General features: G+C 38.6%; 5 protein-coding genes and 1 long non-coding RNA gene across 18 annotated transcripts in view; 3 read left to right on the top strand and 3 right to left on the bottom strand.

The window, feature by feature from the left end:
* The window catches only part of bcas3 (BCAS3 microtubule associated cell migration factor), a 237,606-nt gene extending 169,599 nt beyond the window's left edge, over nucleotides 1–68,007 (bottom strand). For 2 of the 5 annotated variants that reach the window (XM_082180489.1, XM_082180491.1), the window contains exons 1-15: nucleotides 67,818–68,000; nucleotides 67,020–67,108; nucleotides 66,763–66,817; nucleotides 66,482–66,557; nucleotides 65,549–65,655; nucleotides 58,809–58,890; nucleotides 48,974–49,046; nucleotides 37,744–37,851; nucleotides 37,548–37,624; nucleotides 35,079–35,155; nucleotides 33,068–33,151; nucleotides 29,930–30,100; nucleotides 27,506–27,599; nucleotides 13,922–14,055; nucleotides 8,451–8,715 (exon numbers count right to left, since the gene is read on the bottom strand). In XM_082180489.1, coding sequence (XP_082036615.1) covers nucleotides 8,451–8,715; nucleotides 13,922–14,055; nucleotides 27,506–27,599; nucleotides 29,930–30,100; nucleotides 33,068–33,151; nucleotides 35,079–35,155; nucleotides 37,548–37,624; nucleotides 37,744–37,851; nucleotides 48,974–49,046; nucleotides 58,809–58,890; nucleotides 65,549–65,655; nucleotides 66,482–66,557; nucleotides 66,763–66,817; nucleotides 67,020–67,090 — 1,474 coding nt within the window. In that variant the 5' untranslated portion in view covers nucleotides 67,091–67,108; nucleotides 67,818–68,000. Of the gene's footprint in view, nucleotides 1–8,450; nucleotides 8,716–13,921; nucleotides 14,056–27,505; nucleotides 27,600–29,929; nucleotides 30,101–33,067; nucleotides 33,152–35,078; nucleotides 35,156–37,547; nucleotides 37,625–37,743; nucleotides 37,852–48,973; nucleotides 49,047–58,808; nucleotides 58,891–65,548; nucleotides 65,656–66,481; nucleotides 66,558–66,762; nucleotides 66,818–67,019; nucleotides 67,112–67,817 lie in introns of all 5 variants that reach the window. The other 3 variants (XM_082180490.1, XM_082180488.1, XM_082180487.1) reach the window with 3 other exon arrangements.
* A 1,206-nt stretch (nucleotides 68,008–69,213) lies between these two features.
* On the bottom strand, nucleotides 69,214–75,449 carry ppm1da (protein phosphatase, Mg2+/Mn2+ dependent, 1Da). Its single transcript, XM_082180528.1, has 6 exons — nucleotides 74,853–75,449; nucleotides 73,472–73,700; nucleotides 71,896–72,020; nucleotides 70,770–70,951; nucleotides 70,456–70,686; nucleotides 69,214–70,350 (listed from the first exon to the last, which is right to left on the bottom strand). Exons 1-6 carry the CDS (start codon nucleotides 75,334–75,336, stop codon nucleotides 69,970–69,972), a joined length of 1,632 nt encoding a protein of 543 aa, XP_082036654.1. The 5' UTR covers nucleotides 75,337–75,449; the 3' UTR covers nucleotides 69,214–69,969.
* Nucleotides 75,450–76,794: 1,345 nt separating this feature from the next.
* On the top strand, nucleotides 76,795–92,248 carry ccdc9 (coiled-coil domain containing 9). 2 transcript variants are annotated; one of them, XM_082180511.1, is made up of 15 exons: nucleotides 76,795–76,921; nucleotides 77,390–77,445; nucleotides 77,822–77,926; nucleotides 78,154–78,303; nucleotides 80,227–80,559; nucleotides 80,955–81,038; nucleotides 81,124–81,291; nucleotides 82,776–82,957; nucleotides 83,376–83,434; nucleotides 85,919–86,033; nucleotides 86,596–86,737; nucleotides 86,857–87,343; nucleotides 88,155–88,283; nucleotides 88,380–88,478; nucleotides 90,933–92,248. In XM_082180511.1, exons 2-15 carry the CDS (start codon nucleotides 77,443–77,445, stop codon nucleotides 90,935–90,937), a joined length of 2,061 nt encoding a protein of 686 aa, XP_082036637.1. In that variant the 5' UTR covers nucleotides 76,795–76,921; nucleotides 77,390–77,442; the 3' UTR covers nucleotides 90,938–92,248. The 2 variants fall into 2 exon arrangements, with proteins under 2 accessions (XP_082036637.1, XP_082036636.1); XM_082180510.1 differs by having other exon boundaries at nucleotides 76,796–76,921; nucleotides 82,773–82,957.
* A 21,524-nt stretch (nucleotides 92,249–113,772) lies between these two features.
* On the top strand, nucleotides 113,773–135,822 carry kiaa0753 (KIAA0753 ortholog). Of its 4 annotated transcripts, none has more exons than XM_082180495.1 (17): nucleotides 113,773–114,166; nucleotides 114,320–114,851; nucleotides 114,929–115,035; nucleotides 115,482–115,544; nucleotides 115,664–115,885; nucleotides 115,974–116,151; nucleotides 117,220–117,383; nucleotides 118,131–118,261; nucleotides 118,354–118,494; nucleotides 119,741–119,830; nucleotides 120,583–120,670; nucleotides 120,932–120,985; nucleotides 121,140–121,310; nucleotides 121,818–121,893; nucleotides 122,109–122,229; nucleotides 129,692–129,913; nucleotides 134,463–135,822. In XM_082180495.1, exons 1-17 carry the CDS (start codon nucleotides 114,050–114,052, stop codon nucleotides 134,599–134,601), a joined length of 2,616 nt encoding a protein of 871 aa, XP_082036621.1. In that variant the 5' UTR covers nucleotides 113,773–114,049; the 3' UTR covers nucleotides 134,602–135,822. The 4 variants fall into 4 exon arrangements, 3 of the variants coding, with proteins under 3 accessions (XP_082036621.1, XP_082036620.1, XP_082036619.1); XM_082180494.1 differs by having other exon boundaries at nucleotides 117,220–117,389; XM_082180493.1 differs by having other exon boundaries at nucleotides 117,220–117,389; nucleotides 118,128–118,261.
* Nucleotides 135,823–138,647: 2,825 nt separating this feature from the next.
* Nucleotides 138,648–232,916, top strand: pitpnm3 (PITPNM family member 3). 5 transcript variants are annotated; one of them, XM_082180480.1, is made up of 20 exons: nucleotides 138,648–138,934; nucleotides 163,179–163,274; nucleotides 172,437–172,541; nucleotides 190,976–191,043; nucleotides 191,134–191,354; nucleotides 203,677–203,866; nucleotides 205,165–205,272; nucleotides 206,017–206,189; nucleotides 208,689–208,846; nucleotides 208,964–209,134; nucleotides 216,470–216,670; nucleotides 217,110–217,258; nucleotides 221,793–221,909; nucleotides 224,751–224,867; nucleotides 226,209–226,357; nucleotides 226,591–226,740; nucleotides 227,081–227,264; nucleotides 228,565–228,693; nucleotides 228,795–229,183; nucleotides 230,367–232,916. In XM_082180480.1, the coding sequence occupies exons 1-19, from the start codon at nucleotides 138,910–138,912 to the stop codon at nucleotides 229,113–229,115; spliced, it is 2,832 nt and encodes a 943-aa protein (XP_082036606.1). In that variant the 5' UTR covers nucleotides 138,648–138,909; the 3' UTR covers nucleotides 229,116–229,183; nucleotides 230,367–232,916. The 5 variants fall into 5 exon arrangements, with proteins under 5 accessions (XP_082036606.1, XP_082036607.1, XP_082036605.1 ...); XM_082180481.1 differs by having other exon boundaries at nucleotides 138,649–138,934; nucleotides 191,137–191,354; nucleotides 230,347–232,916; XM_082180479.1 differs by having other exon boundaries at nucleotides 138,649–138,934; nucleotides 230,347–232,916.
* Nucleotides 140,366–141,250, bottom strand: LOC309506683. The gene is made up of 2 exons (XR_014208892.1): nucleotides 140,591–141,250; nucleotides 140,366–140,465 (listed from the first exon to the last, which is right to left on the bottom strand). It is a non-coding gene; the product is annotated as an uncharacterized lncRNA (long non-coding RNA).
* Nucleotides 232,917–238,036: the final 5,120 nt, after the last annotated feature.

Below are 238,036 nucleotides of genomic sequence, written 5' to 3'. Positions count from 1 at the left end.
GTATAGCTTGGCTATAAAGCCTGTCAATAATGAAGGTAGGCTAACCCAATCCATGTGTGCACGGAAGGGGTTACCCAAAAATGTGAATGACTACAGAAAAAAATTAATGACAATTTAAAAAAATATCAAATATAAAAAGTGAAAGTAACATGAAGGCCAAGTATCGTAACCCATACTCGGAATTTGTCCTCTGCATTTAACCCATCCAAGTTAGTGCACACACATTAGGAGTAATGAGAAGTGAACACACACCCGGAGCAGTGGGCAGGCATTTTTACTGTGGCACCCGAGGAGAGATTGGGGGTTAGGTGCCTTGCTAAAGGGCACCTCAGTCATTACCTGCCGGTATTGAGAAGCAAACCCACAACCTTCGGTTTACCAGTCTGACTCTCTAACCATTAGGCCAAGAATGCCCCTAAACTCCTACTATTGAAACTAAAAGAGCAGGGCAGTCCCATGCTGCAACAGCTGAAAAGGAAATATAGCAGGATTTTCCTTGCCATGAATGTGTTAAGCAGCACTGACAAATGATGTTTCCTTTAATAAATATATTTTTAAATTGTTCTAGCCTAGAAATGTCAATAATCAAAATTTCTTAGAACTCAAATGCTCTATTCCATTTCCAAGCGAAGACAAAACCGGTAATCTTACCCTGGGACCAAGCACTGTTTAAACTCATTAATGTAATTAAAATATCTAGTATCAAACCACAACATCAACTCTGCAGAAATGATCATGATCATAATTAAATCCAAAATTACAAACTAAAGGTGGTTTTGACTGGTAAAACCCTGAAAAGAGTCTGCATAAAATAATACCAAAGCATCTACAACAAGAAATTAAAAACCAGACATTTCATCATCATGGTCTTGATTTGACAATACGGCAAAAACATGCATATCCAACAGCTGTTTCAGCCACAAAATAGGCTATTTAATCCATGTATTTGCTTATCATAAAAATTATATTGTGCAAACACAAACATATCAGTGTTTTCATTTCCTCAGTGCAATTGTGGTTTGGGTCTGAGTTACACATTAAAAAGGAGCCTGAGAAAAATATTTAGTAATATACTCAACCACCAAAGCTTTCAAATCACATCTTAAATACAATACTTTATACACACACACACACACACACACACACACACACACACACACACACACACACACACACACACACACACACACACATATATACATATACATATACACAATATAGAAATGTTAATTCTAAACTAATATTTCAAAGACTTATATCAGATTGGCTGACAGCAAGAGGATAAATGCTGCATTGCATCATGGTACAGAGAAAAATTCACTGTGGGACAGTGCAGGGTCTCAGGTCATGAGAAGTGTCAAAATCACATTTCCTCACAGTGGGAAAGGGCAGCATATCATCATGGCTCACTATGCCTGATAAAGACACACCAGCCCGCTAGAAAAGTTTTCGCATGAGAGCAAGACCTACAAAAAACAACAACAAAAAAAACCCTTGCAGGCCACCCAGGCCAACCAACAGCACAGTCTCTATGAGATGTTTACAATCATCGTGCCAAGGGAAAGACAATGATACTAGAAGAAACTTCTAGAAAAAAAAAAAAAAAAAAAAAAAACAGGAAAAGATTTTCTTTACAAAATAATGTTTAAGATCAACATTATCACTACAATTGTCCAGTAAAATAGAAAAAAAATATTATCTTTGTTGTAATAATTAACAATGATAATTAGGCAAAGCTATACTTATCAAATAATATCAAACAATAAATATGTATGACAATAAAAAATTCAAACCTGTTTAAAGCTGCATAACATTTTCTGATAAAACTACTAAAGTATACAAAATATACTAAAGTATAACTAAAGTATAAACTATAAAAAGATACTGTATATAGAATATTTTTAAATAAATGTTACAAAAATAAAAAATACGTATATTTTTTAATATATTTTTAATTAATGAAAGCATGATAGATTGACGAATGTGAAATTAAAATATTTTCTTTTCAAAAAAACATGTGAAAAATCTTGTAAAAGACAAACAATAAAAATCTTTAACAAATCGTTTATCTTTAAGGCAGAAGCTGGAGAGGAAGCATTGCTGTTTGCTTTTAAGAGGAGGCCATTCATAAAATTCAGGACAAATTACAGAGTAACTCCAGCCCTGTTGCTGGATTAGATTCATACAAAAGACAAAAGGTAGTGGCATGATTCAGGCCTAAGTATTTTTCCTCTCTCTGCCAATGGAGTGAAATAAGGTCCATCATTTGAAAGTGGCCTGTTAACAAAAAGCTGAGAACACAGCGCCACAGAGAGGCCCACACTGGTACTGCGCCCAGCAATAGGACAAGACTTTGTAACCAGAGTAATAAATCTTTAGGACCGAGAGTCTAAATGAGACTGTACATGATGCAGAGTTGTGGTATGTTAAAACAAGAGCGGTGCTTTGATGCCTAGGCTGATTGCAGGACTGTTGTTTTGTGAGCGGAGGAGCTGAGCTTTATCTTTAAGAATCACAGAGCCACTGTGAAACTGTGATGGAATTTAAGAAAGAGAGTGTGTGTGTATGCGACAAACAAGGGAGGAGGCAGTTTGTGATTACAAAGAGTGTTTGCTGGCCCTGTCTCTATAGATCAGATCGGCTCATCTGGCTGCATGTCCCACAGACACACACGCACATACATATACACACATACAGAGAGAGAGAGAGAGAGAGAGAGAGAGAGAGAGAGAGAGAGAGAGAGAGAGAGAGAGAGAGAGAGAGAGAGAGAGAGAGAGAGAGAGAGAGAGAGAGAGAGAATAAACAGAGGAGATCTGATGATTGTAAATGATTCAGCACAGGACTCAGTGAGCATGACACGTTTTACCGCCACTCTCAACAAGAAAGCAAGACTTCTACTCTGCTCTAAAGGCACTACGGCTCTAACAACAAACATTAAATATAAGATTAAAGACTAGTTAGACCCATATTTGGCTTAGACATTATACACAAATATACAGTAGGCTCTAAGACCACTAAAATAATTATTTCACTACAAATTATATTACACATTTGAGTGAAAAGTTAAATAATTGAATACATTTTATTCACTGCAAAATAAACTAAAGTTGAGGTTGGTAAGACTTATTTAACGTTTTTAAAAGAAGACTCTTATGCTCACCAAGGCTGTATTTGTTTGATCAAAAATACACAAAAATTTTCCATTTTAATATATTAAAAAACTATGTATATTGCTTAATATTTTTGCAGAAACCGTGACACATTTTATCTGATTCTTTCTGAATAGAAAGTTCAAAAGAACAGCATTTATTTGAAATAGAATACTTTTGTAACAATATAAATGTCTTTACTGTCACTTTTGATCACTTTAAAAGCATCCTTGTTGAATAAAAGTATTAATTTCTTTAAAAAAAAACAAAAAAAAAAAAACGTACTGTCCCCAAACTTTGGAGCAGAAGTGTATATTATAAAACACGAGAGGAAAGAATAATTAACATTAATTTCTAGAATTTAACTGAATTTCATAAAGATTTGTCCTGTCAACTTTCCAACCAGTGTCGCTTTTTAAACACGATCCAAACAACACTGTGTCAACAGTTTTGCAAAAGCATCCATGTCTGCCTGTTTTCGCTATAAGATGAGGAATGGTGTAAACAGGCGTAGTTACTGATAAAACAAGCCTGAAACCCAAACAAGCCGTATGCGGAGTTTAAATGGCTCAAAGGAAGTATCCCGTTATCCCTAACTTAATAACAGCGAATTAACAGCTTCCTGTTGCACCTTGTTTTTCCTTTCAAAATAGTCAATGAACGTAGGTGAAGAAGCAGACCAACAAGCTTTGTAAAACTGACACGAAATTTCCTGTAAGCGCAAAGCTAAAGGTGACCACCTCAGTCCAGACGGCTCTTTCAATCGCACTCCTCACACCCTTGTGCTTGGACGGCACAGAGTGGCTACCAAAGCCACATGAGCCCTAAACACTCCAACAACAGTTATGCTTCAAAAAGCATTTTCTTTCACCATTTGTTCATTTCTAGGTAGTTTATAGACGGGAGGACAAAAACACCACCTAAACAACTGAATTAACTCTCTGTTAGCACTGAACAAAGAAGGACTTGTTGAATTATCTGACAATGCCATGAACCTAAGGCGAGGGGGATGTGCCTCCTAAAATAGACTGAAAAAACTCCACAATTAAACTGGAAGAGAAGAAAGCCCGATTGTGGTTTCTATTTTTACAGAGTGCCAGCTCTGAAGGATGTGTACTTCTCTAGTTCCTTCCCTAAATCAATGAGTTGTCACAGGAGACAATTGCAAGTCTACTGTTGTGGCTACCGTGTCTCAGCTTTTCTTATCAATCATTTATTTCTGCTGCCTCCGTTCACGCTCATGGACCCAAAAATGAACAAAACCGACGGAAAAGCTAACAGAAAGTGACGCTGATAACCTTTTCTCTTTTTGTGTCTGATAACTAATCATAGCGGAAAAGGATTTAAAAGTGCGACAAACACAAAAACAATTTTTCGATGACGGAAAATGCAGTTTCCTAGAGAGGAAAAATATGTTTTTTTATTTATTTGTAGAAATCCTGTTGTCAATATACTGTTTAGCAAACGAACAATTGCACTACTGTTCTAAAGCTTTGGGCCGGCAAAATCGTATTTTTGAAAAAAATTCTACTTTTATTCAGCAAAGATACATTCAATGGATCAAAAGTGACATTTCGCATTGTTTTACAAAAAAAAAAAACATTTATTTTTAAATAAATGTTTTTGAACTTTACATTCATCAAAAAATCCTAAAACATTTGGATCACAGTTTCCACAATAATATTAAAAAGCACAACTGTTTTCATGTAACACTGAAGACTGGAATAATGGCTGCTGGAAATTCAGCTTTGCCATCACAATATTTTTTTTTTTTTACATTTTAAACTATCTATTAAAATAGTATTTCACAGTATTACTGTTTTTACAGTATTTATGAACAAATAAACACACAAAGCCCCTGGTGAGCATTAGAGACATTACAAAAAGCATTAAAACACAAGTTTTATTCTCACAGGCTATGCAAATCCCTAGTTTAGCTTAAAGTCTGAATAAGTGAATGCTAAAAGTGTGATTTGTAATACATTGGAATGCCTAAAAAAAGTAAAGAATGGGAAAAAGAAATATTGAATCACTGATTTGAAAATGAAGCAAACAATTCTGGCAGGATATGCGAGCGGCTCAAGCATTCCAGCTCCGAGAATGGGCCCATAGGAGAGGCCCTCAGGGACCACGGAAAAGTGCAAACCACTTTGTCTCCCTCTCTCCCCCACACCGTTTCATCTTAATTCAAAAGCCACATCCTGCTATCCTCCCATCTTTTGGCTTAAGGAATTATGGAATGATCCTTGAGGTTATAAAATCCGGACAGTCCAAGGTTGCCTCTAAGGCATACGAACTGCCTCAGACTTCTGTTTCTTAGATTTCCCCATCCTGTTCCCAGTACAAAAAAATGTCACCTCAGAACCCTGTTGTCAAAGTGGCTCATCGGGCTGAAGCTGATAGGACTAATTGTTGACAGGTGCTTCTAATGCCCGACTTTGAAAAGTGAGTCTGATTTACGACAGGGCTTCTAAGGCCCACTTTCACGGCTGCTGGTAACATCCCTACACGAGACGCCAAGCATTCCGGCCCTGTGATGTCACAGCCTTGCTCATCTCAAAGTGAAAACAGACTAGAAGTTATTTTCTTGGAGAAAAGAAAAGATGAGTCACTCAAATTAATTATATTGATTATTTAAAAAATTTAAATACATACATTTTAACTTTAAAATGTGGCTCTCATGGTTTCATGGTGTAGTTATTAATAACATGATTATTTAAAAAATAAGAATATATATAAAATATTACATTTTTATATTTTATATCAGCTAAAAATCAGCAAGATGCAATGCAGTGGCAAAAAAAAAAAAAAAGTATCTTATTTTATTGCTTTAGATAAAAGTGCCTCTTGCATTTTATATACAAATCAATACATAAAATAAATACAGACATACATTAATTTATTCCTATTGCATTTATTGATTCACTCTATTTTTACCAAACTGACGAATTTGGTCACTTCATAGCATCTTGGTGATTTTCAGTGTCTTGCACAATGAGCACCATATTTTAAAAGTTACATTTTCGAACTACTTACTACAAGAAAATCACACATGGGGAAGAGGTACGAGCCTTGACTCACTCATGTTGGTAGATCTTGCTAGAAAAACAGTGAACAAGAACATGCTCACAATAAACCAAAATAAATCCAAATGCTTTATGCTGAAAATAAAACCAAAAAATCACGACCCGCACCTTCTCACTTTAATAGCTCCGTAAACTTGATCGCTTTATAAGACAAGCTTAAATAACAAGCCCAAAAACGCTTATAAGTGGACATGGAAACATTGCAAGAGCATGCTCTGTGAAGCAGCCTTATCAATCATAAGCAAAACACGATATCGCCGTCGACTGTGCTTTAGTTACTTGCTGAACTTAACTAGTCTTTTGTCTCTGTAACATTTCATTGGTGTTTGGTACACACACGGAATGATAATTTAGGGGACTCGCTCCTGTATTTAAAAGCGTTTGTTATTACTGAAACTTTACAGTGTGTAAGCGGCCAGAGTAAGCAAGGCTCTCTTGAACCCTTTGGAAAGCTCTGCAAACACCCTGCAACTGACCAGTCTCCTGTGTCCGTATCAGCAGGGTGCCTTCAGCGAGTACAGGGGTATTGATTAATCAGACCTCTGCTTTGTGGAGTGCTGATGGGCAAACAACACTGACAGGCGTGCCAGCTCTTGTGGCAATCAGCACAGACATGAGAAGTGTGTGTGTCAGTGGGTGTGTATGTACGTAACAGTCAGATGTGGTCAGAGTGTGTATGTTTGCAGCCAGGGACAGTGTTTGACAAACATCACAGTGTTGTGACAGAGGTCAACAGGCTCGATCATAGGGTCTGCTAAGGTGACTCGATTAACTCCTGAATGGCCAGGATACACTTACTCTGTTTCAAATTCTAGTGAGGTGCCAAAAATACAGGGCTATTATTGTTAACTAAAACTATTTAAAAAATGTTTTTAATTAAAATATAGCTGAAATAAAATCAAATATAAACATTAGATGAAAAACGAAACTTAGAAATGTTGATTGAGCCACTAAAATTACAAATCGAAAATAAATAACTAAAACAGAAATAAAAATAAATGAAACCTAAATGGTATTATTTGTAAAAAATAAAATGACAAAGAACACTAATAAAAATGACAAACGCACATAACAAAATTACACAAAAATTACTAAAACTCTCCTAAAAATCAATTTTGGGTTGAGTCTCCAATAAGGGTGCTCCGATTGATCAAGGGACGATCATTATCGGCCGATAATAGCTTTATATATTTTAATCGGTGGTCTCTATAAAGGCAGATCAGAAGAGTTGATCAGATGACGCAAAACTCGGGAGACAATTTTTCCCATGTGCAGCTAAAATTGGTTCACTACATTCACCGGCCTGGCAGTTCTACCAGATTTCTGAAAAGGAAAGGAAATTTGCAACATCTTTATGGAGAGCGGAGACATCGCAACAACAGCAACCCTACAGCAATGACAGCAAGAATCTAGGGCTGTGTGATTTTAGAGCATGTCTTTCCTTCGCAGCGGTGTGCTTTCGTTCCTCCCCAAAAGCCCAAACTTCCAAAAGTCCAAATCAGCTAGATTAGTGATTGTCATAAAATCCAGTCTACTGTTGCTAAACTGCAGAATGTGCTCGATAATAAAGAGAGTTATAAAAACTGCATTAAGCCACAAAAGAAATACTTTTCCCCAGGCGTCTTTCTGTGCGCGAGACGGAGTGGAACGCGGACGAGCAAAGTGAACTTTGAGCTTCGGGTTCACACCTAAACAATGGCCAAAAACACAGATAAATATGTAAAAATGCTCGGCTTGGTGAGTATTCACTTAAACGCTGTCAGCTAAGTGAGCATAAACAGTTGGGAAATAAGACGCGTGTGTGTCAGTATATTGGATCTGTGCAATAGGTCTTAAAGCGACAGCAGCCTAATATTCAGCTGCTCTGTCATTAATGTTAAAAAGACAAAGAAAAAATTTGTTGTTAAGAATAGTATTATTTATTTTATTGATTGGTATCGGTGATCATATCGACCAATACTGCTTCCAGTGATCTATAATCGTGATCGGCCCCAAAAATCCTGTACAGAGCCCCCATATAGTCTCTCAAGCAGAGCAATTTTTGTGCAGCATGCCAAGTTGTTTCCCATGTTGAGCATTTCAAATCAGTCACTTAATAGTTTCCATGACTGTTAGAACAGAACGACCTAGTAAAACTACTGTTGCTAACTAATGAAGCACTGTAACTGTGCAGTCACAGAAAGGCCCGGCATAATCTTTGCTAGTGTTTACTAACCATGTAGAGGTGATCCGGATGGGCTACTTGAAAGGCCAGGAATGGGGCTACATCGGCCACCCTGTTTGCTGCTCAGCTCTTGCTCGATTTCCTCCAGTCCGGCACTCTTCTGGAAGCGGCTCATGCGATTGACCACACGGGGAGACATATGCGTGCGTGCGCATGGCGCTCCACCATATGGGTTGATGGGAAAGACATGCGAGGTGCCACGAAGAGTACTGATCACCACCCAGCGGCAGTCATGGCTGAAGCAGATGTCCTGCACCTAGAGTGGTTAACAGAAGAGATATGAATATAATCTCAATATAATAAGCTCCTTTGGTTAGGAATCAAAAATATTAAATCATCATTAAAATGAATAATATTGTCATTACAGAAAGTTGTTTGACTGTAGCATCTTGGGTGAACAGTACGAACATTAAAGCAATGCCTTTCCTTAAAAATGTCAGAGACAGATATTTTCTTCTCTATTTGGACGTACATTCCACCATATGGGTTGGGATCTTACTCTGAAAAAGGGATATTTGGGATATAGGGATATATAATATATATATATAAAAAAATAATAATTAGAACGGGGACCTCTATCCATCTGTTATTGATTGGATAAAGGCAGATCTGAATGTGAGCTTGCAGTCGACTATAATAAAGGGCCAATTAAAAATGACCAGCTCAAAAATATTAATCATTCACAATAAGATTAATAACATGCATTTTTCAAATGGCTAGGATGAATATTTATTTCATGCCAACTTTAAGGAACGCAACCTGAGTAGGAATTTTCTCTGGTGTTGCAAGTCGTGACATTATGTTTTCATAAATAGCTTCCGGTAAAGACAAAAAGATATCATCTTTAAAAAATGTGTTCTGGAATGGTTGAGAGGAATTGAAAGGAATTACCAGGTGAGGTGTTGGTAATCACAGCAAGGTGCTGGGGTGGAGAGGTTTCGGAACTGATCACCAGATATTGGTTACTGCCATGAAAAACCTGAATTTCTAACCTGGTTTTTGTATTTATTAAAATCTCACCCCCGACAAACCATCAAACTGCCAAAACAATGTTTCCTGTGTGTTTTATAAACACAATAGCACATCCTGTGTTACAACTTCTATGTTCAGTCTATGCTATTTTAAAAACTGTTGGTCTAAGTGTACATGTGCAAGATGGGTCAAACCTGTCAAACTGTTTTTTTCAGCATCTTGCGCCACATGAGCATTGTTTTATAAGAGAGCATCTTGAAATCCTGTTCTATCTGTTTTAGAACACAAGAACTTGTCCTAAAGTAGCTCTATGAATTGATGGTGGGCTTTCCCCAAAACAAGGTCCAGAAATCTTACACTTGACTTTACCAAACAGCACTCTGCTATCAGCAAGGTTCAGCTAATGGCTTTTTTATGGCACTTTTTATGGATAGCCATCAGCTACTGGAATGCAGCTGTCTGGAGATCTGTCTGATTCTAGGTCATTCTGCTCTATCTGTCTCAGATCAGTTTCAAGCTGAATACGCCAACCCGGAGATGAGCAAACGAGTCAAGATCAGTGACCACTTCCTGTTCAGGGACAACGCCAATCTGTTCATTTTCCCTAGAGGTGTAAAAATAAGATTTAGGCAACCAAAGACAAGGACTGGGATATTTCAATTGGTTAATCAGACACACATCAAATGAGGTGTTTGGCCAGTCATGTGCTACTCAGAACAGCTAAAATGGTGTATGGCTTCAGGCAACGTGGGCTGGTAGGTTATTTACCTTCACGCACACTAAGGTCAGCCCGGAGCAGGTTGGGAGTCAGTAAAAGCTCAGTCAGCCAGCCAGATAAGGCCGGGTGCCTGTGTCCGCCCACGAGGCATTATCACTCCTTTTATTTGTTCTGCTCAAGATAATGCGTCTTGGAGGGTGCTTGCTTTATGCAGTTTGCACTGTTTACAATGCCAGATCAAAGCCAACGCATGGCCAGGCAGCAAACCTGGCATGAGCCGGTGACAGATTAACCACCTTTCTCATCTCAGCAGAGCTGCGGGCCACCATGGCCCTGTGCTCACAAAGGAGGGAAAATGAGAATGTTTTACACACTCGGTTCCAGCTCTCTGCCATGCCTGGAGGTACCGGCAAAGGTAATCACACCTTCAATATAAGGAGCAAGTACGAGAGGAACATAAACTTTACCCACGGGCCAGTACCCAGCTTGCAATTCTGCATTTTTGACTCACTCAGAGTGCACTTGAAGGGTAAAGGGACAAAGCGATTTCAGAAAGAAAAAAAGAAGAAAAAAAAAGAAAGAAAATACTATAAAGGACATAATATAAAAAAATGGCATTAGTAGTTAAAAACAAGTCTTTTTATAGACATAACACTTGATTGTGCTGCAGTTATATGGCACTCATATGAGAATAACATACAGTGAAACAGTTTTTATTCCACTGCAGTGTTAATATTTGTCATGTAAAGAAGGATTTAAATTGGGGAAATATGTCTGGCATGCTTTTAGACATCGAACGTAAGAGTGAGAGTCTATGAACTAGAGCAGAGATCAGGTTTGTGTGCATATCCAAACATGACACTAGCTGAGTAAGTAAGGGTCTAGGCCCTTTCGGAATAAATATTAGTTCTACTTAAGCAAATAAAACCTTACAATTTGCCAACTGAAGGAGATATTGTGGTGGAACAGCTGCAAGGCTGAATGGATGAAACAGCATTTAGGAGAAAGGAAAACTAAATCACTGCAGTTATTTCCCAAACTGATTTGTGCAATAACCCAATAGATCACAAAAGTAAATTAAACTTTTAAGCACCCAGATAGATTACCAAGGCTTGGCAGACGGTAATGATCAGATCATGTCCTTAGATGTCCGCTTAAACTATTCAACCTGAGTAGTGTTACATAAAATACAAAAAAGGCATGTAGATTTGACCATCATCTATTGGTTTAAAATACTACCATACTAAAAGAATGATCAATACGTTTGATTGAGACCATTCATTGCCTTAATTTGACTAGAAAAAATAAAAGAAAATAAAAAGAAAATAAAATAATTAAAAATAGAATAACTATTAATAAGTGTGTGTGTGTGTGTGGGGGGGGGGGGGGGGGGTATTCTATTTTTATAAAAATAATAATATATATAATATAAAAATAATAAAAAAATTATTTTTTATTATAAAAAAAAAAACATAAGTAAAGTAAAGTAAAAAATTTGGGGCAATATTTAAACATTTATTTCTTGAGGACAGATGTGCTGTCAGTTCTCCAAACAATCAAAAAATACAAAGGTTTCTGTTTAAAATAACACCATTAGTTGTTCTAGATTTGTCATTTATAAAGCTGGGCTAAAATTATATTCAGCGCTGCCCAAGGTCTATTTCCAGGAATTTCAGAAAAAGTTGTGTAAAGTCACAAGCGCAACCATGTTGTCCCAGTGGGAATGTCCTCTTGTCCATGACCTTATAGCCTAAGATATCATAGGTGTTACAAGTCCCAAGCTTGACCCCAAGGTGTAAGAGTAAAAGCTCGGTCAGGAGCACAATCTAAGCTCTCACCAGCCGTCTGAGGTATTTTTAGCAACTTTTCTCTTTTTTCAGCCATGGTGATTGAAAACACATTGGCAACACTAATAGTTGCAGGTCTTCAGATTCCAGAGTGTTGAAAACTGAACGTGGGAGCCACAGGGGAGGAAGTTTTAGAATAAGCAAAGACTAACCGCTGAGAGCACAAATATTTCATGGGAATCCATGTAATTTTGCTTTGTACTGGAGGCAAATGTTCTCCAGGTACAAAAAAAGAAAAAGAAAAAAAAGAGTTCATATGGTGTGACTATGTTGATGGACAGTTATAACCACAAAAAAATAAAGAAAGTCAAGAACTGGCTAAACTTAAAATATATATATTAATTTTGAACAGTAACACAATTTCAAGATACAGTGACGCTCACCTTTTGCATCTATAACACAGTAGCGAGGGGTCATGTATCTCGCAGTCAGGTTTAAGATCAAACAGATGGGTCATACACACTTTTTGTGGAACAGACACTGCCCTACACACTACAAAAGAGCCAAAAACAGCAGTGCTGGAGCTCAGTGGTACCAAGCCTTATGTCTCTTGACAGTATTTAGATAACACGCAAGGATTCACCAACGATGAAAAGCATGTTCAAATTGCATTTTCCAGAGCCATACAAGCACAGGCAACCGTAAACAGTTGTGGGTGGCCCACAAAGACTTTAAATGATTATGCTAATGATTAAAAGAGTCCGGAAAGGCAATATTTCATCTCAATAACTCCCCGGAAAATAGCGTGAGCGTACATAGGCATGTGTGTGAAAGCAAGGGATGGGACAGGGAGCTTTGAAGTTTGACTTAATATCCTACACTGTCCATGTATTACTTGAACGCAAGACAGCTTTTTTCTTTTTTTTTTTTTTATATATTCCATGTGGAGTATGAGTTTGTGAGTTTAGACCAGTGGCATAGCCAGAATTATATTTTTGAAGGGACCACAATAATTTAGGGGACTCCGATTTACATATAAATAAATATAAAATGTATTTATTTATTTGTTTGTTTGCTCTGATACCACTTTTTCCAGATCATGTCCGATACCGACACATTTATTTTTAGTACGATACCTGTATTTTCATTGCATTTTTTATTTTATTTTTAATTATTGGGCAGAGAAACCAAAGGAATATGAATAAAATGTGTTGGCTTCGCAAATAGATATTTCCTTGACTAATTATGCCTATTAAAATGTATTATAGGAGCTACTGTTCCTTTGATTGTTCATATTATTGCTCTGCCATATTTTATATTTAATTTAATAACAATGCATATTTAGAGATGCTCCAGCAGGGTTCAACCTTTGTCACCATTGAGGACAAAGACAGCAGTAGGTTTATTAGGCTGCTGTCACTTTAAGAGCTGCTCGTATCCAGTATACTGTTTAAGTTCACTTAAGACATAACAGACCATGTTTCACAAGGATACTTGCCTACATGGGCATTTTGACATAATTATGTGTGAATTTGTCTGTTAAAGCTCAAGAAAACATGAAAGAGAACTCGATTCAATAGGTTTTTCACACGCTGTCCAAGAGGCAGCTTTTCTGGGCAAACACTTCGGATGTTTCGGATGTTATCTCTCTCTCTCTCGCTTTACCGACAATTAACATTTTTAAAATATATACCTTGTTTTACTTTTTTTGCTATTGCCATACCCGACCGAACTACAAATATTCCAGCGATGTCTATGAAAAAGGGACGTGCGCTTGACAAGCTTATGCGTCTGTGCCGCTGCGCACTCAATCCATTTTTGTTTTATTTTAGCAATCAGAAATCTGACATGTAAATGATTGGGCCTAGGCCCACCCAGACCCCCTCATGTCTACGCTATTGGTTTTTAACATGTATGTACTAAAGGACAGTGCTTGAAGTAAGGAAAAGCTTTTATGTAAATGGCACATACACACGTATTCTTACCTTAGCCTCAGTCTCTCCCCTGTGAAGAGTGTATAGATGATGAACTGCACTCTGGGAAGACGCCCATGGGTGAGTCAAGATTTGGAAAACATGGAAGTCATGGCCAAGGGTGTCTGTGGTCACCAATAACATACCTGTAGATCAGAAAAGAGCCATTTATTTGACCATATTGGACCTTCTAAGCACTATCAATCAAAAACTACGTTTTGGTGACACAGGAAGTGTTGAATTGAGGGCTGTCAATCTATTTAAAAAAAGCTATGCAAATAATTAATCACACTGTGATAAAAATTTGCAGCAGCACAATGAAGGGAACATAATTGGCATACAATATATAACGCTAGTAGCCACAGGAAGTGGGGATTTTGCATTACATTAATTTGAATTTATTTGGTTGTTTATTGCATTCATTTCTGCAGTGAATATGGACCGCTTAATCCAAGTAACATATAATTTTTTTCCACTTCCTGATTCTACACAATGTTTTTCCCCACTTCCTATAGCTTATTTTATATGTTCATGCTAATTATGCACCCTTCGTTATATTGCTTTCTTCAGCCCCATGAAGCCAATTTTTATTTTATTTTTTCATAACTAGTTTTTTAGTCAATTTTATTGGAGTATACCATTTGCATTTGCAGACAAGCAATGTGACCAAAATCAACTGTGGTCTAGCGATTAGTCTGTGTGCTCCAACAAACTATCAATTGAAAGTGCTAGGAAGGGCCATACATGTTGTGGTCCACTCAAAATATATATACATAATCACGTCAACACTTTACTTGCTACAATGCAAAAGTTCTGGGCTTAAACTGAGAAGAACAAAATGCGAAACAATGGCACCCAGATTGCCTATAAGTATTGAGCATTTCATGAGACACGTTTACATGGTAGTAAAAGGGCAGTCGAGTTCCACTGCAACTTGTGTTCTAGAATTAACTGCATGCCAAGATCTTCCCTCAGCTGTCAGGGCCAGAGTATGTGGATCTGTTTTAAACACAACCGCAGGAGAACCCAAGTGGAACCTCTGATGACAGGGCCTCTCATTTTCCCACTTTTATTTGAAGTAAGTGAAACTACAGAAATTATAAGCTCTTACTGTAAACAACACACTTACTAAACCACAGCACAAGAAAAAACCCGAAGCGAACCTTCATGGCAACGCAACCCCGCATACAGCTTATTCCTAAAAACAGTGTGACAGCTCTACAGGCTATTTTCCACACACATGAAAGTCTGGTCACTACCGCTTTGGAAAATTTCTCCAACACTACGATTAAGATGGATTTAGCCACTAGCTCTCGATCTCACTGCTGTAATTTAAGATGACAATAATTAGTGATTTTCCAATCCTGAATCTCTAATGCAGAGTTCACAGAGGGGTTTAATTTGTGGCGAGCATTTATTGGGTGGTCTGACAAATCTAAAAAGGAGGATATTGTTGGAAGATCAGACAAACTCTTACACATACATGACAATGGAACGGCGGCAGTCCTAAATGAGCTCATCCGCCCTATTTCTGCCTATGTTATTTTCATTTTCACACTTCGGAGTAGCATCTGCTTTAGGTGTGGTCTGCCATCTCATTGAGCGGTAAGACAGGAAGCAAGGGGAATGGGCCGTGGCAGCGAAGGAAAGGGTCACGCTGAGATTGCGCCTTCGAAAAAGAAAAACAGAGTCGGCCAGTGAATAAGACAGCGGTTAGCTATTTATGCTGTATCAGAAGACTAAACCAAGTTATGGCCCGGCCATAAACTAACCCACGCCCCAAATGAGGTGCCAAGCCACAAGAAGCATTTGCGTCAACTGGGAATACATGGAAAAGAGTGCCTTCTAATTATAGAGGCTACAAACGGAAGCGCAGAGTGATTAGGAGTTTAGGCGCTGCGGTATGTTTATCTGGGAGCTTCCTCTCCCTCACCCCGCCGCCCTGCCGCTCTCGCGCTCACCCTGGCTTTGACAGATGAGGCTTGGCCAGCTTGTTGGGACACAAGTTTGCTGATGGTACACTCTGCTCTCCAAAAGCCAGTGGAGAATGGAAACCAAGCGCTGGGGCTTTTGTGGCCTTGTCGAAATACAGGGCCTCGCAAAGAGGCGTCAGTTGGTTAGCCTGTGGGAAACTAAATTAAAAAGAGAGCTTCTCTGTGCTGGTAAGCTTCCATAAAATTTCAGGAACCTAAGATGTAAAGCAATTTTTGACACATACTATTTATAACGCCTCGTCCTCTAGGCAAAAAAACAAAACAAAGAAATATTTATGACTTTTAACTAGACACTGTGTGGGCAGACGGATTTATATTTCAAATATTTGAAGAACTAATGGGATAGTTCACCCAAAATTTTAAAACTCTGTCATCATTTACTCACCCTCATGGCATTCCAAATTTGCATGACCTTCTTTCTTTTGTGGAACACAAAATAATATATTTTGAAGAACATTGGGGTTCAAACAACATCGGACCCTATTGACTTTCAATGTATAAACAAAAAATAAATACAATTGATGTTTTCAAATGTTCCACAAACGAAAGTAATTTAGTTTAGGAATGACATGAGGGCAATTAAATGAAGACATTAAATTAAGATTTTTTGTTGAATTATCCCTTTAAATACCCGTTGCACCCAGTTAATGTACACATACTGGATTCGGCTAGACTAAAAAATTAACGTGACATTTTAAAAAGAAAAATTCTTGCTTCAGGCGTTTTCACACCTGGCTCATTAAAACGTCACTGCTTTCTGGAACATAAACAGGTGCACATGTTGCCCAGTGAAAGTGAACCAAACCATAGAGGAAATGCAACACTGTAACTATTTAAGTTCCTGTTTAAGTAACACCCTAAAATCTAACTTTTAAAATGCATGTAAATGTATGAAGTTTTATTGAAAAGTTTGTCAATTTGGATTTCAAAACTTCAAAAGCAGTTCACTTCCACAAGTTAGGACGGATTGCATTCATATTAACTGCAAAACAAACCGCAGTTCATATGAAACGCACCCCAGAACACCCTTATCAAGCAGATTTAGTGGTTTCACAAACACGCAATTCGACAAATCGAAATTTGACACCAAAAGACCTTGAGTCTGCACCAAAAGCTGTAGTGGGTGACCATGGCTTTTATTTTTTCATAGAGTTTTGTTGTTCTCCCCTTAACAAGTCTTTAAACAAAACATCTGCTGAACTTCCACACAGCGATGTTTTATTTCAAAAGTGTCTGAGCCATTCTCCCCGACCGACTCCGATGATCTCAGCAGCCCGACAAGCAGAGGCCTCCAACTTGGCAAAGTCTGAGAACTGAAACAAAAGTATCCCTTTCAAATTAACAACACTCGCCTAAGACCTTTGAAAAAGAGGAAATCTCAAATTATAAACATGTGGATAAACCTTTAAAGGGCGGGCGCTGGGAATCGTTGTGCTCTAATACCGCAGACACGAACTTTACGCAAGAAAAAAAGAACAAATAAACACATCAATCATTGTGTTTTGTCCTTGTGGCTGCCCGCATTAGTTGTAAAAGCACAACCGTGCGTGCGTGTGTTTGTGGTCCTTTGTGAGTCCATTGGACGGCTTCCTCTTCTGTCATGCTGCACTTGTGGAGGTGTTTATGAAAGCTGTGGAACACACACACACACACACAGGGTTGCACATCTCACATCAAAGCTGCCCACTCAAGCCTGGAGCGAGCAACACTCACTTAGTCCAGAGGCCACCCTTACTCCAACCATCAGATAACAGTACGAAGAAGAGGAGGAGACCGGCATGGGTCAACATGCAGTCAATAACTTGTTAATCTTTTACAGACTAAGTGAGAACTTCTAAAAGCTGGGCTGTTTGATCCCAACCTGGAGGCGGCTTGTGTTTGTGTGTGTGTGGAGTCGAGGACAGGGTGGCAGATTGGGGCCTGGCGCGGTGACTGTGCAGTGTTTCGCGGTGAGCCGGGCAGATGTAATGCCGTCTCCAGTTTCCATTCCTCTGGGCAGCAGGGATGACTGCCGCGGATTCCAGAGGGGGCTTGTGAGCACGTCTCACAGGCTCGTGTGGCCAGGGATACTGTTTATCTAGGCACGTTGGTACCAAGGATATGCTTTTTAAACATGGTACACTGCTCCTGTGGGCATGCTGGCTGGAGAGGCACTCAACGCTCTTAGCTACGAAACCACATCCACAATTCAATTGAGGGCTTTGAGGAAGAAAAGGGGAAAAACTTGGTGGGAGGAGGAAAAAGGTGCCCACGGTTCATTTGATGCACATTCGAGTGTAACGAAGGAGAATGTTTATGTATTTGCTTTACAGCCATACCACCTGTAAGCGCTTGAATATTAATAGATCATAAAGGCCTTTCTCGGCAGGAGGCAATCATTACTTAAATACAACACTTCAACGAAATTCTCCTTCTAGAGAATCAGTGTAACCAAGGTTACCACGAGGTCACATCCATTAAGGAAGGATGGAAGTGTAGGTTATCACTAGGCCCTCACAGAATCTGCACACTTTTTACTCACATTTCCTGAGCTGATTCTGGGAAGAACTCTATTTAATGATGGGCATCAGACTTTTCTGGAACGAATGAGATATTTATTGCGATCAATTAAAGTGATATATTTATTTATTATTATTTATTTATTTTTATAACAGAAAATAATTAAATATTTAAAAACAGATGTGTACCGTCAAACATCAACATTTTTACAAGACTTCTTTTACAAGAAGATGATTTCCCTATGTGTTGCCACTGAGGTCTGGAGAGAAAACAAAAATGTGTTATAACTGCGGTAGAATTTTTTGAGATTAGAAGTTAAACCAGTCATATTAGCATTTTTACAATTTGCTGCAGGCCAAATTACAATTTTACGTACCACAGAAAAACTACTGTGTGAGGCATTTGGTGAGTGCTAATTGTGAACGCTGTCTTTTCTATCTCTTAGTCTAGGTAACAATTCACTCTTTTAGGTTCTTCTAATGGATCTGTCTACAGCTACAAAACGCAGCTGATGCTTGACCGCAGTACAAATCTATTTTACGCTCAGTGGTAGAAAAGCACAGTCTCCTTGAAAAGCTTAGTCAGCCTAAAACAGGCCTTTTTTGTGATTTTTAAAAGCCCCAAATAAATGAGCTAAACCACAATCTCTAGATAAGAGTCTGACTGCAGAAAGGAGGAGTAGAGAGTAATCCTTTCTCAGGAAACAGACAGTCACTATAATCTCTTTCCATTTCAGTGCTCTCTTTTATTTTAAAGGGTTCTGTTAGCTAATTAATCCTCTGAAACATTTACCACAGCAAATACGATTCCACAATTCTTTATGCTGCGCTTCGATGTTAATGCCCTTAATTTGAGGGACAACCTTAAGATTTTCTTAGGACAATGGATCATTCATTGCAGCTGAGGTGTTTGGAAAACTAACGTCGGATGTTCCTTGGGAATCTGGTGGAACTTTTGGAGACTAAAGCCAACCGGCCAAACTAACTAATACAACTGCTAAAAAGCCTCTGAGCGTAAAAGCATAAAGCTGTCAGCAAAAACGTGGTCTACACAGGCAATCATTCCTACAAAAACAAACTAGAGGTGAAGAAGAGAAGTAACTCTCCTCAGGTCAAGAGGAATGAAAGGGGGGAGATCAGGGAGGGTGTTTCCATTGAAGCCTTGAAACCAAAGTGCCTGACCAAGGTTTTACAACTACAAACTGAGGTGCAGACATCCCAAGACACCACTTTTACAACCTTTTGGAAACAGCATTAAAAACAGCCAAGACTGTTTTGACAAACTTTTAGCTTTTTTGTTTGACAGTTAATATAGTTGGATATGTTTGTTTGTTGCACATATTTGTTTGTTTTGTTTACAGAAAATCATACACAGTCATTTTTATTAATGCAAGTATAAATCTTTTGGTTAACATGCTGGTTCTACAGGTCATCTTTCACTGTAAAAAATGTCTAACCCTCCCAAATCAAAAATTTCAAGTGACCGATAACATCTACATTTTTCAATTGGCCCAAGTGAAATTCTTGTTGCAATAGTCTGTTAACATTGGCTCAATGAGAAATAATACGTCAGACTAATTGAAAAATTTAGATGTTATCGGTCACTTGAAATTTTTGACTTGGGGATGTAATTTTTTTTTACAGTGTTGGTTCAGGAAATCTTTTTTAAAGGGGTCCTATTATGCCTTTTTACTAAGTCTTGATTTTGTTATTGGGGTGTACTAGAATATGTTTTCATGCTAGCTAAAAAAATAAATAAAAAAAAACCAGCGACAACACTCTTCATCTTCTCTACCGCAGCTCAACCAGGCCTCAACAACTTTTTTGCATATTTCATGGGCGGGGATTATTTAAATGAGGAACATTATGACTTCATAAGATCCGGGAAAAGTGCATTGTAGTCCAAACGAGCCGTTCGTTGTAGTTCTTGAAAATTGGATTCTGTTAAATAAAATGTAAATGTAAAAAAAAAAAAAATCTCCCTTTAGAGTGGACTTTGAGCTTTGTAACCTTCTTTTTTATGCTCAAACAGCAGCATTACACAATAACTAAAGTTGAAAAAGTGAAAAAGCATAATGGCACCTCTTTAAATAAAATAAATAAAATAATCTTCTTAATTCGTCTGAAAGTATTAGAACAGAGGAGCGGCCAGGGATTTTAACAGCTATTGTGCAGAATTCCTATCTATTGGGGGAGGGGGGTTTGATGTATTTCAAAGATTAACAAAAAAAAAAAAGAACATTCAAAAAAAAATCTATATGTGCATCATCAGATTTCATAATGCCATTATAAAATAGAGCTCATGCTCCAGGCAAATTCCACTAATGTCCTGCTCTTCGCTTGCAATGTGCATTAAAGGCGACGTCTCAGCCTGGGCCCTTAATCCCTGCTGACTGTCCCACTGTGCTCAGGCACGGCGCAAAATGGAAGGTGATACACGGTCACAGCCCCATTAAATAAAACACGCACACACACAGATTCATGTGTGAATTTACCAAATGATAGTTTCTAAACCCAACAAACAAGCTTTTTCAATGAAGCAGAGGAGTTCAGATCCATCCTTAATTGCTACCTCTGTGTGGAGATATGGCTTATTACAAACTGAAGGAAAAACAGAGAACTCCTTTAGATGGCACTGACTTTGTCAAATGAAGAGTCTTGCAAAGTTCTCCAAGCCATCCAAGCATGTTTTACCTGAAAGGTATGTTCCCTCTCTAAAAATGTTTGTTGTTATATTATATTATATTATAAGCATAACAATTCGAGTGATAACTACAGCTTAAAAATTTATAAAATGTTATTACTTTGGCATAAATGACAGCAGCAATAAAGCTGACACACACAAGAAAATTTTTCAAAATAAGAGAAGCAAGAACATATTTTACATCTTATACATGTTCAGTGTTAGCCTGACTACGTCAGACTTCGTACTTCCGCTCAATTTCATTTCGCTTCTGTACTCAGTCTGAGACAGCGTCATAGCTTTCCGTTTTCCTCCGGCCTGAAAACAGCCGGGCCAATCAACGAACAGAGGGCGGGCTGAGAGCCGTGACGTAGACGCTGATTGTACCGTGGATGCATAGATTTACTTCACATAATCTGCAGAAGTCGTTCACAGCCATGTTCACTCCGGTGTTTCGCTCGATGGTTTTTGTTTTCGCATCATATGTGTGTTTACAGTGGAAGTTAGATGCGGCTGAGCATGCGCATAACACACGCCATAACCAAACATTATGTGATTGGCTTACGGGTAACCAATGATTTTAAACTTCAGACAAGCGCCCCCCCGCGCGAGAGAAAACACTTCTCTATTATGCCATTCCAGACTCTGTCTACAAAGCAAAGCGAAGTAGCAGAGTTTGGTATTACCAGGCTAGTTCAGTGTCACAAATGTCCTCATTTGATGTAATAGCGCAGGATCCCATTTTTCAAAAAAGTTGAACTTTGGTCATTTATCAAACTAGGCTTTTCTTTACATTTTCTTCTCAAAACAACATGAACTCCAGCTGGGTGTTTGTGAGTGACTCATGGGAGTGGGTGCTAGAAAGGCCACATCCGCAACAGACAAACAGGCTCTTCAGATCATCCTTTCCCTTTAAGAGCCCGCAAGCAAACACTTGCCAGAATGAACTGGGCTAAACTAAGCTGCCTCGCAAGAGCAGATTCCTTGATGCTTATCAGTTCCGTGATTGAGTGGAATTACAGTGAGTCTCATGAGCCGTGAGACCTGTCCACCCTCGCACTGCACGCGACCGTGCCCTTACACCAATCGCTTACTCTTTTAATCGATAAGACCAGTTTAGCGTCATTTAAACTGTAGAAATATCCTTTAAGAGGAGAGGAGGGACCAGGAGAGGACAAGGAGCGAAAAACAGATACTCTGGCTAAAGTGAGTCCTGTGCGCCGCTGTTCGGAGCAGCATCCTTTAATTATGCGCCTATGAATAGAAGCTCCAACACCACAGAACAAGTGCCAGCTACCCAACTGGCCACCATTTTCTACCCTCGCCCTTTTGTTTTTCGTCCAACACACACTGTTGAGTTGGATTTCTTACATAAGTTCTTTTGATTTTTTTTTGGTGGAGATTTGCACGTTCCAGTCAATGTCAAGAAACCACATTGTTTCTTTTCAAGTCGGCCTTTTCCCTCTCTGAAATCAAAACCGTCCGGATGGAGCTGCGGTCAGCCCTGAGGCCAGAGTGACACTTTCCAGTGGCTTTAGCATAGTTAATTTTGGACAAGTCAGGCTAAGTGGACGAGGCTAAACTTCTCACTTTAAAATCAAGCCGCCGTTCACGTTCCTTCACAGTGCTGAGAGGGGATTTCTTGCAAATCTCAAAGAGCTGTTTTTGATCATATGTTAATGATGTCAGGAACGTAAATTACAGCATGGATATGAACACCGGTCTCGGGGAATGCTCAGCCTGACCTTATTAGTCAGCATATTTGGAGACTCTTTTCTGTATCAAAGACGACAGGGATTTCTTCCAGCCTTCCTGGTGCCAAACAATTTCATAACTCAAAACAATTATTATAGCCCCTTCGATTTATGCCCGAGCAAATGAGGTGATAACAGACACATCCCATTATTTCTGAATAAAGCTGACAGGTGAAGGTTTAACTGTTTGAAGTTTACAGCGCCCCGCTGTTATCTAAAACAAGTCGCCCCAGAGCACTCTCCACATGAGGGCAGAGGACGCCTGACAAAGGGCCATGCTGGGGGCTTAGCACTCGAGGGAACGGGGCTTGGGCCTCCCTGGCCCGGAACAATCTTCAGAGAAAGAGTAACAAAAAACAACCATTCATATAAGATAGAGCGAACTAAAACTCATGAAAAGTGATTCTCAAAGAAAGGTCAGGACTCGTGTATAAGTATTTCTCAGTTAGATTTGTACTTGCCTCTTCAATAATTTCACTAACCCAATTAAATCTATACAACCGTTCAAAAGATTGGGGTCTGTAAGATTTTATTTTGAAAGATATTAATACTTTTAATCAGCAAGGATGCATTAAATTGACATTTATAATGTTATCAGTTACAAAAAGATTAAATTTGAAATAAATGTTGTTCTTTTTCTTTACAATGTTTCTTTTTTAACATTGTTAATAATAAGAAATGTTTCTTGAGCAGCAAATCAGCATATTAGAATGATTTCTGAAGGATCATGTGACACTGAAGACTGGAGTAATGATGCTGAAAATTCCGCTTTGCCATCACAGTAATAAATTATAATCTAAAATTTTGGAATGACACTTTTCTCAAAAACATTTTATATAACTATTAAAAAAAATGTGAAGGAAAGAAATATATTTTCTTTAGAAAAATATATAATAATTAAATACAATGTAACTTTATGAAAGCTATAAATTCACAAACACTTTTGCTGGAAAATTTGACTCGTGTAATATGTCTCTCACACTTGCTTTTGCACCGTCCTTTAAGCACATAATTCACATAATTCTCTACTGACTCTCTGAAGCATTTCAGATCAATATGACGGTTATGTGGTCAAATTTGTTTTTACGGAGACCTTCAATTCTTTGATGATCTAAGAAAAACACACATTTGCACTAATATTTGTAGAAGTAATGTCCCTGAGCGGGCCTTGATTGTTGACTGTATGTTTGCTTTGCTCTGCGATCTATAGCACTTTTCTCTAACTGACTCACAAAGATAAAAGGCCTTCTGGGCTGTGAGTCCCAGTGCAGTTGTGGTGGTGGGACACTGACTTCACCTACACCTTCTGCTCAACACATGCTGATGGGGAAAAGGTGGCTGACTAATCTGAGGTCTAAAGGTTAACCAATAGCGCCACCTAGAGACCATCATGTTATGTCCAAAGCCAGGTTAGTACAATCTAACTAGAACGGTCTAATTCAATGTATTTTCTTCCCTCATCGTAAATGAGAACAAAAGCAAAATGCAGAATGCAACAGTTCTATAATGCTGAAAAAACAAGAACATTGGGTTTCCAAACCGAGAATAAAGAATTTAATATGATACATTAACGCAAAAAAACTACAATTACTAAAAGCAAACAAAGCCCATTGTTTTACACAAAGAAAAATATATATTTCTCAGAACTTACTCTTTAAAAGATACCTTTTTCTCACTTAAATTTCATGCAAGTACACTCCTGAGCGTTATTTATTTATAAAAAAAATAATAATAATTGGGCCAAGCCAAAAATGTCAAAATATTTAGTGGTCTAAAATCACAAATCACAGGTCAGGAAATTAGTAAGAATTGCACAAATAATGTAGATAAAGTAACTGCGCTGAATAGCCTTCCCCTTTGTTTTCTTTAAATGTTTAAGCCGTGTGGGTAAACTCGCAGACAGCTTTTTACAGGAAGAAGAGTTGGCGTTGTTCCGCTCAGCATTGATGGCTTCGAACAGCTCATGAGTAGTTGAAAAAATGTCTCACAGTTAGTTTGAGTTTAATGTGATTAAACATTAAGTAAATATTCACTATAGGGCTCAAATCTGGACTCTGACCAGGCCAAAACATGAGCCTAATGGACTTGTTCTCAAGCCACTTCTTGGTTGTCTTTGCTATTTGGGCAGGAGCATTGACTTGTTGAAAAATAACATCTGATCATTCCTCTTTAGATAACTTTTCAATTGTGAGAAACAAGCCATATTCTCCTGTAGTCCAAAGCATTAAATGACTTTTCTCTGTGAAGCAGCTCACCAATACCAGCAGCTGAAAAGGCTCCCCACACAATGACAGCTCTTTCTCCATGCTTCACTGTGGTAAAGATGCATTTATTATTATATTTCTCAGCAGATTTCCGAAGACACCACTCTGGAGCATCACCATACAAATCGTGTTTCATTGTGGTTCATTACTCCACACACAACTTTGCATATTCTGCCAAAAACTTAATTCTGTCTTTGATATTTTCTCAGACAACAATGGCTTTTTAAGTAGTGCATTTGCACACATTTAGCTCATTTCCTGACCATTAATTTGTGGTTAAGACAATTAAAAGCTTAGTGTTTAGCCATTTTGGGCTTGGCCCAATTTTTTGTATTTATCTTTGCCCAGGTGAGTACTGTATGAAAAAAAAAAGTTTCCCCTAAAATAAAAATAAAAATGATTTGAAACAAAAAAGACAGTGACAAATAACAGCACAGCGCTATAATTAAAATAATACATATAAAATAACAATAAATTGTAATTAAAATGTGGAACAAAGTGAATGTTAACACTGTTTTATTACTTATTTTCTAAAAATATTAATTAATAAATCAATCATAAATGAATAAGTTATATTTATTTGCTCTAAACTACTCTTTGCATAAATCCTCTTTATAACATCACAGCTACCAAACTCAATCACGGCTCACATGCCCGAGTTTTGTGGCATGGTTTGGCATCAGTTCAATATTGTGCGGTTGAGGCAGAACATCCATCAGGAATGTTTTGATCTACTAAGATATGCAACATTTCCTTATAATCTTTCAGTAATACGATGCACAAAACATCTGAACCCAGAGGTGTACACTTATGTACACAATGACTCATCCACAATGGAGTCTCCATGTGTTCATTAGTAAGAACAGATATGTGAAGGATTTCACTAAGGGCAATGGCTATCAGCAGCTTTCAGCACCTTCTTATTAGAAGGGCCCTCAATCTGCAACACACAACTCACAATGAGCCATTGTGACTGGACTGGATATCCGGAGAAACAAACATGACTATATGTAAAATTAAAAAGTGATCAGATAACTGCCTATCAAAATGAGCCAAGACTCTCGTTCAAGGTCAGGTTGAGGACATTCCAGCCTTGGTTTTACTGTATTTTTTCATAAAATCCCCAAAATTGTTGGAGCCATGGCCTAGTTGCTGCAGACACATCAAGTCACGGTACTCAAGCAGAAGAGCATTCGAATCCTGCCTGCATAATGTCCTGATGGTACCATTCCTCAAAAAGATTTGATTAAATAAGGTGCAAAATGCAACAGGTAATGAATAACCAACAAGCCTAAAGCATGACTAAAGCATGTTGTGACGTGGCTGACTGAAGGTTCAAAGAGTTATGAACCTGTCCTACACCTTCTGAATAGACATTGTACCTGTTCAGTGCTTGGGGTATTTCATCCAAAAGAGACCGAGGGCTTTGTTACCTCAATACACTTCAGGAGAGACAGACATGAACAAGATTAATGAGAACTAAATATCCCACTATATGTTAAAGAGAGAAAGGGAGAAAGAGAAGGATGGAAAGAGAGGAAAAGGAGGGAAAAAAATGACAGTGAATGATGTGCTAGAGGGCAGTTTCTCCAACAGACACACAAAGGCTGCTTTTCAGAACAACAGATCTCACATGATCTCAAGGGCCAAGCAGACAGGAACGCTTAGGGAACAAGATGAGGTTACATGCAAAAAGGTGACATGACTGACACCGTCATCTCCTTCTCAAATTGACCATACTTTACAGTTCTGTATCATTCTATTTTTCCTCTGAAGTCTACTTATAATATTAGACGAGCCTTCCAGCACCAAAAAGTCAAACTTTGGTTTTAAATTACTATTATCCACCCTCAGAATTAAAAGAATAGTTCACCCCAAAATTGTATTTGTATACCCTAATTTGTGTAACTTCAAAAGACTCGGAATATATGCAAGAGTCCAATACACTTCTATTATATAGAAAACAGCAGTCAACATTCCAATTTCTATTCTATCCAACATCATTCTATTTCAGCATGAAAACATAAAGATTTGGAACAACATAAAAGACAAGTAAAAGATAATAGAATCTTAATTTAGGTGATCTAAATGACTTCTAAATGAATTAGCAGTTATTAGCAGTATGATTGGCTAAACTCCATGTATCAGTGTCGTACCAGGTCGGCTATCAGAGCAGCTCAATACCATTGCATCTTGGTCTAAAAGGTCTGGGTTGACTGGGGAAGGAACTTTGTGTAGTGAACAGAATGCATCTGCATTGTAATTCATTGTTTTACTTCAATAAGGCAAGGAACATTCACAACTTGTACCCTTTAAGACCATGTAAACGCCTGCCATCCAAGTTCCTGGAGTTTTGTGCTTTGGTAGAACTCAGTGAGGCATCACAATGAGGTGTTCACTTACCACTCGGGTTAAACGCCATGCAGGATATAGGCTTATCATGTGCTGGAAAATGTGCAATCACTCCTTCTCCATCAGAATCCTCGCTAACAAGAACCTGAAACATACACACAATAAAGCTACAGTAAGTTGATGAAGCCACATAAATAAAGGCTGACGTCTTGTTTACCTCACGTCTTAGTGTTTTAGACACATAGCTGGTCATTGGCTCTACAATGGCCTGTGCAATCTGATCTTCACCGTTACATAAGATTTAATCAGTTAAACAAAGATGTGTTTTGGCATTTTGTTTAAAACAAAGTGCGTTTTAAGTTGTGCTCGAATAGCAAAAAATGAGCTGAAAATGTTTCCACGTCTTTTTTTATGATCATCATCCATTCCCCATCATGTCATTCAACCCTAAACATGTTGCCCTCTTGCGGGTGCTTAACAATTATCCTTGTGTCTACTTTAATCCACACTGGAAGATTTTAGCTTTAAATGACGTATGGTCGGCAAAATAGTTTCATTATGGAATTCAAATAAATTTGACAATTTTTAAAAGATGTCCGCAAATATGTTGGTGTGTTTTATGAACACGGCTTCAAAGAAAGAAAGACTAACCCACATGACCACTGTGATCAATGTGCATATTCTGCCAAAGCCCACAGCGCAACAGTACTGTATCAGACAGGAAGAAAAAGTGACATGTTGAAGGAGTTAAAACAAACACAGCAGGAGGAAACTCTATAGTGTCTCTTCACGTTTTGATACCCCAAAGAGATTAATAGCTCCCAGTTAAAAAGAACTGTAATGTGAAACTGTAATTCATCCCTTTATGTGCATCACTACAAGAAAATAAAAACGAAAAATAAAAGGAGGCATAGAGAAAGAACGTTAACCTTTTCTTTATTTACTCACAAACCAATTATTAAATAACCTAAAAACAATACAAAACACAAAAATATGTAAATATTAAAATTCAATTTAAATTCCATGCCTATTATATAAATAGCCTATCAACTTGAAAGAAAGAAAGAAAGAAAGAAAAAGGAGAGTGTGTTGCTCATACGGGGCTATTCTCTGGTCAGTGGTCCTCTGTTAAGTTTGCTCATGAAAGAGATTATAACCAAGCCCAGACATGAGACAGCCGGAGAGAAGAGTGATAAATCTAGCGGAGTGTTGCATTAAGGAGCAAGGCAGCTTTTAATAGGATCCAGTCCAAACAGAAAACAGCCTTACTCTGAAACCCAGACATTTATTTTAGACTGCAAAAAATGCCCCTGTGACACAAACCAGATCGCTTTTATTGGGGGCAAAAAAAGACAATGTTGTTCTGTACAGGAATATACTATTGCTTCGGAAAAGAATTTGTGTGTGGATTGATCCGAAGAGCAAATAAACCTGCAGGAAATACAGAGCTGAGAGGGGATGATGAAGATGAGAAGGTAGGGGTGTGTCCCCTGAGACTGGGAGAGGGGGAGATGGGGGGGGAAAAACAGAAGAGAAAATGCCAAGACCACTGCTGGAGTCACGGGAGAATGGCATTGACAGTAAATTCCGCAAATCTGTTTTGTGTGAACATCGAAAACATAACTAGTCCGTATTGGGAGGAGCGCAGCTTCTTGTAAGGGTTGGCTTTATTGTGGATTGTGATATAAAAGCAGGAAACCTCTTTTAGAAAGTGTTGACTCTGACAAATCAGCATGATACAGGTTTATAAATAAACCGAATAAATCACACATTTAAATGAGAGTAACGTGTTAAACGGCTCACGGTAGACTCTAATAGAGAATTGAAGGTTTAACTATCTTATTTTTAACAGTCCACTAAATGGAAGGATATTTTTACATGGGTCAGAATCAATAGGATAGCAAAACCTGTTCCAACTTAACCTCTCTCCAAGTAAAAATCCTTGAACAGGAGAACTGTAAATATTACAGCTAGCCTTTACACCGAGTGCTCTATTAAAGTGATCATGTGTCACACACCTACAAGTCCTCTTTTAACACACATTAAGGCCTTGGTGGAAAAGGAAAGGACGGTAGACCTTTTCTGTAATGCTCCTGCAATGACCTGCCTGTGATCTCATGCTAAAAGTCTACGGTTGTGCCAGCCAAGGGGGAAAGAGCCACAGGAAATGGCTAAATCATGAGATCAGGAGACTGCGGCCTGGCATGGAGTCTGTGAACGAACGGTGGAGCATGTGCTCTTATGACAAGGTGATGACAAACCCCTTGGGCCACAAGAAGCTCTAATACTGAATGAGTTATGAATGGGATTAATGGATTATTTATCGCAGAGAAAAGAGGAATGAATCTGGGTTCTTGAGGATCAAGGTCACAAGGGTGAAGAAAGTACCATAAACAGTGCTAGAAATCTCGTCATTCAGACCTCAATCCCTGGCAAAATCGTACTGATTATGCTGTATAAGTGAGCGTTTCTTACCTGTCCTTCTCCCACAGTGTGGGTGTCTATGATGGTGACCACGCCAGGTTGGTGAGGGCTGCGGCGGGTGCCACTGTGGGCAGTGCCCTCCTCGTCAGGCACCCCTGATGGCACCGTACCAGCGAGCTGGGTCACAACCTTACCCACCATGGTCAGGCCCGTCTTCAACGTCTGACAGGAAGACAGAGACACAATGTTAGAAATAGAAATAAAAATGCTGTAGTGATTTATGATAGCGATGCATAGAATTATTTGTTTATTTTTTATATAAAGAAAACTAAATTTATTTTATCTGAGAAATGAAACCGAAAACAATTAAATTTGGGTAATTGGTTAATTGAACTCAGTATGCTGTTCACGGTGTCGTGTTCTCAAATGGTAAAGTAAACCAGTTGCAGTTAAATTCTTTGGCAACAAGCTGCATCTCTATATTTCAGCCAAACAAATTTGAAGTGCTAATTCGATTTTTTTGTCAAATATTTTCGGCTTGCCGAAATTTTGGTGCATCACTTACCGGTATTTAGGAACACTGGAATTTGTTTGGATTTCACCCTTGATCTGTTCAGATCTTTAACCACAGTTAACAATTTAGGGGATGATGTTACATCCAAACCACAACTTTTGATTACTACTCATAATTGTAAATGACTATACTCTTTATATGACATTGAATTTTATTTAATAAATATACATTTATGAATTCATTTAAAACAGCTGACGAAAGTGGTCAGTACCTTGGGAATATTTTCTACTAGCATTTATCGTATGGATAGATCTTTTAAAATCATTATTTTGAAAAAAAAAAAGTGGAATAATTTTATGCTTGTTCTGAAGTAAAAATTTAAAATGTATGAATCATAAAGCAAAACATAAAAATTCATGCAAAGGGTTAAAAGATAAAAAACATTTCATTCTGCAACATTTGTGCTAGCTAGCCAACCATAAGTTCTATTGCAACACTCCAATCAATACCGCAAACAATGTTCCCACATCCAGAGATTTTGTTGAGTAATGACCTAAAAAACATGTTTGCATCCAGTGTTGTTTGAGTCAATGTCAACAGACAGGTGTGTAAGTTAGCCGTGTAGGCTAACGGTTAGCGTTTGTGTGAGTGTGTACTCATAGATATGAGCTGAGAAGAGATGTCCGAGTTCTGGCACAGCAGTCAGTGCAGTGTCTGCCACCAGCCGGCCGCCCCTCCCCTTGCTAGCCCTGATCAATGGGGACTGTTTGGATTAGCACTAAAAACTCTAACTGCAGTGATTAGAAAACACATTAGTGTTGATCAATTAGGAGGCAAACGCTTCTCTTAATAATTGATGGGGCAAAGCAATTTACACACAGTCAGTTAGTGGGCTTGTCAGAGCATTCTCCAAAGGGCCCAACAAACACAGGCGCCACGAGGTATTGACGCTGCCGCTTGGCCTGAATGCCTGATTAAGCTCTCCGGGGCCTTGGCAGACAGACACACACATACAGCAACGCTCACTCCATTAAGTGAGAACTAGAGGAGACCCTACTTAAGCTGTGCTATCCACTTACCCCAAACACAGTTCACAGCGGCAGAGGTCTGAAAACAGAGCCCTGGGGCACCCCGCTCACGCAGACTTGTGGCTAGCACAATGACATCTCTCTTTTGGTCACATCGCGCTCATTTACACAATCTGTGCCTTGCAAGAATTCAATTTTGCAAAAGGCGCCCTCCCCCTCCTTTTGTGATTGTGTTACAGGATTGATGGGAGATGGCCCCCTGGCCCCCAGACGGCCGCACTCAGAGCCACTCAGCACAGGGACTGTGTGTCAGAGTGGAGGAGATGGTTATAAATCACAGCCCCGTCTGCAGACGGCCTGTCTGCGTATCAAGGCTTTTTTAACCTTGTTTTCCTCCCTGCTAACCTTTGCTGTGCTCCTTTTGATGTATACCGCCATTAAGGCTAATGGCTCTTCTCTCACGTAAGCCGTTAGCGCTCGTTAGGCAGTGATCAGGCCGGCGGCCGGGGAATACAGATGTGGGCTTAATAAATCAATTAAGCAACCAAGAGAGGAGACTGGAACCATATGAAAGGTTAAGCACCAAGGTTCTGGCACCACTAAATGAACTCTAGTGGGTCTCTGAATCACTAAGGACTATGTCGAGAACGCTCTGGGATGCTATAGGGTGAATAAAGTGAGTGGAACAGCACACATTATGAGCTTCATTTAGAGCAGAGCAAACAGGAAGGAAAGCATGGCTGAAAAACACAAATAAGTGCAAAAAAACAGGAGAAAAAGAGCAAGAGCGACATTAAGCTGTATGGTTAGATTTATTGCCTTGTAAAGAGGATAATCATTAATTAATGTGACAACTTTCAAGATTTAAAAATCACTGGGCCAATAATTTCTGGAAATAAAACGCTGATATGTTCTTTTAGCTCTACAATATGAAAAAGTTTGGCCAGAGTAAATGCTAAAATAAACAAATCATTTCCTCACCATGTTGAATGATTTTTATAAGCAGTGGGAATCCTCAGCACGACATGCCAACTGTGCACCAACAGTTATAAATGTCAGATTTTACCAAAGAATGGCTGGCTTTAATCTTATAAAACAAAATAAAGCTCATAAGAAAGACAAGTCTCTCAGCAAGACACAACTGAAATAATCTGTGCAAAAATTGTGGCACAAGTGTTGACAAAGTACTGTATCTGTTGGTCAATGTGTGGACAAAAGTGTGTCAGTGTGACCCCTAAAAGTATTTGGACACTAAAGCCACACTCAAAATGTATGGACCTCACTGAATTAGATACAAAATATCAAACCATGTGGCATCTGCAAACAAATAAGGCTTTTCTCTAAACTAGACAATTTTTTACTTTTTACCCCCAATTATCCTTTAACATTAGACAACCAGTAAGTTCTTAGTGTATTTGTTTTGAGCAGTATATCTATTTTTCTATATAGAAAAAAACTTCAATAAACTTTTTTTTATGAAATTAATTATTTGAAAGTATGCTTATTCTACCCATCTATCCATATATCTATCTGATATTTATTTGTGGCTTAGGGTGTGTAAATACTCTTTGAGGCCACTATAACACGTGTGTTGAAGAGTGTGGCAGGCATGGCAGTGGTAAAAAAAAAAAAAAAGGGTGAACTCACTTTAGCGGCACTGATGACAGTGGCAGTGTAGGACTGGGCATTATCTCCACAGGCCCCACCACGGGACTGATGACACCGGATCAGCTACACACACACACACAAACAGAGACAGAACAGAGTCACATTATCATCCAGAACCTTTCAGCTCCCCAGCACTCATTAACCCACAGAGGCCTGTCACAGCCCGCGCCAGGACGTCTGCAGGCGGGCACGGTGAGTAAAAGGAGGAGGAGGATGCCATTAGGACAACAAACAGTTCTTCAGCCCCATTCTATAGCGCACTCCCTCTAGGGTCCCTGTCCCAGACCTATTCAACACTTCAGCTGCCATTGGCCAGAAACTCATTACCTTTGCCCAGACACACTGTCCCATCTGTCCATTATTAGGCAGCAACTGGCCTCTCTAAGGCAAACAAACCGCACCCATTACATAAATGGCGGCGAATCGAGGGTCTACTTAATAATAATATGTCATATTATATTGTTAGCTCCTATCGATATGACACACATTGTCTTTATAATGATATGTGCAATAAAAACATTTAGAAGGCAACTGCAGTTTAACTTAGGGCTGTTTCCAAGTAACACATTTTCAGCAACAAATCAGTCTGAAGGAAGGCCTGAATTATTAGGCTGACTGATCAGAGGTGCTGGAAGTTCAAACAGGGCATGTTCTTGTGTTCAAAAACCTCTGGATGGAGCACAACGGAACGAATTATTAATTAATAAATCACATTTATTATAAAATGTAGTGTCTTTTAAAACTTCAAAGATCCCCCAAAAAGTCATAAAGGCAAAAAAAAAAAAAAAAAAAATCAAATCGAGCGGTTTAATCTGAGTGTTCTAATAAAAAAAAGCCCAAATTTGTAATGTATGTGCATGTGTGACATGCAAGAACAACATGAGGGTGAGTACATGCTGAGTAAATGAAGACAGAATTGTAATTTCTGGGTGAACTAACCCTTTAAGTTTGGGAATAGTCATTTAGACACACTTTGCGATTAGAACTGTGATTGCAAAGTGCATAAGCGCTAGAATGGCACTCCTCAACGTGAAAACACAAACATCATTTAAATCACAGCGTTTTTAGTTTTAGTAGTATGATTATACAAAGCTTTTTAAAAGTTTTTTTCTTATCATGCATGTGCATTAATAGAGGGAGAGCAACGGGAGAGTCTGTGTGTGCGAGGCTTGTCTGTCTGTGTAAGAGATCCAACAAATGCCTGCATTGAAAGTGCGAGTGTAGAAAAAAACGAAAGTTTACAGAGTTTCAGTGACATTATTACATTAAACTACAACATATAATGTTGAATAAAATGTATAATAAAATAAGGCAATATTTATGGGTATTGGTATTGTCAAATGTCTGATTTTAGGGCCTACATTTTTTAAATAAATGTAGTCAGAGACATTGTGCAAGCATATGAGTCAAACATAATTTTATATTTTCAGCTTCAGAATCATGAACATTTTTATTCTGGTGTCACTATTGCCTTGTGCATTGGGGACCAGGACCAAGTCCAAGCCTATTCAAGTCCACCCCTGATGTAATAGCAAATTTAGCATTTCAACAATACATCAATAATCAACAATACATTTGTGCTATATTTTTACCATATGCCTTAGAAGTAATACTAATACTACTAATAATAATAAAATTAAAATAAAAAACCTTTCTTTATTTTGGCTTAAAATATTGCAATAGTATTGTATCGTGAGTTCAGTGATGAAAACTGTCTCGAATAGTGACTTGAGTGCATCGTTACACCCCTAATGTAAAGAATATCTAATTCATGACTATAAATATAAAAAAGTAAAACAAATAAAATAAATAAATAAATAATACATTTAAAAAATAAAATCAAAGATAATAAAAGATAAACTAAAACAGAAAAAGTAAGAAAAATAAAATATAAAATGAAATGAAATAAAATGCCTAGTTTGGTTGTCTTTCTGAAAACCAGTGTTTTGGTACATCTGGAGTTCTTTAAAATATTTGGTGTTTGTACTACCTTGTTCTCAGCATAGGCCAACCACCGGCTTCCCAGAGCTATAGGGTTGAGGTTGGGCCCAGGACAAGGGTAGCAGCCTGCAACAAAAAGGAAAACACACAAATATAACAAGAGATAAACTAAATGACAGGACAAAGAGGACATAAATAATCCATCATAGCAGCATCTTGTCCAAGACTGTTTTACTAGAGCTTAGGGTTAGAGTAATACCAGAGGTTAAATAAGGGGTATGGCATTTTGTGACAGTAGAATGGCTCCTCAGCTTATTAACTACCAGACAGATTGACCCAAGAGAGCAATACAGCCATAGAATCCGTACCAATCTCACATGCCATGATAATGTAGCCATATATCACATGTGGGACACATTCAAACAGGGCAAACACGCAAGCAAATGCAAATCAGATAAGGTCTTATTAAACTAAAACCTAATAAACAAGCACAGAAATACCAAACTTCTTTCTCCGCCCTCGCAAACGGAAAGGTTACGCAAGTGCATATCACAGTGTGAAGTGTGCTGACAGTAATTTATAGCATAGAGTGAATATAAAATATTTGCAGACAGTAATTTAGGGTGTAGAGTCAGGATCTGAAACTCGGGTGAATGGGGCTTGAGGTAAGCCACAAGCACAGTAACGCAAAAGCCTTTTGTGCCTTTCCAAGGCGGAGGGAGCCGATGCTGTGAGATAACGTGTGTTTAACACATCCTGTGAGCTAGACTTGGGGGATTTTCACAAATGTTTTGATATATCACAGCCAGAGAGAGAAGACCTCACTCAAAAAACACAATGGATTATGTTTCCATCTTAACTTTATTTAAAGTTTAGTCATTTTGTTGTGTTTTTGACATTTCCATTTTTTAAAATATGTTTACAGTACTCACACTTTCAGTGCAGGCATTCGTTGGATCTCTAACACAGATAAACTCTCCCACAATTAATGCAGTAAACATGTAAGAATAAACCATCTAAAACGCTTTGAATAATCATACTACTAAAACAAAATGTGATATGGTGATTTAAATTATGTTTGTGCTTTTACTTTGAGGAGTGCCGTTCCAGCGTGTATATGCGCTTCAGATGATCAATGTAATCAATCACAGTTCTAATCGCAAGAAAGCATGCCAAAATGACTATTTCCAAACTATAAGGTCATCCAAAAATTTAGTCCTGCATTTACTCACTCTCAAGTTGTTTTTGCGCGTCACTCAAGCATTTGAACGTCCGTGTTTACTATGCGTGCCGTTGTAAATCCGTTCATCATATAAAGCCATTGTGTCACTTCAGTAGACTTGGATTTGGATTAGACCACTCGATTGATTATTTGTACGATGTCTTTTAGATATTTTTGGGAGGAATGAACTTTGAATGTTGGGACAGAAATCTCTCAGGTTTCATAAAAAAATATCTTCATTTGTGTTTGGAAGTTGAACGAAAATCGTATAAATTGAAATGACATGAGAGTGAGTGTTTGGGTGAATTATACCTTATAGTTACAGTAAGCTGAACATTGGATAAAACTAACTTTATTTCGCTTGACATTAGTTGCATTATCGTTGTCGCTTTGAAATAAGTCGCAGCTTGTTTCAGATAAATAAAAAATTCAACTTTTATCCCGGAAATTACGGTAACGAAATTGGTGGTTTCAGTTTTTTAATGGTTTAGTTAACTATAATAACCCTTTTTTTCTGTCTGTTACTTTAAAAAATAAGTCAAGTCTTGTTCTTCCTATGTTGAGGAAGCTTTAGAGAAGCAATTAATGATGTAAAGGGTTATTGACCGTCCCCGTTTCCTGTGGCACAGACATTGACGGGGAAGTCGGATAGACAATGAGAGCCATTAAAACAACGCTAATAGCAATTTACAACAGACGATTGCTTAAGTGGGCAGCAGAGGCCTGGTTACACATGGTGACATGGACAGTGTATTTTTCTGAAACCATACACAGTTGTGCGCACATGACAGTTGGGACCTTATGAGTAGCATCTCCTTCAAGAGTGCAAAAAAGCCATTTGGATTGTGCCTGTGGTCTGGCCTGGAGGAGAGGAAATGGCTCTTTATGTGCTAGAGCTGGGCTGAGTGACAATATGCATTTGTTTGTTATTGTTTACACTACGCGATGACGGTTTGACACAGACAGTTTCTGGTAATGCCAAACTCTGACACATTGTAAAACAAAAGCCATTTGTGTAAACAAGCAGGCCTGTGGAATTGTGGATGAGCTTTGATATAGTATAGCCCTGAGGAGTGACACAGGGAAAAACGGCTCCATTGGTGTGACAGCACGTATAAGGGTTGAGTGGGGTTTTGTGGGTTTAATGAAGTCAGTGTGTTAAGAGGATTAATCAAGACTAGGTTTCCTGTTTTGCGAAGCTCCAGATCAAAGAGGCAGAGAAAAGTTGTGTCGGAGACTAGAGAAGGTCATGAAAGGTCAAGTTCAGCAGACACATCTATAACATGAAGAACTTACTTGTGACAAAGAACTTTTTCATAAAGGTGCAGCTGTCAAAGGCAGCGATCTTTTCTTGAAGACTAACAACGAGGATCCTGTGGCCATGAAGGCATGGAGATGGAGTTGGGGAAAAAACAATAAAGTATATATAAGCTTAATGTTGCATTTAAAATGATTACAAGTTGAAGTGCAGGACACACGTGTGTAAACATACCTTTTGTTGCAGTAAAGATCATAGATGGGCGTTTTAAACTGAATGGATTTGACCATCTCTCCTGTCCTCAATGAATAAAGGTCCACACAACAATAAGGGGGACTTGTCCTGCAAAACACACACAGAGCAGCGATTAGTTAAGACCCGTTCACACCAAGAACGATAACTATAAGGATAACAATAAAGAAATCATTCTAAAATTTTCTCTCAAAATTTGTTTCTCGAGCACCAAATCAGCATATTAGAATAATTTCTGAAGGATTGTGAGACTGACTGGAGTAATGATGCTGAAAATTCAGCTTTGTCATCACAGAATAAATTACATTTTAAAATATATTAAAATAAAAATAAAGAAACTTATTTTAAACTGCAATACTATTCCACAATATTACTGTTTTTACTATATTTTTTGATCAAGTAAAATGCAGCCTTGGTGAGCATAAGAGAGTTTTGTTTTTTTTTACCACTTTTAAAAGTCTTACCGACCACAAACCTTTAAAAACAAAACAAAAAAAAGGCTACTACGTTTTGAATGTAATATGCAATAACACAAAACCCAATGTTTAAGTTCATGAAGAATAAAAACACATTACAAAACCAAGTCCCGCCAACAGGCCAGAAACTTTCTCACACTCACATCCTGTAGTTATTTCCTCTCTACCTTCATCAAGTAGATGAGAGTTAAGAGAAAGCAGTGGCTGTTGCTTGTGATGAAGGCAGATATTAATCCTCATTAGGCATTCCGCACTGAGCTGGCACAGCCTGGCCTGCCATATTAACCATCTTAACAGAATGTTTCTGGTAAGACGCTGTGCTGGGCACTTTGCTTTCCGCAGGATATTAGTCTTGAAGTAATATGCATGGCATCAGCATTGCCCAACCCAATAGGACTGGATCAGAATTCCAATCCAACAAGTCAGGTATTCTGTTGGAGCCGTGGCTAAGTGTACATAAGTTGTTCAAACCACAATAATAAACTTAAGGATATGGAGTCTAACTATAGACGAAGCTGGAACTGAAGAGGCCGGGTTATTGACACTGACTCTGAGCTGATCAAGCACTCCACGTAATTGAAAATGATCAATAGCCTGTGCTTCATTGACAAAACAATTGGCTTTGAAGGCAAACACTAATGATTTCACTGTGTCTGACTCTTAATTCGACCGACTGTCTGCCGCTTCACAAGAAGTGATTATATCATGCATCATAGATTAGCATTAACATACTTTGGCAATAAAATATATAGTGCCTAGTGCTGCAGCATTATTGGCTATGCTACTGATGTAACAGCTTCAGTGAAAACAAGGGTTTGACAGGGTTTGGTCTATTGACTTATGTTCTGATGTCAAGAAGGCCATCATAAAACAGATAGTTTTATAGATCCGATCCTAGATACTGATTGGCCAATACAACGTTCCGGCTTTAATAGACAATACAGTCAAATCTATGACTCAAAAGAATGCTCATTTAGTGTTTTAACTTGTCACAGAGTCTTAAAACTGCAACGTACGTTCCAGGACGCTCAAAAAACAATGAGACGTGACACAACAGCAAAAGACATCCATCTGCATATATTATGGATATAGCAACGGTGCTGCAGGAGGGATGAATATATAGATACAACTTTTACGAGAGGATACGTATCAGTTAATACGTATGCCTTTTGATTAGTGAGATTAGAATCTCACTAATCAACTATTTGGTTGTTGGACAACTAGCTAATCATAATTAGCCATCAATACAAGCAAACTTTCAAGCGGAAGGATTTAATCAAATTTACTGAATTTAATCAAATTATATCATCATGAAAATTATTGTATTCATATTCAACACTGCACATCATTTTGTATTCTGTAATTCACCCAATTCTTTGTTTAACCTTTTTTAATGTTGGAAAATGTAGTTTTACTCCTCATTCATAATTTACAAGCAAGCAAACACTAGATAAAACAGCACGGACAGCATGTCGAGGAAACAACTTTTTTTTTTCCAAACATGCACGTATCAGTTTTTACAAAGCAGCCAAGACATCAGACCACAAATTGTGGAACATGGAAGTACTTAAACCGTAAATGAAAAAAAGCTGTGGTGCGTCTCAACATCCTATACTTTAGAGTTCTGATTCTGAGTGATGAAGAGCCAGGGAGGTTTTTAATTTGTCATTACTTTCACAGACAGTGAGTGATCTCTGAGTGAAGCCGTGACGATTGCAAATCCAGCCTGTACTTTGAGCATGTTCCCAAACAGCTGCCATTTGAGCCACTTCTCCTCAGCGATCTGGCTTGAGGTCAGGGTGGACAGATTGCACATGATGTTTTTAAGAGAGCATGATAATGTCTAGGAGCAGGAGGCTCGCTGAGTGTGATAGACATCCCATTCTCAATTTCTGAAAGGTCAAGCCTGCAGCTGAGACTCAGTGTCTCAGATCCTTTGGTGACTGATGGAATCATCCCACAAGTCTAAAATCATGCTGTGGCCATTTGGAGTTCTGGATTGGCCAAGAGGTAAAGCTGCGTGGCAAAACTGACCCGTGGTTGGACTGAGCCCACTATGGGAGTTTGTAGGCTTACCCAGGGCTGGATTACAGCATGCGTGTCAACAACACAATCCAGTAAGCAGTAGAACCCACCGCAGATATGAACGCATGCCCAGGGCTGCATCTCTACATCGGCCAGCTGCCAGGAACAACCCTGTCTCAGAGCCACATCACAAATACAAACACAGGTCAGCGACCACACACTCTGCTGAAAACAACAAAGAAAGAGGGAGGTGTTACATATTTCTTTCCAATCAGAATTATTTCCAATCAGTGCTTGAGTTTGATTTTGATTTGTATCAATGGCAAAAAAAGAGGGTCCACGATAAATAAATAAAAATTATTTAAAAACAAAAATGTGCCAAGTTCTCAGAAATGTACTATTTCTTTTCAATGTTGGTTTCACATGTTTTTGAAAAACTTTTAATTTAAGGAATAACTTCATATGGTGCATCCATTAACTAAAAAATATATATTTTGGTAAAAATGTTTCAATATTTACATTTTTCTTTGCATACATGTAAATGTAAACATCTTAATTATAATTTCCACACAAAAAAAATCTATATTTTAAAATTATATATATATATATATATATATATATATATATATATAGATATATATATATATATATAGATAGATAGATAAAATTCATAGGATGAATTTAATAGGATGATCAATATACTGTGTATTTAAAAGCAATATAGTAAATATAATAAAATATAACAATACCAATTAATAAAACATATTTATAAGAAATATTATATTACAAATAATATCCATTTATAATTATAACTAGCCACTTTATTAGGTACACCTGTTCAACTGCTCGCTAAATATCTAATCAGCCAATCAAATGGAAACTCAATGCATTTAGGCATGTAGGCATTTAGACATGGTCAAGACAATCTGCTGAAGTTCAAACCTAACATCAGAATGGGGAAGAAAACTGATTTAAATGACTTTGAACGTGGCGTGGTTGTTGGTGCCAGACAGGCTGGTCTGACTATTTCAGAAACTGCTGATATACAGGGATTTTCACGACCATCTCTAGGGTTTACAGAGAATGGTCTGAAAATAAGAAAATATCCCTTGAGTGGAAGTTCTGTGGATGAAAATGCCTTGTTGATGCCAGAGGTCAGAGGAATTAAGGCAGTTCTGAAGGCAATCCGGTACTAGCAAGGTGTACCTAATAAAGTGGCCAGTGGGTGTATATACAAATTAAATATCATGAATTTGAATTCATTAATATCATTTTTGAGGACTAACCTTGCCGTGTCTGCTGTGTGAACATAGCATAAGTGTGTCAAATGGACTGCAGAAATCTGCAAACGCTATTAGTCTGCATTTTTATTCTCCTCTAGTGTCCTTTATAGCTGTGGACGCTTGAAGTCTCGGCGAGAGAGACAGCTATCTACAAAGAAATTATCATCATGGCTAAAACCCCCACTGGATTCAGACACCAAGATTAATAGGGGCATTTAACTTCCTAAACTTGTCTTAGAGCCACTATTCATTGATTTCAATATAATCTGGGTCAGATCAATCCAATTTAAAGCGTTTTAGAGCCAATGTGACACAAATGATATGCTCCCAGATTGATTAACGGGACAATGATAGCCTTGAAAAAAGAATCATCAAATTGGCCACTTCAATTGTTTGCCTTTTTGCATTGTAACTAATGGCCCGCTTCTAATGGACACAGTGCATGCTCAACATAATACAATTTCCTCTCGCTGAGAATCGAGACTTCGATTTGAAAGCGTCAGTAAATTTCAATTATCGTTATAAAATCATATCAGCGTTTCAGTGTAGCACACTTTTAGGTGATATTGAGCACAGATATTATGACCTGTCCCATGGCTTCAGTCATCCGACTTTATATATGTCACTTTCATCCAGGCCATTTCTTTAGCAAAGGCCAAGTTAATACATATACTAAATCTGATTAACATAGGGTCATAAAAGTTATTGTGTATTAACTTTTTAATAGCATAATTTTTAAGGATAAAGAGCAGAGAAAAATCAATTTTTCTCCTGTTCAAAATCAGGTTATTTCTCACTGAAATGCACTACTTAATTTGTCACTGAGTGTTTATAAAAAAGTCAGTATTTTTTGTTTTATTTGTCACAATTATTTTACATACTGGAAGTGAGGGTGACCTGCACTCACAAGTTCATGTCTGCTAAATTCAAATGTCTTTATTCGACTTGACTTAACTTAACTTCACAATGCTTTAAACGTGAATATCCACAATCTCAACTGGGAGTCTAATAGCTGGGTACAATCTCACAAAACTTCCCAAGACACACCTGCAAAATCCATCTCCCCTCAACATGGTAAGACAATAAAAAAGGCCTTTTTTTCTGGTCTCAGCCTCCCTCGTGGTAACCAAATGGGAAAAGTCACTCTCGAGTGGAACATTAACAATTTTTACAGTTAAGGTCAGGCTTAAATTTAGCAACACATATGTTTACAATGGTAATTACGCACATTACGCCACTATGTGACAAGCTAGCCAACTCATCACTTTTATAATCTCGTAAACTTTTTGATGTCTGTAGTTTAGCATGACTCTGAACCTTGTTAGATAACCATTTTGGTGCTTTTAACATTGTAAGGTTTAAATCATTTCACTATCCTGAACAGAAACTGACAAGGGGAAAGGAATATAAAATAGGAAGTCTGGAAACGCAGATCAGCGCTAGCGAGTAAATCCATTTATAGGGCGACGTCATCGCATTTTGGCTTCAGCTACTTTACAAGCTTTCCGAATACGAACAGACAATTACATGCTCTGGAAATGCAAAACAAATACTGCCTTACCAAATAAAATACCAGGCGACCTTCTGAGAAACACACCACAGAACATAATGTGGGGCTTAATTCACTAACTAAACTCAATAAACATGCCATTAATAAAAATAAGAATAAATCTGTTAAAAGTGGACAAAGTTTAAGTCTGTTCAAAAGTTGAATCATCTAAAACTGCGATAAACCCACCCAGTGTAACGTTTCTTCTGAGATAAGGGAAGATATGAGGATCTTTTATTATCCTCTTAGGCTTTTTGTTATTATATGAGAAACATGGAAAACAGATGCTTAAAGTGTGAGACATTCCTTTTCAAAAGGTGTTTGAGGAAAATGAAGAAACAGACAAATCGCAACTCTGATCTCTGGACCGTGATAAGTCCCTCGAGCCAGCATCGTATTGATTTATAACAGCTATTTCCAAGTACGGCAATGTAAAAACACAGATGAAAACAATTACTCTATTTTTGTAGGCAACAAGTAAGGTGGGTGGTAACTGAGACATTTTTGAGAAGAGAAAAAAAAAAGCTGTCACAATTTTGCACCCTCTCTCTCTCTCTCTTTCTGCCCCTGTCTTTCTCAAGCCGAGCTTCAACACACAACAAACGCTGGCCACATCACAGGCTTCTTGGGGCCTGAGGGGGCCCTTTGATTCCAGCACGCCGTGGGCATTAGCGGGAAAGTAATTAGGGTAAAAAGTTCAACCGCAGCTCCATGTCTGCAGCACTGCCAGAAATACATTTCCTCCCCTTTCACTGGGCTCTACACAGATTCGCATGCATATTGGAAACACATTGAAATGAGGAGCCCGTTGCAGAGGCACTGGTGCTCTTGTACTGGTGTTTACAACATTTAATTACTCAAAAAAAAAAAAAAATTGAACAGAGGCTGGAAAGGGAGAGAGGGATGGTGAGGTGGACAGGTCTGAGAAAAACTTTTCATACCTCAAATGTCCTTATGGATAAGGTCAAATTGTAAGTCATTGGTTGGAATTAAAAGAACAACCTATTATCTACTTATTCAACTATAAAAACCCTAATCCTGAAAATACTGCAAAAAAAAAAAAAAAAAAATTATTCACATCTTTAAAAAAAAAATCTTTTTTTTCACTTAAGAAATGTAATAGGCACAATAGTCCTAAATTTGCACAATCCTGAAAAGGATGATGTTACACGCCTGTGCGCCTCCTCTGCAATTAATCGGAAAGATAAGGAGAAGTATGCTCATGGAAAACCGATCTGAGACAAGTGCCCTTGAAAAACAGGGAAAACTTCAAAGCCATGCGATTCCCATCCTCAGGGAGCTTGAATTATATGGCCATCCAGTCAGCATGAAAAAGCACACAGGGATGATCTGAGACCCAACAATGCACCTGGCCTGAACTTTCCATATAACTTGAAGGGTGGAGGATACATCACAAGAAGGAAACACATTCATCTTTAACATGACTGTAAGAGTGAGGATTGTGTCTGTCAGACCTATCAACAGATCATAATAATAATAATAATAATTTTTATTAAAATAGAGCCTTTCCAGGGCTCAAGGACGCTTTACAATGAACAAGCAACAATAATGGCAATGGACAATGATAACAAACAAAACAACAGTAGGTAGATGAGAGTAAAAGTACAGTAAAGGAGAATTCACTGTGATCATAACGCCTACTTCAAATTACACTGAAACATAAAGCAAAACACAGGTCTGGTAAAACATGACAAATGACAGAGGAGAGAGAGAATGTGTGTGAGGCGGAGTGATAAACTTTTAACATTGCGTTTCACTCCCTGAGCTTCCAAATAAAGAATTGGACATCTCTGATGATTCATGAAAAAAAAGAGGTTTTATTTCTTCTAATCTTTTTTAATGTCCACATAAGAAACCAAAAGTAAACACTGGTTTTATAGCAGACCCATGCATCAAATGCAATGGCAGAGGAGAGAGACAAACAGTCCTTCAGTTCTTGTGTGTGGGCCAAAAAAATAGGCAACTGACCCAGAAGCATGAGAGAGAAGAAATATTAAATTTCATTTAATATTTAGATGTGTACAAACAAACTAAAAATGTAAAAATAGCTAAACAATTATTTCTAGCCACTTAATAAATTACCATCTAATTTATAGAAATGAAACGGCGACAATTACCATTTTGGGTAAACAGTCCCTTTAAAGGGATACTCCACTTTAAAATGAAAATTCTGTCATCATATACTCACCCTCATGTTGTTTCAAAACTGTATGAATTTCTTTCTTCTGCTGAACAGAAAGGAAGATATTTAGAAGAATGTCAGTAACCAGACAGTTTCTGGTCCCATTGACTTCCATAGTAGGAAAAAATATATACTATGGAAGTCAATGAGACCAGAAACTGTCTGGTTACTGACATTCTTCTAAATATCTTCCTTTCTGTTCAGCAGAAGAAAGAAATTCATACAGTTTTGAAACAACATGAGGGTGAGTATATGATGACAGAATTTTCATTTTAAAGTGGAGTATCCCTTTAAATTTACTTTGAGACAGTAAAATACGTTTGCAATGTTTTTGAATGATACCACCACCAGACAACATGTCTCCTATTTACCTCCACTTATCTCTGCAAGGTTGCAACCACCGAGCCAAGAGATCTCACAGTTCCAGGTGTGATGGCAAGAGAGTAACAGGCTCATGGGCTCTAAAAGCATCACTTCCCAATCCTCCCTTAATCCTGTGTCTAATACAAACGCACAGAGATTTATCATTTAATACACTTAAGAGGGATTTCTCACATCTCAATAAAAATGCAATGAAAAGCACAGCTTAATAGCACAGAAGGCTTTAGCTAAATCGCTTTAAAAATAGTCAGTGGACAACACTGGCTTTCCGCTCCTCAAAGCCATTGTGTAATTAATAAGCAGGCAGTGGGTGCCAGCAGGACTTTGCATGGATACAGCTTTGAGTAAGGACAATTAGGGCCAAGGTTAAAGAAAAAGGAAAAAGATCTCTTTGATAATACTGAGCAGACAGTGGGTTGATGCTCTGTTCTTCAGAGCCATACAGTGGGAGACTCACTGGACCTCTGCCACCATCCCGGAGCCAGGCACAGTGTGGCCGCAATAGAGTCAAAAGTCATGGCTCTATGCCTGTGGGGACTGGACCTTCTTCCGAACCTCCACGTGTTGTAGTCCCTGACAGCAGTCCAGCTGTAATCTCCACAATGACAGAGGATTGCATTAGAGGATTGCAAAAAAACCACCCACATCCTCTCCATGGAGATCTGGAAATTTGAGGGGAAGGAAGAGAGGGCACTGTTTTCTGCCTGCCCAACGACTTAATTTCTCCACAATCCAGAGAACAAAAGCAGGCCTCTTGAGAGGGTGAACTTTTACCCCTTCCAAACATACTCACTGCAGAGGCCACAACTGGTTAAATGGCATGATTTTAAATCCAGCTTAAAGACCGATTTGTATTCCTTAGGTTCTGATACTGAGGTTATCCCAAATTTTCTGCAAGTAAATGGTTGCCATTTTTGGTAACCATTTATTTTTCCTTTAAATTCTTTTTGATTTCTTTTTTTCATTTTCTACTCATGGTTTTAATGTTGTTAGATTTCAGATCCATGAATTAAAAGTTGTATAGCTAGATTACATCTAGTATACTCCTAAATGTTAAATATATATACACACACATTCACTTTCTTTAATGAGAATATTCTACAACCAACTGACAAGTAGCAAATAATATGTAATTCTATGTATTATGATTACTCTTGCCAAATTCAGACTGAACTCAATTTACATATTTATTTTTGTTTGCTTGTTTTAAATAGATATGATTGACACGTTTTGGCTCAACCTCGTCAGTGTAATACCTGTAGCCCTAATTAAACTAAAAAGAAAACAATGGTACTGTGGAAAACCAAATCCTTTCCAGATACAAGCGGGGTCCAACAGTGGATTGAATAGCACATTCATTCTTTGCTAATTTGCAAACCCTACCAGCACTATAGAACGCTATAGAAGGGCGGCATGTGTACTTTGCTGTCAGGAAATTCACCAGATCCATGCGTTGTTTGGACTTAAGACATAATTCCCTCCATTGATAAAATTATGTTGAATGTGTCTGGCTGGAGTTCTGCAACGAAGGATTTAGCACACATGCTTTTTCCTCTTTCTGGTTTTCCTTTAATTTGCAAATCTTGTAATCTAAGCCTTAAGCTGAGTGAACCAACTTCTAAACCAGCAGTGCTGTATCGGCCAAGACTGCAATCTGTTTTCCATTTGAGTGTCAAGACAGCATCCACACTGGTGGTTGACAAAAGCTGTTATTTCAAAATGATTATATACTAAAAATCGTGTGAGGACTTTGGTAAGTTTATGAACTATTTCAGTAAAGGGGAAAGAACCAGGGCACAGTGCAGCCTTTAAAAAAAAAGAAAAACACAGAGCTAGGCTATTTACCAAACACTTCTACTGGAACGTAGCAGCGGCAACACCATTCACCCGGAGGGAGAGGGTTATGGTTTTCAACACGAGGCATGTTTTCAGCATTAGACCAACCGTTGCTGGAGTACAAAGCCAAACCGCCAGAGCCTGTCTCCATGTCGGGGCGGACACGGCGCGTTTGGCTGCATAAGCGCCGGCAGAGCAAAGCTCTAGTCTTGGAACGGCTGGGACGGTGGTCTCCATCAAAGTGTGCTGAAGACAGACTTCCTTATTCTATTTCCTCGGGAGGAAATATTGAGTTAAGATTTGCCTGCAGCGGAGGAGTTCGTTTTAAGAGGTGGCAGACGTAGCTGAGGGGAGGAGAAGAGCCAATAACTGATGCGCCCTGCTCCCTCTCACTCCCTAAGGGGGCATATTTCTCACAGATCGCAGTCTGTCTCTGTCAGGAGTCCATGGTTGCAGATCTGGCCCTCTGGAGCTGACCGGGTTGGTCAGTCAGTCAGCAGGGTTTGGCCGTCTCTCTCCAGACCACTCCCTGGCCCCATCAGACCTTTGATGCAGGTTATTATGTATAACAAATTACAGGTTTTCAAATGCACTTAGGATCTGTAGCTCATAACATCTAAATGTTGCACACACTGAGGGATGTGGCTTAGACTCTACCACGCTTTAAAACGGGAAAAAGCCATAAACCGGACAACGATGGAACATTCCATTAGCACATGGGCTTCACCTCATGAAGAGTTTTACATGTCTCCACTTGTGTCGCACACAGCAGGAGATGGATGCAAGCCTATTATATCTATAAAACTTCACTTGGGGAAAAATCCAAAGATCTTAAATGCCCTTGACCTGCATTCAACCTCAACTGGCCTTTCTCAAATGAACAATAAAAAACAAGGCTGACAAAAGTCTAAAATAACATTTTAGAATATTTTCACAGCTCAAACCTTCACAATGACAAATAAAAACAACAGTTGACGTGCAAAAAAAAAAGATAAAATTTGATAATGAAAACAACTCACAATTTAATTAGGTGGACGCTTGTTCCTGACAAGCTGTTAACAATTATTCAGTGTGCACTATATATATATATTTATTATATATTATATATTATATATATATTTAAAATATTTTATATATAATTTATTCCTGTGATGGCAAATTTTCAGTAGCCATTACTTCAGTCTTCAGTGTCACATGATCCTTCAGAAAACATTCTAATGTGCTTTTTAGAAACATTTCTTATTATTATCAATGTTGAAAGATTTCCATTATCAGAGTACAAAAAGAAAACTGTGCTTTAAATCAAATCCTTCTATTATTGTGGCATCAATCCCAGCTTGTGCTGAAACTGTGTAGCTGAAAAACAATCAGGAGTGACCTGCGAATAGGAAAGCTCTGGCACCATGCAAAACACTAGGCCGAGCTGACAGTGGAAGTGACATCGTCGTTGTGCACTCACCCCGAAGAGCCCGTGCTCTTGCACACGCCAAGGAGGGGCCGTTTCTCAGCGAAGCTGTCAGTGTTGAGGGAACCTGCAGCCGGAGGGACAGAAAGGGGAAAATTAACCACTGACCCACATAAAGAGGGACATTCATTAGCCACACGCATATGAGGCCCGCTGTCTCTCTGCCAAAGCCACCCACCCTTCGAACTCAAGCTTTTACAAAAAAAACTACAGCAACAGGAAGCGTACTGATTGCATTACAAGAGATCTGTAATTAAAAATGATGCCTTGAAAATGTCCTCAAAAAAAAAAAAAAAAAAAAAGTGGCCACCTCTTTCCTGTCAGCTTTTACATTCACACACTGTTACCACCCAAAAATAATGCCCTGGTCCTCACAGAGACTTCAAGATCAATGAAATTAAAATACCAGCATGCAAGGCATTAAATGGAGACAGAGAACAGAAACGCCACTCAGCGCAATGTGTTGAACGAAAACCATTTCTCCTCTGACTCTAATAGAGAAAGCCTTCAAAGCTTTACATGGAGTCTTCTGTCTCACTGGCTTTAATTTCAAGGCTTCGGAGGAATTACAGAATGGCAAAAGGCCGGTAGGCATATTTTGGTTGGAGAAAACATGTCGCAGTAAGTTTACAGATCCCATATTTATCTAATTCTCTTGATTTCCATTCATGTCCGGATAGAAGAAGATGTTAGCCTTTGTGGAGCTGTAATTTGTGCAGCCATGCCATGACACTAATCAGCTCCAGAAAAGTATGGTCCCTGTGGCATGGCGTGAGAGAGAGAATGTGTCATTCACAAACCTTAACACTTTAAAGGGCCTCTCCTCCATCTTCACATCTCTGTCATCAGACATTGCCACTGGTCACGATATCCAATCATAATGCAAATACAACAGGCCTCTAAAAGACAACAGCTGCCTTCTATTTAAAAGAACAATTAAGGGGCAGAAAACCAAGCCGTGCTCCTCTCCGCCTGTAGCTGTGCGCCTCGAAAAACGGCAGGACTTTGAAACAAGTGGTTTTCATTTGTATTTTCAACTCATGCTGAGTATTATTGAGGGGAATGTTTTCTGGAAGACATAACAAATTTCCTGCATTTCAGTAAATAATACATTGATAGGAGGGCCATTTACGAAGGTGCATTCAACAGTGGTATAAATTTAAGCGGAGAGGAAGCAACGGCAGATTTTTTTGGTCAGCTGTGGATATGACCGTCTGTAGCTGTCACCTAGAAATGAATCATTTCAAAAACAACAGCAGAAGTCAAAAACAGAACGGATGTGGGGGAAAAAAGTCAGTTTGCCTCTTTAGAGAAAGCAGAACTTCCTCCTTTATTCTGGGAAAGACCTTCCCTTATTAAAATTGACACCTATTTTCAGGACTTTCCAAATCCGCCCACCCAGCTAAAACAATTACTCTTTTTTAATCCCACTACAGTATGACACTGTTTGCGCCAAACAGATCGCAATCAGTTTCCCCACTTGTACAATTCATTTGATTTAGCTGAGAAGCGCTCTCCTCATGTGTTGGCCGTCTGCTGCTTCTTATTATGACAATTCTCTTTTATCCAAATCCAGCCGGCGTTCAATGCCTTTATTGTGCATTGTTTAAATCTGCAGAAAGGACAGAACGCAAATTCGGCACATAAATGTCACACTACAATATGACTGCATTTCCTATTCCTTTTGTTTTTACATATGATTATGCCCATGACACTTATTTAGCGAGGCATAAACAAAACAAAAATAATTTGAACTGATTTCAGAATTTTATATAAGTTAATACCCTGTTTTAGTCACAGAAAGTATGCAAAATCATAAATCAGGAAGAAGAAATTAAAACGGGACAGTTTGGCAAAACATCGATATTTAAATCACACCTAATCAGGTTGCATGTATTTTAGTTTAGTAAGATGTAGCGTGCATTCTTTTGTCAGAGTATTCATTTTCGTCCTTTAACAAATGGAATGAAAGCAGGCATGCGATGGCCAATGAGTGAGCCGTGATGAAAGAGAAGGAAAATCTCACAAGTCTGCAGTTCCTCTCTGCCAGAGCGGCGGTAAAAGTCCAGGCAGCCAGCTGACAGCAAGCCAACATAATCGTGAAGGACTGATTTTAATATTATGATGGGAAAACAGCGGGGCTCTGGCAAGCGCTCTGCACTATTAAGAAACAGGAGGTAGTCTTTAATTTAAACATGATATATGGAAAAGCCAGTAAGGAAGAGAGACATGGAATTTTATAAATTGCCACATCTCGGTTTAACTTGATTCGAAAAAGCATGTAACTGCCGAAAACTGATTTTACTTTCTGCAAATTTCTAGACAAATAACAGTGGCAAACATGACATGCTATTTGTGTGAAAACATATGACGTGAAATAAATCTAAGCGTGCAACATTTCTAGCATTTTTTTCCCCCCACTGTTTTCCAGAATAAACCTACAACACATTTTGGGGTCATGAAGCCCCTGACAGAATTCTTTTCATCACGGCATATAAAACTGCTGCTTTGAAATATTATTACAAATTCTACATTCCAATGACATCTTCATTTTCAGCTTGTCAGGAACAAGCATCCACCCCCAAATTGAAATATGCGTTGACAGAGGGTGATCTCCCGCTACGCTTAGATTTATTTCAGGTCATATGTTACACAAATAGCATGTCATGTTTGCCACTGTTATTTGTCTAGAAATTTGCAGAAAGTAAAATCAGTTCTCTTACGAGAGGTTCTCTCGTATTGCGTAAGTTTAGCTTACGCTACGGGGTAAAGTCATCTTTTCTCGAGATATGAAGCAAAAAATTATCCTTAATTTTTATATCTTGTCAACGCAGTGCGGCAGCAAGCAGACCTAGAGCAGGCAATCTAGCGTGCTCATAGGCTGCTCTGCGGCAACTGCAGCAGCCTATCACTGAGCCCTTGGCGTGACGTCACGCCCAATGAGCGCGAGCAGCGCGCCTACGCGTCACGGCCCGAGGCGGGGCGTGGCAGAGGGTATAAATATGGGCTGAGAGGCTGCTTTCACTGATTTTTGTCTCTTCAGCGAAGCTCTAGGCATCGCTGATCTCTGAGGAAGCCGCCGTTGAAACCAGCGCCTTGCAAGCCGAGGATTCTGCCTGAGGAAGCCGGCCGCCTTCGCCGCCTTCAGCTATCCCTGCCTGCTTCGCTATCCGGCGAATATATCCTTTATTTGCTCTATGTGTGTGTGTGTTGTGTGCTCGCCCCGCGACACACTTTGCATCTAAAAGAGCGCGAGGCGTTGTTTCAAATGCCTCGCTCATCCTGTGGCTCGTGCAGAGCCACGCTCAGCGACGGAGACCGCCTTGTGATTGCGCTCTCTGCCTGGCCTTCTACCCGGGCGGCTGCGTACAGCGAGCCGGGTATGACAGCTGAGCGCTCGCCGGAGCCCCTCCCGCGAGCCTCGCTCTCTCCTTCTCCCCCGCCCTTCACCGACGCGCAGCGGCCGGCCATTGCCCGCACTGCCGTCGCCTCAGGGGACGAAGCAGATGACGTCAGACCCCTCTGTCAAGCCGCGCAAACGGCGCCGCTCACAAGGGATGTCAGAAACGGACGGTCTCGGGCTATAGCTTCCTTTACGTTACAAGAAAGCTGCCCCCCCGTCACTGGCTAAGGGAGAGTAGAGTGTTAGCGGACTAACCTCCATTCCTGACATATTTCTCAGTCCCCTCCTAAGCTCAGGCGACTGGAAATGCATATATTGCAGTAACGAGCCTGTTTTTATGCACGCACGCCTGCAAACTAACGCTACGCAAAACATGACGACGCTCGCCCTTCCTGCGCTCTTCCCCTCTGTTCGAGCCGCGCAAACGCGCCGCTCACAAGGGATGTCAGAAGTAGGCGGTCACGGGCTGGCTTCCTTTACGTTATAAGAAAGCTACCCCGCGTCTCGGTCGTGCGCGTCACCTACCGGCCACCTCCATTTCTCAGTCCCCTCCTAAGCTACAGGCGACTAGAAATATCTATGTTGCAGTAAACGAGCCTGTTTTCATACACGCACGTCTGCAAACTAACGATGTCACAGCACATGATGACATCTTCCCGCTCTCTCTCCCTTTGTCCGAGCCGCGCAACCGCGGCGTTCTCAAAGGATATCAGAGCGGACGTCACGAGCACCGGCGAAAAGAGGAAGTCCCACCCAGGTCGGACTAAACTCCGTTCCTGACATATTTCTCAGTCCCCTCTAAAGTTCAGGCGGCTGGAAATACTAATACTGCAGTAAACGAGCCTGTTTAATACACGCGCGCCTGCAAACAAACGCCGAAACGAAACACGACGCTCTGTGATATGCTCGCGCTAACTGAGAGCTTATGTGTGCCCCTGTGGCTCAGTGGCAGAACACTAGGCTTCCGTGCGGGAGACCCGAGTTCGAATCCGACTCTGGCGGCAGATAAATATATTTTTTCTGCTGGCTTCTCCGAGCTCGCGGCAGCTTTCTTACATACAGAAAGTGAACCCGCATCTCGCACCCTCCCGCTCACAGGATGGTGCTTGAGTATTTATGAGCGTCTAAACATATGAGCCATCAAAGCATTCGCTCTATCAGTTTCCTATAACGCCAATGGTGTTATAAGTGTAGAATATGTGCCCACTCCCACGTGCTCACTGCTACACACAAACACGGTCTCCCCGGTAACGCTCACAGAGCGCACTCTCATAGCGGGCATGCGCCGCTCGAGTGCTAAGCGTAGAGAATGTGCCCACAATTCTGTGCCCACACCTACCCACTGCCCGCTCTGTTACACAGTTACCCCGGGTTGCAGATCCTCCAAAGCTCACAAACATTCCGGCTCTGGCCGAAGGTGTCATAAGTGTAGAAAATGTGCTCACCACTACACACAAACACTATCCCCATGGTAACACGCTCAGAGCGCACTCTCATAAAGCGGACACACGCTCGAGTACCAAGTGTAGTAAATGTGCCCACAACCCTGTGCTCACAACTACCCGCTGCTTGCTCTGCCACTCAGTTACCTCGGGTTACAAAGCTCCCAAACACTGGCCGTGTTATAAGTGTAAACTCTGCGCCCGCTCACGAGCACGCGCACCCACTTTCAGACATGACAACCCCCACGCCGCTCTCGCGCCAGGGGTGTTTAGCAGCAAAACTCGCTCCATCCGTAGCGATCGAGCCATCATATGCTGTACAGCCAGTCAGCACTGTTTTCCAGCCCCCGTGTTCGAGCACTGGCGGCGCGTCGCCGCCCCATCCTCTCTGATACAGGTTCCCCATCCCGCTCAGCGCGGCGATCTGAACCCAGAGACCATTCGACCCCTAGCTATGCGTGCAAAAGCATGGGAAGCTATTCAGGGCGCGTCAGAATGGGTGCTGAATACTATATAACACGGCTATTCGCTTCAATTCGCTCGTCGCCCCCCGCGCTTTCTAGCGCAGACGGAGACAAAAGTGACTTTAGAAGCAGCGCACCTGCTTCAAGCAGAAATAGCGAAGCTGCTGCGCAAAGGGGCTATAGAACAGGTTTATCCTTCTCTGAGCGAGTCGGGCTTTACAGCCGTTACTTCCTCGTACCCAAGAAGGACGGAGCGCTGAGACCTATTTTAGATCTGAGACATTAGAACAAAGCTCTCATGAGACGGCCGTTCAAAATGATCACAACCAGACAAATCCTCGCGCAAATTCGCCCGGGAGACTGGTTCATCTCTCTCGATCTAAAGGACACATATTTTCAGATTCAGATAATACCCCGTCACAGGCCATTCTTGAGATTCGCCTTCGACGGTCGGGTATATCAGTACACCGTCCTGCCGTTCGGTCTATCTTTAGCACCCCGTACATTTACGAAGTGCATGGACGCGGCTCTCTCTCCCCTGAGGAGACAAGGAATGCGGATACTGAATTATCTGGACGACTGGCTAGTCCTCGCGCAGTCAGAGGCAGAGCTTTTGTCTCACAGAACAGCGCTTCTCAGCCATCTGGAATGCTTGGGTCTCTCGGTCAACTGGACCAAGAGCTCATTACTGCCCCGCCAGTCGACTTCCTTTCTCGGAATAGAACTGGACTCGGTGGCTATGACGGCCAGATTGTCAGAGCAGTGCGCGCGCCGCATTCGACATCTCGCCGCGTCTTTCCAGACGGGCAGTCAGGTTCCGCTGAGGACATTCCAGCGATTCCTGGGGCATATGGCCTCAGCTGCAGCAGTGCTCCAGCTGGGCTTACTGCGCATGCGCCCGCTTCAACGCTGGCTGAAAGCGCGAGTGCCTCACCGAGCCTGGACGGCCGGCCGCTTACGAGTCAGAGTGGATCATGGCTGTGTTTCAGCCCTGCAGCCCTGGCTAGCAGCCGAATGGTATCGCACGGGAGTGACGATGGGAGTTGTCTCGCACCGGAAAGTTGTCTCGACAGATGCGTCCAACCTAGGTTGGGGAGCGCTATTAGAGGGCAGACCGGTCTATGGCCCTTGGTCAGACCAGGAGAGTCACCTTCATATAAACTGTCTAGAGATGCTGGCGGTCGAGAAAGCGCTCAAGCACTTCCTCCCATACCTACAGGGCCACCATGTACTAGTCCGCACGGACAACATGTCAGTGGTAGCCTATGTGAACCGTCAGGGCGGTGTCAGATCCAAAACACTCTGCGCCCTGGCGGAACGCCTCCTTGTGTGGGCTCAGCACTCACTGCGCTCGCTGAGAGCCGCGCATGTGCCGGGTCTCCTGAACGAGGGTCCAGACAGACTGTCCAGGGACAATGTTCCCCTGGGGGAGTGGTCTTTGCATCCCCAAACAGTCCGGTCACTGTGGCGCCGTTTCGGCAGAGCGGAAGTCGACCTCTTTGCGTCAAAAGACAACGCGCACTGCCCACGGTTCTTTTCCAAGAGCGAGGACGCGCTGGCCCAAACCTGGCCCAGCGGCCCGCTTTACGCTTTTCCCCCTGTCTCTCTGCTGCCACAAGTCATCGGGAGAATCAGGGAAGCGCGCCACACGGTGATCCTCATAGCCCCGTATTGGGAGAATCAAACGTGGTTCCCAGATCTAATACGGCTGGCGGACACACCCCCCTGGCCGATACCGGTGAGAAGAGACCTTCTCTCTCAAGCCCGCGGCTCGATCTGGCATCCTCATCCAGAGCGCTGTCTCTGCATGTATGGATAGTCAACGGATACCCGTTGACTTGCCAATAGGGGTTGTGAACACGATCACACAGTCTAGAGCTCCCTCTACGAGACGGCTCTACACATCTAAATGGTCTGTGTTTAATAAATGGTGCACCGCCCAAGGGCTGGATCCACAAACATGTGAGGTGTCGCGTGTGCTTTGTTTCCTCCAAGAGCTGTTGGACATGGGCAGGTCCCCCTCCACGCTCAAAGTATATGTTGCGGCCATATCAGCTTTTTCCGACTCGGCGCTGGGCCGCGCATTAGGGAGGAATGAGTTCATTATCCGCTTCCTTAGAGGAGCTAGGAGGATGAACCCCCCGCGACCCCCCTCGGTTCCTATTTGGGATCTTTCCCTGGTCTTAGAGGCCATGAAAGCGCATCCCTTTGAACCCATGGAAACTGTGGATATGAAATACCTCACGCTCAAAACCGTTTTTCTGATAGCCCTATCTTCAGTCAAACGTGTGGGTGACCTGCATGCGTTATCAGTTAACGCGGCATGTCTCGAGTTCGGACCTAATGACTCTAAAGTCATTCTCAAACCGAGACACGGTTATGTCCCCAAAGTGTTGGGCACACCCTTCAGAGCACAGGTTATTTCTCTCTCAGCTTTGCCGGCTACCGGCAGCGAAGTTGACAGTAATCTCCTTTGCCCTGTCAGAGCGCTGAGAAATTACATTACGCGCTCCGCCGCCATGAGGCGCTCGGAGCAGCTTTTCGTTTCGTTTGGTGGGCGCACCAAGGGTCTCGCCGCCTCGAAACACACTCTGTCCAGATGGATAGTGGACGCTATTGCAGCTGCTTATGCGTCTAAAGACCTGCAATGCCCTTTGGGCATCAGAGCCCACTCTACTAGAGGCATGGCCTCGTCATGGGCTTGGACTAGCGGAATTTCTATTCATGACATTTGTACGGCGGCGGGCTGGGCCTCCCCGTCTACATTTGTTAGATTTTACAATCTAGAAGTTCCCGCCCTGCAGGCTAAACTTTTATCAGTCTAAATCTCGCGTAGGCCGGCCCACTTCTGTGCGCGGGCTACTGCTGTTTGATTTAGCCCTCCTGGTTGAGCTGTACAATATAAGGGTTGGTTAGTCAGACCGGCCGCGCCGTTCTGTTCCCCCTACTATGTGCTTATGTACTTGCGCTAGCCATATCATTGGCCGCCTGGCTCACACTCTCGTGTTCCCCGGGCTTCCCTGGGACTCATTCAGTGGATGCCGGGCGCGCACGGCGTTGACAAGGGAGTTCCCGTAGCGTAAGCTAAACTTACGCAATACGAGAGAACCTCTCGTAAGAGAACGTACTCGGTTACCTAACGTAACCTCTGTTCTCTCTAGAGAGGGAACGAGTATTGCGTAACCCGCCGTGCTCGCGCCACGAGCTCACTCGCTTCTGCGACAAAAACCAGTGAAAGCAGCCTCTCAGCCCATATTTATACCCTCTGCCACGCCCCGCCTCGGGCCGTGACGCGTAGGCGCGCTGCTCGCGCTCATTGGGCGTGACGTCACGCCAAGGGCTCAGTGATAGGCTGCTGCAGTTGCCGCAGAGCAGCCTATGAGCACGCTAGATTGCCTGCTCTAGGTCTGCTTGCTGCCGCACTGCGTTGACAAGATATAAAAATTAAGGATAATTTTTTGCTTCATATCTCGAGAAAAGATGACTTTACCCCGTAGCGTAAGCTAAACTTACGCAATACTCGTTCCCTCTCTAGAGAGAACAGAGGTTACGTTAGGTAACCGAGTACGTTTTCGGCAGTTACATGCTTTTTCGAATCAAGGTTTGGCATACTTAAGATGGCAAAATTAAACAGCTTAACAACTTTTATAAGGCAGAAAAAAAACCACTACCTAAATTGAATTGTCTTGCAATTCAGCGGACAAAGACACAGATGCTACCGTTCAAAAGTTTGATGTCTGTAATATTGTTTTAGTGTTTTTCAAAGAGGTCTCTTATGCTCACCAAAGCTGCATTTATTTGAACAAAAATACAATTAAAACAGTAATATTGTGAAATATTATTACAAATTAAAATACCATTTCTATTTGAATATATTTGAAATGTAATTTATTCCTGTGATGGCAAAGCAGAATTTTCATCAGCCATTACTTAGTCTTCAGTGTCACATGATCCTTAAGAAATCATTCTAATATGCTGATTTGGTGCTCAAGAAACATTTCTTATTATTATCCATGTTAAAAAATGTTGCATAATAGTTTTGTAGAAACCGTGATACACTTATTTTTTTTTATGTATTTTTGACGCATTTAAATAATAGTAAAAAAAGATAATTCTTTTGGATGTGAAAATCATTAGTAAATTTTGATAAATGTAATGCATCCTTGTTAAATAAAACTATTAATTTATTTATTTATTTTAAATTTAATTACTGACCACAACATTTTTTATGGTAGTATATGTCAAGTTAACAATTTTGCATATTTCTGGGCTTATGAAGCATTAATACATTTAATTTGTTTGATTTCAAGGACAAAACCTGGGCGGAGAACTAGTTCAAAACCACAGACCTAAACTTTATAGTGGGCCCCAAAAATAATTTATTTTAAAGAGCACATTTATTCATGCATTTTAAGTTTACCCAAAATGTTTTAAGGGGATACTTTAAGATAAAAGTAATGTGGCTATGGGTGGCTCAGTAGAAGGAGAGAGACAGAGGCAGTGGGGTGTCTGATACTGACTGATATGTGGAGCAGGCAGGATCCTAGCAGTTCGTACAGGCCCGTGTCGCACCGAGAACAGCTCCTGCGCCTCCCCGTTCAGCTGCACAGAGAAGAAACAAACAGGAAAACTTAAGACAACAGACAGTGATTTTAGAAAGATAAACTCAGTTCAAAGAGACAGAAAAGAGGACGGTGAATGTGGTGATGCAAAATTGTATGGGTTTGTACCAGAGCAACATCACACAGCTTATCAGGACAGGGACAAAAAGGTGTCCCTAAAACTACACTAGAGTTGACGGGGCTCCAACATTTGATCTTTTATTTGAACATCAGCTAACACGTTCTGTTAGAAAGCGTTGGCACAGAGTGTCCGACTGAGAAACACTCATGACTAATGCCCTAAATACTGTGGCATCCCTGAACATTAAAAGACATAAAAGTACTTGAATGTAAATCACACAATGTTCTGTTTGGTCTGCAGTGGCTGTGATGTGGTTTGATAATGAGTCACCCAACAACTAGAAGATAAACATCAGGCATCTGTGGACAAACCAAAGCAAGACACACAAAAAAAAAAAAACACTGCCGTGTAATGTTATCTGCCCTTCGGATATGAATGGGAAATGGTTGAAAGCCGCAACACTCAATTGCCTTCAGTCATTGACAAACATGCTCTTAAGTCAGGCATACACTGTACGAGTTCGGACACTTGGGTGGGCATGCGCCATTGCACACGTTACAAAACACTTAACCTAATAATCGCTGGTACACGGCACAACTGTACTTCAAATTTGGTCAAAATTGGGCAGACTCCCCACATTTTTTAAACATGTTTGAAAATTATCTGGAGGTTGAGAGGTGCTCGTAATGACCTCGGCTCGGCTCGTAATTCCGCTCACACAACGCAAGCCGCAACCATACGAACATCAACGATTTCCACACGATTTCTCTCAAGAGAAGAAAAAAATAAACGACCAAAAAACACACCACGTATGTGCCTGACATTAAATGACACTTGTGTTGTTTTAAAAGCTAAAGTGTGTTTCATAGTTAAATATCCTATCCCAGTTTAAAGGAACAGTTCACCCAAAAATGTTAATCATGGGTGAATCATTTACTCACCCTCATGTTGTTCCAAACCCTGTATCACTCCACTTCAGTGGAACACAAAAGGGGAAATTGTTAATTATTTTGAGGCTATCATCTTCCATATAATGAATGTGAATGAGAACTGGGGCTGTCAAGCTCCAAAATTTGAGAAAAAAAAGCTCCACTGAAGTATCATAAATATGGTAAATAATATGACTCATTCTATGCCTTCTGAAGCTGTAAAGTAACAGATTTGAGTCAAGAACAGACCAAAATTTAAGGTGTTATTCAAACGTTGATCTAGCTCTTCTTGGAGAAGTAGCAATGAGAAACACTGACGTTCAATTCACAAACTAATCATTCTTTTCAATTGGATCTTTTAATAGAATCGATTTATCCAGTTAATAATTCACAGTGATTTGGTTGTGGAGTTCAACTCAAGAGATCCAGTCACAGGTGTTAAAAGATCACTAAAGTGCATTTTAGAACAACATGAGGGTGAATAAATGACAAAAATATTTTGGGGTGAACTATTCCTTTAATATGAAGATTCAATTATAAGTAAGGCATTAGTAGGTTGATTTCCCTGAGTGTTGTTTTTGGCAGCCCTTTTAGTTTTAGTCTTAGTCTTTTGGACGAAAATGCTTTTTAGTTTTAGTCACATTTTAGTCACTTATAAACTTGATAGTTTTAGTCAAGTTTTAGTCGACGAAAACGCAAAAAGGTTTTAGTCACGTTTTAGTCAATTTTAGTAAAAAAAAAAAAGTAGTCTTTAACAAATTAATTTAGGTTAAAAAGTATTGGAAATGGGCTTAGGTTTGACAGGTTGTAGCAGGTGTTGCAATTCATAAAACAACAGTTAACCTTAAAACCTTTGCATAATAAACTAGACTTTCTCATTGATGGAGATGCAGTGCTGCCAAGCTGTAGACTACTTCATTGTCAGAAACCTTTTATCCCCATATTTCAAGTTATATTTTTTCCATGAATTGATGCTCTTCTAAAATTTCAGCACATTGGCTATTTTCACTAGTAATCACAGTAATAAAGGAATGGTTTACAATTTAAACAGCAAAAAACTTTGAGCTACTACAACATTACACACAGATTAAGTGGTAACAGGGGAATCACTGTTTTACTAAAAAAAAGCCAGGAATAAAAACATTCTTACTTTGGCAATTGTGGCTTTATTATATAATTAGTTAAATAATAATTTATGTTATAATCTAAGTTATATAATAATTATATATTACTTTGTACCAATTAGCCCACTAAACTAATGCTCGGACACACTCGGTCTCTCTCGCGTACAACTCGGTCTCTCTCGCGTACACTTGGTCTCTCTCGCGTACACTCGGTCTCTCTCGCGCGCAGACACACTCGGTCTCTCTCGCGCACTTTCGGTCTCTCTCGCGCAGTTCGTTTCGCTTTTGTCCAGTCCGGCGCCTCATATCGAAGATGTGTGGCGAGTGACTAGCCGCAGCCGCAGGTGTGTTGTTGTTGTGTGGAATCTGGTGCGCGGCATGGCAGCAGCCGGGTGGTGGGCGTACCCAAAACAAGGATAGGAAGCGGCAGCATTGCTGATACTTTTTTTTTTTTTAGCTCAAAACAGACAGATTTCACGCAAATTAGGCAGAAATGACATGCATTGTGAACGTCAGACTTATAATCATTTTCGTTCCGTCTCGTCTCGTCAACGAAAACTCGAAAACGTCTCGTCATGTTTTAGTCACCTTAGAGCCATTTTTAGCTAGTCATCGTCGCGTTATCGTCATAATAAAGCGTCAACAAAATCATTTCGTTATCGTCATCGTTGACGAAAACAACATAAGTGTAACATTGTGGTTCTGTGCTATTGTTTGAGCATCCAGCAACACTGACTTAACCAGTGGTGTAATTTGGGGGAGGTACTATCTTCTGTGCAACCAATTAAAAGTTTTTCAGGAAACTTGTTTGAAGATTGTCTAGTCTGTTGAATTAGTAAGTCTTTTCCTGCCCTTGCCCATGTAAGAAAACTCAAAACTGCTGATCAACTCAATGCCATTCAGGGGCAAAAATGTGGTTGTGAGAAATCAAAGAACAATGGGAGGCAAACAAAGAGAGATTTGTTCACAGACTAGGACAAATTAAGGAAAACTGACAGAAACAAACTTCTCATGAAGGATGGAGGATGAGCCAACAACTAAACCACAAAACTAAAGCTACCATGTACTCTGTCAACGTGCTCCCCAAAAAAAACACCGCCATGACCGTGACTAACTGGCCCAGGCCGATATCCAGCACTTGGAACAAACAGCTACATTTGATAGATTGTAATATTAATACAAACAAAAAAAATCAAATTAGTCTTAATCACGTCATTCTCATCATACTGACACTGTAATAAGCTGCTGGAAATGCAGATCTGTGAAACCAAAGCTGGGAGTGGCATATCACATCGCAAGGGCGGAAATATTTTGATTGGCGCCGCACATCTTACAGCCTTTTATTCAAGCTTTTTGTTTTAAGAATTAAGCCCTGAATGTGCGTCTCTATGTGCGTTAAATTACAGAAACGTCCTTTATCACATTACTGGACATAATCCATGTGTCTCAAGCAGATAAACCCAGAGGATGATCGCTCTTTTGCACAATTAGTAGCTTTTTCAAATGCAGGATCAGTCATGTTTTTATTAAAAGTGCTCGGTGCAGACTTTGAAACTGCCAAGTGGGAGATTAATATGGCATCTACAGCACGGTACATTTGATGCGAGAGAGAGAGAGAGAGAGAGACAGAAGGGGAGAAAACAAGAGAGATAGGTAATGCACGCGGCTGCAAACAAAACCCCCGGCTGGCAAATAGGGCAGAGGAATAATGGAATTTAGCGGATTGTGAGGTTTACATTAATGCGACTGTCATTGTGCATTACCAGACTGCTCATCCTCGCTTTACGCGGCTTTAGTGATGGCATCCATCACCAACCTCTCAGCTATTACATTACTATTTATCACAGCAATATGCAAAATTGAGGCTTCTTGGTTTTTTCCCTCTTGTAGTTTCATTCACATGGATACAGTGTAGAATGAGTTCTGTTAATCTCCAGCCACTCTGTGTGATGGAATTCAGCGAATCAGAGTGAATCAACAGCATCTGGAGCTGAGAGAGACTGCAGCTCCGTTTGTATACTTAGAAAGCGGAGAGCATCTGAAAGCAGAGCAGACAGAGGACAGTATCCCACATCAGGCAAGAATGATTGGTGACCTCTCTGTCTCCTGGTCTGCAGGGCTCTTGATATGATAGAAATAATAGATATGAACTTCTGATCTGCTTCCTATACACTACAACCAACAACTTAAGTCTTTTAGAATGGTCTTCAGACTTAAAAATGTTCAACACAATTATCATTTATTTCTATAAAGGGAATCGAATATTTCATCTGAGAATAAGAGACCCTAATAAAGCCTATCCAATATTCCAAGATCCAATTCAATATCTAGAGAGCAGGTGACCGAACGTAATGCATTTTATGCATTAAAAAACAATACTAAGACATAAATAAAATGGGTATAATTAAAGGTTTACATTTTTTTTGTGAAAAACAATAAATGTGCATGACAAGCTTATACTAAAGCAAATGTGGGATTTGGAAAATAAAATAATATCTAAATGGCATAATAATATTGTCTAATAATTTAAATTACATATTAAAACTTAAGCCTATACTAATAAGCAGATAATTGTTTTTCATGTTATGGCAAACAATGTTTAAAAATGTATATCATTTATACCATTTTCTCTTAATAAATTCAAAATAAAGCAAAATAAACACTAAAACCTGAAATCAATTGTATTAAATGCAGCAGATGAATTTAGATATAATGTACACATACAGAATGAAAAACAGATATTCATTTTGATTTTCTAAAAATTTGGTTTAACAGTGTTCATCAAATTATTAAGTGATCTTAAAGTGATTCGGTTTTTTAAAGTGATTTTAAAGATCAAATTTAAATAAAGTGAGTAATGGCAAACAAAACCTAAATGTAAAAAAAAATTATAAATAAGGAAACAAAAATTAACAATTAAATACCTAATAAATAAATCTCGTTGAACACACATTGAATTGGGATAGAAATATTTAAACAACTAAAAATTACACATATCACCCTTTACATATGGCATATAAACCAGGCAAAACCTATTCAAACACTGAAACGCATCGGGCTGCTTTAATAATAACAGCAAAGAAGACACCTCCAATGTACTGCATGTCATCCCTTTACTCCAACACCACTTCAATTAGCCCTATCTAATCTTCATGCTATCTCCTGCGAGCCAGCAACACCTCCATCAAAGATTCCGCTCCACCGAGATGCTAATGCACAGGAACACAGAAATGTACCACGGCTAGTGCCACTCCTGCTCCTCCCTTCAACGCCATTACAGAAGGTGTCGTCTAAGCAACTGTCACAAACGCTTTGCAGGCAACTAATGGCCAGACAGTGTGACGCTTTCAACACTTTCAAAAAAAGTGTGATATTCGTTTTTGCACAAAATAGTGAGCTCATGTCTGTGATATGAAGCTTAACTGCATCCAAATGCATTTCATAAAGAAGCAACTCTTTTCGGAGACGATAACTGTCATGACATTCCTAAAATAAATGCTAAGTTAGGTTAAAAAAATTAAATAAAATAAAATTCACATCATCTGATAGATATCTTGATCTATATTACCATATGAGAAACCTTAAAATCAAAATGCAGACATTTTCACTATTTTATTGGGGAAGTGATATAATTTTTTGTATTATTTTTTACATTTGACATTTGATTCAGAGCTTAGCATGTCTCTTCACATCACTGACCCAACTTCAATAATAAAATCTCTATTCTTCGACGGCACAGCCTTCCCTTTGTCTATGGCGGCACCGAGTGGTGATAAAGAGTAATAGCATTACACAGAAACCAAACAACAGCAAGTCTGCAATCTCAAGCGAGTCAAAAATATCAATCTTAATGTCCTTTGTGTGTCAAATTGGAGTGAACATTATATTTGAATACAAAATTAGACAAAAAGACACTAAATTTCTCAATTCAATAAAAAAATGAAGGACAAATAATACAGTTTACACCAGGTAGTATGAGTCAGTCAGTGCTGGATTAACCACTGACCTTCACTGTCTAAACTATCACGGTCACCAAAATGACTGATTTCTGGTTGGTTTGCCAATGTCTGTGTGGACATCCCCTTATAGCAGTCATACAGAAAGACTGGTCCAGGGAAAAACACAATGAAAAGTCTGAAATCACATACTCTCTGAGTAGGTACTTCTTTTGAAAAAGCATGTTCTATTTAGTAGGAATGCGTGTAGTATGAATGCAATCCGTACATACTACATTCGTCATGTGACAGACAGTGTCAGTTGCATCACTCCACTGCCATTCACGACTTCTCTCTAGTAGCCTCATGGGATAGTAAATTGTCCATTGTATGTGCATTTCGGAATCTCGCCGGCAGTAGTAGGTCATCCGGGTACTTTTTGGCCTACAGTTCAAAAACTGTGAATTCTGACATACTGCTCTTTTCACATTCTGTTTTTCGTTTACTACATAGTTAACTACATAGAAGTATGCGCATTCGGTTGCCGCCAGTGTGGTGAAGGCAGAGAGAGAGTTTAAAATGCACTCACTGATATGCTCCAAATCTGCATTCCATCAGTGTAGCCAATCATCAAGCAGAGAGGCGGGTCAGTGCCGCTGCCGTGCATCTCTTGGAACTCTGGTAGGCGGGACACATCTGGACACAGGACAAGAAACACTCATTGTCAGCGTAACAGAAATGAAACAGAAAACAGCAAGTAAACCACAAAGTCTTCGCATAAGTGTTAAACAACGCAACAAACAAACAAGACGCAGATGAGCGGAACAACGGAATACATGAATAATTATTCAAAAGTTGGCGAAATCTATCACCTTTCTGATTGCCACTGTTTATTCTTCTGATGAAATGAAAAATTAAAAGCAAAGCTCATGGCTGGGATGTCAATACAAGTCTTATGCAGTGAGCAGTTCAATGTTCTGCTGTAGTGCTCTAGGCTAGGGCACTGGGATTAAAGCTAGGGATGCTAACAGGCTAAATAAACTCTGAAAACTGGCTGTAACGGAGTTGTCGCTGAGAGAAAAATAATGTCTAAATTTCTGACAGTCATCTCATCCACATGTTTGCTGGAATGAGGAGCATGTTCAGCAATTGGCTGACCTAGCAGGGTGTTAGCCCAATATGACAAGATAAATATGATATCGTGATAGCCATGTTTAGGATTTTTCACTGCTTCTTACACTGCCTTTTAAAGTTTGGAGTCAGTAAGCAAGGATGCAAAAAAGTGACAATTAACATTTAATAAACTGAAACTTTTTAAACGGTAGTGTACTTTGGAAAAGTTTCTTCTGCTGTGTAAAAACACAATATCAAACTTTGGTGGCTTGCCTTAAAAATAAATAAAAACGGTTCACAATAGTTGAGTCCTAAGACCCAATGTGTTTTATGCAGAATGCATCAATTTAACATGACAAAACAAAATATCTTTTCCACAACATCTAAAACAAAAATAGAATTAACTTACCATTGATGTCTGTTTTTTCAAAACGGACCCAAACTATCTTTTCTTTTTCATCATTTGGAGGTGTCCCAGTGTACGCCTGAAATTTCAAAGACGCATTAATAAATCGTTCTTACTCTCACTATCAATCAATTTATCTTAACTTTTTTAAATGCTCTGAACAGTTTTACAACAGAAATATACTAACACCTTGAATTGTCCATAGATCAACATGTCATGTACATTAAATAATAATAAAAAAAAGTGTAAATCTCCAGTTTTGAAAAAAAAAAAAAGGCATTTACCTGAGGGACTACATCCTGCAAGAACGTAACTACGCTCTCCATGTATGACTGTTCTCTGCAAAAGAGTAAACCCAATTGTCAAGAAAAAAACAACCACACAAGAAGAGACCAGACAATACCGAAAAGCTTGATCAGCAATAAAGTATGTTGACCCTTTTTTGTTTGTAACATCTTAATATTTACAATACTGAACATTTGGCTTTACCAATTAAAAAACACTGAAATTTCATTTCACAAACGATTCATTATGCTCTTACGTTGCAGCCTGTGCTCGAACCACAACCCCACCAGCACAGCGGCTCGGTCTGCGCGGGGAGTCAGACGCCATGGCCAACCACTCAGTATCCTGCTGGACCAGAGTATGAGAAGATAAGGTCACATTTTTACATGATCATTACTCTAAACTTTACTGCAGAGATGCCTCCCTTTTAAGTACTGCTTGTCATTGATCATTCTGATCTCTACTACACCAAATTCAACAGAAGTAATAGGCAACAAATGATAACTGCATTACTGCAGATCATCCACTTTGCAGATGGATGTAAGCAAATAAGGCAAATATGTGCCTGGATCAGTTTAATCTGCACCATAGGCACATTCCTATTAAGTATTGATCATGTAAATGAACTAGAACACATACTAGTTATGACAACAGACATCTGCGCGAGATAAACAAAAGAAAACACTCTGAAGCAATATTTACTAATAACCAAACTATAGGATGCAAATACATTTCTTGTCAGCATAACAATGTGAGTAACTCTTGATTTAGTTACATTTTACCATAAATTTAACATAATTTATAGTGAAACAATGTACAAAGAGAGGTCAATAGTGTGTCAGCTGTCAGTTGTGACAGTACAAGACATTTCATCATATCAACTATTTCCACAGTTTGTCTGTTAGCTTAGCCAGTACCGCTGTCAATCATAAAGCTTTAAAGACAATAAACTGAGCAATGACAATAACTTATAAGACGTCCGGAAAGAAATACATATATAAGGTATGTTAGAAACGTGCAGGTGAATGATTAAAGAAGAGACATTTGTACTAACCAGAGGTTTTCTGTTTTGAATTCGGATCAACAGAGGTCCTCACAAAACGCCACAGTGAAGCTGACATGCAGCGGAAACAACAGATGCTTCAGCCAATCAGAGTTGAGCGTCGTAGACGAGTAGCCAACAGACTTACGACAAAGGCGGGCGTTTAGTCGTTTCTGACCAATCGGGGGTGGCAGGAGCTGTTTAGGTTTTTTTTGTTTCCTCAACGAATCTGATGTGTCGTTAAAATTAACATTCACAACATGGTGGAGTGTTATATAAAGCAAGGTTTATTTGGTTCGCGGTCATACGAACATTTCGACATTTTAAAATGCGCAGAGCAGCCTGAATAAACCTGCATGTTACATCACGTCACGCTGTTGTGTTTATTTACATCGAAATATCGCGTGATGATCACTAGCCGAGCTACTTCGCTCATCCTCGGCTTTTTCCGGAAAAAAAATGTAAAGGAGCTATGAATAGTGGTTCTCAACTTTTAAAGCATAACTCTCCTGCGATCTTTTACTGAAATAATTTATTTAAAAATTAAAATTAAAAATAAAATAAAAGTGGTCCTTACAACAAAAATATGTGCCCACTAAAGTAAAATAAGTGTCTTTCAAAATAATAAAAAGATTTTACCCTGTTAAATATTTTATGATTAAATATAAAATTAATATTGACACAAGATGCTCATTTTGCCAAGTTCACACAGAAACATCCTGTTTATCATTTAGTTTTGGTCATGTTTCTTTCTGAACTATGGAAAAATATTGACACATTTATTAAAGATAATATCCAGCAAGATGTATCCGTAACCATTAAATACATTATTTTTGGATACTTTGATTTTGACCCCACTAAAAACAAAGCTTGCTTTGTGATAAATTTAATTTATTTTCTTAGCAAATTTTATACACATAACTGTGAATTCACCAACAGCAAACCAGTTTTTGTTTTTTTTTGTTTTTTTAAGAATTTCAAGTGTACCTTAAAATTATTTCATCCTCAGTACATTTTTAGGATTACATCCTCAATTTGTAATGACTTTAATTTGTACATTCTAACTGTTGTATAAAATAACAGTTTTATTATTTTTTTCTTTCTATCTTCTCCTATTTTTCCTGTTATTTTTCTTTTAGCAAATTATTAAAAAAAATTATCCTCTATGTTCAAATGACATTAAACATATTGTTGATATATATTGTGTATTGTATACAAAGTTGTATATTATTAATGTCATCTCTATAGTTTGCAAGCATAATAAAAATAAAAACTTCAAAGTATAACTTAAAATATTAAAACCTGTAATATTAGAATAACTTAAGATGTTATCATGTTAAGTGAAATCCTTTTTCTCTTCATTTGTCCCCTCAACAACAGTATTCAATGTTTTCTTATTAACAAACAGTTTTTGTTGTAAAAAAAACTTTTTATTGACCTGTTTAGCATAGCAGCACCTTCAGTTTAGAATGACAATTTCTCCCATCAGAGAAAAAAAAAAAAAAAAGTTTATGAAATACTTGGAAACATTAAAATAAGCGTAATGTTTAAAATCCATAATGCATAATTAATAAAGTTCATGCTTGCATATAACATTAAACCTTATAACAGAGGGTTAAGACATCAGTGAACACTACACACGTTGCACCGTTCTTCTTATTCAGTAAAACCATGTACAAAAAAACCTATAGCATTGATCCCAAGTAGATGATTTTTTTTTTGAAACAGGTGACATGTAAGCTGCAGGGAAATATCTTCTCAGAAGATACCGTTTCTTTTTTTGGTCATTTTTCCCCACAAACTTCCCATCTTCCACAAAGAACTGCACAAATTCAACTTAAAGTGCAAAAATCCCTAGTTGACCAATCATGCCTACCTGACAGACCTGAAGCATTACAAAACTGGACACACAATGGAGGAAAAACTAAAACTCGTTTAAAATCTAACAAAACACATTTTCTTTTCACTAGTCTTCAAAATATGGAGTAAAACATACATAAAACACACTAAAATAGGAGTGTTGTGAATGGAAGTTAGTGATTTTTCTTTTGACATGGTTACTTGCTTCAGGATTTGGTTTCTCAGTAGCTTATATGAACTATATGAATAAAGTCTGACTATCCAGCATGAATGTACAGATTGCATTGTAAAAGGACCATGAATGTCAGCAAACACATACAGTAGTCTTCCCATGCTGCTGAAGCAGCGTCTGGACATTTTCAGACTGTTTTTGACCATTACTTCCGCCGTCGCTTCTCGCAGTGGACTGTGTGTTCGGTTTCTGTGAGGATGTACATGAGGACTCATGTAAAGGGGACTGGGACAAACTACGACGGGGTTTCTTCAGCACAGGCGAGGAGGAATCCTCTAGCATCCGTTTGCCTGTAGGCACTCTATCACAATTGGCCTCATTTTCCAGTGAGTCATCATCACAAGGCAGGTCCTCACAGCTTGTAAGGCTTTCAGGAGATGATTCAAATATTGCGCTTGTATCACAGCTGCCATTTTTCTTCTCTGGGATGTGCTGTCCTTGAGTATCAGGAACCTAAAAAAGAAGAAACTACATATGAAGCTTGAGTGTGTCGTTATTTTTCATCTTAATCTACACTGCTGTTGTATTGTCAATTAGAAAATCATAAACGTTCCTAACCTGAGTTGGCAAAGAGTCAGTGCAAGATTCGGGAACAGAGCCACACTTTGGTCCCTGTAGATTATACACAATCTCATAAGGTGGCAAGCACTCACTGGATGTCCCGAACGGCTCCAAACAGATAACAATGGCACTGGTATTATCAGCACGGAGCATGCGTTGACGCCATCTCAGTAAGGCATGGTTCACAAGCAGAACGGCATTTGAAACATTTTCCTTTTGGTTCTTCGCCTGTTGGAATAAACATTCAGGTAAGCGAACGTTTTTAAAAGACGATTACAACCTTAGCTGAAGCATCTTTTTATATTATTCACCTTGGCATTGTCATTGTCCTGACAAATAGACACAGCCTCCTGCGGTGATACCATGTTCCATAACCCATCACTGCCTAAGATGATGTAACGGTGCTGCTTCAAATCTAGCTTGATAACAGCAGTATCAGGCTCTGGTGACACTACAAACTCTCCGCTGTAGAAGTCATAGCTCCACAGATCACCTGAAGACATATTCTTGTACATTACATTACTGGATATGAACAACAACAAAAAAAACTTGATGTGAAAATCAGTTGCATTTGGACACATTTATTCAGTTAAAGGGACAGTTCACCCAAAACTTCTGTCATTAATTACTCACCCTCAAGTCATTCCAAACCCGTAAGACTTTCGTTCATCTTCGGGACGCAAATGAAGATTTTCGGAACGAAAGTCTTGGTTTGGAACAACATGAGAGCGTAATTAATGACATCACCCATTTTTTGGGTGAACTATCCCTTTAAGTTTTGATTTGCACTATAAGGTCTATAAAACCTAGGTAGGTCTAACAACAGTATTATTCAGGTGAGAAATACAACACAAATTAAATAAAGTAATCAACTGTAAAATAACATTCTTTACTGTATAAATTAAATATCGATTGGTCCTTCCTTATTAAAGCTAAAAGTTATTCAGCTAAGAGCAATGAGTGATTCTCTTTTTCTTTTGTTGTTTGATTAACATTAAGAACAGAGACAGCCGCAGGTATATAAGGCTCCTGTCACTTTAAAACCTAATGCTGGGATTTAATACATTGAAATCAAATTTTTTCCCAACTGTTCACGGGCATGTTGATGATACAGTTGTGTTTGTATTTGTCCATACAAGTGCGTTATGATGACAACTCCATTAACTGTCCAGAGCATCATTCACGCTGGCCCCAGGCCATCACAGTCCTTATTGTCAAGCCCTGACAACCTTGCTAAACCTCTAATCAGCCAGTGTTGCAATTCCACGTTCTGTTTGTTGTTGCTAAAGAACGGTTTATCATGGTGGCATGTTGCAATTTGTAGGACAGTACACAGTCTCTGCTGACTTGTCAGATGCATTGAAACTCAACATTGTCACTGTTTCTCCAAAGATGACCTCATGTTACAAAATAGCTTAACCCTCATGTGCACCTTACCAAGAGCTCGGGCCACAGCCAAAAACGGGATCTGATCGATGACGGTGCTCCTTCTCACTGGTCCATTGTGGGTGAGTCTGGGTCTCTTCCACACGACCCTATTGACTCCAGACTTTTTAATGACACTAGAAGAGAGATGTGACAATGATCAGTTGTGGATCTCATCATAGTTTAAGTTTAATATACAAAAAACAACTGCTGACCAAAAATATCGATACCTCGCTCTACCCAAAACTAAGCCTGACCTCAAATAAAATTAGTTCACTAGAGTTTAAACATTACCATAAGCCATTATTTTTAAAAAAAGGGGGGGGACATTAATATTGAATGTTGGTCTATATCATGTTGATATGCTTAAAGGGATAGTTCACTTTGAAATTCATTTTTGGTATGTTTTAGCTTACCTCAAGGGCATCCAAGATGTAGGTGTCTTTTTTTCCGCGGTAGTTTCAATTTTGATATTTTTAGGTCAAACCGTTCTTGTCTGTCAGTCATATAATGCAGGTCTATGGTCACGGTCTCAAAACACAAGCACAGAGTCCAAATTAAAACAATTCCCCGTCGTCCAAATTAAACAATTCCCCATCGTAAGTACACATTGATGGCCTAAGACACGAAACGAGCGGTTTGTGTGAGAAAACGAACAGTATTTATATCGTTTTTACCTCTTATACGCAGACATGTCCGAGTGATCTGATCTGACGTGTACGCAGACTGGTGCATAGATATATACACTAGATGTCACCTTAAAGACATGTTCCAATGAACTGCCGTAGACAAAGCGACATCTAGTGTATATATATCTATGCACCAGTCTGCGTACACGTCACACACCAGGATGCGCGAGCGCCCTCAGATCACTTGGACGTGGCTGCGTATAAGAGCTAAAAACTATATAAATACTGTTCGTTTTCTCACACAAACCGCTCGTTTCGTGTCTTAGGCCATCAATGTGTACTTACGATGGGGAATTGTTTAATTTGGACGACGGGGAATTGTTTTAATTTGGACTCTGTGCATGCTCTTTGGACCATAGACCTGCATTATCTGACTGACAGACAAGAACGGTTTGACCTAAAAATATCAAAATTGAAACTACCGCGGAAAAAAAGACACCTACATCTTGGATGCCCTTGAGGTAAGCTAAAACATACCAAAAATGAATTTCAAAGTGAACTATCCCTTTAAGTTATTTTAGCCTAAAAGACAAAGAAAGCTTGTGATTAGATTATGTAAATGAGAACAAATGTGAGAGAGTGTCTGGTAATGTTGTCCCATTTTTAAAGCTCTGGGTGCACAAACAAAAACCAGTCTGACCACTGCAGACACACAGGGTTGAAGTGTGTGTTTTCCTGATGAGTGTTGACATAAAACAAAAGGAAGATGATGGTTACATGTTAAGGTTAACCCAAAAAGAGCAAAACATGAAAGTCTACCACCATCAAATCATAAAAACAATCTCTACACAAAAGCTAACACATCTTTTATCAAAAGCAGAAGGTACCAAAAGTGTGTGAATACAGTTTGTTCAGATTAGTTGTGTGTGACTAACTGTATGTATGAATGAACAAATCACCTGCCACCGAGACCCTCTATTCTCTGCCTTTCCTTCGGGAGGTCAGGTTTGTGGTCCTGCGTAATTTCCACCGCTCCAATCAACTCATCAAAGGGGTCATCGAGCACCCCCAACACTACTGCTGAGTCCCCAACGTGGGCAACATACATTCGGTCACGTCGTATTACGACGATACTTGCAGTTGTGCCTGATGTGCTAGGAAGTCCTGTAACCGTCTTTGGCCATTCCGCTATAAGAAAGCAGATTATATTTTTCAAAACAGATCAGTGATGCTGATGACTTAACCATTCCGTTTAAAACAGATGCAAAAATATAGATGATTTTGTTGTAGATGTGGAAGAAAAAAGGAAATAAGTCCAAGCTGTATATTTAATGCAACGGCAAGTGCATGGAGTCCAGGAACAGCCATGCTAGACATTTGGCTCTTGATGTTCCATGTAAAAAAACACTCAGGTTTGGAATGATGAGGGTGAACAAATTAGGAACATTTGTGGTTGAATTATCCTTTTAATGCAGAATCAATTAGATATTAATTAATTGTACGATTGGTCAAAAGAATTACGCTCATATAATCACTCTGAACTTAAGGGTATAGTTCACCCAAAAATGAAAATTCTTCATCATCATTTACTGACCCTCAAATTGTTCCAAACCTGTATGAATTTCTTTATTCTGCCAAACACACACAAAAAAATTATAATATTTTGAAGAATATGGGTAAACAAACAGTTGACTGTGAAAAAAATACTATGGAAGTCAATAAGGAGAATTTTAATTTTTGGGTTAACTATCCCTTCAACTTGGCTCCATTGCTATGTTGTGCATTTAACACATATACTGTGTTGTCCTTATATTGTTTTGTTTGGTTTTTTCTTGTTGTTTTGGTATTGCATGACACGCTAGCCACGTGTTGTCAACTTGCGGCGCCAATGAGGGCATTTTACAGTTTTTTAACTGATACAATTACAGTCTTCATATTAAGTGAATGTACATAATTTACATTAAAGTATTTTTCTTAAAACATCTGTTCATTTATTTGTGTAAAAACGTTTCAATTAGCATAAAAATGCTATGTGCATCTAGAAAACTAACTCATATTGCAGGTGTAAGGAGTGTTGAGCTGTGATTTCTGCCTGTAAACATGATACTATATGATGTGCTGCCACTTAAGTTCAGATGTTTATCAATTGTCCGGTGTGACCTGCAGGGGTTGTGCAACTTCTTTTGGCGGGATGCATCCGATGTTGCAGCCCTCATTCAAAATGTGCTCCGACTCTCTCCCTCGCAATGCACGTCCAAAATGGCAGAGACTTAACCCAGCAGCGTTAAACGAGAACATGATGTATATGTATGTAACCTAACGTTCAATTTCACAACTTACGTAATTTCTTCCACATGGCATGGTGACAAGAGATGAATCCCTTTCGCAAAGCAGCGCACACCTCGTCGTCGTCGTTAGACCAAAAGCCTCTTTGTTTTTTGATGTGGCCCCACAAATGGTCGCGAGCAAAGCGCGCGGCGTCCGGACCCCCGTGTCCGTCGAACACGGCGAACATAGACACAGCCCGCGGACCACGGTTGTGTTTGGACGAGCGAGACGAGGTGGGCATCGACGCCTGCTGAAGAGTAGAGCTAGGATCATCATCTTGAACATAGGTCACAGTGATAGATCCAGGAATGGAGTCTTGGATTGAAGCGTCGTGGTTTTGGTCTTTTGCTGGTGCCGCGATCTCGCCACGTTCGGCGGCGTTCAGTTCATCCTCACTCGGCTCATCCTCCTGCTTCATCGTCACTAAATCCTCCATGTATTTCCTACCGCCTTGGTCATAATAAATACTGGCTCGACATGAAAATGTCACATCCATGTTTTGATCAGGTAGAAAGGCCGATAGAAGAGCAGCGTTTAATGTTTAGGCAGGACTCAGGCCGGGTGCGCGTTTTCTTCTTTGTTTACCTTCGATGTTGTGGGCATGCGCAGAGCCACCATGGTAATTCACTGTATGGTCAGTGGAAGACTTTATTTGACCTTTGGTTTGACGGAGAAAAGCCATTGAGATTGCTATAACATAAAAAAGTATTACAATATTAACAAATATAATAATAAACATCTATCTATATTAGGTTAGTGCATATAGTAATATGGCAAGCATGAAACACATATCACACATATCTTTTAATGAAATATTCATTTACTTTCTTACAGCGCTTGTATTGCAGTAGTTTTGACATGGGAAATTTTGTATTGACTTTCCAGTCTGTCCCATGACTCCCATGAGGGTTGGGATGAGTAAGGGCTCACACACACACACGTTTATAATAAGTATTTGCAGATAGATAGATATCTATAGATATATGGACAGACAGACAGACAGATAGACAGATAGATAGATAGATAGATAGATAGATAGATAGATAGATAGATAGATAGATAGATAGATAGATAGATAGATAGATAGATAGATAGATAGATAGATAGATAGATAGATAGATAGATAGATAGATAGATAGATAGTTCTGCTTTGGGAATCCTTGCTGTTTCCAGCAGATGGAGCTGTAAGCCTAAAACACTCAGTACCATGATTTGCTTACAACCTTTTTTTTCATATTTTGTTTCTATATTCACAATTTCATATTCATTACGTTTGCTAATTGCCAACTTTATTGCTGCGATCGTATTTTTTATGTAATTAATTCTGTCCAATGACCTTAACATTTCCGGGTTTCTCAAAAGCGTTAAGTAACCAAAAGTTGGGTAAACTTCTGTAGCGGTGAATGACTGAGATAATACATTAAATATATTTTATTTTGTGTTCCCATTTGCTCAGATAGCAAAAGAAAAACTCTACATGTGTGTTTTCACAACTTTCAAAAAGAGTTAAAAAAAAAGAGAGAGAGAGATATTGATAACAACAGTCAAAGGAGAGAAAGATGTAAACTTTACCTTCCCTTCCACAGCCACTGTATTTGAAACGCCCTCGCAGGTGTTTACTTGTTTGTTTGTTTTTTTTGTAATTTGATGCAACGATATAGTGTTCTAAATTAATGTTTAAATGCACATAAAACTTTTTTTTTTTAATGAAAATTATTATTATTTTTAAAACAAAACGTTAGGATTTACGATGCTGATGGTCCGCTTTCAACAATATGCTTTGCTGAGTAATAATAAGACTTTTCAAATATAGTAAATAATTGTCAGTGTATATTTATTGAATTAATTATACCCTTTTTTATGCTTTTCTCTGCCAGCTGTAGCAAATCAAATCGGTCAAATCCGTAGACTAAAAAAAAAAAAAGGTCAAATCCCACACTAAATGACTTTTATTTTGCAATTCCGACGCTCACATCATCTGGAAGTGGAAGCTAATGTTAACGGAAGTAGATTGAGTAGTCGGTCTCCGTTGATCGAGTGCACTTTACAAGCCACTTTTAGGGGCGCTGCACTTGCCAGAGGTAAAACAATGCGAATTTGTAAATGTCTTATGCATGGATTTATATATGCTGGAGTGTGTCTGTATGTAATTTTCAACTGCCTTTTTGTTTTACTGAACAAATAAAAAACGACTTGAGCATGGCTGCTGAACAGGGCACATATACAAGACACTTGGCGGCTTCTCTGATGATATTGATGCATTGTGATAGTCCACACACTTCATTCAGATACATTGTTTCCTGTTAACGCACTACCAATGTATACAGACTTTTAGCTCTTGTGTTCGTAGTGTTGTGTTCTCACTAATACGCTTATGCAGGGATTTATATAGTCTGTGTTCATAAGAGGGTTTATGATGATGCCACCTCTCCAAATAGTGTGTGATTTGAATAGGGTCGTGATCACGCATGCAATTACATTTGTAAAGAAAAAGAAAAAAAAAATGTTGCCGCCATTGCATCATCTTATCTTGGTCTCTTCCCGTTTAGGTATAGGAGTTTCTTCAGCTCTCTACCTTTTGTTTTAGGACAGGCTTCCAGCCATGGTGAGGCTCAATATCATCATTCTATCATACAAGATGTTCTTGAAATGTTTCTTGATCACCAAATCAGAATATTAGAATGATTCCTGAAGGATCATGTGACACTTGCCATCACAAAATAACACACACACTCACACACACACACACACACACATATATATATAAAATATATGTTTGTATTATTATAGGAATTGATTATATAATTATATTTGATGTTAAACATAATCAATAATATGCTAATTCCTAGACAAATTATTCCAAATATGTTGAACATGCCGACCCAGTGTTTTAACACTGTAACCGAAGAAAAACTTAATCACATTGTTGTTTCGTTTATTGGCTGCAGTTGTGTGACATCTCTCTCTTCCCTTTTGGTCAGTCTACTGTGGTGGATCTAAAAACAAAGGAGGAGAAGGATGCTGAGCTAGACAAAAGGATCGAAGCTCTAAGGAAGAAGAATGAGGCTTTGGTCAAGAGATATCAGGTGAATTTGGATGCTGAAATTTAATAGTCTGCTGCCACTCTGCCAGTCAGTTTTTTTGTGTGTGTGTGTGTACTTATAATTATTTATTTTGACTTGAAAAATTGGCTGTGGTTGTTATTCATTGTACGTAACATTCAGCCCTTGAGATGCTCTGATTCAAAGCTTTTAATTTTAACAGATTTTATTAATTCCATTAGTTTACTTTTTTTTTTCTCTTGTTTCACCAGGAAATACAGGAAGATAAGAAAAAGGCTGAACAGGAGGGCATCGCTGTGACAACAACTCGCAAAGCCCGCCCTCATGAGCCTGAGTCGGAACGGAGAAAGACAGAGAAGGAGAACTTCTCAGTGACCGTCGACTTGCCTAAACCAGCTGGGGTAAAGACAGATGGCAGAATGATTTCATAGAATGATCATTTACCACAATTTGTCATGGTTAAATACAGTATATTCCATTATCATTGATTCTGAAAAAAAAAAAACGGAATGTCTGCAGGATCAGATGCAATCTCTAGTGCATTTTGCCTAATTTTTTATCTGATATAAACTCATGAGAAATACTGTATCAGAACTTCTGTTTATTTAGATGACCTACTTCATTAACTGAATTGTAAAAAAATAACTATATTGATACCGGTGTCAATGCAATATTGTCAAATCAAGTCACCTTTATTTATATAGTGCTTTATACAATATAGATTGTTTTCAAGCAGCTTTACAGTGATAACAGGAAAATAATGCATGTTTGCTGTTGTTCAGCTGAAGTCGGCTCAGTGTTAAATCAGTTCCATTGTAAAGATCATCAATTATTAAATTTGTTTATTTCATCTATAAAGCAGTTCTGCAAAAATGTCATCGTCCAGCTCAGCTCAGTTCAGTTCTCACACAACAGTGTCAGTACAGTCAGATCAATAATATTGTTGAATATTAAGTATTGTGAAAAAATAACTAGTTCTTGGTGTGTGATATTGACAAAAAAGTAAAAAAAAAAAAAAAAAGTGTAATTTAGATGTACTTAGATTTTTGAATACAGATCAGAGGAGGTGGCATGAATGCATTTACACTGCAATTACATTTGCATAAATAATACTATAATAATTTGCATATCGTTAGCCTCATAGCATAATTGCCTAAGTCATTTTTTGGCCAAATTGACTTAGGCAATTATGCTATGAGGCTAACGATATGTAAATATGAAATGATAAAAAAAAAAAAAAAAAACTTAAATATACAACTGAAAGCAACAGTAGATGACTGCATGTCACCATCTTAAAGAATGAGTCATTGAGTCCTTTAATCAACCAGCTCATTTAAACAGCTGATTCACTGAATCACTGACTCACCCGATTCGTTCTAAAAAAGTGGATTTATTTTAGTTTTCGACATAGATGATACATATTGCACACCCCTACAAAGAACTGTGATATATCTTCCCAGCCCTAAAGTCCATAGTTTGTCAGAGAGATGGCTATTTAAAACTAAAATATTAATATGGGAACTGGATGCGTGAGTATGTATTGGATAAGTACCCATGTTTCTTAATTAAAGTTTGATTTTGATGCCTGCTAATGATTTGCATCCGCTTTAATAGTGAAGTTAATCACCACTCCCATTCCTCACAGCTTTTAATTTCCCACCTGGGGAAGGCTGAGACAAGCTGTAGAGCATTTTAATCAATACCCGTAGAGTTTCAGTGGATCACAGATGGCCCATGCAGCTGTAATTGAGCCTCCTATCGTGGTCTGTGAAGGTCATGCCTTTCAATAACTGAAAAGTACGAGATTTTTCTTAGAAAATAAACTTGATAAACTAGAAAGATGGACATGGGAATCGCTGCCCTGTAAAATAATCAGATTCACAGATATTGTTCATGGTAATATGTTATATGCTGTTTTGTAATTAAAAATAGTTGTATTAAATTGAAATAAATCTAAAATAAATATTGGACTTAAAAAAACTTTAGAAATTGTGAAAAATTTGAAATGGTGTCTTGGCAACTACCTGAGAAAAGTTTAAGCACTTAAATAAATAAAAGTGAAATAAAAATAAATTGAAGATACTAATAAAAATGACAAAAGACATAACAAAAAATTACTACAATTAGTTCAAATGAAATTATAAAAGCTAATTAAAAATATTGAGTAACTATTATAAGTTGTTAAAAATAATAAATACTATATTAGTATATAAATAATAAAAAAATTACACTGCCTTATGAATGTAACCGAAAAAAACAGGTCATGAGCTTTTTACTCATGGACTAAAATCCACAAAAACTTTACACTGAATAACACTTTCTAGGATAAGCGTGTGGTGAATGACAGGAAACCAGCCGGTAATCGTGGTGACCAGGGTCCAGAAGAAGAGTCTGGTTGGCCTCGCTCTGAGAGCCCCCCCAACAGATCCGGATCAGGCCGGCTGAGCAGAGGTGGACACCGTGGGGGAAGAAGAGAGCCTCGTCCAAACAAAGGCGAACCGTGGCCAGAAAGGCAACCTCAGGATGGTGAAGGTGGAGAGGGTCCTCCCCGTTCTGAACACTCCTTTAGAGCAGGGCGGAGAGGAGGAAGAGGAGGAACGCAAGGAGGAGGACGAGGAGGAATGCAAGGAGGACCAGGCTCAGACAGGAAATCAAAGGTTACCATTGACATGTTCTAAATCATTTCGTGGTTGAGATATTGTAGAACATTTTTGTAATACATTCACTTACAAAGTCATTTGCAGGTGTGCAAAATGTACAGAAAGGAGAATGCAAGTCCCGTACCGCTGTTGCTTGCAAAATTCATTATTTATACACGGCGGTGCTTCTTCAAGCATATATTATAATGTTGTAAGAGGAAACATTGCTGTTTAAATAAATATAAGGAATTTTCCAGCACTGGCAGGAATTATTCTTTATGAATGTTCTTTTTGAATATTTTAGATCTTTGAAAACAGTAACAAAGATTTAGTATCTAGACAGAAGCATCGTAATCTACAAGCAATTTTTTAATGAGTTGATATCCCGTTGATATCCAATTTCTCCTCTTCAGGAGTGGGAGGAGAAAAGAAGACAGAACATAGAAAAGATGAATGAGGAGATGGAAAAGATTGCTGAATATGAGAGAGGTCAAAAGGTATGTTTCGATCAACCCAACTTTCTCCTAATAATGTAGCAGCCATTATCTATTTGATATATTCACACACATTTTTCTTTTGCAGGCTGAGGGAGAGAAGAACCCCATCAGGAACTTCCTTGATGACCCACGGCGCAGTGGGCCAATCCCAGACCTTGACCGCAAGGAGGGAAGCCGACGACATGTGCGCAACTGGGGTGGAGTTGACTTTGACAATGTGAAGACTGGTGCAGAGGTTGAGAAAGAATGGACGGTACTGAACATTTTAATTTCTATGGTTTAGCTTAATACACAAGACGCATACAATACTGTTTAAAGTTTTGGGTCAGTAAGACCCCATTAATACTTTTATTTAGCAAGGATGCATTAAACTGATCAAAAGTGACAGTTAAGTCTGTTTGTACAACATTGCTACAAAAAGGTCCTTTGAACTTTGTCTCAAAACACCCTAAAAAAAAAACACGGTTTCCACAAAAACATTAAGCCACAACTGTTTTCAACATTTATAATAATAGGAAATGTTTCTTGGGAACCAAATCGGCATATTAGAATAATTTTATTTTTTTTAAATAAAAATGACATTTTAAAATGTATACATTTAGTAATAATATTACTATTTTCACTGTATTTTTAAATCAAATTAAGCAAGCATATGAAAAATCTACCAACCTTTTTAACATTAAGGGCCGTACACACCGGGACGAATATCGGCGCGCGTTATTCGCCAGCGTTTTTCGACGCGTTTTTTGTGTTCACACCCAAGCGATTTTCGCTGACGATGAGCCGAGTGAACATGCAAATTCATTCCCTGACATTAGATGGCGCTTAATGTAAAACAGAAATACAATACCACTCCATAACAGTCTATACTCTGCAATACCACTCCATAATAGTTCTCTTTTATCAAGATTTTTGTAGTCGCTGTCGCGTTTGTCATATAGTTATTTATGTTCCGACACCAACGAGACCAGCAGCTCTACATTCATCTTGCCTTGCATCTTCCTCGTCTTATTTCTTCCCGGCAGTGTCTGTCTATGGGCAGTGTAGACGCTACTTGGCGTATATCTTCTTCGCTGTTATTTTGGGGATATTTAATTAAATTTTATCAATCAATAAATTCCTCTTGAAACAAACTTTGTTGTATTATTTTAATTTAATACTGTGAAGCTGCTTTGATACAATCTGTATTGTGAAAAGCGCTATACAAATAAACTTGACTTGACTTGAATTGTTACGTATGTGTGCTCGGCAAGACCGTTTTGTGTTTGAGCGCCCCCAAGTTGTGTTTTACTGTAACTTCAGAAGTTTCAGACAAGTGAACAAAAGCGGCAATCTCATTGGTCGGATAGTTTTTGACGCGGTGCGTCAAACCAAAAAAACGAACCCTAGGCATTTAAAAAAAAATTACGCTTTTACACGTGCCGTTTTTCACGTCGGTGTGCACACTCACATTGGCGCCCTTTGTTTAGTCACGAGGCGTTAAACGTCGGCGAATATCGCGCGCGACATTCGTCCCGGTGTGTACGGGCCTTTAGTGTATAGAGACCAGAATATCCATTATACACCACCCAAAACATACTCTGACCCCCTTAGCAACTGCATAGAAACACCCTGGCAACTACCGACAATACCCTAACATTATGAAGGGCCAGTCATTTTCCTCAGAAACTGTCTAACTGGGGTTTTTTTTCTTTTTTTCTTGTCAAACTCTCCTTCTCTTTTTCAATCTCATAGCAGAATCGTAGGCCAAGTGGTAGAGGATCAGTGGATATGACATTATCCATGACGGGCAGAGAAAGAGCCGAGTATCTCCGCTGGAAAAAGGAGCGAGAGCAGATTGATGAAGAACGGCTGGCTCGTCACCGTAACGCCACCGGCCAGTGGAAACGAGAGTGGGATGCGCAGAAAACCGATACAATGTGAGTGTCAAAGGCATAAATGCTGACTACTATGCTATAGAGTCATTGAACTCTTAAAGGGCCAGTTCACTCAAATTTTATTCCTGTCGTTTTACTCCTCTTCATTGTGTTCCAAACCCATATGTCTTACTTTCTTCTGTTAAACACAAAAGAAGAAATTAATGCTGCACATTCACTATATGGTGAAAAGAGACCAGTACATTCTTTAACATTTCTCCTTTTTGTATTCATTCAGGTTTGGAATGATGTAAATTATGACAAAATTATTATTTTGGGGTGAATTATGCCTTTCATTTCAGCTGACAATTTTATTTCTGTCAGACTGTAAAAAGAGAGACAGAGAAAGACTCTGGATGGGAGTAATGCATGCTGACAGGGTGAGAATAAGACAGCCAGTGACCCTGAGGTGTTTTCACAGGTTCAAGGAGGACTCAGCTGTGGCGGGAGAGGGCACACAAGAACAAAGCAACAGGAGAGGTAAATCTCACACACACACACACACACACACACACACACACACACACACACACACACACACAGAGTGACCACCTGACACCTGTTCTGCAAAAACCATGAATGTCACCCCATGTTTTTTGGAGTGTCTTATATTGTATACAGCCAATCAATAGTCTGTCATACATCAACAGTACAGAGTAGTTACATGTACACATTGATTACATTTTTGCTTTGTGAAACTTGTCTTTTTGGCTATTTGGTGATGTTCTGTGCTGTGGTCTCTCAGCAGCTAGGGGGCGCAATGCCCATGTACAGCAACGCAGTGGACCTTCAGGTCAGCTTAAGGCATGGGAGTGTGTGTGTGTGTGTGTGTGTCTTTACCCCACTTCACATTGGCCCTAGTCTGAGTGCAAGCAAACAGCTGTTCCTGCCCTGATAGTTTCTAATTGCATTCCATTCCTTCATAATAAATTATAGTGGGTGGGTGTGTATCTGATTGGATTATCTATTGTCTCTGGACAGCTCATAATTGCTTTCTGCCAGTTGCATAGCCATCATTACAAACTTGCTACCCGGTCATTTTGTTGAGCAGAAAACATGCACCCAGCCACTCCTTGTGTTCTTGACTTGATTGACCTTTTCTTCTTTAAAAACTCACAGTAAAAGCTGAGGTTATTCTGTCATATAATATCATTAACGTAAGTAGCAACACTGTAAATGAAGTGTTCATATAAATTAACACTGTAACTGAAGTGTTTAATATTCTAGTTTTGACTAATGGAAACAAAACTAATGGTAATTTTAGTTTAGACTGTGGTAAATAAGTCTGTTAACATTTCCTCATCTTAATTTTCCTGAAGCATTGCCAGTCACACTTATACCCCAGGTGTTTGTTGATCCTAAAAATGCATTAAGATAACGCAAATTCACTTACAAAATTTAAGGCCGTAAAATATCCTAAAAAGTATAATTTAAATAAATAAAAAAACGTATGATTTGTGGAGGTCTTTAATTTGTGGACGGAAAGCCAGGATATGCTTCAGGTCTTAACAGTAAGAATTTGTTTGTTCTACCTGCCTGATCAGGCCTGTAGTTTCCTGTGAGTTTATTTTTTTTAATGGCCCCAACATTTTACACTTTTTATAGTTATATATTTTTTACACGTGTTTTATTTTGTGCTTATTTAATATTTATCCTTACACGATTTAAACATTATTATTATTATTATTATTATACATTTAGTTTTGGCTTTTTTATTATAGAATTGGTCTTAAATTTTTAACATTTGCAGTAAAAACTCTTACATTTCTTTAACTTAACATTTTCTAATTTCTTTAACACTCTTAACAATTTGGAGATACCATGTAGGCCCTGCATCCTCTGGAGATGTTTAAAATGAGGCCATCTGCACAACACCTAAAATAAAATGTTGTATTAAATTTTTATATGTATATACATATACTTTGGAACTGGAGCTATTAATATGGTTACTTGAGTAAAACATGTACATTCAGCAAAACAACTTTATATATTTTAACTTTTAACTTTAACCGATTGGCTTATACTCAAGCTACATTTCCCCTTCTGAGGCACTTCTAACTTACTTCACTCTTGTCCTAACATTGTCATTCTCACACTGTCTCCTGAATATTGACATTCAAAAGCTGTCACTCAAAACATACTAAATAGGACTGCACGATATTGGGGAAAAATTACGTTGCGATATTTTCATTTTCTGCAATGTTTTCTTTCTCAATTGTTTACAACACATATTATCGACTGTGTTTATGTGGATATTCACCAAGACGGGCATTCAGACTTAATTGTGAATTCTTGTGTCCGTTCAAGCTCAGAAATAAGAGAAAGAGCACTGAACTTTGTGTCTGCCTGGCTCTGTGTGCCCGCACAGAAAACAGCGTGCAAGTTCCAGTCTTCTTGCGCTTGATGTTTAAACTGACTGGACTTAAAAACACATGCAAATGATAAACTTTCACTCTATGATGGTTAACCTTTGCAATTAATCAGCGAATCAGAAGCGTTACGGGGCAGGGAGCAGCTGGTCCGTACAGATCATGAATCACGGATCAACTACGATACCTATTCTTGACATTGCACATCCACGATACATCGTGCAGCCCTAATACCAAAGTACCTCTTTTGCACTGAAAAAAGTCTTGCTGCTTCTGACACATGCTCGTTTGCTGATATCTTGGTTTTGAGTGCTTCACAATCCCAGTATCTACCTCACAACATTCAAGTCAAGTCTCGACACAGTGCTGTCAAATCAAGGGCACATTTGCATGTTTTTCTCATCCGTTCCCCTCCTCTTATCCGGAAAAGTGATGTATAGAGTGGCATCCAGAATGACAGGTGGCCATCTGTTACTGTGTGCCCAGGGTCATCTCTCGCCACCACAGATTTCATATGCAGAATTGTTTTGCAAGGTCTTGCTTAGCCCCATGACCACCTTCATGGATAAATATTGCTCTAATCTCTGTTATGCAGAAGACAACAAGAGGCCACCCAAGGCACCAACCTTTGGCGAGTTCTTGGGCCAGGGCAAACCCAGACAGGGAGGCCGTGGACGAGGGATGGGCCGCGGTCAAGGCAAAAGCTACAGGTATGCAATAGTTCTCCTCATTGTGGAGAATTTTTTTTTTGGATGGCACTAGCATGTCCCGTCCTTCTCCCGGAGATCCACTATCCTGCAGAGTTCAGCTCCAATCCTAATTAAACACACCTAAACCAGCTAATCAAGGTATTCAGGATTACTAGAAAGTGTTCTGGGGCAAGTTGAAGCAAAACTCTGCAGAACATTGGGTATCCAGAAACAGGATTGGACATCCCTGTCCAGTCCTAGATCATGCCCTAAACTGTACAGTCCACACTCAAGTAGAAGTTTGTTGTAGAAAAGTACACATCAATGAATATGCTCATTAACACAATTTTGAAACGTAAAATGACAAGTCAGACAATCTATTCCCTCATAAGCTTAATGAGCACACAAATGCAGTGACCGTCGCAAGTCTGTAAGACACCAAGTGCCCCGCAAATCCACCATTTGGAACATGGCCATTAAAGGGCTTGTCCTTTTATCTAGTAGCCACTAGGCTTTAGTTATGTCATCTAAACTATGGCCCATCTAAACAACATTCATTGAGCAACACGATTCTTTCCTAAAGCATGCATGATAATCGGTGGGAAGGAGAAAATGAAGAGGAGAAAGGAAGAAAGGAGGAGCAAGAGAAGGAGACAGATGAAAAGGACAAAGGGAAAGAAAACGAGAGTGAGGACGTCACCCTCAAGGCTCCATTGTCAGACAAGGTGAGATGCCCGACAACACTTAATAGGTATAGAGTATTATGGTACCAAGAGTTCTTTTGAATGAAAGTTGACTTTAATTTGTCTGTTTCATTTATTCCTGACCTTCTCCTGCTGTGCAGAAGAGTGATGGAGGCCTTGGTGAAGAGGATGAAGATGAGTGGGAGGATGCCAGTGATGGTGAAGAGGAAAATGCAGAAGAAGATGAAAAAGCAGATCACGAGGAATACTCGAAAGATGCTAAACCAACAGAAAAAAAAACGTCCCCTCTTGCACCATCTACTCCCAGCCCAAAAGAGAAACGTACCCCAAGACCCAAAGTCCACATCCCTTCCCCGCAGGAGACGCTCAGTACACCAGAAGGGCCCAAACCCCTTAGCCCTTTCTCCCCACTGGACAGCCACCAGCCGGTGTCAGATTGGGGTGAAGAAATGGAGATGCTTTCTCCTAAGAGCAGTCTGGGCGAGAGCCCTCTGAGGCCCAGCAGCACTGAAAGCAGTCCAGCCCAACAAAAGAGCAACCAGGCCGAACACAACCAGGCCGAACATAACACATCCACCACCCCCAGCCAGCCAGAAGAACCAGAAAGAAACGAAAGTACATCTACAGGTGAAATAACCATGGTCTTTATTTAGTACATCAGTTTCTCTTTTTAGTGGTGCTTGTTAAGACAAAGCCTGGGGTATGTTTTGTTTTTCCACCTGCCATTACATCTCACACATGGTTCTATCCTTTCAACTTAGACTCCATTGCCCATGAACTCATACAGACGAGTACAGTTGTGTTCTCCTTCTAATCTTTCAGTCAATCTCTGGTACCTTTTGACCTCCTCGCATATTCATTGTTGTTGGCTAGATCTTCATATTCCGTTATTTTTACTTCCATTTTCCGATCTACTTTGAGAAGTTCTTCCAAGCAACAGCCCAGCCATTAGTGTTACCCCCCCCAGTGCAGTGCTTCTCAAACCTGTCCTGGGGACCCCCCCCACCATTCCACATTGCATTTTGTATGTCTCCCTCATTTCAATTCAAGTTTTGCAGTCTTTACTAACAAGCTGGTGAGTTGAATCGGGTGTGTTAGATGAGGGAGACATACAAAATGTCCAGTGCTGGGGGTCCTGCAGGACAGGTTGGAGAAGCATGGCTCGAGTAGACCCAGTATTGTAGACAATTGCATGCATATGCTCGTGATTTGGGCTGAAAATGAAGCATATTTTAGGGTTCAAGTAACCACATGCATAGTAACAAGAACAACCACATAGCAAATCTCTAACTAACTAAAACTATTAAAAATTGTATTTGTTAATTGAAATAAAGCTGAAGCCCACTGATCGTCTTTTAAAATGTTAAAATGTTTTTTAGTATTGTCAGAATTTCTGTGATGTCTTAGAAGTGAAACTTAAGTGTCTTTTCACATTCAGTGGTGGGGTCAACTTCCTGTGAAACACAAGAGTCGGTACCTGCTGAATCTGCCGACTGTACCACCTCGAGCAGCCATGACACAGCAGATTTCGAAGTGCCGCCCACCCCAGACAACAACAACCAGAGCAGTATGTCAAAACATTTCATTAACACACAAAGTTCAAAATATGATTTCCTCCAAATGAAGAATTAATTGTAATATCCTATTCATCCTCTTGATGCAGAGGACAGCGACGTCCCTATTTTAGAGCCGGGTCAGAGTGAGTCTGAAACAAAGCCTGGAGAGGAAACGGCAGTGGATTCTTCAGAGCAACCGTCCTCAGGTGCTGTTCTTATTACCAGCTTTGAGACTGTGGCTTTTCGAAAGAAGTCCCTTACTTCAGCTGACTTCTAACAACTAATCAACGTCCTCCTTTTTTCAGTCTTTCTGGTCTCTCTGTGTCTCTCCCTCCCTGTTCACTACACTCATGTCTCCTTTATGTCCCATGTCCATCTGTCTCATGGCATGAGATGGTGTCTGCTATCGGGCTTGTCTCTATTGACTTTGACATATGAGAATGCAGCTCCTCAGGCTGACAGTCCTTCCCTCCTCTGGGACCGACTGCTTCTGTCTGCAGCTTTACACTGGCTGTCATTTTCCACTGTGAACCTTGCACACCTCCTCCAGCACGACTAATATCCCACAATTACTGTGCTCCCGGATCCCCCCTCATTGTCGTTCATGCACCTCTCCCTGGATGACGTGTTTGGATATGGGTTCTGGCTTTTTCCCTTTCCATGCATGCCACAAACTGCTTGAGCAAATAAACATTCTTTTGATTTTATTCCATTTTTACAAAAGCATTTCTAAATGTGTGTGTGTGTGTGTGTGTGTGGACTGTAAATGGGAATGATCTATAACATCATCCCAACAGGATCATCATGATTATCATTGTGGGGGAAAGCTGTTTGGCATTTCTCCCAGAGCAGCTTGCAGAGATAAATTAGACAGGGTAAACCAAATGTGGTTCCAGAGACTGTATGGCATTTTATTAGATTTCATGTCATTTTAATGTTTATCATGTGTGAATGTCTATCAAGCCACACAGAATGAATGTACTAAGTTCACCAGTGTGCAAATCAGGGTACTTTTTACAAATAAAATCCATTCCTTATTCATATAGACTGTAAAATAATAAGTCCTCTGAAATTATCAATGTTCCCACAGCCTTATAAAATATGGAAATAGCAAGACATTATAAAATGTTGCTTTTCAGGCATAGAAAATTAATTAAATCTTAAAAATCATGGTAATTTGTGAGTAATCTTCTAGTTTTCTAGTGCTCTGTTTAAGTTATTTAATCGGCTAGACTTTAGTCTTTTTACTCGCTTTGAATAACGGTTTTGACTCGTTTGGGCCCAGAACACATTCAAATCAAATTTTTCGTGTTAATTTTTATCTGACATGCACTTAAATCCGCACCAGTAACCTCAATAAAATACGTAATTATTTTTAAAGATTACTCATCCAGTAACTGTAAACATTGAAATTCATTGCTCAAAAGGAATGGGAACCCAGGATCACACTCGATTCCTGGTTTTATAACAGCAAAAATTAAACAGGATTTTGAAAAAACACTATTTGAAATATATATTTAATTATTCAATATATATTTGAAAAACACAAATATAAATCTTGCACAAAACAGTTTTGTTTTAATAAATCTAGCCAGAAATTATGAAAGAAATTAAATTGGTGGCCTTTATTCTCATGAGGTTTTTTTTGTTTGTTTGTTTTTTTTTTTGTCTGAAATATGAATTCTCTTTTTAATTCCCTTTATAAGGTGTGGTCACATTCACCATTATTCAGTGAAGTTTCACAGTCATTTTAGCAGGAATCCACACAATCTGGAATTTCGCATTTTCTCACACAGATTTTGCAATGGGTTTAAATTGGTCACACAAATTTGCAGCATTGACCAACAGAAAGCTTCTTGGTTTAAAAGCTTTTGTGTGAGCGGTGCTTTATATCTTGCTAAACTATTTACAAAAGATAATGGAGCTTTTAATTTGGCTAATGTGGCCGTGCCTCTGTGTCTGTAGGATGTTTTACTTTTTACACAAGTGATGAATTTGTAGTTTATACTGTTGACATTTGGCATGATGCTGGAATGGCAAATAAATGTTGTGCTGCTTGTTACTGATTGTCTTTCCTTTGGGCCAATTTGATTTGAGGAACCACTAGTGTTTTGTGAATGTTTGATGTCATTTCCTTTCCAATGCCACCGGCTCAACCCTGTCACTTGGGATCACTGTCCTTCTCCTCCTGCTTATTCTCATTACATCATACCCGTTTACTAACTGCTCATTAGCAACTAATGAGTGGATGTGATTTGTGGCCAATTCCCTCTTTCAGATTTCCATCAAATCAACGCAAACGCTAATGGCTCAATAACAAGATTCTTGTATTTCCTGTAATTCAATTACTATGCAACATTTAGCGTATTTAAAAGGAGGAAAAGACAGAAAAACAAGCTTTTTTTTTTTTTTCTGCTAAAAAGCTTTTATAAGGAAACTGCAGCTGACTTTCAGATCAGAGCGGTAATTAAACCCTTAAACTTTTTGTCTTTTAGTTTCACATTAGGAGGCACTATAATGAAACGATACACTTACATTTTTGCTCTTTTTGTCAACCAAACCAACTGAAATGGTGGTTTAGCATTTTCTTATTAGATCACTTATACTGGGTGTTTTCATGTTAATCTTTTCATCCTGACTACTTTTATGTATGTCAACAGGCTGAGGACTAAAATGCAGTAGGTGAACTCAGGCGTCCACAGACTGAGAGAGGAGGTAAGCAGAGGAAAGACGAGACATCAGGTGTAATGGACGACTGTTGACTGTAAATTAAAGGGGTCGAGGGAAGCGTCTTTGGATCCCTGCCAACGCTTCATCCAAATATTCCTCATCGGTTGGGACTCTATGCTGCTGTCGAGTTGTGTTGCTGCTCTTTTCTCACGTTTACCTTGATTAAACAGTAAAGCATGTCACTCAAACCGCAAGATTACATTTTTATGACGGTGCCTGTTCCCCAATGTTGTTTTATCCAAAATTTGGCACAACAGCACTCAAGATACATAATATCTGAGTTCAGATTTACATTTGAGGGTCGATAAGGAACATAAAGTGTATTTATTGCTGAGAGCGGCATGCTTGATTTTTATTTTATTTTTAAATCCCTTTGTAAACTAGGGCATTACTTTTTTCTTTTCTTTTTTTTTTCTTTTTTTTTTAACCTTTTTTGTCAGGGCTACTTTTGAAACTAGTACATAAAGATGAAATTTTCAAATTACATTTTAATATTATTTTCATGAGGATGAGCTGTAGATTTTAAGTTTACTATAAACGACTGGTGCCCTAGACATTGTGCACACTTACCAAAGAAAAAATCATGGTAAATTGTAGGGTTTGAATGAGGAAAATTAACAATTGAGGCATCAGATAATGTGTTCCTCATTGCAAGCAAATCTAATATTAGTTTGATCATTTTTAGTGGTTTGTTTATTCATCATGTTTGTTTAGTAATCTTATGCATTTATCACAGGTGTATTTGTGTGTTCCTGAATTTAAATGAATTGAGCAGGAACTTTTAAACTGACAGACATTCCAATGCTTTGTGCGAGTGCTTGCTTCTGTCTTCACATGTGAGTTGTATATCCCTGTTTTTCAATTGAGCTCGTGGAGCAGAAAGAATCATGACATTTGTGATTGTATCGTATCTGCTGCATCTCCCTGCAGACGAAATGTCTTCCTGTTTGGGGTAATTATATATATAATTTGGTTTGCCTCTTGTAGGAGGTTTGGTTTGGCTTTTCAAATGTGCATGTAGCATGATACTGAAGTGTTTGTAGAATTTTCCTCCTAAGTTTTCTTCTAAGACTACATGCAATCTATTTTTTTTTTAATTATTGTTTTAGTTTACTGGAGATATTGTTTGGTTGCTTTATCGCCATATTATAATGTGTGAACAGTAAGCAAGCAGTGAAAATGTTTCTGTACTTTGTAAGCTGTCATATCAAATAAATGACATCTTTGCCTTATGTATTAATTCAAATTTGGCTCAAGAAGTTGTCTTCAGTAATTTTTTCAGTTGCACATTATTTTACACTAACCTGAACCTACCCCTAAACCTAACCTTAAAGGAATAGTTCACTATAAAATGAAAATTCTGTCATGATTTACTCACCCTCAAGTTGTTTCAAACCTGTATGAATTTCTGTCTTCTGCTGAACACAAAGGAAGATATTTTGAAGAATGTCAGTAAACGGACATTTGATGGACCCCATTGACTTCCATAGGGGGGAAAAATGCTATGGAAGTCAATGGGGTACATCAACTGTTTGGTTACCGACATTCTTCAAAATATCTTCTTGAAACAACTTGAGGGTGAGTAAATGATGACAGAATTTTCTTTATTAAGTGAACTATTCCTTTAACCCATGTAGTTATCTTATAGGCCTATTAACCAGTACTTTCTACACGTAGCCTACTGTAGAATAAAGCACAACCTTTTTTAAAAAAATTTAAAAAAATTTTTTATGTTATTGGATTGTTGTAAGCAAATGTGATGGTTAGCCCCTTTACCATATAACGTACAAGATAATTGACTTTTGTTAATAAAAGAATAAAAAATGTTATAAAGTAACAATTTTATTATTACCATATATAAGGTAAATTACAGCTAACTGTTTTTTCACTGCATTTTGAAATCATTTATTCATTAAAATTAATGAATATCCTTTTTCCAGTGTAGTTATTGAAAATAATTAAATCAGTCAGCATTTGAATGTGGGCTAGTACTGCCTTTAATCACTTTTATTTACAAAATGTATATTTACAAGTCAAGTTGTTTAGTGTCCCTTTTGGATAATTAAAGGTGCTCTAAGCGATGTCACACGTTTTTTAGGCCAAACATTTTTTTGTCACATACAGCAAACATCTCCTCACTATCCACTAGCTGCCTGTCCCCTGAACACACTGTAAAAAAACGCGATCTCTGTAGACAGCCCAGGCTCCACAAACGGCAACAAAAACAAACTGGCCCAGCCTGGACCACGGACCACAAAACATAACAAACAGTGTTCCAGCCAATAACCGACAAGAATGGTTGGGGGGTTAGTGCGTGTGCACATGAAGTGGGGGGTGAGTGGAGGAGAGAGATGCATGCATTTGTTCCGATGAACAAATAACAAAGAAGAGGGAAAAGGAGAAGGAACGCACGAAGTCCCGAATTTACATCGGAAAAGCGTTCAAAAGGTGGCGAGAACTCCGCGGGCAGAAGGGCTTCCAATCCGAAATTCAGGTGGCTCTGTTTTTGCTGGACAGGTGGGTAAATCCAGTTTGGTTTTTCTAAATGGTTCATGACTGTTTCAGGAAGCACGGAAGGGAGGGGGAGGGAGGGTCGAGCTAGCCTCCGTTTTGTTTGACAATACTTTGAACGTTAACAAGAAGTGACTTCACCCAACATCGCTTAGAGCACCTTTAAATATTTTTTCTCCATAAGAGACGAAGGCCAATCAACTCCGCCCAGTGTTCACCCAGTGCAACTACTCCTGTGTCTGTGCATCTCTAAAACACTCTGATGGTGCAGACGACACTCATCCCTCAGAGAAGAAGTGCAGGAATCCGCTCACCTGAATCGGGATTCACGGCAGATTTCTCAAAGCCTCTGAAGAACAAACACTGACCGCTGGAATTATCACGAATCACAGTTTTCTCAGAATGAGAGGAGGAGACAAACCCGTCCGGACAAACGGAGGAGAGGAGACTCGGCGACCGAGTTACCCCGGAGACCAGAGGGTGAAACACGCCAAAAGAGCCACGAAGATCTGGGTGAAAGTGGCGATGGGTATCGCTTACTTTATGTGTGTTTCAGTCGCAGCTTTCTTCTTAGCCATCTACTATGCGCTCTTCTGGACACCAGGTGATTCCACGAACACCACGAAGACAACAAACCTCTTGTGCAATCAGGGATAGAGAGACGTGCGGCGCTGGATTCACTCGAGCTGTTACAGCTATTTCTACTGCACTATGCAAACTGTCCCAACACAGCACATTTATCAGTGCGTGCGGATCACTGTTTATCACTATTTATCAGATATCCTTCCTCTACTCTGACTTTGCTTATTTAAAATGGACGACTGATAAACTTACATTTTATTAATAACTTATTATATTATATTATTGTGATACATTTGACCTATAGGCTATATGGCACCTTATGTAAATGGTAATAATAATACAATATTTATTTTTGTGTTATGATATGTGCATAGTTTAACTTTAATAGCAATAGGTTTTTGTTATAGCTGTTCACTTTAACAGTCTGCATACACGTCATTGACGTTTGGCTTCAGAATCGAATAATTTCCTTATTTACACATAAGTAAATAAGAAAACGATATTAAAATGCTATAGTTAACTCAATATACAGTAAAAAAATATATAATTTTACATAAACAGTAGGCTACAATTATTCTGTAAAATATTGAAACGTGTATGACTTTTAGAGGTAACTACATTTGAAGTCTATATTATAGCCTATTATAACAACAATACATTTACACTTTAACAGCTAAATATTATTACAAAATATTTGTAAAAACTATGCACCTTATCATTTATGATGAAAAACAGAAAAAGGACTTTCCAGAATCCCTGCATGACACAACATATCTGATCATATTTAGTTAAATTTGTTGATATTTTTTGAGATTAGGATACATTCTGTTGTTCATTTAATGTTTTTATTTCCTTCTTTTTTTCTTTCTGTAGCCTATAAACATTTCTGTATTCATCAATGTTTTCCTTTTTTTATATAATGGAATATAAAACTTTATTTATATTGGATGTTAATGTTTGTATTATAACTTCCATCCAGGAAATCTGGGCTGCTTACTTTTTTTAAATTATGTCTACGGATATTTCACTTTACAAGCTCTGGTTTCATTAGACTGTTGCTTTGTGTTTTTCACAAGCCAAACCAATACCTTTGTGGACTGCACTAACCAAAGACACCAGAATTATTATTTTACCTGCTTTGATTGTAAAAGTTGAATGAGTAAAGGTACGTTGAGGTCTGTTGCATTTGAGTGTTCATTATAGTTATACGTTTATGAATGACTGGCTCTCTTAGAGTAACTTATTTTGTCTCCCTGCAGTCAAAAGTCTATCTTTATATATATATATATATATATATATATATATATATATATATATATATATATACTAGTGCAGTGCCCTTGCAAAATCAGTTTTTGTGTGTGTTTTTAGTAATTGTTGGTTTAGTGTGTTTGAGTGCTCATTGTTACAATTACATAACAAAAGTTCAGTGACATTTTTATTTGTGCATGGTAGAAAGCAAATACTGTTAGGCATAATGACATACAATAAAAATGGAAAATTGAACTACATGGTTGCAAAACAATTTATAATGGTGATAATAGGTGACATGTATTTGGGTATCTGTGTACAGGTAGCAGCAGTTTAGATTAGATTAGATTTATATTAGTTTCAACTTTGTTGTCATTTTGCAGATTAAGCCCCTCTCACACAGCGCATTGATACCTGATTGATACAGGTGTTGTGCCGAATTTCGACCCCCACCAAATTATTACCCCCCTATAGCATTGGTAGGTTTAGGATTAGTTGTGGGGGAGGGGTTAGGATTGGGGGAGGGGTTAGGATTAGGCAATCAGGTACTGATTTCAACTAGGGGGGTTATAATATGGCAGGGGGTCAACAGGACCAATTTTAATAGTTGGGTGTGTCGCAGTGATGACGCACGTGAGGGCTGTCAAAAAAATTATTCTAATTTCTAATTTTCGTCGAATAAAAAACACACACAATGAATGCAAAAACCAGGGGCTAGAGCGGCAAAAGCCAATCTTTTACTGATAGATCTACCGATATCTTTTGCATTTCTAATCCAAACAACGTCAAACAGCCCGTAGCAAGATATATATATATATAGATAGATAGATAGATAGATAGATAGATAGATAGACCATAGATAGATATACAACTTTGTGCAATTAAATGGCAGCTTTATGTAGATTTACATATATGATGTAGGCTGCTTACCCGATGACCTGATGAGTCATAACAAAAGTTTTATGACCAGTGTTAAATACATCCATCTAAGCTTGCTGTAATGCACAGTTATCATTACGACTTGATTGTGCTCTGTTTCTCCTAATTAGATCTGATGGGATGTAATGATGTATTTTACCACACAGTAAATCATAAATGGATTTATTATCTTCTTGCTCATGCCTCTTCCCATTTTAGTCTCTGTCAGTGTATCTTAGGTATGTGTGTATTTGCTTGATGAGTGAATACTGGAGACACTGTGTCTCTTCACTTGCTCAATAATTAAACTGAACTGAAAGTTGTCAAGACAGATTTGTTCTCCCTCCGTTCATACTTCCAGCAGAGGTATTGAGGCTAAATAAAGACTTGTAAAATGGGCCAGATATCACACTATGCTTTCAACACAACAGCTGCCAGTTGCAGCAAACTAACATTGAACATGTTTACATCCATAATTTTCTGATTAAGGTAAATAGTCTAAAAAAATGTCTGGATGTTAGTTAGAATATTTCTGTAAACATGCAAGGGTGTTTTTCCTTGCTATTCTATTCGGGGTTGGGGGGGGGGGGGGGGGGGGGGGTATGATTCTAGTTCTTGCTATTTACTTTGCATGTCAGCAATTTTGGACTGTAATATTTTACTCACAATTTTAATAGTTGGTCGATCTGACTCATTTTTTTCAAAACTATAAATGCTATTAACCATTCCCACAAAAGTTTAGATCTGTTTAACTCTTTTTGCAAAATTATACACATAGGCTACTGTCAATGTACATTTTGCCCCATGTGTTTATTTAGGATTGGCAATCAGTAATTATCACAAGATCATCAAAACCTGAATCCAATAAACACAAATTTCAATATGCAAACACTCAGAAAATAATGTATAATAAGGGCTACAGGTGTTTATTTGTTTGAGAACATCCAAACTAAAGTAGAAAATTCTCACTAAACTAAAGCGAATCACTAAAAAGAACAGTGAGTGAAAAAAAAAAAAAAAAACATTTCACTATAGCGTCTTCTACACATAATACTGCATTACTTTACATGAACTTGAATTACATTTATCTCAAGCTCAAGGAGGAACTGCAATTAGTGCCATGGCCATAGTCCACATTGTAATTTGTACAGAGGTGGACAAAGTACACAACTTCCTTAAGTGAAAGTACAGGTCAAATATTACTCCATTACAAGTAAAAGTTGTAAAGAGAGTAAAAATACAGAAGTACTCGTTTCTAAAAGTATTTAAGTATCAAAAGTAAATGTCAATGCATTGTATTATTATCGTTGCATTGTTGTATTTAATACTTACAGTATAGCCTACCTTCTGCCTCTGAATCTATGCCTGCCTATACCCTCATATCAATATCAAATTTATTTCTAGAAAACAGTTCCAGTAGTGGGATTGAATGTGAGATTGAATAAGTGCACTCAATAACGTCCACAATGGTTTCGGACACCCAAATGGCTGTTCCCTCAAATAGTGCCCTATTGAAAGTTTTTTGGCTTTTAGTATAAATATGTTAGCCTTACTGTTATAAGCTTGTGTGCTCCAAAACAATGACACAATTCGTATTTAGAAGACCAAACCCAACGGTGAAAATGAAAATCAGGTTGATGTCAGAATCCAACAGCACTCGGGTTCTGACGTCAACCCGACTTTCATTTCCAACCAAAATCCAACGTCAAGCTGACGTTGAATGTTGACGTCAAACCGACGTCGAGTTCTGACGTCAAACCGCTGTCGGGTTCTGACGTCAACCCGACGAATTAAGTAACTAGGTAATTACAATTAGGTAAACAATTAGGCTATACATTCTCGCCTGAAAGCTAAAACTACATTTCGTGACACAAGTCACACAACAACAGGAGTTCTGTCATGACAACTCATGGGAGAGATTGGCATGGCATGGTTATGACATCGTCATAATTATGACAACTCTTATAAAGATTGATTTTTATTATCTCAGTTTAAACTTTTTATGTCAACTATCATTTCTGTCTCTTATAATTTCAACTTTTTCCTCATCATTTTGACTTTTATGTCATAATTAGGCTATGACTTTTAATCTTATAATGACTTCAAATCCCATAACTTTTTATGTCATAATTCAGATTTTATTATGATTTACCAAAGTTTTTTTTCAATTATTATTATCTGGTGGAATTTGGCTTCCATATTCAGAAGTTGTGTATACTTAAGGAAGTTGTGACGTTCTGACGTCAATCTGACGTCGGTTCTGACGTCAACCCGACTTTCATTTCAACCCAAAATCCGACCTCTGTTTATGTGGCACATTTGTTGCCTGTCCTCAATTGTTTTCAGAATAATTAGTCGTCAAAAGCAGAGGAAGCCAGCATGGTCATTGTTGCGCCTGTTTCCACAGCATTGTCCTGTGGGGAGATTAGCTTGGAGTCTTGTCAATGCTGGAAAGTAAGGAGGGTAATTCCCCTGCAGCCTGCTCTGGTCAGAGCTATGTGATACAGATCAGAGACTGTCAATCTTTCAGATGCCACGGACACCCAAATTATGATCATCCTCATGTGAGGGACCAACATCCAAAAAAATGATAGTCCTTTATTTAGTTTATTGTATAAAGGCCCAATTTTTATTGTAAAATAATTATTTTATAAACTGTCTAAATATTATTTATTATTTTCTTTACATTTTATTTCTACACTGTTTTTCTCTGAACATTTCCACAGACCCCTAGCATTCCCTGTGACTGCTGGGGTTACCAACATTTTTCACGGACCCCCTCCAGCGGAGTACGCCAGAGCCGAAACCTTAGCCCAACATCATCCCGGAGCCCGAGCCCGAGCCCGAAAAAATGTCTGACCAGGTGTGTGCGCCGGCAACGTGGAAGATAATTGCACCATGTCTGTTTCGTCGCCCAACACTGAGTTATTGAAGTCTTTGATTTCCCTGCCCTGCCTCACTCCCTACTCCTCTGCCTGTTCTGTCGGCCAGATGAGGACGTTTTTAGACTGCTTTGTGTGTCCAGTATTGGCCAGGATTCAGGAAGGCCATTTATTAACCTGCACTGCATTTAATCTGCCTGCACTGCCCAGTCCTTCAACCCTGTCTTCACACCACCTCTCATCAGCCCTTCGTCTCCTCCTGCCATCGTGGATCCGCCCTTCACTGAGTGCTCTGTGATCTCCTGGATCTCACATCTCCGAAGCACTATCTTTATACGTAGATCGCATATTTGAAACGTAAACAATTAGGCCTACATTCTCGCATGAAAGACTACATTTCGTAACACAACAACAGTAGTTCTGTCATGACAACTCATGGGAGAGATTGGCATGTCATTGGCATGACATCGTCATAATTATGACAACCTTTATAAAGATTGATTTTTATTATCTCATAGTTTCAACTTTTTATGTCAACTCTCATTTCTGTCTTATAATTTCAACTTTTTCCTCATAATTTTGACTTTTATTTCATAATTAGGCTATGACTTTTAATCTTATAATGACTTTGAATCCCATAACTTTTTATGTCATAATTCTGACTTTATTATGATTTACCAAAGGTTTTTATGATTTTTTTATTTTATTGTATCATTATCTGGTGGAATTTGGCTTCCATGTTCAGAAGTTGTGGAGAAATGCAGTAAGCAATTTGCTAATGCCTTGTTGAATCCACAAGAGGGCAATGTACCACTGAAGCTGGGATTCTATGGGTTTCAAAAAGACAATAAGGTGTAGAAATTAACTGCATATATTTAACTTTCTATATAATGATTCTGATATAAAAGTAATCTAGGAGAACATAATGTAGTATTTTAATAGGGCCCCCAATAGGAAATCAATACATGACACTCAAACAAACCTACTGAAAATGCATTCATCAATCCACACAATATTCATTTAATTCACAATGTTATATCAATATTGTTTGCATATTTCATAATAACCATCTTCAGACTTTTGTAATAATTAATTTGACTCAGCTATCTGAACACTTAAAAGTACAAAAAAGCACTTGGCCCCAAGTCTGAAACAGCAAATGACAAATATTCAGCTTTTTATTATTATTAGGCCAACCCGAATAAACTTAAAGTAATACATAAGGAATTAATAATAAATTAATTAATAGTTCAAATAAATTCACAGTAAGCAAATAGCTATGTCTATTTGGTCAATATTAACAGAAATCCTAATAAGAAAGAAAGATTTTTTGGAGATTTTTCTTTAGAGTTGGTCTTCAGATACCAGTGCCTGCAGATCTGTCTCTGGGTCTCTGAGAAAAACTCTCAGCTCTGGGTAAGTGTGTCGGCGGTGTGTCCCAAATACATGTGATGTGGTGCAAACATAATTCTGATTACATTTTGCAAACAGATGAAAAGAATTCTTGTCCGATTTAGGAACATGTATATGGCTAGGCAGCTTCCTTTCACTTGAAAGGCTACGATTGCGCCTTTCCATTCTTTCAAGTCCAAGGAAGTTCTCACTTCCCTCCTCCAGGAAGCGATGGTTTCGCACAATTTGGTCTGTGAGTGGCATCTCTTCTGCTATTGAAGAAAGAATTTCAGCAGCATCCTCAACATCCTCATCCGGGACAAGCAGATTAATCTGGGATTCGTAGGCAAAGTGAGTGCAGTTGAGGAACCTTTTAGGGGTCATCCATCTCCAAAAGCTGCTATTTGTGTTCAGGATTAAATCAAAGTGACATGATGGTCCATTTTTCATACAGGCAGGGAAAGATCTAGCCAAAAACTGAGTTTTTAGTGACATGGTCAGGGATAGCCAGCTGAGCGGATGACGGAAAGATGCCGCGGGGACATTTTCTGTGTCCTTTGAGCCGTTTCTCTTCATCATGTTCCAGTGCATTAGGGTTGCAAATCACATGTTCAGTCATAAACAAATCACACACACTTTGTTTGCACAGTAAACGCCAGAGGCCACTGGGAAAAGCACCATGTAGAGTTTTAGGCCTGTTTTCTGGTTGCCAACTAGCTAGTGTTTCCATTGAGCCTCAAAGTGTGAAATCTTCATGTTTGTCTTTTATCTTCTGTCATCTCGACGCTTTCAACAGGAATTTAACCACTTTACCGTGGTGTTCTTAAGCGGCATAATCGAGTGGGTGTCTGCCCTCGTTGTCAGGGGTGTCTGTTTGAGCACCGTTGAGTAGCAGAAGCCGAACAGCATCCAGGGGTCCATGCTGACTCGCCAGGCTCAGGGCGGTCTGGCCCGACTCGTCCCGTCGCTCTACACGCGCCCCAAAGAGCAGCTGCATGAAACAAGCTCTCACGCCGTGCTGGGTCAGTTCAGCGGAACACATCAACAGAGTGCGCACGTTTACGCTTCAATCTCCACACATGCGTTTACCACGTCATCTCCCAAGGCCACGAGGATGAAATGGGCAAGTTGGACCTTCCCTTCCCTCATAGCCTGCAGAAACTCTCTTCCATAGCTCAGGGTGGTCTCCTGAATGCATGTTATTAATATAATAATTGGTGTGCCACCCTCATGTATTATGGGGTTTAGTCTTTCTGGGCTTTGATTTGTGAGACCTCAGACGAGTCTCTCTCTCTCTATCGGCCCCTGCCTGCCCTGATTTCCTCTATCCATAAACAGCTCAATATTGCACTTAGTAGTTTGTTCTATTTATATGTCCCATATTTCATGTGCTCTGATTCTCATCTCTTCAGGTGCGCTGTCTTCTGTCTGTGGCAGAGACTCACCGCTTGAGTGAGGTTGGCCATGTTTCCATGGTGACAGGGTATCTGACCTGAGCTTATTGAAGAGTAAATGAGGGCAGAGAGCAGCTGTGTGGTATTATAGCAGATTGCCCTCTGTAATAGCCTATATATTACAAATCTATTTAATAAGTTTTATTAACTTTTCCAGACTAATTTCAAACACATTTATAAAAAAAAAATTATGGAATATTTGAATTTCTAAAGAAATTTCTGTTATGTTCTGTTATAACTTCATGGACCATTTGCATTTAAATGATGAGTCGTTGGTGTCCGTGCCAGAGACATTGGTGTCCGTGCCGGAGACGGTGGTGTCATTTCTGGAGACGGTGGTGTCCGTGCTGGAGATGGTGGTGTCATTTCTGGAGACGGTGGTGTCCGTGCTGGAGATGGTGGTGTCCTTTCCGGAGACAGTGGTGTCCGTGCCGGAGTCGTTGGTGTCTGTTCTGGAGTCGTTGGTGTCCGTGCCAGAGACGGTGGTGTCCTTTCCGGAGACAGTGGTGTCCATGCCGGAGATGATGGTGTCCATGCCAGAGACATGGTGTCCGTTCCGGAGTAATTTCTGTCCGTGTTGGAGACTGTGGTGTCATTTCTGGAGACGGTGGTGTCCGTGCTGGAGATGGTAGTGTCCTTTCCGGAGACAGTGGTGTCCGTGCCGGAGTCGTTGGTGTCTGTTCTGGAGACGTTGGTGTCCGTGCCAGAGACGGTGGTGTCCTTTCCGGAGACAGTGGTGTCCATGCCGGAGATGATGGTGTCCATGCCAGAGACGGTGGTGTCCGTTCCGGAGTCATTTCTGTCCGTGTTGGAGACTGTGGTGTCCGTTCCGGAGACATTGGTGTCCATGCCGGAGACGGTGGTGTCCGTGCCGGAGATGATGGTGTCCGTGCCGGAGACGGTGGTGTCCGTGCCGGAGATGGTGGTGCATGTGCCAGTGACGGTGGTGTCGTTTCCAGAGACGTTGATGTCCTTTCCGGAGACGTTGATATCCGTGCCAGAGACAGTGGTGTCCGTGCCGGAGACGTTGGTGTCCGTTCTGGTGACGGTGGTGTCCGTTCCGGAGACGTTGAGGTCCTTTCCGGAGACATTGGTGTCCGTGCTGGAGACGTTGGTGTCCGTTCTGGTGACGGTGGTGTCCTTCCCGGAGACGTTGGTGTCCGTGCCGGTGTCCATGCCGGAGACGTTGGTGTCCGTTCTGGTGATGGTGGTGTCTTTTCCGGAGACGTTGGTGTCCGTGCCGGTGTCCGTGCTGGAGACGTTGGTGTCCGTGCCGGAGACATTGGTGTCCGTGCCGGAGACATTGGTGTCCGTTCTGGTGACGGTGGTGTCCTTTCCGGAGACGTTGGTGTCCGTGCCGGAGACGGTGGTGTCCGTGCCGGAGACGGTGGTGTCCTTTCTGGAGACGTTGGTGTCAGTTCCGGAGATGTTGGTGTCCGTGCCGGAGACTTTGGTGTCCATTCCGGAGACTGTGGTGTCCGTGCTGGAGTCGTTGGTGTCTGTTCTGGAGACGTTGGTGTCCGTGCTGGAGTCGTTGGTGTCTGTTCTGGAGACGTTGGTGTCCGTGCCGGAGAAGGTGGTGTCCTTTCTGGAGATGGTGGTGTCTATGCTGGAGACGTTGTTGCCCATGCCGGTGTCCGTGCCGGACACTTTGGTATCTTCCAAAGATTCGAATTTTGGCACCATTTTTTCTCTAGAGTGTTGAAATGGCATCTAGTAAATACACTAAGTTTCGTCATACTAGCATGTGTGGAAGTATTTAAAACAAGGGTGTTACAACTAGCCCCGCGTTAGGTTGTGCCCTGCTCTCCCCTATCCCTGAGGGTACGTGAGGTGACAGAAGGGGCACGCAAACAAAATGAGTTTTGCGTTCATTTAATTCTACCCTACCTTAAAATAACATTAAAACTGAGCATGTATTTCTAGTAGGTAAAATGCTGTAAATACATGACATCCGATCAAATTACCTCATCTTTTGCAGTCAAAACTGACTGCATTCACTCAACAATGCTGCCTTGGCTAATCGTGCTATAGCCTACTGCCGTTCTCGACCATGTAGCCTACCTTTGTAAAATTGGGGATTTAGCACTTATTAGCATGAAGAACAAATATAGACACAGACTGTGCATAGACATCGATTTAAGACTTAAACTCTCTTCGATACAAAAACACACCCTGTGTGAGTTCCTGTGTTTAATGTTGATCGCATTAATCGAATATCCACTCGATTGCAAATGTAACATTGAATTTATATAACAGTTCAACAAACGAAAGTTATTAATATTAAGTGGTTCATTTTAAACACAGTATTGTCAGTATTTTTTTCAACAAAATAATAGCTCCACGAAAGCCACAGCAGCACACAGTAGTGTTTGTGAACAAATCGTGAGAGTCAATGCTTCAATGATTCATTCAGAATTACAGCCACTTGCTTCGTTACTGAATGAATGAATGACTCGATGACTCACTCATAAAGACATGCAGTTACTTTCCGCCACCTAATGGCGGTTTTAATTTAATATTTAAAGGCATCACTTCGTTTTTGTTTTGTTTTTTACCATCATTGCATATTTCTCTATTGAATTTTTTTATTCTATTTAAATCATTATTTATATTATAAAGGAATTTGTAAAGGTAAAAAATGCACTGGAAAAAACGATTTAAGGGGGCAAATATTGCCCCTTACTGAAAAAGGTGTGACTGCAGAGAGGGGGTACACAGAGGGATGTTATAGGGGTTAAGTCTTAGGGGGTACGATACTCTTAAAAGTTTGAGAACTTAACTGTACAAAATGCTAGCTAATGTTTACAAAAATGTTTTATTTTTAATTTTTGGTTGTTCTCATTTGATGCATTAGAACAAAGTGAGAAGAAAACAAACAATTTCGTTTTTAAGACAAACACGAGAACACAATTTTCTGACCTGGGCTTCGTTCAGCCCCGACAAAAAGTTCCAAACCGTATTTAAACGGAAATGGTGGTGCGTTGAACCATAGATATTAGGGATGTCAACGATTAATCGACGATCGATTAATTGTCGATAATACATTTAATCGATACAACTTATCGATCATCGATTAAGCAGGTCTTCATGCGCGTGCGCGCTGCTCAACCGCGAAACATGTAAAGCGAGCTATGTTTGGGACCATTTTACACCTTCATCATGACTATAAGTTTGCGTGTGCATTCGCAGCCTTTTGTTTTGTGCAAATGTAAGTTGTAATACTGTTTATTTTCTGTTGGCCTATCTATATCTGATTTATCTCATATTGGATGCATTTGGTTAACAATTAACTCTGTAGTAAAGCGTCAGCTTCAGCGCGCGCAGCTCAAACGGCAGTGCACGACTAATAATGACTATTGGGACTGTAATATCACATAACATTATAAAGAGAACAATATTGTAATAAAACATTGTGAATTATTTGGGTTTAGTTGCCGTGTCGCGTTGCTCCAGGAAGACCGCGTCCACAACATGAGTAGTTCTGAATGAATGGCACGTAACTTAGTTCAAGTTCACTTGTGCATGAATTTGCGTCATTTTGTGCAGATATAATTTGTAATATTATGTTTATTTTGAATATATCTGATTAATCTCATATAGGACGCGTTTCTTTTAGATAAATAACGTGCTAGCAAAGTGCTCCAGTTTAACGGTAGCAGATTCATTCAGCGCGTGCAGTTGTTCCAGGAAGAGCGCGTCCACAACAGTCACACATTCTAAGCGCATATGAGGCGGCGTTGGTGACACGTTGTATTAGTAGTTATATTTGATTATTAAATAATTAATTGAATTATCAATCACATCGAAACATTTTACAATCCTACTAGCCCTTTATTTATATTTAAAACCATTCTAATTGATTTGGTGAGGAACGTAGCGTTTTGAGCAGCATTTGCAGACCCAGTCATGCTGTCATAGCCACTGCAGTAGACGCATATCGCAGTATTAAGGCTAACGATTAATCGATTAATTGATCGTTAATTTAAACGACGATCGATCATGGGATTTTGTGAAAATTGACATCCCTAATAGATATACATAATAAAGGCTAGATGTCTCGTCCGCGCTGCTGGCCAATGGAGGGAGAAGGGTCTCGCTGCATCCTCCAAGTACAGCTCGATGCATCCTGGATTGTCCACCTATTAGAGAAAACAATAGGTTACTGTCGTAACCCCGGTTCTCTGAAACATCGAGTGGAGAGATCCACCTATGGGAAGGGCATCCGTACCTGACCTCTGCAGAAGCATCCAATTGCACCAAGTCTGGCTAGACAGACAGAAGCGCGCAGCCAATGCCAGATAAGGCCACACCCCCTTACCTAAGGCATATAGCTGTCAGGCGCGCTGCTATTCCTCAGTAAGTATATTCGCTTCTCGTGCGGCAAGCGGGGCGAAGCTGGTGGATCTCTCCACTCGATGTTTCAGAGAACCGGGGTTACGACAGTAACCTATTGTTCTCTTTCATCATCTCGTTTCGAGATCCACCTATGGGAGAGACATGGACAGCTCCCCGATTGCCCAATACACTCACAGTGAGGTTCTGAAGGCCAGAGAAGGACGGTCACCTCAGAGAGGCGGTGCCTGACACGTCCCACAAACATGACCCTGCAAGGGTGACGCCACGCTAAACTGCTGTGGACAAGCAGGGCATGAAACATGCATGAGACCCATACATGATAATGGCCCCCGCACCACCAATGCACATAGCTAAACCCAAGAAGGAATGCGAATGCTTGGTGACAGGAATGAACATGGCCAGCCGGCCCATTCACTCTTCGTTGGTTAACCCAACGGGGCTGTGGGAAAGGGCTAAGAGGACCCTACCCCTAGGACCGAATGTGCCACCGAGGTTCTGGTGACATCCAACCGGTAGTAACGCTCAAAGGTATGAGGAGAGGCCCAGCTGGCCGCGGAGCAGATGTCTTGCAGTGGCACTCCCCGGAAAGCACCGGTCCTGGTCATACATGCTTGCAGAGCGCGACCGGGACACAGAGCATTCAGCCCCTGATCCTCCGAGGAGGCAAAGGGTGGAGGGTGAAAAGCGGATAGCTCCAAAACCTCCGAAGTGAACACAGGGAAGCATTTCGGCATGAAGGCCGGGTTAGGCTTAAGGGAAACCTTATCTCCACTTAAGGAGAATTTGGCGCACGAGGGTTGAACCGAGAGTGCATGTAGCTCACTGACCCGTTTAGCAGATGCCAAGGCCGAGAGCAAAGCTGTCTTGAGGGACAGCAGCTTAAGGGAAATACTTCCCAGAGGCTCAAAAGGATAAAGAGACCGCGCTTCCAGCACCATGGAGAGGTCCTACCCTGGAACAGATCTCCTGATGACCGGCAAAGAGCGGCGTGCACCCTTCATAAAACTGCGGGTTAGAGGGTGCTGCCTGACGGTGAAGCCCTCAAAACCCACATGACAGGCTGAAAACGCAGCCAGGTAGACCTTAATGGTGGAAAAGGACCTGCCTCTTTCCATGAGGTCTTGCAGGAAACACAAAATATCAGGCACCGAGCACTGATAAGATGTGAGACCACGCCCATCACACCACCCTTCGAACACTTGCCACTTCCAGCCATATAGGGATCGTGTGGAAACGGCCCTGGCATTCTGAGTGGTGGCGATTACACGCGGCGGGAGCCCCAGTGCATTTAGGTTCGTCCTCTCACAGGCCAGGCCCAGAGAGTCACCCTGTCCGGGTGGGGGTGGTAAATCTCCCCGTTGGCTTGGGACAGTATGTCCGTGCGAGGGGGGAGGCGCCATGGCTCGGCGTACAACAGAGGGATTATCTCTGCCAGCCACGGGGCTTTGAGCCACCTGGGTGCTATCAGAATGAGAGACAGGCCGTGCCCTCTCACCCTGGCCAGTGTGAAAATATCAGGCACAGGGGAGGAAAACCATACAGCAGCACTTTGGGCCATGGGTGGGCCAGTGCGTCTGCCCTGAGGGGCGCGTCCACGTCCTTTAGTCGAGAAGAACATAGGACAATGGTGGTTTTCGCGCGAGGCGAAAAGATCTACGGCTGCCTGTCTAAATCTCATCCATAACATCTCCACTATCTGCGGGTGAAGACGCCAATCCCCTTAGATTGGGTTTCCCCTCGATAGCAGATCCGCGCCTCTGTTCAGAATGCTCGAACATGAGTCACGCGTAATGACAGAAAAACCCGTCTGCTCCACACCAACAGCCTGTAAGCTAGAGCGTGGAGTTTCGACGAGCGCATGCCGCCCTGGCGGTTGATATAAGCCACTGCCGTGGTATTATCGCACCGTACTAGAACGGGATGTCCCTGCAGGCGAGGCAGAAAATGATTCAGAGCTTTCCAAATGGTAAAAGCTCTAAATAGTTAATGTGCGCTGAACGTAGTCTGCTCAGCCACAGACCGTTCACCATTCTGCCTTCCTGGGTGGTTCCCCAGCCTGTTAAGGACGCATCTGTCGTCACAACTTTCCGCATCGTAACCGTCCCAAGGGGGTTCCCCGAGCGTAAAGTTCTCGCTCTCCCAATGGCGCAGGGCCGCCGAGCAGGCGCGCGTCACTGTTGCCGAGCAGGCGCGCGTCACTGTTACCGAGCGGCAGAGATCGCGAATCGGGCTGAAATGTAGTGACAAAACCCATTTCGTGAACGCTCTCATTCTCAGGAGACCCAACGGCACAACTTGGATAGATGAAGCCATGAGACCCTGCAGCCTGAGGCATGTGCGATATTGTACTCTCGCCCCTTCTCTGAACTGAGACAGACAGTTCATCAGAGAGCGAACACGCTCTTGAGAGAGACGCGCTCGCAAGGAGACTGAGTTCAATTCCAAGCCCAGGAAAAAGACGTTCTGACTGGGAGTCAGATTGTTTTTGCTCGCATTCACATTGAACACGAGGGATGTGATGTGCGCGAGCACCCGGCCGGTGTCCAGCGACACCTTCTCCTTCGATTTGGCTATGATGAACCAATCGTATATGTAATTCAGAATTCTCAGCCCTGATAGTCTCAGGGGCGCCACGCCCGCCTCCGCACACAGACAGAAAGTTCGGGGACTCAAATTTTGCCCGAACGGAAGAACTGTGAATTCGTAACAAATGCCTTGGTAGGCGAGACGAAGATATTTCCTGTGTGGAGGGTAGATACTTATGTGAAAGAAAGCATCTTTCAGATCGACTGATGTGAACCAGTCGTTCTGCTTTATGGCACGGGCGAGAGAGCCTTGTGTCACATTCTGAAATTGTATTTCCTCAAATGTTTGTTCAACATTCGAAGGTCCATATAGGGCGGGGGGCACCACGCCTTTTGGAAACATAAAAATACCAGGAATAAAAACCATGGTTTATAAGATTGGGTGGCACCATCTGAATCGCTCCCTTGTTTAGGAGGGAGGAAATTTCCTCTTTCAGAATGTGTGAGGCATTTTCTTCTGTGTGAGAAGAGAGAACGCCGTTGAAAAGTGGAGGTTTTATTGCAAACTGCAGCCTGTAACCCTAGGTTACGGTACGCAAAACCCACTCGGGCGCTGAAATGGCTTGCCAAGCCACTTCGTGACTCGAGAGCGCCCCCGCTCGGGCCGGAGCGGGGGTGTATGGGCCCAGCTGGTTCATTCGTGATGCAAAGTCGCCATCTAGTGGGCACACTAGAGGCGACATGCAGGGGTTCGGAGGGATTTCCTCCCTCTGCAGCGGAGAGAGGTCTTCTCTCCAAAACGAATACATTTGATTCGTAACTTTGTGTGTTTTGTGTTGGGCAAACACTGGGGCCGGAGCCTTTATTGACAGAGTGAGGGGAACATAGTGTGGTGTCCACTGTGCTAAACTTTCCCTCACAAGGCCTGAAAGTGGGCGGAAAACACACATATCTCCTGAACACATGAACTGGGCAGTCTTAAGTGCAGGCAGAAAAATAATATCCGCGGAGTGAGATATTCTCTCTGTAACGGATTTATTTAATTTGTATATTTTAAAGTGTTATTTAGTTACGTGTGTGTTTTGTGTTGGGGAACACAGGGGCCGAAGCCTTCCACACACAACGTCCACTAAAAACACACTGCAGGCAGAAAAATAATATCCCCGGAGAGAGATACTCTCTCTGTAACGGATTTATTTAATTAGTTTGTTTTAAAGTGTTATTTAGTTATGTGTGTGTTTTGTGTTGGGGAACACAGGGGCCGAAGCCTTCCACACACAACGTCCACTAAAAACACATGGCTGGGCAGCCGCAACTGAGCTGTGTGAGCCCAGCTAGTTGATTTGTGAGGCAATGGAGCCCTCTTGTGGACGGACTCAGGGCGACATGCATGGGATCAGAGAGATTTGCTCTCTATGTTGGCAGACATATAAATCTGCACGAATTCATTTGATTCGTTCGTTAAATATGTTGTTTAGTAATGTGTGTGTTTTGTGTTGGGAAACACTGGGGCCGAAGCCTTTAATAACTGGGTGAGGGGAACCAAGTGCGTGCAGTGTGGTAACACTGCTACGTACTTTTCCTCACGACAGCCCCGCTTGGGGGGGTACACACACACAACGTCCACTAAACGTCCTCGTGGCCCGTGAACGCGGGCTCGATACTCCCAACGGTCGAACAACAGGCAGGCCGCTTGCGTTCGGGGCCGCCTTCCTAGGAAGGCATTTTGAAAGCCTCAACACGTAATCGTAACACATCAAGGCCCGTGAGACCGTGTTAACAGTCTAGCGGGACGCTCCAGTTTTAAGAGTTGTTTCCTCAGACTGGGCGGTGGTCTCAGCGCTTACCCGTCGTAAATATTCCTATCCTGGTCGGTGGCGCTCTGTGGAGCTGGCCACACAATATTGAGACGAACGGCCGCTCGCTCACAAACTTCCAGGAGGATGGACTGAGGCAAAGCCGCGTGAGCGCTAGCCTAGGGAACGCTAAAAGGACCGCGTCATCCCCGTCGCCGGAACCGGCCGGTTCGTCAACGAGAGTGAGGTTTTCCCGCGAAGATGTCCTCTTCAGGGAATGCGGATTGGGCTGATGTCAGCTCAAATATTTAGAGAGGTGGCGCTCCGGGAGTCCCCCGGTAGTGCGTCATCATCACCGTGTCCCCCATCCGAGTCAGAAAGGCCGAGCACGGCGCGCTGGGTCGTGCAACTAAAAGCCGGCTTAGTAAAAAGCTACATGTGCAGCAATTACAATGACCGCAATTCTCCGGGTTCTCCAAAGCTTCTTGAGCGTGTTAAGCTCAAGCAAACAGCGCAGAACGAGAGGGTCCTTAGCGGCGATTATTAGAGCACCACACGCGGCCGGGCAGGCTCGTCGTGATAGGCTGTTCCCCGGAGAAGCGGCTGTTTAGACGGTCACATAGCCATGGGTGGGCTAGCGGTGAAGAACTCGGAAAAATCCGTGGCGGGCAGCCATGTAAGGAGGAGCAGGTGAAGGACAGCGAGAGCGCGGGCGGCTCCGGATGCAAAAAACACAGCGGATAGGCTGAAGAAACGACTGTCACTCACGTCTGGCGGAGGTTGATCTGGCGATATGTCCTCCTGAAGACTCGAAAGTGAGCAGCGTAACGTTAATCCAACCGAACTGTGTCAGTGCAGAGATCGCGAGAAGCGAATGTCAACTGAGGAATAGCAGCGCGCCTGACAGCTATCTGCCTTAGGTAAGGGGGTGTGGCCTTACCTGGCATTGGCTGCGCGCTTCTGTCTGTCTAGCCAGACTTGGTGCAATTGGATGCTTCTGCAGAGGTCAGGTACGGATGCCCTTCCCATAGGTGGATCTCGAAACGAGATGATGAAAGAGAACTGCACATAACTGAAATACTAGCTGTAAGCGCTGGTGTGGTGAGGGTTATTGCATGAACCCAAAAGAAGGAATCACAGCACATCTTTGAGTGTGTCCTCCTCAGCCAAGCCAAGCAGCTTTAACAGGGTGAAATAGGAGAAAAGCCAGGGACGGGAAATATCCTGCGTCTGCTCCAGCCCTTCTGCCTCCACAAAAAGTGCTCCAGTGCTGCCCTCTGCCTGTCGTAGAGAGAAATACACTTTACTTCACATAAAGCTCCTGCAGTTTGAAAAATAGCAGTATTATACTGCAATATTATATAGAAAAATGTAAGGAGATTTTTAACCAATGCAATGTATGCTGACCATTTTAAAGGCACACTAAGCAGTTTCTGTTTTTCTCAAACAGCGACCCCTAGAGTCGCTGTGGAGTACTTGTATTCAACGTTACTGTCGTAAACACCACTCACGCAGAGCCGTCTCTGCCATAGATATACATAATAAAGGCTAAATAAATAAATAGCCTTTATTATGTATATCTATGCGTTGAACACCCTGTTCTGATGACGCAAGAGTTGCAACTATGGCAGCTGAGAAGGCCATTCTTTGTGTTCTTTTTGAAGAATTTTCGGAGCCTGATGAAATCGGTTTATAATCTATCAGCCGGAAACTGAAGCTTCCCCAGGCGCCGCCATTGATTAGCGGACCATCACCTGCTGTTAGCATTCCATTGACTCCCATTCATTTTGGCGTCACTTTGACAGCAAATCACTTTACATCTGAGGCGTTTAAAGACTCCATTTGTCCATTATTTATTTCTAAAGAAACACGAAAATGTATGAAAGGCTCCATTACCTTGTAGCTTACGTTATGGCCCCGTAGAAGCAGTTTTTGTAAAAATAGGCTAACGATTGCGTCATAACCACGCGACTCTCTGTCGCACAGTAGAGAAATTACCGTATGGACAGGAGGAGAAGCTCGCGGGCAATCGGGGGGACGTGGAGGCAAAATGACAAAATAATTAATCAGAATACTTAGCAAAAGTTTCTCCTGCTCCTAGCTAATGGACACCTCCTACTCACACTCTCCGTCTCTGCAAGTTTCGGAAGAGAATGATTCAGATTTCTCTTGGCACAGCTACTAGAAGACAGACGGGTTGCTCACGTCACATCTACATCGTCAAGCTCAGTTTGAGCAGAGAAGACGGGCTCTGGTTTGAGTCTGCGCAGTACGCTCGACCATCAGGAAGTGAGAGCTTCTAATGGACTTCACTTTTCTCCATTGAATCCAATTGGGTCGCTGTGTCCATTTCGTTTACTGTCTATAGTTTATACCGTTTATACGTGTTTAATAATAGCCTGCTGCAAAATAGATGTTACAGTCACTGCCCTTGCCATCCAGAAATAAAAGAGAACATTCCAATCGAGTGAAGGGATTTGTGGAAACTGACTAAATAAAAACAAACTATAAGTAAATAAACAAGGAGGCGTTTATCTGACTGGATGTTCTTCCTCCATTTTTGGCCTATACTGGCGATAAAGAGGAGTTTGGGAAATCCAGTTCTGATTCATAAACTCATTACCATAGCTATTCTTACCTGTAAAAATGTATATCTATAATAGCCTACTATTTTCACTAGTTAAAATGCTAATTCTTGATATCAACAATTGAATTTCAACTAGTAAAAACTATACTTATTGATATCTGTAATTGTATTTTCACTATTACTGTATATATATTTATATATATTCGAATTAATTCAAATAACAGGAATGTCAATAAAAATGCCAATGGTTTACGACATTGTAAGATGTTTTAACTATTTTAATAACTTTGAGAATTACTAAAACTATAGTTGTTTTTTTCTTAATACAACATTAATAAATTAGCAATACATTTAAATATTTAACATTCCCCTCCAAAAAATATTTAAATAAATTCAAAATTTGGCACATCAGACCGCAGTGCGAGCTAGCAGTACCTCAGACCGGCAGGGGGCGACAACATGCACGAACTCAATTATAACAGCTTACAGACAATCACGAAGAAGTGCTCTGTTGTCATGGCGGTGTTTTAAACTGCCGGACACTTCCTTATAAGCAAATATTGAGTTTAGTGGCTGTTTACCAACTGGCTGTCATGTTAAAACATAATACCACTGATTTACTCGTCCATTTACTGTGTTTTCGTGTGATAAACCAATCTCTTTTTTTTTGTAATCGATCGGTACAGTCAGTAACGTTAGATAATTAGTTGCTCTGTAAAGGATTACTCAAGAGGGATTGATTTAGTTTGTTATTTCCATAAAGACAGCTCATAAATAAGATTTTATCAGAATGATTTCTGATTTCCAAAGGGGATATGCCATGACCATTGGTGAAATGGGTCCTGTGAACCGTGAATGGATTAAAAAAGGCTCCCCTGTGTCTCAAATGGCTGGTCTGCAAACACAGGTACTGTAGCAGCTACTGATATAAGAACGTGTGTGTGTGTGTGTGAGAGTGAGTGTGTGATGCTGCATGCTGTATACTTATGCAAACTTGATTTTGATGTTGATGAACAAGCTTCTCCTTGATTCTCATTTGTTCTGATTCTTCTGATCACAGCTTCAGTTCAATAACATAGCGGCACCCAGTGTTCTTAACCGAGCCACCGGTGTGGGACCCCCTTCTCCCATTGTGATAGAGAAACTTATACCCCGTCTAGAGAGGCAGGATGATATGGAGAGCTGCAGCAGCTCCTTACGCCTCTCAGTCCTCTCAGAAGAGCGCCTGCAGGCTGCCGTCAGACTCGCCAGGAGAGATCTGCGCAGGAAACGACAGGAATCCATCAGCCGTTCCTCACTTGAACCAGTGGAGAGATCCCAGATTATCAGCCCTGAAAGAAGCAACATAGATTACAGTCCTCATGTGGTCTACCCAAGGATGTCAGATCCAAAGAAGCAAATAAAAAACGGGGATCAGGTGCTTGTTTATACTCCTCAGAATCCCAACAGGCAACTTAAACGGGGCCCGTCACCCACCAAAGACCTTGATCCGAGAGTCAACAGCAATGAACCTCAGCTCAGCCAGGAGATCCGTAAATTACAGAAGGAACTGGGCACATATGTTCAAAGGATAGAGCAGTTGGTTAATAAAGGTATTCTTATTATTCCTAGTCACCCAAATGATATATTTTTCGCTATTTAAAGAGGCTTGCATGTGGGTTTTCTGCAGGACGTGTGGTGGAGGTTCTGGAGCCTGATGAGAAGCACAGGATGGAGATCCGGCGGCAGGAGCAGGCAGCCCGTTCCGCACGTATCATCTATGTGTTACAACAGCAGGTCTGTAAGCACGGCAATTCATGTACACAATGGCAGCACAGTAACATGAAGTATTTAAGAGTACTGAAGAGGAATTTAGGCTGTCTTTTCACTATCTCTGATACCCTCAAGTGACAGTCGCACAGAACTTTCAAATTGGTCGTGAAGCATCCGTTACTCTCTGCTTATTCACCATGGTAAAATAAAGAAATAAAATCTTGGTAATTTTAACCTCAAACATTTATATCCACACAAAAACCTCACACGTTTATAGTTTTGATTAGAATATATAACATCTGTCGCATACAGTTTAGTGGCTCAAGTTGCATCTGAAAATTCAGCAATACGCATATCAACAACAAACCCTTGACCAGACTCCCTTGAATGACTTCTGGTCTGTCATTTGTCAGAGATGAAAAGGAGGCTTTAGAGATTCACAACGGGACTGTTTTGTTTCTCTTTTCAAGATTAAACAGATACAGGAGGATCTAGACAAGCTGCGTTCCCAGAATGTCAAACACACCCAAAAGGTACCAACGTTTATTTTACCCAACAGATCAATATCAAAAGGGTTTAATTTTAATTTGATTTTGAAGTGCATGAATGAGACATGCAGGGCCTTTAAATGTTTCTTTGGATGTCTTCTCAGTCCAAGGCAATGGACAGACTGGCTGCTGCTCACCGGGGAGCTGTAAGAGCCATGCAGGTTTTTATCAACCAGCTGTCGGACCCTACAGAGAGCAGAGTGCCCACCCACTGCAAAGAGCTGGGTCAGCTGATTCGCCAGCTCTCTCTCTGCTCAGCCAAAGTACAGGCGGGACAAGGATCTACCGTACCAGAGACAGCCCTCGACATCCTGCAGAAATTAGAGGTGATTAATTAAATACACACTATGTATAAATGCAAAAATTAATACAAAAACCTTATTTAATGTTTTTTTTTTGTGTTTGATTCCTCAGACGCTTGACTCAGCACTGAGTAAGCAGGAGGCACTCAGGAAAAGAGACGTAGATTTGCAGATTGTCAACCCAGTCAGGGTCAGGGCCCGCAGCATGTCCCCTCCTCGTCCTGCCAGAGACCCAGCTGAGAGGACCTCACGAAGACCCCGAAAGACAGCTGTTGCAAAAAAGCCTGGTGGTGAGTCATCACGACCAAGGGTGACGTTCATTTTTCAAAAATCTTTTTGGTGTTGTATCTGTTAAGGGTTGCATAGACTAGTCGACTTTAATGCTCTTCCATGAGACTTTAAGCTTGACGTCGACTAGTCGCTGATCATGGCCTATAGAGGGCGCAACAGGATAAGAAATCTTTTAAGTCCACTTTAAAATGACAAATAAATGCATACTCCGAGAGCACTCCACAAGATATGTTTGATTATACCATCTGAATGCTCAAAATTGATCGAGAGAATGCACGTGTTAAACAGCTTATTGTACTTAACTAAAACCCACAATCACCCCCACCAATCGCAATCGCTCTCTCACTAATAAATGTAATCTTTACTGTGCTACGATATCTGTATCTGATTTAGATCGAGCAGAAATCTGTGAGAAACATAATGACCAGAAGACAAAAGAACTAATAAAAATAAACTGTTATGTAGCAGCAATAGTTTTGTGGGCAATGCTGTGTTATATGCCATAGCTGTGCTCAAGGCAACCCTCGTTCGAGTCTCAGCTCGAGGTTCAGGCTTATTTGTTAATGACGTCATCAGCGACTAGTCCACGTGGACTCGACTTTCATCACATAAATGTCGACTTAAAAAAAAATTTGAAGTCGCTCAACCCCAATCTGTATATAAAGTGCACAGGCCCCAAAAATTATTTGGACACTTAAGCCGCACTTAAACTATAACAAATTTACTTTTGTGTTTACACACTTAAAATGATATCAAAACAGGTTGCATTTATTTTAAAGAAATTTTTATTTATTTTAAAGCACAAACACACTTCTTCTTAGAAAAGCTCTAGCAGCTTTTATTTGCAGATGCAACTTGTTTTTGTATTCTTTTTTTAAAACATTTTTAAAAGGGGCTTTTTTTAATGTGACTAAACTGTCTAAAATGTACAAATACTTTTCTGTGCCCCTGTATTTTGAAATAAAATCAATATTGAGTTATTTATTTAATGTGAAAATGATTTGTAGAGTGAGTTTGGTTTCAGAGTATTGCATAATAAAATCTGATATTTTTGTTAATGAATGCAGGCAGCAGACTGGCAGGGAAATCTCACAAGACCTCACAGGCTTTGGTGAAGGAGCGCAATGAAGTTCTAAAGTTAGGGCTAGAGAGCCTCATACATCATCAAAAACTCAGAGAGGCAGAAGCACAGAAACCCAACAAAACTACCAGTGCCATCAACCCAGACCATGTTAAGGTTTTTTCTTTTATTATTAATTCAGTGATGTTAGTTTTAGTTATAGTTAATTATAGTAGTACTTTACTACTATAGTAATTTAGTACTTTTTTTTTACTTTAATGTGATACACTAACATTCAAAAGTTTGGGGTTAGTATGTTTTTTTTAAGAAATTTATATTTTTATAACGAGGCATTAAATTGGTCAAAAGTAGCAGTTAAACATTTAAATTGTTACAAAAGCTTTATCTCAAATAAATGCTGTTCTTTTGAACATCAAATAATCCTGACATTTTTTTTAATCATGGTTTCCACAAAAATATTAAGCACAACAGCTGTTTTAAACATTGATGATAATAATAATAATAATAATAATAATAAATGATTCTTAAACACATCAAATCAGCATATTACAATGATTTCTGAAGGATCATGTGACACTGAAGACTGGAGTAATGATGCTGAAAATTCAGCTTTGCCATCACAGGAATAAATTACATTTTAAAATATATAAAAATAGAAAAGAGTTACTTAATAATTACTAATATTTCATAATATTACAGTTTTTACTGTATTTTTTATCAAATAAATGCAGCCTCGATGAGCATAAGAGACTTCTTTCATAAACATTACAAAATTACCAACCCCAAACTTTTTAATGATAGTGTATGATTGTTGATATCTTATTTTGGAGGATTTTAGATGACAGTTTTCAAAAGAGTCTCAGTGATAAAAGACACACTATGCCTCAAATTAAGCAGGCGGGTCATCTTCGTGATGCCAGCTTCCAGCAGCCCACTGTCTCATCCCGACTAAGAGAAAACCAGGTACCCCAGAAAGAGCCCACTGTGCCTTGGATGCCAACTTCTCCTCACTCTCCTCCTCGCCCACGGTCAGTACATCCAACCCTCTTATCTATTACTTATTCAGACTTGACATGGTTGCACCTTTGTGTTCTACTCAAATGTATGTATATATACACAGGTTTAGTGCTGTGTCCAGCCGGCCAGAACCCAGATGTCTGTTCTCACCTCAAAAGAGCCCTGTAAAGGAGAAGCCACAAACCAATTCCAGTACACAGCTCCTATCACATGATAGGAAACAAGCCCAAAATGAAGCCCTCAGGTATAGTGAACCCTCTCTTCCAGATATTTAAAGCCACAATATGTAACTTTTTTGCTTTAAAAATAGCAAAAATCACTATATCTATGTTATATATTTTTTTTTTTGTGTACTTACATTATCCCGACTGTTTCCAACAACTTTCAAACCAGGAGAAATTTGTAATTTAATTCGAGAAACGTCCCGTTTCTTTATTTCCGTTTTGTCGCCGTCAATGGCGTCATATCCGCGTTGTCCCTGGTTTCCGCTCGTACTGCCATGGCAACCAGAGCTATGAACCAGAGCCCTCTGATAGTAACCAAAGCGACTGACGGTAGTTCGCAATGTCTATTTGCACGCTGTTGTTGTTTCGTTCAAACATTATGGACCATGGCAAGCAGACTTTGGATACAAAAGGAGAACTAAAACGAGAATCAATATCAGCGTGGTGTTTTCGAGATGCCTAGAGCTCCCATAGACAGTATATAAACGAGAGCTCCACGTCCAAGACTTCGACCGCTCCTACACGTACTTTATTAAACAGGTGAGCACATTTACATACAACTAATCAATGTTATATAGCTCAACATGATGAAATGTTAGAATATGATCTGTATGTTATTCTAATGTTGATCTAGCTTACTGCTAGTCTCATACAGACAAACTAACACATACATTTCAACACATTCAAATGCAGTTTAGTGTGATAGTGTAATGTTAGACCAAGTGAAACAACGCTGCGTTACCTCACAAGTTTAATTTGTCTAATAAACTGACCTGTGACTGTGAGTAGTAATTCTGCACTCGCGTGTAACGTTAGTTCGGTAGAATGAAATGTCCATATTCCTTAACGTTATATGATAGCTGATAGCTGTCTCTTAGCAATCCCGAACTGCTTCATATCACAGTCATGATAAAAGCATCGATGTATTCAGTCATCCATAAACATTATTAGATCCATAGATTAGATCGGTCGGCTTGACGTTGACGACAAGATCCATAATTCTTAGCAAATGTTGCGTCATCAAACTACGCCTTTGTTATTGTAAATAGGTTAGCGACCCCTAGTGGCGAAAAATTCTATACTGTACGTTTAAGATATTTCTCAGGAGTTTCCAAAGAAAAAAAGATAATTTCTAAATAATTATTACCTGGCTTAGTTTATATAAAAAATCATCACTCTGATCCTCAATTGTGAGATGCTCTTGTTCACTGTTGAGTATGTGACCGCAGTTGATGTTCATTGCTGTGCATTTTTCATTTGCAATAGGCAAGCCTGGTTGGACCGGATGACTGCAGACCGACTGAGAGAGCTGAATCGTCTGAGTAAAGAAGAGACTGACCGTATTAACAAACTCCGGTACAACAGCAGCTGCTTCATTATTATACTTAACCAGCGGTTCAATGAACTATGCATGTAAAAAATTAATTATTGTGCTTTTTTAATTTAGTTCATTAAAAAGAGCTCATGCAATGCATTTCTTGAACATTTTGTCACTAAATTTAACTGGGTGCAATCAAAATGCAGGTTGACAATCAATTTACGTTGGGGCTACTTGAATAATGATGTTTGAAAATACAGATCTAGACAAGCTGGAAATTAAAAAAAATGTTTTGTCTCAAATCATCCATCTTTATGGAAGCTTGTTTTCGCCACAGAAGAAAACTCACAATTCTGACTTGTTTTCTCGCAATTTTGAGGTTTTAGAGATTTAAACTCACAATTGTGAGAAAACAAATCAGAATTGTGAGATAAAAAGTCACAATTGCATGTTATAAATTCAGAATTGTGAAATATAACTCGCAAAATTACCTATTTTTTTATTTTTTATTCTGTGGCGGAAACAAGCTTACATAAATCTGTGTAGTTAATTTAACTTAATAAATATACCACTAAATTTTAGTATGCTAGAAAAAAAAAACATTTAGTGTGTATTAAAAATTCTGCTCAGTCCTTTGCATGTAGTAGGCATAACTAAATTTAGTTAGTCAAACCATTTGTTTGAAAATTCTTTAATTGCTTTGTAAAGTTTTCCTCAATTTAATTGTTCATTGAACTTTGAATTTTTGAGTGCATGTTATCATTGATGTGTATTAATATGGGCATGGTAGGACCACAGTGGGCTCCCCGACAGAATGGGCGGAAAAAGCTGAGCGGGCCGTTAAAGAGAGAATTCAGCCTTTGTTGAATCGAGCACAGGTAAACGCATACATCTGATGACCCCCCCCCCCCCCCCCCCCCATCCCCCACAAAATAATGTCTGACTTAGTGAGTCTGTCTGCAGGAGATTTAATCTCTTGCAAGACTGAGTGTACCATTGGACTGTTTTTCCACAATATTTGTATGTTCTTCCCCTCGGGCACGCTGTGAACATCTGTTGTGCATGTATGTTGGCATTGATGTGAATAGACAGTCATTTCTTTCTGTTCGTTTCTTTTCTTTCTCATACTTGTGCGGCAGGTGGTTGAAGCAGGAAGTGACACTCTCAGAGAGCGGCTGAAGGTTGCAGATAAGGTGAGAAACTCATTACTTTTCTAAAACGACTTACTTTCGTATTCCTGGATGAGCACTGAGGCTTTTCAATCCATATTCAATTTTTAAAAAGTTCACATAAAAAAAGAAAATGTGAGAATGTGACTACGCTATGCTGTGTTGTAAATGCTGGCAGCCTGGGGCCAGGGCGGATGTCCTGAGCGAAGCTCTTCTGGAGGATCTTCTGGAGGACGCAGCTCAAGCTCTGTGGGTGACGGAGAGGCAGCAGGTGGCCGAGACTGATGCTGAGAGGAAGCTGCAGGGCCCCACATTAGAGAGCATGTTGCTGAGGATGGAGGAGATAGAGGTCAGTGTGTGGGAGATAGACATAGATTATACGATTTTTTAGTTTGGAATTATGCCAATGTTCAGTCCATGATGTAATGTAATGGACTAAACTTGATATGTTTCTTTATTATTATTATTATTATTTGTTATAATTATTATAATTATTATTATATAAAAAAAGAAATGGTTAAATAGTAAAACAAAGTATTATTATTATTGTTATTAATTTATTATTATTATAATTATTATATTATTATAATATAAAAATGGTTATTATAACAATTATTATATGAAATTGTTATAATTATTATATAAAAAATAAATTATTAAAGACTTTTATAAATAGTCATTTATATTATAGGTGTAATTGTTTTTGTATTAGTAATTTTATTTTTATTAGTAACTTTTTTTCTTCTGGGGATAAAACTTGAGATTTTCTTTGCATCATTTTGATTGGGTCAAAATATAAAAAAATAAACTGAAGTATTAAATCAGCTGACACATAAAGCTCTGTTTTGTTACTCAGAGAGACCAGGAAGATGTGCGTCGACGCTTTGCAATGATCTCATACTCAGACCCTCTCATTTGGGAAAAAGGCACAGGTGAGACACAGTACCCACACAGGCCATTCACATTCATCCCTTACAAAAATAGTTATCAGTTGTCCTTTTGAGAGTATTTGAAGGTCAGTCTTTGCATCTCCCCACTTTGTCCCCAGAGAGACAGACAGACAAGTATGTGCTCTGCATTTTGTTTGGCTGATATGACAGTGATATCCACCAGATGGCAGCAGTGTAACACGTCTTGTGTGTTGCAGACGATCCGAGGAATATTTCTAGCTCCAGGCCAGCCTCTCCTCAGCCAATCCGACTGACGAAACCAGTCCTGAATGCACCTGGCTCGGCCGACATCCTCCTGCAAAAGCCAGTGGAGACTGGGTGAGTGACTGTCGGCTGGTTTTAGAGTGTATTGACTGCGTATATTACAGGCACATTTGGATCAGTCACAATTTAGTCTTTACTTGAATTTGCAGAAGAACAGCACATTGACCAGAGTGTGTTTTTTTTTTTTTTGCACTGTAATATCTGTCTGTTTAGGGAGAATTCAATAACAGCCACAAGGAAATCAAAATCTAAAATATCTACTGGTAAAAGCTCTCTCTCCCTCCGCCTCCTCCTTCTGTAGTTCTGCCAAGAGAGAGCAGGAGCCTCGCTTCTTTCTGCCCGAAGCTTTGGCAGCAGCTGTGGCTCAGTAAATGAATGAGGAAAATAAAAGAATAAATAGGGACAGTCTTGAGAGTGTGAGAGTTGTCTAAAGCGAGAGAGATGGGAAATTTAGTGGAACAGGTTCAATAGATGCATTAGAAGATTAAAATGTTTTCTCCTCTTCAGCTTCAGCTCACAGCAAGGCCCTTCAGCTCTGTGAACGCAGTGTAAACATTCAGCCTCCACTTTCTTTTTCTCTCAGCATAGGAGCACAATGTCTAAACAAACTTCAAAGCATCATCTCATGTCTAATCTCAGGGAATTACAGCAGTGTCTACAAGCTTTCCAAGTCTGTCTGCTACATTCTGACTAAAATGATCAGTACACCTTTTAATAATTTATATTTGCATATATTCATGTAGCAAATGCTTTTATCAAAGCGAAAACACAAACAAATCATTCTGAGTGCTGCAATACAAAGTTTCAAAGGTACAAACTAGTATAGAGATGTAAGTGTGACAGTGAATAGAGAGCGTACAGTATGTGTAATAGTATATACTGTATTTCATGTGCTGCTTTTACAAAATGACAAAATGTCACATTTCTGTCACTAAATGACTATTGAATATTTATCGGTAGGTGTAATGTGTTTATTGGTATGTGGTAGGACTAATAAGTAGTCTTTTATCCATCGACTTTGGTGAAACGACAATCCAGTAAGCTAAATAAAACCCCTACACTTTCATTGGGTGAAAAAAAACTTTCTACAGCAAATTATCAAATCTAGCACAAGAGCTTCTACATGTGAATATTATATACAAAATATATTACATTTTATTATTTATAATATATATTACATGTAAGTGTATAAGTAGAAATAATACACATTACAATAATACAGAACAGGGTTCAATAGTTTTATGCCATTTGTGCTGTTAGGGTTTATGTTGACCTGAAATGTACAGCCTGACACCATAAAATATTCACAAAAAAGAATACGTTAAAACACACAGAAACGAAAGGCTTGAACAATAATACTTGAGACTCAATAAGCATGCTTACACACACACACACACAACTAAAAGTGTTCAAATGTTTTGGCATCCTGTTGTGGACGTCAATCGATATGTCGATTTTTAAAAACAAATTTTTTGTTTGACTTGAGCCTACTACAAACTGTTTAGGGGTTATGAGCCATTACGTACTTTTGATCGCTGTAGCGCCACCATCGGGCCGATTGGGGCGAGCCTTGGTGACGTTGTAGACGGGGTTGGTACTACCATCCCTGAAAAGTTTCAAGTCTCTACGACTTACGGTTTGGTCTGCCCGATCGCTTTTAGGGGAGAATGCTAATCCTTGGAAATGCTAACAATTACAATAGGGGATGGATGGATGGATGGATGGAGATATGGCTGCCAACTGCTGCTGCCTCTCTGTTATCATACAGTCGTGCAGTGTTGGGCATTTGTTCACTGGTCTCAGGTCAGTGAGCATCATGCTTCACTGACTATCTTTGTCCAACAAAAAAAAGCACCAACTTCAATCTGGAATCGGTACAGATAGAGGACAAGGCACTGTAGTCCTTTTATAGTAATATTTGTGTTACCATACCTCTGCATGTAAACAGTCAATTAACATCCCAGACGGTAACCATAAGGACTGATGAGGCCCGCTTGGAGATTTGTTTACTCTCCCCATATTCCAGTGCACTCACCATGGGTATTTGGGCAAGCGTGGATGCCACAGGCTGAGTGGGCCATGGGTACTCTCCACTGCCCTGATCTGAACCTTTGTTTGGATTTATTTATCCTTAGCTAGTCACTTTATGCTGTCAGAAAACACTGGCTCTGAAATATCACTGCACAAGGAGGCTATTCTTCAGTCTCTCTTTTGTCTGTGTTGAAACATGAGCAATGACTGTGACCATGATCAAGATCCCTCTGGAGAAATCCAGTGACTGAAAGGGATGCAGGGCTCAAGGGTCTATCAGTTATACTGACAGTTGTCCAGTAGAGAAATCACATAACAGTAATTTGGTGAAATCACATAACAGTAATTTTGTGAAATATGTTTTTGCAATTTTATATGTAATTTATTCCTTGATTGTAAAGCTGAATTTTCAGCATCATTACTCCAGTCTTCAGTGTCACACTTCAGAAATCATTCTAATATGCAAACAAAAATCATACACTACATGAAAGTGTTTTTTACATACTGGATTTTAATTTCACCAATGTAAATAGATAAAAAGCACTATAATTTGACAAATGTGACTTGGAATGTAAATTTTTTAGTGATTTGTGTAATGTTTTTTATGGAAAAAGTTAGTACACCTGTTTTTTTGTTGTTGTTTTTTATCAATACATCAGGTGCATCAGTTAGATAAAATGAAGTACAAATGAGTTGAACCACATTAAAGAGTAAGGCCTACACTTTGTTTTCTTAATGGGGTGCACTAACTGTTTCCCACAGCGCTGTAGTTTGTAAGTATTAATAGCAGTTGCTTGTATCCAAAGCAACTTGTATTACACTCAGTGCTATCACCTTACTTTAAAGGACAAAATCTTGACATCACTTCAGGATCCTTGTCTAGTTGCCAGCTGGCCAACATAATGCAGTATTTTATTTCTTTGACTTAGGAAATGGCTGTCATCAAAAGCTTTTTGCAACTTATTCTTGACTAATCCATCCAAAATAAGTGTCCATATCTGCCTTCATCCTGCTTGCACAGTATAATGACAACTTGGCAACCGCTGCTCGTTTAAAAGCCACACAAATGGACATTACACTGTTGATCAGAAAGTTACAGCCAATCTACTCATCAGCTGTCTCTTAATGTCATTTATTCTTCTGGCCTCCGTCGTTAATTCTCTCCTGATGTTACAGTTTTATATATTAGAATCAACCTAATGGTGCAATCAAACTCTCAGTGAGCATTTTACATCCTTTTTGCAGCTTATTTACATCAGAATGGACGATTATTGGGCGGATGTGGCCGAGAAAGATAAAACTCGTGGAAAATGAATTATGCAAAGCATTATGGTAATTACTCGGCTTTTAGTACAGCAACTAAAGGCCAAGGCCGAACAGAGAGGATTTATGATGGGAAACCAGTAAAATGTTATTTGCGTATGAATTGTGCCACTAGAGGGGGCAACAACTGGGGGCTTTTTGGCGGTGTAGCACATGCTCATGGGAGGTCATTTGAAGAGCGGATATTGGGCCTTGATGTTGATTAGCACGAAGAGCTTATTATTTGTTGTCTAATCTCTGATTACCTGTGAAGGCAACACACTGTTTGAAACGGAAACACTGTGGAGTTTGTAAATGGCACACACAAACTGATATTATATAATCCGTATTTATACCCGGATTCAGAAGGCTGCACACAGTTCATTTGTCACTGCTAGGCTGGTTGCAAAGAGGCAATGTGTTTCCTTACTTCAGCACAATAGAGAGCTGTCAGTGCGGCTTTCCTTTTTAGCTTTAGTTTTTATTGTTATGATTATTCAGAGAACCACTTTGGCTTGAGAAATGGAATGTTAGGGTACCCAGGGGAGAAGCATTATCAATCATAAAAGCATCAAACAGACCAATCTGTGCACTGAAATCACCAGCCACTCCTCTTCCATTCTAGTCCATTTTAGTGCGCTCTTTCAACATCAATATTTCACCCAATACACAGACAGAGAGGAAGTCTTCAATGTGGATTCTCATTCTGCACCATTCATTTTCTGAATGGCTAGGTTGATATTTTAATTTGACAAAATGGCATTTGAAACATTTTGCACTGGATTTGATTGTGTCTATCTTATCCATGAGTAAAAGTGGGCGGCACATACAAGTGTTACAGGTGGTTGTAGAGGAGAGGAGAATTTCAGAGATGTAGCGATTTACTACATTTTGGAAAATTACTTTTATTAAATTACTTGAATGGCCTTTATTACTTTATACTTCTATTCAGCAAGGACGCATTCAATTGTTCAAAAGTGACAGTGAATACGTTTATAATGTTACAAAGATTTCTATTTCAAATAAATGCTGTTCTTGTAAACTTTATATTCATCAAAGAACCATGAAAAAACTGCATCATGGTTTCCACAAAAATATAAAGCAGTACAACTGTTTTCAACAATAATAATAAATGTTTCTTGAGCACCAAATTGGAATGATTTCTGAAGGATCATGTGACACTGAAGACTGCAGTGATGATGCTGAAAATTCAGCTTTGCCAGCAGAGGAATAAATTATAATTTAAAATAAATTGAAATAGAAAATAGTTCTACAAACGTAATTCAGGATAAATTCTTTGAAAACAAGTCTTATAATCTTATACAGTTTTGCTGCTCAAGTAGATTGATCTTGTTTGCTTTGCTGTAGAGTGCTATTAAATCTTACACTCTACAACAAATTCTCACTGAATGAGGTTTTCTAATGCAGAAGTGTCAGGAACAGAATCATAAAGGAGTGATAGTTCATAAGTGGTGATATCTTATAATGTCCTGTGTCTGCATCCGCACAAAGAGGTTATGGGTGTTGGAGGTCTCAACAATAGAGTGACCAACACATCTAAGAGAGTGTCTGATCCCCCACTTCTCATTCAAAGCTTAAAGAGATCAATGCAGAGCTCATGGGGAGGCTGCCTCTTTCGGTTTGATCTTCATTCTCTGTTCTTTAACCTTTTAATTCATACCGCCATCTCTCTTTCCTTTCCTCCATCTCTTTCTCCATCTAACCTTGTCTGGCTAATCTCCCTCTCCGGCTCCTTGACGGTAACCTTGCTGCTGGTTATGGCCCTCTCACTGGATGAAAACCACAAAACTGGAGCCCTTTAGCTTTATTGGTTTTGATCTCTGGCTTCTGAATATTGATAGAGCATTGGTCGTCCAGAATCTCATCCACTGACTTTTACACGTCTCATTTCTGTTTGCACAACCTTATTACTGCTGCCTTTCACCATTATATCACTCCCGTCTGTTCAGGTCAAAATGCTGTTCGTCTATGGTCTGCAGCTTTTCTGATCCATTCTGTATTCCTTGCAAGAACTTCAAAGCAATGTTTCGATCTTGTAACCTTGGTCGGCCATTTAAAAAGCACAGAATGACACACCTGCAATGTTACGTATGTAAAATGTATTTATGTAATATAAAAATATAATTTATTTTTAACATTTATGTATAAGGTATTTATATATTTAGAATAAGTTCACATTTGCATATGAACAACCATAATGTATTTATTTTGATTCTGTGATTTTGTTTGTTAAAAGTGGTGAATTTTTCATTGAAAGGACTGGATCACAAAAGTAATTTACTTGTGAATCAATTTACACTGGTTGCACAGAATAGAAATAGAAAATATACATTTCTGTAAATGTGTTTTATTCACATTCTCTGTGAAGAGGTTCACTAGATGGTGCTTCACCCTCCTTTTAACCTGCTAATTGCCCTTCAGGCATTCTGTGGCACTCTGGAGAAGTGTAAAATTCACTATAGTTATTGTTTTATTGGTGTTAACTTCTCCCCATTTTTTATTGGCTTCCTCATTGTTTATTAAGCTTCCCTAAGAAAAAGTTCTCCTAACATCTCCCTTGCCTCATGCTATCGGCCAAACACACTGGAACGTGTTCACAAGTCAGCCCAGCATTGTGTCTGCTCGTATAAATCACATGTGAAGCTCTGACAGTGTTGTTTCTTCTGATTGTGACTGCTGGAGCTTGTGTTAAAAGGAAGAATGGGAGAAATTTTGGTCATTATTTTTGGCTCTCCACCGTGCCTTACCAGGCTTGTTTTGACAGAAGAAGCCTGGAAAGCCTTTGCCCGTTTCACTGTGCGTGTGCATGCTTGTTTTACATCTTACAGAACTGCATGTGCGTTCAGAACCTCGTATGACCTTTGCTTGCATAACTTCAGAGCCAAATTAACAGAAGGGACGCCTTCTAATTTGAATCCCCAAATTAAGCGTTTACCTTGACCGTCCTTTCACCCGTTTTTGTTCGCACTGTGCAACTGCTCAAAGTTTGACATTATTCTCCCAGCCGCGGTGAATTCCTCACTTCTCTCTAGAGTACCACAGCACGCTCTAAACGCTTGAGGTAGCTGTTAGCCAGAGCGGTATTCTATTAGCCGCACAAAGAGGCGCCTTGCGGGAACGGTAAAGGGGAAGTGATTGTACAATAGCAGCGCCGGCCACCATAATATTCCATTAGAAAATAAATGGCCCTTGTGAGCTTTTGGAGGCCTTGCGCTTTAAGTGTCTAGACTGAGCTTGCGTCCAATATTTCTATTAAAGGTAACCTGGAATAGGAGTTGTGAGGTGTTTCTTACTTCTACTGCTAAATATGAAGGTGGAAAGTGTGCTTTAGTTTAGAGGGTCTGATTAACACCAAGTGTACCCAGTGTGGTCCAGATGAGACGGCTGGTGCGCTGCGCTCACATGGAAGTGATCTGAGGGAGGGGTTGAGATGTTTACAAGAGTGCTTTTGATTCCAGATTTAGCACCTCTTAAATCAAAATTGAATATTAATTTAGAGTATTAATTTGTTGTGATTGTGTTTGTATCACTCTTTAATTCCCTTAACAGAATGGTGGCATGATGAGCTAATTGGAAATGTTTCTGTTTAACCACATTTCAAATAATTAAGATTTTTTTTAATGTCCCTTATCAGCATATTAGTATAACTTCTGAAGGATTATGTGAAAGTGAAATGCCATCACAGTAATACATTATATTTTAAGATTTATTAAAATAGAAAATCGATATTTATAATTGTAACAATATTTTACAATATTACTGTTTTTACTGTATTTTTGATAAAAAAATGCAGCCTTGGTGAGCATAAAATAATATATATATATATATATATATGTATATGTGTATGTGTGTGTGTGTGTATATATATATATATATATATATATATATATATATATATATATATATATATATATATATATATATATATATTATATATACGTATATTCTGTCGAGTACTATAATCGGATTGTTTAATACAGAATAAAATAAAATTACAAACTGTGCTGTCTTTGGTGTAGCCTTTAGCTATGCACACAAGACAAGAACAAGTAAACCTGAAAATAAATTCTGTTGTCTTTAGATGCACACATCTGAAATGATATGACCTTTATGAAAGAGTGAGCAAAATGCATGAGAATCTCTTTTTTTCTTCTGTTTACAGGGCTGCATCAGACACGTCGATGCTAGATGAGGAGTGTTTAACTCTAAATGACCCCAGGAATCCAGTCTCAGCCGGAGGGGAAAGCACACGAGGGACGTACCTTACTGTGCCGCCCAGCATGCAGAGGAGTATCCAGAAATACAGGGAGAACCATGATGCCTTCCTGTGCCTGGTCTCACATGAGGCTCTGGGGAGCTTCAATCCCTGGGCAATAGCAGACAGGTCTGAATCTAATCATTTCTTTATTAATAATACATATCAATCAAAACTAAAGTGTGGAAAGAACTCAAATGAAAATGCATGATTCGTTAAGGATATTAGTAACATTAGTGACTGGAGAACATGTAAATGCACTGTGACAGTGAAACAATGTTGTTGGTTTTTTGTCTTTGTTCACTGACCGGGCTTTTTTGAAAGTATAGAAATAATTTATTTTTTATTTTATTTTTTATTGCACAGTTTAATACAACTCACGTTGCCCAAAGTGCTTCACAATAACAAGCTAAAAAACACAAAAAGATAGCAGAAATAAACATATCCACATCACATAAACACACATAAACAATAACCCATTTAAAGAAGCTCTCCATTTGAATTTAAAAGATGTTGTTTTAACATAGCTTTGAACATGGGTAAGGATTTGGCAGATCGAATAGATTGAGGGAGGTCATTCCACAATTTAGGGCCTGCTCGAGAAAAGGCTCTGTCACCTCTATGTTTATATTTTGTCCTGGTAGTGCAAAGCAGCTGTTGATTTTCTGATCTCAAGGATCTAGAGGGGGTGTAAATTGCCACCAAACCGGACAAATACACAGGAGCTAAATTGTGCAAGGCCTTAAAAACAAGTACGAGGATCTTATAAATAATTCTAATTCGTACTGGCAGCCACTTTAATGAAATTAATAATGGAGTCACAGATTCATATTTCTTTGCCGACTTTATCATTTTTGCTGCAGCATTTTGGATTTTCTGTAAATGCATAAGTGCTCGAGCAGTACAGTACAGTAACTGTTAATTTTTAACGTTGGGAGTGGGAGATCACAAAACTGTTTTATTTTATTATTTATATACTATTATTGTATTTATTAATATTTAGAATTTTAATACCTTTCATTTTGATTTTCAGTTTTCTTTTTTCTTTTAGTTTAAGGTTTTGTAATTGTATGTGCTTTTGTCATATTTATTTGTTATTATTTTTTTTAAGTCTAAAATATACCAAACATGTTCATTCTGAATGAGGCAATTATAATAACTAAGATTAAAGGGGAAGTACGTACTATTTGTTATGTTAAAATACATTATCTTAACTTAGTTTATTGTTTTTATTCGTTAAGGATATTAGTAACATTAGTGACTGGAGAACATGTATGCACTGGAAGTAAAACACTGACAATTTTTTTTATATTTCACACAAATTAAGATTACAAGGGTAGATTATTGATTAATAATTAGTTTCATAGCAACTATATTATGACCTCAAAACACTTTTTGCCATAGTGCATGGTTTCTAAACAAATACAATTTGACATATTTATGGCTTTCCCGACATAGTAAACTTGCTCGGTAGCACGCCTGGTACATTATTGCACTTAGCTGCAATAAGAGCTAGACGCAAGCTAAAATGGTATGGTTACTTCAGAAAATGAATTCTCATCTCACGTTTGCTTTTGTTAACACTATTGAATACTGGTTACCGGACATTTCATTTTTTAGTGTTGTGAAATCTGCAAGAAATGTAATATTTTTCAGAAATTAAACCACAGGCATGTTTTTCAATGAGCCTTAGTTGGAAAGGAATCTTGCATTACTTGTTGTCATTTAGATGCCAAATGATGTCAAGAACCATAATGTATTTGCCATTGTAATGTTATTTGCCATTATCTGAATTTTAATGCAGTGACTTCAGTAAACAACTGAATTATGTGTGTATGGAAGCTGAAGTGTGCATGTGTCCCGTTGACATATAACCTAAATATAACCTAGCTCTTACTCATTCAGCACTGATATCTGCAATTTCCTGACATATTTAGTTTGTGCTTAAGACATGTACCTGGATGTATAAACACTAAAAGCTCAGCTCTTCTATTTGCACTCAGAGCAACAGCAGATTAATCATAAGCCTCAGCGTGTTTCCCACAGTGACACCGCTAGTAGGAGTTGAGATTGTTTACAGCCTCTCGGCTATAATGATCCTCGCACACGATGCTATTTTAAATGTAAATATTAGCTCTGTTTTTTGATGGGTGCTAATGTAGAGCGTGCTCCTGTGCAAATGAGCGTCTTTGTTGTTCCACTAGTGCTCCTGCACGCCCACCTCACCATTAGCATACTTAACAGAATTTTTAAGTTGGTGCAATGCGGTGGATATTTATCAAGTCCTTCTAGTTCACAGATAGCACACTTTTAACAGCGGTGGGAAGGGGAACACTAAAACCAGAATCTGATCCTCGAGCTGAGGTCTCATTTGTCAGACTTGATCCTCGCGCCATGTGCTGTGTGTGGGTGGCGAGAATTGTTGTAAAAATAATTTACGGGAGCAAGAAAGTGAGGAATCAAAAAGTGAAAATATTTACTTGTGTGCTGCGGCTTGACATTTTTTGTTATTGCACGGATATAAAATGAAATTGAGGGTCTATTGTTTTTTTGCAGAGGTCAGTGTTGCACCGTAGAGACTCTGAATGGTTATTATTCTAGAGAAATAGAGAAGATTCGAAATGTCACGGCAATTAGTGCTACCGCTGGGAATGGGTGTGGGCACTTGTCAGTCAGCAGTGCATTGTGGGTAGTAAGAGCCTTGAAGGCAGTCAAGGCCTTGAGTGAGCACAGACTGACTGAACTCTCTGGTTAGCTCTGCTCTTTACGCCGAGGAATATTTGCCTCAGAGGAGGAATTTCGATGATCTTATCACTGTCCTAAAGACATAGACATACGTATTTTCTTTTTTTTGAATGTGCAGTTTAAAAAAACTGACTAGGCATACTGTGAATAATAGCTTTTTTTACTTTTTTTGTACTGGAAGAAGTGCCTTGGACTCTTTTCTAAAAGTATAGAAAGAAGTAACCGTTATTTTTTAATGTTGGGAGATCACAAAACAGTTTTATTTTATTGTATTTATTGTATTTATTGTATTGTATTTATTAATACTTAGAATTTTAATACCTTTTATTTTTATATTTTCATTTTTCTTTTTCATTTGTTTAAGGTTTTGTAATTTTATGTGCTTTTTGTCATGTTTATTAGTTATTATTATTATTATTATTATTACATTTAATTATTTAATTTAATTATAATATTTCTATATATATTAAAAGTCGTGATTTAACCGAAGTAGTGACATATCTTTTCCTTATTCTTATGTTTTGTGATGTACTTCTGAGTGAAACAGATTTTCAAAAAGTAAAATTGTTGGGCAGGGACTTGGATCTATGCTTCAGTTGTTGATTTGATTAAATAATTGGAAAAGTTTGGATACCTCACCTGAGACGAGTCATTTTATACCAGAATATATATTTTGATTAAACATTATGAGGTCAAAACATTTAATATATGAAGCATATGCACAAATGAATTGTTCACAATAAGATTTATAAGATTTATACAATAGTAGATCAATAACAACACTGACGCAAAAATATACCAAACATGTTCATTCTGAATGAGGCAATTATAATAACTAAGATTAAAGGGGAAGTACATACTATTTGTTATGTTAAAATACATTATCTTAACGTGGTTTATTGTTTATTGACTACTATTAGGATCACATTAATGGGTTTATATCCCCCAGGCACCGTTAAAACCTTAAGAGCGGTCTGCTCAGATCTGTCAATCTCTTTGCAGCTCAACCTACTGAATAGACCTTATGCGCCAGAGAAACAAGTTTGCAGCCATTTTTAGAATTTTGTGTTTGAACTTCCGGTTTTGCGCTTGCTCTGTATATTTCTATGGCATTGCTGTCAAAGAGTAATTAGCTGGTGATGTGGATTTACTTATTGTAGAGTTAACAAAAGTTGTCATGAGCATTGTGATGTTAGCAGCAGATGTCATAACAATTGTAGGTAGACCTGGAAGATTTAAAAACGATCGGTTCATTCATAAATCTCTAAGATCTTACCTTCATGCTGTGGAAATACAAACAGGAAGACAGAACATAACGAGCACAGCGCTGAAAAGGGGAGGGGCTACGAGAGTTTGGGGAGTGGCTACTGTATCAGGCGGAGCCAGAGGGTGTTCAGCCAATGTGGGACCGTGACTGATACCCATGACATAAGAAAAGACATTCAGCTTCGGTTAAAGAAGAACAAGCCAAAATTCACTGCATTTACATCTTTAAAATTTAAACGAGTCATGAACACGCCAAAGCAAACTAGGTATTGTGATGTAATTCCTTACAGTGGACTAATGTGTCCAGTTTAGACAGCCTCAAACAGAGTGTTAGCCCACTCAGCTGCTAGCTTATGACGCATAGCAATACAACTAAAAATATTTTGAATATCTGGGACCTTTCGTTGAAAGTAGCCTAGTTTTACCCATTGAGACATGCCTTCATGTAGCACCCGTAAGAGCTGTCTTTGGGTTGGGGAGGCGCGGCGCCGAAAAGGGGCGTTTGCAAAATATACTGTATTTTTGTAATTCTGCTAGGTGCTACTAGTGTCGCAGAAACTACATACTTCAAAATGTTTTGGGTGAACTATCCCTTTAAAGTAAACTGAGCAGTAAGTGCTATGAGATTGTAACACTCACCTATCCAATTTTCCCTTGTTTCCCTCAGTCTGGCGGATGAGCTAATGGCCGAGGCACTGGCTGATGTGGCGGCAGAGTTCCAGGATGTTTGTGAGGAGTATGCAGAAGCTGTTTTCACGTCTGAGTTCCTCCAGCCTGTGCAGTCTCCCACTACATCAGTGTCATAGAAGCTCCTCATAAACAACTTACAAGCAATGACATTTCGATATGTTTTTGAAATTGAAAATTGTAATATCCAGGTTTATATATTTGTATGTTTTTTCCATGAATTACGCTTTCATGCTTTAAATATAGAACTTACCGGTCAGTGTTTACTCAGACCGGCATTTTTGCTGTAATGCGAAACCTTAGTGGGCGGTCTGACTTCTAAATGCAAACAGATGCTTTTTAGCACACGGCTAACAAATGTCACATCAATGTGTCATAATCCATGCAACCTTCTTTGTGCATTAGTCAATGCAGTAGTTAGTTGCTATTCAGCACAGAGAAAAGCTTTAAAAGAACCTCTACATTATTTATGCACTGGAAATTCTAAGATTCACACTGTTATCCATAAATACCTCACACTAGAGGATCACTCACTTCCTCTTGAATAAGCATTATTATAGGCATTAATGCTATCCGCATCAGAACACAAACTTGTTGCTTTTTGGACTGATTTCACACATTCTAAACATATGTTTTGTTCCTCTATGCTAATTGCTCTCCATATGTTGGCTGTGATCCCCTAGTGTGATTGGATAGGTGAGTTATTTAGAGAATGTGTATAGTTTGTGTCAGGCCCTGAGGGGAGAATGGCCTCCAGGTGAGTCCAGATGTTGGGCAGGTACAGTAATGCTGGGAATGTCACCGGACAGGACACACAGGCACTAGTCTTTACAGACATTTTAGGGGCCGTGTGCAGAAATGATACACGCCTACGGCTCTTATATAACCAAGGCTATAATTAATCAGAAAGTGTGTAGTTTAGGCATCTAAAATGAGGGTCTGCGTCTTTGTGTGGTTTTAAAAGTATCGGTTGTCCCATTACTGTTTAATTCTAATGTAGTGAGCAGATTTTAGGGAACGTTTCTTAACCTCAAGCTGCAGTTTAAACCCCCCAGATGTGAGTCACAGGTTTCTTCCATTTCTGTTCAGCAACCTACTTATTTGTGAAAAGTGCCAAAAGCAAACTAATAGCACAACATAACTGCATTTGCCAGTAAATTCTAGGCTTGGTGCCATGAATTATTATGAATGCTGTGACTCTACAGAAAAATAGTCACCAGTTCGGCATGAACTTGTTCTTGGTTGTGTTTTTATTGCTTGTGAAAGACGACTGTTGAATTGTATTGTATTTATAATCATGATTTAATTTATAATGGAAATAAATGTTTCTTTCAAGCATCTCCCTGGCCTTGTAACCTGGATGAAATTGCTTTTAAAAGAAAAAGTTGAAATGAATTGAATTATATATTTATTTTTTCCTACGTTCAGTCGGCGTAATCAGTGTTATCTATCTTCCTGCTTGTTGGGCCTGCAGGCTGTTTCTCTCCTGCTGCTTTTACCAGAAACTCAATGCAATGTCTGGAGTCAAAGTATTTTGTCATTGGGTTTTCCTGCCTGCTACAAATAGGCCAAGTCCTTTAAGGAGTGTGCTAATGCAACATGGGCAGTTTTGCCTGGAATTGAAAAAAACTCCAGACTTCACCTCTATCAATAGTCATTTAGAGCTACTCCAGAACAGTTAATGTAGGATCCCTGATATGCAGCAATGCCGTACGTTAGACTAGGATGAGCTGGGGTTATTTTATATACTGTACATGGCAACACAAAACACTCTTTTCATACAGACACTGAGCTGTTAAACAGGTTTGTGGATAATGCACCACACTTGGCCTTGATTTTGCCACTTTTTCTTTCAATTAATGTTTGACAGCTAGCACAAGACTCATATTTTATAGTCATTACACCCCAACATTAATCAGCTGAACTGATGTTAGATGTACTGTGACGGAGTTGGTTATTTAAAGGCCTGAGGAGGAATCTCAACATCATGATTTATGAACAAGCTAACATTTTGCACGGTCATCTTACTATAGGACTACAGAGATATAGTGCCATTGGCAGGGTGAAGATATTTGCTTCTGTTTTCTACTGCACACTCCCTTTTTCACTTCTGATTTCACAATGAATTTACTCAGTTTGCCGGCAGGCATGAACAGCACCTGTGGTCCCTCAGCTAGGCAACTGTTTGTATCGGCTGAGTGAAAGTTATACTGTTGGCCACATTTTTATGCACTTAAGGGATTTTTAAGGTAACCCTTGTGAGAGTTTCCCTGTGGTTTCTTTTTGCAACAGTTTTAACTGTGATCTCAGAGGAGTTTTGAGTCATTCTTCAATTGTGATGATGACAGATTGTCATGTCACTCACTTTCAGATGGCAAAAACAACAACCTGCAACATGCTCTACTAACCATATATTTGAACACATTCATAACTAAGTGTAATATACTGTATACTCAGTCCCTGAACCTCAGCCTCGTTTTCATTACAATATGCTTTAATTTAGTTTATTTTTGTGATGTTTTGTGGTATTAGTTGGCTTTAAAAAATACACACTGTTGGATACAATCACAGAAAATATTATACTTAAAGTTTAAAAAATGGCTAAAAATATTAAAGTTAACTTTTGATGCCCCATTTATGCTGTAAATCAGTTTTCATTACTAGGTGTCATTTAAAAAAAATATATTATACCGTTTTATAGGGATACATACATTTCAGCACTAACATGTATTTTAAGTTACAAAGCTCAATTAATGTATTATTTATCAGTGTTTATTTAATGGCATTTATACAGTACTAGTCAAAAGTTTAGAAACATTACTATTTTTTATGTTTTTGAAAGAAGTCTCTTATTCTCATCAAGCCTGCATTTATTTGATTCATATTTTAAAGTATATTCAAATAGAAAACCATTATTTTAAATTGCAATGACATTACTGTTATTACTGTTTTTGATCAAATAAAAGCAGGCTTGATGAGCATAAGAGACTTCTCTCAAAAACATTCACTGTAAAAAATGTTAATGCGATTTACTTTAAAAAAATTATGGTAACAATAGTTACGGCAGTTAAGGCTTGATTTCTTTCATGGAATCTACCTGAATAAATCATGTAAAATCCCCTAAATGATTTAGTCTATGACATAATGAATTTAATATTTTTTGTGAAATTAGCAATATCATTATTTTATTTTAAGTTGACTCTCAAAATTGTGTGAATTCAAGTGAATGGAAATGACCGGTTTATATTTGACTATGAATTATATTGTATAATTGAAAATTTATGCTGCTAGCTCAGCATAAACACAATTGTTACTGCACTATCATTAGCAAAGTTATTGTTCAATGAACAAAGCAATATGCTTCAGAGTTTTAATACATGCAATTATTCACAACCTAGGCTAAACACAAGCCCTACTCTTCTGCACAATGGTAACGATCAAAACTTTAACATAATAGAAACTCTTTCAAATGTCAAACATAACTGAACATTAAACATGAACAGATGTTTCCCTTTACTCAAAAACAATATTTTTTTATATATCAAAATATTATATTAAAATATTATAATATATCAAAAACAACCCTTTACTTAATTTCAATATTTACTCTCCATTTCCAGCCATGTGCAAAGCATGCTGGGAACTAACAATGGTGTCTCTAAATAAAACCGCATAATGGAGCTAATTCTCTTAAAATAAATAGATAGCCTTAATTTTTTCCTTAATTTTATCAGCTTTATCGGTTCCTCAATTCAAACCTCAAAACTGTGAATGTTTCCTTAAAAAAAAAAGAAGGAAAATGTATCTCTTGGTTTTATTAGTGAAATGTTCTCAATATTTTCAATAAAACACTGAACCACGGTTTTCTTAATAAAATATACACAATATTTTTAATAATCACCATAATTTTTTTTTTATGAAAATGACAAGACCCATAATAAATTTTTTACAGTGTAGTAGTAGGCCTAATGTTTCCAAACTTTTGACCGGTATTTATATATGGCTATATGAACTGTGAAACATCCTTAAGAATGCGCTAGACTAATATTATTTAATTTCTTATCTAAATACGTACATGAATAAATAACTATCTATCTAATATATCTGCATTAATGCGCTTGGCGGTTTCCAAGTGGACTGCAGCTCGCGCAGAGCCACTGGAGGCAGTCGAACATCACACCTCGAGCTCAACAGGAGGAGAGGAGGACAACAGCAAAGTCTGCACACATGCAAACAGCCCCAAGTCCGCGCTTACTTCAACACAAGGATTTCTCTCAGCGTTAATGGATACTCTCACCTTGGCATGTCATTTCCACTGCATCTTAAAACATGAAACGCGCATAGACTTTAAATCGCTTGTTCCGCGCGCAGACAAGGACAGAGGGAAGAGACGTGCGTACTGTCCAAACTAACTGCAAAGACGCAGGATGGCTAAAGAGACCAGAGGGAAAGGTGAGAGATGTCTGTGTGTTGCATGTATGTGATGTGACTCCTCGGGGATTGACGTGAGGCTGCGGTATCACAGCAGAAAGAGTGGACAGTCAGTTTGCTCCCTTCACTTTCCGCGTCAATCTGTTGGAATGCGTGAGATGATCTAGGGCTGTGTCTCAAAACCTAGTGAGCTGCTGCCTACCTAGACAGCGTTTTTTGGGCGTCATGGGCTCATTCCAATGCTTATGGTTTTGAGAACCAGTCCAAACGTTGGCTTTTTCTTATCTTCATCTTAGCATGTTCTCTCAACAAATTTGCCTTTTTCTGAAATGTAGAATGTTTTTAGGATAGGGCAGGAGTTGCCTTCCATATCTGAACCGGACCCCTTAGCCCTTACCCAGACTTTCAGGCAATCCAGGGAGCCATAATACGATATAGATTCTAGGTTTTATTGGTAACACCGAATAATAACTTTTAGAAACCGATTTGTATTTTCATGACTGATATTAGTCTACTAATATGACTGTTCTAATTAGTTTTTGGTTGCTCTTTTACTTAATAATAATAATACTATAAATCATTAAATAACATTAATTTACATATAATAATTTTATTATTATTATTATTAACTCTAATATAGTTATCGTTATATTGATAAAGAATTAAGTTAAGATTAAAATGCTGTTTTTTTTTCTGACTTGAAAATGAATAGCTTTGAAATGAACTTTTTTATTCAAGCAAAAGTTATTTACCTGTGAACAACACTGTTTCATGTTAAAGGCACAGAGGTGTTATTATGTTGGGGCCTATAGAGACACACTGATTTATCAGTAGACCTGATATTAAAAGGGACACGTTATGCCCCTTTTTACAAGATGTAATATACGTCTCAGGTGTTCCCAGAATGTGTCTGTGGAAGGAAAAACATGCTGTTTTTGTGCGTGTATCTTTAAATGCAAATGAGGTGCTGCTCCCATCCCGCTTTTCAGAAGAGGGCGGAGCCTGTACGGATACTCTGCCAAAAACTATGGCCCCGTTCACACTGCAGGCAAAAGTGGCCCAAATCTGATTTTTTGGGGGTCAAGTGACCAGGTCAGACTTCTTCAGAGGTAGTGTGAACACTCAAATCTAGCCCAGATCTGATTTTTTCAAATCAGATTTAGACCACATACATATGTGGTACTAAATCAGACCCAGATCTGATTTTTTTCAATGCGGCCGCAGTGTGAACAACCAAGGCGGATTTGATGCGACTTTTACGTCAATCTACGTCGACATTTGTCACAATTATGCGTCGGCGATGAAGCCCTAGACACAACAGACATAGATAGTAGCCTAACATTAAAAACTTGAGAGTGAGGTGTTAGACCTAATTAGTAGTCTATATAGGGAGATACTTCAATTCAAGCTAAACTAGAAGGATCCTACCGTAACCGCTCCGTTTTTGAAAAAAATTCACACGAAATGGAAGAACGGGGACACAGGATAACGTGGCTGCAGTGTCAAACTACGCATCCACACAGACCTCTGTAGTGAATTTGCAGCCATAAACCTGCAAAAGGCAAAAATAGCCAATTTTGCTCTCTTTCTCTTCGTTCTTCTCCTCCTCAGCATCTGCTCATTAATGTTACGGCTTCCATTACACAAACATGTTTAAATAAATGTGAATATGCTTACTTCCTCCATCCATAACCTCCCAAACTTTAGTGCAACCGCGTGCTGCGTCTGATGTCATTGTTATTGTTCTTTTGCGCATGCGGGTTAGTTTGAAACCTCAAACAGTTCACACTGCAATCAGATATAGGTCACATTTTAAAAGGTAATGTGAACAGCCAATCAAAAAATCGGATCTGAGCAAAAAATCAGAATTGAGCATTAAAGGGATAGTTCACTTTGAAATTCATTTTTGGTATGTTTTAGCTTACCTCAAGGGCATGCAAGATGTAGGTGTCTTTTTTTCCGCAGTAGTTTCAATTTTGATATTTTTAGGTCAAACCGTTCTTGTCTGTCAGTCAAATAATGCAGGTCTATGGTCACGGTCTCAAAACACAAGCACAGAGTCCAAATTAAAACAATTCCCCGTCGTCCAAATTAAACAATTCCCCATCGTAAGTACACATTGATGGCCTAAGACACGAAACGAGCGGTTTGTGTGAGAAAACGAACAGTATTTATATCGTTTTTACCTCTTATACGCAGACATGTCCGAGTGATCTGATCTGACGTGTACGCAGACTGGTGCATAGATATATACACTAGATGTCGCCTTAAAGACATTCGTTCAAATGAACTGCCGTAGACAAGGCGACATCTAGTGTGTATATATCTATGCACCAGTCTGCGTACACGTCAGATCAGATCACTGATCGACGGGGAATTGTTTTAATTTGGACTCTGTGCTTGTGTTTTGAGACCGTGACCATAGACCTGCATTATTTGACTGACAGACAAGAACGGTTTGACCTAAAAATATCAAAATTGAAACTACTGCGGAAAAAAGACACCTACATCTTGGATGCCCTTGAGGTAAGCTAAAACATACCAAAAATTTATTTCAAAGTGAACTATCCCTTTAAGACTTGCGGTGTGAACGGGGCCTTAACATCTGTTTGGTTTTGATTATCATATCTATTGTGGTCACGCTCTCGTGACATTGCAGTTCTTCATCATCATGAAAGTTTATTATCTGCAAGCGTTTTAAAGCCATATAAGTCTAAACTTCTGATAGCCTATATGGTTTTATAAATGCACACATCCGAATCACACGGTGCGTCTTGTGAGTATTAAATTAAGTTCTCTTTCACATCTTATTGCGCTTAAACTTTCAAATACACTGACTCCAATATGCTTTAATCAGGGTCATTTAATAAAAACACTGTTGCACTGAACATCTCAACATACATACATCCAATGGCAGCACATTCAGTCCAGCATGTCAGAGCAATTATTGATCTGGAAGAAAACTTACCCTTTGCATTTTATGATTCTAAATTATTCTAAATGTCAGGTAATGTGGTGCTTTGCATTTCTATTAGTTTATTGATTATGTGATTCACATTGGCTGCTGAGGTATATGCAAGCGGAGATTTGTTTTGAGGAATCTAATGATTGTATTCTTTTTAAATACTTATTTTTTTCCAAATCAACATAGCTTAAAGAGATAGATGAAGATCACCCAAAACTGAAAATTGTTGTCATTTACTCCCCCTCATGTTGTTCCAAAACTGTATGACTTCTATGATGAATTCTGTGTAAACATTCCTACATTCTTCAAAATATATTATTTTGTGTTCATCAGAAGAACGTAAGGCGTATACAGGTTTGGATTGGAATGACCTGAGGGCGAGTAAATCATGGCGGAATTAAAATTTTTGGTAGAACTATATCTTTAATATGCAGAGACAACTATAAGTATCATCAACAAATGGTGTGATTTTTGGGGCGGGACTATCTGTTTTATGACCAATGGCAGTTGAGGGGAGTGTTCAAAAAAACCTGTTTAAAAACAAAATTGCAACAACAAAAAAATTGTGAAGCTGGTGGTCCAAAATTACACTCTTCTGCTTTTATTCAAAATCACTTTACAGAGGGGGAAAAAAATCTCATTTTTTAAACAAGATTATGTAGATCATTGATCAGGAAACCGGTGGAGAGAATGTCAGTTCTTATCCTCGAGTTATCCTGTCAATATGTTTTGTAGCTAGCTTATGATCATAAGCTTTTTTTTTAGGATGTGAAGCTCATAGCATGTGTCATCTGTGTTTTGAATTTGAAGCTCTATGAATCTCTCTGGGATATTGATGTGACAGCCTGTCATCCATGTTGTATTTCATTTAAGTAGAAGAGTTTCCATTTTAAGTTGGATAGCGGTAACAACTAGACTGCTAATAAGCTGCCATAGGCATTTTATTACTCCTCAGTGATGTTTCTAAATCAGCCAAGAAGTTCTCCTCTCTCTGTCATATAGGTAGTCAAGATATATTTGGTTTTGTAAATGGGGATGTGTTATTTTACTGACTCCTTGTGGCTTCATAAATAGCAAGGATTCTTCATGGATGCCTTTAGGATTTAGATTTTTTAGTCAAAACTCATTAACATATCAATCAGTTAATCTGTTATGTTACTATACTGTAGATCAAAGATCACAAATTAGTCACAAGTTAGCATCCAAATGAAAAAAAAAATCAAAACAGAGAGACACATTCTCAAAAAAGAGCATGTCAATGTATATACACTGTAATCTTAATCTAAGAAACAGTGAATCGGTTCTGCTTATTCTCATTCACAGCGAGAATGAGAAAACGTGCTGAATGTCATGACAGCTACACAGTGTAGAGACCTTTAGAGATATTTACTTTAGTTTCTCATATCGATCAGACTCACTTATAAACAGGAGTGCTCATAACTGGTGCGTATGGCTTTTATTTTTGAGTTCCAACATTTTTGGCATTTTTGGGGACAGGGACACGTTTACTTACTGGAGTAGGATTTTTTCCATCTTTGGTAAAATAGCAATCATGATGATAAGCGTGTTCATTAATTATTCCCCAAGAAAATATTGACTGGAGTAGATGTCATTTCCTGTATTCTGGTGCCTTTTACTGACAGCACTCTGAAAAGTGAACAGACATATTGGCTGAATTAGAGACTGTAAAAGTGAGTGGGTCCAATATCATTGGTCTTAAAAAAGTGGGTGGGTCTTGTCCCACCCACATACAATGGTCCGACGCCAGGATCGCATTTGATCCGTGATCCGTATTGATCCATATGATCACGTGGCCCCACGGTTCGGCACGCATGTGATTGGTGGATTAACTGCTAAGTTTAACCATCATAGAGGGAAAGTTTATCATTTGGACGTGTTTTTTCTTGCCGATTTACACATTCAAACTATTTTAAACGCCGAAGAAGAGACAAAAATCGGGACTTGCCGCGTGCTGTTATCTGGAATTTTTATTATGAAAAGTGCTATAAAGTTTTATTTTCATAGTGTTTTAGTGTTATTTCCATAGTCAACATTAACTCCTGAAACAGCTTTGTACTTTATTTTGGAGTCTTTGATTGTTCAAAGCTTTGTTAGGAAGAACGTTTGGAGGTTAGACCTCTTCCAACATTGTGTACCCCTGCTATATATTTTGTAGTTGATGCTCATTCACTATCAGCCAGGATACAGACCACTAAATTAATATTAGCATTTTTTCTGTTATTTAGAAGTCACAGTGAAATGCCCAGCAAAAGCAAAAGAGCAGCAAAAGCAAAAGAGCCCAGCATGCATCAAAGGCGGTTTTAGTGAGTCAAACCATCATGTCATGTTTGTCTTTAAGTCTAGCTCTGCATGATCTCAGAACTTCAAAAGGGTTCGATTTCCCCCTTGCACAAAATTCGTTTCATTGTGTGCACAATCCATCTATGTTGCCTTTCTCGGAAAAAAAAGAAGGCTTTCTGGAAAAAGAGATCTAAGAACTCATTGCTACTAGGAATTCAGGTCTCAAAGTACACTTTCAGATATAACAGGTATATGTTTCTTCACATTATGTCTTGAGTAAAGCTCTAATGTGCTTTTGCATCATGTTTCATGTACATATGGGGGTCGTAGTGGGTGCTCCAGTGATACTGTCTGTTCTCAAAGATTAATTTTGCTTGACTTTGGTTTAGAATAAAACTGGAAATACTGATTGTGCTCTTCACAGCACCAAGATTGAATTGCAAAGTTGGTTTGTTTTTGCCAAACCAATTAACGTGCTCCTCAGTCTGTGAGTTTTGCTATGGCGTCCTGTGATGTACATTCAAATGAGAAACATTTTGGTTCCATTTGTTTTGTTTTTAACCTGTTTTGTTTCCCGCTGAACTGTTTTTATACTGGGTTTTTTATTGAAGGCATTGTGACGCTATATCTGTGTAATGGCATTCCAGTCAATAGCACTTTCTATATCTGTAGCTGTCAGACCGCGAGACTCCGATGATCTAGCATTATCTCTCAGAAAACAGCATGTACTGCGGTTTCATGTTTATTTTGTTTCTTGCTTGTTTTGTTTTTCCACTGAGAAAATGAAATTCTATTTTTATCCACACCCAATAATTCAGCACTTGCTGCACCCACGCAGTATAGTGCGAAATGACTGTCATTCCCGTTAAATACATCAAGGACGTTTATACTTGATGAAAACTCGTGAAATTATGTAACCGTGAAAAGCATAATAGATCATCAAGCATCTTGTAGATCAGTGGATACAATTTTATTAAAAATATTTTATTTCCTTTACTGTTCAGATTTTTTAGATGCAGCTTTTAAAAGGTTCCCTCAGATCTGCAAGGAACTGATATAGGGTTGTCATGCTGTACTATGATGTACTATATTCTACTATAGGCTTTACTATACTGTTCTACAATTTGGCAATACACTTAGCTCACAAGACGATGCATGGTATTGGGTTCACGAGAATGAGACAAAACAATATTTTAACACTATTTTTAAGAAATCTTCAGTGATGAAATATATGACTGGAAAAGTAATCTTTTGATCGACTGAAAGTCACAAAATACAAAACTATACAGGACAGGTACATTTTGAAAATGTTTAATCATCTTTTAATGAATGTAACCAGTTTCTACTTTCTGAGTAACAATCATCAAATGCAGTAATAGACAGAACAATATAATGCAAGCACTGTAAATGCCACAAACTGTACTCCGTCATGCTTATATTGCTTGATAAATTTTCACCTTGACGAGAAATATCGTCAAGTTTTAATATCGCTAGTAGGGCTGAACGATTAATCGCAATAAAACCGCACGCGATTTGGCAAAGGCTGCGATTATTTCATGCGCAGCTTGTCAGTGGAGTGCGGCTGGGCGCTCTCAGAGGGCGCTCTCATGCAAACACGATAAATATGCCCCGCAGAAGGACAATAATGCATCATTCCAGGAAATCCCTATCGCTGTAGCTGAATAAACAGAAGATTGAAACGCTTTGATTAAACATGACTTATAAATACACGACTGCCTTATTCTGTGTAAGAAGGCACATCATCTCACAGAAGGAGGAGCTCAACTGTTGTTATGTTTGGAGTAAATGCATGTTATTAAATGTTGTCTGTTGTTGGACAAGAGGTTCATAAATGCTTCTCATGTTTTGGAAAGATGTTTGACGCGTGTTGTTTTTTCAAATGCACGTTATAAGTATCAAACTCACAGTGCTTTCAGATGGAGCAGCGTTTACAGAGCCGTACATAAATGACAAGCTGCGCATAAAAAATAATCGCAGCCTTTGCGATTTTAAAATCGCGATAAGCCATCTCGATTTAAGTGCGATTACATGTAAAGTGCGATTAATCGTTCAGCCCTAATCGCGAGACCTCGTGACATCCCAAACAACTACCATTGAACTACCAATATGATCAAAGATGGCTGTAAAAATAAATCTGCATCGTTTACCCTTTTGATCTTTCATTTAAAAAAAAAAAAATCGCAAAAATGTAACCTTTCATTGAAGTAAAATAATTGAAAGTGGGGGGAAAATCACATTATTAGATAAATGTTGTTCTCCAAAACATCATGGCCACAATTATAGGCACCCGTATAATTTTTTATAAGTAAAATATATCTGAAGTATACATTTTCTTTTATAACGTTTTTTTTTTTTTTGCACTCCAGGGTGACTAGAAACATGATATTGTCTAGCTATGACTTCTTCTTTCACAAGAGTATGAAAATGAGGAAACAATGAGGCCAAATTCCCTTAATCATCCATCACAATGAGTAAAACTAAAGTATATAGTTCTGATGTGCAGCAAAAGATTGTTGAGCTGAAAATAAAATAAAGTAAGAATGATGTAAGAAAATAGCTAAAGCATTGAAAATGCTCATTTTCACCATCAGGACAATAATTAAAACCCTTTCGTAAGATCACACCAGTGTGATCAGTCTTGGCTGGTCCCTGGGGCGTACGATCACACCGGTGTGATTGGATCGGTCAGTACATCACATGATCAACTGCTAAATTCAAATTCTGTCAGCGTTAGCCACAGCAGGCTACAGCATACATGACCTTAGTTACCTGTGGTTGGCCTGGTCGTGCGTCACTCAGAAAACAACAGGCCAATCAGAAGAGAGGCTCATGAATATTAATTAGACAGGCCAAAATCGACCTGTTCTTAGCAGAGCTCCTGAGAAAGGAGCTATAAAAATATATTGGGTTGGTTTTTGGTACTTATACCGCACATATATATTCTTAAGGACATCACAATCTAAAATAAAACTTCAGAAAGATGTACAATATGGGACCTTTAATGCACGGTGAGGAGGAGAGTTCAAGTGGCAAAGACTCTCCAAGGATCACAGGTGGAGAATTGCAGAGAGTAGTTGAGTCTTGGGGTCAGAAAGCCTATTAAAAACATTATAATAATAATCAAACAACCCCTACATCACCACATGTTGTTTGGGAGGGTTTCAAGAAAACTCCTCCTCGCTCATCCAAAAACAAACTCCAGCATATTCAGTTGTCAGACACGACTGGATCTTCAAAAGGGACCTGATTCTATAGTCAGTTGAAGCTAAAAAAAAAGTAGCTTTTTGGCAACAAACCCACCAGATGGGTTTGGTGCACACAGGGATAAAAAGTACTCCATGCTCACGGTTAAATATACTGCTGAATCTTTAATGTTGTGGGCCTATTTTTTTGCTGGAGGTCCTGGACATCTTGTTCAGATACATGGTATCATGAATTCTTGCAAATACCAACAGCTAAAAAATTCTAAACCTGATGGCCTCTGCTTGATATCTTATGGGCCATGTTTGGATCATCCATCAGGACAACGATCCCAAAAAAACCCATTAAAAATAACACATAAAATGTGTCACTGAGCACAAAATGAAGCTTCTGCCATGACCGTCCAAGTTCCCTGACCTGAACCCCATAGAAAATGAGTGGGCTGAATGAAGAGGAGAAGCACCAGCATGGATCTGGGAATCTGAAGGATCTGGAGAGATTCTGTATGGAGGAATGGTCTCTGATCTCTTGTAATGTGTTCTCCAAACTCATCAGGCATTATAGGAGAAAACTCAGAGCTGTTATCTTGGCAAAAGGAGGTTGCAAAAAGTATTTAATAAAAGGTTGACAAAGATTATGGCCAACATGTTTTGGAGAAAAGCATGTATTTCATAATGCGATTCCCCCCATGCATGTTCTTTTCATTGGAAGTTGTGAAACTATGGCATTGGCAAGTGATGGCAGGTTTGTCTTGGGTGGGTCAGTCAAAAGATTCTGAGCCTTCTAGAACATGTGTATCAACAAGTAGAAACCTTAAACCTGCCTGATATCTGCAAAAATGGTTTCCCTTGCTGAAATGAGAAAAACGAAATGTCTCAGTCCTATTTTTCTCATGCTCTTTAGCTGTTAATAATATGCTTAGGAGCTACCTGACACCTCATTATAAACAGAACAGTTCAGGGCAGATTCAGGTTTCCTTAGTAATAGTGTTCTAGCGAACTTGCACAATGATTTAGGTTGAGCACGGTGCTAAAAATAGCCTTGCACGAGAAGCAGTGACAGACTCACTGCTACCCTGTGGTCTAGTGTGAGAAAGAGAGAGTGACAGCCTTTCATGACTGTCTGTAGTACTGCTGCAGTCTGGCTTTTGTGTGTTTACAGGCAATTCAGGTCTCTATTTTTTTCATTGTTTTATTGATGCAATGATTTTATAAGATGTGAGACTACAGTATAGATTGGATTCATTAACCAGGGGCTATATGTTTAACTAGATGAGATAAAACTATATCTCATAGTTCAACTATATAGATGTTTTAACTAGATGAGTATGGTTCTAGTAGACAGATAGTTCTTCTAAAACATCTGCTTTAATAAAAAAAATATATATTAATCTCTTTGTCATTTAATTCATTATCAAACAGTGTTGCTTTTGGCAGCGGATTATAATAGCATGTTTTTTTTTATTACAGGGGGATTTCATAAAAAAAAAAGAAAGTCTTATTCATGTACAAATAACAAGGACGTTTGAGTGGAATTTTTTTTCCTCTATGTATAGTATGACTCGGGTAAACAAATGCATTTTTTTATTTTGGGGTCCACTATGATATTGCTCCTGCAAAGCGCTATTGTAAATTATTGATTTATTTTTGGTTTGTTGTATACTTATTCTTTATAATTAAAAAAGTACTTTTATTACATATTTTTGAACCAAGAAGAAAGCATTATATATTTAATAAATAGTAGAAAAAATTATTGAAGAATCTAACTTTCTATTTATCGTTCAACAGTACAGTAAAAACATGCTATTTTTGTGGCTCAAAGGAGGGTGTTAACAAAAACAAATTATCATTCTTAACTTAATTTTTTTATTGATGCATGCCATTGAGTTGTTGGTGGTACATTCATGTAATACAACAACATGATCAAAAAGGAAAAAGTAATACATAATTTGATCTTTATTCCTAACATTTCAGAGAGCACATTTACACACAATGCCATGTCAAACAAACACTTCCTTTCACTGTGTGCATATGTGGTTTTGAACAGCCTCACCTCAGTAGAAATGAGGTGACAAAAACTGATCACAAATCGGAAGGAAGCGATACGACAGCACTGTCTTGTTAACAGTGTCTTGATTTTGTGTTTATATACATAACCGGGTTATATAAAGGAACAATTAACGTCCATCAGAGCGAGCTTCAGTCTTCAGCTGAGCTTTGGCAGGCGGAGGAGGCGGCTCTCGAGTAACCCAGTCAAGTGGCTCTGTTCCCTGCAGTTTACTCACAATCCCCTCTTGATGTTGTGACCCTGATGAGATTTGTGTGCACTGTATTCTCCGCTGCTGCAAAGATTGTACACTCACTTTTGCATTCTGTCTGTTGTCTGCATGTCCATACCCTTTCCAATTAGTCTGAAGGTCTCTTCTCTGAGCCTTGAGCTCATGAGACAATTTTGGCCATGATCTGCCATCTAAGGACAGTCAGCATTGCTAATCATATACAAAGTCCTAAGATTGTTGATGTTGCATAGTCTCCCTTGGCTTTTACCCAAGATGCAACAAGCAGCAATCGTAAAGGACGGAAAAGATTGCACAGTGGGATTTAACCTGAACTGCCTATCTGCATCGTCTTGCAGCATCAGCTTTTGCGTTTGTGGTCTTTTAGGCTTGCAGTATCACAGTTCTGCTTTGTCATGCAAAGTTATTTATCACACTAGTGTTTTTTTGTGGCATACGTGCCGTCTCACAGCATGTGCGGTGCTGCTTTGAGCTGCCAAACGGAGGTGTTTACAAGCTGCACGGCACATATGCTGCAAGCGCACACACTTTCTTTGGTAGTGCAGGCTTAAAGATGAGAGTATTCTTCTGGGTAATTTAATGCAACAACTGATTGAGAACTGGTGTTATTTTGTGCTGTTTCTCTCTAAAAAAGTATAATCGTCTCTAAGGTTTAAGTGTTCAAGTGTGCAACATTGATAGTAATAATAAGCAAATAAGCATATTATAATGATTTCTGAAGGATCATGTGACACTGAAGACTGGAATAATGATGCTGAAAATGAAGCTTTGCCATCACAGGAACAAATTACATTTTAAAATATGTTGAAATTGAAAACGGTTCTTTAAATTTTTTATATTATTTTGCAATATTACAGTTTTTTACAAATAACAAGGTCACATGAGACACAGCCATCTTCTAACTGTATATCACTCCGCAGAAGTAGCAGTGCTTCGCCTTCTGAGAAAATAGTTCCCAGTATGTATACGGTTAGAAGATGGCTGTGTCTCATGTGACCTTGTTATTTGTACACGCTGTGACTATACAAATCACAACATGTAAATAGGAAAATGTTGGCATTTTTGTCTCTTATTGGGAGCAGTATGCTAGCTGGAGCCGTTTACCTCCAGTCTTTGTGCTAAGCTAGGCTAGCGGTGGGTGCGTCAGACAGAGTTACGGCACGCACAGAGATGAAAAGGGTTTGTATGGACTTATCAAACTCTGGGGGATACGGTGAATAAGCTAAAGTCCCGAAAAGTCGGCGTGTTCCTTTAACATGAGGCAGATGAGCAAATTAGTAGAAATGGTGGAGGAGCTTTTTGAGTGTGCGGGTGACAGGGTGAGGCTGAAGAGGGGAAGGAGAGAAAGAGGGAAAAAGTGCAAAAGGGAGGTTGAGGAAAGCAGCTGCTATCTAGCAGTTATTATGTTTTTGATTTAGAGCGAGGCTCTCATGTGAGCCGTATCATGAGTGCTCAGGAGAAAATGCCAATTTTGCACTGTGCTGTCTTCCAACCCAGATATCGAGCCTAATCACGATCCCTAACCCAGAACTCATAACAAACTCTAAAATTAGATATATAGTTATATTGGTTATAGAGCATGCATACTTAAAAGTCGGTTTGAATGGGTTTTATACAACAGTTCAATAAACAAGAAGTTAATGTCGAGTAAATTACATTTTAGACACAAAATTGACAGTTTTTGTTCCACATATGAAAATAGTTTCAAACGAAGCCACAGCATACTTAAGGCGAGACACTACAGGTGAATAGGGTAATATTTTTAACTAGCAGATATCACCATGAAACTTTCCCAGTTGATTACCTACATTAAGATGAGAAAAAAATGTATTACAAGTTTTCTATAATTAAATGTTAAAATATGCAAATTAGGCAATATCGAATTAAATATGCGCTATTTTGCATATATTTAAAAAAACGAAATCTGAGTATTGGATAAAGCCAGGTTAAAAATTATTTTTTCATTGTGTTCACATATTAGATGGGAAAAAAATTACAGAGGGATTTATGGATATCTACTTTTGTTATCCTGTAAATCAGAATATACTGTCAATAGCCTTAAAAAAATGTTTTCGCCATGTTTTTTGGAATAAAATGTTATATAAATCAGGCTAGGAATAATATATTTACAAATCCCTCTGCAAATGTCTTCATAATATAACTAGGTACAAGACTGGAAAGTTTGGTGTATATAGGTGCTACTGAAGTGGAGATTTCGTACTTGGAGTATGAGAGAAAGGTCATTTTGAGAAAACGGGCTTTAAAGATTTATCATCAGCCAATGAGATTACGCATTCAGCCCTTTTACTTTCACGATTGGTTGCTGATAAAAAGGAAATGACCATATTTGGATCCGACAGCATTGTAAAGGAGAGAGAGAGCTTCCTAACTGTGCTTGTGATGACAGGAAGAAGACAGAGATCGCGGAGCAGCGGGAGGATTAAGAACGCAAACTTTTGTTGAATTTATGAGAAATCTACAGACGCGAACAGACAAAGTGTAGTAAAATAAAGACCTAAATGTGTATTTCGGACTTTTTTTCACCACAAGTCTGAAAGAAGACATGTTATTGAAGACAAATATCCAAAAATCTCAAAATTGACCAGTAAAAAAAAACGATGTTTTTGCCTGCCGTGTCTCGCCTTAACTGTTGAAAGTTTACACACATTGGTGGTATTCGTTCTTGAATGAATCAGTGCTTTTGAACGAAATGGTTAAGTGAATGATTCAGTTAGGGTTTCAGATTGGAGGGCTTTATTGGATTGACAAATATCTTTACATTCATAAAGCTAAAGCTTTTGCAGCACTGCCTGCTGTGTGCAATTCAACGCATGGTGAGAGATGTTGTAGTGGCTTAAAGGTTGTTAATTCTGCCCTGTATGGGACCAGTATCAGTTTGATAAATATTAGAAACTCCTTGTAAAAGAAATCTTGGGATACATTCACCCACATAGCTAGCTACCTGAATAATAGCACTTTCGGTTTACTAGTACAGATGTCTGAAGGTAAAGTTAAAGTATGAATTGTCCTAAGACAAATGAGACCACAAAGTCAACTTTCCTTAAGAGCTTTTAGTTGAATTTTAGTTTAAATTCAATTTTAAAGTTTTTAAAGGAAGGCTTTTTCAGCATGCATTCAATTTCATTTAATCCCTTGTATGATGACGCAATTAAACCGAAAAGCGCACATGATATCCTGACCTTGAGGAAGCTGGCCAAATTATTTGTTATTGTATAGATTTGGTTTTCTTTAAATGTATCATTCATGAGACCATTCCAATTTCATGGCTGAAGTACATCCTCTTCTCAGCCAGATTTATTGTGTTGCTGTTTTAGTGCAAAAGCATCACCTGCATGACTTGCTAGACTGAAGCCAGGCAAACTTTCATGTAATGAAATTCATCTCGGTTCAGCTATGCAGTGGTTTATAATATTACTTTGATTATAGCTTGCGAAACCATGACCATCTCTGTTACTGGTTGAAAACATTCATGTTTTTTAATGCGGTTTCCCTTTGCCAAAAAAAAGTAAACCTTTCCCTTTCATCCCAGGTTGAATTATGGACGAATGTGATTAGAAATGTGAAAATGGGAATGCTGAATAGACTCAATTAGAGATGCTTTAGTGCAGGAGCTGAGGTTATATCCACCCTGCCGTCTCTGAAGACAGCCCTCACTGGACTCCCTCATTCAAAACTAATCTTCACCTCTTTATCTCCTCTGTAAATCTATTTTCCAAGCTTTAAAAGCCATTTCTCAATGTTTAGACTGCATTAATGAAACAGTCCCCCCTGCCCTCCTGCGTCCCAATGGAAAAAGCATTTAATCTCCATCAAAGTATTTAAAAGAAAATACTGTATGTGTCTTTGTTCACTCTACGATTAACCATAACTTATGTAAGATAATTAGTTCAGTATTTATACGGTTACAGTATGATTGCAAAGCGGAATTTTAGGCCAGTTATTGAATTTATGATCTCTTTCATCTTAAATCTTAATGAGATATTATAAATCTTATATATGTAGTTGGATCAAGAATGTGGACACTTAATTTGAACATCATATTTTAAAATGTTATTGCATTTTAGATAAGAAAATATTTGTTTGAACAAAAATGTTTGGTTTTAAATGATAAAAAAAACATGAAGTAATACTACAAAAATTAAAGATGCCACTCGTTTTGATATTGTAAGCAATTTGTTATCTATAGACATTGTCTGGCGGGATTTGGAAGGTGATACGGTCTCAGTAGGGTCCGGACAAAGGCCCCAGGAATGAAAAAGCTGATTGCTGTTGATGCTGCTGTCAAATGCGTTGTGTGTGTTAATAGTGCACAACTTTTGACCTTCTGGCTTTGTGGGAGAGATGAAAAGCTCATTAATTCCTGCATGATGATGTGGGGTTCAGCAGTCACAGGAAGAGAATGAAAACCTTGGCGCTACACCGAGCACCAGTAATGGAAGGGGAGATGCTATTGTTGAGCAGGATCATGTGGAGGTCCAGACATAAGACAGCAGGGGGAAGAAAACTTGACAGCTTAGGTGACACTTTTTGAGTAATGCCAACCAAATTGGCAAAATCATTTACTGTTGCCCTGCTGATAATAGTTCTCCATTATTAATCTCTTGTGCTTGTGTATTTTTCTTCATTTGTAAATGCTTATCTGCTAACAGAATCAATATAAATGAAATTCTCTCAGTGATTACAGTTGGTTTTATTTGTTGTGTTTGTTTCAGCGTGCTTTGATTTTAAGCCATATGAATGCAGCAGTGATCTTGCTAAGCCTTGCTGGGTGAATTACTGGATTTACATTACTTATAATACAAAATGTTTAATGCTTTGAGTAAAGAGGCCATTTGCTGAGCTATAAAACATCAAAAAATCCCCTTCGCTATATGTTCTCTCACAATGACGCAGATCTATAATTATTAAATCATGGCCCACTTAATATGATTTGGAGAGGATAACTTTCGTTTGACTTACACTGATTTGTAATTTGCATTATTGCCTTTATCTGTCATTAGATTAGAAAGTTATTAACTTTAGATTGAAACAGCCCAGGGCTCCAATGATTATTAGAACGTGTTGTTCCAAAAGGCCCAGATTATTGTGACTATGCTTTGTGAGCACGTCATTAGTTGGAAATAATTTGTTGAAGATACATTTTTATGCTGTCTGTACTAATGAGTTGTGCAAAGTTGGGAAATATAGTTGCTGTCATAACTGCTTGGTAGAATCATCTTGTGTTTAAGAGAGAATATAATTCAGATATTTGCCATTTGCTTCGTAATGTCATCTTAATAGCAACAAAAAGTCATATCACATACCAACATAACACAGAGTTGACAAGTACTACACTGTAAAAAAAAAAACTGTGAAAAAACGGTATTATTCCGGCAGCTGGGGCGCCAGAAAATTACCGTAAAATAACGGCAAAAAACAATCTCGTTAAAATACAGTAATTTTCCATAATTAAATAACAGATTATATCTTTAATATTACATAAAATCTTATGCAATTATTGGGATTTTTAACGTTTAAAAAAAGTCATATACACCTTTAAAACAATTAAATACTGTAAATTTAAGGTTTTATACAATTATTTTATATAATAATGCTGTCTATCTACAGTAATTTTCTTTTAATATAGTTGTTCTGTGTAAAATAACAATGAAATTATGTATAAAAAATGCACACAAGTACATAAATTCAAATACAAATGTTTGTAAATTTACAGTTTTTATTTTTATTTGTACCGATCCAATTTCACAACATCTCTAATTAAGTTCTTAATAATAGCAAATGTACAGTCAATTTCTTTTAAATTAACTAAATGTATGAGTACAGAATACCTGCATATTTACAGTATTAGTAATTGAACAAACACTAAACATCAAGATAAGTGATTGATAGGAAATAGATGCTTAATATATAATTTAGAACATGTAAATATATCCACAATAAAAAGCAATTACCGTATACCTTTACAGTATAACTCAGTATTAGATTTACACATGTCAGAATATGTTCCATTGGGACAATGCAAAAACTCAACTGACTATGATCTTGAAGCTGAGCTGGAAAGGCCAGCAGTAATATTTTGAGCTGCCATGTGATTTTAGCTAAGTTACATTTATAGAAAGTAACATTAAATGAATATGATTTACTGTGACCTAGACCTAGATACACCTAGGGGTTCATCATGTTGTATTCATATTCTAGTCTTCCTGTTCTAGGCTTTCCTGTATCATCAACAAGTACGTTAAGTTACAGACAGTATTTCGATTTCTTAACGGTCTTAATAAAGTTAGTCATGTTAACTATTACGAAATAAACAAAAGAAACACAGTAGGCCTATTTTTAGTAAAACTGTGGCTATTACAATGGTAAAAAAATCTGCTAAAAACGTGTTTACTACAATTTTACTATAATAAAATAAAGTAAAAAAAAAAGTTTACAAATAAAAATTGAAAAAAATTGAAAAATAAAGTTTTCAGCTTCCAGACATGGTTTCAAAATGTCCCGCCATTTAAGAGATTGGTTTAATGTTACTGACTATCATAACGAAGATTTTATACACAATTATGGACTTTAATATGAATAACAAGTCTACTAAAGATTGTTTTAGGTCTATAAGTTAAAGGTAGGGTAGGTAATCCTGTTCAGAAACATTTTTTTTTATACTGGGTGAAATGGTCCTTCCATCCTGATAGTAGTCAATACATTATGTGTTTAGAAAAAGGAATGAAAAAAATCAGACCTCTGTAGCAGCTGCAGGACAGTAAAAACTCTGACCAATCACTGCCATTCGGTGCGAATGTAAAGAACCAATCAGATGCCTTCATGTCTCGTGCCCGCCCCGAGCCCCACTGCGCGCGCTGCCCGGCGTGCACTCATCACATGTCACCGTTCCCGGAAATATTCAGCTCAAAGCACCTGCATATGCAGTCAGCGAAGGCAAACAAGGCAAAAACTACTTCCTCGGACCCTGCCCGCACTCTTGAACGACCTCCTCTGCTTCGCCCTCGACCCCGGACCTGTCCTCGAACCGACGATGCGGTACTTGTCTCCAGACTCGGAGTGTACGTTAGTCTTCATTAGAGTCAACAATGTTTTCATCATGGAAACTCTTACATGCAAAACACCGTATATGTTATGAATCTTACACGAAATTCATCTTCATCACAGTGTAACTGATGGTAATGGAAAAACGTGTATCAATGCAACCTGTTTTTAGTTTTGCCTTATAAATATAGCTCGTTACCGAATCAAACTTTACCATTATCGATATGCTAGCTTGATAGTGAGTACTAAAATAAATCTTATTTGTTTATATTCATAGTGATAAAGTTAGGTATTTTATTACATGTGATTCTGACATGATGTCACTGTATGTACTGCGCTCCTTCCTCTCCACTCGTTTCAGGTAATAAATGCGTCTTGTTCCAGCCTGAGCGTTTGGCGTCGCGCGTTCATGTGTTTTGGGGGCGTGGCTTTGGAAGGAGCTCAGAAGGGAGGGGGTGGAGTGAATGGAAATAATGAGCTGTGTTTATTGAAGATTAAAAGGTCTACAGTCACTCGATTTTTATATTTTCTTTTTCAGAGTACTTACATTTTAATTATGTATTGGTATATAAAGACAGTTTAAACAAATTTGGAATGTTGTTTTTTTTAGAAAAAGGATTACCTACCCTACCTTTAACAAGTAAGTTAGAGTGGGTTCAACTGATCTTTCTTAACACAGATCGATAATTGAAAAGACCCATGCTGCATTTGTGTTTTGCCCTCGACGCCAGTTATGACTGAACATAATTTAAGAATGCTAACGTTAGCATGGAAACAGTCTAACCACTTAACACAAATGTAATATAAAATATCATTTACATGTAGTATTAGACTCTTACCTCAGCCGTTGATCGGTCGGGATGAGGTCTGCTGTGACGAACCAGGCTCACTGAAAAAGGGCGCGTTATTTCCGGACTGACTGACACCAGACTACAACTAATATGTGTTCAGCAGCGCTCCTGCTCACGGCTGCTTCTGTCGAATACGATTATAGCTCTGAATTCAAATCTCCCGCTTGCCCTTGACACAGATCGGTCAGGGTATATTCTGGCAAACCGTTTGCCAATCACGTCTAGCAATCGGCAAAGCAAACTGTGGTACACGCCATTTGCCAACAAGCGATGGGTAATTCGCAAAGCACAATGTTATTTTCTGTTTTCCCAGCACGGTACCATAGAACGGCATAAAGTAAGAGGTTTGAGAAGTAAGAGGCGGGGCACCAGTTAAAAAATGTCAAAGTTAAAGTTCACGCAAACAGGTAGTAATAGACAAGGTTTAGTCAAATATTGATTGTTTATAGCTGAATTAGTTATATTTACAATTATACACAACCGATTTTATTGGTTTATAGCCTACAGCAATCTTATTGGCGTAGACGGTTGAGGCATGAGCATAGCCTACGTACACGTCTGGTACTAGTTTATGAATGATCTATGACGCTGTTTGGCCGTACTACAGAATTATTAAGTGATAACCATGACGATTTCAGTAACAATCAATTGGATAATGTTTTGATGAACTTACGAATCAAGTTAGATGAAGTTACTGTAAAAATGTATTCGTATAGAGCTCAATTCACATCGTTTTCGTTTCAAAGTTTTACAAAAAGTCATATTGTAAGCTTTATTGAGCAGGTTTATGGCTAGACGATATCACGAAATATGTTGCTGATAAATGATACACTGTTTGAGAGTTAGCCTATAGTTATACTATTAAATTAATTTACCCGATATATCAGTGCCACTTTTAGTGGGCAATGAGCATGACTGCATGAAATTACTGGCATGTCAAAGTCTGATATAGACAATATTTTTCCGCATGCTATGCATATGGCTCCGTAATTTTACTTCATGCTTCTTCGGTTTTGTGCGTACAATGGGAATAAAAACCGCGCAGTGCTAAAATGTGAAAATAAATTTTTTTTTTTTTTTTTTTTTTTTTTTTTACTAAAACAGATGTTATTAGGCTATGTCGATCTTTAGCAAATATTATTATGTATACACGTGCTCAAGAGCGTATTTAAGCAATAGGCCTACATGTTCATATCACTTCTCTGCTGGGTATTTTATTATTTTATTATATTATAATTGCACAGATTTACAGCAGTGGTTTTTATGGTTATGCAGCTAGCTATATGTGAGTGTTAATATTTGAAACCATTTTTACATACATTACATACGCAGATTAAAACATGAACACACAATGCGGGGGTGGATAAATAAATAATTGGATTTTTAATATGATGTCACAGACTCGTATAGGGCCTATGTTAACCGGTTGACACTTATTAGAAAACATGAATCTTTAAAAAATAGGGCTTTACAGAACCAAAACCAATATATAGGCCCTCATATTTTATTAACAGGTAAACAACAAGGAAACATGAGTTCGCCATTAAACATTGTAAATTTGCACTTTGTACCAAATAATTGGACAACAAATCTCGTTAAAAAATGACAACAAAAAACGGTCGTGCTTTAGAATTTATAATCAGCAGCTTACATTCTTACAGTGAATTATCATCAATTTGCGTAAAATCATCCCGAGTTTGTGCTGATCCACGGATCCTGATAGAAATATGAATAAGCCAAGTGAATGACGCGCTAATGTAAAACATCTCCCAGGTGCCGTTACCAAGCGTTTGTTTTTAAACAATAACTTCATCTATTCTGTGTCTTAAGTACAATAAAACAAACAAGATCTTGACTAAAATTACCATGGTAAACAGATAATAAGATACGATTAAAGTTAGCATTTAATATTTCTTTAATTAGGCCAAATCATTCACAAAATCGAAAAACTCTGCAGGACAGCAGCCCTCCAGAACCGAGTTTGGTGACCCCTGGTCTACAAGATTGCGGTATTATAAACCAATTAAATTGGGGGTGGGCGGAGCGACACGTGTTGACCCGCCCAAATGTGTCGCCCTGCCCCATCGTCCAGACTGCACTCTGGAGTAGGCTACTTGGTTGATTATGACCATACAGCCCTTTGACTGGATTATTTCTTAAATAATTATATAATGTATTTGACCTACACATTTAGTTACGTTTGCATATGTTTGAAAGTGTATATTCGCTTATTTATCCGATTTAAAGAACTTTAAAAATTTATTTTATGTCATTTTACATGGACAATATAAAAGGTTACTAATGTAACGAGCAGACATTCTGCACCAGGAACGATATACACACTGTATGCCTACTGCAATTTTTATGTGATTTTTGTTATAACTTTATGTCTGATAACTTTCAGTAGGCTGCGAAAAAGCACGAACACATGTGGATTAAACAAATCACAGTGATTAAAACTATATTGACAGTCAAAACGTTTTGCTTATAAATGTATGTAAAATAAAGTAATAAAGAACTTGCGATTATTGTAGGCTTCTGTGCGCGGTGCGGGCTGCAAACGCAGCCGGTGTGAAAGCACAATGGGCACGCACGCGCAGCAAACGCTCTTCCGACGCGCCACTCAGGCGTGCTGTATGAAACCGGCCTTAGAATAATTGTAATGTGGCGATCGGGTGCGGATATCTATAAATCAGAGCATTATGTTGCGGGTGGGTGGCGGTGCATTATTAATTAGAAGCAGCCGATTCGGTGACGTTTAATATGATCCGCGCATCTTGCCTCAGTATTAAACGATCAAGCTTTAGATGATTTTTTCCACAGAAAATGAATGACACAAAACCATTTAAAACTTAAAAAACATACATATGAAATAATAGCCTACAATAAATTCTGTTGGTTGGAAGTCTTATTTCTCTGATGATTGGCTACACTGAATTTCTGAAAAAATATATAGCCTAGTTCATAAAATGTCTTAAGTGTGGCTTAGGCTACCCTGCTGTACCATCTGGAAGCCTTACAGCATGGCCACCAGTTTGAGAACCACTATTAGGCTAAAATCTGTGTTAACGGACTTTACAATTATATTACAAAATGGAGGTGTGAACTTAAAGATATTAATTAAGATATTACATAAGAATGGGGTTACTCATGCCAATATCTTATATCGTTAGATTCTTTATTGGATTATAGGCTATATTCTATGTTCCAAATATAATTGCGTTCTACTAATTCAGCCATAAACAATCAATATTTGACTAAACCATGTCTATTAATACCTGTTTGCGTGAACTTTAACTTTGAAATTTTTTAACTGGTGCCCCGCCTCTTACTTCTCAAACCTCTTACTTTATGCCGTTCTATGGTACCGTGCTGGGAAAACAGAAAATAACATTGTGCTTTGCGAATTACCCATCGCTTGTTGGCAAATGGCGTGTACCACAGTTTGCTTTGCCGATTGCTAGACGTGATTGGCAAACGGTTTGCCAGAATATACCCTGACCCAGATCGACGACAGAGACAGATTTGTAGCTAACCGTTGTGGGCTGGGCGGGACTAAGCAACGAAACGTAATGGCGGATAATTTGAATCTGCGCGCGGCCGCGCGCGCGGGCACACACACACACATTCAAACGCACACAAAGCCACGCAATGTGCAGCAACGCAGATTTGGAAAAACGATTCATAAAAGACATAAAATATAGGCCTAAATGAAATTTACGGGCAAATACAAATGATGATCAAAATGAACATCTATTTGCAAGACAAAATTAAAAGATTATCTAATGTGTGGACAAATCTTAAAACTCACTTTAACCCCCACATGCTTAATAATCTTTAAGGAAAACATGTTAAGTGACTGCTGATTTCTGCAGTTATACCTTATTTTCTTTGTTTTCTAATTCCACAGAAATAATCTGTAAAATATTACTTAATTTTTTATGTAAAATTACACATAACCCTATAAAATTACACATAACCCTATAAAATTACAGATAATTTCCTTTAAAAAACGTTAAATTAATGTAAAACCACAATAAAAGCAATTACCTGTAAATTTAATAGTGGATCTTTAAATTACAACAAATATCTGTAAAATAACAGGTATTCACTGTATAATGACAAAACGGCAAAATTCTGTAAAAAATACAGACAGTTTCCTGTAAATTTACAGTTTTTTTTTACAGTGTAGTGTATGTCTTCAGCCATCGAATGGATGAATTTTCCAGAAAGAGTTTTTGTATCTAAAGATTTTGAAGATCAGGGATGAGATGTTCAAGGTCCTTTTCAACAGCATAATGCCTATCATTCTTTGTCTATAATCATTGTAATACCAATTGCCACATTTTAGTCATCGGAACTATGTCCTCTCCAACACAAATGAATTTTTATTTGATTGTATATTTTTATCTAATTTTATCTTTTATTCTATATATATTAGGGCTGGGGGAATTAACGCGTTAATCTTTGCGATTAATTAGAGATGTTTAACGCGTTTAAAAAAAATAAAGCTATTAACGCAGCACTTTTTTTTGTTGCCTCGTTTTAATGATTTCCTGTTGCGGCTGCTATTGAAAAGGCCGAAAATGTTCTGCTCTGTCGTTAACGGCCCAACCGCTCCAATCATGTACCGATCACGCACTGGAAAAGCAAAGTCCGCTCAAATAACGTGAAATTTCTCTGTAGTAGACTTCTGTTTGCAATAGCCCTACTGAGCTGGTATAGTCATGCTTGAAAAAAAATATAGTCAAAATTACCTGCTCTGATCACATGCTCTGGTAATAATAGCTTTGTAGGACTATATTTTATTTTGATAATTAGTAAAAAAAAAAAAAAAAAAAAAATCTGTTAAATTGATTGTTGATTGATTATTGAAAAAGAATAATATATTGATATATTGATGTTTAATATTATTTTAATATAGGGATATTTTCTGTTCCTTTTTTCCCCCTGTGTTGTTTAATTTTATTAGGTGATTCTAAGATAACATTTTGATGATTACAAGCTTGTGGTAAATGCAATTAATTGCAATTAATTACAGCAAATTGTGCAATGAATTAGTAAATTTTTTTTAATCGATTCCCAGCCTTAATATATATAACACACACACACACACACACATACATATGTATATATGTAAATAAATTAAAGTATATAAGTTTATTAATTTATTGAAAATATGAAACTATAAATAAATTAAAATGTTATGTATATATTTACAAAATTTATATTTGTCTTACTAATTTCAAGCATTTAAGTATAAACTTTTAGATAAAGAGGTTTTTAAGATAATTAGACACAACCTTTTGACAAGCCGTCTTAAGCATGTTCTGCACTCTCATTTAGATTCCCTGCATCTCAAATTTTACCCTTTGATTTTCACGTTAGCCAGTCAAACATTCAATTAATTCCCGACCGCTCCATTCCTTTGGACGTCTTCACTTCGTAAAATTAAATAACACAATCATCCTGCATGTCTAATTATTTAGTCACACAATGCTCAGTAATTGCATGCAGAACTTGTGACCTTTGGTTTGATCGTATCTTTTTCATGTTCTCTCCCCTTAGCGACCCTGCGCAAGCACAGCGCTTCTCACTGGCGCATGCAGAACATCGCCCAGGAATCTGTTGACAGCTCGGATGATGAGTTTTTTGATGCTCGAGGTAAGTGTCACTTATTTTCTACCCTTTGTAATAACCTGATGGCTTCAGCTCTTCAGCATCTCTGCCCTACTCTCTTTCTCTTTTTTATGTCCATCATATATTCTGTCTATTCCAGGTATCTCCTCACATTATGGATGTATTCATCTCAAGTATGCACTAAAACAGCTGTAAATTTGTATAAAGTAGATTTGCAGGCCTTTTTCATTCTGAACACAAATGCTAAACTGTGGCATTCTGTTATTGTGATCTGGATTGTTGCGATGTGACATGGTTGAACAGTGTAGTGTGTCCTCCAAATTAGCACGTACCAATCCTTGATATAACATTAGCGTACTTTTGTTTGTAATGGGGTCCAAATAACAAGCCTTTATAATCAGAATGATGAAAACTGGAAAAAAACCCCTGCTTGTCAGCTCATAAGTGTCCCTGCACCAGCGAGCCAGTCGAGGCCCATACAATAAATAGCTCAAGATTTGCGTCTTCAGCAAAATGCCATGATTAAACAAAATCCTCTATCTAAATGGACTGGGCTTCAATTTGCCTTTGTCAGCACTGCACCTCCATTATCTTTTTCCAAAATTTACATTTAGCTGACTCTTAAATCCAAAGCAACTTACCGTCCAGGGACAGCCACTTGAGGATATGTTTCATACTCAAGCAACCCATTGCTACCCATTTTATTTCCTTTTGTGTTTAACAAAACAAATGTATAGCAGGATGTTTTTCTTTGGAATAACATGCACCATTGACTCATACATATTATGTTGAGGAACGAGTATTAGGCACATAAATAGGGTCAACATCGAATGGAGCATGTAAATAAGCAGATTAATAGATACAGGGAGTTTCCTGCTAGTTTATTGCACAATACTGTGTGCATTTCAAATCTGTTGCAGTCGAGTTCTAGAGCAGCCACTTACATTTGGTCAGTGAAGACATAGATGTATTTACATAATTCCTTATTAGCGGCTGCTTCTATGGGCCACGATACGCATGTCATCCGCCATATTGGAATGGTCAAAGCTGGTCCGTGAACACTTAAGATCGATTAGACTGTGTCTGCAACCGTAGTTAGACACATGGATGATTATATATATCTGCAATGGACTTCAGCAGATGATTTGCTAAACTAACACAATACAACAAGACGAAGGCGTTAGCTAACACAACATTAAAAAGTTACCATAGTTTAAAAACCTGTAATAGTGAGTTAATACATATAAAAACACAAACCAACACATTCTCACCTGTGACAGATTATCCCAATTCTTTGGGAATTTAAATCTCTGAAGCTGTGAGTGAAGGGGTCAAATGTGGCATCTACAAATACATATCTATAAGTGAAGAAAAGTGAATAAAACGGGTGATTCTCCATTAGAGATCCGAACAAGATCACATTGTCTCTCGAGTGAGTCGCATCTCCATTAGTTACTTTGATTGTTTCTGGTGTTCAAAATGAAATTAGTCTCCCTAATCTTGAAAAAGATTTAGAAATCTAGAAATCTGTCTCCCACACATTAGTAAAAAATGTGTTAAAGAATGGGTTGAAGCAGTCAGTGTATAATGCAATTGGTAACCTGCATGTTTCCACATCTGTCTTTCATGAGACACATTTCTCATTCATTCTTAATGAGTTCTGTGCGGCTTTGCTACACCGCACAGAACCTCAATTAAAGTCCAGATGTTACAGTGGCATGGATTGGGGAACATGCCAAATAGCTCCTTAATATGTTTTTGGCTGTTTTTTTTATTATGTTTTTGTTTAGACAAACAGCATTTGTGTTATATAGGCTACTGTTAAAAAGTTTGGGGTCAGTAAATTTTTTTTGCAAAGAAATTCATTCTGCAAGAATGCATTAAATTGATCAAAAGTGACAGTAAAGACATTTTAATGTTACAAAAGATTTCTATTTAAAATTTCTATTCATCAAAAAATATGAAACAGCACAACTGTTTTTCAACTTGAACTGCTTTTCCACCATCGGGCTGAACAGTTCTAAGAACTGCAAGGAACGGTTCCAGTTATATTTCCATTCGAGGTTGGTTCGGCACAACACGATTACAAACTGTTCTCAGCCCAGAATTCTCAGCACGGTTGGCTAACTAGTAACATCGCCACTCAGGATTGGTCACATCTGTGTTGTCTGGCTAGCTAGCCAAGCACGGTAAATGAGTGAAGTAAACACAAGTTAATAATAAAATTAAAATAAATATCTAATCATTATTCAGCATAACGTGGTCGCTATTTACATCTCATAAATAGTTAAACTCTTGTGTTACTGGGCAAGGACTGAGACATGTTTTACATATGTATTACATTCCCAAAGAGCTGTGTTATCAGCCCCACAGTGGGAAATGAAAACATAACCGTCGGCACGGAATGGAACGGTTAAGTAATGGTTTGGCCCGGCGGTGGAAAAGCGGCTTTTGATAATAATAAAAAATGTTTCTTGAGCACCAATTTAGCATATTAGAATGATTTCTGAAGGATCATGTGACACTGAAGACTAGAGTAATCATGCTGAAAATTCAGATTCACAGGACAGGGCAAATTAGCGTAAGAGCGCAATTCTAAAAAGCGTGGATGAGAGTGGAAAGTTCTGCGCGTGATTACTGACGACGCACAAATTAAAGAACGCAGACGCAGCCGGATCATTTCCAAAACACCAACACAATCTACCAAGAGCAGCGCAAATTAACATCTGGTTTAAGACATGCTTTTTTTGGGTGGTAAATAATGGCGCTAATACCAGTAAATTGACCAGCGCGAGCCTAAACTTAAATCACCTTGCATGATTCATTTAAATACTCTCCTCCCATAAATTTTCGTCTGAAAGGGAAACTCCTACAAATGCATATGCAAGAGGGTTTGCGCTGGCGCAATCTTTTAGTAAATCTGGTCCTAAAATAGAAAACAGGTACTTTAAATAATATTTTACAATATTACTGTTTTTACTGTTGTTTTTTGATCAACTAAATGCTGCCTTTTTAAATAAAATAAAAACCTTACCAACCCCAAACTTTTGAACAGTAGTATATATATATGAGCTTGATTGATATAAAGGTTTTTCTTACTATAGCAATTTGTCTGGACTTAGAGACGAGTTAGCATGAAACATTAGCATTACTCTTAAATTATCATGTGAGAGTTTGTTTACTCTGTCTAAACAATGTAGTGACATTATTGCCCACATAAAAAATAACTGCCTGGGTACTTAAAGATGACTGCTGACTAAAATGACTTTCCCTAAAGGGACTTTGAAGAAATGTATTATGCTGCCACATTGAATTATAGGGAATAACCAAGGCTGGTCGCACAGAGGGACCAACAGTATACAAAGCATTCTTATATTACTAAATCAATAAGTCCTCACTTTGTGTATCAGAAACCTATGATCAGAAAAGATTTAGATATAATTGAGGTATAAATAAAAATAATTATTTTTGTTTACTTTCTCTTAGTGTGATGGATGGGTACATTTTTATTCAATTTTGAAATACATGTCTAGAAGTTACACTTTTTCTTTGCAAGAAATTATTACTTTTTTTCTGCAAGGACACATTAAGTTGATCAAAAGTGACAGTGAAGATTTTTACATTGTTACAGTACAATAAAAGAATCCCAAAAAGTTTTCAACATGTATCATAATGTTAAATGTTTCTTGAGCACCAAATCAGCATATTAGAATGATTTCTGAAGGATCATGTGACACTGAAGACTGGAGTAATGATGCTGAAAACTCAGCTTTGCCATCACAGGAATAAATTGCATTATAAAATGGCAAACGGTTGTTTTAAATTATATTAATATTTCACAATACTCCTGTTTTTACTGTATTTTTGATTAAATAAATGCAGCATAAGAGACTTCTTACCGACCGGTAGTTTAAACAGTAGTGTAGTTGGACCAATGAGAATCCACTCTGGGTAGGGCCATCCAAAGCAATTAGCGTGGAACTTAGCATGCAGTTTTATTGTGCTTCTTTAATGCTGAGATTGTTTCTGCTCTTAGAAAATATTGTTTTCTAAAGAATTAATGTCAGTTTCATGATTCAAAGCATTGCATCTGAGATAATTGTCTCCACTGAGGGTTATTTTCAGACTTGTTTTGACCTGTGAGAACTCTTTCAGAAACGACAAAAGAAATATGCACACTTAAATGTTGTTTTCTTGTGGCTGAGTGTTTGTTTGGCAATCTTTCTTGTCAGGAGAGCCACAGTCAAGTGTTATGGCTCAGACTTGGAGTGCAAACTTAATTGCTTTTTGTGTGAGTGACACCGCAAAGGTGTCTTTGTGAAGTCACAGAGGTTGTGTCGTGTGTTTCTGTGGGTCTGTGTAGATACTTTCTGTGACTGGCTGTTGTTGACTCCTTTTCTCTGACCTGTGAGATTGACCCCTGTCTACAGTGTGCTACAGATGATATGAGCAGCAGAGAAATTGAGGCTCATCACGGTTCCAGCTTTGTCAGCTTGCCTTCACCTCAATGACACTTGAGTCCCTTTCACGCGTGTCAGACTCTCAACCACTTACCCCATTCATGCCTCTCATATCCGCTGGGTTGATCTCCTTTAAGCCGCATCATGGAGTGTCTCTCTTATAGGGATGCAATTTTTCTGTATTTATTCTTTGCCATTACAGGAATAAAGTACAAAAATACAAAAAGTATTATTATTTCACTATATTACTGATTTTATTGTATTTGTAATCAATAAATGCAGCCTTGATAAGCATAAGACTAAAAATCTTTTTAAAAATCTTTTAAAAAATCTTTTTTAAAAATTAAAAAAATCCTACTGACCTTAAACTTTTTGAATGATAGTTAAACCATTTTTTTGATAAAAAGCACAATTTCATTAATTTGTAATGAATATTAATTAATTAACAATAAATAACAATAATTAGTTTTGTCCAAACTTCGTTTTTTCAGACTTCAAGTATTTTAAGTATTTTACTTACACACACAAACACACACACACACACACACACACACACACACACACACACACACACACACACACACACACACACACACACACACACACACACACACACACACACACTGTTTATATATATATATATATATATACACACAGTCACACACACACATACAGTATATATGTACACACACACACACACACACTATACTGCGCTATATTTTGGTGTGACCAAACTTCATGTTTTAATAGGAAATACGTCAACACAACAGAGAAAACTGTGCTTGTTAAGTGATGTCATGGGGTCTTTAAGAATAAGGCCCTTGATTATAAATGAGGGCATTTAAGATAATGTTTAACTGACATTGGCAAATGTCTAAGGAGGTTAATTCAGGTCTGTTATTGGAGTGAGTGTGTGCATTTGAGTAATGAGATTTGAGTCAGAGTGTGCCTAAACAGAACCCATTTGTACAACCTGAAATAAGATCGGACCCTCATTTAATACGGTGTAAATTTGAGCTGGAGACAGATTGCAGTATGTATTCGCACTCATTCATTGTGACTCTTAATGCCAATTGATTAGCATTACCTACCCAGGCTTTGCTTTTTGAGCTGAAGTGTTTTTCTGTTGCATTGATTGTTCTCTGCAGTCGGGTTGCCCTGGGCCCTTCGCACACAAGATTCATCTGCACTGACAAATCAACTAGGAAGTAGGCTATTTATAACTTCTGTTAGATTAAAATGCATTTCTTAAATATTGTTGCCTTAGATTTTTAATATAAAGACCCTGTTTCTTTGAAAATAGCATCTTAGCATTAGTTCTAGTTGCATGATTTGCATAAACAGATTGTATGAATATCATAAGCCATCTAAGACCTTGTCTTTCATTTAATTTAGGCAATTTAAATGTATATAGCCTACTGTAATTGTCTTTTAAAGGGATAGTTCACTTTGAAATTAATTTTTGGTATGTTTTAGCTTACCTCAAGGGCATCCAAGATGTAGGTGTCTTTTTTTCCGCAGTAGTTTCAATTTTGATATTTTTAGGTCAAACCGTTCTTGTCTGTCAGTCATATAATGCAGGTCGATGGTCACTGTCTCAAACAGCATGCACAGAGTCCAAATTAAAACAATTCCCCATCGTCCAAATTAAACAATTCCCCATCGTAAGTACACATTGATGGCCTAAGACACGAAACGAGCGGTTTGTGTGAGAAAACGAACAGTATTTATATCGTTTTTACCTCTTATACACAGCCATGTCGAAGTGATCTGATCTGACGTGTGCACAGACTGGTGCATAGATATATACACTAGATGTCGCCTTGTCTACGGCAGTTCATTGGAACGAATGTCTTTAAGGCGACATCTAGTGTATATATCTATGCACCAGTCTGCGTACACGTCAGATCAGATCACTCGGACATGGCTGTGTATAAGCGGTAAAAACTATATAAATACTGTTCGTTTTCTCACACAAACCGCTCGTTTCGTGTCTTAGGCCATCAATGTGTACTTACGATGGGGAATTGTTTAATTTGGACGACGGGGAATTGTTTTAATTTGGACTCTGTGCATGCTCTTTGAGACAGTGACCATCGACCTGCATTATATGACTGACAGACAAGAACGGTTTGACCTAAAAATATCAAAATTGAAACTACTGCGGAAAAAAAGACACCTACATCTTGGATGCCCTTGAGGTAAGCTAAAATATACCAAAAATTAATTTCAAAGTGAACTATCCCTTTAAATGTTAAATTGTGACATACAAAAACATGTCCAAGTTTTTTTTTCTCATTATTAAAGACTGAAATGGCTGATCACATAAGGCAAATCCATTTCTTCTTAGTGTTTGTGTTGAAGCTTTAAATCCCAGTGTTTCAACTCTGTGTTAAGAAGGTCAAGACGAGTGATTTTCATAACCAAATATGGGCCTTCATTTGGAAGATTTTCCATGAAAAGCCTTTTTTTCCTGAAACTGTGTCAGACAGACAACACAGTCTTATGTTCTTTGCCTCTACACAGTCACAGGCATCTACGGTCATATTCTGGTCATGGAAAAAATATTAGTCAAACAAAATAAGCGCAAAATGACATCTGTGGCGCACACAGTAAATGCTGCTGGTTTTCCTACTTTTGACTTTTAATGAAGCTGACTATAGTTTTACACCTTTTTCCATACCGTGAAAGTGAATTGGGACTGAGGCTGTTATTTTGTGTTCCACTGAAGAAAGAAAGTCACATGGGTTGGGTGTAAAACAACATGATCTTGCACATAAATCTAGGAACGTTGAAAAAGAAAATATGGTCCTGGTAAGTTTGTGTTGCAAATTTGGTTCATATGCCGAAGGTATTCTTTCAGCCCACGTGGACATGTCTTTTGACTCTAATCTCTGTCTGTATAAAAAGCAACAAATGAGTACAAAAGAAATGTAATCATAATCTGGGACAAAATATTATAAACTAAAGTACGTTTAGAAAATCTAAACATTTAGCAAAAAAACATTTATTGAGGAAAATGTTTTAAAAGTGAATGTAAGTGTAGTGCTAAATATGTTAATAATGCTTAAAGAAACATCACAGCGTGCAGCGGGCACAAAAAGATGAGATATTATGTGCACAACTCTTTAGTCTTTACTCTCAAGTTTATTGAGTCTCATTTCTTCAGTTTTGAATTCCAGTCACTGTGTGTGTGATGCCAATTCACGGTCCTCTCTACTCCAGTGTTGTGATCTAACAGACACCTGGGGTAGTGAATATCACATCCTTCAGCAATAAACTCTGGCAAGATAAAGCCTTTTTATGCAAATCCACAGACTTGTCTACAGATCGAGTATAATAATGGGAGCATTGAATCATCTTAGAGATAGTTTTACCGAAGCCAATAGCAATACTAAATATCGGATTGGTGCATCCCTATTGGTACAGGAGTGCAAGCCAAATTACTCTGCATTTAGACCCTCAAAGATTAAACGGGTCATGAACACTTTAAAGCAAACGAAGCATTGCGATGTAACGTGCAACAATAGACGATTCAATACCATAAAACATCATTATGCACCCAGTGCAGATAGCCTACGTTGGATGGGTTTATTATAAGCGAGGCACCTACTCAATTGCTACTGCTTTTACAGCCTCATTATGCTCATAATTGTGCTTTTACAAACCATTACTCAAATTGTATGCAAACCCTTGTTTTGGCAATCCACTGACTAGTCGGTCATAAAAATACAAAATATTTAGCTTTGCATATTCCTGACTTCCATATGAACTAGTATACAGTCTAATTCAAGATTGCATGAGAGTTTTTCATAATGTGCAGATTACACTGAAAACTTTCAAATGAATTCTTCTGCTAAGCTCATCCACTCAAAGCATGTTCCAACATTTTTACATTGTTCGTTTTCTCTCTTTTTCTCCTTTTAACTTTTTAAGGCTCCACTTTCTGCCGTCATCCTTTCGCAGTGAGCCTCGCCGACAGACCCTTGTGTGTTAGCAGTTTGTTTCTTTTATTTACTGAAATGCTCTCCTTCAGGAGCCGAGCTGCTGTCGTTGCTCTTCTTTGTGCTAAGCACATTTCACATTTCAGAAGATCTATGTTCTTCCTGCTCTCTCTAAGCGCCGTTCCATTTGACACGACTCAGTAACTGCCAGTATTTGGATTATGATTTAAAACCCTCAGTCTCTCAACTCTGAGCTTCCCTCGCGTTGTTTCTGTGAGCATGCACATGTTTGTTTGTCTACCCTTGTGTGAACCAAGTCAAAAAACAGTTCAATTGACAGTCTGGCAAATAGAATGCGACAAACGGCGACCGATCGGCTCAAGTGGGTGATGCAGACGAGCAGGGCCTGACGGAGGCCTGTCACAACCTCTCTTCCACACTGAAATATCACCCGACGAGATCTGACACGGCCCTGGGCTTGCAGCTCACTGTCACACGCTGTCCTCCATCAAACACTCGGGCTGTCTCACAAGGACCAGCGGAGTGGCTGATCTCTCACTCTCTGCTCATTAGTCGGACATCACTTTATGGCTTGAGCTGCATTTAAAGATAATTCGATGAATCCTAATAGTCTTTGATGTACTGCTGCATTCCATGTGATTTTTCTGAGCTGAAATGAACATAACATTATCTGTATTATCTTGATGATGAGCTAAATTATTGTCTCATTCTGAACAAATTCCAATCTCACTGAGTGTATGTTTGTGTGTGATGTCTTTCAGAGGTGCTGGAGGGGAAGACGGCCATGCTTTTGGGGATGAGTCAGTGGAACTCTAATGATCTGGTTGAACAGATCGAAACCCTGGGCCACATTGACCAGACGCAGGGTAAGAGCTCATAAATGTAAATGTTATGCTTACAATCAGAAATCGTATGAATATGATACATGAAGATATGTGTGTCTGATACTGATGGCATGGATCTAATGAGTTTTGGACCAAATAATGAAAATTGCAGTGTTCTACATTTTATGTTTTTGTGCTTTAAACTAAAACATTTGGATTTCTGTGATGGATTTAGGATTGTTGTTGCACAATCTGCTGATTTAAATATAGCACATAGGTAACATTGTCTAGCTGGCTTACACAGATGAAATTACTAGTTACGACAGATTTTCTGAATAATCATTAATTTAAATTAGCTCCGTTAATGATTATTAAAATCCCAGGATTGTTTATACTCTTTTATTCTCCTTACTCTATTTTTAGTGGAAGCATGACAACTCACTCAACTCCATTTTGAGTTGCGTTGGTAATACTTTTAATGTCCATTATATGTTCATTATATTGAATATGATGCAAAAACATATGTCTTTTCTATTGAGGTGTCCTTGCGGGCTGCATGCAAGAAAAACAATCTAGACTTGACTAGCATAGTCAGATTCATGAACAAACGACTTTTAATAACCCGTCCTTTTTTGTGGCTACAAAAAGTATACGCTACAGCTAATGTAGCCAATTCTCAAAACAAATGAATCTTGTGAGTCAGTTCTTTTAATGAATTGTGAAAAATGACGAGTTACTGTATGTTTTGAAACACTGCCCTGTATATTTGCACCATTAGCTGTGCATTATATGGATTTCTTTCATATGAATTTGAATCAAAAGCTTGTGAATCAAAGTTGATTCAGGAAACCTATGGATACCCAACCCTACTAGAAAGTATCAATTACATGTGGTATAAAATCAGTAGTGTTTTGCATCGTATACCATAGATTCCCGCAGAAGTATTTGGGGTATTTATTTGGGTAAAGAAAGCCCCCTCTTGTCAAAATCAGCATTCGAAGGGCCCCCAATATATATGGTAACTCTGCTGTAATGACTTAAAAACAAACTTAAAAACAAAACCAAAAAAGAAATAGTGGAAGAATAGAGTGGAAGATATAAAGTATGTTATACATGTTTGGAGCAGCATAGGGGGCAGTAAATGATGATAGAATTCATTTTTGTGTGCACTGTCACTTTAAAGAAAAAATACTATAAAAATACTAGAATAAAAATAATATTTGTAAAAATAATTGCTAAAAGCATCTGTATCATATTTGTGGTGGGGTCAGTGAAAATGAAAGCAGGGCAAATAAACATCTGAATAATACCTAAAACAATTTTTAACTTGACATATTTGAAAATGCATCGTTCATGGTGTGAGACATTGCCAAAAATACAGCGAGACATGATGCAATGACCAAAGAAAAAGTCTGACACATTTGAACATAGTCTAGCGACCCATCAGCCTCACCCCGAGTCCTCAAGCAGTCACAATGACCCAAATGCACATCACTAGCTCATATCCTCGAAAACAAAGGAGACTGTAATCTGAAATGGCATTTTATAACACATCTCATTATGTTCTACATTAACCACCCATGTCAAAAAAATTGTTCAACAGCTGCTTGCCAAACAAATCTGTAATTTTTCATTTCACCATGAAAACAGAGGAAACAGACGTCAGGCTTCATTAAGCAGCATCATGTCTCAGCTGTCTCCATTGATTTTTCTGACTCTTTGTTCTTATCTGGTCTATTCTTGTAATAATAAGGATTAGCTAGCATGAGTCATTAGCGAAGTAAATATCGGGATACTTCGCTTTCTCAGAATTCTCTTTTTGAAGTTGCTTTCAGGCTTCTCGTGTTTGTGTGAAGGTCCATACACATGTGAAACTTAGAGGCTCTTAGCTTCACGCTAATACTGCTGAGATGTATTCAGTTTTGCTTGTGTTATATTTAGTTTCTGAAAGCTCTGCTAGCATTTTACCGCTGTTCAGTGTAACATGGAAGGAGGATAGTGTACATTTCTGCTGGGATTGCTCGTGAAGTAGCTGATATGTCTAAATCGAATTAATGTATAAAATATTTCTCTCTCTGGTGATGTATTGCCTGTGGCATGCAATTACACAGCAATTACATATCGATTTACTTGCCCATATTGAGTGATACCAGTGATGTAAATCCACCGTATAAAAAACCCTCACACACATCCAGATGCCAATTTCCATAAAAAACATGACATTCCCATATATTATTGAGTTCTCTGTCCTGTATTCCACATATTTTTGGTACTGGTTATGGAAAATGCGGTTTTACCTCAGATTGTGCATCAAGATAATTCACCGTTCTTTGCCTCAATAATTCAAGTGACCTTTTCTCACATTTTTGTTTGCCTCCTGTGTGAAATATGATTGGTCTATTGGATGGCACTCATGGGGATGGAGACTTGAGCTGATGCAGCAGAGCGATAAATTAGCTAAGTGAGAGGCAGGCGTTGACCCTGCCAAAGGCGCGTTGAGCCCCTTTCAGCTTAGTTTTCAAGTGCCTTGTACCAGAATGCTTCTTCCTGCAAGATGAAAGTGATGTTAGCTTTAGGCGGTCCCTTTAGTGAAATTGCTCATCATGCATAAATTCTCCTCTCAAGACCATGTGCTGTGATTAATGACTATGACTTCTAAAAGAAACGCACTCATTATGCCGAAAAATATAATATATATTTTAAATGCAGGTTCATGCCTTCAGGATATTAGAATAAGTTTGTTAATGCTCAGTCTATTGAATTTTCTTTAATTCCTGTATAATCTGAATTTTGAGGTTTGTGTTGGACTTAGTACTTAACTGATGCATACTAGAGCTGAGTGAAATTTTGAATATTCACTATATTTTTGACTGTTTTGTTAGCAGTACAACTTTAAGCAACATTGTAATGATTTTTTATGCGTTTTATTTGGCCATTTTCTGAAAGATCATGTCATTAGACTAGTTTTGCAAAGAACTCAAATGCACCATTAAATCTATTTTTTCGTTGTTTTAGTAAAAATCTATGTGCGGGAAATATTTAGGTAAATATAAACATTGAGATTGTATTAAAATGTAGGATGAAATTGTACAAATATATTTAGTTAGAGGAAGCTGAAATATTATATTTTTAATTTTGGCTGTTTGAATCTGGTTCACACTTCTAATTATATAATATTTTTCACATCAAATTCATACTACTTCATACTGATTCTGTGTTCAAAAAACATTTCTTATCACAGTTAAAATGGTAATACTGCTAAACATTTTTTGTGAAAAATGATAATTTTTCTGAATTTTTTGATGAAAGTTCAAAAGAACGGTATTTATTTGAATAGATTGAAATGTTTTGTAGTGTTATTAATGTCTTTCCTGTAATTTTTGATTAATTTAATGCATTCTAGCTGAATAAAAGTATTACATTCTATAAAAAAAAACTTTTTGGCCACAAACTTTTGAATGGTATTCTATATATATATTAGATAGATTGATTCATCAAAATAACATTGACATTATTTAACTATAACATTCAGCCTTATGAATCGCTTCCTCAAGTGGGAATTTTCTGTTTCTAAACTTAGCATTAATTATATTGAATCCCAGTTATTTCCCCATAGTCCATTACAGTTGAGACATTTTATTGAAAGGATTAAGTGTTGGAGGTACCCTGACAACTATAGACACTTAAGGTTTCAGATTAATTAGCTTGTCAGATAGGGGGCTTTCTACCTGATGTGCCTGAGGACTGATGTTAATTAGAAAACAGTGCTGAATCTTCTTTCAGATGCAGCTAGCGGGGGGTCCTCCTATCCAGATTCCAGCCAGCTTGATCTCAGTGATGCTGTCATGGAGTAAAATAGCGGGTTTCTTGATTGATCCGTGTACAATACTGTAACACTTGATTGACGGCCGTAGGTTCCAGCCTGTATCATCCATCCTTCAAATATTACAATAACCTGTCAGAACATTTGACATTTGGCTAACCTTTCTACGTAGGCAACATTTTGAGGCATCATGGATTCGCTCTATTTGTGAAAATTGACAGCATTACATTTAAACTTCACGGAGAAGACAATTCCAGAATGCATTGCAAAGAGCACAGTGAAAGGAGGCCTGAGAAATGTTGATTATAAGTAAACTTGTATTTCATTGCTTTTAACTTGTATTTAATTGTTGCAGTTTAATGTAATTAAAATTGGATTATTAATAATTTTATTTGTTTATTAATTTTTTTCTATAAATATTTCTGCTATGCATATTTGATGCTTTTTAAAATGCTTAGCAAAACTTCTAATGTCAAATTTAATTTAAAACAATTGTGTCATGTCTCCCATGTGGAGCGCAATTTGTTTGGCATGCAAAGTCGTTGTCTGAGTAGAGCGTTCAATGTCTTTGACTAAATGATGTATATTTATTTGATCTTTCTCTGCATTAAAGGTGAACTAGAGCTATTTTGATCGTCCTTTATATCAAGTCCATTGATGTCAAATCTAGTAAAATCAGCGATACTGCTAGTTAGATAAGCAGGAGACATTTTTCTTTTTTCTCTCTCTGAATAGTACCTGTAGCTTTTATTCTTTGTTTCTGAATACAGTCTGGCTTTTCATCAGTCAAGCTTTGTTTCCTGATGTACTTGACTGGGTTCTTAACTTATAGAGGTTGAGGGATTGCTTTTATTCGATCTGCTTCCCTTGATGTGAAAGCAGTAGGTACTTTTTTAAATCAGACTTATGGATTATCCATGCTACCATTTTTTACTTTTCATAGCAAGATGATAATGATTCTATAAATCAATTTAATGGGGGCTCGTTAGGACTTTTAAAGCAGACACTCCAGTTAATTGCAGTTCCACACAGGTAAAATTCTCATCAATCTTTGATCTAGAGGATCTGGATTACCTTCCCTTAGGGCCACCTGATTGACTATCTAATTGACGACCTGATTATTTAAGGAATCACATGCGTGACTGATAGCTGGATCCACACCAGACAGTTTAGGGATTTGGAGACTTTTGTGACGCTCTCTCAATTTATAGACTTGCGTCTTGGGTACGTCCAGGTACGTCTGGGCTGTGGTTTTGTTTTTGCTCATTTGCTATTTCAAGTAATTACTTTTCAGTCTGTGGCATTGCCTAATCATCTTGATTACATGTGTACTGTATTAGCGAGGTGAGGGCGTTGTGTGTGCAGTGATTGTTTATGTGAGCACAGATGGCAGTTGGCCCAGAATCCCTGTGGAGCCAAGAGGTTTGGGTGCCCATTGGCAGAGCCATTGAAACAGCCTGATGATGCCTCAAAGAGAAGCACCAGACAGAAGCCAGCCACCTCCTGTCTCTGGATCTCCAATTTCCCCCCTGTACTAGAGTTCTCAACGGGCCTGAAAATTACAACCCGACCCGACCCGGCCCGTGGCTTTTAAAGCCCGTACCCGATGTAACCCGACACATCAACATGAATTATCTGCCCGAACCCGGCCCGCGGCGGAATTTTTTTTCTCATACACGTATTATCATGACCAGCAGACGCGAATTCAAATCAACCTTTAATGTTCACGCCTTTTAACAATACAAACAACTGAAACAATAAACTTTAAATATATAAACAGGCTGTAGTAATGACGGTGAATTCACCTGCAGCAAGTTTACTTTCACCAACTCCATCTTCTTCTCCAGGCTAAAGGCGTGGCGTGCACGCAGCGGCGTCTGCCCCCGCCCCTCTCCATGATGCACGTTGCGCGCAGCAGCCAGACTTTCTTTACGGTGAACAGCAGCGATGATTAATAGCCTAAATGTTTTTTTTTTACTGAGCGGAAAAGATTAAGCCCGAGGTCCGACCCGACCCGAGTCATTTGCTTATATTTTCGACCCGAACCCGCGGGTCCCGTCGGGTTTGTCGGGCCGACCCGACCCGTTGAGAACTCTACCCTGTACCTCTTTGTACCTTTACTGTCCACTGAGTGAATCCAATCACTGTACATACGATGTACTCCAGTAGGTTAGTACTGGAGATTTAAAGCTTGACCTTTTCTTCATTTATGCACTTTTATCATGATTATGAATCCGTGTACACACATTTATGCTGCTTCTATGTAATTTGAAGCTTAGATGAGCCTATTACAGTGGCTCTCAACCAGGGGCCAAGGTCCACCTGGGGCCCACCTCACCAAACTTCCATCTAAAATGATTTTAAATAAGACAAAACAACTAAAAATCTATATATTTCTTATTTTAATTTCACCCCTTAACAACAGTTTTTTTTTTTCTTTGAAGAACCAACAGTCTTGGAAAAACCTGAAAATATGAGGATGTGTAATTTTAAAAGTGTGAATTCTAAACCTAGAAAACTCTAAATTAATCAAATCTTATTACAGCATGGTATTTTTATAATGAATATATTTTATTGGGTCAAAATTGTGAGTACAACATTTTTCATAAAAAATCTTTATCTTTAAAGGGATAGTTCACTTTGAAATTAATTTTTGGTATGTTTTAGCTTACCTCAAGGGCATCCAAGATGTAGGTGTCTTTTTTTCCGCAGTAGTTTCAATTTTAATATTTTTAGGTCAAATCGTTCTTGTCTGTCAGTCATATAATGCAGGTCTATGGTCATTATCTCAAAGAGCATGCACAGAGTCCAAATTAAACAATTCCCCATCGTAAGTACACATTGATGGCCTAAGACACGAAACGAGCGGTTTGTGTGAGAAAACGAACAGTATTTATATAGTTTTTACCACTTATACACAGCCATGTCCGAGTGATCTGATCTGACGTGTACGCAGACTGGTGCATAGATATATACACTAGATGTCGCCTTAAAGACATTCGTTCCAATGAACTGCCGTAGACAAGGCGACATCTAGTGTATATATCTATGCACCAGTCTGCGTACACATCAGATCAGATCACTTCGACATGGCTGTGTATAAGTGGTAAAAACGATATAAATACTGTTCGTTTTCTCACACAAACCGCTCGTTTCGTGTCTTAGGCCATCAATGTGTACTTACGATGGGGAATTGTTTAATTTGGACGATGGGGAATTGTTTTAATTTGGACTCTGTGCATGCTCTTTGAGACAGTGACCATCGACCTGCATTATATGACTGACAGACAAGAACGGTTTGACCTAAACATATCAAAATTGAAACTACTGCGGAAAAAGAGACACCTACATCTTGGATGCCCTTAAGGTAAGCTAAAACATACCAAAAATTTATTTCAAAGTGAACTATCCCTTTAATCTGTAAGGCCCGTCCAATCGGCCCAATTACGGTTTCCAATAGAGCGGGTGAAGGTTTCCTGCGCATTCTGTCTTTTCAGTATGTAAAGTATTTTTATTCCAATTAAATTAGATCTGTATACACTTGAATTAAAGTAACACTATCTCTAATCAGAGGTCACAGAGGTTACCACTACTACAGATATAAGCCGACCAACATGACTTTTTCTGATAGTAGCTATGGTTTGATTATGGCATGGTTTCACATGTACACTTAGCTAGAGTAATATTACAATAAACGAGGTAAGGCTCATCCTATTTAGAATGGTCGAGCAACATTCTGTTGTCCTAAATGGAAATTCCCTTTATTTGGCATTTGAATCAGTGCCAAGTGTTAGCCAGAACTAAAATATCAGTTGGCATGCCCTATGCTCCACTCAAAACTGGACTTTAATCCGTTACTAACCTGACGGAGATTTGCTGTAACAATGGATACAACGTAATCTACTAAAGTAAATAATTTCAAAGTCAGAATAAATTCAAATGTAACAATTTATTATTAGTCAGGTAAATAATCAATTTAAAGAATCAATTCAAAACATCAAAAGCTCTGAAATAAAGAGTAAAAAACGCATACCTGACAAATACATAATGCGGAGTATCTGGAGGACACTCAGCATTACGGGCTGATCTGACTTCAAATCGCCCTGAGCCCTTTTGCAGCATTTCTTTAAATACCAAACCAAGACAGAAGCCTCCTCCAAATGTAGACATGAGCTAACAATGGGAATTTGCGTTAACAGAGACATAGATCTAGAAAGTTTGCACCTTTTTGAGGAACAGGAGGTAATTTGGATGGGGATCTTGGGAAAGGATCCACCCTCCTCTGTAAGCAAGATATCTCTAAAGTGGTTGAAATGGGTACTGCAGTCTAATGCTGGGTACACACCAAGAGATTTTTTACATCTTATAAGATTTTCAAAATGTGATAGACCACAAACGTGAGGACAAAAAATCCTAGATTTAACCATTTTGCTCCTATAGTGTGTGGTGTGCCATGATGTGAGAAAGACAGCACACCACACACGAACAGATTTTCAACTAGAGTCTCGACTGTGAACACAGGAAATCGTGCAAAATCTCACGAGACCTCAGAATAAGCATGGCGGACGATATGCAGGAAGAAATTGCGATGATAGTGTTTGGAAAGGTTTTACACAACACGTTGTATAAACATTTGTGCTGTTGCCACAAATCAACAAGCTGATCCTCCATCTCTGCAGTCCACATCAATTTCACTTTGTGCTGCGCCATGACTGTGTTTGTTATCCGTCTTCCATCATCTCGCTTTCTGATTGGATATTGTTTCGTTTCACATGATAATCTCCAGAGCGTGCGCACGTTTGTCCTCGGGGTTCCCCCCCACACATCAGGATTTCTGATCGTAAATATTAAACATGTTGAATATTTACGATTCGCGATCGGGGCGGCTCCGACGTTCTTCCGATCAGGTTCGGACACTCTTAACAAACCTCACACCAAGGGAAAATCTGATAAGATAATCTGTAGAACCATCAAGATAATCGGGACATAGCTAGGATTTTGGAGAGAGTTGTTTCCCCCGCTCCCTCCTCCTCAGACTCAACACTCGCATGATTGCATGATTGAACACGCGCAACAGGAATGAGTTCGACAGGGTGTCGAAATACTATTGGGTAATTTGACAATGGGCGGGATCACACAGATCAAAACAAAAACAGACATTCTGACCCGGATCGCACATTTCAAAGTAGAATAACCGGCTGTAGCATTGTGTTTCAGAGAAACAAGTATGTGAACTTTAGTTAGGGAAAGTTAGACTTTTTTTTTTTTGCCAATCTGCAAAAAAAATTCTTACCAATAGCTTTTTTTACCATGTGTTCCTATAGGTGTCTAGTAACACCTCCCAATTTATCCACGGCCAAATCCTCGGGGAAACGCCTGGAGAGGCAATCAAAGTTGGGGTGCCCAGACGGCCTGGGTAAAAATAATGATTTTTGTCAATATTACCTTTTGAGATGTCTAACTAGGGGTTTTTAGGGGTGCTGAATCTATCCCAGCCATTAGTTTTGAGTAAAAATGACTCCAAGTCCATACAAAAACCACATAAAAATGGTTTTATTGAACAATTACAAAACAAAACTTACTAAATCGGTTTAAAATTTAGCAAACCTCATCCAACTCCCCTACATCTCCCTCACTCCTGTTATCATCTGGCTGGTTGATGTTCTGGCAAGAGTTACCATGACAGTTCCCACAAACAGAAATACGCTTGACGCCTTGCTTTTAATATTGAAAAAAAAATATTATTTTTTTTTTACCCAGGCCATCTGGGCACCCCAACTTTGATTGCCTCTCCAGGCGTTTCCCCGAGGATTTGCCCTGGATAAATTGGGAGGTGTTACTAGACACCTATAGGAACAAATGGTAAAAAAAAAGCTATTGGTAAGAATTTTTTTTGCAGATTGGCAAAAAAAATGCCTAACTTTCCCTAACTAGTTAGCATGTTTACTAAATATCTGCAAACATTTTTATGTTTAAGTACAGTCACATTTTTTTGACATACAGCACCTTTAACGATAATAATCCTGAAGTAAGATAAGAAAAGAGGATAATTTCATATTGTTGTTAGCAGTTTCATGTGATCATTTTAGACCAATGCAATTTATTTACTGGCACTTTCCCATCTATAATGTGTATTTTTTTATCAGAAAGAGAATGGATTGTTAAAGTATTATATAATATTATTAATTATTGTAATTATAATAAAACATATTGTTAAATGTTAAAAATTGTAAAACATTTTTTAATTATTTTCCCCTCATATATCATCAGATCTTCCAAAGCCGTGGCAAGTTGTGCAGCCGGCAACAGCAATATAGTCATCAGGGAACCGATAAAACTAATTGAAAAAAATCTTGCTCTTGCGCTTATTGATCTCAACTTTTTTGACTGTTGATTCTGCCAGCATCTCAGGGTCCCAGAGTGTTTGTCTGGCACTATAACAGTCTGTTTCTCTCCCCTTTAACATTTTACTCAAGTTTTCAAATGTTAATCACCTAGTCAGCGACATTGCGACAAGAGCAAACTCTGTGCAGTCCAGGTTCTGATTAGACTTCAAGCTCTGGCTGAATACATTTAAAAAGACGACTAATTAATGCAGGAAAATAAGAGCCCTTGCCTCCGTTGGCTGATCGAATCACACACGTTATCTGCTCAGCTTATCTGACAGGCTCACGTCGCTTCTGGTTGCTCGCAGACACGGCCCCTCCGTGCCTCACCGCGGCCAGACACTCGAACATGCCTCATCTGTATTCTCCCCATCGCGAGCCACTGCCAAGTCTTTTTTTAAACATATGCCTCTTGTAGGCACAATCTCCCTCACACGCTAATTCCCATTTAATTACTTTTTCTTTTCTGTTCTTTTGCCCGTTTAACCACAGAATGCCCCAAGCAGGGAAAACTGAAGACACACAAAGCTAGGAACAATAAGATGACTCCACAGAGAGAATGAATGAGAGAGAAGGGAGGAAAAGAACCATAATAAGGTGATGATGGAGCTTAATGGCACAGAAGGAGAGCCCACGATTGTTGCATTGACACGTATGTGTCTGGCAGCACTGAATGACACTGGTTCCAGACTGTGACAGATTCTGCTGTTCAGCGAATGAGGTGTTCGGGGTCCAAAATTAACACTTGCCAAGTGCTAAGTCCAAGTAAAAATTGTCTTTGGCAAGTACAACTGCAACATTACATAGTTTAAAGTGAATGAAAAGAATGTTGGCCCACCCTTATGTTAGTCATGCCTGCAATTCAAATGACTATCTACTTAAGAAAATATGTTGCGGCTCAAGCACATTTGTCTTTAGTACAAAATTTCCCTTAACACGATGGGTGTTAAAACTGATTCACTCCCATTATAATCAACAAAATTGTCTACACTTTAAAGTGACGACGAGTAGTTGACCGAATAGATTATAGTTTTGACAGATTTTTCAATCACAATGTGAATGTACTTCAGTACAAATGTTACAGCAGAATCTCTAGCGCCTGACACATTTCTATCCTACAATGGGAGATGAATGCTGTTGATGCATCTAGCCAAAATAAATGGGCTTGTTCAGTGTTAACACTACACACCTGTTGTGATGTGTCCTCCCAGGTTGATGTGTGTCTGTAGTGTGATGGTGGTGGACAGGTGTTAGACCTGGACTTGTCAGTTGTGCAACAAGGGTGCCCAGACTTGTCTACTGACAGCATGCCAACATACACACAGCAGAGAGTACAGATGCTCTGCTGCAGTAACTTTCAATCACATGCTCACATACACAGACTTGAATTTGGGTTGAATTCAGCTTATGTGCTCCTCACAGTGAATTTGTGGCGATATATTTGTATGTGCGTAAGTTTGTATTTTTCCTACATATTCTCTTACTGAGAGGGTGAGTGCTGGGGTCAGATTGTTAAATGTATTTCCACTGAACATATTGCTGTCCATAGCAAATTTGACGAGAAGCTGGAATGTGTTCTTTTTTTAACATTCTGCATCTGGGATTTGGTATAGCCAGGTGTGTTCCCTGTCAAGCAGATGGTCAGAAATGCCCTCTCTGCTCTTCTTGAAATCACAGCACTTTTCCCATGTGGCTGTGGCCACAACTCATTGTTATGTGTGTCACAGTGAAGTGACAGTCTGTAACTGTTTGACAAAACATCAATCACACCATGCAGAAGCAATCCATTTAAAGGGGTCCTATTATGCACTTTTACGAAGTCTTAATTTTGTTTTTGGGGTGTACTAGGATATGCTTTCATGCTTGATGGTTATTATTTTTCACATATTTTACAGCACCTCTCTCCCCTATCTGACTTGAATGCGTTGTTGGTTCATGTTTCAATGAAGCCCCTCCTTCTGAAATACGAGATGTCCTGTGATTGGTTAGCTTGCCCAGTGTGTTGTGATTTGCTCCCCGTGTTCGGGAAAAGTCACGTACCTTACCATAACCGCGAGTTTCATCTGCTCAGGTGTAAATATTAAGGATGGCGTCAATTTCAAACCAATTCAAGCCTGATTCAGACTTAAAGGAGAACTCCGGCGAATTTTTAAGTTAATCTTGATCGTTTTACCTTTGTGAGTACTGTCTATAGAAAAAAAAAACGAACCGGATCGGTGCTTGCAACGCGGAGCTGTTACAGTTAATGCCCAGAGCTCCCATTCAGCTAAAACGGCAGTTATGGGGGCATAAACCTAAAGAGTGTCTTTGTGCCTCTTAACAGACACAAAATGCAATTAAAATGTCTGTCCAACATGAACAGGGCCCTTACATGACAACAAGATGCGTTCAGCAACTTAGCCATTGTTTAAACTCACCTAAATAGTGTTTTAGACAGCTAGCTGTAGTCTCGCGCTGAAGTCCCGTGGGAACTCAGTTGTAAAGCCCCGTTTTTAAATCAAATAAAAGCACTTTCATATTTTCAGTATTTCTAATATTTCTCCTGTAATTATGACAACTTTTTGCAGACTAATTTTTTATTAACAGAAACTGGGAGTATTGATATATTCAATGAATAAATTGTAATTCCATAAGTGCCAAGATCTGTGTGTTCTTCAATAAATATGCACGTTATATGCATATATATGCAGTTATATGCAAATATGCATATGTTAATAAATAATAACATTTAAAATCTGAATTAAATAATGGTTTAAGTAGCCTATATGGTTTAAACACTGTATCCACCAATAACACCAGCATTATCAGCTAAGAGATTGGTATTTTTGCTTCTAAAATGCGAATTTCCTAGCATTTTGGATACACTTACTGCTTGTTCCGCATCGTTGGCAATTCAGTTTTGTTATGTCTTTGGTTCTCTACACTACAGCATGTGATCAGAGCAACATTTCATTGATATCATCTCTAGCTCTCTTCAGTTGAGATACTCGTAACTTCTCTGTTGAGACTCTGCGTGAGCTCAACCGATCACTGAGTTAAAGGCAGCCTGCAGCCAATGTCAACCTCGTGATATTTTTGGCAACATGTTCATGTTTATCTCCACTATAAATGCATATCTGCACTCTGAACAGCCCTCTTTCTATCTCTTTCAATCTCAATCTATTTCATCTGTCGCTTGACTCGCTTCTATTCTCTTGTTGCTCATTCTCTCTCCCCTTGATCCCTTTCTCTTTATACTGTATCTCTCTGTCTTGACAGTCTACCACATCATGCTTTAAAAACATTATAGACCAATCCTACCTTAGCAGCTGTTGCCTTCCATCAAATTATGAGACTTTATCTTTATCTAAGCTTTTGCTCTTTCTTCATGAGAGTCTATAGAGGTCATTTGTGTTTGAAAAGTTTTACACTAAATTTTCCTGAATTGATCAAAAATATTGTAAATGTTCTCATTGGTGAACACAAGATAGTGGTATTTTCTTCCTGTACAAATATTTCCATCCGGAATTTTAATAAAAAAAATTCCCGTCCCCTTTATTTATTTTAATATTCGTCTAAATAAGACCAAATATTTATGTGCAAAATTAGAATATTATTTTATTTCAATATTATTTATTTCTATGACATTCTGTTGTATATATGACGTTTTTATATGAAAGTAGGTAAAGATTGATTTTAGTTTCATAGTTTTCAAGGTTACAAATGTGCATTTTAATGTTGCTGCTTGCAAAAATAACAAAAACCACCCTGAAGTTTTTTGATTAATTTTTTGTCAAAATAACTGATTCAGTCCATGATTCAGACTGTGCTTTTCAGGCTGGGTCTGTTTTGGCAGGCGGGAGGGATGTCCTCACTGTAGTGTTATCCTGGCTCAGGTTTCCCTGGTAGAAATCCGTTTTGTTAAACTATATGATTGTGGAATCAAAAGGAGGAACGAGCTCAGTCAATACACATTTTACCCTGGTCCAACTTGTTGGTAGGATTTTCTTCCTTTCTCTTTCTTCTTCCTTTCTCTTTTGCATTCTTCACATGCCCTCCCTGTCTGTGTCTCTCTCCCTGTCCATTGATTCTGTATTTCTCTACAGGATGCTATAAATCTGCAGGGGTAGAGCTGGGTGTCTGGGCTGTTGTAAATAGAGGACATGAGCTAAAGCAACTCCAGAGCAGAGTGAATAAGAACAAAATGTCCCCATTGTCCCCCACCTTGTCATTCTCCAGTCCTTATTGCTTGTTATCCTTTTCTCTCCATCTCTTTGCCATCACTTTCTCACCTTTTGAGCCCAATTGAATCCAAAGTGTGGGAGTTCTCAGCGTTTCCCGCTCTGCCGCTCTGGCCGAGCATTAAACTCCTACTGTGGAATTTCATTAACACACAAAGCTCACCGTCCATCCGTCTGACTGTCTGTTTGTCTGTCTGTCTGTCTGTCTGTCTGTCTGTCAGTCTGTCGATCCATATATATGGCCAGGGCCGTCGCTAGTGGGGTGAAAGGTGGTGACAATGATTCCCCCCCCCCCCCCCCCCCCCGCTGCCCAGGGGGCCCCACAAAATACTATATAGGCCCCTGTTGTATGAATAATTCTAATATTTATATTAGTTGTATGCCTGAGATTTAAATGAAAACCACAAAAACATGCAATTTGGATAATATTTTTCCCAAATATCTGCTTCTCTTAGGCTACCTCCCTAAAAATGGTTTAGTCCGATCTAAAGTATTTATTAATTATTCAGTCAGTGACAAACTTCAGATGGACCCAATAAAATTGTAAGTCCAATCCCAGCTCGTGAACAGAACCAATCACAGTTGAGGCGGCAGTGCCTGAAGTTAACGATGAATTTGGTGGAAGAGCAGGAGACTGACTGACTGAAAAATGTCGGGGAAAAGAAAACATAAAACAGGGTTCCAGAAACGCCATGAAAAGAAGGAGAGGGAGGCCAGGAGATTTGTTGTATCCCAGTTGCTCAAGACGTTCTAAAAGACAGGTTGTATTGTTATTTCGCTGGGAATAAGAAAACTACCGTCTACAGCCTGCCGGGTACTGTCACTTTTCATTATCGGTGCGCACCACAATCGACCGAATGATGACGTGTTCAAAATCCCTGTATTTTTACACTATTGTAAATAGAGTCACGACGTATTGCATTATGCACCTGACCTGCCGGCTGAAAACACGAATACACACTGCACTTGAATGAATAAATTATAGCTTTATTTAATAATATTACCAGTTCCATATTATCTTTATTAAAAAATAAGACAATAAATGATTTTTTTTTTACTGCATTCTTGTCAATTTCTAAATGTTTACTTTTTGATTTATGAATTATAACAGACTGATGGAAAAAAACAAAACATTATTTTGCTGTTACTTTTTTTAAATTGGTTTTATTATTAACAATTTCTTGCGTTTTGTTAGTTTTTATTAGTTGTAATTTTTATATAAACATTTAACTTTTAAAATAAATGTTTTACAACAACATCACCATCTTCTGTTATGTGGGCCTCCATGCTATTGTGCAGCATATGATATTGGTGGAGGGTGGTGGGTGGTGGGGGTCCACATCAATATTTTTTCAGGGGGCCCCGAATCCTCTAGCTACGGCCCTGTATATGGCTCATTACGTAAGCTGAATTTGTTTGTGTCTTACATGCATCTGGGGATGTAGTCAGACAGGCTATAGTAAGAAAGTGGCACTGAGCCTGAAAATGCTGCAGCTTATTGGCAGCATAGAGTGTAAAGCACAGGAGAGAACACAGCTCTGCTCCCTGACTGTTTTCCTTATGGTGCGGCTGTGAATGAAAGCCTGCAGCTGGGATTAGCACAGGCTCTCACTATATTGGGAGGGTTGTCTGCAGTCGGGTACAGCTTTTCAATGAACACAATTGCTCCTTGGAGACCTAGTGATTTAGAAGTGAATGAATATGCCATTAAGAGAAGTAGTCTGGTCTATCATCGGCTCAGTCTGTTTGATGTTACAGCAGCTCAGGGTTGTCATGACATCATCTTGATGGTCAAAATACATGTGTTTTCCCACACTTGTCTGCGAAAGGATGGATTATGAATCAATCCAGTGCTTGTTTGTATAACTCTTAACTGGCTCTGTTTTTCAGATTATGCTTTCTCATTACATAATGATGGGATTGGATTTCAGTAACTGTTGCAGATTAGATCATTGAAAAAACACCTGGAATTTGACAATAATGAGAGGAGCACTGAGTAATATGGGAAAAGAAAAGAAAACCAGACATTGTTATTCATAAATTCGCCATTGACAAATATCCAACTGGTTTTAGAGGGCATGTTGTAAATATGTGTAATGTTACATTGAACAACCACTTGGGGATTGAATTCTTTGAAGTTTCACCTTGTGGATTGTGAGTTTCCAACATTACTATGAAGGTAAAAGAGTAGCAAAACTCGAGAGCACGTAGATGGGAATTTGAGAACTTGAACAATAAATATTCGTACTTGTACGTGAACATTTACACTCACAGCTCCAATGTGAAAACATGTAAAATAAAAATCTGAAGTTGAATGTTGAAATTTGCACTCGCAGACAACAGTCACAAACCTGTATTCGGAATTTGAAGCTGCAGACAAATAGTCACAAATGTGTAAAATGCCATTCACAGAAATACAATGACAGACACAAACTTGTAATATATATTTGCATTTAATCTTACATTCACATTCGCAGTGCAACCTCAATTAGGCACTTGCAACTTCTCAAATCTGTCACTGCAATTTCAAATTTCGCGACTTGACTTTTGCTACTCTTTTCGCAATATATCAGGTGCAAAACTAACTTGTGCACTAGCAACTCAGTGACGGCAAGAGAGAAAGGGGGGCGGGAGCGGGGGTGTTCAAAGGAGCCGTTTTATTGGTTGGTGCTTTAACATGCTATATTAAAATATCTGTGGGGTATTTTGAGCTAAAACTTCACATACACACTCTGAGGACATCAGAGATTTATTTTACATCTTGTGAAAAAGGCATTATACCACCCCTTTAATTAGACGCGCTGCGTTCATATTCTGTGCTCATCTGATTTCTGTATGGTGTTTACTGCATTTGATAATATCGTTTATTTATTTTAATATCAGTCTAATGCATTAAACCATGTTAGCGTTTCAGATCGTCCACGAGGAGGCAGGTTTCGTGACATCATCGCGTACAATAGAAGTCCCATTTCATTGGCTAGGCGCCAACCAATAAAACGGCTCCTTTGAACACCCCCGCTCCTGTCTCCCTTTCTCTTTCGCCGTCACTGAGTTGCAAGTGCACAAGTTAGGACCTAATATATATATAAGCACCTAATATATAGCGAATAGAGTAGTAAAAGTCAAGGTGCGAAATTTGGAATTGCAGTGACAGATTTGAGAAGTTGCAAGTGCCTAATTGAGGTTGTACTGCGAATGTGAATGTAAGATTAAAAGCAAATATTTATTACAAGTTTGTGTCTGTCATTGTATTTCTGTGAATGGCATTTTACACATTTGTGACTACTTGTCTGCAATGTTTTCACATTGGAGCTGTGAGTGTAAATGTTCACGTACAAGTACAAATATTTATTGTACAAGTTCTCAAATTCACATCTACGTGCTCTCGGGTTTTGCTACTCTTTTACCTTCATACATTTCCCTCCTAAAAACACATAGATTAATAAAAGGCATTGAGATGGCATGCGCACAAGCTCCATGCTGTCAGAATGACTGGAGGCCAGCCAGATCAGGAGTGCTAGATCATGAGAGTGTGAGAATGAGATGGCAGAACGGAGCGGGAAGCTACAAATGGAAAACAAAATGAAAAATAGAGCATGCAATGGTGAAGGTGAGGTATAATGACTTTAGCTAAAGGCCAGCAGTCTTATTTGGAGATTTGGAGACACCGAAAAGCTTTTTGTTGGTCCTGTTCACTTCCTCTTGTGTGTAATTTGTTATTTTGTTATGACACCAGCTGACATCAAAATGAAAGAGTTTGCCTGATACAAATCCCAAGCTCTGTCTGTTTCTTATTGACCTGTTTTAAAATATGATGGTACCAGTATGGTGTTTTGATGATAATACTACATTTTCTGTTATTATGAAGAAAATAAATAGAAGGTAAAATCATTAGTGAGAGGCGGATGAGTGTGCTTTGAAGGATCGATAATCATTTGTGGTTTTGTTTGCTGTGCATCTGTGCAAAGTGGCTATAATCACCCTCTTTCTCTTTTTTTATATGTATCCCCATCTATCCATCTCATGCTCTTTCCTTAATGGGCTCAGAGAGTCTGTACCGTGTAAGGAGGCAGAAATGTGTCCCTCAGACTAGCATTGACGGAGAGGAAGCTGAGGTAAGATTATCCTTTTTAAATATTCAGTATTCCACTGCTTTCTTTTCCATAATATTGTGCTGTGACTTTTCCGTGTCCCTTGTCCACCAGAAGAAATGTCAAACACATCTGCTGGTGCTGGTGGTTCACGGGGGGAACATACTGGACACGGTGGGCGGAGAGCCAGGTGCAAAGACTGCAGATGTAAACACCCTGTCCTCTGTATTGGAGAAAGTATCTCAAGCTCATTTCCAAGCTGCAGCTCAGCATGTCGTCCTCAAGTTGGTGCCGTGTCCAGCTATATGTGCAGAGGCCTTCTGCCTTGTGTCCAAGTAAGTAGCTATTACTGAAAGCAATTTTTAATGAGCTTGTTTTTTTGGGAAATGCGCCATGGTATTCTTTCAAGTAAATACCATTGTGTATAGGCTATCATCTAATACCATCACGGTTTCCTTTCAACTGTACTGTTTTGTAACTGGTTGGACTGGCTTCATTTCCTGGCATGGAGGGTTTTGCTCCGTTGTGCAAACACACTATGAAATGAGATCCCACATACATAGATGTTTTGTTCTGAAGTCATGGGAACACCCTTAGGTGAAACTGTCTGAATGCTCAAAACTAACTTTATGGGAAAATGCTGACATATTCAGAGGCAGCTGTTTTTCTGAACTCAATATATATACACACATACATACATACATACATACATACACACACACACACACACACACACACACTAGGGGTTGCACGACTACTGATTTCTGCTAGTCGATTCCTTATCAAAACAATACTCGAGTTACTCGACTACTCGTGGTTCATGCTACTTTAAATGAAAAGACATGAAATAGCTAGATCTTATCAATAAACATTTATTAATTCATAGCCTAATGCAACAATTACATAAGTAAACTCTCAAAACATTATAATTATGACATTTCATTTTTAAATTTTCATGTAACAGTCTAAAGCCAAATAAATAGCCGTTCTTGCCTTTCATTTCAGACGTCTGCTTCTAGGGGCCGTTCACATATCGCGTCTTTTTCGCGCTCAAGGTCGTTATTTCAAATGTAGGCGCGGCGAGCGCGCTCATATGGAAACAACGTGGTGCGCTAGTTTTTCCAGGCGGGTTTTTCCTTCTCATCTCCAGAAATATATCTAGTAGTAAAGCTAATGCAAGGGCTAGAAATCAATTAATCCTTTGCTGATACTTCTTCATCGTCATCATGGAGAGCGCAGTTCACGGTTGCATAGCACCGACAGACGCCATGGGAGCGCGAGCGCTTGTAGGAGACAGCGGCCGCGCTTTCCACACGTTTTTAGACGCAATATGTGAACGGCCTCTTGCAGAGTTGGCCAATTACAATATTTTTGTCATCCTTGATGAAATACTTCCACACATCTGACGTGTTGCGTCTGTTGGTGACGTTCGCCATTTTTAATTCATTTATGGTTAATGGACGCTCGAGTAGTCGATTGTTTCCGACAGCGTCGACTAGTGGTTGAAGTAGTCGATCTATCGACTACTCGACTAGTCTATGCAAGCCCTACACACACACATACTGTATATATATATATATATATATATATATATATATATATATATATAAATGTTTTACTTAATATTTAATACATTAGAAATAAATCATTTGATAATGAATTAAATATAAACAGACTTATACTTTAGATGGCAACTTCACATAATTCACATTAATGCTATTTCAGTATTTTTCACAAATAAGGAAATTGTTGAAAAATATGAATAAAAAGAAAGTAAACACTGTAACCAACAGGGCACTATGTAGTCTGGTGCACTGGAATCATATTTTTTCAAATAAAGGCAAGGTAAATCTAACTTCTCTTACAGCACAGTGAAAATAACACAAATATGACATTGGACAACTATATATAGCTCAGCATAGTTTGAAATCGAGAATTTAAAGTTTGTCGATCGTTCGTCTCCAGTAAAGCTGAACTCTCCTCATTCAATTCACACGGACAGACCATAACGCACACAGTAGCCTACACAGGTTTTTATGCAATCTACAAATACACACTTCAGAAGATCTCACAGCTGGATTCGAATAAGTCTGCAAGGTTTGTGAAATTAAAATGTTTAACAGATTATAGTACTTCATTTATTTGACATTCCATTACCCGACAAACCTGATTGAACATGTTAACAGCATTGCTGAACTTTAGTCTGGAAAGTGTCTGTTGCTGTTGGTCACTGTCTGTCGGTGCAGTAAAACTTGCGGTAACATACAAATCTGTTTAATCTACTTGGGAAAACAATTTCAGAGTCAGTCAGAATAAAATCAAATGTAACAATTCATTATGTCAGGTAAATATATCGTGCCAATTTCATAATCAGTTCAAAGATAAAAAATACAAAACATCAAATGCTCTGGAATAAAGAGAAAAGATGTGAACCTGACATTATAAAAGACATGATGCTGACTGTTTTGCCCACACTCCGCATCACGGGCTAATTTGAGTTTCAAATTGCCCTGAGCCTCTTGTTGCATTTCTTTATATAGACAGAAACTTATTTCATATGGAAACATTTGCTAACAGTGGGAATTTGCATTCAGAGGTTACACCTTTTGGGAGCAGGATGCCATTTGACTGGAGGACACACCCTCCTCTGTGTGCGAGTTATCTCTAAACTCTTAAATACCTTATTACCTTTTGGTTAACTTCTTTGGGAATGAGACCTTTGTACCAGTCGCACTGAGAAATTTTGAATGATACTAAACATGTGTAATACTGTATGATAATTATTCACATTAAACCATATAGATTCTTGGGTGAATTTTGGTCATCTCAGCATGAGAGAGAAGGAATGGGGAAAGAGGGGAATAGATGTAGATTAGGATGATTCTGAGGTGAGACTTGCGTCTCGCATGGTGAAATCAAGCATGGTGCACAAGAGTGAGTTCAAATGTTAATTTCCTTTGGTCTCTCAGAGAGTTGCTCTCTCTTCCAGTTTTTCCAGTCTTACACTAGTACATTTTGTTGGAGGTCGCACTGGTGCCACCACCACATTGCCCAACTGATAAGAGCTGCCATTTCTGTTCTGTTACTGAAAAATATCAAACAAATGAAACTGTGCTTCTCGTTTGAGATGCTCAGACCAATATTAGACTGCGCGGCACGAGTTCAATCACACGATACTGTTACTACACAGCACCAGGAAATCAGGAAATCAAGCATTTGAATTCACTGCAGTATTATCGCTGCACGATCTAGTGTGAAGCATTCAAATTCAGAGCAGAATTCTATGTTATAAACTATATATATCAGATCAAAAAGCGCTGACGTAGAAACCAGGAGAAACATTGTGCCATGAACGAACAAGTTATAGAAGGCTTTTCAGACCATAAATCACCAATATCCACCATGGATTTAATGTAGTAACGCTAACTGTAACTATGGTATTGTGGCAGAAATAGTGGAATATTTTACATATTTTTCATTTCAGGGTTCGTACAACCTTTTGAGAGTGAAATTCAGGCACTTTACAAGGACTTTCCAGCACCTCAAAGCTATAAATATCATTATTTTTAAATTGTGATTACCAAAAAAAAAATATATATATATATATATATATAGCATTTTTACCCTATACATTTTTTTTTTTTTTACATGTTACTGTTGTTAATAATATTTATTTGTATCTGCATCTCAACTAGCTCAGTGCTTTACTTTCCAAGAAATAAACATGTAATATAATAATAATATAATATTAGTTGCTGCACTTATCAATGCAAACCAATAGTATTTTATGATTAAATTAACTTTATGATTAAAAAAGTTGTTAATATTGTTTTTGTCATGATCTCAGCCTGTTTCCTAAAGGACTTTTATGTTGAAGTGTTTTGTGTCCCCCCTGGTCCTGTGTTCATTTCCTGTTTGCCTTCTGCCTTGCTTGTTTCCATAGTAACCCTGATTAGGTCTTGATTGTTTCCCAGGTGTGTCTTGTTTGCTCATCACCCCATGTCTATTTATACCCCAGCGCTTCTCTTGTTCTTTGTCTAGCTTTGCCTATACATGGTTGTATCGTGTGTGTTTGTTGTAGCTTCACGTGCACGTGCCTATCTTGTTGCTTGTCTAGGGTTATTTCAGTTGTCCTGTTTCAATATATTTTTACTGCACTTGGATCCAACGCCTAACAGCAGCCACATTACAGATTTAATGTTTTGAAAATGAGTATCTTACGATAACCAAGGCTGCGTTTACAGTAAAAACGTTAATATAGCAAATTACAATTTAAAATAACTGCTCCAGTCTTCAGTGTCACATGATCCCTCAGAAATTATTCTAAAATGCTGATTTGGTGCTCAAGAAACATTCTTTATTATTATCATTGTTAAAAATAGTAGTGCTGCTTAAAGGGGATGTTTAATGCTATTTCATGCATTCTGACTTATTTACACTGTTAAAGAGTTGGATTCTCATGCTAAACATGGCCAAAGTTTAAAAAACAAATTGGATGTACTGTATGACGAAGTATTTCTGTGCCAAATACACTCCTTCAAGATTCTTGCAAGTTTCGGAACGTTTTTTTCGAGTATGGCCCTGTATGGCGTCATAAAGGGCGGGATTCCTTGTATGGGCACTTCTCCCTGAAAAGTGTGTGCACACATCAACCAGAGCGAGAGCAAGAGCGAGCCCATCAATGTGCAAGTTCGGGTTACGGAAGCCGTCTGCAATTCTGCACGGCACGCCTCCAGGAGCTCGGCTGTTTTCTAAAATACTTGGTACAGCGTATCTGTCTTTTATAAATCTGATAAAACTAAAAACTCTTCGGAGATATGAAGGATGCAATTCTACTCTATAGGTACTCAAGATTAACATGAGATTGTCAGAAACTGCGTGTATTATGTCCCCTTTAATATTTTTGTGTTTACTGTGATACATTTTTTCCAGGATTCCTTGATGAATAGAAAGTTCAAAAGAACAGCATTTGTTTGAAATATTATAAATGTTTTTACTGTCACCTTTGATCAATGTATTGCATCCTTGCTGAATAAAAGTATTAATTTTACAAAAAATAATTAACAGTGTATTGCAATGTAAATTCACCACCCTTACGGCCACTGCTCTTATTAATTGTTAATTTTCACTCTGAAAATTCCAGAAGGAAATGCAGTATTTTAAATTATGAAGTTTATATTTTACTTTAAATTTTCCCTCTAAAAAGTCCTGAAAACAATTCCCTTGGTTAGGGAGAATTTATAATAATTCATATTAATTTGCATTGCCTTTTGCTCAGCATCTGTTCATCTCATGCAAGTAGAACAAGAGTTCAGAATAAGATACAAAGCTTAGGCTTAATTTGATTTGTTTGCTTGACGAGACATCATGATTTTTTTGTCGGTCCTCTGCCGCTGTTCATTTATAAGGGATGAAGCGAATAAGAATTAGAAGACAGCCCCAAGTAAGCATAACGCTAATACTTTCTGTGAGAATCAGCCTTTAAAACTAACAGAGTCCCTTCAAACCGTAAAAGTGGATCCATCGCTTCAAGGGCTCAGTGGCTCAGGGCCCTTCTGAGTTATTTCTTCTATAGCTTTAGGCCTTTTATGTCGGTTTGTTCTGTCTTTGTCATCACCTGGGTGAAGCAATGATAATGGAGGAGCTCCATAGAGTTGGAACAAACAGAGCAGAAGAGGATCTTTGATCACATGATCACAATCTCTGCCTGCTCCCATGGCGCACACAGTCTAATAAAAAAATGTCAATCACTGGGGTACCGTGGAGATTAACATGATAAACCCTGTTCATGAGTGACATACAAACTGCATTTGCTCTTTTGCTCGTGATTTTATGGTTCAGTGCTGGAGCTGCAGTGAGTATTAACCAACCTGAGCAAAGGACAAATGGATAGATGCAGAAACCATGACCAGTTTTATGCCTATCTGTCTGCATTTGTCCAGTACTGAGACAGGGGATATAATAAAAGTGATATAATATTGAACAACAGCCTGCAGGGAGAGACAGTAGTAATTGTTGTAGGTCATAATCGTGCTCCCTGGATACAGAATACACAGAAACTCACATTTACACATGCTTCAGAATCATACAATAGGGTTTTCTTTTCATCAGCACGACTTCCTTTTCCTTCCCACATGGTTAATGGAGGCATTAGGCTGTCAGTTTACGCCGTTGCTTAGCCCGAGATCAGCCAAAACAACATCAGAAGGCTCTGGTGCTCCAGGAAGAGACATGTGGCTGATTTTATCTCCTGCTGGGTCTTGCCTGTTGGACAGCAGCAGCGAGGACTAAACAATGGGGTGAATCTAACGAAACCTGTCGAAATTTTAAACACTTTTTTTTTGTTTTTTTTGCAGTTTGACATTATTCTTGCAGTTTGTGAATTACACACACATTTATATCTAATCTATTTGATCTGCTGGTTTTGTCTATTAATCTTCTTTTTTTTATAATATTTGAAAACATATGGTTTTCAAAACAGATGGTTTGCCCATATAAAAGTATATTTATTTAATAATTTTTTGTATCCTTGCTGCAGTCCACTTTGTGACTTTTGAAGTGACCTTGTGAAGTTTTTATTTGATTGTATTTTCATTATTGATAACTATTGATTTAATACATTTTTGTTGTTTCAGCCCTAATTTATACTTTATAGCAGTATTTTTGTACAGTTTTTTTTCCATTGAATTTTTTTCAAAAAATCTGTATAATAAAGTTATTGTTTTACTGTAATGAATAAAAAAAAAAATCTGTATTATAGTCAAGAGAATCTACTGAGAATCACCATTCAGAATATTGAGAATTGCACAGGAACACTAAAGTAAAACATTTTGGTGATAATTGGTGAGAAAAACATAATGGTCCTAAAAGTTGACATTTTATAAATAAATAAATAAAATTATACCATTTTATAAATTGACATTCAAATGTTTTTCTTTTTCTTTCTTTTTGGTATTAGGGTAAAATATGACCTTGGCATGTTTTTGTGAGAATCACCCAGTCAAGGCTCACTGCTTTCTCCCCATTGACAGACAGTCCAGACATTAACAATTCACTGCCATGTTTAGAGCCTCTTTTATAGTGCACACATTTTCTGTCAGTAGAGCTGCCATGCATGTATGTTCTCAGTTCCTCTGTTTAAAAGCTAATGAGTTCCCTCTCCTAATGATGTGTGCTTACAGATGTGGCTTTACAGTATGAGCGTCTTACACACAGAAAACACTCAAACATGCATTAGCAAAGGAGGGGCGGAATGTTATGGAGCTTTGTGTTTGCCGTCTCCACACAGGATTTCCAATTAGCAACTCTGGTAAAAAAGCTTCCACATTGATTTTCTCTCACCAAAGCACAGTGTGCAAGTCAATTCAATACGTGATTCCTGGAGTAAAACAATTTGGGGCTCTGTCACAGCTCAGATAAGAAGGAGGTGTCTCTCGAGGACAGCACCACCTGTGAGTGTTGATGGTGCAAGTCTGCTCCGTATTCCTCATCTGCTTTGGGCTACAACCTGTAACTCCTCGTTAGTCTTAGGCCTTTATCTTTGCCACTTTAAACATTTTATTATAGGTCCATTTTATTGTCTGGTTCTCGATTTTTGAACAGTCTGTGCATTAGTGGTGGAGATTTGACTGGCTTTTACTTGGTTGCATCAGTAGGTGGCGATAAGTGACTGTCGGTGATCAACTGATTCATTCAAAGATGATGATTCTTTCAGGCACAGTGAGTCATTGAATCATTAATTCAACTGATTAGTTCAAAAACTTTTATTTGTTTATCAACAAGTGAATCATTGAATCATTCACTCAACCAGTTTGTTGTAACATACTGATTCATTCAGGAATGAGTGAGTCATTATTCACTCAACCAATTATTTATGTATGAGTAAACTATTTCATTATTTAGTATTTATTTTGTGGAACGATTTGTAAAAAAAAAATAAAAAAAATGCTGATTCATTCAGGAACAAGTTATTGAATTGTTCACTCAAACGATTCGTTCAAAAACACAGATTCATTCAGAACCCCATTACGGTGTAAAATATGTCTGACACTTTATGCTGTGCATTTGTTTGGAACTATTTTCAGTGGCAGAGCAAGAACAGACAAAGTAGTTGGCAATAATGTGTCTAAAATGTAAGTAACTATATTTACTTCATTGCATAAAAGCTGCATCACTAAGCAGGCATGTTGTTGGTATTGCTTGTTTATGAAATTTAATTTACTGGGAGAAGGACAGTATTTTACAAATTTAAAGCTATTTTTGTTAACTTATGGATTTGTTTGTGGCCGATGCATCTTGTTAGGTCCCTATCATGGAAAGGAAGAGGAAATATTTACCATTTAATATTCTTATGTTGCTTGAGAGATTGAAAGACGTAGCTTTGAGACGCATATCTTTTATCTGAGCCCTAATGGTCGGAAGAGAGATCCCATTAATGAGAGCTAATGCTTTATAAACATAAATGAGACTTATGACTCCCCTGCAAATTAGATCTTCAGATGACTTTCTTACATGCAGCAGTGTTTGTGGATGTCTTGTTAGATTTTAGCTCCCACTTGTGCATTTGCAAGAGGTTTTTTTGCAGTCTGAAGGTGGGTTATTGATCAAAACTCCTTCCTCTCACCCTCCTCAGCTGGAGTTGGGTTATTTTGAGACCCAGAAGCCATCGCCTGTGGAGCAGGCTAGCAGGGAGTACAGGGGTCTTCATTTGTTCTGAGTAGGCTTGGAAGCTTTTGTCTTTGAAAGAACAGGGGTCACTTCTCCTGTGTCAGTTTTACCAACATCGTTAATGAGGGCGGTAGGATTAGTATGCTAGGATTAGTAAGATGTTAGATGGTTGGATGGATAAATGCTTGTGTTATTGATTTATGCTTGATATTCATAACAGAGAGTTAAATATGTTAATGACTATGATTTTTATATGGTAGACTTGAAATGTTGAACTACACTACCATTAAAAAGATTTATTTGTTTTGTTTTTGAAAGAAATGTCTTATGCTCAACAAAGCTGTATTTTTTATAATATTAAATATTTATTTATTCCTGGGATGGCACAGCTGAATATTTAGCAGTCATTTGCTGATAAATATTTTTGTGGAAACTGTGATACATTTTTCTTATTTTGGATTTGAATAGTAAGTTTAAAAGAACGGCATTTATTTGAAATAGAAATCTTTTGTAACATTATAGATGTCTTTACTGTAACTTTTCATCAATTTAATGCATCCTTGTTGAATAAAAGTATACATTTATTTAAATAAATAAAAATCCCTAATCCAATAGCATCAACGTACCATGGTACTGCCACATTACTTTTACTTTTTACATTACTATAGGCCTTTGCTTTTTAAATCCACAATTGTTAGTAACAAGCAAACATATTCTTTTGTGTACAAGAGCTTAGTATTCACAGCTTAAAGGGTTAGTTCACGTTTTCTCGTTGGTTTCTCACGATTCGGACATCCAGGAAATGCACACTTTAGAACCATTTTAAACACTACATTGAGACCCATCTGCGTCATCTTCTCAGTTCTCGTGCATGCGTCGTGGCGCTCTCGTGAACTCACTCAGAGGCCTTGAAAAAATAGTTGAATAAAGTTGTTATTTTCGTTCGTTTTTTGCGCACAAAAAGTATTCTCGTCGCTTGATAAACTTAAGGTTGAGCCACTGTAGTCACTTGGGCCATTTTAACGATGTCTTTACTAACTTTTCTGGGCCGGCAGATGAAATTACCTAGAAGCCTATGAAGGAGTGAGACAGCTCTCAGATTTCATCCAAAATATCTTAATTTGTGTTCCGAAGATGAACGAAAGTCTTACGGGGTTGGAACAACATGAGGGTAAGTAATTACTGACAGAATTTTCATTTTTGGGTGAACTAACCCTTTAAGGGAGGGAAACTAGATCGTCTAATCAATATTTTATAACAAACAGCAAAGTTCAGTGCTCAAAGTTCTTCTCTCTGAATTTCCATCCATTTTTTTCTGGTGAGAATTTATTTTTTACTAGTTCCCTCAGGTAAAGAGTGTAGGCAGCTCAAAGATAAAGACATTTTTGACAGAAAACAGTTCTTAAGGTGCTGTTTTTGCTATGGACATGAATAACACCTCAAATCATTCAGCTTGTTGAGAGGAGGTGTGCTATTACTTTTCAAAGCAATCTGACTTTAAATTCTCACCTAGCAAAGAAGGGAACTGAGACTTGCCTGGGCCTAATGGGCTCTTTTGACTGAAGTAACCACCTAGAACACTAGTATCCACCTAGCACAACCTAGCAACAATATCAGCATTTTGAAACTGCTCAGAATACATTAGCAACCGCATAACTAACACTCACAGAAAATATTTGAAAAAATATTGCTGTATCATGTTAGTTTAGCCTGGACCTAGTGCTTTCTTTATATTACATTTTGTAACATGGTTTGTTTTTACAGTTTATTGTTGTTATTTTGTCTTACTACAGCCATTTGAATTTGTGATGGACAGCCTAAAAAGCTACACTTGAGAGCTACCTATTGAGAGTAAACACTAAAAAGTATCAGAAAGCACAGTCATTACCCTTAAAAATGATGACAGGTAGACTTCATTACCCAGCCTGGCATATTCATATTAGTGAGGTAAAACAGCACCTCCGCAACAATGCCAGCTGCTAGCATGGACCAAATATTAATTATAGACTGTGTAAATAAATAATAAATTCGGCTAGGGGGCATACTGAGTGGTTTGGAGGTGCTCCTCTCCTGCTGTGGAGCGTGTCTAATAGGGCTGGCCCCTGGTCTGCAGGCTTGTTACTGTAATGGCTGTGTCCTTCTCCAGCTAGGAGAGTTCATGTAAACATGACAGGAACTACTGTTCACACTGGGTCATAGCGCATTAGCCTAGCCTTGTAAGGAGTCAGGGTAAAGATCAGTGGCCAAAGCACAGTTTGGAGGAAATTTCTGCATGTTATCAGAAGAATACTACAAGAAAAATAGCAGTAGATAATAAGAGAGGGACAAAGGAGAAGCAGACTTTCTCTGCTGAGTAAGATGTAAATGGACCTGCTTTTGTGGAACATTGGGCAATGTCACGAAGACTGATTACAATGAGCTTATGAATTGTCATTATAATCAGAGAAGTGACTCCTCTGTGACTTCCTTCAGCTACATAGTTTCCCCCAGACAACAGGATGATAAAAGGAGCCTGACTACTATTTCAGGTCTCCAGCAGACAGATCCATTTGGGACTTGTTCATTTCCACTTGGAGGCATCACCTTCAACAGTCATTTATCACAAGTAGCCTGTGCCACACTTCGCCAAGCAACAGCCTATCACAACTACACACTCGGGAAGTTTCATATCTTCGCTCTGCACATCACTGCCATTTTGTCGCCAGGGTTTTGGCACCATTCAGATTAGAATTGAGAATGAGTGTTAAATTCCAAATCAGTACTTGAATGTAAATAGAATTTGAATTGAGGTAGCAAACAGATTCCAGAATTGCAATTCGAATTTGAAATAAACAATTTAAATTTCTAACTATATATATTTTTTAACTTAGGGCAGTTTGTCAAACCAGATAAAGCCAAATTTGCAAGTTTTGACCACTTAGACCACAGATTGGTGATTCTCCTCAAACAGGTACAGTTATTTTGGAGCTCTTGCCCCAGCACTGTCTCTCTCTGTCAGAGCCTTCGGGTCACTATTCACTTTGCTTGATCAATGGCTCTGGGGTTAGCACTGCTGTTCAAGGGGACAACGTTGGGCCAGGGCGATCTTTCACTTTTATGCTGTGGGCTCATGCAGACTCATGCAGTGCAGCATGATAAAGCACCTTGGCTTGCTCAGTGGTACTTGGACAAGCTCTGTAATTCCTCTTGTCGAGTTGCATCATCGTCATCTCTCTGATCTGAGTCACGCTTTTAATCATCTGTGCTGAAAAATTCAACTTTTTTGCGGTTAGCGGTATATTGAAACATGGTGATCCGTTTGTAGCTGGTCTAAGTTGTTTATCAGCTGGTCTGAGCAGGTCATAGCTGGTCTAAGATAGTCATTAGTTGGTCTAAGGTGATCATTAGCTAGTCAAAGCTGGTCATTAGGTAGTCAGAACTGGTCATCAGCTGGTCATTAGCTAGTTCAAGCTGCTCGTTATCTGGTACAACTGTTCATCAGCTGGTCATCAGCTGGTCAAAGCTGGTAATTAGGTAGTATGAGCTATTCTAGCTTGTCTAAGATGGTCATTAGCTAGTCAAAACTGGTCATCAACTAGTCTGAGCTGGTCATTTATCTCATCCGAGTTGATTATTAGCTCGCCTGAGCTAGTTGTTAGCTGGTAGACATCTTGGACAAACAACAAACCAGCTACAAGCTGATCTTACTACTGTAATTTAAAGTGGTCAGGCTATTTTTTTTTAACATAGTGGCTGGTTATTTAGCTAATGTCCAACTTGTACCAACTTGTGACCAGCTTGGATTAGCTAATATCCAGTTTAGGCGACTACAATCTGGCTCCCCTGTTAAAATGGATTTTTCAAACTGTCGTCATTAAACTTGCTGATGTAGTGTTTTGGGAACTAAATCTCTTAAAGTTCGGAAGGGTAGCAAAACCAAAAGGTTTTGTGTCAGTTGCTTTGTCACGGGGCCATCAGTATGGACTCTTAACATGCTTTTCTCTTCCACAGTCTGAATCCTTATAGCTACGATGAGAGTTGCGTGTCTAGCAGTGTAGACCATCTACCTCTGGCCGCTTTACCGCTGCTCGCCATAGCTGCTCCACACTACCAAGATGCCGTCGCGACCGTGATTTCCCGGGCCAACCAGGTGTACCACAGCTTTCTGCAGTCTCCAGAGGGACAGGGGTTCACAGGGCAGGTGAGTTCAGGAGCGCCCAACAATATTAAGTTGCAGTCTTATTAGCCATGGGCAAAAGGTCCATGCATAAAGCATCGCTCACACAGAAGTCCCTTTCAAACCAAACAGCTTTCTCTTGGACAATGTGGCAAATTTGTGTGATAAATTTAACATGAGTGAAACATGCATGAGTGAAAACTTTTCCATCCTCATGCAAAACTCCCGATTTCAACTTATTATCAGAATTGTGTGTATTAACTTAAAGTGTATTGTTTCTATTTATATAATCAACAACTTTAAATTAATAATTTGTATTTCTTCATTGTTTTTAATTTGATTGTCTTTCACAATGTTTCATGGGATTGTAGTTCTTTCCCTCATTAAACCTGTTAAATACCTTTGTGATTTTGTTGATTTTCAATTTTTTTTTGCTTCAAATCAAAGTCTCTAAAGTTGTGATTTACCTTGTAGCTGGTTGGTTCAGTTCATGGCTTATAACGTTTTAACAAAAATCCATATAGGAAAAATGTATGTAAATTATACTTCTGGAACCAACACCACAAAAAAAGTGGGCAGGCAATGGAAAAGTGACTGCATGCGATTGCATCTCAACCCTGAAACCATTTTTGACTGCTTTTCCATGACAATCAAGATTGAGCCACACAGGCAGATGAAGGCAGTCCCAGATCAGTATTAGGAAGGCAAATGCTGTCTGGAGCAGCAGTGGGAAGGGTGTGTGGGTCTGTGGCAGGGATAGTGACTCATCAGTGATGAGTCATTCAAAACAGACAAAAAGGAGGGGGTCTTTCCACTCATCTTACTCCATAATCTCACATGATTAATACAATAACACACTCCTGTCAATTTAGGAGGCACAATGATTTCCTAAAGTGCTGACTGCAGTTCATGAGCTGTGTGTCAAGTGTTGACTCTCTAGGGAGCCGGACTATTCAAATAGCATATTAGCCCTCACGTTTTGCAGGAAAATTGGTGTGCTTTTTGACATGGCCATAGCCGTGTAGTTCATTTGCAGTGTGGCACAGACTCGTCTGTTGCTGACACTGATTATTAGACCTGTGGATTTGTTTGTTTTTGGAGCATCTATACATTATTTGTGCTCATCAACATCAAATAGGAAAGCGCTAGAGTTGCCGCTGTGTTATTTCTGTGCAATTAATTAAACGTGTTATTTACTGTCAGGCTGCACTGTAGATTGAGCTGTCATTATGCAATCTTGAGATTTGCCTGACGGTGTTGATTGCATGCAATAACACGGCACTGATTCTGGCTGAATTAGTTTGTGTGTGTGTTTTGTACAGGTGTGTTTGTTGGGCGACTGTGTGGGAGGTGTGCTGTGTTTCGACGCTCTCTGTTTCAGCAATAGCCCACGACACAGCAGCCGACAAAACAGCACAGAGAGCTTAAAGGTTTGTTCTTAAACACTGAATCATTCCGTTTTCTAACACATCTGTAAGTTCTTTTGTTCTTTTCTTTCTTGTCTTATTGTGGTTCTAGTAAAAAATCACTTTTAGTAGGAATGCACTGTTGACATTATATTTACTGTATATATATATATATATACTGGTATATTACTGATATATTTTGCATCCCTAAAATTGAGATCTCTTAGACTGCAATGAGATGTTATTGGAGAATAAATGGAGGCATTTGCTTAAGTCCTCTGCCTCTCTGTTTTTCCCCCTTATTAGTATCACATCTTTAAGGTTGTAGATGAGATCTCAACAATGTTGCAAACTCTGCTCAGATATGCCAAGATGTGAACGCCTGAATATCTCAATATCCAAAATGTCTCATTAAAATTCATAGCAAAATAATCTGAGCTATTCTATCCACATTTATTTTATAGCTTTAACTCTGAATGTCGACAGTTGTCCCATCATCTTTTTCTATCTCTGAATGCTCTGAGACAAAGTCGATGAAACATCACCAAGAGCTCAATTTAGTCCTCTGAGCTATGAAGGAGCAACTTCTGAGCAAATTCCTGTGGGTTGTTCAATCACATTTCTGTGATCTTCAGGGAGCACAGAACATCTGTCACACCAGGCAGACTATATTTGACACTCTATTTCAGCACTCGCTTATATTATTTTCACAATTATATAAACAATGACTCTATTCAACCTGCTGTCCCACTTTTCCCACACACTCAGGATAACCCTGAGGTCAGTCCGAGCCTGAGCTCCAGCAAACGTCTTAGCAGGAGCAACATCGACCTATCTGCCCCCAGTGAGACCTGCAACAGGAGAACTCCACTCAGCCGCAAACAGAGCGACTCGTATGATGGAGACTCTTCTGGCAGCCAGCACCACCCATTCCTCAGCAGGTACAGCATACAAGAACAGAGACCAAATGCTGTTTTATGATGCTTTAAGTGAGTGTTTCTATTGCAATATTTTCTCCATGCAGAGACAATCCCTGAAGAGGCATTTTCAGCATAGCTCTTTTTTTTTTTGGGAGTAATCTGACATGTTAACATTGGCCTAACCAATAGCGTGAGTTTGAGGTGGGACTAGTATGTTTTTGTTCAAAGAGAAGTAAATTTAAAATTATTTTTGCAGCAGATCAGCATCCTTAGTCATTCTCTATTTTTTGGATTATCAGTGAATGTACTTCTTTTCTGGTAAGAAGAAATCAGAACAAGATTACCCAGATGTGTCCCCCTGGCCAAGCCATCCATAAATGTGTCACTCTTTTTCCCATTTCTGTTTATCAATATTGGCTGCTCGATGGCATGTTGCGTGCTGCAGTGCTATTAATAGGCACAGCTGCAGTCAGTGTGCAAGTACTGTATGAGAGAATGAGGCGCAGACTGAACGATGCCTTTTCAATAGAAGTTGCTCAATGCCACGGCGGCAAAGGTCCAAACATCCAACTGTTTATCTTCTAAATGATGCTGTTTAGGGTATTGATGTGTCAAGAGAGATTTCTCAGGACTGTTGTTGTCACAAACCTTCAGCACAGGTCTTTTATTTAAATAGTTCCTAAAACAGTAGCATTCCGTGTTTTTACCCTCGATTAGAGCTAGCAATTTGTTATGTCATTGTGCATAAAATTACATATCAAATAACGTAGTCTACTTGTGCAGATTTGAGTTAGGGTGATTTTGTGTCATGTCGAGGGGTAAATTAAGTCACTGAAGAATAAATTAAGAATAAATAAAATTTAAACACAAATAAGAATAAATAGACTTTTTTAAAAAAGCTCTTTGCAATTTCCCCAAATCTTAAATCCTATAAGCCAGTCTGGAAAATATAATATTGTATGATATTATAATATAAAATTATAATCAATATATTTATTCTAAAAGTTGTGAAACATTTTCTAAAACTATTTATTAACAGTATTTATGTATATACTTATTAATGATGATATTATACTATTATCCTGAATATTTTAATGTTGTTTTCAACATATTTTGCATATATATTGTAATTTGTAATATTAAACTTTAGTTTTTTTAAAAATTCAGAATGCAAATACTAATATTATATATTATACTGTAATAATCAGTATATTTTATTGTAGTGATATTTTCAACATGTTTTTTACTTAATATTTCCTGGATGCAAAGCTTTCTAGCGCTATTAGTTAAGTAACTTGCACAAATTATGCGGAAGCATCTGGCACACTTTACCCCACAGGTGTCATTTTGGGAAAAGTGCTTCATTTGATAATTCATGCTTAATCTTTTGTCAAATGTGACATGATATATGTGCAGCCTATTTTTGTATATTTATATGTATGTTTAAATATTTTGATAAATTTGCTGTTAGCTCAAACTCATTTTATTTATATATCTAGAAAATACATATTGATATGCAAAAATAAACAAAAAAGTAGGGGGTTTTTTACAATAAAAATGCTTGCTTTAGGGCACCATGGTGCTGGTTGGCCTAGTGATTGATATTGATGATTGATCTAGCGACATTCTCATTACCAGCTCTTGCATTGCAAGTTATCTTGCCATAGTTTTTTATATCTTGGGCTTTGTGCAGTTACTATAGGGCCGCTTAGAGAAATGCCGGACAAAAGCACTGACTCTCACCCAGGACTGATAGCGCTGGATGATTGATCTAGCGACCTTCTCATTACCCGCCCTTGCATTGCAAGTTATCTTGCCATAGTTTTTTATATCTTGGGCTTTGTGCAGTCACTATAGGGTCGCTTAGAGAAATGCCGGACAAAAGCACTGACTCTCACCCAGGACTGATAGCGCTGGACTGGAGGGAGACTTATCACTTAGCTCATCCATACCCCTCAGCTGTACTACATTTCACTCCCAATCATCTGTCCCCGGGGCCCTGTACACCCCATCCTTTTCACACTCAGTCTGAGGTGAGATAGCCAGTCAGAGTCTTTAAGAGCTTTTCTGTCATCACTTGTAGAGTGATGATAATAAAGACAAACAATGTGCAAAAAGGGTGGAGATTTGAAAGGCAGTGAGGAAATACTTATTGACGGTCTAGCAGAAAGATTCTTGCTGTAATCCATTGGGGTTAGATACAATTTTATATCAGGACCCGCATTTCTTTTTCTTTTCATTTTTCAAGGAAAACTGGTTCAGACAATTCGATTAAGAAATAATTGTTGGATTTGCCGAAGTCAAAACCAGGTTTTGACAACAGATAGTCAGAATTTATGTTGAAGCCCTTAGTAGCAAGTAAACTATCCGTGAGCACAACTGTGTATTGTGATTTGTTTTTCTGAGTGTTTTGGGCGACTTAAACAACTCCCAGAATGTTCAGAGTCATCCAAAGGCAAAAACTCTGTGATATAACTTTTGAAGTAAATCTCATCTATGTGTGTGTATATGTGTATTCAGTTTGATACAGGATGGAACAGACCTGAGACCAAGCAGCAGCACCAGTATAATGTTGAATCCAGGTCGCTTTGACTTTGAGGTGTCGGATTGTTTTCTGCTGGGCTGTCCTCTTGGATTGGTGCTAGCCATGAGACGCACTGTGCTTCCCGCTGTCCAGGGTTGGTGTAAAAATTCTCCAATTAATGACCAGAACATATTGTCCTCTTGATACACTGGCAGACATTCCCATTAGATTGTCCTCCTCCTCATGTCTATCTTTTCTTTTTATCCTGCAGTGTCTCAACTCCGGCCTGCGTGTTCACAGATCTTCAACCTGTTTTACCCCTCCGACCCATCGGCCTCTAGACTGGAGCCCTTGCTACTTTCCGAATTCCACAAACTGCCTCCGTTCCCTGTTCCTCGCTACCAGCGCTACCCTCTGGGAGACGGCCGCTCCACCCTTATCGGTGAGTGAGATATCCCGTTGAGAATCAATTAAACTGTTCAGCGCTAAACCTCATGCACAAATAAAGCACAATATTCACTCATTTGTTCCTTTTATTATGTTTCATAATTGCTTTGTCACAGTAATGCGCTTATCTTAGGCTGCCAAATGATGTGCTATTTTGAGGAATGATTCTTGTTCGGTTGTTAACAATGTTTTCTTGTGAAGAAACTACAGTCTTTCTCACTGGATTTTTTCGGTGACTTCCTTTTTTCGTATGCATCCTTTTCCTGACAGATAACCGCTAACCTGAGCAATGCTGTGCCTTACATTATTTTATTCCGTGTCAGATTCCCTGGAGCTTTACCAAGTTCTGCAGGCTGGTGTCTCACCCTGTAATGAGGTCCTGATTTATTTAGAGCATACTTTATCCTGCTTTGCAGACATATTTAATTGGTGTATGTCATCCATTTTAGGCTCATCCTATATTCTAGACTAGGCCTAGAACTAGAAGTAACAAAGTAAACGGAGAACTAAAGTGAAGCGAAACTAATAACAGTGGCTGAACTGAAACAAACATAATCAACAAAAATAAACATACTAAGATGAAAACATTGATTTAACATACTGAACTGAAAAAATGAAAAGTAAACATCTGAAAATCTTGAAGATAACCTCGAGAAACAAAAAACTCTACTCCAAATATGTTGTGTAAATAAGCTATTTTAAAGATCATTTGACACGAAAGCAAATATATACAGTATTAGCTGTGCAATCTTCCTGGAAAAGAAAAGGGATTATAACCCTCATCAGCACAATGCAACAGAGAGAGGCATCAGCCATTGAGGGGAAAGAGTCTGTGTCTCACAGGAAATGTGACACTGACTTTTAATTATATCAAGTCTCACTCTGCTGATCATAGGCGAAGAATGTCACAATATTTGTTAGATACCGAGGCATGGATGTGTCTAATTTAATGCATGCACTCACACACCACTCACACATGCTCTGTTTTTAATGCAGTAGTTAATAATTGCCATCCTAATGGAGTATCTCTGGAACGGCCTCCCATGTGTAAGGTTCTTTCATTATGAATCATTACAGATTTACTCAGCGGGCCTTTAATGTGAGAAATGTATCTGATATCCATCTGTTTTCCTGTTTATGCTGTTCCTGTGCATTTGGATTGATTCATTTCATTTGGCGGCCGGAAAATCCGGAGCCATTCATTTCAAGTAGTTGAAAACTGGGGAGTGAGATTCTAAAGCCGTATGTGGAGCAACATCACGGAGTTCTTTTTCTCATTACGCTGAAGAGCAGCATGATTCTTTCAACTGAACTCTGTATTCCTCTCCATATTGCTTTCAGCCCCTCATGCCCAGAGCTCATATACCACCTCGGCCTCATCTCAAAGGTCTCTCTTGTGTTATTCTACAGTGCAGTAAATGCTGTATCCTGCCGTGCCTTAGTCTTCAATCTTCTCTGAGTTGCCCGATCACTTTCAAGTCCAATAAGCCTGTATTTTGAGCAAGACCTCTCGCTCAATTGACCTCTCTTTTTGCGTTCTAGTGTATGTTTCCATTTTTCCCACCTAAAAGTTGAGTGTTGCGCCCCTGCCATCATGTCTCTGACCTTCAGCCAGGGTTCCAGACTAAAACTGGCTCCTAAAGTGTTTTAAATATTATAGAATCACTCAATATAGATGGACTGCAGTGCGTAAATAGTAATTGTATATGCACTTCAGTTCAATAAATTTATAGTGTTCTTCAAGTGTATACCAGGGGTGAAAAACTCAGTTCATGAGGGCCACAGCCCTGCAGAGTTTAGTTTAAACCCTAATTAAACACACCAGCTCATGTCCTTCAGGCATATTTGAAAACGATCTATATGTGGGTTGGGCTGTGTTGTGCACATCTGGTGTATAGTGTATTGCTGTTTAACCAGCAATCACTGATATGTTTTGTGAGAAAGGGATGTAAAAGAATGTACCAAACCTATGCATACCATTTTAATTCTTTGGAGAAAATAATACAATTGTGTATCTTTAATTTACATGTTGGTAAACGTAGGTCTCAGTAAGCTCATTTTAACAAACTTGACTGCACCGATTCAGTGATTTGGGGAGTCGTTAGATGATTCTAATAGTTATTGCTTTCAATCAGTCTGTTATATTGATTCATTAAAAACCAAAATGGCTAATTAGAGTCATTTTTGCAATTCGGATATCTCGAGTCCACTTGTTGATTCAAGTCAAATAGAACAGAATGATGCAGAATAGGAAACATTTTTGCATACAGAAGACAACGTTATGAAGACGATCCACATTCACATCCTTGAAAATGTGTAACTTTGTATAGAAACATACATTTCAGGATTCTTTGGATTGAAAGTTCTAAATAATAGAATTTATTTGAAATATATTTTTTGTAATGCTGTAAAAGTCTTTACTGTCAATTTTGATCAATTTTTAAGCGTCTTTGCTGAATAAAAATAAATAAATCGTACTCCAAACTTTTGAACGGTAGTGTACATGGCCTCTATAGATACACTACATTGATGGTAATAAAATTTGCCTATAATTTTGAGTAACATTTATATTTTGTTTTGCACTTGCAACCATTTTGGTCACATTCTAGAGCACTGTCACTTTCACAGCCTCAGTTTCATTTTCTGTCCCCTTCATTTATCCCCTATCTCTTATTCTCTCTGTTGCTCATGTCTTACTTGTCAATTCTAATTGAATGGATGACTCATGAACATGGAAGTGGCTATTTAATTATATGTTTTTGGTTATCCTCTTTGATGTATTAGCACTGCATCTGTGTACTCTTGCTGTACACAAGTCAAGTGTTTGTTCATTTGTCAAACTAATCTCTTACACAAATGTTTTCATCAGTGTCGTGATCACAACAGAATATGTTTGTTACCATTTATATGCATGCTTCATCTTGGTAAGACTAAGCAGGATTGTTGTAAAAAGCCCATCGCTCACATAAATAGATTGCTTTGGGAATGCTAATGAACTCTGTATCGTAAATGTGATCAGTCTCCCTGTCCGTTCCTCATGTCTGCATAAAGAGCAGTCTTTTTTTCCTGTATTCATCCAGGATTGGTGTAATGGTGCTGTCTGATTCCAGTCCACGCTTTCTGAAGAGAGAGCTCCTGTGAATTTGTATTTTGCGTCTGGCTCTGGGGCCTTTAGTGACATGAGAAATTAAGCAGAGCAGCCATGCATCCTGCGCCCAGCAAAAACTCCTTGGAAAAGGTCAAGCGCAAAGACTGTGGGGGTTAACTCTACAAAAACGTACCTAGATAGGAGAGCAGAGCGCTTGGCTCTCTGGAGCTTTGCAGATTTGTGGCTACGGTTGGAGCGGGCATAAGCACATTCTGAACACGCCTTAGCCCAGCTCTCAGAGATGTCAGCATGACTGGAAAGCTATAAAATTGCAGGAGCTCGTTCTGATGACCAGCACTGATAGGACTGCCCCTGTTTAGAATTCACACACAGCCTCAGGATTGTGCTCCCTGTCCACCAGCTCTCCGTCCTGCTCATCGTTTTCCCCTTTCCTGACCCCTATTACCAGGGCTGTTGCAATCATTATAACTCATCCCATCTCCTTTTTTGTAAGATTTCCACCAGCAGAAAAATATAATATATTTATATTAATATATCAATATTTTTAGCCTTTCAGAAAATTTGTTTAATCAGCAATAACATAGTAAATATTGCATCATATTACATAAAATGTATATTAGTGCCTTGCCATGATACTATATATACTACTTCAGAAGCAAAAGCTGCTAAACGCCACCTCCTTAAAAAATGAGATAATGATATTAAGCAAACGCTCTCTGCACATACTATGTACGTTCATTGAATACTTTCGCTTCAAACCAACTAAATACCTGCCTCAGCTTATTCAGAAATACTGGTTCGCTCGCAGAAACTTCTAAACGCCACTTCTCTTTGCCAGCAAAAGCCTCTAAGTTCACAGAACCAAGCAGAAGATGCAAATCGAATCATGATTTTCATACGGCTTTCTATTGGAGTTGCAACTGCAAGTTTTTATCCTATTTAAAGAGATTTTTAACTAAAAAAGATGGAGGATTATGTTGAAATGGATGAACTTGTGGTAATTTCAAACACTAGCTAGGTTTCCATTTACCTATTTTTATGCACATTTGGCGATATCGCATCAAAAACTGGTGGATGGAAACGCAGAGATGCGCATACATTGTTAAAATGCGCATAAAATCGTATGCAATTTTCTATGCAAAAAAAGTCGGACAATTTTTTATCCGATAAGAAAACATGCGCATAAACTATGATGGAAATGCATAAACTGAATAAATTCCTCAATGGGCATAAAAAAAATCATGTGACTTTGCGATATGATGGCATAATTGGACTAACCAGTGGACAAATCTCATTGCACAGCATCTAAAATACTTTTGGTCATTCTGAAATGCCTGAAGAGTCTGTAGTTAAAGTGATTTGGTATAATTCCCTCCCAGAACTCCCTTACACGACTACTTTCCCAAACAGCAGCATCTGCCTCCAGACACAAGATAACGCGTTTATTGTGTTTCGTTTGCTCGCTCTGAGTTGCAATTCATTATTTTTTATATACAGTGTACATGTATATTATTATATACAGTGGTTTCTCCCACTTATCTTAGTGATATTTAGTACCAGTTTATCAGGAAGTGACGTTTTTGTTGGATGGAAACGGTGCTTTATTCGCAAATGTTTTATGCCATATTCCAATTTTGCGCAAGTAAAATTCGCAACTTTGGATGGAAACTCACCTACTGACAAAAGGAAAAGTTGTCAACGTTACAAAAGAAAATCGTTACAGTGGCAATGACAGGATTTCGCGAGCAGCGTGTAAACACTAGGGGTGGCACGGTTCACAAAACCCACGGTTCGGTTCGTATCACGGTTTTAGGGTCACGGTTTTCGGTTCTGTACGGTTCTTGTTGTTATTTTTTCTTTTAATCTTTAACACTCCAAACATGTACTTCAGCATATGATATATAGCTTAATTATCGAATTATTAATTTATTTCATAAATGGGGCGTGTTTGCAAAACGCAGCTTCTCATTTCCCATTCCGAAGTAATATAGTGAGCGCGCGGTCACCGTGAGGAAACTTTCAGTGGCCCTGGAGGTCCATCCATCTGTAGTGAGAGCTACGTGGGGACAGTTCTTTGTCAATTTCTCCTCGTGTCTCGTCATCATAGGCGTAATTTGCGGGTGGGACATGTCCCCACCACTTTTTGCCAGGGTCGATATTGTCCCCACCACTTTTGAAACATCTCGCGGCACAGGTGTACCAATACAAATAAATAAAACATCTCCAGTTAACTAGCAAAGTATTCATTTCGTTCGTTTGTTAAATAAAAAGCAATCTAGCGCTGAAATGTGTTTTTTTTTATCAAGTGATCAAAGTGCTCGTTGCCGCTGCGATCAGTGGCGCTGATACAGTGTTCTCTTTTGGCTCGCGCACACGCCACACAGTCTTCACTCGGACGCGCGCTTCAATCCGTTGAGGAGACTCTCTATTCGTTCCGGTGAAATCACAAAACAAAATTCACACAAATCTGTCCCTGCTTGATATACAACCACTGATAAACATAATCGGTTTTGATGAAAAAGCAAAAATATATATACGAGTGCGGATTAGAACTCAGAACCTATGACACGCTTGGCAAAAGTTCTGCCACTGGACCATTAAAGTGCATACGTGAAACAGTCGATCTATGTATTTATTCACGTGAAAAAACAACATATAGTGGAGTAGATCTCATTAAAGGTCTAAGTAAACCGAGTGTACTATTTAAATCGATTGCTGGACATCGTAATGTTATTCTACATACATCTGATTTATGATTTAGCATTGTATTAGCACGGGCACGAGGCTACATTGCGCATGCGTCGAACCGTGCGACGCACACACGCTCCGAACCGAGACAAGCGAACCGAACGGTTCGGATGTTTTTTCATGTACCGTGCCACCCCTAGTAAACACAACAGTTTACTATGCAACTGTTTACTATGTCTTGTCCGAAGAGGTGGACAAGAGTGTAGTGTATCCGTGGCATTTAAACCATACGCATTTAAAGTCATACTTGTGAAAAGAGGCTGATATAACGTATAATGTGTCCTCCCCCTCACTTTTCGGATTGTTCCTACGCTCTTGACATCCAACCATCCCTACCCCCCACATTTCAGTGACTATCATCATAATTGAAGCCCTGGCCGTTTCTGAGCCAATGGCAATGGCAAATGAGAGAGAAGCCAGTTGCTAGAATGACAGAGGTGAGGTGCTCTTTACTACCTGTAGTGGTCAGTGGCACGTAGCTGCCAAGGTCACACACAGATATTCAAGCTCACACATGCGTGTGGTTGCGCCAGTAATGTGGGCCAGCCTAATGGGATGTTTTCTGCACAGGCTGCTGGACTAATGAAAACAGATTCAATATGCCCCGTCAGAAATAACAGGCCATGTGTGCACGAGGCAGCAGGCATATAAAAGGACAGATTAGCCAGGGCGGTCACTTAAAGAATTTCTGCCTGTATGTCATTCTGTATTCTCAAAGAGGGAGAAAAGGAGAGTGCTTGATCTCTGTCAGGAAGCATTTAGATCCCTTGCACAAACGTAGTTTGACGTTATGGTGAGTTATATTGAGAGTGAAAGGGAGGCTTTTGTTGTTTGGTTGTGTAGTGGCTGAGGGTTTTATAAATTCAATTTAAACAGGCTCTTCTTGGGTCCTGATGTGGTGTTGTCTGTTATCAATCCAGTTCTCTTTATTTCTGTCTTTGTCACACACACATGCAAACGCACATTCATATTCATGCATATGAATTCATATTTATAGTCTTTCCATTAAATCAAAGAAAATCTCTCCAACTGATGAATCATTCTGATCCTAATATAACATCAGACACGTTAAAATATTTTACGTTTCCAAAAATGTTTTATATAAGTATATATATATATATATATATTTATATATATATATATATATATAATTTTTTTTTTTTTTTTTTTTTTTTTTTGTTAAAAATAAGATATTTTTATTATTATATATATATGTGAATGTGTGTGTATGTGTATATATGAAAAAGTAACGTGGAGAACTGTGGTATTATTGCAGCTTTGTTTCATTTGTAGTTTCATTTTGTTTCACTCCATCAGTCACCCAAGACTGTTTGTTTTGCTTTGTATTGATTTGATATTAGTACCAGAGGCTGATATTGTACCGAAGCCAAAATGTTTATATCGTTCCAACCCCTAATCAATAACCCTGTCTACTTTTCCAACTTTCACTATCATGATCTGTTTTCCCTCCAGTCAACGATATCCACAGCTACCCTGACGTGTTCCTTCCCGGTAGTGCGGTTCCAGTGGGCGCTCCGCAATCCTCCTCTGTCCAGACGGAACACAGCACAGGTGGGCGGGTGGGCGTTGAGGTCCGCAGGTCCAGTTTGACCAGCATGGACAGCCAGTTATCAGGCTGCTGGGAGAGCAGGCTGAGTGGCACCATTGCCAACAGTGAGTGGGCAGCGGGGTGGGCGAGCTTCGCGCACAAAATTAAACTCCCACTAAGTTTATCTAAAGCTCTTTCATCTTTTCGTCAGACCTACTCTTTACTCCGTACTGCACAAACCTCATAATTAGAGATGCTTTTTGCTCTCCAGCCAAGCAATGCAGTGTTAAGAGCTCGCTGTGCTGCCAAAAGACCTGCCGCAGTGTATTTCAGCTGTAGAGAAAGGACATAGTGGCAGTTATTAGTCCAGTACATGGCAGTTTTATTTACACTGCTTTAAGACCTGTCTCATGATAATGAAAAAAATATAACGGTACAATAGAGGCGAGTGTGCCTGTTGAGCATTATTTATAAAAACAGACATAAAAGTGGGGAAACAATAAATAAACCTTACTGACCTCAAACTTTTGAACTAAACTGTGTAAATGTATGTGTGTGTGATAGTCTCCAGCACATGGTGGGGGTCTAAGCGGTTGGATTATTCTCTGTACTGCCCGGACGTCCTGACGGCGTTTCCCACAGTGGCTCTGCCTCACCTGTTCCACGCTTCCTACTGGGAATCAACCGATGTGGTCGCCTTCCTTCTGCGACAGGTACATTCACAGCAATTCACAGCCAAGCCCCACTCAGATTTTGTAAAACTGTATTTTGTTTTGTTTTATTGTACCTCTTTAAGGTCAAAGAAATGTAATTAACTTTTCAAACTCCCTGACTTTTGCTCTCCTCGTGCCAGAGAAATCAAATTTGTACAACATTATAAGACTGAAGGAAGAAAGATTTTAGATACTCTGTTCTCAGAATTTCTGTCTGTCCTCTTACTCATCCCCTTACTTCCTCTTGGTCTTTTGTGCTGGAAATTTCGATTCACCCGAAGGGCTGTATCTTATTCTTATATGCCTTTTTTATTCATATCAGCCGAACCTCTGGCTGAGAGAGAAATAAATGTGGCACATCCTTCACTTTCAGAGACTTTTGGAGATCAAATCACTGATGTACTTCGTAATGCAGATGTACGCAGGCTTCACTTCAGAGTGTCAAATGCAAATGGCACCTCTTATTAAATTCATTCTTAAGAAGATGTCTCGGCACAGGTGGAGAGGAAGTAGTCAATTTAGGCAAATCATAGACCAATCTATCTTTCTGAATGCAGTTCCTTCATAATTGTCTTTGCCTGCATGAAAGAGAGATAGAGCTGACAAGAGTTCCAGCTGCAGTGTTGGTTTTAGGTGTCACGCGCCAGATATTGTTGTTATCTGTGTGCAAAGTTTGTGCTTTGGTTTCATGTTTTATGTATTTAGTCTAATCTGTTTGTGTTAACTCTTCTTAGCGTATTATGCGTTCCCTAGGGCCTGAGAAAGCTATTATTGTAGACACAATTATGACATAAAGTCATTACACACCACTTATACATTTAGATAAGTCTTGCTGAAGTGTGTAGAGTCATTCAGAGATTTGAATATGGGTCATTTAGTATGAGAAATTTGTTTTTTTTTATCCATTTATGGTCGCTTCAAGCAACGTGGCACAATGTTATTTTACTAATACAAATTATAACGATTTTTAGTTTTCATTTGAATTTTGGTAATTTTTGTTATGTGCTTTTGACATTTTTATTCGTTTTTGTCCAATCTAATATTTATTAAGGTTAATTTCAGTCAGAGAAAAAAAAAAATGGTTTAATATTTAGTTAACAATAAAAACATTGACTTGAGACTTAGAGCTTGTCATGTGATTTATATTTCTGCAGCATCACTAAAATCTCATTGTTCCTACCACCTGCTCCACATAGCTGTATATTAAACAATTAAATATATTCTGATTGGCTGTGACTGTCATTTGAACGGAAAAATTATTACTTGGATCTTGTCTTATGACGGGTCTGGTTTAGGATTCGGTGTCACCTGTATTCAGTTAGCGCATTCCCTGACAGTCTGCATACAATATAAACAACTTCATCAAAGTCAAAGATTGACATAATTTATGTCCTCAAATGTAGCTTTCATCTCACATTCAGCAAATCCTCAAGCCTTAAGAGTAACACGAAAGACTGGTAAACATGATCCCCTTGATAACGGCTCAAATGTTGCAGCAACAAAGACGTTTCATCTACACCCGAATCCACTGAGTGAACTTTTCGTGAAATACCAGAGGTCATAAAAACGCTTTTGATTGTTGGTGTATTTCTCATAGTAGCAAGTTATGTTGCTGCAGGAAACAGAAAAAAAAAAAAAGACAAATTATGAGACTTGTATTTCATTTGAAGTTTTTATACCTGCACTTTGATTCAATCAGACCAGCTCAGTTGCAGCATTTAAATAATGTTTTGTTGTTTATCCTTAGGAAAATAGGATTTCTTATTATCTGCGCTTGGATGGAAAATGAATACAGCTTGACTTGTCATTCCTTAAGAAAAAAAGGACTATACTGCTGATTCATAGTTGGATTTAACACATTACTACACATTTTAACCAACACTGAACTGACTTGAGTTGAATAATTACACTATTATCATTTCAGAGCTGCTTTACAACAAAATATGAATGAATTCATATTTGATGAAGTTTGCATCATTGATTCTGTTTTTTTCCTTATAACTGTGAAGCTGCTTTGAAACAATCTGTATTGTATAAAGCACTATATAAATATATGACTTGACATTTTATTGTCCATTTTGAATAATTTCTATCCAAGTATAATGTGTAAGGTAAGGTAAGGTAATTTATTTATAAAGCACAATTAAAAACAACGGGTAGTTGACCAATGTGCTGTACAATTTGTAAAAACATGCAAAAAGCAAATGTACAAAACATTTATACAATATTATGCAAATATCTAACTACTCTCATAAAACAAACAATCAACTAACTCAGCTATTTGATTTAGACAGGAAAGCCAGCGAAAAAAGATGAGTTTTTAAAAAAGATTTAAAAGATACCACTAGTGTAGTACTACTATAAGCAATTTGTTGTCTAACATCTCTGCATCTAGTCAAGTCATCTTCATTTATATAGCGCTTTTAACAATGTAGATTGTTCCAAAGCGGCTTTACAGAGATACAAGGATAGTTTAAAGTAACAGAGATTGTTTTGGCTTTATAGCAGTTCTTGAATAAAGTTATTTTCCAGCTAAAGTTAATTTGATTGATTCACTTCCGTCGCAACGATCATTAGTTATAAACTTAGGGGCCGCTAACACGACACAGTTTTAACAGGAAACTACACAGACTTTAAACGCGAAACCTGTGAGAACGCTGATGGCGTGCACATGCGTATTACGAGTTCAGTCTATTGGTATGCGCATTTGAATATAAGTGCGCAGGTTTGTAACTCCCTACAAACCAAGCCTTAAAAAACGACTTGTCTGGCCTTAACATTTTTGATACAGAATTTTATCACTTCGGGGTAGATATGCGAACCGAATTTTCCCGACAACGCTTTGTCTGTAGAGTGGTAAAGGGATCCTCCATAAGGAGAAACTAGTTGGCACTTTAGCACCCCGCTATGACATCAGGTCCAGGCGCAGGTCCTTCATCAGATCTGGATACAGCCTGAAAAAAACCTCGGGATAAACAAAAAACAAACAAAAATTAGCATAGATGCCATTCTTCTTATGATGTAACGAGTACATCAGGATTTATGGGAAGTGTTCCCGGTTCCGGCTGACCTGATCTATGCAGCCTAACACTGAATTATAGAAATCTATAATGTGTTATGTGTGTGCTAGGTCAAAGAGATGTGTTTTTAGTCTAGCTTTATTAACAACTGGCCGTAATTTTGAGATTGCAATAGACGTGAAGGACTATAATGCCTTAAGAGATCGCTCAAGCACTGCAGAGCTAAACCATTTAGTGCTTTGTAAGTGATCAGCAATATTTTAAAATGTATACGATGTTTAATAGGGAGCCAATGCAGTGTTGACAGAACAGGGCTAATATGGTCATACTTCCTGGTTCTGGTAAGAACTCTAGCTTCTGCGTTTTGGAGCAGCTGTAGTTTGTTTATTAAGCGTGCAGGCAACCACCCAGTAGAGCATTACAATAATCTAGCCTTGAGGTCATGAACGCATGAACTAATTGTTCCGCATTTGTCAATGAGAGCATATGGCGTAATTTAGATATATTTTTAAGATGGAAAAATGCGGTTTTACAGATACTAGACACCTGACTTTCAAATGAAAGATTGGTATCAAAGAGCACACCCAGGTTCCTAACCGACGACGAAGACTTAACAGAGCAGCCATCAAGTATTAGACAGTATTCTAGGTTATTACGTGAGGACGTTTTTTTTCCAATAATTAGAATCTCAGTTTTTTTCAGAATTTAGTAGTAGGAAATTACTAGTCATCCAATTTTTTTATGTCGGCTATGCATTCCGTTAATTTTGTGAATTGGTAGTTTTCGTTAGGTTGTGAAGAAATATAGAGCTGAGTATCATTGGCATAACAGTGAAAGCTAATTCCATGCTTCCTAATGATATCTCCTAATGGTAGCATGTACAGAGTGAACAGCAGTGGTCCTAGTACTGAGCCTTGTGGTACGCCATACTGAACTTGTGATCGATAAGACATCTTTTCATTTACTGCTACAAACTGATAACGGTCAAATAAGTATGATTTAAACCATGCTAATGCAATTCCACTAATGCTAACATAATTTTCAAGTCTATTTAAAAGAATGTTTTGGTCAATAGTGTCAAATGCAGCACTAAGTTCGAGTAACACCAATAGAGAGATACAACCACGATCTGATGAAAAGAGCAAATTATTTGTAACTCTAATGAGAGCTGTCTCGGTACTATGGTACAGTCTAAATCCTGACTGAAAATCCTCGCAGATATCATTTCTTTATAAAAAGGAACATAGTTGTGAAGATACTGCCTTTTCTAGTATCTTTGACAGAAAGGGTAGATCTGGCTTAACCAGTGGTGTACATTTAGGGTGGGATTATATGTTTGTCCAACCAAGGGCAAGCAGGAAACGTATTACCTATTGAAAAACAATTGCAATTGCCGTGTTACGTTTCTAGTGCCGCAGAAATTACACACTTCACCTTTAGTCTCCCTTAGAGGTTAAACAGCCTCTTGATGACAGTAATGGTTGGTTGCTAATATCTGTGTGATTGATTGACAGGTGATGCATTGTGACTATGCGAAAGCCCAAGAGACAGACAACTCTGACTCCGCCCCCTTCTCCCCTTCAAGCCCAAGAGAGAAGTGGCTACGCAGACGCACGCACGTCAAGCTTAGGGTAAGGACAAACACGACCATGCTGACAAAAACACACCCTCACATGCATTGGAAGATCTCCAAACACCATTAAGCTTTGCTCTTTAGCCCAGGCCTGCTGATGACGTGATGCAAGATCAACCTTTTCTTCATTATAAGTGTCTGTTGTGATTAATTGTAACCGCTGTGCATAAAATCTGCTGAGTAAGGCTAGCCATCAGTTAGATGTCAATGTGATTGAACTATCTGTTTGCAGCAGTGTCATATCTTTATTAAGAGGTAATATTTGACCCTTAGAATTGATTTTCAGAAGCTAATATGTGGAAATATTGTTTTTCTAGCCTTATAAATTGCACTGCATGATATATTGATACTATATTGCTTATCGTCTGATAGTTTTTTTTATTGTATCTGTCAATGTTGGATCCTTATTGCAATGTAACAGAAGTAGCTGCAGATAATTTTTTATCATATTGTGACACACATCCAAGTGAAATGGATTATTGAATAAGAAAAATGGAGATAAATCTGAATGCGAACTTGCAGACGATTGTTAAGAAATGTGAGGATGAAATGACTGGAAAAGTTTGGCATACATTAATAATCCACTTATGATTTAAAAAAAATTAACTTACAGATGAATGGTTCACAATATGCATTTAGAAAATAGAAAGGGTAAATTTCCATTTCTTGCCAACTTAAAAAGGCGCATTAAAATGATTTATCTGAATTGTTAGTGTTTTATTCTTTTAATTCATTTAAGAAATATTCTGGAATATTTAGATTTTTTTATATTTAATATTTTATTTTTAGAATATTATCGGCCATAGCATACAAATATTTATCAGCTTATCGATATGCGGCAGAATTTTAATATCAGTGCTTAATTTAAAATAATTGGCTGGTCTGAGTGTCAGATTGTAAAGTATACTTCTCTGCTGTCAATGTAGATTTGGTGTACATTTTTTGGCCCCTACATTTAAATATTCAGAGCGTTTACAGTATGTCCTTTTCCATGGCATTTTTACCCCGGAGCCCTGATTAATTTCAGACTCTGGTCTGCAGACAGTCGTACACTCGACACACTCATATCACTCAAGTAAAAATGTGGACTGCAGCAGAGTCCTGACATTGTAGAAGAACTAAAAATATCCCCTCTCTGCCAATGCTTTGAGTTTCTCAAATGTGGCACAATAGCTCAGTGTGTGTGGGCAGAAATCTGTGCTTTACAAAAATAAGCATCACAGCCGACCTTGATTTAGTACTCGGAGGCACATCAACACAATTACCTAACAGTGCTGTTGAAAACTGGTGCCTGTGCAAGCTTACTTGGGTATGTGTTAGGCTTATGTTCAAAAGAACCCGCCATAACAGTTCTTCCCAGTACTTCACTGAAATTAAGTATAGCTTGCAGAAACACTTCTGTGTGTTATCACCGCTACCTTTTCTTTTCACAGGGAATGGTGTTTTGATCACTCAGGACCTTGATCTGAAATTGCATGTATTTCTTCCGCCCGCTGAGCCCTTCTCAATGCGCTGATGGCCTCAATAGAGTTTGATCAGAGCTCTTGCTAGCCTTTCAAAGGTGTTTCTATGCGGTCGTGTTGTTTTCGAAAGACTCTCCTGATTCTGTTGTGAGAATGTCTTTATCCACTTGTGCATTTGTGTATATATGCTGTATCATTTTGGCTCAGTGAACGACCTGCAAGGCATAAAGTTGGCACCATCCTGAATCCATGCTTTTCCTACATAGCAACATTCTCCTATGTTGGATCAGTCTTGTGTCTGAAGATCCACTCAGGTGTGTCACCAGCACATATTGCGGTGTGCTGCTTATTGGCAGTGTGTGCACATCGCACCAGTACGTGTCTGTTTGGATAGCCCATCAAATGGCAATCATGTATAGGCCCATGCCAAGATGATTTATTGACTGACTTGATCAATATGCAAATGGCTGCAAGCTGGGTAATGTTTAACCGCTTCATTAAATGATAAATCTGCACAATCAGTCTCATTAGCTTGTGTGGTCTAATTATTTACTGGGCTGTACAGCTCTGTGTGGACTCATGCCATGCCAACATGATAGCATAATATTATCTAAGTCACAGTACTTAGCTTCTCATCCTAAAGTGACCATGCTAAGTAGTTATTTTTTAAAGTGACTTCACACTAACATGACCAAATGACCTGAAATGATTAATTCACAAAGAGAGTTGCAGATTTCTGGTTGTCAATGTTTACATGACATGTTAACTTAAGCTGATATTTTTTAGTGGGGCTTGCTAATTCAAGTATCAGTATGGCGATGTCTCATGCATAGAGTATTAGTTTTACTATAATAGCTGGTATGTGAGTGGGACGTTTAAGACGTGCTTATGGGGGAAGCTTTTGTGAATTCAGACGCCGTCTCAAAGTCTTGCCTTTGCTCTATAAAGCGGCAGAGTTAAAGCTTCTTGTGTTTATCTTCCTCTCTATGTTTGTCTGCTTCCTCTGCTGGCATGAAGGTGACTGCGGACAGTTATTCTCAGGATTTGCATAGCTCTGTCTTTTGCTTGCTTTAATTTCACATTTCACTCTCAGCAGGGGCTGTAGGATTTATCTTCACTGGGCTCTGTGTGAACAGCGTTATCATTAAAAATGAAATGTATTGAAGAAGGGAAGGATTAGAGTATGACACCCTCTTTTGGAAGGACTTTGTACTGCATACTTATGAAACTGCCCCTTTCTCTTTCCCCCCCATCTATCAATAATGGTGCAAGGCAGTAATGGTGTATTACCAGTGTCATTTACTCTTATTTTGGCAAATGATAAAACATTTTTAAAAGCAGAAACACAACATAATATCTCCACTTTCTGTCTGCAGAATGTCACTGGCAACCACAGAGTCAATGATGTCATTGCAACCGAGGACGGGCACCAGACCCTGGTTGGTCGTTTCATGTATGGTCCTCTGGATATGGTAACCCTGACCGGTGAAAAGGTGAGAGAGCACTGGTCCACTATCTGTCAATATACATTCAAACAAGCTATTTGCATGCATAAATGTCGGTGGGGGGTTTTTGAGGAATTTTTTTATTATTTTTTATAGTGCACCAGTACTCAAAAGCACTGGCACTTCGACCCCAAGTTGATACTAAAATAAAATCATGCTCCCTTACCAGTATCATTTACAGTATCAGTACTCACTGTATTCTCTGGAAGAGCACCTGCACCTTATGATAATATGTGGCTGTGTAGGTGAACAGTTAGAATTAGGGATGCATCAATACGGAAAGTATTCATTATTTACATTTTGAAGCCAATAACTAAAATATTGGCCATCTTGGCGAAGTTCTAATGTAAACATTATCATTATACTTTAAGAGGTTGTAAAATAAATCTAATATTGTTGTTAAAATATCTATTTATGTTGTAAATATTAATCAAAGCAATATTGAAAAGGAAAACAAAACAAAACCACTTCTCTTTATTTATTTAATTCTGAATGATTTTTAATTACAATTTAATGTTATTGACAAATACTTGAATACTGCATGACATACAGTTTATATAAATGCTGTTCTTTTTTAACTTTTTATTCATATTGAAAAATAAACATTTCCAACATTGATAATAAATCAGCACATTAGAATGATTTCTGAAGGATCATGTGACACTTAAGACTGGTGTAATGATGCTGAAAATCCAGCTTTGCATCACAGAAATAAATTATATTTTAAAGTATATTAAAATAGTAAACCATTATTTAAAATTATAATAATATTTCACAATATTAGCGTTTTTTTTCACTTATTTTTTATCATATAAACACAGGCTTGATAAGCATAAGAGACTTCTTTCAAAAACATTAAAAATAGTAATGTTTCCAAACTTTTGACCAGTACTGTATATTATATAATATTAATATGAACATAATATTTGCACTTAATAAACTAAATATTTACACTACTATTAGAAGGTTCGAGGTCAGGATTATTTAAAGAATTGAAAGAACAGCATTTGTTTGAGATCTTTTGTAACAATATAAATGCCTTTACTGTTACTTTTAATAAATTGAATGCGTCTTTGCTTAATAAAAGTATTAATTTCTTCTAAAAGAAATCTGAATGACCCCAAACTTTTGAATGGTGTAGTATATTTATATTTAACTTGCCAAATAAAGAGTACTTTGAATAGCAAAATAGAGTTTTCAGTGGTATCAAATTTGACATTTTGACTACTGAAATTTTGGTGTCGTGACAACCCTAGTATGCCTCAATAATCTCCCTTCCTCTCATTCGCTCCTTCCCACTGTCTTTTTCTTTGTTGTTTTGTCTCTCAGGTCGATGTGTACGTGATGACCCAGCCACAGTCTGGTCGCTGGGTGCACTTAGACACCGAGGTGACCAACAGCAGTGGCAGAGTGACCTACACCATTCCCAAAACCAAAAAGCTGGCCGTGGGAGTCTACCCCATTAAAATGGTTGTCAAGTAAGTCAATGGGACTCTGAAGATTACTTGTAATGTATCCAAAGGTGTTGTATCTCAAGGTTGTCTCAGCGGGGATAATTTGCAAGGATACCAAGCAGCGTTCAATTGGCACTCGTAAAACTCTCACCCTGAGGGCTGAAGGAGAACGACTCCTCGTTGTTAAATTGATCTCGGGTTTGATCAAGAGCCGGATCTTGGTTTTCCTCGCACTTCATGTCACTCTTTCCTCGCAGGGGTGACCAGACGAGCGCAGAGGCCTTCCTGACGGTGTTGCCACGGGGGATGGAGTGTGTCGTCTTTAGCATCGACGGTTCATTTGCCGCTAGCGTCTCTATTATGGGCAGTGACCCTAAAGTACGGCCCGGAGCTGTGGATGTGGTCAGGTAACAAATTCACTAGGTGGCTTTGTGTGTAAATGTGTGTGAGAGAGAATCGATGCTTTCATTTCATGCCATAGCGATATTGAAAAGAACTGGCCTGCCGGTGAAACACAATTGGATTTCATTTAATAGACAGATAGGGAAGTGCTGATACCAGATATCAGATGGGGTTTGGGATTCACAAATGGACAATCTTGGGTTGTTTCCCAGACTGTCCTTGGGCAAATTTACTGCTTTGTCAAATGCAATCTGTTGTTGGAGGACCAGGCGCTATGACTATCCTGAAATCAGTCCCCAAATCATGGGATTGTGCAAAGGGTAAATGACAGTATTTTGCGTGCAGGCACTGGCAGGACCTGGGCTACCTTATCATTTACATCACTGGCCGTCCAGACATGCAGAAGCAGAGGGTTGTGTCCTGGCTGTCTCAACACAACTTCCCCCAGGGAATGATCTTCTTTTCAGAGGGGTTGGTGCACGACCCACTTCGCCAGAAAACCATCTTCCTCAGGAACCTGGTGCAAGAGGTAAATCTATCTGCTATCGTGTCCACACATATATACAGTAGGTCATTCCTGTTCTGCAGTACTTTTTTGAACTATATATGAATGAAACTATACTATATATGGCTGTGTTGTAAGTGTTTCTATAAATGGGTACACTAGACTTTCAGAAATGTGCTTTGAATCATAACGTCTTATTATGTACACTGTGGAAAATGAACAGGAAGCCAAACAGGATGTAAATAAAAAGCTGAATTTAACCATTGCTCAGTGAGGGATTAAAATGAGGGTGTCAATTTGATTATTGTTTAATCAACCATCTTTCCAATTTCATATTATATAGATTTTGTGATTTTATCAAAAATAAGAGTAAAAAAAGAACCAACTAATACATCAAAACATCACAGATTTCATCAAAAACATTGCTAATACTTAGTGGTGTTTTTGCTGTTGTATTGCCACCAAAAGCGATGTCACTTGCTGGAGGATGATGTCATTGAGGAACTTGCTTTTGGTAGACTAACATGAAAGAAAGTGAAGTTGAGGACCTATATTTAAAAAAATGAATTACCAATTAAAATGGTTTTCTTCAGAAAACATGCATTGATTTCAAATATTGTAATTTAAGAAAAAATGAAGAAACACCTCAATTGTTTATTAAATTGCCAGATTTGCATGTCAAAAGCACCTGACAAAATGTCAGAACTGGAAACATCCATTAAAACCAGTGAGATTATTTAAAATTCAGAAATTACTCTCAATTCAATTAATTGTGTTTGGGATTAGTTATTTCTTTTTAAAGAAATTAATTATAATTTTTTTTAGCAAGGACACATTGAATTGTTCAAAAGTGACAGTAAAAACATTTATAATAAATAAACACTGTTCTTTTGAACTTCTTTACATTTAAAGAAATCCCCCAAAAATCTGTCTCAGTTTCTACAAAAAATATTAGGCAGTACAGCAATTTTTTAACATTGAAAATAGTAAGAAATGTTTCTTGAGCATCAAGCCAGCCTATTAGAATGATTTCTGAAGGATCATGTGACACTGAACATAAGAGACTTCTTGCAAAAAAATTTATAGACACCAAACTTTTGAACAACAGTGTATATTAGACATGTGATGGGGACCTAAAAGTATACCACACCACATAGTAGGAATGAACATCACTTTTCTTTATTCCTTTTTTGTATCTCTTGGCCTAGTTCTCTCACGCTCACTTCCCCTGTCTCACGCATGAGTAGTCACACAGGAACTGAGGTGTTTTCGTAGTGTATCCTCAGGCCGTCTATCACACTTTGACCTTTTCTCATGTTGGCAGTGTCACATTAAAATCAACTGTGCCTACGGCTCCATGAAGGACATTTCCGTCTACAGCATGCTGGACCTCAGCCCCAACCAAATATATATAGTGGGACGGCCCTCCAAGAAGTACCAGAATCAGTGCCAGGTTAACTTAGATTTTTCCTTGTCTTTCAATCAATTTACGCCATAACTGGTCAAAAATGATCAGGTTCTCTCTAATATTTTCTCATGTCTTGTCCATCACAGTTCCTGAGCGAGGGCTACGCGGTACATCTTTCCTCCCTGCAATTCAGTCACAGAGCCCGGCCCAAGAAGACCTCTTCAGTGCGAATGGTGCTTCGAAAGGGCTCGTTTGGTCTTTCGGCCAAACCGGACTTCTTGTGTAAGCGCACACACCTTCGTCGCACGATGTCGGTGCAGCAGCCTGATCCGCCCATGACACCCAACCCTAAGCCAGAACGAGCACAGAGCCAACCCGAGTCGGACAAGGACCACGGGGGTGGAGGGGGTCCGGGCAATGCCATGTGGGCACGGGGGTCCATGCACCGTGGTGACACCACTCCCTGACCAAAGAGAAACATAGCAGGGGTGGAAAAAGGACACATGGGAATGATCTCTCGGTGGACAGAGGCTAGGTAAGCCATTCACACAAAACACATTTTTGCGTTTCACTGCGATTCTATTTGAATGTAAACACGCTCTAGACCAGTAGCTCTCAACCAGGGGGATTGGGACCCACTAGGGGGCCTCAGCACACTTCCAAGGGGGGCCGCAAGATCACTTAAAATTATTTCAAATAAGACAAAAAGATTTAAAATAAACTTAAAAAAAAAAAGATATATATATATACAAACAAATGTATATACATAAAAATTTATAAAAAAATTACATTTTATTGGGTAGAAATTGCTTTTTCTTTTGAATAACCCTGTAATCACAAAATGGAAAAGTCATGTAAATTCATTGGTAATAAAAAGTGACAAATGAATATACAATAAAATTGTATAATGGTAGAAATAGCTATTTGTGAGTAAAAAATGCATTGGTAATAAATAAAAAAAGTGTAATCCATGAAAAACATTTAGCCCCATTCAGTTTTTTCCTCATTTTTAAACACTCAAACGTATCCTTCGTATTCTCTAATCATTATAAATAGATTTTAAATGAAGATGGAGCATGTATGAACATTTTAAATCTAATATTCTTATCTCATCGCAATTGTGCTGTAAAAGTTTCCTAATTTCGATTTCAGCATCGTTGAATTAATAACCCATATTTTGTATTCAGACCCCAGTAAGACCTCACCCCCCATGTTATCGGTTTTCTCCTTGAATAATTTAGCGGCTTTATCCCGTCAAATTGGAAAAAAGTGATTAGGGACTGTACAAGTGGCTCGACATCCTTCCAAACATCTACATTAAATCAGAGGGTACCCCTCCTCCAGCTCCACCTCATTCATAATCAGGACTGTAGAAAAGGCTGAAGGATTATTAATATAGCCTGGGCCTCCCACCGCCTCAAATCTCATCACGCTGCGCAAATCTGAATGCAAATGTGCAACTGGGAGGCTTCTCTGCTGGGCCCGGTGATCCGCAAATAGAGTGCCTAGACATGCCCCGACTCCAGCGCTCTTCCCTTTTTCCAAATAATGATTAGATCGATGCCTTCCATGGCCGTTTGTAATTTTCTCTGATGATTTTCATAATGGAATAGATATTTATATGGGCGCTCATTGGAGCGTGACTGCTGTGCGAAGCATTCCTTAATTCACAATCTCTCTCCTCCCTCAACCTCACAGCATCTTTACTACTTCTGCAGATATCACACACCATATAATAAGACAGATCCCACCTGAGCTGATAAAAGTGAAGTGCCGCCCGAATGGATCTGACGCAACGGCACACAAACTTTGAGTCCTGATGCTCTGTTTCAGCAGCAGGAGCAGAGGAGTCTTGTTTCGAAATTCATTTTCATCCATGTTTCATCCGTCTGTGATGCTTTGGAGTTGTACGTCAGGAGCTTCTGGATTTATTTAGCATCCTCTGAAGGATTCCTCTCATCACCTGTCAGGAGGAAAGAGGATATCTGATAAGTGAAAACATAATTTCTTCGTGCCTAAGCAATACGGAGGAAAAGGGAGGGTGAGCATCCCGCTGCTCGGACAGGTGGCAGCGCTGACTCTTGCAATAATCCCTCTATTTTAATATTGCAGGCATTTGTCTGCTCTCTGGGCGGCTGTCTACGGCCCGCTTGTGGCCAGATGGACTTGCAAAACTGTACATTAACCTTTTGTGCCAGTGTGGCGACCTGCTCTGAACTCTTGTCGCCCCGTCTCTGTTCAGCCACTCAGCCAGAACACAGTCTGACAGCGATGCTGCTGAACTCCGCCCACTCCTCTGACGGGTCACGCCACAACTCGCAGCTCTCTGGTACACTGCAGAAGCATATTTATATAACCATTGATGGTTTTTCTGTGCCTGTCTCTTACCCATGTTGTAAATATAAGTGGCACTGAGACAAACATACTGCAGTGTGTTTGATGTTTATGAGCGTGGCAATAGCTGACTGCACCAGTGCTCACACTGCAATAAAGCATTTTCTTAATCAGTATTTTGTCTCTTTTTCCAGTACAAATATTTAAACATCCTTAAAACAAGATAAATTTACTTGAAGCATAAGAATTCTGTTTTTTAGACAGTATATCTTGGGAATAGAGAAATAAAAATTTTTTTTTTTAGATTTGAATGAAAATTCCAATAGGGTAGGACAAATAATTATGAAATTATAATTATTATAATAATTATTTTTTTTAAATTAAAGAATTGTATTAAAGAATATACACTACCGTTCATACGTTTGTTCGGTTTTTTATCTTTGAAAGAAATTAATGATTTTTTTTCCCCTCTCTTCATTAAAGAATCCTGAAAACATCACTGTTTCCATAAAAATATTATGATCGTGTGACACAGAAGACGAGTAATGGCTGCTGAAAATTCAGCTTTGCCATCACATGAATAAATTACTTTAAAAAAAATGTAAAATATTTAATAGTTATAAAACAGTTATTTAAAATTGTAATCATATTTCATAGTATTACAGTTTTCACTGTATTTTTTATCAAATAAATGCATTGGTGAGCATAAGAGACTTCCAAAAACATTAAAATATCTTACTGACCCCAAACTTTTGAACGGTAGTGTGTATATCCTCTGAATACGTCTTAATTATTTATTTATTTTTTCATTTTGTTTCTTAAGCAAATGCATCTTGTTAAGAATATTTATATAGTTTGACTGAAAAACCAAAAACCAAAAATCTGATTGCGAAAATATTTTTTGTAGTGCACTGGCCAAATTACTATTTTAAATTTGTATCGTAACGTGACTTTGATTGTCATGATGTCTTTGTCACATTAATCAGTTTTATTGGTACGACTTGCACAAACAGACATTGATATTGTTTACATGTAAATCCATCTCGCTGAGTATGATGGTCTTGTTGAAGAACATACTATATTAGTATTTGATGCTATACTTGAGGATAACCTTGGTGTTACAATAAAAAAATTATAATAATCTACTGTGTTTGAACAAAAGGCACTATCAGGCCGTTATAATGCTGGTGTCACCATGACTCTGCCAGAGGGTGTCCATAGTCAGTAGTTCTTGTAATGTCACATTTTTTCCTATTGCAATTACTGATTTTTTGGTATTTTGTATGGGGCTGTCTATTGAAAATTGCAATTTCACAACTAAAGTATGTATTATTTTATTTACTTGTATATTTACCTGTAATTCTTTATATTGCCCTAGAAACTGTGTGAAAGTGGGTAGGCATGAGTGTTTTGGTCTGTGTGGATCCGTATCTATATGTGTGCATGTACATTACGTGTATGCGAGTCTTGTGTGAGTGTTAGTTTGGATATTTTTGTATTTATTGTATATATTTTTAATCAGAGATTGTGCTAGTGGCCTTTTGATCCTCTGATAGTTAAAGTTTTAAACCGAGCCTGTAATTTGTGTAGATTTTATAGGCAGACTTTTTAATTATTTTGTGTGTGTGATCATTGAAACGACATTGCTGAATTGTCAATATACTGTATATGGACTTGTTTTCAGCTTTATCAAGATGTATATTAATTTGTCTAATATCTATATTCTTGGATGGTGTGTGAAAAAGTATATTTGTATTTTAAAAACATGTAAAGGACATATTCAATACGCAACTGTGTCAGTGGCCTCCCATAAAAGGTCTCTTGACAACATGTATTATTGTGGTATTTGGTCCAGTCAGTCTATTTCAGTGGATGTGCTTCTGTTTGGCCAATACCGAGCTGTATACTAACTCAATAAACCATTGTAAAACCTGCTCGATATATCCATTTAAACTTTGTCTCTGTCAGTACTGTGAAGACGTCTCAAGTTGTGACTTTTTCTGAGTAAAGCTCTATCAATTCACACACACACATACAGGAAGCAGCTCAGTGCTATTATACTAAATACTCTGTCAAGAGTCACAACGCTTTAGACGGACTGACCTATTCTTTAATATGTATGCAAATCGCTTTTGCGCTGGTGTAAATTATCCCTGAGCAATAGAGTGAGTGATTTTGAACTAAAAAAAAACCAGTCGGTTTTGTCTTCAGCACTCAATTGTGTCCGCCACTCTGAGTAGTTTGAACCTAGCTTAAATAACTTATATTCTTGAAAGAGACAAATGTGCAGACAACAGGTTTCTAGTGAAATTAACTTTTTATTTCCCTCTCAAGGGACAGTTTTCAGGATAATGTCACAGGTCTTTTAAAGTCAGCAGGTGCACAAATATTCTCAGTGGCTATTACTGTTAAAGGGTTAGTTCACCCAAAAATTTGAAAAAAAGTAATAATTCTGTCATTAATTACTCACCCTCATGTCGTTCCAAACCTGTAAGACTTTCTTTCATCTCATGACTGTCCTTCGGATGAGACGTTAAACCGAGGTCCTGACTCTCTGTGGTCATTAAAAATCCCAGGATGTCTTTCGAAAGAGTAGGGGTGTAACCCCGGCATCCTGGCCAAATTTGCCCAGTGGCCTCTGTCCATCATGGCCTCCTAATCATCCCCATACACTGATTGGCTTCATCACTGTCTCCTCTCCACCAGTAAGCTGGTGTGTGGTGGGCGTTCTGGCGCAATATGGCTGCCGTCGCATCATCCAAGTGGATGCTGCACATTGGTGGTGGTTGAGGAGATTCACCCTTCTATGTAAAGCGCTTTGAGTGCCGAGAAAAGCGCTATATAAATGTAATGAATTATTATTCAGAACACAAATGAAGATCTTTTTGATGAAATCTGAGAGCTTTGTGTCTTTCCATAGGTAGCTAAACAGAAACTCAAGCATGTTCGCTTGACGTGAGAGCCAATGAGGTTCATTATCGTGTTATGCAGCATTTTGAGCTTCAGCAAGAACCAATGAGGTTCATTCTCGTGTTGCGCAGCATGTTTGAGCTTCAGCAAGAACCAATGAGGTTCATTCTCATGTTACGCAGCATGTTTGAGCTTCAGCGAGAACCAATGAGGTTCATTCTCGTGTAACGCAGCACGTTTGAGCTTCAGCGAGAACCAATGAGGTTCATTCTCGTGTAACGCAGCACGTTTGAGCTTCAGCGAGAACCAATGAGGTTCATTCTCGTGTAACGCAGCACGTTTGAGCTTCAGCGAGAACCAATGAGGTTCATTCTCGTGTTGCGCAGCACGTTTGAGCTTCAGCGAGAACCAATGAGGTTCATTCTCGTGTAACGCAGCACGTTTGAGCTTCAGCGAGAACCAATGAGGTTCATTCTCGTGTTGCGCAGCACGTTTGAGCTTCACCAAGAACCAATGAGGTTCATTCTCGTGTTGCGCAGCACGTTTGAGCTTCAGCAAGAACCAATGAGGTTCATTCTCGTGTTGCGCAGCATGTTTGAGCTTCACCAAGAACCAATGAGGTTCATTCTCGTGTTGCGCAGCATGTTTGAGCTTCAACAAGAACCAATGAGGTTCATTCTCGTGTTGCGCAGCATGTTTGAGCTTCTACAAGAACCAATGAGGTTCATTCTCGTGTTGCGCTGCACGTTTGAGCTTCTACAAGAACCAATGAGGTTCATTCTCGTGTTGCGCAGCATGTTTGAGCTTCAGCAAGAACCAATGAGGTTCATTCTCATCTGTTAGACAGCACGCTTGAGCTTCTCGTGCATCAAGCAGGTTCGGTTGAGCTTCTGTTTCTGTTTTCTGTTTAAATTTGGACTAAACCGTTCAATTCATATGGATTCGTTTTACGATCTCTTTATGAACTTTTTGAAGCGTCAAAGTTTCAGTCGCGTAGATGTCAATGGAAGGACAGAAAGCTCTCAGATTTCATCAAAAAGATCTTCATTTGTCTTCCGAACATTAACTTGCGGTGAGTAATTAATCAGGGTCATTTTTGGGTGATCTATCCCTTTAATGAATGTATCCCGCTCATTCTTTTGTATGCAATGGAAATAGTCCTTTTATCACAATTCACACACTTTAGCAGATTAATGCTCCAGAAATGTGCTGGAGAGGTTGGCAGGTTCAGTTTGTGTGAATTTACCGCTGGGATTATTGATGGGCCCTCTTTAATCTATTGTTCTCGACGTGCCAGCATTGTTGCACATTTTTGATTGAATGCATCTTTATCATACTCGCGTGGTAATTCCTCTTTGCAAATATTGCAGATAATCACTTCTTTTATCACCAAAATGAGCGTTACTATTAATCATCTTCTCTGCAAAATCATGTTTATATTTAGCTGTCATTGGGTTGCTTTGATTAGAAAATGTCCCATCCTTACCTGTGGTTGTTTAAAAGATAGATGAATACAAATTTGAACACTTTGCTATTTCATTTGATCTGATCCGAACTCTATTCCTTTTATAGAAATGCCACAAACGTTTTTCAAAGGCAGGGACCATATTTTAAACCTCACAAAGTAGAGACCGAGCCTATTTCAATCTGATATAATACTGTAGATTTAACTTGGTAGCTTTAAAAATTAATAATGACACATTGCCACAAGTCATTGTGAAGATTGGTCCCAGCACGGCAACATAATTTAGTTAGTTTCTTTTTTTTTTTTTTTTATCCTTTTAATGGAAGCAAATCAAAAACATATTTATGATTCCATTCAAGAGCACTTTCAGTGTTCATTGTGGTGCAGATTTGATGATCTGGAGGTTTGGAAACTTTCTGAGACTGCAGTTTAGTATCAAATGATTTCCTGGACAATTCTGGTTTAAGTACTGGACTTATTTTGACCTGACAAGCAAAAACCTTCTGCAAAATAACCATAAATACACACTAGCGTTCTCTTGCACAAGCTATTACATGCAGCGGCTAGTCTGTCAGAATTCATATCCTGCTACAGAACATTCTTCAGCTGCAGGGTCAAGCCCATGATCCCCCCGGGGACTAGTTTCCAACTCACTGTTCTTCATGGGAAAGTCGTGTAGCATCCAGCAGTGTTTCAAGCAAGCTCCTGTTAAAGGCACTTTTGATATGTCCAGAATCATCATTACTGCCTTAACAGTTGTGAAATAGCAGAAAATAGTTTAGGATTTTAAAATATTCACAATGCAAGAATATACAATTAGAATTTGTAGGATTTGCGTATCCTAAGGACCTTATAAATGTGAACAGGTCTTTTTGGGGGGTTTCACGTTTCTTTTGTTTTCTGGTTTAGTTCTTTGTGCGATTTTCTTTGTGTGTGTGTGTGTGTGTGTGTGTGTGTGTGTGTGTGTGTGTGTGTGTGTGTGTGTGTGTGTGTGTGTGTGTGTGTGTGTGTGTGTGTGTGTGTGTGTGTGTGTGTGTGTGTGTGTGTGTGTCTGTGTACTGAGAAACTTTGTTTCAGTCTTGTTTTGTTTTTGTGTTTTATTTTTTTATTTTTTGCTGTTCTTTTATTTGTTTTGTCGTTGCATTCTGGTTTTTGAGCTTTTAGGGGTTTTATGTTGTGCTTTGTTGCAGTTTTGCTTGGTTTTCTTTCTTGTTTAGTGTTTAGTTTGGTTTGGTTTTTATTGCTATTTTGTTCTAGGGTTTAGATTTGTGTTTTTTTCTTCTTTTTTTTTCTTGTTTCATTTCTTCTCTACTTTTCTATTTCTCATTTCCAGGCATTCATGGTATTGTATAGGCTAGAACACATTTTCTCTTTTTATCCACAGACACCACAATGGACTCTGCCTTCAACCTAAGCATCAACATTTAACTTGAATTCCCTGTCCTTTGTGGGTTTTAGATGATATTCAGCCTTACTGTAGTGTGTAACCTATTCTATTAGATGCTGAAATCATTGTGCTGAATCATTCAGATGATTCAGTCGTGCCTCCTGAGATAGCCCATAATTCGATATTTACCACATCCAGAAAAACAACTATTACATCATCTATTCCAACTATTGATGCCTGGAAGTGATAAAAGGAGTTTTATTTTTAGATTTACGAACTATACGATCTTGGATTTTTAGGACATCTGGCATATATACTTTCATAACTTGAGAGGAAAACAAATCATGAAATTTTATGTTTTAGGAGGAGGATAATAATCTGATCCTGGTAACTTCTATGTTTTTTTTCTTTCCCATTAAGGCTCTGAGAAAGCAGTTTGACCTGCTCCTGCTTTTGGTCTAGTGTATAAAAAGTCAATTTGGAGAAGAAAGACGCAGATGAAAAAAGTTCTATTGAGGGTTTTCTTCCACAGTTGAAAGCCTCAGGGGATTTAGTGAGACACGTGACCACCCTGATGTCCTGGTTCAGAGCGTAACCATCCTCCAGCCTGACATTGAGGGTTAGCATGTACCGGACAGCCTCAATCACTGTTACCGCTTTCATTCCCGAGAGAGGATGTGCACTATGTACTAGACTTTTTGAATGCGTAACGATCAATATATTGCAGTGTTAACCACAAAGCAAAGTGGCTGTTTTTACGTCACTGAAACCAATTATCTGTGAAAGTACATTCTCTCTAAAATGGTCGAACAATGCCCATCTTCATTAGATGGAAACTGTGGACTGTTTTAAGTGACAGGTGAAGGCAACCAGGTCGTCATCAGGTTATTTCTTAATACTCCCATTCTCCAGGAAGCTCATTTAGTTGTGTTCAGCTGAGTTAATGAGGGTTTTTTTCTTTTCTTTTTTTTTTTGTATATGTTTATGTGCTTGTTTGATTTGGTCAATGTAAGATTTGCAAACATGATGTCTAGCTGCTTATTTCCTTCTCCCTCTCTATTCTATTTGGGTAACAGCGTATGCTCAAGCTGTGCATAGCTGTGTATTTGGCTTCATGGCACACCAACACTTTTTTCAACAACAACAAAAATTATTAGATGACTGGCTCGAAATTGAACTATTTGAGTGTGTGTGGCATGCATTGTTTTTTCATTTTATTTTTGATATAGGCATGGTGATGAGTTTTATTTTGTCTGACATACAGTATATACTTGCTAAAAAATATCTCCAGA

The sequence above is a fragment of the Leuciscus leuciscus genome, assembly GCF_965113295.1.
Source record: "Leuciscus leuciscus genome assembly, chromosome: 9".
Taxonomy (NCBI): domain Eukaryota; kingdom Metazoa; phylum Chordata; class Actinopteri; order Cypriniformes; family Leuciscidae; genus Leuciscus; species Leuciscus leuciscus.
Note: the sequence above shows the minus strand (reverse complement) of the source record. Positions and strands in the feature narration are given on the sequence as shown.

Bases quoted from the DNA above. Each gene is read 5' to 3' on its own strand.
- ppm1da (XM_082180528.1), bottom strand. From the start codon at position 75,336: ATGGATGTGACATTTTCATGTCGAGCCAGTATTTATTATGACCAAGGC. The intron at 73,701-74,852 runs GTAAGTTGTGAA...GCTTTCTTATAG, and splicing joins TGCCATGTGGAAGAAATTAC to CGGAATGGCCAAAGACGGTT. The intron at 70,952-71,895 runs GTAAGGTGCACA...ATATGTCTTCAG, and splicing joins GGCTGTGGCCCGAGCTCTTG to GTGATCTGTGGAGCTATGAC.
- ccdc9 (XM_082180510.1), top strand. The intron at 77,927-78,153 runs GTGAATTTGGAT...TTGTTTCACCAG, and splicing joins CTTTGGTCAAGAGATATCAG to GAAATACAGGAAGATAAGAA. The intron at 82,958-83,375 runs GTGAGTGTCAAA...GTGTTTTCACAG, and splicing joins GCGCAGAAAACCGATACAAT to GTTCAAGGAGGACTCAGCTG.
- kiaa0753 (XM_082180493.1), top strand. From the start codon at position 114,050: ATGATTTCTGATTTCCAAAGGGGATATGCCATGACCATTGGTGAAATG. The intron at 116,152-117,219 runs GTGAGTCATCAC...TAATGAATGCAG, and splicing joins TGTTGCAAAAAAGCCTGGTG to GCAGCAGACTGGCAGGGAAA. The intron at 120,986-121,139 runs GTGAGAAACTCA...AAATGCTGGCAG, and splicing joins GGCTGAAGGTTGCAGATAAG to CCTGGGGCCAGGGCGGATGT.
- pitpnm3 (XM_082180480.1), top strand. From the start codon at position 138,910: ATGGCTAAAGAGACCAGAGGGAAAG. The intron at 163,275-172,436 runs GTAAGTGTCACT...GATGTCTTTCAG, and splicing joins TGAGTTTTTTGATGCTCGAG to AGGTGCTGGAGGGGAAGACG. The intron at 203,867-205,164 runs GTGAGTTCAGGA...TGTTTTGTACAG, and splicing joins GACAGGGGTTCACAGGGCAG to GTGTGTTTGTTGGGCGACTG.